The following is a 248,697-nucleotide window of genomic DNA, read 5'->3' on the forward strand; positions in this document are numbered from 1 at the left end:
TATATGTAAACTTAGCACAGGAAGGGATGAAAAAAATGTAAAGTGAAAATGTGCCTGTATTGCTAATAAATATTATTGGAGGGACTCCCAGCTTTTCACATTACCACAGTGTGATATGACAGCCTATAATGGATTACTCAACTGCCCGAAGCCATTGTATGAATAAATCCCTTTTAATATTCATGTGCGGTCTTTGAGAAAATAGATGTAAGCAGTTAATACTTTTCTATAGACAAAACAATGCAGTTTATCAAAACAAAATGTGTGCTTGAAAACAAAAATCACAAAGCTCCTGGACTCATTCCTTTTTGGCAAATCAGAAAAAAAATAGGACCCCAAAGAAAGACAATTTGGGGCACAATGGTGCACAGAAAGCAAGATGGGGAGGGACAGGATATTAGCAAGAGTAGGTAGAAAGGGGTAAAAGGCGTATGAAAAGATAATGAGTAATTTGTGAATCTGCAGTTGTAAACAGGGTGCCAAAACAGGCTGTTGTGGGAGGAATGTATTGGTTAGTAGTGGGGCTGCTGGTTGCCCTGTAAAATACTCTTTGGGACAGGAGGGTGTATATGGGTGGCAGAGGAAGATCAGGTGTTTCCCAGGAAGGAGCTGCAGTGCTCTGCCAGATGCAAGGATGCTAGGTGAGCCATATTTATAGGAAGGTAAAGGATATAGCAAAAGAGGTGAATAGGAGAGCTTGTGTGGGGCCAGCTGAGGGCTGCTCCCTCCCAGCCCTCTTCTCCATCTTCCTGCTTTTCCTTTTACAGCTGATCTATAAAACGTGCCAGGTTTTTATCTCTGGTTTGTTTGGGGTTTTCTTTCTCTCTTTACACAGTGGAACAAGTGAAGCAGCAGTGTAGAGGAAGCTTTGTGCCTTTTTGTGTTGTAGGGAGTGAGGGAAATGGAGGTTAACCCTTCCTGCCCCAGCTTTTTGTGGGCAGTTGATGCTTGGAGGGAAAAGCAGAAAGCAAAACCCTCTCAGAGGCTGGAGGGAATGGCTGCAGCCTCTCAGAGGTGAGGGGGCAAAAATGAGAGACTTGATCTTACGGAACCAGATGCAGCTGAGATGTGAACCCAACTTTTATTCAGCTGCCATGATCTGTGGCTATAAATGGCTGTAGATGCATCTGAAACTGTGAGGGAGAGAGAGGCAGAAACTCTTCAGTTCCCCTCCTGCTGTGAGATCTAGGCAGCACAGACAAGCTTAAATTGAAGCATCAAGAATAAATAAGGCCCCCCTGGGACTCATGCTGCTTTGATATCTGTGGCTGCCTGGTGGGCAAAAGAGTTGACTCACACATGCCTTCTGCTTCCCCATGTTCTGAGAGAGCCTCTGATGACACCTTTTTCCCTGGCACAACCACAGCAAAGGCAGCTCAGAGTCTGTCTTGGATTGGAGTTGGTGTGGTACAGGCTGAAGGAGACACCATGTCCTTGAACCAAATTCAGCTCAAAATGTAGCCCAAGAGACTGACACTGCTCTGAACACTGCAGGACTTGGCCAAAGTCATGAGACTGCAAAGACCCACAGGGCATTTGACTTTCTTGCCAAGTGCTACTGGCTTCCATGGAGCTGCTTGGAGGAATTCAGGATGGTGAGGTGTTCAACGAACCACAACACCCTGAGATGATCCCATGCTTGAAAATACTCTAGCAGGGCAGGCAAGGGGCACTATTTTTTTAAGATATCTGGTTTTGCAATAGTAAATCTGATCATCAAGGCAGGAAAAAAATATACAAACTTACCATATTAGCATATTGGACAAATCCTCTCAACTTCTTCAGATTTTACTCTCACGTCATGTTCATGGAACAGTGGGGTTCCCCATCTGGGAAAAGCTTCAGCTGTGTAACCATTTACATTGCCAGCAGTGTTGGAAAGACTGTAATTAGAAATATTCCAGAAACACTTGTACAGACAACATTTTTCTACATCTTTTTATTAATCTATTGTAGCAGAAAGCCTGTCGCTGTAAACACCAGGAGTGTCCCCTTTAAATGCCAGATGCTTTTTATAGGCTGTATTGGGTGATATGAAAGTGGGCCAGTTTTATAGGTCACATTCCTTTTTGAAATAGAATAGTTCCAGGAGACAATTGGATACCAGAATGGGAAAAATTCCTCCCACCCATCTCCTTCCAGCAGACCAGAGGTGTGTCTTTCTTTGAGAGGGAAAGAAAAAGTTTCACCTTCTAATTGTTGTATTGAGTAGCTCATTGACTGCACTTTTTGTTCAATACCTTTTTACCACTCAGATTGTGTAATCAAAGGCTTTTTCCTTCCTTGGTTTAGCTTTGCAGCCTCTAGCATTGATCCAAAATCAGAAACGAAAGAGGAAAACATCTCTGGGAAAAGTGAACACAATTAACACCTGAGCAGCTTCATTTTTTGGGGTGCCTTTACACATTTTAAACCTCTCTCTCTTCTTCCATTCTTTTATTTTCTCTTTTGTGTTCAGGAGGTTTCTTTAAGGAAAGCCTTTACCAGCAGCTCAGGGAGAAGATTAAAGCACCCGTCACAGAGAAACAGGTTACTTTTTGTGTCCGAGTTCTTAATCCACTTTATTAAAATGTTCCAAATCTTCCTTCAAGAGAAGAGATCAGAAGGACATTTCTGTGTCACCCCTGGCATGCCTTCCTTCCGGATACTTATGCTTCATTAGAGGCCGAAAAAAACCCCAAAGTTGAGGCAAGGAAAAGAAGAGAGAACCAGACTGTGGTAACTGCTTAATACAAGATGTGGAGCCTTCCACTTCATGGTCACTGGTACTGCTCTGGCCCCAGGCTGGAAGCAATTGGAAACTTTTCCCACCTGAAAGACAACTGTGTGAATGCATTCAGAGATCTCTGAGTATTTTTACCTTTGAGGTTTAAAGAAGAGAAGAACATTTGCAGTGAGCAAAGCCAAACATCCATCAGGCCTGCTGTCCCGTTTCTGATAGCATCAAGGAAAGGGCATAGAAAGGTTGAGGATATTGAGTCTCCTTTGCTATATACTCTACAGGCTCCCACAGACCTCAGGCCTGGTATTTCCCACTTGAAATGATGGATCTCTGTGTTTAACAGACCTTGATGGATTATCTTCCATGACATTGCCTGATCTTTTTTTCTGAATGTCTGTAATCCTTCTCTGCACTAGCATGGCCCTTTCAGAGCAAGGCTGAAGGACATCAGCACAAGCCGCTGTGTGGGTGTGTCTGATCTCTAAGAGTGTCCATTGAGTCACTTTTGGTGATGTTTAGATTGAAGAGTTTCATATTAAGACCCTTGGAAACAAAATTTGTGATTCCTTTGGGCAGCCTCGGGAGATGTCTTGGCGGAAGCAAGTCTAGATGAGGTCTAAACCCTATCTTGGATCTACCACCAACTTCTCACCCTGAGATGCTTCATCCCAACACTCCTTTACCTTCCCCTCAGGCTTCTCACATTGCATTTTCACAATCTGTCTGCCCTAATCCAGAGATGTGGTCACAACACAGTACAGGTGATCAGTGAGACACTGTCTCCGATGGTGGAAAACTAAATTAAGGATAGGATAGAAACTGCTCCAAGTAGCCATGATACAGGTGTAATGAGGTAACTGCCATGATGGCTTTTCAGTGTAACCTGTCTTGGATTTAAAAGGCCACTTGCTTTGCATAAGTATCTGCTGTTTTGTAAAGCAAGTGTATATGACGCAGGCACTCCTCATGCTTCCTCAGGGTACAATTACTTTCTTATCTGTCTTGTACTGCTGTTTCTCTTCAGCTGAAGTAAGTCATCCAGCATGAGACTGTAGGGTTAATCTTTTCAATAGGGAAAGTCTAAAAGGGCTGGAGGAGAAATACATGGCACTCTAAGAAAGTGAAGAGCAAAAAGGTGACATCTCGTTAGGCAGAGACAAAGCGTAAGGTGTTCCTGAAAGATGACCATCACATTTCCCATCAATGCTGACTCATAAAATGGCAGGTTCATTAAAGGTGAAATTCACAAAAACTACAGTTTGAGCAGTTTCATACTCCACAAGGCATGCATGTGATTGGCTTTTCCCCTGCATCTTGACTCCCCTGAGTCAAGAGCATCAAAGTAATCTGATTTTAAAATGTTCAACCGTGTTAATAAAACTGCAGTTGTAGGCTACATTTTATTTGTTATTCAAATTACAGTAGTTCTTCGAGGCCTCAGCTGCGGTGCAGCCCTGCTTAGTTAGAGACCATCTAACTGCAACTCAAGAGACGAGTACCTTTTGTTTCCCACCCCAGAGACTGCCACGTCACTGGGGGAGATTTACCAAGAGCTGCAAATGCCTAGGTGCAGGACCCTGTTGACTACCCTGCACTCCTGACTGCCTTCAACGTGCCAGACACCTGGTGAACACTGCAAGAAAGGGAGCCCAGAGCTATGATCACTTGCAGCAGACTCCAGCCACTCAGTGTCACTGCTGTGCCTTAATCACAAATCATCCTTTTTCTGCTTTTGTAGCAGGCATACTACTGCGTTTTGTATCCACTGACACTCTTGTTCCAGGTAAGGTACTGTATGGCAGTCTAGCCTGCGGCTATCTTGGTGTCCCATGTTTATCTAGTTTCTCCTGATGGCCTCCACAGCATATTTGCTCTATTTTCAAAGCCTGTTTTTGAGACGCTTTGAATTCCCTTTGTGCTTAGAGATCTGCCTTGCTCTTCGAGCTCCATGCACCCTCACCGGCAAGGTTTTTAAAGCAAGGCTGTAGCTGAAAGTTGTCATTGATACGTGATGCAGAACAAAATCCAGCTCGCTCGAATGCAGCTAGATTGGCTCAGCAGGGCTGACAATAGATGAACTGGGTCTTATCAGTGAAGGGAGCAGATACAACACAGGAGCAGCATGCAGGGAGCAGATAGGAGCTCTGCGAAAGCGGACAGCCTGGCTGGTGATAGCGGGGGGGGGTTGGGGGGGGGGGTTGGGGGGGTGGTTTGGGGGTGTGGGTGTGTGTATTTTTTTTAGTCCTGCCTGGTTTTGAGGATGTTGTTTGAAAGCTGGCACCTTTCTGACCACAGCCACTGCATTAATGGGGAAAAGAAGTAAAAGTGACAGACAACCCGATGGAGGAGTGCTGTGATGAAAGGTCTCAGCAGGGCGCGTTTGTCCGAATGAGCCACTGCCTTACTGGGTGATTTATCCCTTGCTCCAAATGCATTTGCTGGATTTAATGACAAGTTGGTGGCATTTCTGCAATTAATCCTATCAAAGGGAGGTGATTTTACACGGAGCTAGTCCTGTATTTCCTACTCTGTTTTTGTTTATGAGGGGCTGCCAGCTGTCTCCCAAGTCAGGGCACTACAGTTCATGGCAGTAACAGTGGGTTATTAACCAAGTATCTTCTCCTGACATCTGAAACCAGCACAGCTAAAAAATACAACCTCAGATTGTCCTAACAAGCAATCTCCAAACTGTAAATATGCAACAGTGAGAGAAAGTATTTCTTTGCCAGTGAAACACTTTAGTGAGTGGATGGCTCAGCAAATCTTTTATGCAGCTGCTTTCTCCTCTGCAGATGCTGAGATTTATGGTATGAAGGGAGGGGACAAATAAGTAACCACAGTAGCACGGTCCCTATGTGGTTGGGTTCCACCTCATACTCTGGTTTGGCTGGTCTGATCCTTCTGCAACTCTCGTTTCCTTGGATAAACATTTAATGGTCCCGTTCACTGGGGACCTGGAGCCTGGAACAGAAGTAGCCAAGTCATGTTTTCTGGTGCTGGGAGCTAAGACAAGAAGGAACAATCCATCCTTCCAATGGGGATACCAATGACACATACCCAAAACTTTTAAATATCAAGTGCTCTTTGAATACTGATGGCCACTTTTAGAGAGAGAGAAGCAAAGGAGAGACGATCAATGGAGATGACTTATTTTTGCAATTCTGAGAATCTTTTCCACATTCCTCTCCAAGGGCTAGGTTCTTAATTTCTTTATCCTTTTGTCCAATTAAATGACATTTCTGATGAATACTAGTCCCAAAACCAAAATGACAGTACCTGGAGGAATTCTATCCAAAAGAAACGATCTTCCTTCCTGACAGTGGTAGACTAAGAGGCAAAAGAAAAAGCCCAACATGTATTCTCCAGAAGGCCCTTCCTGGTGATCATAACCTCCAATGGTAAAGTCCCTCCAATGGCAAAACACAATCCTTGGAAATAGTATTAATAGCAAAAAACCCACTAAAACAAAGGATACAAACCAGCACATTCTCAATGGATTTAAAAGCCCTCTGAGCTGGTACTTCAGCCATTCTTCCTGTCATGATGATATTTTCAGTCCCCTCGGGCATGAGCTCCCAGGTGGAGGAGAAAGTTCACACCCTGACTTGCCCATTGACAGCAATGTACTCATCTGGGGAATCCGCTGTATTGGTGACAGTGTAGAGCAATTCTTGTTCTGACTCCACATCATATTTTGAGCCATTTAAACCAACGATAGCAATCATCTGATGTTGGAAAAAAACCCCAAAATATCTCTAAAACGTGTTGCTGTTACCACACCTTGGTGTTTCAAACTGAGCTATTCAGTCTGTTAGTTGCTGGGAAAAGGTTTATCCAACATCATCTCCAAAAGCACTTTCTGATTCAGGCTTGTTTGCAAGGGCTCTTAAGAGAGATCAGATGAACACAGAGGCTTGAAGGAAGCTCCTGAAGGAATGTGAAGGTCTTGCTGTTGAGGACACACAGATGAAAACATTAGCAGAATACATAAGGTGCTTTGCACTTTCCTTATTTATCCAAAAACCTATTTTTATTTATTAAAACCTAGTTACTAGCTGCATCTCACCAATAACCTGGAGTGCTTGCTTGGTTAATTTAAGCAAGCAGAGCTTTGACGAAGTAATTTTACCATCCTCAGGGATCTGCCAGCTTATGCCGGTCTTCACTATTTCAGATGAAATTGAGTTAATTTTCGCTGAAATTGCTTCTTAGCAGACAAACACATTCCCCATCATTGCTAGCTTATGCCTCTGCAGCTCTATTATTCTTTAATTTACACACCCCAGCAGCGAGGGATTAATGCCTGAGACATACAAAAGGCTACAGTGTGGAGAGGAGAAGGGGAGGAGAGAGGGAGAGTGGAGCTCTGCAGGGAATAGGTAATGGTGTTTCAGTTTTATAGTCAAAACATTTAAAGTTTGACATTAATATGGAGTCAACTCTTGTTGTCCTTTCGCTCTGGAAATGCATCTAAAGTCTCAAGGCAGAAAAACACTCAGGTGCTCAGCCAGGCCAGAGATGATGGCAGGCCCCTGCAGGATTGCCAGGTTGAGAGGGCAATCACCAGGATATTACAAACTGCTCCACATCAGGAACTGATTGCTGGGTGTCAAGGTGGTGTGGAGAAGAGCCACACAGAAAGGCCAGATTTCACCTTTGCATCTTCACAATGCTCTTTCTTCAAACAGGAGTTCCCCTGGGAATATGCCGCTGCCAAGGCTCTGGGGATGCCTTCATATGCTCAGAAATTAAAATCAGGTTTCTTATAAGCATCCAGACAAAAATATAGCTAGTGCCAAAACACCTGCAAATGTGTGGAAAAGGGGAATTCCACGATGTTGTGGTTTAACCCCAGTCAGCAACCAAGCCCCACACAGCCGCTTGCTCACACCCCCCTGCTGGGATGGGGGAGAGATTCTGAAGAGTAAACGTGAGAAAACTCATGGATTGAGATAAAGACAGTTAAATAAGTAAAGAAAAATACACACACACAAGCAAAGCAAAACAAGGAACTCATTCACTCCTTCCCATCAGCAGGCAGGTGTTCAGCCACCTCCAGGAAAGCAGGGCTCCATCACACGTAGTGGTGACTGAGGAAGACAAAATGCGCCATCACTCAGAACAACCCCTCTTCCTTCTTCTTCCCCCAGCTTCACATGTTGATCATGATTTCCTATGGTGTGGGATATCCCTTGGGTCAGCTGGGGTCAGCTGTCCCAGCTGTGTCCCCTCCCAGCTTCTTGCGCACACCCAGTCCACTCACTGGTGGGGTGGGGTGAGAAGCAGAAAAGGCCTTGACTCAGTGTAAGCACTGCTAGGCAATAAAAAAAGCACCTCTGCATTACCAACACTGATTTCAGCACATATCCAAAACATAGGCCCATACTAGCTATTAAGAAGATTAACTCTATCCCAACCAAAATCAGCATGCGCTATCTGGCTTTTTCAAAGAGAACAGGCAGAAATGCCAAGTTCAGCAGTCCCTGTAAAGTCTCTAGTGAGATTTTAGGGTAGCAGCATTTCAAGCTAGTCCCTGCTGATGATTGATCAGATTAGCAATTATAGTCTTTTTATGTTATCACTTCCGTTTTCCTTCCTTAATTAAACAGCTAGCCATTTTCTCTTTTATTGTATACACCTCTGAGGTTCATACAGGTTAGTGGATAAAATATGGCAATCCCATATCATGTGTTGGTATGCACGTAGCAATGCTGCAATGAGGTGTTTAAATTCCTTATCTTCCTTTGAAGGCCTGTCCTTCCTTCCCCTTCCCCGACTAATATCAGTGCCACAGTACATACCAAGATCCCACTCCACTGCCCACACATCTTACTTCCACACAAACATGTTAAGGCTTTCTCCTTGCTACCCTCTGCTCATGAGAAGCTCTCTATCAGCCAGTGTTATTATTCTGCTTTCAAATCTCATTTCCTTCTTCACTATGATGCCTACCAAATCTGGACACCACAAGGAAGTTGCTGATGTGCTGGACCACTGTGTCTTACCCTAATTTGTCTCGTTGTCTAACATCCAGCTGTTCTTTATGGCTTTTTATTGATGGTAAGCTCTTTGGGGTAAGGGCAAACTTGTGCCTTTGCCTTGAGCACCCTGTCGTCATGAGTGCATCCCATGAAGTCTACAAATCTGGCAGCAAAAAAAAGAAAGCTCTTGAGCTTAGAAGCAGGGCAACTGTATGAAGTATGTTCTTGTATTTAGAATGCATGTCTTGTGGTATACAAGAGACCAGAAAAGTATGGTCCCTTCCAGTCAAGAACTATTTGTATCTTTATATGTATCTTTGTATCTGTATCTGAGAGATAATGAAGTGGGATATTTTTTGCTATAGAGTATAACAGACCTCCCAGCACCCATGGCCCACCGTTTTGCCTTTCAGGGCTCCCCAGGGATGACTATACCTTTCCACCAATGTCCCAGGTGTTTGGCTTGGAGGCCAGTGGAAGGAATATTGGTTTTCCCCCCAGCTTGCGGACCCTTTCTACCACCAGAATGACTATACTTAAACTTGCCTAACACTAACACATTAAGTTTAAGTTTCCTTTATTTGATAACGTTCCCTCCTGAGGACTGTCATTGGTAGCTGTGGCTATTGGATAGAATGCAATGGTAGCTATTGGAGAGAATAGCAGTGGGGAAGGAGGTCCTCGGTACAATTAACGTTGAAGAAAACGAAAGGAACTCTGGTTCCCTCCAGAGATAACCTCACCTTCTTGCAGAGGTAGTGCCAACTCTGCTGCATGGCTGGGAAGTCCCAGCCTCTGGAGCAAGTCCTTGTTGCATCCAGGAGTATGTCATGTTGAGAAAGGAGATGTTATTGCTTTGCACTAAAGGGAGACTTACAAGAAACTCCCATGCAGTCAGAGCAAGACCAAATCTGAGAACAAAAGAAAACCCCTCCCTGTTTGCAGGAGAGGAAAGGGAGGAAAAAACAAGAGAAAAACATTAATAGAAAAACAGTTCCACTGAGGTAAGTGGTAAATACTGAAAAGTGCAGGATACTTTCAGCCACCTGCAGTTAGGGTCCAACTTGTATCAGCTGGTAGAAATTCCCTCTGCTGGATCTGCATGACCATCTCTTGAAAACAGCTGAAAATCAGCCTAAAAATTTATGTTAAACCAGTAATCTAGCAGAACAAGTTAGCACCAGCAATATGCCAACACAAAGATGAGTGGGACGGTTGGCTAGGCAGGTATATTTTGTCCTCCTTCTGCCATCCAGGAGCAACTTCTGCCATTTCCCCAGGAAAGTTATTTTAGAAACCAACTCCTTTCAGCTCAGCTGACTTTTAGCCTCATGCATTTTTATACACTCTGCAAGAACGAGAAGGATATTTACATTTTTTAATAAGCCTGACAGTTTGAAAGTAATTGGGGATTTATAATGGGTTTGTTTAGGTCTTTTTGTCCACTTGAATTCCAACTGCTAGTCTTAGGCCTAACAAGTGATATTATCTCTATGGTGATGAGGGAACCTCAACAGGAGGCCCTGAAGCCAAAGAGGAAAGCACTGACATGTTTTGTTTTGGGGTTTTTTTTCTCTCCTTTGAACCTGCATTTTAAAAAAAAACCAGCATAACAAAATTTAAAGCATGAGCAAAATTCCTCCAGCCATCCAGTGCTCATAACTCTGGCTTCTTCTGTGGTTCTCCCAGGGGCATATAAGCCAGTGTCTGATCTCTATCAAGGTAGTTTTTCCTTCCTCACAAAGATTTGCATTTATTTTTTCTATTATGGTTCTAAAATGATCTTAATCCTGATTTTTCTTTTGGGGGAATCAGATGTTTGGTGGTAAGGATGGAACTAATCTGCAAAACTCAAGGTCTGGGATCAGATTCCAGCAGCTGAACCGCAGGGACTCAGTTCTGCTTATTCCTGAAATAAAAAGACAGCTCTACTGGGTGGACGAGAGAAAGGAGTGAAAGCCAAGAAGGGATCTGATCCAGTTGTGATAATGGGGTCTTCAGCGAGGACTGTTATCAAAACCAGAGACTCCTGGGAGTCTCTTTGGCTTCTTTGACATTGCTGAGGGACACTACTGAGATTAGTGCTTATTTGTCCCAGGCTTCTCTAGACAAGGGCTGCTGATATATTACAGGCTATATGCTAGGAGCCTAAATTTCAAATCAGGTTCTTGCTTCTTTGTGCCTCAGTTCCGTTCCCCCCCTTATTAAGAGAAGAAACAGCAGTCCCTGTTTTCTGCAAAAGTAAGGATATAAATGAAACAGAGATCAGCAGGGCTTAGCGTTGAAGTAGGAAGAGTCCATCAATACCCAAACCCACAAAAACCAGTGATAACCAGGAAAAAAACCCCACAGGACTAGCATCAACACCCCTGATCAGCAGACATCAGCACACAAGCTCTTTTCAGCATAAGTGAGCACCAAGCAGCAGTGCTGTGGGAGACACCTGACTACATAGTCAGAGCCTCTCAGTCCACGTCTTATCCTCCCTGTGCCTCAGACCTCCATGACATGCAGGGCACACCAGTGAATTGCTTCCTATGCGCCACATTGCTATTCTTTTCTCAGAGCAGCTAAATCTGTGGAAAGAATGACCTTCATAAGCAAAGCAAAGAGGATTGGAGATGTTGCCTTTTGCCATTGCTCTTGCTTGCTCTTGACTGTGTGCTTTGGGTTGAAACCCATGCAAAGTATACAGCCAAGGGATAGCTTTCTCCACTGGGTCTCAGGCATGGGACTGTGCAGCCTTATTTCCTTCCCCTGTGGAGCTAAGAGGGACAAAAGGGACAATGCCCATTCCTAGTGCTTCCTAGCTCCCACAGCCTAGGAGGGACTTCTCTAGTCTCCTTGCAACAGAAAGCCACAGGAGCTGTTCCTTGCCCTGGCATCAAGACCTGCACCCATGGCAGTGCTGCCTGCTCCTTGTTGTGCCTTTCCAGCACAGGCATCATGAATGCAGTGATACACGGGTCTCAGCGCCCTGCGGAGGGCAGCAGGCAGGGAGGGAGCTGCAGGCAGGGAGCTACAGCTGGTGGGGCACACAGAGGGAGGGGTGGAAGAAGAGTCAAACACAGGAAGAGGAGATAAAGAGAGATGGGATAGGAATGGATGAAAGGCAGCAGGGGAGCAGGGAAAGTGGGAAGTGAATTGAAATGAGTTAGAAAATTCCAGGCAGATGAGCTTGAGCATTCAACAGCTGAGATGTGGGGCTTCATTAGTACAGACCAAAGGAAGATAGAGACATTAAGGAAGGAAATGTGTGACTCACAGGGGAAAATGGGAAAAACAACACACACCGTAGCAGCTGCTCCGTTTACTTCAATTAAAGAACAGCTCAAAGGGTATGTTAAGGGGAAAGGAGGGGGAAGCAAACAAAGGCACAAACAACAGAAAAAAAGCCAACCAGATGAAGCAACTGTTACCCTCAAGCACCTAAATGAACTGACTCAGGCACTTGAACATGGAGCCAGTGTGCCTCCAAGCAGGGGCCGAGCTGCTTGCTCTGCAGAGCTGGGCTGTGGCAGGAGCTGCTGCCCAGCTATCAAGTCAGGAAGAGGAAAGCAGTTTCCCTTAGCATAGCTTTGTGACACCTTGGGAATGGGCACACAGAGCATCCCACTATGCCTAAATCACCAGCTGCAATGTGTCTGAGCAAGAAGGGAAGACAGCAGCAGTAGGTGCATTCATCACAACCATGACTCAAAAAAGAGCTGTGTTGGCCAAAGGGAAGTGCACTGAACTTGGCTCCAGGTGGTGGGAGATGCTGCAGGAGCCTCTCCATCCTCTCAATGTCATTCTACAGTGATCCCATCTCACCTGCCCCAGGCTTTGCTGCCAGCATCAGCCAGAGCCATGCAGCCTCTCACAGCCACCTCGTTAGCCAACACGCTTGGCTGTCATCCAAACACTTCCCTTACCTCCTCCTGTGGTGTATGAGGATGCAAAGAACTAACTGAGATTGGCTTGTGCTGCTTTTCCAGAAAAAGAGGTTAACATTAATTCCAGCCAGAGACTTTAGTTATTTCAGCTACGCTGGACACACTGGTGTGAACAACGTGGCACTGGGCAAAGACGAGAATGAGCAAGCTGACTCCCATCTCTTCCTTTGTGTACTAAATGTCAACCCTAATTTCTCAGACCTCATGAGCACTGAGAAATGTTATGGTAAAAATTTAATGGATTCCGGTGAATCTTGTTTTCAGCTTTGAGGTGTTAGAAGTTGGAAGTGACCTGGAAGAGCAAAAGTGAGACACAGGAGAAGGAAGGGATGGAAGAAACTTCCACTTGTCTAGGTGTTTCCTGCTTGCAGCTTCGACCAAATATGGTGAACAAAAATGTGTTAAGGATTTATAGGGGAAGAAATTTTTCTGTTTAGAGCTCACTAACTGCTATAGATCTCTGCTTTCTTTACTGGTTCCCTCATGTAAGAGGCTTATCTCCTTGCTCCAGTTGTGACACCAGCCTGCAAGGGTTAGTTGCTTTCCTTGGTTGACTGAAGCCTCAAATCTGGAGGCTACTGGGTCAGTCCCAACTCATGGCCTTCCCAGATGATCAAGACAGACTACTTCATAATGTCAGAAAAGGACTGCCTTCATTTTTGGTTGGGGAAAATCTTTCTTCAGATTTATCCTTGTGGATGCTTCCCAATTCCTAGATACAACAAATCCATGACCCTTGGCTGACTCATTCCCTATAGGAGCATAGCAGTGGATTTCATAACAAAATCCCATGGTCTCAGGATAATTACCTGCCCGAAGTCTCAGATGGAGTACCTAGATACAAGCAAACTCCCAAACTCCTGACATTTATCACTCTAAAGAGCAGCCAGCAGAAAAGCACCCCCTATCAGATAAGAGGTGTCAGTCAAGATTTCAATGTAGTCGGCTGCAGCTTGAAAAGGACACATCACAGTATATCTGCAGAACGAAGCGTGGCGAGTGTTAAATCTCCACAGTGTGGGAATTAGCACAATGGATCCCATCTTCATACGTGACAATGGAAATTCATAATTCTCTTACACGAACTTTAATGCCAAAAAGTTGCCACAGAGAACCACTGAGGGCACAAGGGCTTTTTCTTCAAAGCTTCTGAGATAGGCAGCATTAAACGTGCTTGCTTTGAGCTGGCTGCGTGTTAAGCTTCCTCTCTGTCCCTTCATCTCTCCCCAGTCAAGCTGTGTCTCAGTCAGCACCCAGTTATTAAATTCTGGATGGATTAAAGAGCATGAGAAAGTGCTTTTTTTAGAAAAGCGATGTTTATCCATCCCTCGTCTGGGTGACTGTTAAACTTCAGATCCTCTGCTCTGCTAATGATCGTTGCATGGCATGCATTCAGAGTCTTTGCTTTGCACAGTAGAGGGGACGTTTGATCTAAAGGCTTCTCTTTGCCCAAGATTAAATCTGAATTTGGATCGTCCTTTGGGGTCTAATTGCATAGGATTCTGGTGGCAGTGCAGCAGGGCCACAGAATGTATTGGCAGGAATAAGAGGACAGGAATTCCCCAGATGACCTAACAGAGCCCAGGAGATTTCAATAACATTTTGGGCAGAGGAGAAAATTAAGTTCAAAGACAGAAAAAACAACTTCCTTTTTCAGTGTTAAAAATGAAAAAAAAAGGGAGGATAATCTCTCTAATCAAATTCCTGGACTTTGTGCAGGCCTCCAACTAATGCCAACTTAGAAGCATTGACCGGTTTCAGACTCTGACAGAGATGTGGGTGGACAGGGATCAGACTGACAGTAAATTCCTCAAAACTGCAAAGTTTCAGCACTGCATTAGGCACAATTACACCTGTCAAAGATGACGTACTCCTGGAAATTTTCTGTTGCAGAGCTAATGGCAGAGGGACTCCTGCAAAACCCTCCACATAATTTCTGGATGCCTGAGGCCTTCAGAAACTATCTTGGCAGGCAGATGATGTCTTGCTATACAACAGGAGGCTCTGGTTTAACTACAGGTGGTGTTGGACCGAACAATTAGAAACACTTTTGCTTTTCTTAATCTGGAAAAGTCTGCTTTTTGTGGCAGTGGCACCTCCTAAAGATACAAGAAATATCGTGTCATTTTATGACCACCTGCCAGTTAGCTCCTCTGGTCTGTCACCTCCAGTAAATGGCAAACACTTCAATACAACAAGGAAACACATATGATACAGGGCCACCTGGTAAGACAAACACCTGGTTCCCCCCTTCCTAACCCTTCAAATGACTTCTACAAAAAAAAAAAAGTATCCCTGTATGTGACCCAAGCACAGCGCTGATGGTAACCAAGAAACACATGCAATAGCTGCAATATTGCTCCCTGTTTCATTTTCTTGTCAGCCCAGCAGTGCAAAGATAACGTCAAGTTCCCCCCAGAACAGCAGATTTCCTCCCCACAAAAGAAAGCTCAACAAGATTAAGGCTAAGTAGGAAGAAAAGGCCAGTGTCAGAGCAGGACAGAAACTGCAGGGCTTGCTACAGCTTCACCTCAGCTCTTATTCTAGCAGATCCCAGTGCCTGCCCTGCGCAGGTGGATCTGGAAAACCATCATAGAGATCCCAGACAAAGATAGACCATGCCATGTGCATATTAGCACGAGCCAGAGCTAACACACAGAGGAATGTCAGCATTGCATCAGAGCCTGCTAACCATGCTGCAGATGAGGCATTTTCTGGCCCAGTGGCACTTCTTTCATTGCCACACCCCGACACATTTCCAGCTCCAACTTCACATGCCATGGGGAGCAGGAATGTTGGCACTCAGTGCCAAAGGATGAAACATTGAAGTCCTCATCCAGCTGAGATTAAATGAAGGGAGAAGTGATGAAGGACACTAAACACAGTGAGCCTTACATAAATTTTCATTGTCTTCACTGGGAGCTGGGTCTGAATAAGAAGTTGTTCAGGATTTGGCAGACCGTATGTAAAATGTTGCAGAATGACTGCTATGTGCATACAGCTAGTTTTCATGCATAATATATATAGGAGCATACCATATGTTTAAAGCATCAGGCCAATCTTGGATCATATTATAAAGGTTTCCTACAGTGTTGCATTTGTTCTAAACAGATGCATTTCTCCTTGTCCCCCTCCTCCCCCCAGCTTCCCAGCCTGCCAACACTCACTTATAAGGAAGCCAGGTGTCCATCTTTAAAAAAAGAAATAAATCAGTATCCAAAGGAATCTGTCCAGGAAGAAAGTAAGTGCCCATCTCTGCTATTTTTGTTTCAAACAGGAAATATGTTGCCAAACAAACTAACAAATGGACAAACAAGAATCAAAACAAGAAAAAGGGAGACAGGAAAACTCATAGGAATTAGGTTCTGAATCCTACAAAGCCAAATGCTAATTGCACCCATCTTCAAATGTACAGAACAGACGAATTCAAGAACAGAAAGTGCACCAGTGATAGCAGATATGCTCTGGATGAAACATGTCCTGCATTGGTTATAAGAAGGTCTGGATGCTCTCATCTTTAAAGTGTATGGTTTGATTTTATATTAATTCATCAGCAGCATCACAGATCTCAGGGGCTCGTCTCCTCTCATTATAGGTGCTTTGCATATATGGTTGGAAAAGAACCACCATCTGATTTGTCTCATTGCTGCTCTCTGCTGTTGCTGTGTTACCCTGCTAGGGAGCTTTTGGCAGACCCCTCCACATATCAAAAGCTCTGCCGGGCCCTGGCTCAGCCCCAGCAGGTGCTGGGTGCCCTGCGCCAGCGCAAGCAGCTCTGCTGGCTGGGAGGAGAGCCCAGCATCTCCCAGCATGATGGTGTTGGCAGAAGCTGGACAGGGATATGGAGGAAACCCCAGGCTAACCTGCCTTGTGCGCAACACCCTTAAGTGAGCAAGAGTAGCTCTGTCCTCCTGCAACACTTCCAGAGACATTGCCTCCATCAGTCCCTGGGGGAAGAGCAGAACCTCATGGCAGGTGAAAGCCTACAGGCTCAGCAGCAGAGCAGCTGGGAAACACTTGCAGCTGGATCCCTATCCTTTACATGGAGTTCCCTCCACTCGTGTGAGCTCTTAAGGCTGTGTTTTATATCCTAATTAAACTGAAAGAAAAGGAATTGGATAACAGTCTAAAAGATTTGCAAGCTACATCTATTTCAGAAAATGACTCATGTTCCCACTAGTGTAGCTCATCAGGTCCAGCATATGCTCTAATGTGTGGGACTAATAGATTTGTAACAGTGATATCTAATATGAGTCTGTTCCGGTTACATGCTTATCATGGGTCCTCACAGACTTTCCATCAAAGCTGCTGAATGAAAGCACTTTTTATTAAAGAAAGAAGGAAAAAAAACCCTCTTTGCCCATAAATTGCTCAGCACATTAGCCCCCAAAACAATTCACTGAGGCAAGGTCATATTTCCCTTCCATTAATTTAGATCCTTGGAAAGTTCAATGAAATGAGAAGACAAGACAAAACACAAGAGGTTATGTCTTCGGCTGCCATGAATCAGCATTGCTTTCCATCAGCTGAGAATCTAACCATATATCTAGAGAGCACTATAGGAAATATATAAGAATTTCTTTACAGTCTTGGGGTCTGGTAATGATGATCCACACCTTGCTTTATTACTTGAGAAGGAAGGGAGTGACTACAAGGACAGATGACACTTGGCAGGAGAGAGCGGGTTTTATAGCCCCATGGGAAAAGCTCTTTTGATTTCAGTGAGCTCAAGTTTGTCCCATGGTATTGAGGGTCACCACAGTTAAGTGGAGGAAAATATTGTGTTGCTTTGTTTTATTTCCAGGCAGTATTTCTGTGGGGCAGGTCTGATGCCAGTCTCAGGCGGGAATAGGATGTGACAAATCAAGCCACAGAGGGACAGGCTTAAGTGAAATATAGTCATGATGCTGCTGCTCTGCCTCTCAGTTATCTCCCAGCCGCTGCTCTGAACAGCAAGGAAACCTGCCAGCTCTGAACCCTGTACCGTGCACTGTCCCTTTGATACCGCAGCTCTCTCCTTCATGTTTACACCCTTCAGATATTTTTAGGCTTTTTTTTTCACACACAGACGTACGCGTTGTCATCTTGTAGCCTGGTTTAGCAGTTTGAGGCTTCCCACATAAATCAGTTTTTCCAACTGTCTGATCATTTAGTGATCAGAAGGCAGAAGGGGTGGTCTGGTCGCTCTTCTTTTAGCTTCCTTCCAGGTCTCATTATCTGGTCACGTTGTGGTGGCTGGGACCAAGCATGTGGTTCATTTTGAGGACAAATCAGAACCACATAGAGAAGGGCCTTTTCCTTTCCATGGCATAATTTGCCTCCACGGAGGCAGATGACTTTATTTGCAGTAATATACTATTTCAGACTGATCTCCAATTTGTCATCTGCTGGCACCTCAAGGAACCTATCTGTACCTTACTTGGAACTGGTGGAAAATAGGTTGTCAAAACTGTTAATTTCTGATATAGTAAGAGCGGAAGGGTGTTCCCTGGAAACACCTTATGGGTTAGGATTAATTCTTTATGGTGGAGGGACTTGAATTTTTAAAATTATTTTTTACCAATCTTCTCTCCAGGGAGATAAGGTTTTATTATTCTTTACCATAAGATCTTCCAAATCTCTTCTTCTTGTGGATTGTCTCAACTATTTTGGATAGCGTTCCTGTACATACAAATATTTGGCAGGTTTAACAGCAAGAAAATATCAAATTACAGTAACGGATTTGTGGGCATGCTCTGGTCCGACTAGACAGACACCTAAGCACTATAAAGTGTTCTGTCAAATACTTACACCCATAAAATTTCATTCTCCATAGCGGTCACATTATCCAGACCAAATCCTTGGTCCTTCCTTAAAAATAATTCTCAGAACATGCTTGTTTTCCCCCTCAGGCACCATTAAAGCAAGCCACCCCAGATCATGACATAGAAATGCATTCAGCCTATTGTTCTGGGAAGAAAAAGCTGTTTCTGGCCAAATCCAATTATGTACCATGTTTGTAACTTCATTCCAGAAAATCTTTGGAGCCAAATAGGTCCATGTTAGCCATTATGGGTTGTTTCTTAGCAAAAAATCTCATATTGCCATAGCCACTCCTCCCCGTCCCAGCCTTGCAATGAACTCCAACAACTGGCAGATCCAAGGTGGTTGTGGACAGGAGGGTGAGAAGTTGGGTGGTTGGGAGCAGCATGACAGTTACCCAAGGCTTGACAAGATCTCTCCCCTTCTCCCACCGCTGACCCCCAGTGCTCCCAACAAAAAAGGCATCTCCCAGGGCAGCGGCTTCGCAACTGGGACCCGACTGTGGGTTAGCATTTCACTCTTCATCAGGTATTACGCCCGTTACTGTACACGACAGCATTTGCCACTGTGAAATGCAGTCCTCCCTCTTTACGGGCTCTGTGGGTTACGGAGGGTGGTGGGTAACCATAGAAACGATGTTGTAAAACAGCATGGGAGTTGACGTGTAATAAAGCGCTACCACCGTGCAACACCTGAACAGAACCCTTCAGGAGGAGTCATTATGGATGCACTTGTAACGGGTTTGAGCAGGGATGTCCTGTGCAGAAAGTCAAGTGTGGGCTGGAGGATAGATTTAGCATGGGAAAGAAGGTACCAACCATTAATGCAAACTGAAGTCCAGAAACCAGTGTATATTTACACTGGTTTTCATTCAGCTTCTGAAAGGAGCAGGAGATGCTGAGCTCTGCTCCCTGCACCCACACAGCTTTGGGGCTGTGTTCACCAAAATCTTCTACCAGCATGTGTAAGACCCCGCAAGCCTGGTCAGGATTTTCTAGAGGAAATCCTGGCTTTTCTTGGCTTGTTCCAAAGACCACTTCCTGAATGGAGGACACTCTTCTAATTACACAGAAACAAGTAATTATGAGATCTCCTAGAAATAATGGTATTCAGTAACCTACAGTAATCTGCAGAAGCAGGTTCACAGATCAACATCGTAAAAATATCAGCTTCTATTCTTTCAAACAGATGTTGAACAGCAACTGTGCTCCAAGAGACATGCCATACCAAGGAGATTTCAACCTTAACACTGAGCTTCCTGGCTGTTTCTTTCAAGACATTCCCATGAATTGCAGTAGACTGTGGGGACTGTAGAAGATACAACTATAAAATCCATGGCTTCAGGAAGAGAGGAAGAGCAGATGCTCTTCCTCCAGCTCCATTATTCATCTGCTCTGGGGACAGTCACCATCTGGACCTGAGATTTCAGGCCAGTATTATTCCTTCTCTTGCCATATCTACATCTTCAGCAGTAGAAAAGAGTGACGCAAGTGCAGCACAGTCCTATGCTGAGACTGGGTTCTGTCTGAATTCTCCTACATGCGGGACATGATAATAAACCATACACAGAACACACTGATTGGTCCTGGCCAGGCAGTATATTAGTCCCCGGGGCCAACAAACCAGTACTTAAATAAAGTTTCCTTACTTAACATGCTATGCTGCAATTAAAAAAAAAAAAAGTTCTTCTGCATCCCAGGCAGGTCATTTAGCCTCCTGTGCAAGGAGAATGTCAAAAAGAGACACATGTAGGCATTAGGAAATGTTCACACCCGATGTTCTCCAAGTGAGTTACATTCCCTAATAATTAATGGAAAATAGAGTCCTCTGGGAAAATTGTCACTGGGTAATTAATAAAAAATGAAAATGAGAGAGCAAGAAGAAAGAACAGAGATGTTGCAGAATGCCTGCAAATTTAAAGAGGCGGACTTACAGTTGTGATTTCCTTCCCAGTCTCAGAGGGAACAAAACGCATGCTCCATGTTCATCAACGGCTCACCCAGGACTCTCCGCTTCTTCCATTCACATTTCTGAAACAAGAGGCATTGTGATGGAAATGTTCACTCCTTGCCATATTTCTCAATGGCCCTGCATGCACAGACTTGCTCACACAGATAGGGGAACAGCTGTCAAGGACAAATCTCCAGAGCCCTGTGGGGATCCATTACCAGGTGATCACCTGAAAATAAAGGTCTCTGTTTTCCACCTGTGGATTCAATCTGCTTATCAGTGTGATGGGGTGGTGTGTTAAAACCCAGGAAAGATATCCTTTCTCTATCAAAGCAGTGATGAAATGTCCTTTTGCCTCAGCATCTCTGAAATGCATCCCCGAAGAGTGAATGCTTTTCCTCATGCTCAAGCACATTTATCTCACTGCTCCTAAAGAGAAGAGTTTAAAAAAAACCAAACTTCCAAGGTCAAAATTTATGTCCTCTTGGGAAATGGGGATGAGAAACCATTGCTGGAAATGTCCAGCTGCCAGCGCTTTCGCTGCCTGCACTTTGCCAACACGAGTGCCTGAGCTATCACAGTTGCTGGGGAATCCTGAGCGGGAACAGGATGAAGACGGATGCTCTTATGATTAAGCAAGAAGACAGGGATTCAAGGGATCTGGCATCACTTATAGACCTCCTGTGCTGACTTTGGTCAAGTCAATTAACCTCTCTGAGCCTCTGCTTGCCATCTGTAAAATGGAGATAAGAGACTTCCCTACAGCACACGACTGTTTGAAGGAGACTTGTGTGTTTGACAGATGCTCTCATCCGATGCCAACAGGAGTCATGAGATTTCATTGACAGGAGAGTGATAGAGTGGAGAAGACCCACTGCCCTTTGGGGTTATGTAGCTTTGTGAAAACTCAATAGGTATCTGTTCTGCTTCCCTCACCACCTCTTTTGCACCTGTCTGTCTTCCAAGGCACAAATGCTCTCTCGACCAAGCACTGGCTCTGATACAGCTGTGGGAACCCACAAGTCTCATAGGATGCTTCCCATCCCTCCACAAGGGCTCAAGTGGATCAGCGAGGATTTTTGCCAATTAAGAAAAGTAATGGGAGTCTCAGAAAAAAAGCCATAGAGAGGCCAGCCCTGCCTTACCCCCGTGAGTGTGGAAGTGCCCAAGATGAATGGTTCTGCTGCCTTGGGTCCCACTTCCCTTGTATCCACAGGGCACCCAGATAAACCCCCACTCCTGGAGGGGCATCTTGCCCACTGCAGCAGTGTGAAAGGCATCACAGCTGGCCTGGCTTGTCCATCTCTCACACCATGCCACAGGGGCTTGCTAATCCCTCCAAACTCTTTACATCTCCACAAACAAGGGAACATAATTTGCCATTATGTTTTTTTGATTTCTGGATTTTTTTTAAGACATCAGAAAAGAAAAGCATTCCTGTATTTTCGCAGGGAACGCTATATTTCCCCTACCAGCTTCACAAGACAAGTTAAAGCATCTAATCCCGACCCTGGCAGAGCCTGCCTGACCCTTCTCTGCAAGGCTCGGGGGAAGGATTTCTTTCCCTCTCCTGTTGGGTTTTTTTTTTTCTTGTATTAAAATCCCATCGTGTTATTAAAAGGAGTTGTTCAATTGCTTTAATTGGCTCAGAAGATAAATTCTTCCCTCAGCCTGGGGGTCATGGCCATCAGCAGCTATTTATTAGCTGCATTGATTGAGAAGAACAGCCTTTAAATGGAAATAAATTGAATTCTATGGCAAAGAGGATTCCATACAGGCTATTAATGCAAGACAGGGAGCTTAGCAGTGTTATTTTTTTTTATTTATTTGTTCCCCTCCTCAGCTCCTAGCTGTCCTCAAGTTCCCAGCTACTTCCCATGTCTCCCACCAGCCATCCCTTCCTCACCATGGGGATTTCCTTACCTACAGGGTTGAGAGCAGGCACAAAGGAGGCAGTGAGGATGGAGACTTGGATGAGCTTAGGGGGGCTCCAAATCAAGTCCCCAGGAGCCAGTGGAGGAAGGAGTGATGGGGAGCAAGGTGAGATGTCCACATGCATCCACAATAGAAATGAGATGGGGAGCAGAGCTCTCCCACTCTCTTTGGGGCATTGTTATTATATTTTTGCCTTCTCCACTTTTCAGAGATTGTCTTTGCCACTCCCCTGTCGGCTCCAGAATACATTTCATGGTGCTCGCCTTCATTCCAAAGTTTAATTGCTTGAGATTGTTACTTGTAGGCTGTTAATTTATTAAAACCAGATCTCCTGTATTACTCTGGAGCCCAGAAGAATCATTACCTTCTATTAAAGGCAGTGGCGCGTGCCTGCTTGTCTTTTTTCCGTGGTCACCTCTGTAATTGCAGGCCTCTGCTAAGACGGAAAACTACCCCCTACCAGCCAAGCATCCTCCACAGAGTGGGTGGGCTGAGGAATGCATACAGGAGACAAACTCACTCAGGTTGTAAACAGATATAATTTCTGTGATGTCCATGGAGGAGTGTGTGTGATTGCATTGGAGACACACGAAGCTGCTAAGCTGTTCAGGTCATGGTACCCCAGGTGGGAGAAAAAGTGAAGTCAGGGGCTGCTGGCAACAGTCACAAATACGACGATGGATCTTCACAGCATCCAATGGAGCCAGCACTGCCCTTACCCAGCTAAACACAGAAGGATTTTCCTTGGTTGTATGGGCCATCTTTGGAGTCAAACACCTCCCTCAAAGCTAGACACTTGCACCATATACTGGGACCATGAGCACAGATGATATTCATATACCAGGAGATATATCTATATAGATATACCCATAGACCAGGACAGGAGGTATATGGGAACAGGTGGATGTTACAGGTCAGAAACTTCCCACTTCTTCTCAACCACCATCTCTCCAACAGGTCCCTCCATCTCCAAAAGGCTGCTCAGCTACTTTCATCATGCCCTGACTCTTCCCTGCCTTTGAAGGGTTTCCTTGGCAGTCCCATGCGCACATCTGATCCCACAGAACTGGTCAACAGCATCTGAAATGCAGAAGTAGTATCCCTTAAGACAGTGCCTGAGCCTGGTTTTCAGACTTAAAAATGAAGGAAATCAACCAACAACTGGGAGATGGAAAATCACCATATATTTGAGATACTGCTGAGCAGCAGTGTGGGGGATGTCTGCCACACTCAGACTGTTTTTCTGAGATCCTGCCATGATAAGAGGCAAATGCCCCACAATATGTTACAGATATTGGACTCAACAACCCACACAGCCCCATTGTGTCATGGCACAGCCCATATTTTAGACACACAGTATGCAGCCTCCCTTGAATTTGGGTGCCTCTGTTTTGTATCCTTACCTAGATTTGGCACTGAGCTTCACAGATGTAAAAGTGTGAGCCCAAACATGAGATTAAACCACCACAAAATGCTGGGACGAGGCACTGAATCCAGCCTTGTGGGATGCCTTGTGGGGTTTCCAGCCTGCTGTCAGGAGGGCTCAAGGAGTTCAAGTCCTCCTGCAGTCCAAAGACCACCGATGCTCCATTAGGCACCCAGGCAGCCCACAACACTGTTCACAAAAAGGGAGTGTCTGGGGCACAGCTGACAGCACCTGCAGGCAGGTGCAGGCACAGGTACCAGCTCTTGTTACCCACCAGACAGCAATTATAACAGCAGCATTACAAGAGTAAAACAGCAACATGTTGTTTACCTCCTAAATACGACATTTTAGCACTCTGCTTCCAGGTGCTAGATAATAACAGGATACAAGACAAGCAGTAGCTTTCTGAATCCCAAACAGTGTGGGTGCATCTGTGATTTTAAAGAAGTTGGGAGTGGCTGCTCCACACTCCCAGTCCTAGAAGTGGTGTGGCTGGAGGTGGTGGGATGAGCTGTAAGTTGGATTTGAGGCTAACTCAGGGATACAGAGCTGGGGCAAGCTAGACTAGCTGCTCTGGTGCCTGTGGACTGGCTTTGACCTACATCCTTTGAAGCTCTGGTTCCTTGATCCTGAAACAGTCTGTGTTATTCTAGGATTGCTTTGCTATTACCTAAGTACTTGATTTATTTTAAGTACAAATGTTCTGAGATCTAGTCTGAGATCTGCAAGCAGGAGCACACAGCAAAAGATGGCGCTTACAAAGATCCCAAAACCCCATTTCATTTAGATTAGATTAAACAAGTCAGCTATTGTGTTTTAACATAGAAATTTATTATTATAAGTATGCATATTGAGTTTAACAACTTAGATTTATATCTATTTCATCACTGTTAATCTTTGATAAATATGTTTTTAATAATCTCTAGGTATTTACTGAACATAAAACTGTCTTGTGAAATTGAGAGTAAGATTGCTAAAGATACTTATTGTACACTACTTCAACACAAATTCATTATTAAAAACCTTTCACTGAGGTTTACTTTTAACCACAACATATCAGATGTGCATACTGCATAGATAATCTATAACAAATATATTTGTAATAAACTATTGATATTTAACCTGCAGTAACCATCTTAATAAATATGATACACTGAAATGGCTATTGGGCAAGATGCTCTTTTCAGCTCTGTCAAACATTTGGAGGATATCGGGTGAGAAGGAAGAAAGCTGTGACCTGGTAGAAGGCAGTTTATCTATCAGTCCTCCACAGCCTTCACCTACCCTGGCCACTGGACTCATTGCTATTTCAATCCCAAAATCTCCAGCCCCAAATTCTTACCTGGCTTTGCCATTTGATCTCAGTCCTGAGTCAAATTAACATTTGGCCCCAGCCATCTATATGACTCTGGCAGGCCATGTGATACAAAGGCTGTTAGCTCCTGGTGCCCTCAGTTGATGCTCTGTTTGCCCAACAGTTTTGCAAAGTGGATAAACATCCTCAAGGGATCAGGAACAGACCAGAGCCCACACCCCTGGGGTGGAAAAAACACAAGCTTTCTGAGAATATGGATCAACAGAGAAGCTCAAATGAGGAGATTTCAGCTTTGAACTCAGCAGAGGCCACCAAATGCCTTTGACACATGAACTAGACAGTCTGACTCGAAGCCATCAGAGGCAAAAGACTTGACCTGCAGTGCTGCTTAGACCCCCTGGGATACTCTCAAAGATGTGTTTGTCATTCTTTGCGTCGCTTAATGACTGAGGTTAGTTGCAACAAGCCTGCTCTAGTGGATTTGCACAAAATTTCACTGCCAGCGCTAATCAAATGGGAGAGGAGCAGAGTAATTCCTCCCATGTCTTCTCCTCTGGGTCCTGCCCCATTTGTTATATGGCCACTTGTACAGGCCCTGTAATCTTTTCTGTAGGCCACTGCATGATTCCCATATATCAGAGAGGGCCAAAGATCTTAATGTGCAACTTTTAATTGAGCTGTTATCATCTGCCACAAACATGAAATTAATGGTCCTGCATCATAATCATAAATTCGTACATAACCCCATGCACCAGCAAATAACTCTTTGCAGTGATACTACAATGGTAAGCTGATTTGCAAGAAGCGCATGCTACCCAGGAATCCTAATTAACCAAATTAACACCATCACTTCAAATCGTGTCCCAGCAGTAGGACATTTCCGATTGGCCTCAGGCTGGAGCAAAGCAGCCAAATGAAAACCTGACAGCATCTCCATGGGTCCAGCAGGCTAACCCTTTACTGATGGAAATATCTGCTGCCCATCCATACACACAAGAAAGGGAGCAAAAAGTCTTGCAAGCATTTGTAGGTACCAACACAGGACAGACTACAGCACAGTGATGTTGTGCAACAGAAGAGCAGTTCTTGGTTTCTCATGCATTTCCCAAATTTAACTGGCAGCAGCAGGAGCCCCTTCCTGCCATGCTGGCTTGCTCCAGGGAGTTGAGACACTGCCAGTCCCCCTGGGGAGTGCCAAATAGTGGTTTGGATAAGCCAAGCAGTGTGTCTAGGGTCATTGAATAGAGCTGGAAAGAGATGCTGGTGTGGAGCAGTCTCCACAAACCCCAAACCCATCTCCCTGAAACAGCTTGTTTGCGCTGGTTTCTACTTGTGACTTAGCCAAGCTGTTTAGCGCTCAACACCTTTTCTTTTTCCATTGTCAGGGTAGTCAGTTTTTTCTATCTCTGCCATGGGAAAAACAGGTTGCTATTTTGGAAGCATGTGGGATTCAAGACCACAATGGTCTCGGTACTCCCTGCATGAAGGACAAGAGCTGCAACCTGTGTGCCAGAGGGACCAGCTCACATCTCTTTCCATGCTCAGCCTGGACAATAGGGTGGCTCAGCCCCACCAGGGTTCACACACTGGGGCACTGAATGGCCTCAGCTTCCCAGGCATAGGGCTCAGAGCTCCCAGCCCTGCTCTGAACCAATGCTCTAAAAGCTAGGATGAAGGATTTGGGCCAAGAGAAAAAGAAAGTTCCTACCAGAAGTGGGGTTCGAACCCACGCGGGCATGCGCCCATTGGATCTTAAGTCCAACGCCTTCACCACTCGGCCATCCTGGTGGGCTATAAGCTCTCCCCGGCCCACCAGCTACTGCTCTGGAGGGCACACACCTCACCAAGCCCTTGAGGTCAGAGACACCTTCCCCTCCTCACTGCTTTCTTTTATTTCCCCAGCAAACTGGAAGAACATCTCATTGGGAGTCACCAGGTCTCATGGGACATGGAGGATGGCACACCACCTGTGTGCCACACTAGGTCCTTGTGCAAGGACCATAGTCACTGGAGATAATGCCGCCAGGGACCCTGGTGCAGAAGGGGTATCTCTATAGGCTCTCAGCCTGACCCCGCTGGGTTCCCAGGGGTAAGGAAGCAGCTCTGACAGCCCAACAGCACTCAGCTAGACACGTCACATGCTTAAAGCACCGTCTTTGTGACATCCTTAAGAAAATGGAATTTTTGGAACTGACCACTAAAGACATAGGAATGAACTATGCAAGCCTGGCAAAACAGAAGTTGAAAGCCAGAGATGGAAACAGAGAGATAGAGAAGCACTTGTTTTACGACTATATCCTTGAGGACAGCTGAGAGACTGATCAAAGCAAACATCCTGCCTCAGAAGCTGCTGAGAAGGGGCTGATAAAGTCTACAGTCAAGGAGAATAACTGGTTGGGATGTAGATAAGAGCTAAAACAAAGTGCCCAGTATGGGAACTATCCTTATTATAATACTAAAAATCAGGCCAGGAACTACCCCCCCTCTAGTAAGTCCCTTAATCTATGAGCATGCGTAGTAAATTAAAAGTGAGCTGTACTGTTACATCCAAGGGAGAAATAAATCAACTAATTATTAGCTGAGGCGTGTGAATACTAGCTGTGATTGACATATTTAACTGTATAAATGCCTTGTAGTTTCTCGGTGTGGTGTGCCAGCTTTGTGGGTTACCACCTAGCACCAGTCTGCACAAAAATCACTTAAATAAAATACCTCTGCTCTGTGTGTAGTTCGGTGTTTTGCACACTGGGTGAACAAACCCACTTTTCAGGATAACGCTTGCACCTCGGGTCACACTCCTCACCTCCTCCAGTCCACATTTGGGACTCTACTAGGGCATTTATCTAGGAAATACAGTGGGGCAGGAGACTTTCTTTTTCTTTTGGCTTGAGGCAGAGCTTTTTTTCTGCCATCTGGGAAAAAGAGAAAAAAATCAAACATACACAAAAACCCCTGTTGAATCACATGGGATTCAAACCCACAGCTCACAAGTACCTATGCACAGGAGGTCTTTAGCCCTTAAGCCACAGGAGCCTGATCATTTCTGTCTCTGATTTCAGCCACCCTCTCTCTTCCCAGGCCAGCACCTTCACATAGGGATGCTATAACCCAGAGAAACCTGGCGAGGCCTTTTCACCAGAGGGCCCTGTCTGCTGTAGGACATACTTGCCTTGGCAGTCCTGGCCCTGTTCTGCTTGAAGATGAGAGCAATTCCCTCCTCACTTCCCCAGGGACTGTTCACAACTGTGCCCTGGGGTAGCTGAGCTGCTTGGGTGGCTTGCGGTTGGCTGCTGCAGAGGTGAGAGGCAGTGGCCAGGAAAAGGATTGTTTCCAGGTCTTAAGAGAGGGTGTCTCAGAGCTCCTCAGTCAGGAGGGGTCACCCTGGCCTCTAGAGATAATTCAGAAGTGCAGAGGATGCTGTAGGTCCAGCAAAGAACTGGGAGACCCTATTCACATGCAAAAATCCTGCCAGGAGGAAAATTCACCCCCTTGGGTGCCAAGAGGGGACAGCAACTTTCCCTGTTTCCCTTTGTCCTTCTGTAACAGTCATGACTATCTGCTGTGCTGGTTCCTGTGTGCAGAATCACCGCTCAGCCTCACTTGATGCCTCCAGCTGCAGCTCCCGCATTAATATCAAATGAAGCCATGCTCACCAAGGGTGTCACACTCACCAGTTCCAGAGGAATCTGCTCCTAATGAGTGACTTCAGAGCATTAATGAGCTTGCAAAGCTCTCCTCTTCATTTACAGAGCTGGACCTCGCACACTTGGCATTAAGACAGGGGTCACCCATCAGGCAAAGAGAATGCGTGTGCATGTCAGTGAATATAATATATTTGTCATCCTCTAAGAAGCAAAGATTAATCATGCCCTCTCCGAAAGGAAGCTTTTACGCCACGTCTGCTCTTCACAGCATGGAGAGAAGGGACCTGCCCACAAGGACGTCCATGACCCACACTGCTCAGACTCCCATAGCACCCAGTGAGCCCAGCTTTGAAGTTAGCATCTCACCTTAACCCTTTGGGTCCAGGCTGGGAAATGCTACTCGAATTGGCAGCCTGAAGGGTGAATAAAGTGGTAGGATTGTGCTCCAGTGGAGGTTTAAGGCATGCATGGGGGGGATTGGTATGGATGCATGAGAAAGCAGGTTTGACTGACACTTCCTACTCCCAGCACAGGCAGAAAAAGGAGACGCTGCCCCAGAACAGCAAGGGCTGCAAAATACATCTACTGCTCTCTCCAAGGACCACTGTCTCCAAGTCACAACCCCCTCCAAGCCTCCCTGAGTTCACCATAAATCTCTGTGTTGAAACAGCCTACAGTGACTGCCTGGCTACCAGCCCAGCTACACCCATTTTAGGCGCTGAGCCTATCCATCCTGCTGAGCTAGCAGTAGGCCATGCACACAGACTGTACTGAGGGACCAGCATCCAGCCTGAGCACAAGCCTGCTGCTGGGCACTGCTTGCCCTTCCTCCCAAAGCCCCTTCAGCCTTTCCAGACCCCTCTTGCTGCTGACACCTTAACTGGCATTTGTGCTGCCACAGGGAGGCTTGGGACAAGGCACGGGGCAAGGAGATATCGACTTGTTATTGCACTGCTGTTGCTGAACCTTCAGGACAATCTCCATGTGCAGTCTACAGTGGCACTGGCATGGGGGCAGCTCAGCTCCCCTTGCCTGGTTCAAACTTACCATGACACATATCCAAGGTAGTCACTAGCACAACTTGGCTGTATTTAAAAATGCAACTCCAAGCAGATGTTTTCCAGGGTCTTCCAAGGCTGTGCATCATCCATAAGGTTGCTCAGCTTCACCTGCAAACCTACACAGAGATCTGGCTGGCACTTTGCTGGGTCTGGAGTCAGCCTTGCCTCCTGGGGCGAGGGTTGTAACATCATCTGAATTACCTTTAGTGTCTTGGATGTCTCCTATGCAATCCCAAGCCAGGAAGTTTGCTTGCCTCGCTTGAAGTATCCCCATGAAATGACAGTTTGAAGGTGACATGGCTACAGGCTTTCAGAACACATGTTCTGTAAGAGAAAGACATTATTAAATGTCCTGAAGTCAGAAAAGTGTCATCCTTTGCTTCAGAAACACATTGGCAATGTTAACTGGAAAGCAGTTTCTTCTCTCACCTTTACTCCCTCCAAAAGATATCTCCTGGCACTTGGTGTCTATTCAGTAGACCTGTGTTTAATTTAAACGGCCACTGGAGGCAACCACCATCCCACATGTTAATACTGCAGCTGGAGAGTGGCCGATTGGTAATTAAGAAAAAGAAAAAATCCAAAACCTTAAAGCTATGAGCAAGGCAGAGTTTAAATGGCACTTTAAGGGATTTCAGGCCAAAATTTCTCCACTTTACTGATGCAGGGGCAAAAATAATCTCCACATCATCGCCTTAGAAATTAGTTGGAAAAGAGAAAGAGTAGGACAGGGTTCTCCTCTGTGCTCCTTTTATGCCTTTCACCTGCTGCGAGAGCAGTTCAACATGTAGATTACAACCATCATGAGCACTAAGTGACCGGAATGTTTGCCATAGATCAGCCCTACCAGGGTCATTTTAGGTTAAATGAGAGATGACACTTTGGCTCCACCTTGTGCAGCAGGCTTTGGGGGAAAAATTCATGCTGCTTATAGCAATAGGGCTGCTGTATTGTGTTCATGTAGCAGTTAATGAGGAAGCTCTTTGGACTTTGTCAGCTTTTAAATACACTATTGATGTCCCACATGTAACTATAAACGACTACATTTTAAGAGTAGTCGGAGTTCATTGACAAAAAGAAGAGTCGAACAGGGCAGCATTACTATTTAACTGGTCCTCAGTAAGTTTAAGAATAGACAGGCAAGCAAACACAGATCACTCTTCCTTCCTGTCTTTCCTCCCTCTTGAGAGGCAGTTCAGGAAATCAAGCCACTCCCCTTTTGTATTCAGAGGGTTTTCTTTACAGAATGGCTGGAAAATACATGCTGTATTCCTATGGGTGAAAGCTTATACTCTGCAGAATTTCACATGATGCCCCACTGCTTGTTGGCTCAAGTCAGCCCCTGTGGAACTACAAACCTTACAGTCCTCTATAGCTCAAGAGGAAAGGTTTTCCATGAAGCTTGCAAATACTGGTATTTGGCCAGAAAGCCAAAGACCACTTACTGTGGGCACACAGACTGGACTAAAAAGCAGCGGAGTTATCTAATTACAGGAGGTTATTTATCCCAGAGGGAAAATATATTTTTCTTTGTTGAGTAAGCTCTTTCAAAAAAAAAAACCAACAAACAGCCTATCAAACTGAAAGCAATGCAGCTATCACAGCTAAAGTAGTGATGCACAGAAAATAATGGATTTATCTACTTTCTCCTGCTCAGGAATGATCTCCCAGCTGTTCACAATTTTCCACAAGCTATTGCTAGTCTAAACTATTCTGCCAGTTATTTTCCACAAATAATTCTTGGACAACAGACAGTTTCTCAAAAAATCAATCTTGAGGGTTCAGAGTATCTAGGCTTCACACCATTGTTTCTGCTTTTGTTCTGAATGGGCTCATAATAAGATATTTGGAGTGAATCGTGATGGTTCAGCATTTCAATGTCATCACCTAACCGCATTCAGTTATTCCCATACATGTTCTGGACAGGAATGTGTAGCTCATCAAGGCTTTACCTTTGTTTAGTCTGGACTAGATTTTGTGAAAGATACCATCATGGACCCATCTCTCCCTGTTGCTGTTCCATGCCTCTTCCAAACACCACCACTTACAACAGAGAGAGAGTCACAGCTGTGCAGAAAAGAAAGCTCAAGAACACACTGATGCTCAGATGCTGAGTGCCCAAATCATGGAGTCATAAAGGGACCTGATGTAAATGAGAAATTCAGTGCATGTTCATCTATTCTTACCTAATGCAGTCAGTCAGAGTTTTTCTACAGACATCGCAAAGAGGAACTTGGCTGATCCTGACTTGAGGCACATGACCTCTGAAGATGCCTTCCAGCCCCACTCTCCATGACTGAATTTCAGCATATATTGGTCACCAGATATGTGTAAACCAGGCTCTATTAAGGACACTCCAAAATCACAATAGAAAAACATATGTATTGCATATTTTCGGCTGCCTTTTCACATGACAGAGGAGTTAGCCACGATAAACAAAGACTCAACAGAGAACTCCATCCTTTACAGGGTCATAACAGGAAACACTGCAGCACACTACTCTCAGAATCAACCCAGGGGGAAATGAAGTGATTGAGTTATCACATGGACAAATATCAACAGAAGAGGCTTGCATGTGTCAAAGAAGTCTTCTGCAATTATTTACATAGCTTGGACAAGTGTTGGAATGAATGGGGAAAACCCTTTGTGCTCCACCTGCAGGACCAGCAGTGCCCACTACTGCTCTTTATCTCAACAGGGAAGTGTGCAGGCAGCATATCACTCCCAGATGTCAGGGTGCATCTGCATGAATTCCTAAAATGACATGTGTTCTTTAGCCCAGAGCTTGGCTCCAGGCTAAGAGCTAAATTTGATGTTCTCTGCGGCTAAAACTTCTTCAAAAACCATTCTGGGTTAATTAGGGAAGGGAAATTCTGGCTGCAGACTGTAAAAGAAGATTGGCTTGGGAAATCGTATGAAAGTTGTGTTTTTTGCCAGAGCAAAGAAAAAGAACAGGCTCATTTCTAAAAGCACTGCACCTAAGAACTTCAGAAAAGCACAGAACTTCACTGAAATACAATAAAAGGCACTGCCTAAAAGCAGAACATCTCCTTTGGCTCAGCATATCTTCTCCCAGAGGTACCACATCATTCCTTCTGCTCACAAAACAGCTTCTGTCTCCTTTTAATAGTTTTATTTTTAGGCTTTTCATATGTAATTCTCTTTTTCCTTATGTAAGGTGCTTGGAAGGGCTGCAGTGTCAAACAATAATTACATCAGAGAAAATTTTGAATCCACAGTGTTAAAACGAGTCTTTGCTCTTGACAAGAGAATGAATGTAGGAAGTGAGGGGATACAGTTTTATCAAGGAGAGCACCCAGCTGACAGTGTAACAGCATCTCTCGTGGGCTGGGGGCACCCGCCTTCAGATATCAGCAATCTCAGCTTGAGGCACGTTGGTACATGCCTGCATTAGCATCATCTGAGGCCTAGATGCACATTCATGCTGGGCTATCAGCACATACATGCCTCTCCCTATAAGCAACTTTGAGGTAGGCTTAAAATGCAGTTTTGCCATCCTCTTAATACCTCTGGTTTAACTAAAGTTAAATCTGCTGGAAGAACAATACGGCAGCTCGCATGTCATCCACCAAGTTCCTGGAATGTATAGAGGACTGTTTCCTCATACATATGCTAGATGTGCCAGCCAGGAATGAGGCACTGCTGGACTTGCTATTCACAAACCGAGAAAACCTGCTTTGTAATATCTCGGTTAGTGATAGCCTTGGCTGCAGTGACCACAATATTGTGGAGTTCGGGATCCTGCTGAGTGTGCTGAAGGTCAGCTCTAAGACAAGGGTTCTGGATTTTAGAACAGCAAACTTCAGTTCACTCAGAGCTCAGCTGGGATGGATTCGATGGGAAGCTCCCATGGAAGACAAAGGAGCTAGTGAGAGCTGGGAATTCAAGAACTCTTTATTGGAAGCACAAAGCCAATTTATCCACTACAAAGGAAAGGGAAGTAAGCAGGACAAGAGGCCCCCATGGTTCAGCCATGACCTCCTGGGTCTACTCAAATCCAAAAGGGAAGCATACCAGGGATGGAGAAGTGGAGGATTATCCATTGAGAGCTACAAGGGCATTGCCAAAGTGTGCAGAGATGCAGTCAGAAAAGCAAAAGCCCAATTCAAATTGAAACCAGCTGTAGACGTGAAAAATAACAAGAAAGGTTTCTTCAGACATGTCAACCATAAGCAGAAAAAGAAGGAAAACATAGGCCCACTGTTAAACGGAAAAGGAGAGTCAATCACCGATGATGCTGAAAAGGCAGAGGTCCTCAACACCTTCTTCACCTCTGTCTTTACCAACACTGTTGGGTCCCAGGCTTTGGGAACCAAATTCCCAGTTGATCCAAACATAGACCCACCATGAGTGAAGGAAGAGTACATGAATTATTACAGGAGCTTGACCCCTACAAATCAACGGGCCCTGACGCCACCCACCCGAAGGTGTTGAGAGAGCTGGCTGACATCATTGCAAGGCCACTCTCCATAATCTTAGAGAAGTCGTGGAGAACAGGGGATGTCCCAGAGGACTGGAGGAAGGCAAGTGCTACCCCTATCTACAAGAAAGTCTCAAGGGAGGATCCAGGTAACTATAGGCCCATCAGCCTTACTTCAGTCCCTGGGAAAGTTATGGAACGAATCCTCCTGGGGGCCATCACAAGTCAAATGAAGCACGCGATTGGGAAAAGCCAACATGGCTTCACTAAAGGCAGATCGTGCTTGACAAACCTGGTGGCCTTCTATGACAGGAGGATCCAGGGAACTACAGGCCTGTCAGCTTGACCTTGGTGACGGGAAAGGTCATGGAACAGATCATCTTGAATGCCATTATGCAGCACATGTGGGACAACCAGGGGATTGGGCTCAGCCAGCATGGGTTTTTGAAAGGGAGGTCCTGCCTCACTAACCTGGTCTCCTTCTATGATAAGGTGACCCACTTAGTGGATGAGGGGAAGGCTGTGGACGTTGTCTACTTGGACTTTAGCAAGGCCTTTGACACTGTCTCTCACAGCATTCTCCTAGAGAAGCCGGCTGCTCACGGCTTGGACAAGTGCACTCTGTGCTGGGTTAAAAACTGGCTGGGCAGCCGAGCCCAGAGAGTGGTGGTGAATGGAGTCAAATCCGGTTGGTGGCCAGTCACGAGTGGTGTTCCCCAGGGCTCAGGGTTGGGTTCAATATCTTTATTGATGATCTGGATGAGGGGATTGAGTGCACCCTCAGTAAGTTTGCAGATGACATCAAGCTGGGTGGAAGTGTCGATCTGCTGGAGGGCAGGAAGGCCCTACAGAGGGACCTGGACAGCCTGCATCATTGGGCTGGAGCCAACGGTATGAGATTCAACAAGGCCAAGTGCCGGGTCCTGCACTTCGGTCACAACAACCCCATGCAACGCTACAGGCTTGGGGAGGAGTGGTGGGAGAGCTGCCTGGAGGAAAAGGACCTGGGGGTGTTGGTTGACAGCCGCCTGAACATGAGCGGGCAGTGTGCTCAGGTGGCCAAGAAGGCCAATGGCATCCTGGCTTGTATCAGGAATAGTGTGGCCAGCAGGAGCAGGGAGGTGATCATGCCCCTGTACTCGGCACTGGTGAGGCCGCATCTCGAGGACTGTGTTCAGTGTTGGGCCCCTCGCTACAAGAAGGACATTGAGGTGCTGGAGTGTGTCCAAAGAAGGGCAATGCAGTTGGTGAAGGGTCTAGAGAACAAGTCTTATGAGGAGAGGCTGAGGGAGCTGGGGTTGTTTAGCCTGGAGAAGAGGAGGCTGAGGGGAGACCTTATTGCTCTCTACAACTACGTGAAAGGAGGTTGTAGCGAGGCGCGGGTCAGTCTCTTCTCCCTAGTAACAAGAGATAGGATGAGAGGAAATGGCCTCAAGCTGCGCCAGGGGAAGTTTAGGTTGGATATTAGGAAAAACTTCTTCACTGAAATGGTTGTCAAAGAGTGGAACAGGCTGCCCAGGTAGGTGGTTGAGACTCCATCCCTGGAGGTATTTAAAAGAAGGGTAGACGTGGTGCTTGAGGATATGGTTTAGTGGTGGACTTGGCAGTGATAGGTTAGCGGTTGGACTCAATGATCTTAAGGGTCTTTTCCAACCTTAACAATTCTCTGATTCTATGACAGAGTGACTTGCTTGGTTGACATGGGGCGGGCAGTGGACATTGTCTACCTGGACTTCTCCAAAGCCTTTGATATGGTCCCCCACAGTCTCCTCCTGGAGAAATTAATGCATTATGGCCTAGACAAGTGGTCTGTGCAGTGGGCAGGGAACTGGCTGGCAGGCCACACCCAAAGGGTGGTGATAAATAGCTCCTTTTCCAAGTGGTGACCTGTCACTAGTGGTGTCCCCCAGGGATCAATATTGGGCCAAATGTTATTCAATATCTTTATAAGTGATCTGGATAACAGCATCAAGTATAGCCTGATGAAGGTTGCTGATGACACCAAGTTGAGTGGGGAAGTAGACACTCCAGAAGGGAGAGCTGCTCTGCAGGAAGATCTGGATAGGCTGGAAGAGTGGGCAAGAACCTTATGAAGTTCAACAAGGACAAGTGTAAGGTCATGCACCTGGGAAAACATAATCCAGGAGTGCAGTACAGACTGGGATCCACCTGGCTGAAGAGCAGCTCTGTGGAAAGGGACCTGAGGGTCCTGGTGGACAGGAAGCTCAACATGAGTGAACAGTGTGCTGCTGGGGCCAAGAAGGCCAACAGGATGCTGGGTTGAATCAAAAAGGACATCACCAGCAGAGATTAAGAAGTCATTACCCCACTCTACTCAGTGCTTGTCAGGCCACACCTGGAGTACTGTGTACAGTTCTCATCCATGCTATACACAAAAGATGTGGACAGGCTGGAAGGGGTCCAGAGAAGGGCCACCAAGATGATCAAAGGACTGGGAAGCCTGCCATATGAGGATAGGCTGGGAGAACTGGGTTTGTTCAGCCTTGAGAAAAGGAGGCTCAGAGGGGACCTCATCACCATGTACCAGTACTTAAGGGGTAGCTACAAAGAAGATGGAGACTACCTATTTACAAGGAGTCACATGGAGAGGACAAGGGGGAATGGACACAAGTTGCTCTTGGGGAGATTCTGATTGGACACAAGAGGAAGATTTTTCACAGTGAGGACAGTCAACCATTGGAATAATCTCCCCAGGGAAGTGGTTGACTTGGACTCATTGGACACTTTCAAGAGTCATCTGGACAGGGTGCTGGGCTGTCTTGTCTAGACTGTGCTCTTCCTAGGAAGGTTGGACTAGATGATCCCTGAGGTCCCTTCCAACCTGTGATTCTGTGATTCTGTGTAAAGTGCATGTGCCTATAGCTGTAGCTTAACCTCAGCTAAGGATCAAGCACTTCCTGGTGCCAGGATGCACAACCATGACCACCATTAGTCCACTTGCAACGGAAGCGAGAGAAGAAAAAGACCTATCTGCTTCCCCCAATCTGTGTTTCTGAACATATGGGTACCTACCCACAGCAGGCTTCCATTACCTTTATAAATTACCTGCCACCATCTGTGCTGCAGTAACTGGACACATATCTGCTGTGTTAAATTAAATTGTCTTATAGTTGCCACTCAGTCTGACACAACACTGAGTCTTGGACTATGCCTAGGTATTGCCACTGCCAGGGCGTTAAAGGAAGCCACTGGTGATAGTCTCCAAATACCTGGGTTGCATTTTCCAACAAGTAATCAGAGAAGTGTGAATTTGATCCTCTGCCCACGGAGTCCATATGGAAATCAGTGATGGCTGAGGCCATTATGGGTGACCAAAAACCTATGGAAAGAGCAGGGGGAAAAAAAATACCTCTAAAAGAGAGCACCAACTGCCTTACAGTGGACTCCCAAGTAGATATGTAGAAATACTGACAGGTATCAGTGGGACTATCTGTCATGCAATGTCTAAAATCAGGTTGTGGTGAAGAGTAGGTGTATAGAATGAGTTCACACATAGTGCATACAAGAAGTTTTCTAGGGATAACAAGTTTATAGAATACATTTTTTTTTCCCCCATATGGGTTCCCAGCTGGACTTCTCTGCTGTCTTGGAAGAGACCAACTTGCTAAAAGCATGAATAATGTCAAAATCCAGGATCCTCCTAATTAAATGTGACCTTTGAAGCGAACTGCTGATGGCTGAGAGCTCAACAGCTTCTGTGGACTTACCACTGCTTGACAGGAGAGTACCTGCACTGTGTGTATTTGTGTTTTCATTTGTTGCCTGTTATCTCATGTTCGCAGTAGCAAGATGAAGGAAAAGAGGCTCATAGAAGAGCGGGATGGGGAGGAGGGCAAACCTGTAAAGTCTCTGTTAGTCTTTCTACAGCTTCATCTCCAATGTCGGTCCTCTGTCTGGCATTTGAGACCCTTCACTTTGCTTTTCCTGCTCCACTTCGTGCCCATCAACTTGGTTCCTGTCCTTCCAGTCCTTTGGTTCTCCTGCTGAGCAGAGGCCTTTGAGGAGCCAGGCCATCTCAAGGTGGAGCTGGCCACCGGAGGAATTTACAACACAGGCAAGCTATCCCAAGACATATGGTTTTGGCTTCCTGGGAAACTGGAAAAAAACTTCCAAAGTTGAAAGGATAGATTTAAAAAAAACAACAGTTCTTTGTATTTCTACTATTTCTCTGCAACTAAGATTTCTTTTTTATGGTCAGTTTTCAGAAAAGCCACAGTGAAATAGATACCAAACCCCTCTGAAGTCCTGTGGGCATCAACCACTTATCTCCCACAACTTCCTTCAAAACTCCTGACAACAGACGGACAAACGCTAGCTTATTTCATTCATTCATCTGCTGTCAGGTGGCTGGGTTTTTTGCTGTGTATTTGGGTTTTTTAAAGTAAGCTATAGTCTTTCTTCTGGGATTTATAGCCTGATTTTGCAATAATTAGGCAAAGTAAACCATGTGGAGATTTTTTACAATCTGCTTTAAATGTAGAGTTTTGGAAAGTAGACAATGAAATTATTATTTTGCTGTACAGCTGTGCTAAAGCACAGGGGAAAGAGTGAAAAGACACTAGTATTTGTTTATTTGGCTTTCAATTGCTATGACAAAGCAAATAACATCTTTGGTCTTAGTCCACAATTGAGTTAATTGGTAACACTGCAAATTGTATATCCTAAAAAACTCCTAATTACCAGCTAAACACAGGATAAACTAGGTAGCATTTGTTCCTTTGTGCTCCAAGAGGACCTGTGAATTCATAATAGCTAAACTTAAGATTCAAAAGCATATGATTTAGCGTGTATATACACAAGAAGTGATGTGTGTATGTGTGTGCATGTTCGTTCTTGTTCTGTGTTCGTACAGCACCTAGCACAATGGGATTGAGCTCCCTAATGCATTCTTTAGACAACTGGGATGCAGCCTAAAACTACAGATAGTATTTTCCAGGACACTTCTGCTGCCTTCAGCAGTCTCTGGGTCAGGGCCCACTGAGACACATTTGCTGTTGCCTCCCCTGTTTAATTTCAGAGAGCTCCCAAGGAGATTCCCTCTCTTTGCTCTTTCATTTACCACCAAAGCCCCTCACACTGTGGGAAGGTACTCAGAGAACTGTGGGAAGATACGGCTCATATCCAAATATGAGCAGCGAAGAGGCTAGGAAAGAAAACACAGATGTGTTGAAGAACCTGATGCGAAGACCTGATTGGTAAAAAATGAATTTCTGGGAGAATGCTAGAAATTATACACCCAGACCAGCAATTCAGGCATCCAAAACGCACACTGTAAAATGTGGGCACTGGAGGCATTGTGATGAGGTGATGGTTTACACCGTAATGAGGAAGCACAGTCAGAGTCCTTTAGCATATGTCTGCAGTACAGGTCCAGAATCAGAAGTCAGCATCTCTTGCCTGCCTGATAGCCCTCTGAAATGAGTTCATGTATCTCAGTCCATCTTTTGTTTAGTAAATGCCTGCAACACAAGGCCATGGCAGGACAGCCGGTGTTGCTAGCAATGAACATCTTTGCCACAAAAGGGGAAGATTGGTAGCTCATGAAAGCAGTAGCTGTGTTTCACTCCCGAGTAACATCTGGGACACTAAGGCTGACTGATAAAAGCAGGAGGCAGTAAGACTAACACTTAAAAATTCAGAAAGGACTGATGAGTGCAGAAGTGGAAGACAAGAGATTGGCAGAGCATTTTCCCGAAATGCGATGTTAGTCCTCGTGTAGAGATGGATGAGGGAGAAGTTTTGCAGCAGCTGTCCACACTGCATTCTTTCTCCTTTATTTCTTTAAAGCAATAACACAGACAGAGAGGTCTGGTCACCTCCTCTTCTCTGTCTCCTGAGGGACAGCCACACGAATACTTTGGCAACTCCAGTCCAGCTGCCACGAGTTGGATGTGAGATGCAGGGAGCTGGTGACATGCTGCCCAGTCTCTTGGTAATGGCATAACCCCAGACCAGGGATGGGAACACATTAGTCCTGTATCTAGACTGATAGAGAGAGACAGGACATTCCCAACTAGAGGAAAAGCTTTGTTAGAGGCAAATGTCTTCCCTCCAGCTCTCTCCCGGTGAAACACAACTAGAGCCATAAGGCCAGCAAGTGTTTAATAAAAGCCCTTCTTTGGGTGCTCTTTGCTCTGCAGTTTGCCTGGCTGTACTATGCAGATTGCTGTCTCTTATAAACTAAATATACAAGCAGCAAAAGTTGAGCAAAATGGAAACACATACACAGCTTGTCTGCAAATAGAGGCAAATGCCTCTGTCACATGGTTGCACCCAGCTCTCTAGCTGTTACCTGCTTAAATGGCTTTAATTTTGCATTAAGGTCAATACAGTTGTAGCTTCTCCTTCCAGGTGGAAAGCCTGGCTAATGAAACACTCAGGTTTGTACTGAGTCCACTTCAATGCGCCAGCCAAGCATTTTGAGGAGCTGAGGTGGGTGCCCCAGTCTTTCTTCCACAAGAGATAGTCCCCAGCCTTGACCGCAAGAGTAGGGCTGAGCAAGCACAGCAGCCAGCGCTAGCGAGCAGAGGCTCCTCTGCAACTGCCCACTGAAATGACGGGGTATCTCCAGTTTTCAGTCAGGGTATTCTCTTGCCTAATCCCATGCTGCAAGGAGCGCAGAGAGCCCCTGCTTCTACACCAGCCCTGCCCGGGTGTGTGCTCCCCTCCTGGCTTCCCTGGGCTGGCTCTACTTCTAGCAAACAGTATTTATTCAGCTTATGCATCCCTTCATTCTACCATTTATGCAGCCTTTCTGTTTTCCTCTGGGAATATAGATGGGATGAGTAAAATGTCTTTATATATAGTCTGAGGGATTTGACTTTGAGTCTCATTTATTACTCTTCAATTTCTCTTAGCTTCTCCTTTCCAAAGATCAGAGTTCCTGACCAAGTTTTGATGCAGCCCATGAGGGTGACAAACATAGCTAGACTATGATCACGCGTGCGTAGGAAGCTATTTGTTCTGAACCACATCCTCCATGTTACTCGAGGCAAAAATCGAAAAGAACCCTTGTCTTGCATGCCTTCGAAATAACTGTTCCAAGGATAATTTAGAGTATTGAGACATTGATTTACTAAACATCATTGGCCTGCTTATATGTGGGCAGGCAAAGTCACCCATTATTGGTGATTTATTAGCTGTAGATGCCTCTTTGATCTTCTCCAACATTGTGCACTCAATATCTCCCTCCCATGAGGCAGCTGGGAGGACAGCCCTATCAAGACGTTTGCATTATTGTGACTCACGATTTGTGTCCATGGGATTGTCTCCACTTACACACTGTATCTCACTGGATTCAGGGGAATCTTCCAGAACCCTACAATATATGCAAAACCAGAAGATCCTCTTGGATTGAAAAATTATGATACTAGTACTTCTAAATTGCTTTTAGCGGCTTTCTGTGCAGCCTCCAGCTCAGAAGTGCTTAGTTTGCTGACAAAAGTCATAGACTTATACACATTGGAGATAGAAAAGCCCTGCTAGGTTCAGCTAGTCCATTTCTCCTACCAGGGAAGGAATATTCCCAGCAATCTGTTTTCCCTGCTACTTTGTCTTGTCTATTTTTAAACATCCCATGTAACAAAAATACATTTAGATTGTCAGGATTTCAGAGCCAAGTTAGCTGTGGAAGTACCAGCTGTAGCCTAACCTGCTTTGTCTGGTGGCAGCAGCTAAATTGCTCTCTGCTGCCTTTGAAGCCAATGGTAAAAGTCTTATTGGCTTCTGTGGGAGCAATCTCAGGCCGTTGGTATGGATGATTAGAGCAAATAGCTATGGAGCACTGATAAGCCATTCTTACACTATCACTTTCCAGGCCATAACTGCATTTTAATAGGCAAGAAATTGTCTCAGCAGCAGTCAGGGTGCAATAATAGGAAAGCCATGTGGAGCACACAACAGACCGGGTCTGCACAGAAGTGACTCCTGCCACGACCATACAAAATTATATCCACAAGCCCAAACAGGTTTGGTGGAGTACATAATCCAAGGGGAACAGTCAGAGGCAGTTCCTTTTGTACCTCCTTGAACTGTAAAATCTACCAGAGGTCAATTCAGCCTGTAGATAGCTCCAATGTGTTTTCCCTTTTCAACAGACTTTAACATCATGAATGAAAGGGGCTGCGCACATTAGCGTACTCCTTTACCTGCCTTTCACACCTTGGACAGAAAATAGCACAGGTATGGCATTGCCCTTAGCCAATAAAAGCCAAAAAAGACTGGCTGTTGAATCACGGAAGTTAAGAAGTTACCATATAAAACTTGACTCACCTTCTCCAGGAAAAAGCCATCGACAGCTACCCCGTGAGATGGAGCACTCAGCAGTGGCAGTGACACAGCCCTGACAAAGCTCGGCCCTTTGCTTTCTCTTTTTATTTCAGTAACAATGGCAGGTATTGGGAGCCAGGGTTGGTTTTAATTTAACAGTTGTTGTGCTCTGCTGGGACAGCTTCCTCTGCCTCCACATTTCCTGCCTGGAAATTCTCCCAAAAGGATGAATTAACCAATATATGACCTGTATAGGAAATTCACTTTATTGAAGCTATTTTTCTAGGGTGGAGCTGAACTGCTGTTTAACAGCGCATAGCTGCACTACATGAGAGACAGTAAAAACACACAAAATAAACTGTATTCAGGTACAACTGGGCTGTAAGGAGACAGAAGGTAATTATCTTAAACTGTAATTTTTGCTTGTATGCAGAGGGTAGCGTCCTTGTGTTACAAAGCGTGCCAGCATGAGGTACCACAGCATGACAGTCAGCACAGAGGAAGGGGACCTCAGTTTTACCTTCCCCATAGTACCTTCTTCTGTCATAAACAGGGAGTGATTAACACCATCCCTGCAGGCCCCAGCATCCTGGCAAGGAAAACCCACATGATAAAGCTACATAGGCATAGACTTCTATACAAAAACTGCTTAGTTTGACACGATGGAAGTAACAAGTGACACAGCCCTGGTATCACTATGGGGACAGCTGTGCCTGAGATCAAGCACAGTTCAATCCTCTTTTTTATATAAGGCTTCAGCAATCAACAGGAGCCGTAAGTGTCACAGAAACAGTCCTACATTAACTTCACGGCAAGCACCATCTGTGGGCATCTCAGGGCAGATTACAGCTCTTTGGGTGTACATAGGCCCCAGGCCATGAAGGAGCATCTCTGGGTGACAGCACAAGACTGCACAGCTCAGACAACATCAATGTGAGAGATGGAAGCGTCCAGCATCTCTGTCCAGACGCTGCAGTAAAGCCCCTGCTTTCCATTCACATCTTTTCCTCACCCCACAGCAGTGCAATTAAGTTACAGCAAATTTACATCAGGGCTGGAGAGATGAGAATCTGAACAGAAGCTTTAAAAGCCACTTTTTTCTGTTTTTTAAAGCTTGACGTAAAACACCAGCCAGATTTACCATGAGTTTCCTGTGTGCACATGAGTTATACGCACGGTAAGTGTCCCATCATCAGGAATTCTGCCAATGTGCTCCTTTTAATGGCACTGATCATAGGGAATTCATTTGGTCTTCATATAGCTGTCACCTGTATTACCAGCGCGATTTCATTCTAATTTAGCATTACTTAATGGTAAAGATAAAGTTAAGTGTTAGCCATGTGGGTCTTTTCTTGGCTTCTTTCTCTCTCTGACACAGTGAGAGCATGACTGCAGGGTGTTTTATGACCAATAATTCAAAAGAGCAGGGAAAAGAAGGAGCAGCAAATATCAACTGCTTGTCAATCATCCACAGTCTTTCAGCTCAAATGGTTATACCTGGACCTCTGATCTTTTCTTCTGCCGTCTCTGATCCCCCTGTTTGTTTGGAGTTCTTTAGGTACTGCATCGATCAAAAATATATTTTTTTAAAGTTCAGGTTTAGGAAACCTGCAGTGGTTACCCACAATGATAGGAAAATGTGGTATAGAAAGCCATAACTAATGGCTGCAGTACAAGAGTCAGATTACAGCCAGCCTGTTGGGGTGGCAATGATGGGGTACCCCACAAGCTGACTAAACACGTGAAAATGTTGTGGGGAAATTGAGTCTTTTTATAGCATCAGTTATACAGCAATAAATAATTTGTCTTTGCAAGCCCCCGTGCCCCCCCCCCCTTTTCTCCAGCTCAGAAAGGTAATCATTCTGCATATATCACTAGCTTGTTTAAACTGGAGATGAAAAGCTACAAAAGTACAACTTAATTGAACCCTGTATTGTGTTATTACAAATGCAGCCGACCTCACTTGCAGTCCATTATCAGAGGGTTCTGCTGAATGCTTTAATTAAAGACAATAAGGCTAATAAAAAGGCATCATTTTCCTGTCTCCAGCACTGCTGGAGAGTTGGGGCTGATGAGATTATTTCCTGCTAATGCTCTTCTGTTGTTGTTGTTTTTAAATCTTTTTCTCCCCATGGTTTGCAAATACTGTCTGAGCCTGAGTTATACAAGATTCATTAAGAATAAATAAAAATCAATTTTGTTTCTAAAATGTTCACTAATATTTGATGAGCAGAGCCCCTCTTCCAGATGATCCCTGGTGCCTCACCCCAACTTCCGCTGCCTTTTACTCTCAGATCCAGTCCCAGTGAAAGAAAATGCTTCCCTGCACAGGAACAGGTATTTATACAAACTGACTTAAGAATGCACTCTGCCCATGGCACTCCTGCATGTAACACCATCTCCAGCCTCCCCTTTTGCAGGGAGGACAATGTGATGACAGTGCTATTTGCCAAAGGGTAGGATCTAGCCCAGAGTGAGCAATGCAGCACCTCACCATAATTAACATGCTGCTTACTAATGGCCCATATGTGCCATCTCTATTTACTTTCATACTGATAGTATTAACGATACCAAACCAGCAGTTTTTCCAAAGCCAATTAAGGCAGCTTCACTGGACAGCTTTGTCCCTCCAGCTTTTGTCCAAAGAGGCAGAAAAAGAGGGGAACAATACAGGAAGGCATCAATGAGGATTGCCACAGGGAAGGAAAGGTGCATAGCTGAGGGGGGTAGCCAAAGTGCTGGGAGGGGAGGGCTTGACACAAGGGAGGTGGGAAAGGTTTGCAGTAGGATAGCTCTGCTCAGCTGCCCGTAGGGGAATGTGCTGAGGAATAAGGAAGGCAGGGGGGGTCTTTACCTCTGATTGCACAGTGGTGACACACCATTCCCTGTATGCATCCCTCTGCCTTCAAGGACATCGGCATGGGCTTGACCTCATCCACCCCATGCGTACTTTGGTGTTTGGCGAATGGCATAAACATTGTGGGTGCAAAGAGTGGAATGGGAAATCACCTGGTGCTCATTGCATGGATGTGTTTACAGAACGGGCACATCCACCCACCAGCAAACAGGCTGAGCCATCAACTCCTCTACATTGGCCACAAAACAGTTAAAACTTCACTAACAATCCAAGCCATATTTGAACAAGAGACCTAATGGCAATTGGCATTGTAGCCCTGCTGTGAATAAGCCAAACCATCCAGTCCTACTGTGATTAAAAACTCCTTCTTGGACAAGGGAACAAGCAACCAGATGCTAAGTAACTGAACTTTGCCCCTGCAAGGAGAAGAGCAAAGCACTAACCACTGAGCCAGCCCAGTTTGCCAAGACTTTTATAGGGAAGGAACTTTTACAATTAAATACAGCAAAAGGTTTCTTCCACTGTGAGCCTCTGAGCACAGGTTGAAAGAAGCAGAGTCGAACGTGGAAGCCAAGTTAAGGAAAAAAAAAAAAAAAAGAAGAAAAAGTCTTGATCTGAAGGTTGCAGGCTCAAAGCAGCTAGAAACCCCATCAAGTGATTGAATGGGAACAGCGAGAGACGGGCAAAGACCACAACTCCTCCCTGGGTAAAGGATGAAACTGTAATGTGGAGCTGACTGACCTACTTACATATTTCTTCTTCACTTTCCCTCTCTCTTGCACTGCTGCAGTTGCCAGGCTGGGATGCTGCAAAGGAAATTGTAAATGAAGTTTCTGCTATCTAAAATGAGCAAAGGAGGTCTGCAGATGTGGGCATCTCAAGCAGCACTGTCTCAGGCCCCTTTGGAGAAAAGGCATTTGCCTGTGCCACATCGCCCTATCCAAGGTGGCTCTCCCCATCACCTCCTTCCCATCTGTGTTTCTGGCAGATGCATGTCATTTTTGGCACAGTAGAGAAATGGCCAGGAGCCTGGTGACATTTGCAGCTCCATCCTCCCAAGCACGCAGCAGAGGCCGGCACTAACTACACAGACTCTCTCCATCTTTCTGGTCTGCAGTTGAAGCAAAGGAGTCTCCCTGAACTGGAAGGGTCCTGCAGCCCCCACTGCTGGAGACATGTTGCACAAACCAGACCTGCCCCTGTACTGTTACAAAGCCAGCAAGTGTGGGGGTGACACAGTGCCATCAGGTACAGACATGCTGTATACAAAGTGCTGCTGATACCTTTAATTCTAACAGAGTTGGGCATGGGGAGGACAGGGGACAGTGCCATTCCCTTGCTGAGTGCATTGCTGCAGCCTGTAGCCCTCTGACAGTTTTGCCATCATTCCCAGATACACATGTGCTCTATTGGAGACAGGCAGCAATAACAACTTTCTGGCCACTGTGAGGCCCTACTCCTCTCTGCATTTGGGTACAGCATCCTTGCAAAGCCAGCCCCCAAACCGCACCTGGATTGCCCAACATATGGCAGAGCCTCTCTGGGTATAGCACACGGGACACATGCCAGGCTGAGTTGGTACAAATCCCACTGTGCTCTCACAGCTGGCACTGAAGGTCAGCAGACTGCCCAGGATTCCAGGCAGGACTGTGGGGTTTGGTCCCGTTTGTACCCCAAGGATGGCCAAGGATACCATGCACACTGACTCAGTGAGTCTCTGGAGGTTTGGAGAAGCACCCAATATCTGGATCCCTTCTCCAGCCCAGATCTCCAAAGCATCCACTTACAAGACTGACAACCTTAAGCTATAACCCAGCAAGTTGAGATGGGGTGCAGGGGAAGTTTTGCTCTTGAGCAAATAGATAAAGGAGCAGCTGCCAGGACAGACAAGAGAAACTACCAAGGGAAGCATTTCCAAAAGATGAGCAAAACCTTTGGGGAAGACCATATTTTGGAAGATTCAATGCTAAATATAGGAGTTTTAATGACTTGTGGGGAGTCTCCAGTCTATAACTTCCCATTAGAAATTAAGAGAAAAGAACACTGAAATCTTCTCAACTTTCCACCACACAAAACTACTAATATCTTTTTTGGCTCAGGAGTATTTTTGAGATGCAATTTTCCCATCCTCAATGAAAAACTATTTTGACAAGGGGAGAACTTGGGGTGATTGCGAGGATATTCACTCTGTCAGTCACAGCTACCCACTCCAGCTGAAACAAGGGATCTCCAGAAAAGGATTGGTGCAGATGCTGAGGCAAATGCTAAGCAAACATGAAGCCAGGCAGAGTTCATTTTGTAAACAGTTGTTGTGACCCCACTTGTCAGCATCATTCACTCACTCAAAGTCCTGCTTCTCCCTCATCAGCATTTTCAGAATAGGCTAAAAGAAGGGGCTTGCCTGTATGTTTTGGGTTTATCTCTCTGGACTACCTGTGGTGATCCTGGGTCCTGTGGACAACATGGTAGAGTGTTTTTCCCAATACACCAAGTAAACATTGCTGTCATGGATGTATTTTTCCACACCTCAGCAGTTCAGAGGAGTCTACACTACAAGAGGATTTACCCAGAGCAAAGCTCCAGTCCAAACTTCTCTCCCTTCCCTTGCATTTCTCAGCTGTGATTCACAACCCAAAATACGTGTAGAGGTACAGTGTTGTGCCTGACTTACAGAAATGCCAGTACTCAGGCTTTGCAGAAGAGACAAGACTAAAAGATGACTCCCTGAGAAATTATGAACTTCAGCTTTGCACAAGCAAGGTACAGGAGCTCTATTTTTACTTGTCCAGAAGAGCTTCAGCACATCCATCTGTGTCCCCCATCTCTTTCTAGATCATTTTGTCTGCAAAAGAAGAAGAATTATGCATCAGTGACAACCCGAGCACTAAGATTCAAGCCTAGCAGCCCTTTTTATAGAGGCACATTCCTACCCAGGCAGCCAGTCGAGGTTGCTGCAACTTGCAGAGGCAGTGCCCTAAAGGAGTGAGAGAGGCTGCCAGAGGACCCTGCATCCCACTGCCCGGTTCAGCTTGCAAGCGATGGCGGGGGACTGGCAGCCGTACAGCTGGGGCCAGCACAATGGGCTGTCACTCTCATCAAGCGGGCGGGTAATTAGGGAGCGCTTCTTCAAACACAGCTGCCTGTGCTATTCGAAAGCTGCCACGCGCTTACTCTGAACAGACAATGCTGTGGCCCACCAGCACAGAAGCAAAACCACCCTTTTCCCTCTGCTGCTGCCCCAAATGAAAGCTCTGAGCCAGCAATCATTTCAGAGAGGTCGGTGGTCGGTCACCACTTTCCAGCCTTCCCAACCCACAATTTGCTCTACAAGCATCGTGAACAGAGGGAAAAGGGTGGATCATTATAGATGTGTCCTCAGGAAGAGCTAAACCCGTTACACGTATTAATAACCTCTACAATCATCACTGCATGAAACTGGGTGTTTATGAGAACTGGCTCCTTTGTAAGAGCTGCACAAACACAATGTGGGGTGAATACCAGATTAAATAGGTGAACTAAAAGATTTGGAGAAGGAAAACAGTATGATTCATAAACTGAGATTTGAGGTAAATCTCAGTTTTGAGGGGAAGCAAAATAAAATAATGTGGGGCAACTACAAACTCAACCCTGGAAGGAATTTTGTTTAAACTGGGTTGTTATTATTTAACACTTTATTTTCTTTTAAAAGATTAGGTCTTCTTTCTCATTTTAGGTGAAAAAGACTACACCAAAATGGAAGTTTAACATCTAAAGTTTTTGTCTCAGAAAGTCTCACCTGGTAAAAAAAAGACATACCCCATCGTGAAACCTGCAAACCAACCCTTCCAGCCTCTTTGATGCCACCTCTCTCCATCTCTCACCAGTGACATGCACTGACTCCAATTCATAAGCAGTTTCTGACCTCCCACAGTTCCACTATTTGGGAAATTTACTGTGCACTACATGTATTTTACGCATGTCTGCAGGAACCAGACTTTTCTGTTCTCCCCACTCCCTTCTCCTCTGCCCCTTCTGCTCCCCAATCCCCCACCTCTGCCTTTCTGCTCAGAAGTCTTTCTCATTGTTTCACACACACACACAAATACACTTCTTTTTTATCTGTAACATCTGTACAGTCTGACCAGCGTCCTCAGTATTTTTTCATATGTACAAACTCAATAAATAATGCAAATAAGCCACCACTTAATTATTTTCTCAGCTTGTCATGCAAGGAGCAATTTGGACTGAGGACCCAAGGTGGTGAGGGGCAGCACACTCCCTCCCCAAGGCAGGCATATGACAGTACTACTGCTCCCCCTGCCTCCCACCGACCCACCCTCCAGCTTTCCAGCAAAGACTCACTTCACAAAACTTAATTACTCTACTAACATGTCCCATATGCTCTGTGACAGGCAGGGAAGGCTTTAATTACATCTGCTCTAGACGTGCTGGGGAGCACTCATTTCCCCATCTCCCAGGGACCCAACACAGCACCCGTGGTTTGCGGGTGCTGCCAGAACCATAATGGTGCCTCAGCATCAGGCATGGAGCACCAAAATATCCTCTTATTCCATAGCTAACGGTGAGGCTGCAGAAAAGGGAGGACTTTACTCTCTAGAGGAGAGCAAATCATCAGTCTTATAAAGTACTGACCATCACTGTTAATTAATTGATTAACAATCATTAATAATTAGAAATCCCTCAACACCATTGCTCATTTTTTATGGCGCTTGAGAGACATCATCCCTCATTTGGGAAGCGGAGGACAAAACTGTCGCCAGCTGGCCTTCCCTTTTCCTCCATCCTCCCAGCACATCAGCACCCAGTCGGTTGGCTTTTCCCGTTCTTCTCCCACCCCATTTTACTTTTCATTTTCACAGCTGCCTCTGCAATTGTTAATTTCACAGCCATCCTGTGTTACTGAGGTGGCAGGTAGTCAAAACCATTTTGGGGCACAATACATCAGGAGGTAGACAAGGAGCAGGCAGGAATTTGTTTGACATGACATTGTTATGCAAAGATGCTCATGGTACCCGAGGTGTTTCACACAACTGGATTGCATTTTCTGGAGCCAGAAATCCTTTTTTAGGGGAAGAAGGGCTGGAGGCAGGGGAAATCCTTTGATTCAGGATCATTTTTAAGTGTGAGAGAAGAATATCTATTGTAGTCCCTATACTTTTAATGTGGTTTGTGGCTTATGTGATCCAATCTGTAATCTATTTCACATCTTATACTGCCTTGAATTTGATCAAGCCACATCTGAATTGTGATAGTCTGCTCTGCTGACTGCCTTGTGGTGAACAATCTCCTACCAGCTATGGTTAATGTTTTGAACAAGGGCTAGTCATTATTGTTTGCAAACTCTTGAGGCAGAGCGGCAATTTCCAAGGAAATTGTGGGTAGGAGATACTCAACAGAGGATGCCTTTGAAGAGCGTTTTGTTTGGTAAACTCCCTGTGCTTCCTCCATCAAAGATCCAGCTGTAGGGCCATGGTCAGGAGCAGGAACAGCATAGCTTTCCCAGGGATTGAGGATTGTGCCAGGGTCTTCCACAGACCATAGATTTCTAAGCCTCATTGCACCCATCTGCCTCATCCATTAGCTTTCCTGCTGCATTAGAGCATCCAAAAGCCAGCCTGTACCTACCTGACAGTCCAGCCATGGGCCATGCCCCAGTCGCAGTTTGGCAGCAGAGGATTGGTGCAGGCAAGGCTGTGCTGAGTAGTAGGAAAAGAGCATCCCATACTGGCGCAGGAGGCATTTCCTCATAGCTGTGCTCTTTGTTCTCTTGCATGAACTCCTCTTCTTGAAGAAGAGATGCATTCCCCATGTTTCCAGTGCTTTTGTTTCTACGGAGACACTGCAGGCTGCATGGGAGCTTGCTTTTCCCCCTACACTAAGTAGAGTCTTGCCCCATGAGCAGACTCTAGAATTATGAGTGCAAGGCTCATGGCTTGCAGCACGGTCTTCCTTCCTCCCCGTCCCCCTCTGCTCTGGAACTGCTACATAGAGCATGAAATGAGCACATGCTCGAGCTCCACATCACTGATTTCTCCTGTGAAAAGGAGATAATCCACAAAGCACGAGGCAGAAGGGGGGCACAATACACCCTCTTTCAACAGATGGTCATCCCACCATTCCTCCACCATGAGGTCCCAGTGAGGTTCCATACATGCAGTACTCCTCCAGCAGGGCACGAGTCTAGACGACTCCCTCCCTTTCCCAAGAGTACCGATGTTGCAGTAATGTATCCAGCTTCCAGGCCAAGGAATGGATGTGCAGCTGGTCCAGCTCTACTCTGTAGGGTTTGTACAGAAGCCAATTCCCTTTTCAGGACCATCATTCCTTCCTTTTAGCCTAAAGCCTAAAATTACCACTGAAGCTGAGGGAGGGGAGGGAGAGAAAAAGAAAAGGGAATAAAGAAAACAGAGTAAAGTCGGCACTTGGGACATTTCATCTATAAAAGGTCAGGCTGCACTTTTAAATGGCTCATCCCCCTACTTAGGTGCCTCGTAACAGGACATCCTGCCCTTCTCTGTTTTATGCATTTCAGTAGTGGTTCTGCCCTTTGGGTGAATCTAATTGATTTAGTCCAGTCCCCTAGTTCAATTTCTAGGGCTGCTAGGCCGGGACTCCCTAATCTGTGAACAGGATTTCATTGTGGCTGGGCACTTCTGATCCTTCAATTTACGGTTTGGCATTAAATTGGGCTCCAGTGATGCAGGACTGCTTATATTATGTCTGAAAGATTAGGCAAGTGTAGCTCGAGCAATGGAAAGATAGAGGTATTCTTGGAGAAGCGAGTCTCCCTCCCTGAGCAAAAATAATCCTGTGACATCCTGCCTGTATGATCCAAAAGGCTGTGGTTTTGAGGGTAGGACAAAATCTTGTTCAGGAGGAAAAAGAAATAAATTCTCATGGAAAGTTGGTGTGCAATTAAAAGAAGCATTTCTTCTAAAGTGCCTATTCCTCACTTGCACACAATTGAATTAACTGATCAGCTGAAGTTGTTTCAGTCCCCAAGTCTGTTTTTCCATTTTGGAGGGCAGGAACTTCTGCAAAAATATCCCACAGGGGTTTTTTTCCATTCCTGCGGGAGAGGCAGACAATACCAAAACATCTAACTGTAGAAGCAATGCTTGGAAATACAAATCTCAAATCCAATAGCATGTCATGGTCTTAAACCAGGGCTTATCACTGCCAGGTGTAAAGAGATGCTGCAACTATCACTTAGACATAATGGCCTTATCCTGGTTGGTGCTGCAAGCTGACTGGACAGGTCTGAGCTATGACAAAGCCATTTCTCTCCTTCCTTTCTGACAGCAGAATCGTTCTATCTAGCATACATTTTAAGGGCAACAAGGACTGCACAAGCAGTGAGCTCAGCCTTTGGCAGAAGAAGACCTGCCAGTCTTTCTGAAGTGCTTTTTATCCTGTGACCTCAAAGCACTTCACAAGACACAGCAGCCAAATATGCCTAATAAACTTTGCAAACCAAAATATCTGAGATAATGTGAGGGCTTCACAGCAGCCTGCCAGAGGAATATCTTCTGCTGCATGCAACATAGGTGTGAGTCGTATGCCCTGAGGTACAGCAAGAAAACACATGAAGATGTTCAAGAGTGCAGAGCTAGTCTGGACTGTCTGCATAGGATCGTGCAGTCTGATCCCTGCTGCCTTTTGGGTATGGCTTCTAGGCTGAGCTAGCCTCTAGAAGGTGTCCAGGAACATCCTGGAGACAATCCAGGACAAAGCCTAGAAGCAACTTAATGAAGGAGCAGCACGGACAATGGGGGCCCCCTTCTTTGGGGTCTTCCCTGGCCCCTTCCTGCAGCAGCCCAGCAGAGCCACCCCGTGCTGCAGCAGCCTCCCTCGCCCCAGGAGCCTGACTCAGACTGGCGCAATGCCCAGGAAACATCCCCTTCTCATGGGTAATTTCCTAGGCCCTGTATTGTTTCAGGGAAACACATATTTGGCAGCTAATATTTTCCAGCACACAAGGATGGATGGAAATAGCATTTTTTTTACAAAGAGTCTTTCTCTACTATGTAATGAAGTAAATATCCAGGGTGTTTCCTCTACTCTTAATAGGAAAGGCTGCTGCATACAAAGACAGTAGGAGGGCGTGGCAAGAGACCTCAAGGACCCAGTATACCTGGACAACAGAGGTAATACAGATGCAGGGTCACTGCACACTCCTCTGGTACCGTGCAGAGGGTGAAAAGAGCCTGAAAGTCAGGCTCAGCTCAAGCAGAGGTACACAACCCTGAGGAATCACACATCCTCACCCCTACACCTCACTGCTCTGCCTATAAAATCAAGGGATGGCTCTGGGGAGCAGTGCTCTGTGCTGGACAAAGCCCCTGGCACCACAGGACTTGAGCAGCCACGGAGCTGATGGTCCTCTTGGCAGCAGAATGGGGAGGACAGGTCGTGCCTTGTGCCCCCTTCTCATGCCCTACTGACTGGACACCACCATGTTGGCTTCTTGAGTGTAATCTATAAGCAGAGAGACAGGCACTACAGTTAAATTATCCCACCGACCTCCTGGTGATCTAATGGACTCTTCAGTAAGGCCTTATTAAATTCCAAGCCAAACTATGTCCAGTTACAGTAATTACTGAATGTTTAAGAAACAGCAATTGGCTATTTAGAGCACACTAACAAACGTCTCACGGAGAATTTCATGCTTTTTAATTACTATGCAATACCTGTCCCTTTGGTGACACCCTCCATCCTGGATTTATGTGTTAATTTGCATCTTTTCTTCTGTGTTCCAGCATTATAGAAAAGTAGATAAATTACAGAAAAAAAAAAAAACAACATGTAAGGAGAGCAGTTCTCCTGTTGAGGGTTAGGGCCTGCGGGTAGAAAAAACCCTAATAAAAGCAGGTGCTGTGCCAGCTTTCCCCATCCCTATGTGGAAAGCCCAAATGCTGCAGTCCATCACTGCAGCTTTCTGTGTCATGCCAGACCCAAGCCCAGCCCCATCCCTCTGCATGCTCAGCCATGACCCCTACAAGCCCCATCACTCCCGCCCTAGGGCTCCAACGCTCCAAAAAAGTAAAAGGCTAAGTCAAGCAAATCATGCTTTTGCTGACCGATGTGCATCCTCAGGAACTAGGGCAATACCTGCCTGGAGCTCATTTCCCTGCACACAGTGAGAGCCACGGCCGAATCTGAATTGGGGGCCTCTGTGCTAGCCGAGAGCCGTAACCCCAGCTGTGCTCTCCAGCTCGCTGCATGCCTTATTAGTGCTAAACAGCATCCTTATTTAACACACTTCAATTTAGAGTGGAATGGATATTTCTTACTTCAGAAAGTCTCACCTGCCTCTCAAATGGCTCTTGGCATGCTGCCCATTCTCACTCGCGTTTTGCCTTTAACAAGGCAAGCCTCGTTCCTCTTGAGTGGAAAAGGGCTGGCAGGGCTTGATTGAAAGTTTGGAGTCCTTCCCCCTCCCCATCCACTTAGATGCCACAAGAGCCCCCAGATCTGTATAGCCTTCTTATTGCCAGAAAGCAAAGCTTTTGCCAACACATCTCCCAGCTTCCTCATCACAGAAACTGAAGATAAAACATCTAACAGAGGCACCACAAAGACTGGTACAAAAAAAGAAAGGGGGGGAAGATGAGTGTTGTTTGCAGAGCTTGCCTGGCCTCCTGCTACCCCTGCCCTCACCTTTTCTTCCTCCACTGCTGTATCCTCAGAACATCCAAGCCCAAGGTAGAAATATCTAAGTCGTCAATTCTTTTTTCCTTCCCATCCCCAACTGCACTCTTTCCCCAAGTAGCTTGAAATGCAGCGATCCAAGAGAAAAGAGCATCACTCACCGCTCCCACTTTCCTAACAAGACCTCATTATGGTGCAGGGAAAACTTGACCCTGTCAAAAATGTCAAGCCAAGGCACTGCATTTATTCCTCACACAGTCCCCTTCGCCTATAACTTAGCGGGTGCTGCAGGGAGGTTATTCTTTCTTTCTTTGATTGTCACGGGGAGTAAGCTTTTCTTTTTTTAACAAAGCTATTTTAAAACAGATGCTTAACTCTCTGTGCTATTTTAAATGATGCATAGAAAAAAGCCCACAGCAGAGCCGCAGTTTAGCACAAAGACTGGGTGAGCTGAAGCTCGTGTGCTCCTACCTGTGCACAGAAGGATCTTGGCAAAATGGATCTACAGGTGACTGTTTTGAAGAAAATGGCTCCATTTGGGCCAGAAGATGGCCATTCAGCTGGGAACAAATGCAAACCTGCAAGAGGCTTCCTCAGTTTGTTTCTGCAGGTCAGTAAATACCCATGCTCATCTCTGAACACTGTGAACTATATCATTGTGAGGTGAGGAGCAGGATGGAGGAAGGCTCCTGGCTGCTGGGCACTGTGGGCTATGTGTTTCTGCCCATCCTGTGGGCTGGTGGCAAGGCTGTAAGTTGGGCAAAAGACCCTCCACAGCCACAGGAGGGAAGAAATAGAAACAGCCGAGTAGGCACTCTGAACACAATGCGCAACACCCAGGAAATATATTTCCACCTCCATCTCCAATAGAAGTGAGGTAGGAGCCACGGGATATCAAAAACTCCAGGGACTCAGCCTGGATTTGCACTGTGATCTGGAGGCATAAGGGTTTACTCTATGCATATTTATTATTTTAGTACACAGCAGATTATAAACCCAATCTCTGAAGTTACAAAACCATATAGGTAGTGTTTATCTGTGGTATTTGATTATTACAAAGTTGTTCATGCTCAGCAAATATGTTTTCTGATAATCAGTTGGCATTTACTTTATAGACATCTGTGTTATTAAACACACAGAGAAAGGGGATTTAGGGATTGTGATAGCAAATGGCCCTTGTTCAGTCTATAAAGCGTCACATGCATTTTTTTGGCTGCTCCATCGAGACATGCTACTGTGGGTCAAACCTCCACCCAGCGCAGAAAGATGTCGCATCTCCCAAAACTCCCTCCCCTCAAGCAGATGAGGCCACGCTGCCTGCTAGGTAAAGGCATCCCATTTCTCCAGCTGCATCAATGCTGCTGTCTGGCACTGAATTATTTAGCTTCCCCTCACTGTGAATGGAAATGATCTGCAGTTTAAATGGGATGAAGAGAAGTTTGCATCAAAGGCACCTTAACTCAGTCAAACACACATTGGAGACTTCCTTGCCTGTGACTGTCAGGGGTAATAACCATAGCTCTGATCAAACAAAAGGCCCTTCAGACCCTCTTAGGTCGGGTAATCGGGAGGTTCACATCTCCTCTTCCAGCTGTCAGGGAAGAAAATATTTAAAGAGGTTGAGTGAGAGGGAGATGAGGATATTGGGCTGTGGAACGTGAAAGAATTTCCTGTAGATTGGAGGTTGATATGGTGCTGGCAGCCCTGGGTTTTCTCAACACCCAAACACTTTGTCGTGCAGACTGGCAACACCCTTCATTTTCCTCCTGACCTGGCAGAAGAAGAGGGTCAGTGTAAGCGGCACTCATGTTGGCTAATTCATATGGAAGTGTAGGGCTATTACAGCTGTCACTGGCCCATCAAATGCTGGCTTTCTCATTTCCTAAACATCTTCTGTCCAAAGCCCACCATCTCTGACTGCCCCTCTCCTACGCACCCAAACCCACCAGCAGCTCTGCACTATACCCCTTGCCAAGTCCTCCCACCCGCCCCTGCAGCCAGGGCTTCTTTCCCCACCTCTTCTGTGCTGCCAACACCAGGACTACTGCAGACATCAGACCTATTCGGATGGCAGTGTCCCTCTCCATCGTCACACAATGATGGGGAGCACTGGTCAAATGTTCTCACTGGTACCACAGGAACAGTGGCATGGAGCTGAAGCTGGAGGCAAATCAGGGATCTCCTAACAAGGGTCGTTGCAGAGACCTTGATGTGAAAGTCTTCTGTGGTAGCAGAAATGCTGTGGTACTCAGTGAAGACCTCAAATCTGTCAGCATTTGAAGAATGAGGGATTCTGCTGTGTGCTCTGCCCCTGCTTCAGTGCCCCCCAACCCTGTCCTCCCCACAGGAATTCTCCCTTTCCATGCTACCCTGTGAGCTGCCCCGCCAGTTTGGGATGCCTCCCTTGGGAGATGCCATTGGAGGGAAGCAGAAGGATACTCTGGCATCATGCAGCCGAGCTCTGCCAGGGCCAGCACCACACCACAGCCCAGACTTCCCTTCCTCTGCTGCCCCCACCTCTCCCCACCCCCAAAGTTGCTAGCATTAAAAGGATTACTGAACAAAATTACGAGAGAGAAGGGATTACAAGGCATTATCAGACTTGATCCCCTCCTAATTAATTACTGGTCAGACATATGAAAGGATGGCTCCAGCATACCCCACAACAGTGAAGAAGAAATGACAAGTGCAACTGGAAGGCACCTAGGAAAGGCTTTGGTAAATGCCAATACTTATTTAATGATGCAACTTTCTTCCCAGAATGGGCTCCTTTAGAGAGCAGTACCTGAGCATGGCTGCTGCTATCATCTGTATAGTTTGTGTTCTTCACACTCACCTTTTTTCCGTTCCTAATGCTTGCACCTTCTTGAGTGATTTGCAGCAAAGCCAGCTCTACCCCAAACCTTGTGGCTGGCTCCACAGATCACCTTCCTCTCTCAGCAGACTGGAAAAGCTGATGCTTACACCTGGCTGACTGAGGGATGCCTGGTTTTCTTGCACTAGGCTGGGGTGACTAATCAAAAGATATTTTTCTTAAAATTCTTATGGATTGAGGCAATCATCACAACAATCAGAGCAATCCTGCAATGAGGGAAAAGAGGAGGCATGTCATTTCAGGTCTGCTCTCTAGAGGAAGAGATAACAGAAGATCTATTTTTCTGTTTCCTGGCCTGAAAGGAAAGGCAGTTCTTATCCCTCCCAAACCACTGTTTACTGGGAACTGGCCAACTTCTATTTTATTTTTTTAATTCTCAGAGTTACACCGTGGCAAATTAGAACTAATGACTAGTCTCTGCATATTGTGTTTTGCACTCTTTCCAGTACCCAGCCCCTGCAGTGAGAAAGAGCCACCCTATAGTGGCAGATCAGTTTTACCAGTCAAAGCCATTTTACCCGAGAATACTGCTCCAGCTAAGTCCCACTGCTTTGCTGGGCCTGTTCCCATCTCCTTCCCTCACAGACCAGCTCTTTGGCAGGCTCATGGAGCCACCTGAGTGGAGTTGACTCCAAAGTGTTCGTAACCTGACTAGGCTCAAGTACTTCCTTACTGAATTCCACACCTTGAATAAGGATTCCCAGAATTCTGGGCTGTCCAGCCTTCCTGAGACAGCCTCCATGCCCTGGGATCCCACAAGGACAGCTTAATTCTTGGTGAAGCTCTTTGATGGAGCACCAGACCAAGCCAGATGTCTCTAGGCTACCTGCAAACAAAGTGGCTGCTTCCAGACCTTGGACCCAGATACACCATCAGCTTCTGTCTCTGCAACCAGCCCGGCTCTGCTTCCTCACTCAGCTGAGCATTGCGAGCCTGTTGGGTGATTTAGCTTTGGCTTGGGAAATGCAGACTTTCTGTCTGCAACCAACACACAGCTCAGCAGCCCTGGGCTGGTCACTGCTCTGCCTTTAAGCTCAAAGAGGATGAGTGGTCACAGCAGGCTTCAAACTTGAAAGTACTTGCAGGGTGTGGCTGAACATCATCTCTTTTTGCATCACACCTTTCCTATGCAGCTTCCCTCACTACAGGATTGTTCCCCAACAGAGTCACAACCAGAACACTGTATCAAGTTTCATTTCATGATCCCCAAAGCCTTTAGGCAGAGAACACAGACAAGGCATTTACACCAGCTCCAACATTCCCCCAGGTCTGTCCACAATGCCTTTTTTTATTCTTTTTTTTTAACCCCAACAAAGCTGTAACACCTTCAAATCAATAAGACAAAGAAAGGCAAGGCAAGCTGCCACTAAACACCACCTGCTTAAAAAAGATCAGCTAAAATTTTTTTGCTGCTACTAAACAAATTTCTGCCTGCTTAGTCCCCTGGTTGCTGCGCTGTAAATGACCAAGACAGAGCATGATGCAGAAACAGAGGGACCAGCCGGCATCACCTTCCTCATTGCATGGAGCACTTCGGCTCTGCTGCAGCTGCAATTTGTGCCATATGTTCATGTAAGTGGTGAAGCAGGGACAGCCATAGCCTTTTCCTTGCCTCAGGAGCTGAGAAACCCCAGTGGGAGAGCCCAGAGACCATCTTTCTGCACCCAGCTGGGAGTTTGTCAAAAGGCATCCCTCCAGCCACTGAGGCAGGCAGCTTCAGCACGTGAGCTCCGCTTTTGCCTGAGAGACAGAGCCCCTTCTCTGCTCTGTGCAGAAGAGGTTAAGGGAAAGCAAGAGCTAGCAAAATTTCTGAGAAATACCAGCATGCTGGTTTTGACAAATGCGCAAATTGGAGCCGATTTGGAATGCAGATATATGTAAACATGCATGAAATTATCCCATCCCTCCTGCATAATGTCGCCTCACAGCCACAAAGGCTTTGAGCGCTCTGTTAAGGCCAAGGCAGTTAGACCCATTCAGATCAGGGAAAAGACATTGGAAAGACACCAGGCAAAAGAGTGGGAAAATGAAGGAAGAAGACACCTCATCATTACGTTAAACATGGTCCCACCTGGCAGCAGGACACCCTGGCTCTGGGATTGGAGCTGCTGCTTCCTAGGGGCCCACAGGCTGAGCTGAGCATCCTGCTGCATCCCGAGTTTGTAAGGGACGGATGTCACACACAGGCGGGAGACACTAATGGGTTTCTCTGGATGGATAATAATGGGTAAGGGGAAAAAGAGAGGATGGAAGCAGCAGAACAGGATGTAACTCTGTGCACTGGAGAGACCTCACTGGAAGCATCTCTGACTTTCACATGCACACACAGAGGTGCCTTTTGGGTCCAGTTGCCCTACACAGGATCCAGAGGTGGGTTTATAAGACAGACAACAGGAGTTTCAGCCCTTCTCCCACCCCATCAGCATGGGGTATTTGCCGCTTCTGTTCACATCGCAGGTGTACGTTGCTGCATGCACACACTAAGGGCCACTGTTCTTGGGAAAAGCACTCCAGAACCCAGCTCCAGGCTCCTGGCTTCCCTTCCTCCCTCGGAGACCTCCAGCTTCATCAGTGCCCCCCAGAGCCTGTCTTGCACATCTTTGGATCCCAAGATGACAGACATCAGTGAGAGTTTCAAGAGCTGCTTCCCTGCTTTGCCTGCAAGCACCTTTAATCCTCAACCTCTAAGCACTTAATACAGGGACGGGATGGTAAATGCCAGGTTACAGATATTGAGCCATTTGCCCAGGATCACCCCATGAGTCCTGGAAATAGAAGCCAGGCATCCTGACTCCTGCATCCTTGTCCTAACTACTCCATTGGTGCCCTCTAGGGTTGTTGCCATGGAGATTATTTGAATGCCACCGGTTCCTCACCAGGACATCACTGTAATGGTCCAGCAAAAGCAGTACATAAGCCACCAAGAAAAAACACCCTTCCCTGCTCCTGCTTCCATGGTGAGCTGCAGCAGGGCTGGGGCAGAGGAGAACAGCTTTCAAGGCTTTCTCCACATAAGGAGCCCTTTTTTAATATCAAGCTCACATATTTTCTATTTACCTACTGCCAGCTGCACCTGCCTTCATCCAAGCCATAAGCCCCAGCAGGGGCTAATCCCCCCATCCTCACATAGCACCTGCAAAGCCTCAACTCCACTTTTCTTAACAGTCTGTATGAACAAATCTCTTTCATTAATCCCCCGCTTTCCCCTGGCCCTCTGCAAGCCTCTCGGCATCAGCCGTCTCCCCCTGCTCTGACACTTCAAGCTGGATTTAAAGATGAGAGAAGCCCCTTGAACACAGGACTTCCTGATTAAAATAGATAGGGTGAGGGACACATCGAAAATGAAGAGCAGAGCAGACGTCCTGTAGGCTTAGTGGGTCTCGTTTTATAGACACGTGCTCTTCCAAGGAACTTGAAAAATCTCAGCTCTTGGTAAGAAAGGAATAAAAATGAAATGGGTAAGACCCAAACTGCCAAAGATATCCTGCTGCCCTACCCCTCGATGGGAGCATTGAGAATCACAAACCATCCTGCTGAGGATCCAAAAACCCTCCTCCAAGAGCAACTAAACCTGGAGGTTTCAGAGAAAGGTAAACAAGCACCCGCACACATAAATAAAGCATGGTAATAAACATCTTAATAATTAGCAGTGATACAGATGCAGCTGAGCAAACAGCCCTGGATCCAAAAAAGGAAATAAGCCCTCCACTTTCTGCCCTAGCTCCAGCGATAATCGCTTGTGCGCGCGCCTTCACTGCAGACAATCCCAAAGCTCGTAGTAAACAGAGGCAGGGATGAAGTACGGAGCAGGATCTGGGAGAGGCAGTGGAGTGGTGCTGGTCTGCTGTATGGGCACCCCAGAGCCACGCTTGGGTCTGGCATAATCACAGCCCACTGGTGCCAGAACGTGGGTGCATGTTCACACAGAGCATCCCCAGCATATCCTATTGCTGTCCAGGAACTCCACTTTCAGATTATTAAAGGAAAAGTAAAAAGAGATTGAGGAAAATTGAGCATTTCCACCACTCTGCTGTGCAACCCCAACCCCCAACATCCGTGTTTGTACGTCTGCTCTGAAGCTGCTGTAGGGCTCCATGGGACAGCACTGAGAAGCACTTGGCATCTGTGCTGGTCTGTGGCCCGTCTAAGACAAGGCTAACACTCACTCAGGAGCAGATCTACAAGACTTTACTCTCAGTTATTTTTCTCTCAGTTATACAAGAGGGAAATCATATTACAACTGGAATCAATAAGGAAAAGCAGAGCTGGAAGAAGGAGGAGAGTTGTACAGAAAAGAATTGCACAGAAACACATGCACATGCACAAACCCCTCTCTTCTGAACACCAACTGCAAAAAAAACCCCAACCCTTTGAACTTTCCCTTTGAATCCTGAGCTCTTCTAGCTTTTTTTTTTTTTTTTTTCCCCCCTCCAGACTCAAAGATGCATTTCTAACCTCAGAAAGAAAATCCTCCTTTTGTAACAGTCATTAATTGGCTTCGGGGAATCTGGGCCACAAGATATACCCCTAATCCTATACACACTTCCAGTCCCATGTTCAGAGCCAGGTTGTCCAGCACTTCTCTCCACAAGAGGCTTGTTAGGGGAATTAGCTGCTTCCTTCAGCTGCTGCAGCTGGATGCCTTGATATATTTTTTAAATATGGAGAAAAAAGGCAATTGTCAGATTAGGTTTGTTGGGGAGACACTGATGTGAATTTTTATCTTTCTAAATGGTGCATTTCTCCATTATCAAGATGCACAAAGCAATGTCAATCACCTTGTCCTAGTACAAAAAACTAAGAGCTTGGCAAAAGTTTGGCAGCAATACGCACACCGATGTAGGTGGCAGGGTGTTACAAGACTGAATGCCAGTTTGATAGGAGCTGGTTAGACTGTGAGGGTGTTAGAGTGTGTTTGTCATGGTTTAAAGCATTAATCCTTGGAAGTGGTATATAAATGCTGATATGAAAGGATCTAAAGAACGTGTGTGTGTGTGTGTGCGCGCGCGCGCACGTATGCGCGTGTGTTCAAAGGTCTGGGGTCCCAAACACAACTCATGGTCATGAATTCCCAGCTGCCCTTGGAAAACTTTCAGCTCAAACCTCTTCCAACATGAGGGAATTTATTAAGCAGTCACTGGTTGCAATATGCTATTTCCCCAGGTGGTCCTACCTCCAGAGACTACTTGCACATGCAGGGCATCTCAAAGGAGTGGGTGGGCGGAGGGGGGAACCTGAGAGGGAGAGTTATTCTCCTGCCTCAGCAGTAGATACTTGAGCTGAGAGACTGATCTTCATTTACAGCGTGGGGAAAGCGATTCCTGCAGAAGGTAATTCAGGCAAAGGTCAAACTTCAGTGCCCTAAACCTGTGCCTGGAGATCCTGTGCTTGTACCCTAACCGGCACATGCCAACAGAAACCAAAATGAAATTGGAATTAAACTGAATTACTGCCTTGAACAAAACTAAGCCTATTCATTAATCCGAACACATCTTAGCATCCTTTCTATAAGGAAAAAAAAAAAAAAACCAAACCCAAAACCATACACCATTTATTAAATTATTCTGACTTTTTCTTATTACTGTCTCTACTGGTTCAGACTAAGGCATTAAAAAGCCACGAGGCACATTGATCTTGTGCTACTTCTCATTTAATATTGAAGCACTATGAAGCTCATGGGAAAGGTCATTCTGATCACATGTCTATCGGAGCAGATTTGGATTGTACAACACCCAGATGCTGGAGTCTTGCACCTGCCACACATGGCTATTCCTTTTGGGTCAAATCCTGCCAGGCTATATCATGCATTCTGTTGGTCTTTACTGAAAGACACAAAATGTCCTTTAAAAGGAGGCAAAGCCAGCACAGGATGGAGTTGAGAGGATCTCCAGCTGGACTGTATTCTGGAAACCAACATAAACTGTAGAGGTGAACTCCAAATGAAAGATCACACAACAGAGACCCCGAGGTAAGCAGATGGCTTTTAGAACTGGGTGTCTCACACCAGCTACAAGCAAGTAATTACCAGCAAGTCACAGCTGTGCTGGACCACATGACCAGGTGAAAATGTGACTATGTTAGGGTGTGATCGCACTGCCAGCATCCTCTGACACTTCTCCTCTACCCTAGCTGGCCCTAATGCTACCAAATGTTGGGATTATTTGCTTTAGAGAGATCGGAGCCATTTCTCCTTAGGAGGCCTTTAAAAACAGGGGTGGGGAGGAAGTTAACAAGATGCTCCGATGAGGCGGATGAGTGTAGCTATCATTGGAAGAGGTGAGGCGTGCATCCAAACAAATGCAGAGCTTGCCAAAAAGGCTGTTGAGAGCTAGCAAGGCACAAGCTGAGGCTGGGAGGGAGGTTTCTTCAGGCAGAGCTTGGGAGGGCAGCCTGGGGCCACAATCTGGCGGTGATATTGCCACTAGACTTTGCCATGAGGATTGGAAAAACTTGTTTCCTCATTGCCTGATGTCCAAGTCAGCCTGCTCTTGAATGCATAAAGATATGCCGTTCTGAAATCTTGGAATTTGTCACCATCATGAATTACTGGCTATAAGCCCTGGTTGGGAGGGAGCAGTTAGCGCCAAGTTTCTGGTGGTGGGCTGGGCTGTAAAAGCCAAACTGATTTCAGCAGTCAGCCTGCTCCATGTGCTTGGCTTTCTTTTTCTAGTTGCTTTGCCTAATATGTCTAAAGAGCATAGATATACTGCCAGAGTCTTGGGAAGGACTGCATGTTTGGTTTTTCCAGAAATGAGAAGAAGCAAAGAGAAGGATGATGCTGAGATGCGTCCTCCAGCCCCTGCAAGTCACTCTCAAGTAAGTTTACAGCTCTCTTCGCATCCATCAGTGTGAAATTCTTGGGCTACAAGCTGATTCCTGCCACCGCTGAAGCTTGGGAGCTCCTGGCCATTTGCTCCTTGCTGGCCTTGGCAGCAGGAAGAGGTGCTGAGCCTCCAGGTGCTAAACCACCTGCAAATCTCCCAAACACTTTTGCCTGGTCTTCCAGAAATGAATAATTAAGAACATCATTCAAGCAAGGTGGATCAGACCCCGCACCTCCCTCAGCCACCTTCCCCTCTGAGTTAGCTTTCCAGCAACACTACAGAGGTCTGCTGGAAAGGACCACCTGATGCTTTCAGACAAAGGAGAGAAAAACCATCTCAGCAATGAGGGCAAAACCACTCTTCCTTCCCCTGCCACATCTCTTCCCTCTCCTTGCCCCATAGTTCTGTCTCCGGTTTTTTGGCACACCAGTGATTTCTGTCATATTTGGGCAATGGCAGGCAGCTCTTTTGCAGGCAGTGTGCTGGGGATGTCAAAGCCCCCGCTTTTCCCCCTTTTTTTCTCACTGGTGCTCAGAGCCAGCCTCTCAGATCGACTGGCGGATGATATGCCTGGCTGGGCTGAGGCACTCGGATCGACGCTTCCCCAGGGTGCTGCTCCTGATGGAGTTTGCAGCAGGAACTAAACGCTGCATACAGATAACTATTCCTTCCCTCCCGCTTCCTTCTTCCTTCCTTTCTTTCAGCAGTTCAAAGAGAAAAGGGTGAAGAAAATGGCATTTGGATTAAATAAACTAAAAACCAGCATGCAGGGCTTTTAGCTATAAGTAAGCCAAGTGTCCTGTAACATTAAATAAATGCAAGATTAACCTTCCAGCCTTCCACACTAAATTATTTATTTTGAGAGGCAAAGAGGTCAGGTTTGAAACAAAGGGTAAATATTTGACGAACACGCTGTATGCACTGGCTGCACGGCTGTTTGCTGACTGTGCCGGTGCTGCCCGTGCTTCCCTCCCACTGCACAGCCATGGGCTGGCCATGCTGCTCCCCCAGCCCGTCAGCACCCCAGGATTCAGCTGTGAGAGCAGCAGAGGGCACGAGGATAACCCTCATGCCATCAGCCGTGGCATCCTTCCTGAAGTTGGGCAAGAAACCCAGTGACTTGACAGGGGCTGATAAGTTGTTGTGATTTCACCGAGCACCCCATGCTCCGCAATTAGCAGTTGCATCTGCCTTCTATGCTGGAATATTATTAACCACACAATTTACATATAACCATTTCTGTAGCCACTGTAGGCAGGGAATTACCTGATAACAAAATACCCCGCTGTTCATGCTAAGTGGCAGACTCCAAAATACTAGTCTGTTTAATCAAACCACTGACAACACCAAATAGATGAAAATATTTTGCCATTCCTTAGCTGGTCTCCCCCATTATGGTCCTCAAAGATTCTTCTGTCAAAGATATGTCAATTATTTTCCTTTCAGTAAAAAAAGAATTCCCACAGCTGGGAAAGCATACAGCATCTGTTTACCAGTGAATAGCAATTTTACAGTGCATTTTAAGGTAAGAAATGCAAAAAACAGCTATGGCCAGGACCGATGTAATTAATCAGGATGTACAACACCTTAAATTACCATCTCTGTACTTTCCAGAATTGCCAGGCTTCAGAAGGAGAAGCAGGCAGGATCTCCATGTTAACCCACCTGAAAAAAACTCCCTAACACACTTTTTCCCTACAAAGAACAATAACTTTGCTTGCAGCACCCATTTCATTGCTTACATTCCTGTCCCAGCCTGGGACAGATGCCAGCCAGTGTAGGTGCAATGGACCTCACAAGATCACGGCATGCTGTGGCACTGCCCAGCAGCTGCAGGAGGTTTGGTGTTAAATGCAAAAAATGGAAAAATATTAAAGCTGTGGTGTACCAAATTAAAACATTTCAGCTATTTGTCAATACAAAAAATTCACAGCATTGTATTCAAAGCTTGAGCAGAAGAAAGCAAGGCTAGGGTGCCCTCTGCCCCGGGCTGGTACTCAGTGGGATAAACAAAATTTCTCAGGCAGCTGCGGAGCCTGTCCCATGTATATACAATGCACTAAACACCTCACACAGTGTAAGGTCAGGAAGGGATTGTCTCTGAGTGAAGGGAATCACTGAAGTGGGCTTTTACACCCCTTCACAGTAAGGTGTGTGCTTTGGACTGTCAGATCATCTGCTTATTTCCATGTAGCAAATCCCTGCTATTTCAGAGATCAAAGGCAGTGACACTGCTCTTGGTCTCTTGGTGTCTCCAAGGAGTGCTTTAGCTGATGGGTTTTAGTCCTTGGCCCAGGGTGCAGGTGTGCTGCAGAGCCCCCCACAGCAAACGCCCCATGCAGGCCCTCCTGCTCCTCTCGCCCTTTCACCAAATCCTCCCCCACCACACACAGCCTCAAAAGTCGTTTTTCAAAACATCCCAGTCATTCCACGCACCCCTGTGAGCCACCAACATGCAGCCAGGAGTACTGCAGATCATGTCCAGGACAGAGCATCGGGGAAGATGGAAATGAGATGCCCAAAGAGAAGAGCCACACACCCCTCCTGCCAGGGTGCTGCACGCTGCCTCTGCTAATCATCTGTTGAACACTTTGCCTCTGCTGCCAGAGATCATGTATTTTAGTGTATGATAAGTGAGGTGAGTAAGCTGTGAAACCCAAGTGACAGTGAGATACGTTGCTTTCTACCAGTTACGAGCACAGCTATAGGTAAAGAAGCCATAGCAACAGAAAACTTGACCTGCTCCACTCCAGAGACATAGCTGGAGCCTATTCTAGCTTTAATGTAGTCTCTAAACGCCTACTGCTGTTAATGGTTCCTGCATAATAAGGGGGATTACAGATCTATTACAGATCTGTCACCTCTTAAGGAATATGCCATTAATCATGATCGTTTATTTGCAAATTGGTTATAATTTTGAAAATTTTTTGCAAATTACTTTAAATGGAAGAGGGTGGGGGGCAAGGGACTTTCAAAGCAGATTTCCATGCTATTTCCTTCCTCAGCGAATGCCCCATTTTGAGCCAAATCACTGCTTGTGCATGTCTGCATATGTATATGGGTATTTATGTATGGGAATAAACTGGATGAGCACAACCAGACACATGTGAGTGACAGCAGTTAGCAGACAGCACAAAGGAGGGTGCAACTGTCTGCACACAGGTATACCGGACAGTCCATTTGGGCAAGCAAAGGTGCCTTTTTGCAGGCTGCTTTTCACCTGGGCAGCTTTTACAGATGAAGAACAACCGAGTATTTGCATGCATGCCTCCCACTGGTAATACCGCTTGCCTCCGGACGCACTTTGGTGTACATCCTCGTGTGCATTTCGCCAAGCTGGTTTGCACAAGGTTTGGAGGTTGGGCCCAAGATTCATGCCCTCCTGACCTCGGCCATGTAAAACCTTGGTGTTACACTGCTCACCAGAGCCAGTAGCTAATTATCTCTGACCAGCTAACAGCCCAACACCCCCCTAGCCACTCAGAGAGCCCTGCAGGGCAGAGCACAAGACGAGAACAGACACAGAGTCTTTGCTCAACCCACAGTTGGGTCAGCACAGACAAATCCCTTATACCCACACCCACCTTCTCTTATCCCCGGCTCCCCCTAGGCTCTGACTTTCTTTCTGGCTTTCCCTTAAACTTACACCGAAATCCCCTTACCTACCAGAGACTCCCCTCCACTCTCCTCATCCCCAGCCCTTTGCATCCATCCCTGATCCCCATCCCTGCAGATTAAGTAGACTTTGCCTGGATTACAGCTGCCAATCAAGTTCAAGTGCATTTTTAATAGTTTAATTTGTGGCACAAGGTTTCAAATAAAATCATCAAGTGCAGTCGATTAAACTCATTAAGTCCTTACGGACTCGTCTGTGTACTGTGCCGTTATCAGATTCGGAGACATGAGAATTAATTAGGCCGCTGTTATCCTTTGTCTGGATTAGTGTGCCAGGCCCAGTGGCCGGGTGTTTTCCTGTGAAAACACGAGGTCCATAATCTCCTTACGAGCACAACCAAGGAGACAGAGGCCTAAGAGATTTCTTCAACATTCCTCCAAGATCAAACAACAAGAAATGCATTGTTCTTTGATTTTTTTCCCCCTCCCCTGGTTTTCTTTCTTCCTCTTTTTTTTTTTTTTTTTTTTTTTTTTACTAAGCACACAGTGCAGCTCATCACTAAAGGCAGTTTGGTGGGAAGAGGGCAGATAAGTAGAAACAGATTGCTGGTACAAGGGCTAGAAACACTCCTCACATTAACCTCCCCTACCAGGGTACACCAGGGATGCTCTGCAAGGCTCCTTCTGCTGCAAAGGGACTTTTCTTCCCTTCAACCTTCCCCTGCATGCCGAACAACCCTTAGACACATCCACTGGGGATATTTCCCTACTGCTGCATCTCTTGGGTCCCTCCCCCTGTTTGGGTAGAGAGACTAAGGATACCCAAATAGCATAATGGTACCCTCTCCACCCCTACAGATCCAGGCTAATGTGAAATCACGGCTGACACACAACAAGACTCACCAGGATGCCCTAGATGCCTTCATTTCTGCAGTGAGTTTGATGCATAAGTATGTGTGTTATGTGTGAGTATGTGTGTTACCCACCTCTGGGAACCGCAACCCTTCCACCAAGAAACCATTGCAGCTGGTGAGCTGCTTGGAGAGAGTGACGTGGTGGTGGGAAGGACAGTGCAATACCTTGGCTGCCAGGACTGCATAGTCCTAAACATGAGGACGTACAGAGATGAGTACACGTGTGGGTACTTCAATCTATACTGGAGGATATGGTGGGCCAACAAGGATATATGTAGACACCCTGAACCTGACTGAACTCCCACTTGCAGTATTCTGGCCCTACTACAGAGCAGGATCCCACTACACAAACACCAACACTAAACAAGCTTCCTACACAACTTGCCACCTACTCTGCTCTACAGAGCAGAAATATATGATATACATTCACCATCACAACAGCGCTTTTAACAAGCAACAGCTCACACTCATAATACCAATATATGAAACCAATACCTATACCAAGCAATATGCAATACGATACTAATATATATAGCCAAAAAACTGGACTTCTGAAGCTCAGGGGAGACTTATGAATTCCCTTATAACTCCAGCAAGGTCCACCCACAGAACTACATCTATAGATCCCAGAAGATAATTTTTTTTTTAGTACCATAGGCAGGCACCTCTGGCTTCCTAATGCCATGAGTAACTTCACTGAGATCATGGATCTGAAAATCTCTCCCCTCATATTAGGGCTGCCCCTCATTCATCAAAGTCAGCTACTAAAAAGAAGGGCAGGAGTTGGGAGATCTGCAGCAAGTGGTGATATGCAGGTGCCCATGTGTGACGGCCGAGGTTGCTGCGTCCATCAGACCTCGGATAGTGAAGTTGGTTGGTCCTTGACAAAGCTGTTATTTCACAGAGCAACGCAGCTGCGGAAGGGCCTTAAAAAGGCATATTGCCAAAGAGAGCTTTATCCAAGAGGCTTTTCCAGTGGACACAAATCCTTTCTGATGGGCCAGCTGCTGGCAAACATGCTGCAACAAATTTATGAGAACATAACAATGCTGTAAAAAGATGAACTTAAGGGACAAAGAAAAGTAATCCATATTAAGGCTGGCAAGGGCTTTGCACTTGCTAACAGTCCTGCTGAATTGCATTTGAGGGGAGCTGAACTACAGCAATTTCTAAACTAAATCACTTGGGCCTGCCAGTACTTTCACAAGTTTATTACAGAAATTTACTCACAAGGGTCAGTGACCCTGCAGTCAATGACTCCCCCAGGTGACTTCCTGAGCCACGTTAAGCTGCGAGCATTTGCTCCCATTCCCTCTGATCTTCTCTTCCTCTCCTCCTCCTCTTCCACTTCCCATTTCATTCACCTCTCCACTGAATCCCTTCTTCTTTCTTTCTATTGTCAAATCACGGGCATAAGGTACAATGTGACAAGATGGAGTTGGAGGACAATAAGGGATGTAGATGTGAAAGAGCGACAGAGAGGCAAAAGAGCAGAGAAGGAAAGCCGAGAATCCTGAATGCAGTGGAGGGGAAAGGGAGGTGTGAAGAGCTGCAGGGATTTCAGTGAGGCAGCTATGCTTTGAGGAAAGATGAGGATTTTCATACCTGCTTCCCTGTACAGAGAACATGAAGTCAAGGATGAGGGTGAGAGCAAATCTGCAGCCTCCAGGATGCAGAGGGCCTCCAGATTCATTTTAGCTACCAAGGTGAGAAGAAAACAATGGGAGCTGCAGATTGTAAGTGGAGGAAAAGGCAGCAGGATTTGACACAAAGGAGGAAGGCTAAGGGGCAGAGCAGCAGTAAGGACAAGAGGGGCAAAGCAGAAGGTCTGGTGGCATTGCATAAGTAAAAATGCAAGCTTTCTTGTTAATGCAGAGGAGTACAGCCCCTCCAAAGGTGGGCGTGCAAGTATGTCAGGTGAGTTCTGCTCTCCTTTCCTAAAAGGTGTAGACAATTTCCTGAGCCGAGAACATCTGCACGTAAACAAGAAGTATTGTACAGAAACCATGTCTCGCCATAGCCAAACTGATGCAGTGTCAGAGTCCATCTCTGCTATCAGGCAAGTTCTCCAGGCCTGGCACAAATCTAACCCTCATTGTTTCCCCAAAGGAAAAGGAAGCAAAACAAATTCTTCAGGAAATACTTAACCCATGTACCCTGGAATATCAACTGCTGAAAATTTAAAAGCATCCCAGTCCACAGCAGGCTTTCTGCCACTGCCCCAGCCATGCCAACCCCCTTCTGCTTGTGCCCAGACATCTCTCTGAAGCAGCCTTCAGCATTTCTTGTGGACAACTCAGTTTTCCACAAATTTTTAATCACAAACAAAAGCATGCAGAGCGGGCAGGCATCCTTCCTCCTTTCCCAGCTCCAAAAGGTTCTCCTTTCAGTGTCTCCTTCTCACTCATTTTTTTCTTTCTTCTCCCCCCCCCACACATAAGGAATTGATAAATGTCTCTTTAAGGCCCTGTGTCTGCCGCCTTGCAGCACACCCTTGTAAATCAGATAAATATCTCAAGGATCCTTATCCTGGGAAAATTAAGATAATTGCGCTAAATTGAAGAGCCTCTTTTTTTCTCCTTACCGCCCCCCACCCCCACCCCCGCCTTTCTTATACTCTTTTCAGCTGGAGTCTCTTGTAGTAACAGGTGTGCTGACTGCCAAGACCCGCACAGGAATTGCCCCCTCTCTCTGAAGGGATGGTGCTCGATAGCTGGTTCCAGGCTAGCTCCTGAAGTGAGTTTTAACCAAGATACAATGCCAGTCAGGAACATTTTCATAGTTCAGTCCAGGTCTCTCTTGGAAAAGTTCACCCTTGCTGGTACATGGCTAACACCCACCTGCTCAGGAGGTGTTTGCTCTGGTGTGAATGGTGGGTTGTGTCTGTAAGGGATAATGCAGGGCTGGCTCCAACATCCCCATTCCACCATGGACCAGTGCTGTAGAAAGCCAGACAAATGGAAAATAGGAACAAAAAAAATACAGTGGAAAGATGGAGAGGAATAGGATTCAGGTGAAAGAAGATGGAGCATCAAGAAACAGCAGGAAAACTAACATGGTAGTTAAGTCAAGTCAAGAAGGCCCTGAGTGATCTAATCTAAGCTGGCCTGCTCCTAGCAGGTCCTGAGGTCTCTTCCAACCCATACCTTTCTGTGGTCCCTTGGCAGGATAGAGGAACACTAGTGCTACATGAGAGGAGGCATGGACCCATGGACCCCAAAACCAGTCCCTGTTTCTCAGTGTCACCACCATGTGCTTCTCCCCCCACCTACAGAATTGAGAACACCTCCCACCAGCTAAGAACAGCACCAGCTACATCGAGTTATTAACCCTCCCTTCCACTGTAATGGCAAAAGCCATCAGAAGAGCAAGGGACAGGGCAGCAGGTGAGGAGACTGAGGGGCAATCTGTGACCCTGCTGTTTTTCTCCCAGGCTAAGGAAACTCTACAAACCAGAAGCCTACAGTGTTTTGCTTTTGGTGCTCTACAGCCGAACACACAAGCAAATTGGGACTGTCAGAGGAACTGAAGGTGAGTGATGGTGCAATCCAAAGGGGATGATTACTTCTCTATGAGATTTCCAAGCAGCACCTGGGGTCTCTGGGGGAGCCAGGAAAGACGATTTTTAGCGTAAGGCAGGGAGCATAAACACAGAAGGTGCGCAGAGAGCAAGAATGACTCTGCACTCAGAAAACTAGGGAGGTAGCAAGCAGCAGATGGTGACACAATGGTGCTGAGTATGGCCCTCATAATGACAGGCCTCCTCCAAGTGCAGATTAGATCTTCAAGCCCAGCCAGCTCGTCTAAAGCAGGTATTGGCTGGGAGGAAGCAATGCAGCCTGCCTCCAAGCCCCATGAGGTAATCGCTAAGCTTGGGCTAGCGGTCTCGAGGCTGCAGGTGGGTTAAGAGAGAGGAGGACAACAGCTGTTTCTACTTCACCCAGGTCTCCCGTGCCAGGCCATGCTTCCCTTGTCCCCAGAAGAGCCACAGCTCTTTGCAGACTCATCAGAGCCCATTTTTCTGAAAATGCTTTCACACACACTAATAATAACCCAAGAGTCCAGGCAGGGCTGAGACAAGATGAATATGGTGGCTGAGCAAAGCAGTTCACATATGTGACTCCAGCTAGAGCTTCACCAGCATGTCTCTACCCATTCCAGGTTTGGGAAGGAAAGAAACAAACTTTGGGAAGGTGGGAAACAGCTTCTATGAAGGTCCACTGGTGAAGGGGGGATGGGAGGAAGTCTCATGAGTCAACTCCCTCTTTTCAGTTGCAGGTCCAATTTTCTCACCTTCCCCTGCCAAATCACTAGAAACAGCTACCATGGGGTACTATGTCCTGTGCCCAGGACATATGCAGTAGAAGGTGACTCCTCTGCTTGCTCTGTCATCCATATGGACCCAATCTGAGCTTTAAAAGTAGCACCACCAATGAAGAAAAGGGCGGTTGGTTCTCCATGGCTCCCCTCAAACTTTGCCCTAGCTCTGCAAAGAGGCTGAGGACAGCTTTCATTGCTTATGGAACGGGATGACCCCTGCCCGGCCTGCGAGCTGTGGAGTTGCTCCTGGCATCAGCAGGCTCCATGCAATATCTCCACTCCTCTCAGGAAGAATAGGCTTGACGGTGTTTTGACTCCCTTCTCCGAGACTCCCACACGGCACTTTACAATCTAACTTTGCTCTCAAATACATATCCTGGGCTGCATCCCAGAGATGTGTGTCAGGCACGAAGCGCTGTCAGTCAGCCCCAGTCACAACACATCAGGGCTTAGGAGAAGTCTGACTGATCTGGGCAAGGGGGGAGGGAACGCGGGAACAAGAAGAAAAGGCTGAAGAGAAAAAAAAAAGAAAAGAGAGGAGAAAGACAAATCAAGCGGGAAAATGGCAGGGACTATACACTATAGTGTATACAGCTATACCACTATATACAGTGTATACCACTATACAGCAAGGTGGTTTTTCATCTGTAATACCGCAGTGGTGTCAGGCATCGAAAAGGACAAAGATGTTCAGATACAGTGTCACAGGGAGGAAAGCAGAGGAAGCTCCTGGGAGGGCTCCTGCTCTCAAACCTGGCATCTCTCATCCACGGAGCTTTGGGCAGCAGGGACTGAAACTCGCTGCCACACCAGCAGCATGGCACTTAATGTAAAGTGGGCTGTAGGGACAAAGCTACCAGACAAAGCGTGCACCTGGCTAAATGCCACTTCAGAGTTGGCCCCAATATCAGCAACCTGAGCCAAGAACGACCAAATGGCCATGGCACCAGGACTGTCTCTCCTGTGCCACAGAGAGGTTCACAGGGCACAGGGAAGGGTCACTGCAGTAATGACTTGGGTCAGTTCTCCTGCCACCACCCAGATGTTTTTCTGCATAGGAAGAAACCTGCAATCCTAACTGCCAAGAAAGGCAAAGCTGGGCAAAATAGGAACGACTGAGGAAGCAACCAAATCTGTGCTCATTTAAAGACAAAGGTGAATAAATTTAGGCAAGGGTTCAGAGGAGAGGTCTGCCTATGAAAGGGATATGCAGTGGAGAGGGAGGAGGTCCCTCCCTATTCTGGCAGATTAAGAACATGGAGATATTGCATAAAAGTTTGAGATTAGTCAAGTATGCTCATATCATGAATTTCGTCTCTTCCACTATGTATGAAATGAGTAAATATTCATTGGGCTGAAGAGAAAGAGAGGAGGGGGTAAGGAAAGGTGACTCCATAGCATAATTTATATAAGCATTCACTGGAGCTTGAACAGGAACCCACATCTCCTCCACTCCCAGGTGAGTGCCTGAGTAGCTAGGCTGGAGGTCCTGCTTCTTCTTACTTCCTCACTGCAACCCAGGGTTTAAATAATATTTAATTATTCTACACAAAGTGGAATAGTTCAAATGGCAGGAGTGAGTGGACTCTTCAAAACCTCAAAACCAGAATTCCCTGATAATCAGGAGGGTCTTTCCAGGTGGGTTCAAATCTCTTTCAGAGGGAGAAAAGATCAGAGGGGAGAGGGCTTTAGCCACTACACTATATTTTAAGAGTGGCCAATGTTTCTCAGTCTGTGCAGACCCTGATCTCTGAGCCATACCCAGATGATGCTTCACAGATTGGGCTTTGCTAGCTAGAGAGACAGGCCCAGAATAATCTGGTGTTGCTTAGGCATAACATAAGCACTGACCTCTTCAGCACATGGAAAATGGAGGTTTATCTGGCAAGGAGCGGTAGCAGATCCTCAGGGAGGATAGGGAACACAGAAATATGGCACCTGTATTGAGAGACAGCTGAACAGGGGCTGTGAGGATCCAGACTAGACCCCTAAAATTGCTTTATATTTGGGGTACAGCATAACTGTCAAACGGACTTATTTCTCCATAAATCTATGAGAGGGGAGGAGACTTGGCCTCACCTACATCATGAAGAAGATACAAGGGAAGGAACAGCATGAGAAACCTGCTACCCAGCCACACCATTCCCATGTAAACCTCCTGACTCGTATCAGTCTCTTGTCTAGGAAACACCGTTGTCTCTCTAGCTCAAGACAGGGAATGCAAGGGCACAATCCATGAACAATTTCAAATTCTTCATTGCTGAGGGACAGATCCCCTTGCATGAGGACCGTCTGCAGCTCCAGCTTATGGGCTGTGTTTAGCCAGCTCACATAGGGTTGGATTAGATTTTTAGTGGTGTATACTCTGGTTCAAGAGCCATTTGCTAATCTCCGAGGCGGAATCTTATTAAAGAAAGATAAGAGGCCATTAGGGGTAGGGATGGGAAGCTCTAGAAATTACACATGGCCTAGAAAATTGCCTGGAAGAAATGGGAGTCTGTGTGCAAGCTGGCTTGTGGAGAAAGGTGAGTCCACCCCTCCCGCTTCCTTTTATTCACCAGCTTCACAACCACTGGAGGTTTTCCTCTGATGCAACCTGACCTCAGCTCCTCAGCTGAGTGCTGCAGCTGGTGCCTTCATGTATCTGTCACAGGGCAGATGGAAGAGGTAACAATAAAATTAGGAACATGGAGGGAAATCCAGATGGGGAAGCAAAGAGAGTAGTGTGAGACCTTACCTTCACTGGGGAAGAGAGCTCATGAGTCAGACCACTAGACCCCACAGGTGGGGTGAGGAGCCAGCAGTCCTGCAAGTCACTTTTCTGATCCAACAAAGGAAGAAGAAATGGCTATAGAAAGGAAGATACAGTGAGTTTTGCCTTTCACTGGTTTGTCTGTCCATAAATGACTTTTAGAAAGTGCTGCAAAACGTCTCTGCAAACTCGAGAGGAGACCAAGGAGAGGGAAAAAACCCAGGTACCCCACCGCTCCCTCCAGCCTGCCCTCAACTCGTAAAGATATCAGTCCAACAGCACATGCTTGCAAACCCCAGCCCAGCTCTGGCTGGGTTAATGTGACAATCCATTTCTGACAGTGTGTCAATACAAAGCAATTTAGGAGTGCATGAAAAATCGACCTGAGGTAACAGGCAATTTCTCCGCTCTGCTGGTTAGACGGAAGTAGGGACCAATGAGGCCAGCATCTCTGAGCACGCTCACCTCGGCAGGCCTGGGCTGCTGGCACACGCTGTCACGTTAGCAGCTCTCACCAGAAAGGAGGCAGGAGCAAGTCACCTGCTATGGGGCAGTCTCAGAATGGGGACAAAGGAGAGTTGAGAGTAGCATCCCATTCTTTCTTCCCATAAAGATTTTGTTAATTGGGAGGCATTTGAATATGTAAAGTAACAAACTGGTTGAAACAGAGTAGACAGACTTAAACATACACATGATTGTAGGGCAGCACCCTGGCCTTGGGTCTGTAAGACCTGCCCTATGGGCAAGAAGCCACTGGCTGAACCACTCCAGGCTGGAGAGGAGCAAGCAGGTGGTTCAGACAACCCAAAAAACCTGATGCCAAAAAATCATCTCTTCTTTTAAGCCAAACCCAGAGCACACCTGGATGGGACCTGAAGCACTATCCAACACCGTGCTGCTGCCCTTCTACAATGGACACAAGAGGCACATTTCACACTGGTGCATCTCCCCAGGCAGGGACTAAGAGAGGCCACAGGAATTAACAGGGGCGGGCAGAGGGTGCACTGGGAACAGAAGATGAAGGCACTGTCATTGCCAATGGCTGGTCTGCCCTCCTTCCCTCTCTGTCACCAGCACAGATTGCAGGGAGGGCAATCGCCTGCCTCTTGCCCACATGGTAGCCACCAGCAGCCATCTCAGAGCACTGTCTCTGCCATGCTGTGAAAGCACATTGGCTCAAACACCGAGGCTGGCATAGAAAAACGGAAGGTGAGCCCCATCCAAGCAAATCTGTTTGCAAATGTGGAAAGCAGCAGCAATGTGCTGGCAGTGCTCATCCAGCACGATGGGCTAACGGACACTCCCACCGCGCTAAAAGCATCACAGTCTGTCATTATTAAAAGCAGAAAACACAACAGACGGAGCCTATGCTGCTGAGTCCAGGCTTTTGCTCCCTCATGACCTCAGGATGTTTCAGTCTGAAGAGTTGATACAGATCCTTCGATCATCTAGAGGACAGAAGTGCCACCTCCACTGAGACAGTCGGGAGAGATTATACTTGCTGCCTATTTTTTACATCAAACAGCTTCGAACTGGGCTAAACTTCCCACCCATGCCATGCACCATACACACAGCAGCTCTGCAGGGTGCCAAGCATGGAAATGTAGAAGTCAAAAAAAGGAAGAATGGGTAAAGAGAGGAAATATAATATTGCTGTGACTCTGCCAGAATAACTTGCTGGGCTAAACCTACCCTTGGACATATTTTTATCCAGGACACCATAGGATACAGCTAGGGAGTCAGGGTTTGGGGTTGGGTCCTTTTTGTGTGGTTGCATTAAGAGAGTAAGATTCCCATTTTATTTTATTTAATAAGCTAGTTAATGTGTGTTAACAAAATTAAAAGTCATTATTAAAGGCAGATGTACTGGTGTATGAAGAGCTAAGCATCAGCTTTGCCTTTAGATGATCTGCAGCTTCAGCGTATGCTTCTAATAACCAGCTGTCACTTACCAGCGATGTGGTAACTCTCTTATTAAATCCTAAATGGGCATATGGACATTACATTTAAAGCAGTACTTTACACCACCCCCCACCCCCCCATCTTTTCCCACACGCAACTGAGCCAACTCACGAATTTCCTGCAACATTTTTTCCCTTCGTTAATGGGATGTGCGTTGAGATCAGAAGGGCCAAATGATGACCTGTCTTTATGTTTTTACATCCCTCTGGAAAAATCCATGACTCTCTGTGTGTCAAAAGAGTCATAATACATCCCAGATGCCTCAGCACTAATTGCGCTTTTTCTACTAGAAGCTGCTAAGCTCCCCTGAGAAGCCCGTCAGCCACAAGCCTTGTTTGTCCAGCACTGCCACGTTCCTGAACAGCTTTGCAGTAACAGGCTGGTGAGCTCAGCTCTTGGACAAGCCACCACCACCAACGCAGCACGAACACCTCCTTAGTTACAAAGTGCATATTCAGAGAATGCTGGAAACCAGGGCACTGTGGGGCTTATGAGAATCTGTTTCTGTGATGGGAGTGGGGGAGAAGGGTTAAAAGAGAAAATCAATCTTGTTTGCAAGGTTCCAGTAAGACTATAGTAAATATGCCACCAAATGCAAACATGCTTAAAATCAGGAAAGCATTTCCACCATCCATTGTTCTTCACATCTTTTGTTTTTTAGCTGAGGCAAATGCAAATAACAAAGCAGGAGGCAGTACCTGTACCTTCCAGCATTGTAGTCTCCAGCCAGGAGCAGAGGGGACAGAGAGGACTTACCTCCCCTGCCAGGTCACCCCAACAGACTGAAGTTGCATTGGCTGGGCAGGAATAGCAAGAAGGGCCAGTTCTATTCTGTCCTACATGGGGTCCAACATTAAGACTCAGCTCATGCAGACCAGTTCCTGCTGGCCCCATCCTTCCTTGACATGGATCTATATGACCTTAATAGCATTTGAATAGTTAGTGTGGTTGGCTGGGCAGCAGGGAGGGGAGAAGTGCAGGCAGAGGACTGGAGAGCCCTGGCACTGCAAAGTGTTAACATTGCATTAGTGTGGGTCATTCCCTGAAGACCTGGGGGCAATGATGCTAACAGGTCTGTTCCCTGTTCCCAGCTCCTTGTGGTAATTTAGAACATGAAATATGGAAATATGGAGAATAGGAAACAGGACCCCATGCTCCTCAACCAGGTGCTCGCAGTGCAGAGACCATCGTCACCCTACCCCAGCATGGTGGGATTTCCATCATTTTCCTGAGACCCTCTGTGTGAGGTGCCTCAAGTGTCCAGGATGCTCTTGTAACTCCAGGTCAGCGCTCTTTCAAGGCACATGCTGTGCCAGACTCCCTCTCCCAATAAGAGGTTGGCTGGAGCAGCAGGCAGAGCAGGGAGTTACCACTTCTTACAGGTGCCGCCTTTGAAGGTACCACTTCCCAACCATACCTCTACAGGATGCCATCTGGGAGCTGCCCTGTGCTGCCGCTGCCCCTGCCCAGGTATCAGTCACTTGCGTCAGGCATAAGGTATGCCAGCAGGCCACCCACCACGCTGGAAAGCCTTGCCTTGATTTTTCATCCCTGAGAAGGAGCTGGCACCCTCCTTTGACTCCATTTTTTCCATCATTAGCAGAGGGAGTTGGGACTTGTTACACACCAGGTAAGAGCATCTGCAGATATTTTGTTATAAGGTCTGAAAGAGACAGAAACAGACCCTTCCTTGCACCCCAGAGAGATGAACAGCTGGACTGTCTGCCCCAGGCTATGATCACTGCTGCCCTGGAAAGCAGAGGAGAGCATCAGGGGACTTGCTGTCCTCCTGTGCTCTCCCCTTAGGCGCTGCTATCAGCCATAAACACAGGATATTTGTGGTCTAAACTTTCCCATCCGTATGTCTGAAGGTCCTGTACATTGCGCTATCAATCATCCACAGAAATATTAAGCTGCTGGAGAGCTGATGCTGTCATGTGCTGTGTTCATTCGCTTGAGGATCAAATGTCTCAGCGAAAGCAGGAGCAGAGTCCAAACACGGAGCCTCCCCCATCCCTGATCTCATTATGGCCCTGCCGCATGCACAAACCTCTTTTCCCTCCAGGTCTCTCTTCCCACAGCACTGACCACAGTTCATAAATTAATAAGTGCATGTATTTTTAAAATCAGGTTTGTGGTGAGGGAGACACTGAAATGAAGTGGAGGGAAGGAGGGGGAGAAAACAAAACCAACACATACAAAGAGTTCAAGCACTACAAAATGTGTAACAACTTGTAAGTCCTTCAAAGCCACAAACCCCTTGGTCCCTATCCGCTGGCCGGATTTGCTAATAGGTTTACTGCCAATGCCAGTGTGAAAGGCGGTGGTGCACAAGGACCCAGAATCCTCTGTTCTGCCTCCAATTATGTACCAAGTTAAAACTCAGGGAAAAAAAAAAACCAACTTAATCCACAGTCATTCTTTAATCTTGTGCAGCTTATTAAAACCAATAGGACAAGATAATCCACCCAGGCTGGCAAGTTGGAGGCTGCTCATTCCCTCTCCAGAAAAAAAAAGAGCTCATGTTTTCTGCTGAGGGTCCCAAGAGGCTCAGAGACCAGAAGACACTGACAATATGCTACAGAAAGAAAAAAAAAAAAAGGAAGGTAATTATGGAAAAAGTTCAGAGGAAAACATGTTTCTACACAGCTGCTGAGGGTGAGCAGGAGCTGCACACGCAGCAGGAGCTGCTGGCTCCCCACTCCTGGCCATCAGATGACCACACTGGAGAGGCAGATCTGGGGCCAGGGCAGTCACTGGGACAGGCAGCTCCAGTGATTCAGCCTCAAAAGCCTGATCTACAAAAAAGCTGAAGAAGAGAAAAAGATTCTGTGCTGCAAGTTACACAGCTGAAGAGATCTAGGCTGGATGGGTCACACAGAGGGAAAGTGCTGGGCAAGGTGGACCATTAGACTCTCTTAGGCAAAGGATGGAGGTGGCTCAGAGGAACTGACATACCCAGTGGGACAGCACAAAGGTACATAGCATGACCCCAGGTGCTGGAGAAACCAGGAGGGGCAACAAACCTGATGGAACAAAGGTGCCAATGGTTCTGCTTCCCTCAGGAAAGGTGGGAAAGAGGACGTGGCAAGACAGCAATGCCTTCACTAATGCAATGGATGAAGACATATGACAGGATGGAGGAAGATCATTTGGGGCCACCATCACTTGGACAAAAGAAATAAATGTAACTCTATTAGGAGACTGCTGAAAGTCCTCCCTGGAGCAGCAGGAATGGGCTTGGATGGACACTGAGATTTCTGTTAACATTATTAACAAAGAGAGAGAAACTACAAAGAATACTCATTTGGGGAGAATAAATTCCCAAACAAAAACCAAAAAAACAAAAGCTGCAACACTAAAAGCCCACATGTCCTAGCTGAAATGGTTTAAGACTTGAACACCAACATCACCAAGACATTACAGTGTTTTAGACTCAATATTGGTGAGTGATAAGAACACTGGAAGAGCTGGAACTGGAGAATAACATTGGACAGAGTGATTTATTTAAAACTTGTGCCTTATTTTTACTTATTTTAAAGAGAACAGACAGATAAACAACAGCAGAGTGCTGCCTAAAGGTTCCTGGTATCAAAAGGGCAAGCCCAGCCTTAGATAAAAAAGGGAGGTTCAAATGTCTTTGAACCAAAGGCAAAAATCCCTGGAGACTGCCCCCCAAACATGGAAAAAATATTGAAGGAGCCACTCTTGAGCAGCTCCTAACTTGCTGGAATGAGTAGAGTGATGGGGCTAACAGGAATAAGAAGAGAGCATAGAAAGGGAAATGGTTAAACAGCAAAACCAACAGTTTTTTAGGGCTGGGAAATAGAAGGGATGGAGTGAGAAATTCCAGAAGTCAAACTGAGTTAGGCCTGGGGAAGGATATTAAAACAAATAGTGAAAGGTCCTCTGGCCATACAAACATGAAGATAATAAAGACAGAACAAGCAGTGCTATGATGCAGGACAGGGGAAGAGAGTTCACAGAAAATCTAGGCGAGGTCCCAAGACTGAACAAATTCTTCTGAGCAGCTCTAGACAGGGACAATAATTGTAAACATATGAACTTAGCTGAGTGACCAATATGGAAAATCTACTTACCACAGCTTAGATGGAACTGAAGATCCAAGATCTTCCTGTGATTAAGTCACAGGGCCAGGTAGCTCCCAGCCCAAATTCTGGGAGGAACTACCCCATGAAATGCCAGGACTGGGAGCAAGAGCTTTGATAAATGCACCAGTAAGGAAGTGGAGAACGTAAAATGCAACACCTGTAAGTAAGAAGGATGAAGAAGCATTTTGAGCAGCTGCCAACCCAGTGTGCAAGGGAAGAAACAAAGACTAGAGAGGGCTGTGAAACATGGGGGATGACAGACTGTCCTTTCTGGAATTGTTTTCATTTTGGTCTCACTTTCTGTGATAATAACTGATCTTCTAGATAAAGGAAAATATGCATTTTAGAGTATCATTTAATGCAGTGCCATGATGGGAAGCGATTTGTTATGGTAAAGACGATGAGGCTTAGCCCAGGCAATGTAGAGGCAGATTGGGGTTTGGTGGAGGGGTGGCTGTGGACAGGGAGGGAAGAGGACAGTTCAGCTGCAGGGGAGGCTGGCAGTGGAATACCCTGCAGAGTGGTCTTGGAAAAGATCCTGCTTGTAGGAGGCAATTACAGACTGATTAGTGAGTGAGAGACAGCCACAAAGTAGGCAAATTTGATCCTAAGGTATATACAGGGGAAGGTTTCTGGCAGAGGAGGGCATCACCCAATTCTGAGATAAGATAGTCTCCTACTCTCAAGAGCTGCAATAGATGCAAAGAAAGGATGCCAGGATAACCAGTAGATGGGAGATGGCCTAAGAAGAGAGGGCACATGAATTTTTGGTTTATTTGGCTGAAGGATATGTGATTTCTCTCTCCATCCCAACAGTAGTTAATAAACGAGGGAAAAAGCAATGGAAGTGCAAGGATGACATGGGTACTAAAAATACATAAACTAGCTAGAAACATATCTAAGCTCAAAATTATGCCTCACCAGAGCAAGGAGGCAGCTAGGGCAAACAATGAAAAAAAAGGAGGAAAGATTTTTAAGATGGCCCTTGCTAAGAGTATGAAAGGGATTTTATTAGGTGGTTCCCAGCTGGGAATTTGGCCAAGGTACTGAGGTTAACACACCCACTACTCTGAAAAGTACCAAGGGATTTTCATCAGCCAGAAATTGCCAAGACCTGGGTTTTAAATCTCCACTGCTAAAATGCAACTATTTAGTCAGAGCAGTTCCACTCGAGGAATTATGTGAAATGCTGCTCTGAGACTCTCAAAAATTCTCCTGGGGAGGAGGCAAAAAAATACATATATTCTGTCTGCAGCTGATTCTCTTTCCACACTTCTCTCCCTCCCGTCCCTCTTTACCACTAACAGGATTTGCATCAGAGCAGCCCAGTGCTTGGAGCTATGCAGCTCCCAACCCCTCTCCCTGAGCTTGTCACACCGTGGAGACATCACCTTCAGATATTCAAGCATGAAGAGTGGGGTCCTAGGCAGCCAGGGGGGACTTTGGCCACACAGCACACACCTCTGTGCCCCTCCCAGCAAGCAGGGAAAGAGTTCAGGCATCGTGGAGTATTGCACAGTTTAGACATGTCCAAGAAATACCAGCTAGAAGCAAAAGTTTTCAGAGCTACTCAAGACTTTCTTGATAACATAAGCTTACCTGGAATGAAAGAAGACTGAGCCATCTCCATCCTAAGCCAAATCAGAAGGTATCAGCGCACTCTGTAGTTCCCGAGCTCATCTTAATATGCACCATGTCCTTATGTACATGCTATGGGGAACAGCCACTCTTTGGAAAATCCAAGTATCCCCGTGCCCGGGTGTATATTTATGAGCTCAATATACTGTGTTTTCTTGCAACAACCAACAGACCTTACAAAAAGTGGCTGCTCATCCAGGGCTCTCCATTTTGGGGGAGGTTTGTTTTTTTTTTTTATATCCTTGTCCTTTCTTTTACTCTATATTATTTGTGCCATCATCCACATCATAGCATGCAAATGCCGAAGCACCACGAAAGAGCAAACCTGAGCGGACTTAATCCTCCTCCAGCTGCTCAGCTCCTTGCTGCTCAGCTCTTGCTGCGCAGTTTGGCAGCAGGGCTGAACCAAGAGGGAAGCCCAGGTGCTGGGAGTGGGGCAGGAGGCAGAAGGGTGCTCTGTAGTGGGCAGCATAGCTCTTCTGCCCAAAGGAATTTATGTGCCACCAGGCAGAGAGGTGGACATGAGCAGCTGATACACAGAGTTTTAACAAGAAAACCTCCCACTCTCCTGTTTGCTGTGGCACATTTCAACACTGAGCCTATAACTCGGCATGAGACCAAGCAGGTCAGTCCCCAATATTGTGACTCCTAAGGCCGCCAGCAAGGTGAGGCACAGCTGGCTCTTATCCTCCCTGCTTCGTGTCCAAATGAGACATCTTTCCACCTTCCTCTGCTTTGGCAGGGTCTCACCCTGCCAGGTGAAGTGCTGCTACATCCAAACCCATAGCCAGCCCTTCCTTTGTACTTGCACAAACCAGGCTGCCATTCCTGTGCTGCACACCACACACACTGCCTGCCATTCCTCGCCGTCCCCAGCCTCCTGCAGACCCAGCAGGAGAGGGGACAGGAGGTGGCCAGGATGCCCAGTCCCAGCCCTCACTGGGCACCCGGCAGTCCCCATGGGCTCTCACCCTCCTTGCTGGCCACTGCGCACACAGCCCTTCCCCTTCCCCTACCCTCTACTGCTTGTTGCATGAAGGGTGCATTTGACCTCAATCTGTCTACTCGGATTAGAGTCCGGAGCTGTTCCCCTCTGCCGAGCACAGAGCCCCATCAGGGCTGCAAGGCCACATCTGCCATGGCGGGTTATTCAAGAGGGGTTTCATCGAGGGCTGCCGTTGTTGCAGGGCAGTGGGGGACACAGAGGTGAGAAGGGGCAGTACTGGCTCCACCGCGCTGGAGCTACCTCTCCTGGCTGCAAGCCAGGAGAGGCACTGTCCCGTGACACTCAGCTTGCCTGAGAAGTGGGGGCCAAACAGAAAGGATTAAGAGGTGAAGAGTGGGGACTCATTATAACTGAGTGGAGGTGTCTCCATGGAATGAGCCCCAGCTGCAGGAACATGGGACCTTTGGCTTTGCGGAAGTGTTTCTTCATAGTACTCCAGAGACACCTACAAATAAAAGAAATTAAGGATATAAAATGCAGCACAGCCCAGTCTTTGGCCCAAAGCAAGTGACACAGCATGGCTCAAAACAGCTACAGCTACACCCTGTTCCCAAAATCAGAGTGACCTCACTCAAACAGCTCTCTGCAATCTGTTGCTGGCCCATTACATCCCCAAAAAGTGCCTAAACAGAAGACGAGCTCCTGTAGGAAGCCTCTTTAACCTTCACTTCACCCTGTCCCATGCCACTAGCACCTTTGGCTCAGGCTGAAGCCCAGCATCACAGCAGAGATGAATCTAAAGGAAGCACCAGAGGGCGGGAGGAGGGTGCCCTTCATCCCCAGGTGGGCAAAAAGGGTAGAGACTGGCCAGTCTGGGAAGAAGCAGAAGGATGACAGCTACCATGATGCTTCTCACATGCATGCAGCCCAGCAGACTGGTCAGGAAGCAGGCCCTGGAGGCCTCCATTGTATTGGTTGAGGATGACAGGCCAAGTCTGACCGTTCTGTGTGCTGTCACCGTCTATTGCGTTGCATTCCCTGAAGGACAACAGGGCAAATGCAACACCTATAGCCCTGACAAGTGGCCTACCAGAAAGCCTGGCACAGCCAAGAACTGTCCCCAGCTGCACATGCCACTCCAAGACAAGCCTCTTTCCTCTCTTTCCTTTAGAAACACCAGCAGAGGTATTTCATCCTGGTCAGAGGACAGGTCTGCTGGCAGCACCCAAGCCACTATGGACATTTCAATGACTGCATCAAAACCTGAGTTTCAGGAGGGACCATCAGGTCCAGCATCACAGTGGTCAACATCCTGGGGACACGAAGCTTCACTGCAGGATGAAGGTTGCAGCTGATCATACTGCCCAGTGTGTCCTCCACCAAAACAGCTTGTTAATGCAGTGTCCAGTGCTGGGGCTGAACAGCAGTATTAAACCCCTGACCAAGACCATAATTTATGGCTATGAGGTTCATGGTGTGGGTAGGATTCCACGTACCCTGCAGACTGGAGTCAGCTTAGAAACGTAGATTTAGCTTCTGAAATACACCAAAATCTCAGGTGCTTAAGTCAGAGATTTCCAGTCCAGGCCTCCCTGATGGGAAGGAGAGGTATCTGTGCTGGGGGAAGAAGCTCTGCCAAGTCCCAGTTGGTCTATTCATGTCCAGAACCTCCAAAACTTTGCCCTATCCAGCGACAAGGACATGTTACAAATGTGTAAGCTGTGGCTAAGATGCACTTCTCGCACAGGAGGTGCATTTCAGTACTCCTCCATCACTTTCTCTCACTCTGTGCCTCACCCCAGTTGTAGTCACTGCCCTTCAAACACATTGCTAATAGTCCCTAGATGGAAACCCAAGAGGAAACCCTGGCCAAGCTGGAGACATGACAAATCTGACTGGATTAGGAGAATCCATAATCTACCCACTCCCAGCTCACCTCCAAGGGGAGAAGCCACCACCTGTTCTGCAGTTACAGCTCTGCAGGCAGAAAACCCAGCGCAACCACAGATGGACACATGCCACGATGAGACTGCACAGCTCCATTGGTGCCCAACCTGTCTGCTCAGTCCCCGCAGCCTCTGACGTTCACCTAGCAGCTGGGGTGTGTGGTGAGATGACAGAGGCCCAGCTGAAGCTCCATGCTGGAGGGCAGCCTTGCCATGACATCCTGGGGCATCAGCAGTGAGGAGGGTGGCATGTCCCTCCAGCTGCCCTGACAGCTAGCCTGGCTGTACTCTCATTCCTCTTCTCCTCTGACTCTGCCCAGCCAACAACCCCGTGACCCAAAAGCCTCCTCTTATTTTAGTCCAGTGACACAGAAAAACAGCCGTCAGGATGGGGGGATGGGGTCAGATGCCAGTGTGGAGAAATCCTCCGAGTCAGATACAGAAACAAACTGAAATCACTGCTTCTCATGGATGTCACAATAAGTAGCACAAACTGTAGCTGCAGGAAAAGAATCCAATAGACACCAATTAAATGCATGACTTGACTGCCTCTGCCAAGGCAGCCAGTGGTGGCTTGCTGGTGGCAGCAGAGTATCACCAGTCATTGCTGACACTGCTGAGCCTCTGCCTCTCCCAAGGGATGCCAAGGACGGTCAGTCTCACTGCCTCACATGCCTGCGTACCAGCTAGCTTATCGCTAAGTACACCATGAAGTCACTTATGTCCTGCCTTAAATACAGGCAATCACCACTGTGTCATGAGCCCACATCTCCCTGGAGTATTAACAGTGGGTGGACCCAATGGAAAAATTCTCATTTAAGCTATCCAAAACTTGGGCTAACGTTGGTGGGGTACATCTGATGTTGCTAAGCAGGGCGCTATAGCCAGGGCCGGCACTGCAAAGGTCCTGCCCCATCCCTTGACATGATAGAGAACAGGATCACCCCGTGCCAGAGACATCCAGAGCAGCTGCTGGGTGACAATGTGGGACAGCCAAGACAAAACCCACAGCCCTTCCCCAAGCCAGAGTTTTCCCTTGCTTATCCACAATGATGCTCACATCTGCTTTAGACATCCCAAAAATTACTCTGAAGAGTTGCACTCGTGTGATAGCCGCAGCAGCACTATGCTGTGCCAGGCAGCCCAGTCACAGCATCCCCAGCAGCAAGCACTTCCAAAAACGTCCCTCTGGGTGCTGATAGTCAGGCACTGTGTATTGTACCATGGCTGTTCCAGGCATCTGCATCATGCTACAGCAGGTGCTCTTCCTGGGGGCCTCTGGGCCCTGGCATTCCCCATAGCACTGATGTCTGCTCCCCTATGGCCTCCTGGCTTGCCGTTTACACTGCAGCCAGCACCCCTGGACAAGAGCATTTAGTGCATCACAATCACATCTGCAAGAAACACACTTCCCTCCTCTTATTTAAGCTGCAGCCACTAGAGGGTAATCCAGTCCTCCGAGTTAGATCAGCTCCTTGCTTTGATAGTGGGCAGCAGGTAAGTGCCTGAAATCCAGCAACTAATTACCAGGTACCTTTCAACAGCCCCTGCTTAAATCAGCATCCATGCCCCCCACGGCTAGTCAGAGAGCCCTTCTGGCTACCACTGAGCTGCAGAACCCAGAGAAGGCACCCGGATTCAATGCCACGCACTGGGGTGCAGTTGTGACTGTTTCTTGCAGTTGGATGATGCCACTCCTCCAAGCTGATTAAGAACAGTACAAAATAATAGCACTAATAATGAAATAACATTTTTAAACCCCACCATAACCCTGAAATCTTCATTAACTATGAATTTTGCATGGCAACCGTTACTAAGAGAGGCTCCTCTGAAACTGATGTTCAAAGAACTTTACATCAAATCTTCAAACAGCTGAGAAGGTTCAAGCTACAAAGTCGAAACATCTGTTGCTTTCCATACATTTTTCAATGGGGAGATCAGAGAGGAGAGAAAAGTGTACAAAATAATCTTGGGTCTGCTTTATTATTTAAATACAATGACAGCCTATGATACACACTCAGTGCAGAGAGAGAGAGAGAAATAAAAAATGAAGGCAGAGTGTTATACAGTTCTACCTACTGGAGCCAAAAATATAATATGCTTCCATTTGCTTTAAATTTAGCCCTTCTGGGAAATGCTGTATTAACAGCCCTGGGGGATGAAGCTAAAACAGGAAAAGAAGGGCAACTTCTCCAGCAGAAACAATGAGCTGACAGTGTCATCCCTCCCCCAACTGCCGTAGAAAGCCTGACTATGGTGGGAAAGTTAGGAGGCACAGCTATGGGGTGCACCTCCCAGCTACATCTAACACCACCTCCCTTCATCACAGCCAGCAGGGAACACGCAGAAAGGGTTGTCCTCTGCGCCTGTGGGAAGAACTGAGCAGACAGGGCTGCCTCCTCAAAAAACACTTTCTGCACTCAGCTTTTTGCCCTAAGGGCAGACTGAAATCTGGAGACCAGTGCCTCTTCACACCCAACCAGTTCCATCTAGTGAGGTCTTAACTAGACCTGGTTGTGACATTTTTCAAAATTTTCATTTGAAAAAAACTAGCATCTTTTTACCCAAAACCAAATTTTTCAAGCAATAAAACAATAACTGACATTCCCAACATTATCCAAGGCTTTGCAAAATGTTTGGTGTCACGTAGGATCAGTATTGCTTTTAGTGTAATGTTGACATTTTTTTGTTGAACAGTAAGAGGAAATTTCTAACAACATTTGGATTAAAGACCTCAATTCAACACACAGCACAGCAACCTCTAGCCAAGGTACTCTGAGATGTGACCCAGAGGTTTGCAAGGTTCCTGAACTTGTGGTGTTTCAGCCGCTTTCCCTGGAGCCTTGGGCATTGCTGCATTGTAAGACCAATACCTGATGAGAGGTTTGTCAGCAGACAAGCCCTTCTTTAAACAGGAAAACTGACTTAAGCTTTCAAACCATGTGCTTTGGGGCACTGCTGCCTCTCGGAGAGCTGTTGCCACTGCTGGGTTGGAAGAAACGTGGTCTGCCTCAGGTAGATTCATCTAATGCCAGGAACCACGGCCAACTAGCAAACTTCAGATGAAGAGTTGGACATCAAGGACATCTGTAACATGAGACTGGGAATGGTTTCTTGGGTCATTGTACCACGTCCCTGCTGTCACAGGCACCGTGATATATTATCCGTTATAAGGATCAAAGCTTTGGTTCAAATCCCCAAAAAGGAGGGTGGAGTATGTGTAAGAAAGACTGACTGGCTCCCAAAAGCCTCATGAATCTGAGATTCATGACTGAGCCCCCCCACTCCGGCCTCGAACCCATCCTCAAGCATCAAAACTTTCCTCAAGGCACAGTTTCATCCTGCTACTGTGGTGAAGGTGAGACTTCCCCAACCATGCCTCACCCCTTCCAGGAGTAAGGTGTCAAAAGCCTTCAAAGAGGCTTTTCTGCCCGGAGAGCCTGCTTTCAGCCCCAGTTCATTTGGAGGCAGCTGAGAAATTCAACTGCTGCTGGCTCAGCGAAGGCAGGGATGAATTATCAAATGCTGCTCCTGAAGGCATGTAAAATGTCCTAGTCGCAGTCACACTGAACTCCTGGCCATCCTCTTGCTTTCAGTGCAATTTGTAATTTCAATTTGTGCCCCAACAGTTCAAAGGCCCTTGGGGCTTTGTTGGGTCAGAAAGATCAGAACAAAAGGAGGAACAAGGGATTAATGTTTTCAGAGTAGTCTGTCCCAGTAGCTTTCCCAGCTCCGATTTTACCCAGATGCACCTGGGTCCCCAGGCAGCTCCTGCCCTGTAAATCCCATCAGGTTTCACTGACTCCTGCCTATGCGACCGGCCGGCAGCAGTCAGAAGCGAAGGCTGAAGCCAGTGCAGAAATTCCCTCCTCCCCAGGCAGTGCATTTCAATTACCACAGCACGGGCTTCCAAGTGGATTTATCAAACTGGGCCTATAAAGCAAATTGAATAATCTTGTGCTTCAGACCTATAAAATATAAGTATTATACTTGAAAGTACTTTGACAAAGTAATAAAGATGGAGAGCGAGGGAAAGGAGTGAGGAGAGCAACCAGCTCCTTGTTAATGCATTGTAACTGAACTGAATCAACGCCCAACTCTGAGGACTCGTGGGAGCTGCCAGGGCGCATCCAGCTGTAAGACTGCACAGTCTGGATGGAAAGCTGATAAACCTTAAGGTATAAGGCTGTTTGGTCACTCATTTTGCCCAAGACCACTCCCCTCACTGCTAAACCTCCAGATCACCCCAAAAATAAGACCTAGGCAGAGAACTGGAGATAACTGAGGTTCCTGAGACCTTGAAGATGACCTGATAGGAGTTAGACACCCTTCCAAAAACAGCATCTGTGAGCAATCTGGTCTTCACAACTCTGCTGGGAAGGACCAGTAGAAAGGGGATTAAACTGCAACAAGGAAGTTTTAGGCTGGTCAGTGGGAAAAACATAGTGAGTGTGAGCATGGGGAAGCCTTGTTGCATGTTTTTGGTGGAGACTGCAAACTAGCAGTTGTTTCACAGAAGCAGTTAAGGGAATATCTCACCACAGTTTGGGTCAGGGAGAACACTGATGCATTGGGCAGGTCCAACATGAGGTCTTTCATGATACTAAATAATTTGAAAATCAGGGTACCAGGCTTTGTGAGCCACACCAACAACCCTGGCTCTTTGGGAGCTCGTCTGCTCCAACCAGTTCTTCAGGCATTCTAAAGCTCTCTTATTTTAACCCTGTCCCTGTCTGTCACACTAACCCTCACCTCGGGCACACTCTTTCCATAAATCCTGATATTAAAAATTATCCTCCTCAGGATTAAAAATGTTCCTCCCCAGAATGGCATGTTGTCCTTCCCCCTACCTCCACAAGGCCTTACAGTCAGAGAGACCTCCCAAATCCTGGACACTGAGATTAGCTGGAAACATCTGCTGGGAACATCACCATAACACTGAGATTAGCTGGAAACATCTGCTCTCTGTGGCATAAAAAGACATTCTCACCCTGCCAGTACCAGCTTTCATCATTTGGTATCCAATGGTAGGGACAGCACTCCAGGCTTTACTTCCCTGAACCCCAGTTCACTCCAGCCCTCTATCAGCTCCTTGTGAACCACACTAGCATTGAAGACAAACCACCTGTGAAGGAGGCAATTCCAAGAGCAACTATCAGCTGTGCTAGACCAGACAGGATATGTAACCCCAAATGAGCAGCAAACTATAGAAAGGGTTTAACTCATTGGCTCTGCCTCCATCCTACCTCTACAACCCTTATGTGACCCAGGAGCATTAATCCAAGAAATGGAGTCATGAGACCTCCTTCTCTATCTCTTCCCAAACGCAAACACATGGGAGCCCACATGGCCACATCATGGATTTCTAGCTGGTAATCTGGAGTAGCATGTCATGTACACATATCTGAACCAATAGCACATTTTGAGAAGCCCATGGCATGCACAGCCCTTTGGCTCTAGCAAGCCCTACTCCTTGGCAGAACACCAGCTGAGGACCACATTTCCACTCAGGTGGGACATGTGCCGCGCCTTCCACGTCACAGCACCTGGTGTTTCCCCTACAAAATCGGCACACATAGCTGCAAGGCATGATGGAGCGGGGTGGTAAAATCATCCATCTTGCCCTTTAGAAAACTAAAAATAATTATTCATCCTACGACTTTAGCCCTGTGATTTCCCATTGCAATGAAACCCCCTCTGGCCATCCACTTGAGCTCAAGTGGACATCAGACCCCTCTCCCTTGCTTGTTATTTACTCTCCGCTCACTGCCTTTCTTCTGCCCCAGTGACCCCACTGTTCACACATCCCTGCTCCGTCTTTAACCCTGTTTTGGTTTAGGGTTTGATTAACTCTTGATGCTGAAGGTTTTTGTCATCAAAAGGCTTTGTTGCCATGGTAACTGCTGGGGGGGATTATTCAAACCAATGTGTCCAGCTAGCACAGGGTCAGCAGGATGGAAGAACCTCCAGGGAAGCTCAAGTCCCACTCCCCAGCAGTGCCCGTGACTTCCCTACTGCCAATTACCGCAGATGAGCGTCGAAATCCCACTGCCCTCTTTAACTCCCTGTCTGCATTAGCACTAGCTCATGCACCTTTTTTTACTTTTTTTTTTTTTGCGCCATGTGTCACTAATTTTACTCATTTTCTGAGTTTGTCTAGAATAGTAAAAGATTTGATTAGAGCGTTCCCAGTTTTAATTGTAATTAGGACAGTCATTGTACGAGCTATAAAAGGAAATTGGGCTACCGCTGAGTGGAAGAGCCCCTGAGAGAATAGGAGCTGTGAAGGGAAAATTTCGTTCATAAAAAAGGAAAAAAAAAGTCAGTTTGGGGAAGAAATAAAACTCCAGCTCAGGGTACTGTGACAGCCAAAGTGGCCCAGGCATCTGGGACCATAACAAAAACACATTTCCTAGGGATTCCAGCATGGGTCTTGAGTGGTTTCTTCCCTGCTGCAACCTTCTACATGACCTTGGGTGAAGCAACTCTGCTCTTGTGCCCCAGTTTCCCTTGCTGGGAATGATCTGGGTGGTCTGTGAGCTAATGACTCATTTTACAATGTGCATCATGATCCCTTGTGATACAGGAGAGGAGAGCATTGAAATAACCTGCCTGGTCCCCATCACTTACCAGGAGCTACCTTGCTGGTGGCACCACAGCTGCTGAGGGACACTGCCTGTAGCCAGGGGACAGCAAGATGCCCCTGGCCTCCATCCAGGTCCCAAGGATGGACACTGGACATTTCTGCTTTTTTCTAGCAGAGGGAGGGGAAAGCCAGTTCAAGCCAATCACAGTGGTATTAATGCTGGAAGACCACCTAGAAATAGCATGTGCAAAGTCACACCAACCACCACCTTAAAAGCCCCTGGAGGAGTGGGGCTCCTCCATCTGTAGCAGCATCCCAGGGTTTGCCAGCCTGGGGTGGTTTTGTTGGCCACCCATACCAGGCACATGGTGGTGAGCCACCAAGTTATCGGGGGCCAGAGGGATGGGCAAGATGCCTACAGCAATGTTTCTCTACTGACTTCACCCCATGGAAAAATTGCTCTTGACAGTCATGGCTGAGATATGTGGTCATGGTTTCCAGCCTAGTCACCACACCCCACTGCCAGCCCCTCCAAAGGAGGAGCATCCAAACAGGGGCAGCTGCCACGCCCAGAATCATGTCACCCTTCCACTGCCCCATGGCTCTGCAGAGGGGGTGGTGCATGTCTCCAGACCTGTCAATCTGACGCTATAAAATTCAAGACAAATCAATTTTCCCCCTTCCCCCTCCTCTAATTCCATCGGGAAGGTGGTCATTTTCCTGAAGCAATAATTTGCCTCAGTTAAAAAAAAACCCACAACAGTGAAGCTCTGACTACTCATGGCACATTAATGTGTATCAGCCGTCGCCTGCCACCTCCTAATGATCCCACCTCCGCTCCAAGTCCAAAACTGTGGGCTTTTTACCACTACGTTTAAAGTGAAGAACAAACATAAACCAGTTCCCTCCCAGCGTGACTGTGATTTTCATTAGTCCAAGCGGGGAGAGGAAGGGGGTGTTGCTCTGCTCGGCCCTTACTGCCTTCACAATTTATGGATTTTTTTTTTCTCTTCCCAGCAGCTCAGAAGAAACTTAATCATCACCTCCAAGTGGGAAGAAACCCCCCGTTGTATCCTTCAACTTGCGGGGCCACGTGATGCTACTCTGGCCTTTCCCATGCGATGTCTGAACGCAGTGCATGGCCTAGTGCTTGCAGCCCATGTTAATACTCTAGCTGGATATATTATATTATATTATATTATATTATATTATATTATATTATATTATATTATATTATATTATATTATATTATATTATATTATATTATATTATATTATATTATATTATATTATATTATATTATGTTATATTATGTTATATTATATTAAGTTATGTTATATTATATTAAGTTATGTTATATATGTGTTATGCATCTGTTAAGTGTGTGTGTGTGCATATATATGCTGAGCTGCTTCTGGTCAAGGAACATTGTGAACACAGGAGGATGGAGCCTGAAAGCCTCTCTCCTGCAGGAAGTGGCTGCTCAAGGGCCTCCCCCCACAAAGATGTGGCAGGTGTCTCCTGCAGGATTACAGAGCTCAAGGGGCAGCAATGTCCCTGGGACAGCCCAGTTAGCCCTGCTGCTCTTTTCATTTGTGAGTCCCTGGGCTGCAGGTCGGCAGCATTGCAGGAAGGTCCAGGGCTACCCAGGGCAATGCTATAGGAAGGGAAGGAGCAGTCCTGTGCTCTCTGCGCGTAAGAGGTTGGATCTGGCAGTTAATGAATTACAGACTCATTATCAGCTGGAAGAGCCGTCATGCTCCCAGCCCAGCCACTCTGTCCCAGTGCAGAAGCTTAGGGCTGGTGGGTGAGAGGTGTTCCTGCCAACCTTTTGGCTAAGCCTGAAGAAGACAATGAGTCTAATGGCATCTTTAACAGCTCAGCCCACAGGGGCTCAGCCTCTCAGCCTCCGAGCACATCAGTAGTGACACCAGAAGAAAACAAACACGGACGGACATCAGCGGCAGGTAAAGGAGGTGTTAAACCCCCAAGTCAAACCCTCTTGTCTTTCTGGAGTGAAGCTTACCAAAGGCAGGAGACGATCTACTGGCAATTGACACTCACACCATGGGCACATGGCTGTCCACAAGCGTGTGCCCTGGGACACGAGCATGACACATCCCCTTGCTGCAGACCATGGGTCCCTGCGCCCTGCACCCACCTTACCACAAGGCGACTCATGGCACTGAGCACACAGTGCTTTCTGCAAGAGCAGCAACAGCATGTGCATGTCCTGGTTCTCTCTGCACGTGTAAGAGAAAAAAGGAAGGATTAAACAGGGAGAGCCAAAGGCAGGAGAGCATCTCCACGGGGCTGGAGGGGACAAGGAGGTGCACAGGGAAGGTGCAAGACTGTGACAATGCTGCAGGGCTAGAGGTCTTGTGCAAAAAGTTCTGGATAAGACTTCAGCCCCCACATGGGTGCCCCATGATATGCCTCGCACTTGGAGTCCAAGGTTGGGTGAAATGATGGCGGGGGGCCTCCAAGGCCCCTAGGGTCAGCCACTGCTGCCATGGGGAGTGGGCTGCCTTCACAGCTGAGCCCCAGCCGGCTCTGGACATGCTACAGCTGCTGCAGATTTGCTGGATTACCACCGTCTCAGGCAGCAGTGGTATATGTTATTGCTGGAAGGTTCACATTTTATCATTTAATCAAATAAAGTGCATTTGTGGATTACACAATCATTTGCAGGCCTTGATAATCTTTTTCTGCTTAGCTCTGCACTAGAACTGAGGAGGCAAACAAAGACATTTGTAGCTGTCGTTGGAGGCCCTGGCTTCATGCCAGCAGCTCTTACTCCTTGGGAAAACTGGTACAATTTGTATTGAAGAACATCCTGGTGATTGTGAAATACTAGATACTTATTTATTTGGCCAACCAGGAGGTTTTTAAGCTTTTGTTCTCTGGTAAAACAATAAAGCAAATATTAAGAAGGAGGAAAAAACATAAAAATCCTTCCTGCAACGAGCTCAGATTAAAGCAATAATGTGCAGCAAGAGGGTTTATGGGGACAACAGCATGTCTGAGATGGGTGCCAAGGTCACCCCTTCCTCTTTATGCACCCCACCACAGCACACAGATGTCCTTCAGCAAGAAATTTCAACCCAAAGCAGTATAGGATCCATAGCTGTTGTCCCCAGGGAAGGCAGGGAACCCCAACAGTGCTGAGCCCCCAGGGAGGGGAGTCATTGAGGGGACAAGAGGGGTTGGCTCTGCTTTTTGCACTGGCAGGGGGCTGTTGTGGGCTGGAGCATGGGGGTCCCTTCCAACACATCCAACAAGGACATACCACCACAGAAACCCAACCTATCTTCTCAGGGAGACACCCTCACCCCCGTGCCTTGAAAAGACCCCAAAAGCAATGAAAGCCCCACTACGTTTTGGACCAAAAACTTTCAGGAGTGTTATTTAAATAAGTTTCCATACCCAGCAGGGCGCTCACCTGCCTGATGCTCAGCTGCCACCAGCTCCCATGTGGCTGCCAGGACAGAGTTTGCAGCCACAAAATTTGGGGAGATGAGGGTCTTTTTTCCATTGCCCTCAGTTAAGTCCTTCTAGAAACCTGAACAAAATGTAGTTCTAATGTGATTTTCTTAAACATTTGAAAAGTTGGTGATAGAAAACTTTGGGTTTTTTAAGGTGAAAAAAAAAATATCAAACCAATCTTTGTTTTAATGGCACTATGGCTAAGAGAGTGAAAGTTTAATATTTGCTGCTCATAGTCCCCTCACTGGAGAGTAGGAAAACTGTGGGAGAAAAGAGAAACAAACATCCAGTTTATACATATGCTAAATGCAGAGACAAGATGCAGTTACAATCCACAGTACACAACTAGCCCTATTAGCCCCAAACCCTCAGGAAATTGGCCCAGGAAATGACAACACTAAGAAAAGATTAAAAAAAAAAGCACTTCAGTTTGTATGATTTTGGTCTGCATGATGGGCAGAGCCCTGGCCCTCACCCCACACCCCAGGGATGCACCCCCCAAACTCACCTCCTTCTGCCTGGGAACATCCCTCAGTGTCACTGGGGAAGGTCACCACTTCGAGGAAGCTGCTGTGATGGCCAGCTGCTGGCCTGGGCTTCCTCCCCAGTGCTTTGCTTTAGGATCCTGCAAACCCTACAATGACTTTGGAGGTACCTAGAATTACCATGTGACACAATGGCTTTGCAAAGCTTAAAGACCAGGAGCTGGAAAAGAAGATGCCCTACAGCTTGCAGAGCCTGCAGAGTCATGCCTGCACCATCACCCCACCGCCATGTACCTCTTCCCCCACATCCTAAGCACTTGTGCTGTCACCCCATTATGTCCCCGCAGGAGGAAGGCCCAAGGTGGCCAAGAGGCAGAACTGAAGCTGTCCCAGTCCTGGTTGGCACCTTTGACCCCAGCGAGCAGCACTGCAGCTGGGCAGGTATTTACCTCTTCTCACCTAACCTCTGCTCGCAACATAACAGATTCAGCTCATCTGTATCTGATCAACAGCACCAAGCACTTTGAAAGGTGATGAGTGAAATCCAACAGTTTAAAAAAAATCCATATAAGCCGCCCAGTAAAGAAGTGGCTGGTGGAGAAGCCCTCTCCTACCCAGCATACATCCTCCATCCAAACCCCACTGCAAGCACCCAGAGCAGCCCCTAGGGCTGCTCTGGGGCTGTGACCAGCCCCAGCTCAGAGTCCCCCACATATGCACCTGGTGGCCCCAGTGATGCTGGCCCATCCTGATGCCATTTTGCATTGTGCCACCCCAGCGCTACCACAGATTTGGCTGCTGCTCCCAGAAATGGCCCTTCCCCAAAGCCAACTGCCCCCCACCCCCCACATCACCCCCAAAAACACAGGCGAGACACTGGCTTTAGCAAAAATGTTTAATCTCTCCTTGATGCGTGTGTTTATTTACAAGTACTAAATCTGAAGAACATTAAAATAGGAAATAGCAGGATATTTACACAATCAAAGGGCGTTCGACCAGCCATGCTGGCCTGTTGCTTCAAGTCTGAAACAATCACAGAAAAGTAATCAGGACTCCGGATTTTTATTTTTTTTCCCCATTTAATTTTTTAAAACTATTAAAATTCTCTGCCTTTCACCGGGTCCGCTTTAGGTTTCCCCCTGCTCTCTTAAAGGACAGCTCATTGTGCGCTTTGGTCTGGACCAGGTGAGCCTTGGGGGGGTCCTGCTACCTGTCCCCCTGCTCCCTATCCTGAGGCTGGGGCAAGCCCCGGGGGTGGCAAGGGGCTCTGTCCAGAGTGGGACACCGGCGCCAGGCACAGGGGACACTTCCAGGCTGGACTGCACTTTTTTTAAAACCCCAAACTGAAGAGAAAAGGCAATGTGAGCTGAGGGGGGCCAGGCTCGCCCCAGCCTGCAGTGTCCAGCCGCCTCCAATGGCGGGGGGCAAAGTAGGAGCTCTCTGAAATGCAGGCTCAGGGTAGGGGATGCTTCTCCATCTTGCCCCATTTTGGGGCACAGGCAATAACCACCAGTAAGAGGAGTCCTGTGAATGCTTCCCAGCCTCTCCCTGCCTTTCCTCGCTCCTAGGCAGGGTTAGACGGGGCTGCCAGCCTGGCTCTGCCCCCCACCAGGCTAGGGCAAGGGAGGAAGGATGGTCTGCCTGGCACGATTAAGGACGCTGGGCATCACACAAAAGGCAAAGGTAGCACCAAGAAGCGCCAGAGGCTGCGGGCAGCATTGCAATTCCCACCCTGCCGACTGCCACCCTCCCTGTTAGAGGCAGCAAGGGGACACTGGAGGGGTGAGGAGGCGCTGGGGGGATCCTTTGGTGGAACAAACCGCAGACACCCCAAAGCTCCCCAGGAGGAAGCCAACAGGAACCCATCCCCAGGACCACACCATGGGCTCTCAGCATCACCATGGGGTGGGAAGAGCCAGGCCAAAGCACAAGGGGCACGCTGCAAGTGGAGCCCAAAGAGCACAGCCACACCATGGCACTGCCAGCCTGCCTGACATGACCCCCCCCAGGAACCTCTCTGCTGCCCAAATCCAACCCAGGCCCACCATGGCCAAGAAACTCACCTGTCCCTCCAGCCCAGCTGAGGGCACACCCTTAGCATCGCTGTCAGGAAAGCAACAGGCTAATAAAATCTCTGCTCTTAACAGTGCTTCCAGCCCTCGTTTGCCAACAAGGAAATTTTCAGGGGGATGCTCTTAGAAACAACGCTCCGTCCTCTCCAACCAGCAACGGGGAAGGTCCCACCATCCCCTCTTAATCACCACAAAAACTAGGTGCTTGGCTCCCTCAATGGCCACCAAAGCCCCCCAAGATGCTCTTACCACTGCAAAAGGCAAGACCCACGCCACTTTCAGGGAGACTTCGAAAGAACCGCTCCCCTTCCACGGCATCACAATGAGTACCAACGCACAGCCACCATCCTCCAGGCGATCTCCAGGGCCTCCGCCAATGGCGCCCAGCTGGCAGCAGCACGAGGAAGCAGCTTTGGGCCAACCTTGCACCAAAAGGAGCTGTGGGCACCCCTCCGCCCCATCGCAGCAGCAGCGAGTTCTGCAAAGGAGCCCCTGGGGGGATTTTGTCCCATGGGAGTGCCCAGGGAGATGCTGGCAGCCAGCAGCGGCCCCAGCGCGGGGCAGGCAGGCACCCAGCTGTCCTTTAAGGCTCTCCAAGTACCACATTTGAGATGTGAACCTCTGAAGTCTTTCTTTTGCTTTGTTTTTGTTTTTCTTTTGGACGAGAAAGTGACAAATTAATTTCAAATAAAAAAAATAGGTAACAGGTCTAAACAAACCTCTAATATTCAACACTTGCAGTTTTTTTTGTTTTATGGTTTTTTTCTTCTGTTTCTTAAAAAGATCAACTCAGACTAAAATCTAGCACAGTCATGCAACAGCCCACAGCTCTCAGAAATCCAGCGACAGCTCAGGGTTCATAGGTTTGGGAAACAATTATTACTTCTTTTTCAAACATAGTTTTGCTGTTGTGGTTGAGTTTTTTGTTTGTTTGGTTTTTTTTTCTTTTTTTAATCAGCATCTTCTCCTTTCCCTCCTTATTAAAACAAAACAAAACCAAACAAAATTACAACATAATGAGAGATGTGCAGGCTTCAAACGATTGTTCTGCATGGTGAGAAAGGCTTGGAAAATTCTTCCAGATCATTTGGTATCTCTTTTTTTGTAGTTGTTGTTTGTTTTGTTTTAACTGGCTGTGTAAATTAATTTCATATTTATATTGGTTCGATTCTCCTTCAGTTAACTATACAGCACCCCACTGGGGCACGAGAATTAGATTGTAACCACATATATATATATACACGCTTTTATTTTTTTTTTTTTAATTAAAAACTTCATTATTTCTCCCTCTCCCCTCCTTAACTTGCAATTTAAGGGAACGGACAGAAATCAGCTGGGCTTCTTTCCACTTGGATTTCAACAGCCACCCGCTCCTGGCAGAGTTTGACCCCGTCTGCCATGGCCCAGGCAGTGATGGGAGCTCTCGGTACACAAAAGCAAAGGGTTTTGCTCAATTTTTTGGAAGTTTTTTGTCACCTACTGCCATTCAGGGCAGCATTTGGCACCTTTTCATCTCTGCAAAGCACAAACCCGCGAGGATCTGACATTTCAAAGTGGGCAGCCAAGGGAGAGACCTCCGGTTTCCAGCGAATGCCCCAGCAGGGCGGAGATGGCAGAGGGGAGACAGGGTGACAGCAAGGAGAGAAAGGGGAAGAAAGAAAGAAAAGACAGAGGAAGAAAGGTCAATCTTGGGTGGAAAGTCCTGCACACATTTGGGCTTCCCAGGTTGGGGAGTGGGTGACAGCCCCACAGCAGCCGAGCATCCCAGTCCCCCCATGAGCTGGTCACCCAGCGGTGATTGCCGGGGGGGATCCTGGTCAAGAGATGCCGAAGATCTGCCTCCCCTTTCCCTGGGGATCTGGTCCCTTCCCCTGCATCAGCACAAAAAGATGATGGGGGAAAAAAAAATAATAAAGGGCTTCATTAAGGCTGCTCCAGCACCAGGGGATCTGCCAAAAAAAAACCCATGTTGGCTCTCCACGAACCCGCCCGACAGACCCCAAGCCCCCGCAGCTGTCCTCCACCCCATATCGTCCTGGGACAGGCAGGGGTGGGCAGTGCAGCCCGGACCTCCCTGCAGCCACTGGACCTTCGGAAAACGAGGATGAGCTCAACAAAACACCGACCATCCCTCAGCGATCCCCCAGGAAAAGAAAAGCCAACCTTGGGATCTCCTTTCGCCTCTGATCGTGACCTCCAGAACACTCCAGCAGCATTTAAATAAGAGCATCTACTCAGCTAATAAAACTCCCACCTTTTTTTTTATTCCTCCCCCACCCCCACCCCCCCCGCACTAAACAACATTCAAATAAAACATGGCACAGGACGTATTTTAAGAAATATCAAAGCTCAGGGATTCCTCCCTTTCCTGCCCACCCCGCTACTGCTCCCACCCCCAAATCTCCCCAGCATCAGTCCTTTAGCTTATTTTTTAAAACCGTTTTTGTTAGCTTGTTGCAAAAATTTAGAATCTTTTTTTATCCCCTCCCATTTTTTGTTATAATTTTTTTCTTTAAATTAAAAATTTTGTTTCTCTTGTGTAAATTGTGCAAATATAGCAGTTAACACTAGTGGCAGAAGGCCAGAGAAAGAGAGAAGGGGGAAGAGACAGAAAAAGAGAGAGAAGGAGGAGGAGAGGGGGTGGACAGCTGGGGGAAGGAGGGGAGAGCAAGTCAAGTACAGTAAAAATAGGAGCCCACCCACCCTCCCTCCACCAAAGTAACAACAACATCCGAACGCCGTCCTAGAAAGCCCCGCGGTCCCAACCCTCCTTTTCCTTGCGGGTTCAGGGGCTCTGCCCAGGCAAGGGATGCCCAGCGGGTCCATGGGGCAGGCGACCCCCTTCTCCTCTGCCTGGCATCGCCTCTCTGCAAGGTCCCTGCTGCATCCCAGTTGGATCAGGGGTTTTTGTGTGTGTCAGGGGTTTTATTGATGTTGCTGCTGTCATCAGGATTGTTTGTTTTTTCTGCTAAAGCACAAGTTTTCCTTGTTCATTCATGAGAAGCGTGCGGAGGCGTGGTGGCTCCCGCGGGTCCGGCTGGCCCCAACCCCAAAGTCGTCTTCTGCCCGCGGCTGCCGCTGGCCGGCCCTCCCTCCTGCCACCTCCGCTGCCCGGGATGCTGGCACTGCACCACCGCCTTCTCAGCTGCTTAAGGCCATTGTGTCGATTGCCTGCTCCAGCTTACTCCTCAGCCGCTGCCTCCGGGCCTGCTCATCCTTCTCCAACGCGGCTAAAATCTGGGGAAGAGAGGGGAGAAGAGAGGGTGAGGAGGTACCCTCCTACCTGAAGTGGCTCCTTGTTGCCCACGGATGTGCTGTCTCATTGACAGCATCAGGGCATGGGGATGTAGCCCCATGGGAAGGGGCGCATGTTCGTTCCCATCTCTAACGGGGTCTGGAAAGGGCCAAAGGAGGCATGAGGTGGAAGATGCTGCCCTGAGTGCTGCTACCCCCCAGGCAGAGCCTCCCAGGACCCCCAAAGGGCTGCAGTAACGCCGGGGACCAGCTTGATACTAACGAGAGGCAAACTTGCACGTGGGGAAATGAAGAAAACAAACCTCCATTGTCAAATGAAGGTTGAACCCCAAAACCAAAACAACGACACCTTCCCACCACACCCACGACTCCAACAAACCTATAACATCCTAGGGAGGCAGGGGATGCATTTCAGAGACCACGAACAAGCCGTGAACTGGTTCCATGAGCACAAGATGACAAAATCTACAAGGCTTCAGCTGCAGCCAGTGGTAAAACCCTGCTCATCTCTCCCCCAGGGTGGACAACTGGGTCCACTGGGGCGATGGAGGGCGACACCACATGGATGCACCAGCAAAGCCTGCCTCACTGGGAGCCCTCAGTCCTGTGCAAGGGGTGTACCCACAGACATCCAAGGACAGCATTCCTCCCTTGAAACCCCCTTTCTCTAAACAAGATCCTGGCCATGATGACAGATCGCAGGGTGAAGGGAGGGTCCCCTGCCCTGGGCTGGGTGCGGCCATGCCCCCAGGGCCGGGGAGGACTGGCAGCAGTAGGAGGGTACAGGTCAAATCTCAGAGTGGGGAGAAGGGAGTAACGAAGTGTAAAATGAAGGGGCAGTTGCCCTCCCAGCATCCAGGAGTCTCACCTCACTAACATCATGCCAGCAGAGCAGAAAAGCTGATTTAAAAAAACAAACCTGACAAAAATCTCATCTCCTCGGGTGAGCTAGTTGAGAGAGCAAATTTTTTGCAATTAAATATCAAGGCATCCGTCAAAGGGGACTTGATTAACCATTTCATTGGCTGCATAATTGGAAACAAACTGTTGTATAATTAATAGACTGACTAGGAGGCAGGCAAAGTCCATCAGGAGCCCTACAGGTAACTTCTTAATGGGGAATCAGCTCCCTTTGATTAAGAGCTGCTGCAGCGCCGGCGGGTTGCAGAGCGGCGCGTGCTGTGCAGCATCCACCACGCTGCCATGCAGCAGCCTCCAGCCACCAACAGGCTCTGGCTCTCCACCAGGCTTTTTCGGGACAGGATCAGGCTGGTCCCTGCCTGCCAGGGCAGCAGGAGATGCCAGATGGGGAATCTCTTCCCAAAGGAAGGGGGAACGCTGCATCTTGCCACCGACATCAGCTCCTGAGGAGGAGAAAATTCACCAGCGAGAGCCAAGCACATCTGATTTACCTCGCCGGGCAGCAACGACCCTGGGCTGCAGCTGGACTCACAAGACCTTATAGATTCTGCCACAAAACCTGCCGCCAGGGACACTCCCCTGCCATCCGTCTCCGCAGCCACTGTCAGCCGTCATGCTACACGCGAAATAAGGTAACTATAACAACACTCATGCAGAAATCAAAACCTCACATGCCTGAAAGGTGGCTGAGCTGGAACCACATTAGATCGGTCCGAGAAGTGGAAGAGGAGTCTGTTCCCCCTGCCCACCTCCTCCACCTCTCCCAAGAAGTCAGCATATGCTGGGATGCTGAGGTGTCAAAAGATTCACAACCTGCCCCTGCATTTACTTGTTCCTCTTTTATCTCAGCCTCACGGAAACAATGAAGTCAAAGGAAACCTGTGCTGAGCATAGACAGAGACCCAGGTTTGTCACCTGCTGTAAGGAGCCACGACCACTGATTACCAAGATGCAAGTACCCAAATGAAAATTAATTATGATTTTCATTCACAGCCAATGACAGCATATTATTGCACTGAACAACAGGAAAAATTATTCTCTCCCATTTTGCATCAAAGAGGGTGCAATCGGGCTGCATATAATTGTGCTTAATGAATGAAAACAAACAAAGGGAACAGCTGCGATTTATTAATCCCATTACAAATAATAAAAGAAGTTCCTGAGAGCTGTGAACACACTTGTGATGCTAGGAGAGCAGGCGACAGCAAGACACTCAACAGACATCAGGCTGCCATTAGTGGGCAAGAAGAGGACCTGTGCCCCTAAAGAGCACCCCATTAATGCCACACAGTCCCCTCCCTTCTCACCCAGTGCTTGGAGGATTTATTTAAGGCTTGGGGGATTTTTATGCTGGAGGAAGTGAGCACTTGATGATGGCTGCCCCACAGCAGATCTAGATCCTCCAGACTGCTCCTCTTCCACTCTCATGGTAGCCACAGAGCTGTTGTACAACTGTAAAACACTTCACGGCCAACTCATCAGATACAGAGGCCTCCTGGATGTGCCATCCCAACTCATTTGGGGAGTGGCACAGAGGTCCCACCAGCACGGTCATCAGTACATGGCCACGAGCTGCATGGTGACCACCACACAGCACCTTCCCAAGCACCAGTGTTTCCTCCCAACCTTGTAGGCATGCCAGGCCCTCCTCTTCCTCACTCCTGCAAAGCACCTAGCTTTGCAAAGGTCCACAAGGATTTTGGCCACCATGGTCCCAGCACTGACATTAGACCCAGGGGCCAGGTCTGCTATGACCTGCCTATGGACTCCCTAAATTCACACCTCAAAGAAGCACTGGGAGATGCCTCCCGAGCTTGCTGCATGGTCTGACGGGGACCCCGTTTCCTCCCGCTGTGGGGCGAGAGGCTGGTTCTCCTGGATCTTTCCAAGCGAGGAGATGTTCCGGCACTCTGTCACCTAAATAAGCCACCATTCAAACACAACTGTCAATCCCCTTTATTGGGACAATAAAACCTATACTATCATGTTGTATGTATAGATCCACATTTTACTGTAGTTACATATTTTATTGCTTTAATAAAAAGATGTGGGGTGTGGATTTGAGCAGTCCTTTAAGTAGTTAATTTGTATAAATTACAATAGAGGGGCTTTTAACCATTCTTACTTATGTTCACAAAGCACTGAAGAGGCCACCACATCCTCTAGCATCCCCAGGGAGTGGAGCCAGACGCTGCCCGTATAATCACACGGTGTTGGTACTGCTGCAGCGCCAGGTCAGTGGCGGTGGATAGGGGAGGCACACTGAGATAACGCCATGAACTCTGCAGCCCCGTGGAGCTCACATGCCAAATGTGTAGAAAAATAGGTGTTTCCCACATTACTCACGGCAGAAAATACGGGGAATGAAGTGCTGCCTACACCAGCACCTGGCTCCACCCCTCCCAAACCTTTCCTTCCCTGCCAGCCCAAGCACAGACACAGACTACATTGCTCTTTCCCACATTTTATGGGGTGTTTGTCTATAGGAAAAAGCAGGGGACTGCAGAAATGCAGGCAAAAGGACACAGCTCTCAGCCCAGGCTTGACTCCCCATCACCACGTCTTACCTCATCCTTGTACTTGGTGATGTAGGAGTAAATCTCATGCAGCGCACTCATACTGTTGAACTGGCTGAGGTGTAACCGCGACTGCTCCGCTAGGTATGCGCTCATGTCCTGGTCACTGATTGCTGGCATTTTAGCTATATCTGCATAATATCTGCACGGGAGAAACAGAACAGTGGGTCAGAAACAGGGACAGACAGAAGGGGACCAGTGTCTGCCACGACACTCGCTGAGAACGGCCTCTGGAGAGGCAAGGTGAGGAGCAGCTTGCTTCCAAGCAGCAACATACCACGATCACCCATTATAATGCCGCTGCTCATCAAGAGGTCTCTGAGCACTCTGCGGAGCGGTGAGCATCATTAGGAACACGCTCCCAATGCAGCAACGCCCAGCGCAGCTCACCATGCTAGGAAGCCAGGATCTGCTGCTCTGAGGGATTTCCCACCCTCTCCTAAACAACACATTTTCCTCCTTCCCATCCCATCGGCACATTTTGCACTAAACCGCATCCACCAGAATCCTCCATGCCTGCAGCAACACGTAAGTCTTTGTTACCATTCTCCTAAGGTCACCATGCCACTAAAGCCAACGATGCCCCTTTGCATTCAATTAGATAATTGGTGCGTGAATGCAAGACAAGTTCAGATCCAGCCCTTGCAGCAATACACACCCACATGGTTACATCTTCCTCAGCAATAGCCATTCAACACATCCTATGACTGCCGCTGGCCATGCTCAGAAGTTACCGCTCACCAAAAACCTCGGGGACCTTTTGTTTGCAGTGAAAACAGAGGTTCTGCAGACACATCTGTGAACTCAAAGAATCCTGGGCAGCAGAGGAGGTAGCTGATGTCTTAGGGCATGCCTGGGTCAAATGACTTGATTCTTTCCTGCCTTCCTTGTGCTTCTCTGGTGGTTGCTACCAGCAACCATACATGCTACCTTACATTTCCTAGAACAACTTGAGATTTGCGGTCCCATCCCACAGCTGCCTCATTGATATGCTCAGCAAATATAGAGAAACCCCCACACGGCTTACATTGTCCAGAATCATAGCAGAAAAACAGAATACCCTGCTTCATAAAAATGCAAAAGGATCAAAGCCTCAGTGTCACATTGCAGCAGGGGGGTTACACCAAGCAGATGCACCAGCAGACTGGCTACTGAGGTCCTTTTCGAAACCAGGGCTGTGTCCACAGGCCTCTATTAAAAGCAAATGAGTCCCGGCCACTCCCACCACCTGGAAATGCAGAGTGCCAGTCTCTTCCAGGTTTGCTTTACTCCTCGTGACTCCTCAAACTACTCAGTGAGGTTTCTGGTACAGTGATTAGCATCATTAGCATCATCAGCCAAACGCGGAGGTGGAACGCGGCTGAAGCACTTGGATAGGAGCAGATGGCAGCAAGACCACTTGAGATGAATATGAGGATCCACTCCATCCCACAGCGCTGAACTCGGCTAGTGATAAAATACTTGGGCAGTTTTTACAAGGAGGCTCATTCACACACAGACAGTTATGAGAGAGATTTCCTGGATGCTGCCAAGAGAGCAGTGGTCTGGGCTGAGGACCTCTGACTGTATCAAGCATCAAGAGATCTGCTACATTGCTAGAGAGATTACCTCTAGAGTGACATCTCCTAAAGCTGACACTATTTCTACCTGCACTGAGGAATATTAGGAACAATATGCCCAACATTCTCAGTTCCAGCCAGCTTTGATTAGCAAAGAAAACCCATAGAGATCCTCCTGGCCACCCTTTAACCCCATAGATGAAGGCCCCTGTGGGGAGGGACTCACGGGAAATGAACGTACAAGGGAGACCTGCTGAAGAAGAAAGCTTTTGCCGCTGCCACAACAAGATGTCCAGGTAATATCAGCAGTTTTATGATCCGGGTTTTACCATGACACAAAGGATGGCAGGAAACCATCATTTTTCAATACAAGTGTGCACAGCTCGTGGACCAAGATCCTAGTCACACCTACCATTTCCAGAGGACACCTACCACAGCCATGATTACAGCAGCAGTCCTCTTGGGTTTCCCCAGACTCTCCACCTCCCAAGCCCTTTACCGTGCTATTCTTGCCTCAGACTGGCAGGATGCCCTTTTTTCAGCTGGTGCCTGAACCAAGGCAGCCGACAGACCTGCTGTTGGAACTAGCAGTCCCACTCAGCTGCCCACGCATCGCTCCCATCCTGCCTCTGCAAAGCTTTGTGACGGTAACGGTGCCAAAAGCCAGAAACGATTACACTGTAAATCCCCACAGTAGAGGAGCGGTAGGAGACACAGTCACGCCCTGCACAGGGCAGCTCTGCCCCCTGCTTGGCTGCTTCTGGGACCACAGCAGCAGTACGTGATAGCAGAATATCTGTCACCGGTCAGATCTGCCACTCCTCCCCAGGGACATAGCATGTCTAGACCAATGTTTCACTCTGGACTGGTTTTATACCTTTTTCCTCCAGGCACACTTAGAACTGAATATTTTTGTCATAGAGATGGCAAGCTCAGAGAAATTCACCTTACAAAGTTTGTGACTTTCCTACAGGACCCCACACCAAAGCCCCCTACAGCCCTCTGCAAAGAACTTTCTCCTATTACAATGCAGCTTATCTCTCCTCTCAGTTACCATATTTCAGGGGCATCTTCCAATCCAAGCCCTATCTTCCTCGAGGAAAGGAGCTTGTCTTTGTACCTGCCCACAAAGCACCAGGCATGCCAATGGTGCCTCAAAAATAACTGTGTACAAGTGAGTATCCAAAGGATGATTTGGGCTACAAAGTCCCATGCTTGCAAACTAGAGAATATGATGCTTATTGTTGCCTGGACATCATCTGTTTGGTTCATTCTATATCCAGTCTAGATGCTGAAAAAGGGAAGTGTCCACAGTTTAATAAAAAAAAAAAAAAAAAAAAAAAAGAGCATGATCTATAGCACAGCATATCAACACAAGGGGAAAGCTGCATCAGCAACCAGAAATCTGACATTTTTTAAGCTTGAGTCCCACTTTTCCATACGGTAACAGTAGCTCTATTTGGAGGGCTTTGGAGGACACCTCCCAGGTTTCTCTTCTCTCCCAAAAGGATAAAGGTAAACATAACATTATGCCTGAGTGCACCAATTTGCAATCAGTAGCATTCAAACCCTGAACCTTTAACACTGCATTAATTCAGCAGGACAGAAGGATGTCTCTCATCAGCTAACAGTGAAGGCGGAGGGTGTCAGGAAGAGTCAGGGGACCTGCTCCTCTCTCTGCTCCATGGCACAGCAACAGCAGCCTGAGCACTGCCTCAGAGCATGTGCTCTCATCAGGATCCCAGGCAAGATGTACAGATGGATGAAAGACGGGAAATGGTAATTTTCAACTATTTCAGCAAAACCTGCATGTATTGTCATGGTATAAAAAAGGCACTTCTCTAGTCCAAGGCTGACTTCTCACTGCTCTTCAAGAGTAATCAAGGGAGGTGTTAGCAATTCCCTAGCACAGATCAAGTTTTTACAACAGAAAACATCAGACAACCTAAAAGTGGAGATTGCTTTTAGCTCCCCTTAAGCAAGTCATAAATGGCTCTGTCAAACAGTCTTTGCAAACTCATTCCAGGAGACAATCACAAGAAAGCATCATCTCCCAAACAAGAGGATCACTTTCCACAAGCGTTAATAGGATCCCTCTTCAGACAGCTGCCAAGAGGAGTCCTCTCAATGATCCAAGTCCCCACACCCACATCCACTGTTAAGTCCTCCAGGTGACGCAAGGAGCTATTGCCAAGTTTACTCACCTTTCTACCCAGCTCTTGTAGTTGGGGATGTCCTTGGCGTACAGTAGTTTGTTGGAGGGAGAGTCTTTTCCTAGCTTGTGCTCAGAAGTTGAGCAGGAGTCCATGAATGTCTGAGCCACCACGGATAGGCAGGCATCAGTAATACTGTTCTTGTGAATGTCGAACACAAACTGGGGGTTCTTAATCACATTCACCCAAAAACGTAGAGGTAGACTGAGGGAAGAAGGAAACAGGAGTCAGCACCTGAACCAAGCTCTACATGGCACTAGCACACACGCACCTCCAGTTGCAGAGGAGGAGCAACCCATGACCCAGAATTGGGCAGGATGCTTTTCCCAGCTTCCCAGGAATGCAAACAAGCTAGGGTAAACGGCTGTTCCCCTCTGCGCAATTCAATACCACCTCATCCGCCCACCCCCACACGGCTACGGCTCTCCATGAAGAAATTCCTCAGCACTGCCAACATCTCCAAAGGTAAACCAGGGCAGTGCAGATATGCGGTTTCTCCAAGGACCCACTCTTAGTGAAGAGCCCTTGCTGAGTCCGTGGGTCAAACCAGGCCTGGTCCCCTTCTCTCGCCTCAATAAGCCCATCCACAGCGCCATGTGGCATTTCACACATCTCTCGTGTTGGAGGAAGGGGGTTAACTGGACTCCTCAAGGGACTCATTAGCACATTTAACACCAGAGGAGTATTTAGGCAGCCTCAGACGCTGGAAATAAAGCTCTCAGCTGTAGAGGCAGCGGGTCTCCTGGCCAGCCACCGACTGGATGTTTGCTGCATACTGACTCAGGTGCCACTCTCCGTGGCTCCATTTCCCAATCCTGCTGCCCCTCTCCTCTCCCTGGAGCATCTCAGTGTCTCCCCCCATCAGAAAACCTCTCTGCTCTCTCATCCCTCAACACCAACACCTAGCAAATGCTTTTATCTTAGACAAAACACACTTCATTCCCCAGGACTTTCCTAATGAGGGTACCGGGTGCATGTACGTATTTCATCTGTGAAGGGAATGGCCTTGAGAAATTAGCTCCACACATCGAATTAGCGCCCAGAGATAAGCACAGGCATTAGTATGCAGGAGCCTGCATGCCCAGCCCCTGAGGAGCGGGGCTTTTTTTTCCTCCCTTGCCTTTCACTCCTTCTTTTAATATAGAAAGCCAAGTTATAAATCAGTTCCAAGCACTTCCACGCTCTCACATCTCCATTTAAAAATGTTTCTTTTCCTGCCCTGCTAATTGCCAACAGTTACTGAACTATACAAAAGCAATTTGGCTGCCATTTAACAAATGCCAGACACGGGAACGTACATACCCGTCTCCAGTAACTGCAAGATCAGAGAGATGAAATCAGTGAGGCAGCAGAAAGGAAGAATGCCATGGGGTGGGTGGGCTGCAGAGCAGGAGCCAATGCCTGCTCAAGCCCTGGCCCCAGCACTTACGGAGGTCTCATCAGCCTCTCCAGCCCGCTTTTCAGGGAGCAATTAGCAGAGCCGGTGGGCTGGCTCTGCAGGCAAGCTTATGGAGGATGCATACAGGGCTTTATGCTGACTTTGTTAGGGCACACTTGGCTGAATGATGGGAGGGAGCATGGAAACACCTTTAGGGCAGTCAAGACGAGAACCAGGGCTGGCATCTCCGAAGGAGCCCGGAGGATGACAAAGCCCGAGTGGCCTTTGCTCAAGGTGAGATGGGAACAGAGCTGCTGTGGTCCTCAGCCAACTCCAGCCATCAGGGGGAGCGTGGTGCCTGGGATTTGGGGATGGAAGGGCTGAGGGAGCATTGCATTCCTGGGATTTTTTTCTGCTGCAGGAAGGCATGCAAAGGATTTACCCACACCCGAAATACAAAGATATGGGCCTCTCTTGTCCTGGATAATTTCCAGGGACATATTTCTTCTCACTGTCAGAGGGTTTAGAAGTATTGTTAGCTGTGATATCATTAGCTCCACTCCCCTCCCCGTTCACTGCCCCCCTCCATTACCAGTTACTCTTCCAGGTGTGCCTGACATCGTAATCATTGATCTGATGCTTATCAGCTTGTTCATCCAGGAAATCAAACATGTATTTGATGGCGAGGGGCAGTGCACTCCCACGATGTGCTGTGCTGAAGATGGTCTCAAACAGGTCATCCACGAATTTCTGCAGGGTGCCCTGAAGAGGAGAAAGGGGGAAGGGTGGCTCAGAAACGCCTGGTGCTAGCAGAGAGATGAGCCTTTAACTAAAGGTTGGCCTTTAAACCAACTTCATTTCTATCACCTGGAAGAGAAGCACAGTATAGTCTGTGTAACCCTACTTGTTCTCAGTGGTTTATACTAGGAAACAGACACTGCAGTGACAAGATATCTCCTTCACTGCATGATCTGGCACGCTAAAAGTATACAAATAAAAACACCATATAGAGCAAAACCCAAGTGAATGTATGTCATATCATGGTCTTTTTTGGGTCCCATTAAGGTACCCAAGACCTGATGACAGACATCGCTGAACAAGCCCTCATCCCACGAGGCAGAGAGCCAAGTCACAGGGGAGATGGCTGAGCCCAGTCTCTGCAATCCTGAGCCAGTATCTACAGCACAGCCCTCCACTCCTCTCTAGGGACATCTCAGATGCACAGCACCTGCTCAGCACTACAGAAGGTTTTGTATGTGCTGAGGGAAGGGGAACTTGCTGCAATGTCAAATGCCCTGGGTTACCCTTCCCACATCACTGATTTTGCAGCTTTATCCCAAACACCAAAGGGGGTGAAGTGCCTGCCCCATGACATCTCTGCTTTGCAGTCCAGCAGCTGCTCACGGATACAGGGAACAGTAAAAACGCCAAAGGGTGCAAAAAGCAAATAGGAAAATCCACTCAAGGGATATTCACTGAGGGTTTTGACACATAAAAACATCACCTCCAGCTCAGGGAATAGATCAAGAGAGTAGGTCCTCCTGTGCTGAAGCTGAAGGCTAATAAAAAAGCAGTGTTTACCACTTTTGGACAACCAAAAGCCATACCCTTCCCTACCCAGATTTAAAAAGCTAGGCAGCAGTTCTGGGCCATACCTTGGTGGCTAACAGGCGGGTCAGGTAGATTTCGGAGACCATCTTGCTGCCCCGGTCACCCTCCCGCTGGTCCATGTGGTCATGGTTTTTCACCAGATGCCAGAGCTTGGTGCCACTCTCCAGGTCGGGGGTGATCATGGGGGTCCGTGAGCGCAGGCTGTCGGGGCTGCTGGCTGTCCGCAGCATGCTCTCTGCAAGCACCAAGCAGAGGGGGATGCTTGTACCCTGCCCACCTCCACCTCGCCACCAGACCCTCCATTCCCCTTCCCTCCACTGTGGCTTCAGGGCACCTCATGGCTGCGAAACAGGAGCTTTGGGATCCAGCCTCTGCAATCACCGAGCTCTGCTGGGACCATCCTCAGAGCCTGCCGGGCTATGTTCAAACCTGGCTGATGTACAGGAGCCAGGACCATCATAGAAGGGTTTCTGCAGAGGTCTGCCCTGCTCCCAGCACGCAGGTACCAGGATCATAGATCCCTCCTGTGTCAGTCCGAGCTGACCACACTATTCCCTTCCAAACCAAGGCTGAAGTACACCTGCCAGCATGTTTGCTGGAATCCTTAGCTCTGCTCATTTAAGTGCAAAGTGCCTCTGTGCCTGTTTTAATTAGATTTCAGGGGAATAAAAGGGAGGGGATCCCTTCGCAGCAGCCATCTGACACGTCTTTCTCCCCTGAGTCTGACACGTTGCAAAGAGAGTTGGCTCTGAGGGCATCAGCCCCCTCTCCAACACCAGAATAAATAGCATGGTGCAGGAGAGCCGGGGGTTTGGAGGACCTTGTTCACATGAGCCACACAGCCACAGTTACAATCACCTGCCCTGTGGCTTGGTCTGCAAGCCCAGCCCAGTGCTGCCTCCCCTGCCAGCACAGCAGAGGATGCCCCTGTGCACTCACCATATCTGCTGAGAGACTTGGTGAAGGTGGATGAGTTGGAGATGTTGTATGCCGAGTTCTGCTTGGGTACCAGGGCTACCGAGGAGCCATCCGTCACCTGGGGGCAGAGATGGCATGAGCAGGCTGCGATACTGGAGAGACACAGGAGGAACAGCCACACAAGAGGGAGAAGCCAGCCCAGGAGGGATGAAGCTACACTGCACCGCACCCTAGGGAGATCTATCTCCAGCAAAGGAGACCTACGTATCTACCTCTGCGACAGCTCACAGAAGGGGTCAGAACAGGAACACACCAGAAACCTTGGCATGAAAAAATGGCAAAGTAAGGTCAAGCAGGGAACAGCCTCTGTGAGTCCTAGAAATGCCCTGTTTATTGCTTGCTTGAACAGAAGGACCATAAACACGGGGCCCAGGCAGGAAAGTGACTGCAGACTTCCTGGCCATGCCCCTGCAGGAGCATCATGGTCTGGAGAGCTGAGCCCAGGTCCTGACCAAGCTGAGGAGGGAGAAGAGATGTTCAAGCTCAAAGCAGCTGGTGACTGCTCAGTGCTTTCCACCATGGAAAGCCTTACCTGATAGTGGGCCAGGGTGTTTAGCCTCTTCCAGTCATTGTCAATCTTTGTGGTAACATCTTCGTCCTGCAGTATGATTCGGGCCATCCTGCCCTGCCGCCACTCTGTCCCCATGAGGGAGAAGAGCTCATGGTTAGGGGGTGTTACAAGAACAAAGCCAAGGCAAGGGTGAGAGTGCAGTCTGGGCATCAACAAAAGAGCCCTCCCCCTACCTTACGAATCCCAGGACTGATGACTATCAATATGGTGTTGGGCAAAAGCTGTTTCTAAGTACTCAAGGAAAGACAGCATTGGTTCAACCCTGGCAATCATTTCCTTTACTCCTCTTCATTTTCTCGCCCCTCCTTTAGGAACAGGTCTTTTAACACTGTTCTTAACTATTGCTGGCCTCATTGGACCTCAGCCACCTCAAGCCTGCAATACAGACCACAGCCAGAGCCAAGGAGGCTCCTGTCCCCATCCTCTCCACTGGCAGGACCCACACTCTCATGCCAGGGGTCCCCACACAAAGTTAGTGAGTGCCACCAGCACAGCAAAATTAGACTGGACAAACACAAATGCTCTGGTCCTGCGAAGTCCCCTCTCCTGTAGGCGATGCAGATTTTCCTGCCTTGAACAGTTTTTTTAGCACTTCTGCTTTTAGTCACACCCCTGCTCCCCACAGGGAAGTGCTTGGCCTCTCTCTTACCCAGGTCCATGTCTCCGGCTTTGGGTCGCTGGGAATAGGGCACCCCCTTGTAGACAGCATCCAGCAGCTTCTCTTTCACCTGAGTGATGGTGTCGCAGTTCAGCACCTTGACGGGGATCTCTGGGGCATTCTCATTCTCAGGGTTCACACAGTTAAGAGTCTGCACAGCACAGGGGGCAAAAAGACTCAAGTGAGAGGTTGTGATGTACTGGCTGCAAAGGCAGGTCCAAGGACCTGGGGCTACAGCTGTCTACAGGCCACACCTTCTCACCTCCCAGGCCCCTGCAGAGTTGCAGCTACATGGCACATTCCTGCCCTGCCTTTCTCCCCACCACCCTCAAATCTCCAACCATTCCCAGAAAGGCAGCACAGTATCAGTGAAGGAATCCTGGGCCAGCAAACCATGCCCATCTCACCAAAACCTGTCTAGGCTGAGTGATGCCCAGCCACTTCCCTCTTGGCCCCACCCCAGTGGAGATCAAGGTGGTGAAGAACTAGGTGCAGTCTCAGCCAGGGGAAAAGCCTGGCTCATCATTCAACTGGACAGAGGAGATGGCTCATATGGAGGAAGAGAAGTATCTCCTGCAGTAATCTCAAGGCTGTAACTTTGATCTCCACTCAACATGTGTGGCTGGCTCTTCCAGGTAGCATGTGCTCAACAGCATCTCTGGCCCCATACCTGTCAGGGCCATGGGGTTTGCTGGAAGAGGCATGGAAGAGGATTCAGTTCATGTTTGGCTTTCTCAATTCCACGGCATGAACAAACCTTACCATGCAAAGTCTAGTTTCTGATCCTACCTGAGATGGGCACCACACAGGGCAAAAGGCACCCCAGGGATGCTGGAGAGAAGAACAAGGGACAAACCACTCTCTGCAAAGTACTTTGGGTGCCTCCAAGATCTTGTTAAATAGCTGGACCTAGCAGTCCTGGCAAATATGAGTACCAGTGAGCCTTCCACTTGCACTAACCAGCATTTTGTAGTCAATCTGCTGCCGGATAAGCTTGTCTTCACTGAGGGAGTAGCGAGCCTCTCCTGTGATGGCATCAATGGGTCCCTTCTCCATCTGTTGCTTGATGGCACAGTAGAGCATGAAGAGCGGTTCCCCAGCACACTCCTGCAGGACAGGGGATGGAGGAGAGGGAGAGAGAGGGGTGAGAAGGTGCCAGGCACCAGCTTTGCCTTTCAAGAACCACCACCATGTCAGGAGCCTGCTGTGGCCCTGCAGCGCTGAGCCCCATACGTGGCTTTATAGAGTCTCCAGCCCTTGCTCAAGACTGCAAGGAAGGAGGCACATGGTAAAATTCATCCTGTGGAGGAACTTTCTCTCCTTCCAAGCTCACTGGAGGTTGTTCCCTTGTCTATCAACCCCTAGGCTTGGATTCCCAGAGTTTCCAGACACTCCCCCGGTGAATTCTGCTCATTCTACAGGTCAAAAATAAGCTAAAAAGGTTAAATTCACGACTGGTGAGAGCAGGTTGGGTCTGGGGACTTTGTGTATGGGATATAACCTTTTGAGCTGGCCCAGCCAAGAGAAGCACAGGAGGATTGGAAAGGGCACACCACAGTGAGACAGCCTGGGGATTCTTGCTCAGGTATCACAATGCAGTTCTGGCATCTGCCAGGAGCGCAGTCTCATATGAGAGAAGGTCAAAGGAGGTTTCTCCATGTGACGGATGGGCACAGACAGATAGATACACTGGGAAGGAAAACACAAGAAAGCAACTCACTAACAACACTACCCTGAGTCTCCAGCTGATGGAGGGGACCAGGCAATGAGGTTTTCTGCAGCTAAACCATTTGCCACCTATGTGTCCCCACTGTCAAACCCCTATAGTCAGAGCCAGCTTTAGCCACCAGCCAGAGCCACATGAGTATCTATCTCATAGGTGGGAGGAAGGGAGAGGGAAACTGAACCAGACACTTCCCACGAAAATGCTGGATGCTGGAACTGCAGCGGCCCAGGAATAGCAAAGGACTCGCCAAGGTTGGAGGCATCAACCAGCCTGGAGCCATGAGCTGGCGTAAGGGGGCTGGAAGTGGTCAGTCCTTTATCACCCAGGGCCCAAACCTCTCCCCTGAGCTGCATCTCAATGAGCCCTTCCAGATGTAGGCATTAGCCCTAAGGGAGAAAAAGGGGTACAATGGGAGCAGAGAGGATGGGGAGAAGTCCCAGCAGATATTACCCCATCAGTCCTCACCCCTCCCTGCTGTCTGCCTCACAAATAAATTGTACTTTGGTGCAAAGTGCGGCTGCTCTCCCTGTCGCCATATGCTGTTAGCATCTCCTTAGCATCTGCGGTAATTAAAGAGACAGCTGCTAACGAGCAGGAACAGGCATACATCATCCCCAGACCTTCCGACAACATGCATGTCTTTGAAATTATGTTTCATTTGCAAACTTGGCTTCATTAAGTCAGCTTGGAAAAGTGAAAGACCCAAGGTGGGTGCTATGCTGTGCATTACCAGCTGCCCAGCACCTTGCTGTGCCAGGCTGGCTGCAGAGCAGTGAGCCCCTGGGGGCTCCCACGGATCCCCAAGCCCACCCTTCCGGTGGGCTCAAGTTGTTTCTTTCAGCTGCTTGTAAAAAATCCTCATAAAACTTCCAAGTCTGTGGAAGTGGTGTGGATGGAGGATAGCTTGGAGCATGACTCCTGCTCACTTCTGGCACGGCTGCTCCCATCTCAGCTCACAGATTTCCCATCTCCAGCGAGGCACGGTTGCTGCCTTCTCATCTGCAGCACTGTGCCCAGCTCTGGGGATCCCCACCAAGAAAGGTCAGTTTGGTTCCTACGCTGGCAGCCCAGTTGCACTCCAGGCATCACAGCATAACCTCCTCCACTCCTCAGATGCCGGCCAGGCTGATGGGGGATAAATCTCTTTTTGGATGTGTGGATTAGAGCTGGCCCTATGGCCTCCTTGGGGCGGATGAAGGCATCAGAGGTCCTGGGTGGTGATGGGTAGGTCACTCCACCAGCACCATGCAGGCATTTGGGGGCTCCTGTGTGCCCCAGGATCCTGGTCTCCTGCCCTGCCAGGCACCCTAAGGTCAACCAAAACAGCCCCTCTGCCCTGTCCCCCTGACTCTGTGCATCCTCCATGTTGCAGTTTGGCTTCCCCACCTGTTCCAAATGGGGGTTCTACCCTTAAAATCCAAAACCTCACTCCCAGCCCCACTGGCTCATGAGGACTGGGACCGAGATGCTGCCATGGGCCACAGCTCACTGAGCCACAGCAGGTGAGGATGGTTTAGGGCTCATCCCTGACAGAGACCAACAAAATGAAGAGATCACAGAAACCAGCACTGGGCAGTTGCCCTGAGATGATCTCTGTCAGGTGAGAAGGGGACCTCTGAGACGGGGCCAGGCAGCGCCAGGTGTTGATGGAGGGCAGCCTGCCGCTCAGACACAGCCATGCCCGTTCTGCCAGCCCCGATGCAGTTTGCTCACTGCTGGAGGCCTGGATGAGGGGGGCTTTGGGGGAGCTCTCTGTGCAAGCCGAGCCAGAGGAAGGTAGCTGCAAACACCCCCATGCATGCACGCGTCAGTATGTTGAGAGCAGGCTGAGGCGAGCCAGATAACGCTCAAACTGTCTTATTGACTAGATCTAGCTCATCAGGCACCTAATATCGTGCATTTTTCAGCACTTGTCTCGATTTATCCCTCTCCCTTTCCCCAGGGTGTCTCATTAAGAGTCTGATAAATGCTACTACAGGGTCCACATGAAAGCATCAGCCCTCACTGGCTCCCCACGCTGGTGGCCCTGGGCATGGGGCGGCTGTCCTGTCCCCGTCCCTCTCCCCAGCACGTCACAGCCATGCAATGCCGAGCACCCAACCCTGCTCCGAGCAGGTTTGCTGAGAGCAGATCTGGCAGCTGGGCACACGTCCGCCTGCCTCATTTACATGCATGATTACCGCAGTTTGGTGCAGTTTCCCTACTGGCAAACTGCCTGCTATGACACCTCTCCATCTACTCCATGGGTTTCTCCTGCTTTTGATGCCACCTGTGATCCTCACTGCCAAGCGACAGGCGAAAACGACCCTGTGGGTCTCCACTGATGGGACTGACCCAGGAGAGGCCGTGAGCACATTCTCAAGCCTCTTCCAGTCTAACTCAAGTGACCCAAGTGATGGAGTTTCAACCACCTCCCTGGGGAGATGATCCCTAGCATAACAAATCCCTCAACCAGCAGGTTTATCCAGGCCCTCTGCATATGTTCTTCCTGTAATATTGCATCTAGATCAGACTTCTTTCTCCTGCTGCTACCACCCACAGACTGGAGGCATTTTCCCCTGCCAAAGCTATGGTGTAGCCAAGGACTTTATGAAAAGACATTGCCCTAGTCCCATCCCCATGCCTTTCTCTCCTGCTACTCCTTATCCTCAGACCTGCCTGCACTGATGATGCACGTGGAAGCCTCTCTGAAGGGAGACAGGGCTATACAATGACAGATGCAGGACAGTAGTGGCACATGAGCTGATCCAAAGCAGCTTCTGAACAAGGTGAACATGCCCCCATCACCTGCCCACATGGCCCAGCTCAGCCAGGGACAGGCCTATGGTGCCAAGACATGCACATGAACACGACATCCCCAAATGCTGCCGCGGGCATGCAAAGGCTGTGCCCTGTGCTTTGCTTGCCAAATCACAACTATGTCCACTTCAGGGAGCCCTGAGGAAGTTTATCCACAGCAAGAGCTACTCCTGCCTGGCCCACCAACCCCACAGAGCCGTCTGCTGGTGTCCCTACCTGATCCCACCAGGCACAGATGCTGCAGGGGTGGAAGGCGGCCTTGCTGAGCAAAGCTCCGGCACGAAGAGGCAGCGGGAGGTTTGACATCTGTGACCAGCACAGCTTTTCGACTCTCCCATCCCCTGGAAAGCAATCTCCGCCACACGCTACAGCTAGATTTTTATAGATACAGCCTATCCCTCAATGGAGGCAAAAAGCCAAGTGCATGTAAGTAATATTATAAATCACTTCTCGTTGACGATCACTTGAGTTCTGCACAGACTCCTGCTCGCTCTCATCTCTTGGCTGGAAATGGTTCAAACCCTCTTTATCTTAATGAGGGATGAAATCCCACAAAAACGGCTGCATGCCACCCAGCCTTGCTGTGCTGACGCCAGGCAGGATCCCAAGAAACAGCCCTGCTGACAGACAAACCTGTGGTGGGACCAGAGATGCCATTCACCCCACAGGTGTCATCCTGAAGCAGCAGCAGGACCAAGCCAGTGGTCCATGGGCTGGAGCTGCGGCTGTGTAACCTGCTCCAGCAGGTGGAAGCACTGGTGCTGATGGGATAAATGTTCTTGATATGGGTTGGGTGAACCAGTGGTAAAAGCAGCCCTTACGCTTTGGCATCCTCTTCTGCTACCCTTGATGAAATTGGGAAAAAGGCAAATTCAAGCTAATGGGCTTGCCAATGCAGGCAGGGGCACGAGGATGTCCAACGTCATCTGCACCCTCGTACACACGCTGTGGGGAGCTGCATCTCCAGCTGCCCATAGGCCCCATGGGGCATCCATCCCCACTGGGGCACCTTTTGGAGGGGAAGCAGCAGCTGGAGGGGAGATGCCTGGGGGAAACGATTCCCCTACCAAGGACCCTTAGTGTCAAAGAGATGGAGGAAAAGCAGCGGCGTTATGTGAAGAGTGCAGCACATCAAACTACAGCTCAAACAGGCAGAAATATCCTCCAAGCACAGTGATGTCTACAGAAGGACCAGCTTCCCGGGTTTTTCCTCCCAAGTTACACAAGCAAAGGCAAGGAGGAAGGAATGGGGACCATTCTGAAGGGATTCAAGGTTCAGCTGAGTTGCTTCAGATTTATCTTTTCTCCAGGCACCGTTTTTATGAAGATCTCAAACCCAATATGCATTAAACAATCCTGGTCTGGATTTCATTTCTCAGTCTCAGCTTTTTCCCCAAAAGGAGACCCAGAATCACTAATCACATCTCAGAAACACAAGAGAGGAGTGGAGGCCTGGGAAGCAGTCTCTGCTCTGGGAGGGAGCGGCAGCGCTCAGGAGTACATCAGCCCAGGCTTTGGGTACCATGTTGCCCATCCTAGTGAGGCAGGAACCACCTCTCCACCCCCACGGGGTTGCCATCCCTTCCCAAACTCACCTTCAGAAACTTGTACAGCAGAAACGTGAACCAATTCGTCAGCATCTTCTCTGCCACCGACTCTGTTCTGTAGGGATGGCAGAGAGAAAAGCTGTCAGGAGAGGATATTAAAGGTCTCTGACCTCACTCATTGCCACCTCAGCCTTGGACTGTGGCTAAATTATTTTTGGCTTTACAAGGTCATATCTGGAAAGGCAGAAGCAAAGGGGTACAAGCAGATAGCAAAAGCTCTAGTGAAAAGCCTGCCCATCTGCAAGGCTGAGCCATAGCAGCCCCCCAAAAGAGAGAAGCAAATTGGTCTCTGGAATATTTGGAGAACCAGAGGGAGCCAAGCATGACCTTGTTCCATGGGGAGTCTAACCCAAGGATGACCAGATTTCTGCTTCTCCCTGGTACCTTCTACTTAAATGAGTTTTGTTTCTTCCATCATGTCCCATTGGAACCAGACAGCTCCCTCCACAGGAGGATTGTATGAGGCACTTAAGCCAGGTAAGACATCACCAAACCTACCTCAAGCTCCCCAGCATAACCTGAAGGGAAGAGCTGAGGTTGCAAGGCAAAGTCAGTACCTGACCCACATTCCCATTTCATTCAAGCTTATTCCATTCAAGCCTCAAAGCCAAGAGGCCACAGTAGAACAAGAGGATAATCACCACCAATACTGGAGGGATAAAGAGAGTTTTCCCCAGCAGCCTGCCACAGCTCTGTTCAGAACTGCTGGTGGAGAGAACACCTGGTTCTTGGCACTCAGTGGTGGTGACAGTGAAGCTTTAGGAGGCCACGCTCTGACCCTTGCTTCTCTCCCTGCCTTGGGCCTGGATCTCAGGCAGGGTACAGAGCCCTGCAACACAGACAGGACACCAGTCCACTGGCACATGGTCTTGGGTAAAGCCACCATTGGATTTAGGTCTGGAGACTTTGATCTCAATATGGTCTTGGTCAAACTTATCCCCAGTACTAATTCAGCTGGAAACAAGGGTATTAAAGGAGGAAGAAGTACAAGCAGTGGTTGGAAGCTCAAGCTGTTTTCCATGTACCTTTGGAGCACTGTGCAAAGACACTATACCAGGCTTGGTATTTAACCCTTCCCTGCCTGCATGATAGAAATCCCAGGTCTCTGTGTGTCTCCTTGGAGTTGGGTGGTGATGGTAGGCGTCTGCAGTGAATGACGCTGCAACCACCTGTTTAAAAAGGAGCTTAAAAATGGAGCCATGCCTCTCAGCTTTCGGAGATGCAGTTGAAGGAAGCAGCTAAAACTGCCTTGAAAAAACCTGTAAATTGCCCCTAGCTTCCTAAAGCATGGTTCAAATCCAGATGGCAACATGCTCCAAAGCACCATGGCAGGGAAGGTCCAAGGGAGTCACCTGTGTCTGTTTGAGACCATCACCGCACAGCATGTGCACAAGAGGGAGAGCAGGATCCTGCAGGATGGGTGTGAGACATGGTGGGTCCAAATAGGATGCAGGGACCTCGGGGTGGTGGAACTGCAGCCAGGACATGCTGCACCAGCAGAGGAGAAGGACAGCCTGGCATGGAGGGAGGTGAGGGTGACACAGGACCCAGGTGAACTGTGCAGTCCTGCAAGGGCTGGTTAACACACCTGTCTCTGCACCACAGCCTGGCCTCACTGCCGTAAGATTAAAATTCCCCTTAACACATCCATTATTTTTAAAGTGGCTTTCACTCCCTTTAAAGTAAAAATGCCAGCCAGCCCCCTGACCCTCTCCGGTTAGGCTTCTTCAGCTCATCCACCCATTAATCATCAGATCAGCCACTTGCAAACACAAATGCTCCTGAGAGCACAGGCAATACTAATAATCTGAGGGACGTGGCTGCATTCCTGTTGCACCAAGGGAATGGACACAAACGGGTTGACTCAAGAGACAAAACACAGAAGAAACCCAAACGTCAGAGCCACCATGAAGAGTCCCACTGCTCAATGGCAATGCCGTGCCCGGCAGATGGGGCAGGAGCAGTTCCCAATGGCCAGATGGCTGGGATAGGAAATCCACTTTCCCAGAGTTTATTCAAGCTGACTCGGGGTCATATGGTCCCATCCAAGGCTTTCTCTTGTGCTAATAGGGCTTAGCCCTTTTTGTCCTTCCTGGAATAGCACAGCTCTCCTTAAATCATTAGGGGACAGTAATACCTGAGCCTACAGAGGAGGGAAGCCTTCCTGCGCCCTGCCAGGAAAGATTAATCCATCAAGGGGAAGGAAAAAAGAGAGAAGGGACATGGGGAGAAAGCCAAGGGAAAGGGTGGACCGAAGCTATTGAGCAGACATCCTCCCCAGCCCCAGACCAGGTCCTTCGCTGACAAGCCTGTAACACTCATCTGAAGTGCCACCACCTGGGCTCTGGCAGATGTTTGTCTTTATCCACGATAGAGCTGGATGCCACAGCAACTGGGGGATTATCCGATAACAAAATAAATAACAGCTCTCCCCAGTTAGATCAGTGTTAATCCAGTTGTCCTGGGTGGTAAGCACACTCCTCGCACCCAACAGCACGGCTAATTTAAAGGACAGAGGAAGCACAGCCTTCAACATTGCTCGCTCCATGCTGCAGCTCCAGGAAGAACAAAGTCTCTTTAAATATCACTCAAGGAGGCCCAAGCAAGGTACTGGCCAGGGGACCTCGTCCCTGCCATAAGCCTCCCACAGCTCCACCTGCAATGGACCACCAAGCTCCATGGTTGGGAAACGATAGCCCTTGGGCTGCTGGCTCTTGCTGTGTCAGTGCAGGCTGGGCTCTGCCTCCGTGCCACTCCCACAGCTGAGCCACTGCTGCTGCTGGCCTCCCTGCACTGCCTTTTATTTATATTTTATTGATTTACTTCATTCTGGAGTTTTGCTCCGATGACATGGCTTTGTCATGCTCTGAGACACCCAGGAGCTGGAAATGTAGTTTAAATATTTCAGTGAAGCCTGGTGTCATGGAGGGACAGTAAGAAGGGAAGAGCCTACAGATGTGCTTGGATAAAACAGATATGGGGAACAGGGGTCGGCACCTCCAAGACCCACCCTTCTCCCAGCCAGCCACGGGTCTGCACAGCACCCCCTCTCTGGCACATTGCTAATGAGGTGCTTTGAGAAATTAAGGGCTCCCTTGCAATGTGATAAATGAGGCGGAGAAAGTAAGAAAACAATGTGCCTAAAGAGACTGGCAAAAGGAAGGTAGCAGTGATGTAACTGGGATCAGTTCACGTCTGTGCCCACTCCAGACGTCTCCCCAGGGGCAGGTGCAAAAAACCCAATAGGCCTTGTCCAGTCTGGCCGTGCCATGAACATTGGTTGATGTTTGAAAGATGTTCTGGTTTTCTCAAGCCTTTCTGGTGACATGCCAAGCCTGTGGCTCTCAGCCATCCCTGCATCTCTGCTGGAGGCTGGTGGCATCAGTCTGGTGAAGGCAGAGGTGGGGAGGCAGGGGATGGCATGCAATGGGAGAAGATGGCACAGAGGGCCTCAAGCTGGGCTGGTGGACCTTATTAATTGTTTTTGTTCAGCACTTGGTGTATCTTTCAATATTCATCAGCCCATGATGAAGAAGGGCTCAGAGCTATTGTTAAATATTGATGGGCCAGGCAGACTCACAGCAGGGCTTGGCAGGCTGCCTCATGCTCACACTCCTCCCGGCCCTGGCAAGACTGCCAGCTTGTGAAGATCCGCTTGGCTTTCCCAGGAAAACCCCCACGTGTCCGGTGAGGTGGGCAAGCCCCAAGGAGGCAGTGAGGAAAGGACGACTCTAGCCTGCTGTGAACCCACAGAGGCACCCATGCAGGAGTGTCAGCAGCAAGGCAGCCACCAGGCAAGGTGAGAGCCGCCCCAAGTGCTGGGAGGTTTTGGGGACCACCTGGTCACCTGGAGAAAGGAAGGCAGATGGGAGCATTGCTGCAGCAACATGTGACAGTGCCTGACAACAACATGCATCCTCCTTGCATCAGCCTACGCAGCTGGCAGCCACCAAGCATCTTGCTCCCCAGACAACATGAACCTGCACAGGCCAAACCAGAATGAGAACATCCCATGGATGGCTCCTGAGCTGGCTGGGTCCAGGTGGTCCCACATCCCTGTCATACTTGCACACAGACAGGCAAGGAAATGCTTGACCACAGACCCAGTGCCAACATCGCCACAGCAAACACCAAAGCCATCACTGATGGCATCCCTAAAGGACACCAGCTCGTGTCCACATACTCAGAAGAGCCTGGTCACTGTCCCACAGCTCCAGCCGCTCGGATGGTCACTCACCTTCGCAAGAGCAGCTTGGGGTGGTTCTTACTCTCCAGGTTCTTCTCAATGAGGTCGGAAAGGAGCTGCTTCAGCACGCCCGTGGCATACTCCATCTCACCCTGCAGCGCCGTCATGATCAGGGAGGCCACATTGCCACGGTCCCGCATGGAGAAGCTCCGCTGAGCCTCCAGAGTGCGAATGAAGGTCAGCAAGAAGTGCTTCTTGTTCAGGAGCTGCCCGAAGAGGGTCAAGGACTTCTCCACGTTTGCCTGAACCTGCAGAGATAGAGCAAAGCTGGGAGATGGGCACGAGGGCTAGGGTGATGAGAAGAAGGTGGCTGGGCTGTACTAGACACTGGATTCACCTTCATCCCCCAAGAGGAAAGGATGAAAAAGGGTGAAAAAGCAGCTGGATTTGCTCTCTCCATAAAACCAAGCTGCTTCTTTAGTGATCAGCCTCAGCTCCCTACAGAAGTATTATCTAGTTCGTAATATCTCAGTGTCAGGTTAACACAGTCTCAGGTCACTGATGTATATATATATACACACACATGCTTCCATACAAAGACTCTCTCCCACGCATGTGCAGGCACATACACGCACTTCCCTCCCCATAAACAAACACTCTTTCTCTCCCAAACACACACACAGATTACAATTTTCAATTTCAGCTAATAAGCAGCGCAATTCCACCCAAGTCACTGCAACACGCAGGTCAAGTATTGCACAGAAAACAAATCCACAACCCTGAGCTCCACCAGCAGCAAACCCTCCTGGTTTTGGGGGGCTGGATTTCAGACAGGGAAGCAAATAGCAGAAAACTGGCTCTGCCCCACTCCAGACGCAGCCTGAAATATTCCTTTTCCTCTTGATATGTTTGAAGGTATACTTCTGGCCATACTTGGCCACATAGGACCCAGCAGGGATTGGGTTGGGATGCTTTCGTCCCTGCGCTGCCATTGTCAGCCCAGCTCTGCTCAGCCCTGGCCACATTTCTTTTAAGAAATGAACGTTTTTACAACACAACATTTTCCCATTAGAAAAGATGGTTTCCTCTGAATAAAAGCCTTGCTGTGGTAAAAATGTCAATTTTAATTATTTCCCCACCACCACCCCCTGTCTTCCTGATTGGGAGAATAAGTGAAAAATTTCATTTTGTGTCGATATTTGGAGACAAAACAACACTTTTCATTTCAAAACACCAACTCAAAATGAAGAACAGGGTTTTGACACATCAAATCATTTCACTTCAATCAAAACTTTGGATCAGCACTCTTCAGTGAAATTCCTCGCAGTTGTTAACTTCACCCTCCAAAATACTCCCTCCCACTGGACAAAAACCCCGTTTCCTGCCCAGTCCTTGTCAATTCTGTGATACGAGCCCCCAGGTGCCACTGTCACCCTCATCACCCAGGCAAGCAGGGATGCCTGCCCTGACCATCCCAGAAGGGCGGTGGCACACCCTCTCTGCCTCCATCCCCGCCTCCAGACTAGCGGGACCTCATTGCAATGATGCTGGTAACTCAGGGGACACAGAGATACCAGTTGATTCCTCAGCATGGGAAGACCCAAGGACTGGCTGGAGACCTACCAGACCCACCAGTAAAACTAGGGCAGAGGAAGACATGCTGCATCTCCACCCCTGCCAAGACCAGACAAAGGACACCATGGGATGAGAGGCTTTCTCCCTTCAGCAGAGCATCAGGATCTCAATAAGATGGGAAAGAGGTCCTGCCCAACAGTGACCATCCCATCAGAGCCTTGGCAGGAAGCACAGGAGGACAAGCAGCACAGCAGTGCCTGAGCCCCCACATGCCTGTCGCCTCCCTGGGCCCCCGCGTTTAACTTGCTGCTCATTGGCAGAAATAAATGAACAATCCTGAATTAAATATTTAATCAGGCTTAAATGCGCACAAAGCAACAAACCTTCCCCCCAAAATCTAAAGAGAAAGGGAGCTGGTACCAACAGCCTGCTGGTCGCTGTGGATTAGCGTGTGCGTGAGCAAGTGCCGTTTCCTTCCCGTCACTTGCAATTGCTAATGTTACACTCTGAGTAAAGAGACAAATAAAAGCAAACCTGATTAAATTATATGAAGCTTACACAACTGCAGTTGCTTTATTTAATGTCTTTTGGGGGCTCTTTTTATTTTTTTTTCTCCCTAGCAACTTTAACCCCTTGTTCCCCAGGGCAGCCTGAGCTCACGTGCTCTCTTGAGTGGGATGTTTTGAATTAGGAGCTAGAAGCAGATGAACTCCCACCCAGCCTGCCACAGCCAATGCAAAATTCCTCGTGATACCCTTTTCACCCCTCTCTTTAGGGAAAACTCTTAAGAGCAAGAGCAGAGGTGAGAGAAGAGCCAGGCGTTTGTACAGACAGGAAGGGCTATGCCCCAGGGAGGGCTACACTCACGCCTGCTGCGGCTCTAAGCATCCGGAAACCTGAGCTGCAAGGGGAAATCCATGGAAACGGGGTCCCCACCGCCCTCCAGAGCTGGGATTAGGGACCAGGGAAAGAAAGCAGGCAGAGGGCCAGGGCCCCATGCTGTAGCCATGCTGGCATACAACACCAGCACGTGTACTTGCAGTTGGTAAGAGCTTGTTGTGTTGTAATTAGTGACCGTGCATCTTGCACCAGGGCCGATTACTTCTCCTAAATACAATGTGAAGCCCACATTGACATTAATTACTGTGCTGGGTCAGCAGCGAGGGGAAGCTCAGGTCACCCCCCTCCTTTCTCTAATCAAGAGCGGCCTCGGCAGCCCAGCAAACAAGAAGCCAATTGCTGTGCAATTGCATGCACTAAATTAAACAGAGGTGGGGTGGCTGGGAGAGGAGAGGGAGCTGGTCTGGGGAGCAGGGGAAGGATGCCAAGGCTGGGTTCTGTGTGGGGAAACGGAGCCAAGCAAGCAGGCAATGTCGGACAAGCCTGCTAGAAATGAGCGTCCGGTCAGGCATCAAACAAACCCAATTGAATAAAGCAAGTGCTGTAGAAAATGACAGCAGCAATGATATTAATACAAATATTGATATTAACGTCAGAGAGTGCAGTAACCATTCAGCAGCCGGTCCGCATGCACAATGGCTGCCATGCCGCGAGGTGCTCCAGGCTGGGCCAGCATCCAACCAAAGCATCTCTCCAGCCCTGTGCTTGGGGCATGGGGACTTGTGCAGGGGCATATCCCCAGCATGAAACACTGCAGAGACAGACAGACAGAACCACACCTCCATCTCCTTCAGCACAGGATGGTCTTCTATCCCTGGGAAGAGAACCCGCATGGCGTAGGTGCGGTAATCCAGAAAGGGGATGCCAGCCCCATCCAGGTCGTTGGTCAGCTCATTAATGTCAGTCTGCAGCTCAGCAAAGGCTGGGGTGGGAAAAGCAGAATTAAGCAACACATCCCGGAGTCCCAGCATGCAGCACTGGCATCCAGCCTCCGCTGCACCCCCCAGCACCTCATGGGTGGGACCCCCCAGGCATGAATCAGCTCCATACCCCGCCGGCTGGCAAGCTATGGTCTCTGTCCCCATCTCCCAGATGGAGAAACTGAGCTGCAGAGAGTGAGGATGACTACCCCAGAATAAATCAAGTGGCAGATTTGGGAACAGGATCGCCAGGTCCTGGGAGGCTCAAATCCCCCCTGCTCAGCACTCACAGCCTCCCAGGGATGCTGGGGGCAGCAGGGAACAGCAAGACTTGAACAAAGCCATAGCTTCTGGGGGAAAGCGCTAGTCTAAACCACAAGAATGTCCTAATTTCTTTTTGACCTAAATACTACTCAAGAGAAGAGCTTGAACACACCCACCCTGGCACCTCCCGATCCGAGCAGAGGCAGCTGCGACTCCCAGGGGAATGTGATGCAGGGGGGTGGGTCCTGAACCTTTAATTGCACCTACAGGGAAAAGCTGACGGGAGAGGAGTCCTGGATATGCACCAGGGAAAGGGGTTGGAGGGGGGAGAAAATCCCTCAAAAAAATCAAATTAACAGCACTTTAAAGTCAGCTGAAAGCCAGGCATAGGACTGCAGGCTCGTCAGCCTGATGAGAAAAAACAAACCGTCAGCTTGAAAGGCGTGCTATCTTATCTGTAACTAGTGGGACTAGAAAAGAGAAAAGGCAGGGAAGAGATTGTGGCTTTTAATTAAAAGCAGATCCTTTTATCTGCCAGCTGTGGAAGACAAGACACCATCCCCTCCACCAGCTCCCTCCCCTCTCCCTGTCACCAGTGCCATCCGCAGGCATGTGTAGGGATGGGGATTTAGGGGAGCAAAGGGTTTTTCTTTCTTTCCCCTTTTTATTATCTTGTTTTCAGAGCCTGCTTCATCCACAGCACCCGGGTTGGTTGTGGCTGTGGCTGGCAGGGTCAGGGCCTCGGGAGCCAGCTCAGGGGGATAATGGGCAATTAGGTTTTATCAGCAGGATCATACAAGGAATTCTGCCCAATTTCACAGCATCCATCTGTCACAAAGCAAGAGGCCTACTGCCCACTCACAGGCAGCCCTCACTACCCTCCTCACTCTCTTTTCTCCCTTTTGGAGAAAAGGAGGTGAATTCCTTAACAGGAAAAATCCCCAAATCCCACCCAAAATGAGTTCACTTCCTCTGATAAAGCAGCTTTGCCTGTTCCCGTTCCTGCCCTGGAAAGCAGCATGGAAAGGGTGGGAGCGTGTCGAGCCTCAGGATGCTACGAGACCCTCCAAGACCCCCACGTTAGCAGCACAAGGATCCCTCACCCTCTTTGCACTCCAAGGCCACCCGGGACTCCAGGTTGTCCATCTGCAGCTGGAGGCGTTTCAGGGTCCGGTCAGCATCCCGGGACTTGCGTTTGTAAGCGATGAGGACGATGATGATGATGAGGAGGAGCAAACCACCCCCGCCACCAATCCCAATGATGGCAGGCAGGGTAAGCAGGCTGTCCGAGTAGATCTGCAGTGTCCCCGGGGAAAACTCAAACCCTCCAGCCTTAATCTGTGCCACAGGGTGAAAAAAAAGGACCTGGCGTCAGGGGGCACGCGCTCAGGGCAGACCTCCCCACCTCCCTCCCGTGCTGGGAACAGGGGGGTGACTGAGGGAGAAAGGATGCAGAAAAATGCAGGGATGGCAGGAGCTGGTCTGGAGCAGCATGGCACACTTTAATGGGATGCAGGACACACGCTGCCAGCATGTGTGGAGCAGGCAGAGAGTTTGATGTCTCATTCAGACAACATTACAGTAACAGATGGGATGTGAAGCGAGTTTCCCCATGGATGGGGAGCCTGGGGGGGACCATGCCAGGTCCCTTTCAACCTGGTGGGGTCCTGGAGCATGAGCACTGCTGCGCTACAGCCCCACAAACAAAGGAGCCTTCCTTATGTTGTGAGCCAGCACAGGGGGGAAGGGGTGGGAAGCCGCCCCCCGCCTTGGCACCGGCTGTGCTTTGGCACCCAGTGGGGAAGGGAGGTTGTTGGCAGGGCCAGCCAGGGCCACCCAGGGTGCAGGAACGCCTGGTTGAGTGTGCTGGGGAGGAAACAAAGTATTTGGTCCTACCGAACATGTAATTAGGGAGAGTGATGCCCAGGAAGCAGGAAGATGGCTCCTGAGGATGCTCCTGCATGCGTACCAACTATCCAGTCCTCACCCAAGGACAAGCACGCAGCAGGGCTGATGCCAGGATAAAGACTGAACCTCTGTGACATATGGGACACGAGAAGCAAAGGCACCAGTGGCAGCACTTACTGTGACTTTGTGCTGGCCAGTGAGGTTGGGGGACTCGCAGAGGAGCTGGGTCTCAGAGACAGTCAGGGTGCAGGGAGTGTCTCCAATCAGCACCGTGTAGTTCAGACGGGAGTTACCAGCAGCTGGTGGGAGCAGGTTCCTACCCTTTGAGGGAACAAGGAAGGAGACTGTCAGTTCTTGTGCAATGGGCAGTCCTTCAAAAAACAACATAAAGCAAATTTGTGCTCTCACAGTGCAGGACTTTGCCCCAGGAGAGACAAAAAGCCACCTCCACAGAGGGACACACAGGGTCCCTAACCCTCTGGTGCCTATCTGTCTGGGTGCACGCTGCCTTACCTTGAGGATGAGGGGAGAGCTGGGCTTCAGCTCCAGCATTCCCGTGGGGCTGAGTGGCTCAAAGACAGGGTCTGGGTAGTAGACAAAGTTGGTGGTGTTGATAATCAGCAGGGCCTGGACATTATCCATGACAAAGCCGATCTCATCTGGGCGGTCTCCAAGCTCCGGAGGGCTCCGCACGGGGTTGTCGATGGAGGGCGCGTAGCACACCATGGTGGTGTCGTTGTAGACAGTGCAGTTCTGCAGGAGGCACAGACTGAGGTCAGACCCAGCTCCCAATAGGGAGTTCAGGATTGACCCCACAAGAATCTCCTGCAAGCAGCAGCTCTGGACACAGGGTTTAGACTCGGGATCTCCTGTCCTGTGCCTTTACATCAACAGGCACCACATTCCACCCCGGGGCAGAGACTCCTGTCTGCAACATACGTGTGAGGGGTGGCAGGTGGGAGCTCACTGGGGAAGGGCTCTTTCTGTCACTATCCTGCAGACATCCCACAAAGCTCCTGTCAGCTTTGCACACTCAAGATCTCAACCCTCTGCTTGTAGCACCTGGCCAGAGGCCCTGCAGGGAGATCGGTGCCTTCCTTTGGGTGGCAGCCCTTGGACCTCAGCCCTTCCACACCATCACACCTGATGGGCAAGGGATGCACTTTCTGCCCTGCACTGCAGAGGGACAGCATCCCTCCTCCTTGTGCTCTGCCCCCAGCCCCAGCCAGCACCACTTACATTCTCCCTTTCAGAACTGCAGTACTTGGCCCGGATCCTGGGCTCTTTGATGGTGGCCAGGTTGGTGCCAGTCACGGTCAGCAGCGTCCCACCACTAGAGACATGGAGACAATGGGTTAGGAGAGGCAGCTTGACACTGGGTCCTCACTTCTGGGAGGGAAGTGCTCATCCTCACCAGCCAGATGCCCATCTGCGTGCACCACAGTGGCCCTGGGACCTGTCACCACAGCCAGCAGGATCTGGCATGCACCACCACCAAATCATCTCAACTGACCCAAGGGCCAACTAGAGATATAAAACCTGCTAATTAGCAGTAACATCCCACCCCATGTCCATGTTTGGGGCCTAAAGGCAGCTCCCAAGCTAAAGGAGACCAAGCTTTCACAATAGGAAAGCATCCGGAGGAGGTCCTCTGCCACCTGCTTCTCCACCATGTAGGAGCCCTGCCAGGTTTTCTCCACGGCTTGGTGTTAAACACCCCGTGGTCCCGGAGAGCTCAGCCGTGCCCCTGGGGAGCTCGCTCCTCATCAACACCCTGGAGAAGGTTTCCCTTGGTGCTAGCTCTTAATGGATTCCTTCGCTTCCTCTCCAGCCAATTCAAACCTTTTAGAAAAATATGTAAACATTGCAAAAAATCCCGATGGGAAATATTTTAATTTTATTTGCCGCCGCCAAATGTCAAGCTGAAATTAAGCAGATCCAAAGCGCTCTCTGCTCTTGCCCCCTGCCAGGCTGAGCACTGCAGGCCAGAAGTTAGCAGGACCCCAGTGCCAAGCCGTTTCTCACACTCCTCTTGCCATATCTCTGGAGTACGGTCCAGCAGCTATCGCAGCAGCACTGGAATGTACCCATCAGGAGGGGGGATCAGTGTGGGAAACTGCCCCCCCTGCATCCCACAAGCTCCCTGTGGGCACCCCTCGATTCACCTGTTGATGCTCCACTCAGGATCAATCTTCTGGATGGTGGGGTCCTCTGTGTAGTTGTACTTCACCTCCGGGTTGCTCAGCTCTGCCCGGTTGATGTTGATGAGGATGGGGGAGCCGCCAGGGGTGTGCCCAGGGGGGGTCCTGCACCGGATCTCGCGGGCACTTCTCCTGGAGCAGAAACACACAACCTGTCAGAGCCCAGGCAGGAAGGAGGCGAGGGTGCTGGGGGCAGCCAATGCTGCCCATGAGGCCCCTGCCCCAGCCCCTCTCCCCTTCTGAAACTGCCTGGGGGTGGGGAGAGAGAAAGGAGAAAAAAAAGAAAAGGGAAAAAAAAAAAACCAACAAAAACCCCCAAGAAATGAAACAAAAGGCAGCCAGGAAAGGCTGAGCAGCTCCTGAGCGTTCCCATCGCGCGGCTGCTGCAAACAGCAGCGATTAGGGCTGATAACCAGTAATTACCGCAGGAAAATATTTAAAGAGCCGCTCCATTATCATCCCTAATCTAAAAATTACCCACTTCATGCCTCAGGGCTTTGTGCTTTTAGAGAAAAATCCCCGTTCTTTGGGCTTTTCCTGCAGCCTCTGACACACAGAAGTTTTGGGGGAGACGCCTCTGGCCGCCCACACCCCATTTTGGGGTTTGGCTCCTGGGGTCCCTCCTGGCTCCCCAGCACAGGCTCCCAGCCACTGCTCTATCTAGGGGCCCTGCTGCCTCTGGAGGTGCCTGTTGTCCATCCTCTGCAACCCTCCATGCCCCTCACCATGAAAAAGTGCAGGGCCGTCCCCCGATGGTCACAGAGACATTGCTGCCGGCATTGAGGTGGCTGCCTTCGATGGCGATCCAGGTGCCGCCGGACAGAGGGCCCCGGGCTGGGACCACGCGGGAGAAAGTGGGTGTCTGTCAAAGGAAAAGAGCATCCCTGGTTCGGATGGGCTGGGGACAGAAACCCCTGCCCCCAAGCAGCCCCAAGCGGGTGATGGGGCTGTAGAGGAGACGGACCATGGGACAGCAGCAGGGCACAGTGCTGAGGGCTGGCAGCACCAGCAGGACCGCAGGGAGGCAGAGCAGTGGCAGGCTTGGAGAAATTCAAGCTGCATGACCCAATACCTGCCCAGGGCATCACCGCCTGCCCCCCAGGGAAACAATGGCCAATTTTCCAACTCACCTGGAAAACCACCCCAACCCACCTGGGACCAGCCCTGTCCCCCAGCACGGGGCTTACCACAAAGGTGAAGCTCTTGGGGGACGTGGCCCGGTAGCTGGGCGAGCAGTCACGGATGCACACTTCTACCCGTGCCTCATGGACCTTGTTCAGGCTGGCATTTCCAATTTCACACACGATCCTAAGGGATGTGGGGAAGGAGACCTCAGTGCCCCGGCACCAAAACACTACCTGAACTATGGTGGGGATGGACTGGCTTCAGAAAGGGGCAGATCTGGCACCAAGCAAAAGTCGCAGGTGCCAGCAGCATTCTTGAGAAACTGAGTCAGTGGCTGTTGGCACTACCAGCTTCCCCAAAGCCTTTGGGCTCTTCCCAGAGTGACCACAGCCGGCACATTCTTCTCTGCCAGTCCAGCCCAGTCAACCCCATATCTTCTTGCAGCCATGGGCAGCATTTGAGTGGCAGCACCCTGACCCCCATGTACTGAGGTGACCTGAAGCACACCCACCCCTCACCAGGCACTTACTGTTCAGCACTGATGTACTCGCTCTCGATGGGGATGCACGGCACTTTGCCGACTCGAACACCCCAGCGAACATCTTCAAACTTCAGGCCCAGGTTCTCTCCAGTGATGGTCAGACGGGTCCCTCCTTGCCTGGGGCCAGTCTCGGGTGACAGCTAGGAGAGAGCATGGCCCATCAGCTGAGGGAGCAGATCCACCGCGACACCTCGCTCAGGGAGGCTGCAGCCCAGGAAGCTGTGGGATGTGTGTTACTCCCCCACGAGCAGTGAGGACAGATGGGTTATGATAAATGCCAGCATGTCTGCAAGGAGCATACAGAGCAGGAAAGACCACCTAAATGACAGTCTCATCCACAAATCCTCCCAGTAACAAGCCAGAAGATGCCAGATGTGTCCAAGCAGAGGGTTGGGGTTTGGACGCCCTGCTGCAGACAGAGCCGTCTCACAGGTAACAAGGACACAGACAGGAAGGAGCTAGGGCAGCCTCAGTCACAGCTCCAGCTGAGCTGGCAAGGAAGCACATGGATCTGCATGGCTTTAGGCCAGGTCTCACATACCCAGGGATAAGGTTACCATGTCCAAGGTGTCCTCAAAGAAGAAAGCATCTCCACCAGGTCCCTGTGCATGGCAGGCAGAGGGAAGAAGGCTTTCTCTCTGCCAGGAAACCCTGTACCCAGGCCAGCTGGGAAGGGAGGGCACCTCACCCCGGTGCCGCGCCTCATTTACCAAGATGATGCCCAATATAATGGGCAGGTGTGGCCTGACAGACGGCAGCGGGATGAGGAATGAATGGAGGCATGGGCTCACCACTGCCTCCAGCCAGGCAGTTTTACACCAGTGCTCACCAGCCCTGGGGCCCAGCGCCCACCTGCAGTGCTAACTGGGATGAATGGCAGGGCTACATGCCCTGGCTGGGACCAGAGACAGGGCTGGGTCACCCGTGACACCAAGACAGAGCAGGGGAAAAGGCAGCTGCAGGCATCAGGCAAGGGAGAGAGTAACAGGGGCTGGATCGGTCCAGGAGGAAGGTGTGTCCTGATTCAGGGGAAGGGACCATTTGTTGCAGGTGATGCCCCTCTCCGCTTGTGCTCCTGCAGCAATGACAGAGATCCCCTCTAGCACCAGGAGGCATCTGCCAGTGCTAAGCCCACCGCCTGGACAGGCTCACACTGCAGCCATGCTCACACTGCGACTAAGCACGTGCAAACTCTTTGCATTCCTGGCAAATCTAGGCGGCTGCAACCCTGGGGCCTGAGCCAGCTGGAGCCTCCTCCTCCTTCTCCTCCTCACACAAGGCTACTCCTGGATGCCACCCCCGCAGCAAGAAAAGGCAGATGAGCAGAGGGTGGGAAATATGCAGCAGTGGACACTGTCCACATCCCCAGCCCTGATGTACCACACAGAGCTGGGGACCATTTCTGCAGGGCCCCACCGCAGCCATCTCCTCTTGGGTTAACCACCATCCTCCAGATTCACACTGGGCTGGTCACCTTCAACACACTCGAACGGGGGCAGCCACTCCCTCTTGCATGCAGGCAGTCTGGGGGACATGTTCCAAGGCAGCAGCAGAGCTGAGACCAGTGCCTGGGGCCCCAGCTCCCACCAAGGCAGCCACAGCTCATGATTTACATGGCCAAAAAAACCCTCCAGGGCTGCGGCGAACTACTGTTAGCCTAAACCCAGCTCAGCCCCTGCCCAAGTCTGGGATCAGGGGTCATTACAGCAGCTGCAGCCAGCATCAGGTTGGGTCTTCCCCCTAAATCGAGCTCCACCGGGGCAGCTGGCAAGAAGCGGCTGTTTGTTTGGTGTTTCTAAATGAGTGTTAAAAGCTGCTCCAGCGCATTAGATTCCTCCTCCTCCGCAGCAAAGCTGACAAGGGCCACGCGTTCAGGGAGAAACAAGCCCAGGAATGAAATGACATCGTTGGCCGCCCAGCACAGGAAGGTCAGGGCTAAACAAGGCACGTGGGAGGAGGGAGCTGGCCAGGAGAATGGGGACTGCCCTGAGCTTCCCCTTTCCCCCCTCCACCTCTGAACCCCCGGCCCTGGCAAACATGGATGCTCTTCCGCTAATTGGTTTCACAGGGTCCTTCTATATCAACAAGCAAATGGCTCCAGTGGGCGCAAGCAGTGGGCTCACTCCCAGCTCCGGTGGCTACAGCATGGCCAGGAGGTGCTGAGGCTGAGGGGCTCCCCCTTCCCAGGGGAAGGGATATTGCTCTGAGGGTCACAGCCAGCACGGGGCAGGACCCCACAGAGGTTTGGAGGGGGCTTGTCCCTACCACTGAGTGACAGGTGATTCTTCTCCCATGGTCACCTCCCAGCTGAGCCCCACCACACATGAAGATGCCTGCACCTAGCTGGCTGGGTTGGAAGGAGGCTCCAGGTCCCCACAAATCCACTGTAGGAGACTCCTCTTTTCCTCAACCATCCCATGCTGACCTCTCTGCACCAAGCTGCTCTCTGGACCATTTCCAAGCCTGCCAGCTGCCCAGGGTGTGGGACAGGGGTTGTGGGAAGCAGCAGGCAGGCTGTCGGAGGAGGATCACACCAACAGCTACACACATCTACACCGACCGCCAGCTCCCAGAGCACTAACTCAGAGCAGCACCAAGGTCAAGCCCACCTGACAGACCTGTTCCTGCTGCACCTGCAATTACTGCAAAATTTCATAATGATTCAGGGCAGGAGAGCTGCCACCGAGGGTGGACGCCATCAGCTGCTGGGAAGCTGCTGTGAGCAGTGTGCAGGTGGATGCCTTCAGCCCTGGCCATGTGAACTCAAGACGACAGGGCACAGCCTTCAGCAAGGCCACTCCGGGCAGGACCTACCCACCACGGTCTCCACTCCCGCCATCCCCCGGGGCCCAGCTTTGGGAAGTTCAGCCTGAACATGGTGGGAAGCTGTTGGGGACAGGAAGCCCTGCAGCACCACACACAATGGTGGACCTCCTTTATAGGGAGGCATGCTCTGGGCTCGACCCTGCTCCCCCAGGGAATGGATCCCTTATCCCAGCACTCTGCCAGCCCCAGGCAACTCTCTGGAGGCAGTACTTCTTGCAGGCAGGGCTCTGCAGGCAGGGACGTGCCTGGGGGAGAGTGTATCCCCTCTCTCTGCACAGCTGCCACCCTGCACACCACTTCGAGAGGCAGGCAGTGCTGGGGAAGGCACAACTCTCATTTCCATCCTCCATCAGATAAGACCATGAAACCCAAACAGATCAGATCCTGCACTAAGGCTTCAGTAATTAACACCTGCGAGGCTTGCCCAGCCATGGGTAAACAGAAGGTATCCAGCAGAAATACCCACCAGTCCCTCCTCATGCACTTGGAGCCCAGCCCAACAGGCATGTGAACATGAATACGCACAATCTTATTAAATGAAGGTCATAAAAGCTGTCAGGGAAGGGGGGTGATGAACTACCGGCACGCATGGTGACAAGAGGAGGAGCAATGTGGAGCTGCAGCTTTCCTGGGATCCTCTGGCCACACGTGGGAGGAGCACTGGGAATCTCAGAGACAGGCCAAAAAGCCCAGTGCATGGGGGTAGTGGACAGAGAATTTTAGCCTTGGAAATTACAGTGGTGACAAGAGATGCTCAGTCCTAAACACCAAGTAGATTTGGCTGCTGTAAGGTGCCACCGGAAAGCCCCATCCCTATCCCCATCTTCCATCTCCCATCCTGATCCTCCAGCACGGGGCACCACCACCCATCCGTCCCCACGTACCTTGGTGATCTTGGGGTCAGTGCAGCGGCTGTTCCCGCTGCTAGCGTGCATCCAGCTGCTCTCGTAGGCTAGGCAGTTCTGCCGCAGTGAGCAGCGCCTCTCCAACACGCACCAGCCGCACTCAAAGCGCGGGTCAGCCTTGAGGCACAGACCACAGCTCTCCCGCAGGGCTGAGCACTTGTATAGGTGGGCTGCAATGGCAGGAGGAGCACGGGGTCAGCATGGCCCACCCCAGCTCGCAGGCACAGGGTTTTGGGGAGAAGAGCACCCACTCTCACCCGCCCCCAACGCATGCATGGCACCAGCTCCCAGGGGAATAAACCCCCATGAGCAGGAAGCACCAGCACCCTGGACTCAATGATGAGGAAGAGCTTTGGCCTCTCTCCCAAAGCTTCTTGGAAAAAAGCCTCTTGTCTAGAAACCCGTCTGATCAATGCAGCCAGAGCATCACTCCCTCTTGCAAGGTACTGGTACAAACTGCTGTTGGGGTGGGCCGGAGGCTTCAGTGGGCACTGGGCTGCTTTCCCACCCTGTCCCATCCTCACTCACCCTGGATGTTCTGGGGGTTGTCGATGACAAAGTTCCCATTCCAGACCACAGACAAGTTGACCGGCAGGTCGCTGATGTCATTCCCTTCATAGAAATACTGCAGGGGAGGACAGAAGTAGGTAGAGCCGGTTAATTGGTGGGGCGAAACGACCCAGTGAGGGGCACAGAGAGGCATATGACCCCATTACATGGATGTCTCCCAACAACCCAGATGAGAGGGATGGGGGCCTGTTCGGACCCACTGTCTACGAACAGACAGGTCTAACAGCCACTGGTCAAAGCATCAGACGGACCACATGCAAACCAGTAGGCTGGACTGGCAAAAAAAAAAAGATAAATCAGCAACATAGAAGGTTTCTAAATAACCCAAAACCCATTAGCCCAAAGGTTTGAAGCTGCTGCTGCTAGGAGAGGAGAAAACAGATGGTATCTCTGCAGCACAAATGTACCTCTCCCTGCCAGGCACCCGAGCCCTCCCCCACATCTTCCCCACTCCACAAATGCTCATTCGGATGTTTGGGATCATGCTCATCACTACTGAAGCTCAAGGAGGACAAGCTGGGCACATGGCAGAAGTGGATTCTGCAGAGAAACCCCAACACCCGGTGTAACGCAGCCGTGGGTGGGACAGAGCCAGGCACCAGTCTGGTACTGTGCCAGCCCTCAGAAAGGTCTTGGGAGAGCATCCCTCCCTACCTCCCCTGCCTCCCCATGCCACCTCTGCACCACACCCCCAGCCACCCCACTCCCAGCCCCATGCTGTGCTTAGCCATCAGCTGTACCCAGCTCCAGGACCAGCATCATCAACCCGGTCCCCCAAGCTCCCATGCAGGGAGGTGACACCAGGTGATCCTACCCCCCAGCTCCAAGGCACCCCAAACTCAGGCCCCAGCACCCACTACTGTCCAGATGTACCTTCGTCCATTCCTCCTTCCGGCCCAGCCAGCCACTCCTCCCCATGCAAACCCTCTCCCCTGCCTCAAAACCCAAGCTCCAGCCCTGGCAGCCCCATCAATATTCCCCGCACAGCCCCTGCACACAGGCGGAGAGGTTTAATCGATACAGAGGCAGGAAGGCAGTCGGAACCGTCCCTGACAGCTAATGACCTCCTTCAGCAAGAGATTCCCCGCTCCTCGCCCGAGAAAATGACAGGCGTGTCAGGAGAGATTAAATGAATGATTCATGGGTTGCTGGAGTTTGTTAGGGAGTGGTGGACGCGCCTGGAGCAGCTCACCCAGACACAGGCCAGCCGCAGCCTTGCTACCACCTCCAGCCAGCCTGAGCATCAACTTTTGCAGCCCTGGTGCCATACCTGGAGGAGTTGGCCCCAGCATCTCCTCCAGCACTGCCCCAGCTGCTGCCCTACAGAGCACATTAGTCCCTGCCAGCACCCGGGATCACTCCGGTGCGTCCACTATGATTGACCCCCTTCAGAGGAGGTAGGGACAAGGCCCACAAGAGAAGCCAGTGTGCCCAGGTGGATGCAGGAAGCAAAGACATGTTGGGTCCTTCTCACCTCACCATCAAAGCTGGTCCCCTCCCACACTGAGTCTCTCCCAACCAGGCAGCATCATCAGCCACAGTCCAGCATCAGACACAGCACCAACATGAGGCACACGCCCAATGTGAGACATGGCCACAGCAACACACCCCTCCCTTGACCCTACAAGGTGCAAATGAGAGACCAAGCCTGGTCTTCTGTTACACCTCCAAAGCTTTTTGCTAGCGGTCCTAAGTCCAGGGGCCACCTCACCCAAACACAGGCTGGAGGACCCCAAAATGCAGCCCTCCCCAGGAAGGAAGGCTGATGCTGATAAACTGCATGCAGCAGTTGTAAGGCATGAGACACCCAACTGCAAACTTAACCCTTTCTTGAGTGCCCAACAGTTGCACAACCACCTCTCCTCTACAGGAAGAGCCCCATCACCCCCCACCATGCAGCCTCTCAGACACACACAGCACCCCTCACAGTGTTTGCTCAGAGGACCTTCAGCCACATCTCCACCATGCACCATCTACAACCAGGGCCTCTCAGCAACACCCTTATCACCAGGTCTCAGATGATACAGCCAGAACCAGGCTGGGAGTCCAAATCTGTTCACCTTCCCCTATCCTACACCCACCCGAGGACATCCCTGACAGGACCATGATGAGGAGCAGGCCAGACCCACAGCAGTGAGCAGAGACCATCCCCTGGCAACGAGAGGGAGCATGTGCTGGAGAGGGCGGCAGCAGCACCGGAGCAGAATTTAGCTGTGACGAGCCACGTGGCAGCGTAAGTGAAATTGGCATTTTCAATTTGTACTCTGACATGTCTCATTTGGGGCCCTGGCATCTCGGGAAGGCATCCAGCCTGCAGCTGTCCAAAACACTTATTTGCATCTCTCTGCCCCGGCTGCTTTTGGAAATTAGTTCTTCTGGGACGCGGGTTAGAGGAAGAAGAATAGGGGGAGAAGGAGGGAGGGCATTAACTCTTCATGCACCGGCCCCAAGACAGCACATGCACAAGAGTCAGTGTCCCTCTGCAAAAGGACAGGGCTCCCCCTCTAAGCCAGCATGCTGAGGATGCTGAATTTGCCACGGTATGGAGCTGGACTGGATGGTGGGTTGCTGCTTCAGCAGCTGGAAGCACAGGCCTGCATGGAGGGAAGCGGCAGGAGTTTTGCACCTGGCTGGTGTTTGCAGCGTGGGATCACCAAGGGAAGGCAGAGAACAGTTAAAAACATGTCCTCAGCATCTGTGTGTCATCAGCAGGGTCTCACCTGCCCTACAGAGATGTGCAGCAGACCCACAGCTTGGATGCCATTGCTGGTCCCTGTAGGATGCCAGGGCTGGATCAGCAGCTCGGCTGCATGTGGGCAGGAGCTGTGGCTGTGGGGGCTCAGGGCTCAGCCTCCTGGGATGCCACGATTCATCAGATCCCTCTCTAATTTCCAAAGCACCTCTTGTTTTAAAGGACATTTTCAAAAGGCCTCCCTAAAGATGCTCTTGCTGTAACATGGGCAGGAAGGCACCCTCTCCACCCACAGGCACAGGCACAGCCAGGGACATGGCAGCAGCCCAGCCATGGCAGCTGAGCAAAGCAGCAGCCACTTTCCAGCCCTGAAGACCCCGCAACTGGTGTGAATCAGGTGGGGGGTGCTTACAAGTCTGTACATCCCACAGGACCCAGACAAGAGCCCATGGGCAACCAGGCCATCCCATCACACTGGCTCATCCCTGCTTCTGGCTAACATGGTGCTAAATATCCATTAAACACTTAACTGTTATCAACTTCCTGGTTAATCAATTGCTGTGGCTGGCAGCGATTCAGGATGAGCTGCAGGAGGGGAAGCCAGGGCACATGTGAGCAGGGGGATGCACATACCCAGGCAGCCCTGCTAGGAGACTACCTTTTGCTCTACAAAGGTGCCCAGGAACCCCTGGCTGTGCCGACTGCCACAAGTACAAGTTATAGGAAAGGGACGTTTGCTCTGGGAGCAAAAAAAATGACAGGCACAGCCCCAAGAGCAAACCAACATCACCCAGAGGAAAGATGTGTGCTCATGCAACATGGCCCACAGAAGGGGATGGGAGAAAAAGATGTCATTGAATGAGTCAGCAACAGAGATGTGAACTTCTAGGCTCCTTATCTAGCCAGCCTTTCCATCCCTTTCTGGAAGAGCCCACAAGGTGAGCATGGAAGGGCCAATGGAGGATGTGCCAGCCCCACCAACCTGGATACAGCTATTCCCAGCAAGACTGCCTTCTGCAGGGACACGGTTCAGGCAAGAGGACTCCTCACCTTTCTCAAGGCTCTTCACCCAAAACCAACCTCAGGCATCTTCCCAAGTAACAGCCGACAACCTTGTGTGCTTCCCATGGCTCCAATTCTTACACCCACCCCATCTCCCCATAGGGGATGCCCACCAGCCTGGCATGGTGCAAGGGCTGTGGGCGCCATCTCCCCTGAAGGCCTCACATTCGGTTCTAGCAAGCCCAGTTGCTCACCACCCGCTGGCAGTGATGGGCACCAAGAACCACTCAGCTCCCCTGGGGGTGAGGAATTCAGTAGTCCAAGGAAATACCTCCAGAGAGCTGCACTTCCAAGGGACAGAGGCGCAGCTAGCACAGGGGCACCTGAAATCTTGGGGGTGGATTGCACTGAGATGCGCTTCAGGATGCTCCTGCAAGTGGTGTGCCAACTAGCCGAAGGCACTAGCCCTTCCCAGCCAAGATGAGGCAGGGCGGCCCCACGGCCATCACACTCCTTGCTGCAGGGCATCCATCCCACTCCAGCCACAGCCTGCACAATCCAGCAGGGGAAGGAAGGGAGGGACCCTGCTCCCCAGGGAAGTCAGTGAAGGAGCTGCTCCTCTGCCCACTGTGAGCAAACCCACATATCCAAATTTCCCTTGCAACCTCCCTCCCTCTCACATGCACCATCCCCCTGGGCTGCATTTCTGGAGGAGCGCTTGGGCTGCAGCTGTGTCCTATTTTTCTGTAGTTGATGACCTCAACTCCTTCCCCGCACTACGGGGACGGCAGTAATGTACATCGCGTCTCGCCAGGGCTCAACTGCAATTCATCATTATTTTATCTGCTGGAATTTAATTGGATCCTATCAAACTCTCCTGATACTCCCTTTTCACTTTAAACACTGCTGCAGGAAAGATAAATGTAGGCACTGCTAGGACGGAGAGCACAGCTTTGTTGGCGAACAGTGCCGGGGTTGTGGGCTCCAATCCTGTTTCCCTCTCCATGGCTGGTTAATTAGAGATACATATACTAGAGGTGCACGGCGCTCAGAACAGGGCATGTGTGTATGATTTATGTTCCTCTATAAATACACCCTAGGCCTAGTAAAATACCGTCATCCACACAACAGCACAACTTGACGGTAACGCTTGGCCTCTAATTCTGGATCTCCTTGTGGTCTTTTCACATAAATCTCCTCCTTTCCTCCCCCATCACACGCAAACTTCTTTGCCTGGATTCCTCCTGCCTGAAATTCAGCAGGTCATAAGTGAGAACCTGAGACCCTGGGAATATGTCAGAGCAACGCCCAGGCTCCGCTGCAATTAAAAAATACCCAGAAAATGTAAATCTACCATGTCATGCCTGCCATCCCAGTTTGCACATCTGGGGCTGGGCGGCCTGGCCTCAGCATCCGCACTGGGTACCACTCGCATGCCCACCCCACCAGCCCAGCTCGCGCTGCACCCACATCACTTTTTCATGGGAATAAGCTGCTCCTGGGTGAACATCCCGACCCAAGCCTGGCCAAAGGGGAGCAACCACCAGAGCCACAGCCAAAATGGGTGGGCAGCTCATGCCGGGGAATCAGCGAGGAAGAAGCCAAAAGGGAGTTGGGGTCGTGACACAGCTGCTCCACACCACGCAGGGCTTTGGTTAAAAGGAAAGGGAAATAATTGAGGCATGAGGCTTAATTTAAAGTGCTGAGACGACAAACTCAAATGCTCATGGAAAGGAGATCAGGGGTTCTTCCTATTTTTACATTTAAAGGGAAAGGGCAGCTCTAGTGCTATTTCAGCCTTAAGAGAAACATTCTGGAGAGAAACAGCCAAAGCCTTGGCAGTGAGAAACACCTGTAGTCATTTTGCCAAGGCCAGGACTAAATCAGATGAAGTCCAATGTTACAAGCAGTAATGCAGATTCAGGACTGTGGTAGGACTGTGGTACTTCCAACAGCGAAAATGTTTGGGGGTTTTTGGGGTTTTTTTTGTTGGTTTTTTTTCCAGCAGTTGGAAGGATGAGCCCTGTTTAGGGGCGGCAGATGAGAAAGAATGGACAAAGGCAGGGATGCTTGGAAAGAGACATTAAGAGACAGGTGACAATTTCTCCATCCTTCACTGCAACAAGCAAGCCTGGAAATGTCTGCCTCCAGAAGATGTAAAGTAACCAGTTAACAAAAACCTAATTTACCGGCAAAGAACTTATTTTCTCAGTTAGTCTTATCTTTCATTTTTGCTTCTTTACAATGCATGCGGGAAACCTTTAGGGTTGCTTTCCCTTTGAAGAGCAGAAAGAGACCAAAGTGAGGAGGCAAAAAAGGGGTTTTTCTGCTTGCTTTTGCCCTGGGATATGTGGCAAACTTCAGGCCTGGTCTCCCTTGAGTTTGCTGAAGATCTATTTTGTGTCTCAAATGATGTTTATAGGCGATTCTCAAACCTTAATGAATGGACTGCTGAATATTTAGCCAAGATGTCTTTTCTTCAAAGTACTAACAAGTCATTGGAGTTTGACAAGCACTAAAAATAAACAAAAGGCAAAGAGCTTTAAGCAGGCTTGACTTATTATCCCTTCCATTCACCCATGATTCAGGAAAGCATCCCTAATTCCGTGGAATAATTAACCTCTTGTTTAGATACCATTGAACTCCTAGAAACAAAGTGCGCTTAAATGCCTTCCCAAGGCGAGGATATCCATTCCTCACTTGCTGGCTAGGAGGATGTCATCCCTTCCTTAATTTTTCACTCACCAGTGTCCTCCACACCAGGCAAAACCTAAAATCCTAACTCAAAGGATGAATTGCAATGGAAGAACCCATCGGGTCGTGGGTGGGTGACTGTGCAGGAGCCTGAAGTGCTATGAACCAGCCAGATGGACTGCAAAAAAAGATGGGGAGGGGACATCACAGGAGTGTGAATCTGAATCCCCTTCACCATAAAGCAGCCTGGCTAAATGCCCTCTAATGTTAAAGCAGGTGAGCAGACCTTGAAAGCAAGACAGCTTCTTTCAAGACAAAATGCTATTCTTCCTTCTGTGAAGACACCCTGCTCATGAAAGCAAAGTCTCCTGCCTGAGACCATAGCCCCACGAAACTGCTGCCACCCACTCCCGTGCCCATTGCAGCCCACAACCTCACACGTGCTCTCTGGCCGATTTGCTTTGCTTTCCAGGCATCCCTGGCAATTTTCAGGTCAAACACTCAGCTCTGTGTGGGGACTGTACGGCAGGCAGGCACACCTCAAGCTGCCCCATCCCTTTGGGGAAGAGCTGCAGAGGCCATGCAGCTCATGACACTGGTGGTGGCAGCCACAGCACCCATTGGGAAACACAGGCGGTGTTTTCTGCTTCTGCCTCTCCCTCCTGCCCTGCAAGCTGAAACTTACTGGGGAGAAGTAAGTCCAAATGATTCAGACCCCCTCTCCAAGCCTCACCTCCGTTAGGTAAAGGCTCTGCTCTGGTGCAGGCACCTCTCCCCTGACAACCCTGCAGGAGCCATCAGGCTACCGCTGCTGGCACTGTGCAGCTTCTCTGTAGGGAGTATCCCGCAGCTCATACCATCCCAAACTGCTTTAGAATGAACTAAGCCAAACTGCACTCTAAAGAATTGGGCAAGAGGGAGCTGCTGGATCTGCCAGTTGCAGGCAGAGACGAACTAACGGGAGCCTGGACTGGCCGAGCGGCTCCAGCCAGACAAGGACATGGCCCACAAGACTTCCTATGCCCCAAGCAGATGTGGTTTTGGCTCCCAGGTGCTCACACAGCTCTGTGCCCAACCCGTGTCCCCACAGGCTGGGCTCTCTCTTTAGGACAAAGAGACTCTATTTCTTCCACGCTTTGCAACAGGGCAATGGCTCCTCCAGCCCATTTCCAGCCACACATGCCCTGATAGTGATGCCAGGCACAGGCACATTGCAGCACAGACCTTGGACAACCAAGCAGGTACCTGGTGTAACCGGCCTCCTGCCGGGACAAGGGTGGCTCGGCTGACCCCCAAGAAACCTCCCACATGGCTGTGATGGAGACAGAGCAGACAAGCTTGGCTACCAGCAGCAATGAGACCTCAGTGAAGGGACCCACACCAGGGAGATGTCTCTTTGCACACACATCCACCATGTTCTGCTTGAAGCACTAGCACCGAGCTGCGCAGGCAATGGGCAAGACCGGGTCCAGGGGCAGATCCATGTGGTGAAGCCCTGGTGAGGGTCACAATCAACACCAGGGACAAGCAGCCAAGCCAGCTCCGCTGGGCAGCACTCCACCTGGCTTCTTTCCTTCCCTGAACGCAGCAGCAAGATGACAAACCTTTGCTTAAGCTGCCTCGCTAATGGCTTCTTGCAGCAGAGCCCTGCGGCAGGCACCGCTCCGGCCCTGCGGCTCCCTGGAGCCTGCACTTTGTGCCGCTGCCTGCATTCGCCTCCAGGCCAAGCACAGATCCTCCACCAACATTTCCAGCCAGCAGCTCAGGACGGAGAGCATTTCTGCTCCTCACAAACTGCATGTTGCCAAGAGCGAGCCCCGGCAACATGGCATTCCCCCAGCATTGCCACCCAGGGCAGGAGCCAATGACTCGGGATGCTCCTTCTGCCCAAAGGCTCCACAGCCCAGGGAGCGCAGGAGGAGGGAGGGAGCCAGGGCTCATCTTCAATGGCCTCTAAATGTCACTCATGCCACCAAAGGACAAGGGAGCAGGGATGGGCACTGCTGTTAGGCTGCAAATGAGCTTTCACAGTGTGAGTGATGGAAAACAAATTTTAAAAGGATTAAATAGGAGGGAGAAGGGAAGAGCTGGCTCCATGTGGATGAGGGCAGGTCAGTGCAGAGCCCAGCAAGGCAGCTGAGCTGCCGAGCAATGCTGACTCCCTTCGGGTGCTCTTAACACTCTGGGTGGGTTTGCTTGTGGGCTTGGTGCTCCCAGCACAGGATTGCTGCGCAGCAACGGGCACACACACACTCACCGAGGGGCCAAAAACACCCTCTCGCTTAGGGATGAGGCAACTGGAGAGGGCAGAAGAGGCAGAGCTGCCTGCAGGAGACAGCTTAAGTGACAGAGCTGCAGGGAGCAAGGACAGAGAGGAAGGGAGCAGTGCACCAGCAGGGCTGGGATGGAGAGCAGGCAGGCAGGGGGATGAGGTAGCTGCCGGTCGGAACCGGGGGCGAACAGGGGCTGCAGGGGAGGAGGGGAAGCTCTCGTAGGGCTGACAGGCACAGCTGCACGCGGGGGAGTGTGCACAGCGGGACATGGAGAAGGTGTTAGCTCGATCCTGCCTGTAAAGCAGGATGGCTTGGTGTCAGGGGGAAGCAAGAGCAGGCAGAGGGGAGGGGGAGGCAAGGCTCCGGCACGTCTGGGCCAGCTGGCTCCAGTCCAGACAACTTTCTTCAGCTTTCCAAAGCCAATTTCCTTGGAAGTGCTCCTAAAGCCTGGTGGCTCCCCTGGGGCAGCTCTGACGTTGATCCTATCCAGAATGACCCCAGGCAGCAGCCTCCCCATGCACCTGGTGGAAGCAGGGGGGAGCCCACCCCACACCCCACAAGCACCAGAAACCCGTTACCTGCCCACAGGAGAGCAAACCCAGCCATGCAGTGAGCCAGGAAGGTCCTGGGGCAGGACAGGAATGAGCAGCCCGCAAACGAAGCACGCGCCAAGGCAAGCCGCACACTCACCGAGGTGTTCTGGCACTGGATGCTGGTGCTGTTGAAGCGCAGGGCAGTGACACGGGTGGTGCTGCCGGGGATGTGGAAGATGCACTCGTAGTTGCGCTGGCCAGACTGCGGCTGGGGCAGGTTCTTGGCCGTCAGGGTAATGGGTTTCACCACGCCCACGGGGATGTAGATCTGGGTGGAGGGCAGGATCTGGGGGCAATCCTGTAAGGGGAACAAGGGGCAGGTGATGAGAGGGGAACACCACAGCCTCCCCTGGCACCCCCTCTTGGCTGGCAGGCTGGGCAACGTGCTGTGAAAATATCACCCTGAGCACATGCTTAAGTAAATCCTTATGTGCAGCCAAGCCCAAACCAGCATCTCATGGCTGCTCTGACCAATGCCCTGAAGACAGAAAAGGAGAGCACAGAGGAATCTGGTAGCAGGGCACTGCATTGTTTTCCACAGCTCGGGTTGATCCAGGTGGGAGGTGGGGAGAGGATTCAGCTACGGGACCTGCAACCTGGCACTGCGACAGCAGCCCATGTTTGGGTGAAATGACTGATAATGAGATGGGTTTTAATGCTACCATTGCAGTCAGTAGGTTTCAGAGCTAACACCCACTGGGCTGTGCACTGTCAGGCTACCCTCTCAGCCCTCCTGTTTCCCTTACAGCCTCCATTCCCCTTCCTTCACGAACGGACTGAAAAGCCTTTTCCCCATCTGACACTGCAACATGCTTCTGCAGTGTTGCAGAGAACCTGCGCTGCAGCGAATTTTGCTGCTGCTGCCTCTGTCTCCGGTCAGCTTGAAGCAGCATCACCTCAGACAGCCTGTCTGCAAGCTGCCCAGAAGAGAGTGCCTCCAGCCAGGGGATGCTGGTGAGTCCAAGCAGGGGAGGAAGGCAAGGGCAAGGGGCTCGGCACCACCTTTTCAGCTCCCAGCACTCCCTGGGAGGGAGCTGTCAGGAGGGGAAAGCACTCGACTTTTAACAGCCCCAGGCTCCCAGCTGCTCAGGGGAGCCAGTGAGCCTTGTGTGCAAAGCACAGGGGAGCAGGAGGGAGCAAAAATAAATGAGCACAAGCACCAAAACAGCTCTGCAGCCACTTCGGCAATAACAGCGTGATGCAATCCCATGCCAGACTTGCCGAGCCTGGTGGAGGTCTCGCACCTATGGCAGTGACTCCTGGAAGCATCAGCTTGAAATAACACCAAAGGGGGATAACGTGCACTAATATGAGCTGCTCCAAAAACAGGAACAGCAGCAGCAGCACCGGTGGTGGATGCAGCCATCCTCCTGCTCTCACAAGGCTGCTGACAACCACGGCACGGCTGCAGGGGCAGCTCTCGCCCCAAGGCCATGGGCAGCCACGCATGGGCAATGCTGCCCAGCTGCCTCCCACTGCCCCACAGTGAGCCAGGATGGACCCTGCACAACACCGGGCTTTATCTCAGCTTGTAGGATTAATCTAACTTTCAAATGATGCAGACAGGAACAAGAAATTGTTTAATTTAGCAAGTATCAAAAAAGCCAGCTTGTTTTACTCTTTAGGTTTCCTGTTCTTTGCAAGCCTCTATTCCCCAAAAGTGCAATTTTTAAGGAAAGAAACTATCCACAAAACATGCTAAACAAAATGAAAGCAGTGAGGAACAGTGGTGCAAGCCCCAACCCAGAGATGGTGACGGGGCTGGGACAGTCTGGGGACCCTTGCTGCTGCTCTGCTACCTCCCTGCTCCATATCAGGCTGCCAGCCTGGCTGGGGTGGTGGGTAAGTCCAGGCTACCCCAACTGGGCTCACTACAGATGCTCACAAGACCCATGCCGAGAAGCGCAGCGGGCACGTGCGTCCCTCTCCTTGCACAGGCAGGCAGGCAGGCTCGTTTTGCTGACTCGTGGTTTGAGACAAGTCCCCCCGTGACATCACATGCTCCGCATCTGCCGGCAGAAGTGTCTCATCCAGCAAAAATGTCAGCCCGCGCCCAAACAGGAAGCACCTGGTGCTGGTGGGCGCCCAGGGTGCCCAGAGGTGTGGGGGCACTGGGACAACTCATTTCCCCTACAGGCAATTCCAACCACTGACAAAACTCACTCTGGCACTGCCCAGCACTTATATCCCTCGGGAATGCTCTGCACAGCCCACAGAGTTCCCCATCCTGCCAAAAACAGCCCCCCCGGCAGAGCCCCGGCTCCCAGGAGCAGGGAGCTATGAAGGGATGGGACGAGCAGAAAAGCAAGACTCTGACACACGCATTGCCAAACATTGCACAACTCAGATTTTCTCCATTAAAACCGTTTTTCTAGCTGAATGAGAACATGAAAAGGGTGTCCAAGTTTGGATGGAGAGGTAAAAGCTTTAGAGTCACCCTGAAAATGCTGCTATTTGGGTTTCTCTGGCAGCTCCCAGCTCCAGCTGCAAGGCTGTGCCATCAGCAGAGATGGGGATGAAGACAGTCTGGGGCTGGCTTTTGAGGGTCCCTCACAAAGTCCTTAGCCATTCCCATTGGTGGGAGAATGAAGAACAAACACAAGGTGAACCTGCTCAGACTGAATGAACATGCTTGGTCCCCACTGGCCAGGACCCTTTCATCCTCAGTGGAAGTGCTGCATCAGCAGGCAGCAGGGACTATCACAGGAGAGCAGCTTTTTGGGATGGGAGAATCCAGCATCCATCACCAAACACCCTGCAGCCACTGCTGGGCACCCTGAGCGGGGACAGGCAAACAGCAGCCGGGGATGCTTCATCACCCCTTCTCCACCCTTGAACTCCAGAGCAATCCACAGAGGACAATCTCCAGAGCCCAGGGTTCAAAGCCATCGCAGCCAGTGGGCAGGAACATCCTTCCTGATGCTGCCGTTCCCAGGCACATTTACATGAGTGGTGGCTCCTACCCATGCCCCATTCCTGCCCCACCACCCCCCAGAAATCCATGCAAGCACCGCTGGCACACCCAAGACAGCACTGTGGGTCGCTTTTTGTGTTTTCCTACGTAACAGCTGCTTTCCCACACAGGAAGCCATGGTGAACCACCCATGGGAACCATCAGGATGGAGTTAAGCGCTGCCGTTAACCCCCATCCCCGCCTCTCCTGACCAGTGCCCATCACGCTCCAACCAATGCGGACAGACCAAATCCTGCTTAAAATAACCCTCCCAGTTAGACACCCTCCCACAGAGGGGATGGGGCTGGACATCCACCATTAGCTTGTCCAGCAGTGCCACGGGCTGGCACCGCACCCCCCTCACCCGCCACACTGCCCTGCTGGGGACTGGGACCGGATGGGGACAAGATGTCTCATTGCAGCCGGGACGCACAGGCCACAGCAGCAGCTGATCTGAGGGTGTCTCACCATCCCCACCGGGAACTGCTGAGGCCACACCAACATGCAAACAGACTGAGCCAGGCGCTCCAAACCTCAAGCCAGGCACCGCTCCAGGTCCCAGTTGGCCAAAAAGGTCTGCCAGGGAACAGCCTGCCCATGCTCAGGAGTGTCATGAGTTCCCAAGCAGCTGGTCCACAGGAGAGCTACACACATCCCAAAGACAACACACCTGAGGGGTACAGCCAGATGCTTTCAGATTCATCTGGCAGGGAAGGGGGAAAAGCCCAGCAGCCTCCCCCATGCCCTTGGCAAGGGAAGTGGGCAGACAAGAACTGCTAGGCTCCAGTGGTCTGGACACCACGTGTTGTGTTTGCAGAATCAACACCAGGGCTGGTGGGAAGCATGACCTCAACAGCAGGCTTCTGAGATGCCTGGGACACACCAATCCCTCGCCAGATTTCTTCCAGGCACAAGATGGGAGAAGAAAGCCTTTTCTCATCTTTTCATGTTACTGAATCTCCCCTCATGGGCTGGCCTTGTTCTGGCCCATGCATCACACGCTCAAGTACCCATGAGCACGGTGCAACACCCTTGCACACAGATGATACCTCCAGGGAGGTGAGGAATGGTGCCAGAGCACAAAGTTTGGCTGTTTGGTGGAAGGGACAGCGGAAAGCCACCACTGCACCATCTGAGAGGCATGGAGCGCTGGCAGCGGGGCCGCGGCACCGCCCAGGCCGCTGCACGCTCACCGGCAGCACAGGGGCAGGAGGGGCTGTCTGACGAGCAGAGTCTTGTTCCTGGCGCTCACCTGTTGCTGTGCAGAAATGGCAAGTACCAACCCCGCCTGCCCATGTGTGGGAGCGATGGTTGGGCTTTTCCAGCTCTGCCAATGCTCTTGGCTGAGAGGCAGCTTTGCTCATCTCTACGCCCGAAATAAGGATCACAATGAGAGCCCAACACAGCCCTGTGCAGGGACACCACCATCTTCCACAGGTCCACCTGCTCCCGAAATCCATGAAGACTCCAAAGTGCAGCCGAGTACAAGACCCAAGCAGCTCTCTTTGCAGGCTGCAAAGCCAAAATGTTCCCCCATAGACACAACAGCTCCCCTGGGAGAGGCAGCAGGACCAGGGGCTCCGGTTTTCCAAAAGAAAACTCTATAGAGCAGCTTGGTGGGCACTCAGTGTCCAACCAAGGTCAACCCATCCCAAGGGAGCTGGGAAACCATGCAGGGCTCAGCCCCAGTATACAGGAAGATGTTCCTCCATTCATTCTGTCCCCAGCACAAGAGCAATGGTGCTGCTGGTGGCTGGGCAATGGTTGAGTAATGGTCCAGCTCTCCTGTCCTCTTCTAGAGAGCTTTAGCTCCTCAAATGATGAGAGAAGCAGAGGGGAGAAAGGGGAAAACAATAATTGGGGTGTCTTGGATGCAGATGGATCTGTCTGACTCCACACATGCTCCCAGCACAGCACAGAAGCAGGGGGACACAGGGAGGACAACAGCCCTGATCTAGAAGGGTGCCCAGGAGCCCACAGGCCCTCACCAAAGATGAGGGCAGACCTCAGGAGACACAAATTACAGAGGATGGAGATTCGCTGCTCCTCCCAAATGGGGAGATGCAGGGGCAGACTTCCTCAGTGCCAGCCAGGACAGCAAAAACCTAGAGGGACATCTTGGCTGCTTGCCTTCACATGTGGTCTGTGAAGTGGAGACAAGCCTTTCTTGTTCACCTCTGCTCTTTGGGACCAGTCCTGTCCTGGGAGGCTGATGGGACCAGAGTTCTGCTGGAGCTCAGAAACCAAATTTTATCCAAAATGATCTGGGCTACCGCTTTCTCCAGGACAATGTTCTTTTGAGCCATTCCCATGAGGACAGCACTTGGCTTTGCTCCCAGCAACAACCATCAGCCAACAGGACCTTTAATGCTGGGCCCCTGCCCAAGCAGCTGGAAACCCAGGTAAGTTCAACCAGAGCCCACTTCCAGTACAGGGACAGGGGAGAAACTGTCATCCCCAAAACTCTCCCTTCCAGACCCAAATCATCATTTACTGCTGAGCCAGCAGTTGCTGGCCAGACCTCCAGACCCAACCCAAGCAGCCACCGATGCCACCACAGGCTAGGGACGCCGGGACCTCTGGCAAGCACCCTGCCAGCAACAGGTTTCCCCGGTGGGTGGCACAGATGCTGCGCAGGATGAAACCCCACAAAAGAACATGTTTCTTAGCAAAGCATTTGAGACGAAGAAGGCACAAGGTACAGTAAAATGGTTTGCTTTACGGATTTCAACCTTCCCCTCTCTGAAAACAAGTTGTTCTGCAATGACAGTTCAAGCTTGCTCCCTTCAAAAACATCAAAGGAAAATGCTTTAGTGTCTCTGCCTTTGTTTTTACGTTCATTCAGCCTAAGTGTTCTCGGCTGTGCCCCATTTCCCAAGCAGCCTCTCCACAGCGGCACTCCTCACCAACGCAGCCTCTCCCCACTGGCATGCAGTCCCAGCAGCGCTTCCCACTCCTCCCTCACTGTTCCCCGGGTAGCCCCAGCACCCCAGGCAAGGTGGTAGGCAATGTTCCCAAAGCAGTTTGTCCTTCTCCACCCTTCCCCATAGGGCAGGGGGTCATGACAGGACTGGGACAGCAGAGGGGAGCCGGCTCACGTCGCCTTACCTCGGAGAGCTTGACGCGTCCCTCCAGGAAGGAGCAGTCAGCAGCGTTGTGGGTGCAGATGTGACGGTACTTGCACCAGTGGCAGGGGAAGGAGCCGTTCACGCAGGACAGGCAGCTGCAGAGAGAGAAGTTGGCAGCATTAGGGCCATTGCAAGGCAAGGTCCACCAGGGCACTTCTCAGGATGCTTCCGTGGGACAGCATCCATAGGTGATCCTGTATCTCTGACCCCTCAAGCACAGGGCAAGGGCTGTGCGCCAGCAGGCTGGGAAGGGGAGATGACTGCACACCCTGGACCCTCAGGTTTTACCCACAGCAGGGCAAGGGGAAATGGCCTTTCCAGCACTGCAAGGCTTGTGCCCCAGCCAGGCCAGCCACAGTCCCTCCTCCGCTTGGCAAGCTGACCCTGCCTGCCCCACTCCTGGGGTAGGGCCGAGCTCCAGACTTTGGAAGCTTTATTTGGGTTTGCTGAAAGGCGATTTTAGCAAGAGGCAGCAGAACAAGGGCTCTGCACCGCAGGGAAACAGGGGAGAAAGGGCCAGATTAATGCATGCTCATTGAGAGGAAAATTATAACTGGCAAAAGGTTGGGTCAGATTAACATTTCGGGACTGTAGCGCCTTTCAGCTGCTCACAATAGGTTGTGTGTGACCCCCTCCCTCGGCCCCCCTCATCCTCAGCCCTCTGCGGCCGCGCGTGCGTGTGTGTGCTTCCACCCCCTCCCTCCAGCCCACAACGTTTCCATCGCTCTCCCCAGCCTCCTCTCCAGGCTCTTTGTGTGGTGGGATTGTGCATGCCCCCCTCTCCCTGCCTCTCCTGGTGGATGCACTGGGGCATCCAGGGATGCCGGGGGCACCCGGGGATGCCAGGAGCCAGTGCTCTGCTCTGCACCCCTCTTCCTGAAGAAATGAGCCCCAGGGACCTGGTGCCTTTTCCACACACAGGAGCGGAGATACAGAGTCCCCTCCTTGTGCAGCCATCCACATGAGCAGCATGCCAACAGCCTGTCCCCTTGCTAACTGTCCTCAAAAGCACGCCTTCCCAGCACCATAAGGTATTCCTGTTTGCAAGCACAGGGGACCCGGCAAGCACCCCAGCCAGAGGGCAGCTTTCAGCACCCTCACCCTCTGGGTATGGAAAGGGCTGAGCCCTCCCTGCCATGCTGTCCCAGAGCAGCAGCAAGGTCCCACGTTAATGTAGCTAGTCTTCAGAGGGCAGGTCTGCACCAGGCATGTCCTGTGCAGCCCAAGCTGCCCTCCCAAGGAGGAGACAGGAGAGATACTGAAGCATAAGCTCAAAAGCAAGAAAAAGAATCAGCCTTGTTTTAAGAAAAAAAAAAAAGAGGGGCAAGGGTGAAAAGCAGCAGCACCATTTTTCTCCCTAGAAGGCTCATACCTGCCTCTCACTGATCTGAGCACGAACAGGATCAGGCCCAAAGCAATTATATTTAAACAAAGGCAGGATCTTCTGAACACAGCTTTGGCAGAAGGCAGGCAGCCCTGCCCAGCCTGATCCCGCTCCTACATCACATGCTACCTCTCTGCCTCTACCTGCCAAGAAACGACAGGGAAAACACAGCATCACCGTGCGAGGTAGCAGAAAGAAAACCTTCCTGGAGAGATGGATCTTTGGGTGGCAGGGCCCAGCATGCTGAATCCCTTGCCCCCAGCAGATTGCCACTTTGGAGGCGTGGGGACAGCACAGGAGGGAGCCACAGCAGCAGGCAGCACAAGGTGTGGGTAGCACAAGGTACAAATGCACACCTAGGGCTTCACAGGGCCACCACTCCCTGCCTGCCCCAGGGTTTCTCACACCATTACATACATATACAGCAAGAGCTTCCCAAATCCATGCGCACACTACTCTAAGGAAATATTTAATTAAGCTGCTTGCAAAGGGGGCTGGAAGTCATTTCCATGTTTCGCTCACATTTTCACTTCCAAATGAACAGCCCTTTTAGCTTTACCGACAAATATGCTAATTGAGATGTTCCTTATGCAAATATATGCAATTTTATTTCAGCTGCAGAGATTCAACTTAAAAGCAGAGCCATAGCCTCCTATCTCTGGTTGCTTTGATGGAGGGAGGTGCAGAGGGTGGGGGGAGCGGGGGACATAAAGCAAAAGGACCGCTCCTGCCCTCCCAATAAGGGCTCAAGCAGCGACCAACTGGTGGGCAGGCAAATCCAAGATGCAGAGGCAGCAGGGCAGGGAAAGCAGGGGTTAATCCTCATGGAAGTTGAGCAGCCACAGGGAGGTTATTTAAGAGAGGAGTGTGGTCCAAGCAATTGCAAGCCATATGCTGGGGCATAACCACCAGCCCTACCATGAAATTGGCCCTCCACAAAGGAGAGATTTTCCAGCCACAAGGTCTTTCAGGGTCTACAGAAAGACTCTCCAGTCCCCTCTCCACCACCTCAAAGCAGTCAGGTGAAGCACCTGGCACAGCCCTGCCCCAGGCATCCTGGCCCCTGGAGCTGCAGCTCCGCTCTGCAGTTCTTTAGGGTCAAAGCCAAATCTTGGCTCTTTTGGGATGTTCCTCACCCAAGGGTCTCCTTTATCATTTAACTACTGCAGGTCCCAGCTGATCTCCTGGTCTCTGCTTGGCAAAGGACCTAAAGCACCTCAGGTTATCCTCCACATATGCCCCGAGGTGCCTGGTTATCCCACTCCTACTTCAGCCCTCTCAGCTGCTTCTAACTTAACCGAGGTATTTTTAAAGCCCCATCCCCAGAGACTGTTTTCACACCCTTCCTTCTGCTGAGGTTCTCCATCTCCATCTGCCATAAGGACATCAAACACCACCATAAGAGCACTCACCACCACACATCTCCCTCCACAGCATCTCTGTTGCATTTAGAGCCCATCTGGGTCAGCACCTCCCAGCTGGCCAAAGACTCTGCGAAGTGGCGAGCAAGCCAGCGCCCGGGTGCCAGTAACATGGTGAAAACCCGTTTCCAGCCTGACTAGGTCCTGCGGGCCTCAGCATGTCCATTTGACCACCCCAGCTCCCTGCAAGGCTGCCCAACCCAGGGCAGGAGCCAAGGAAGGGCTTCCCAGCTGCAGGTCAGGCTGGGCAGCGCGGCCGGGGCCATATCCCCAGTGTGTCCGTGTGATGCTGCTGTCTGTTCCCAGCACTAGAGCAGGTTGCTCGGCAGCATGATGCCATCTGTGCCGTCTCTCTCCTTCCCACGGTCAGGCACTCTTCCCTCATCACTTCTTGCCTAAGAGGCTTTCATCACTCCTGATAATTAGAGGGAGGTTCTCCTTCATGTGTTGAATTCCCCCCCTCCCCGAAGCGTGCCAGGAGTGCGAGAAGCCCAGCCAGGCAGAAATTGGAGGCTGGGGGTGCAGCACAGACACTGACCCACAGCTTGCTCTCCTTCTGCCTCCACCCCAGACCTGACAGGAGCCAGGTGGAGAAGCCCAGTCTGGGCAGGGGGAAGGGTGTCAGACCCACCGGCAGCACCCCTTCCCTTCCAACATCCTCATGCAAGAGGAGTGGCATCAACCTCAGACCCGCATTTCAGGATCACTTCGTGCAAAAAGTGCCCCATCCCAAAACAAGTCCAGGCTCACTGCCTGTCTGCAACCTCTTCCAGAAAGAGCAGGGAGCCCTGCAGGGAGTGGGGCAGCTGTGTCCATGTCTGAATAACCCAGAGGCAAAACTGGAGCCTCCCCACAGCCTCAACACTTGCCTCTGACTCACTACATAGCGGGTCAAGACCTCCCAATGCTGCTCCCCTCCACTTTCCAGAGCAATCCCAAACTTGCTGAGGCTGAGCTAGGGAAACACCTGACATGGCTGCAGAAAAACAGCAGTGCGGAGAGGGCAGCAGGGCAGTGAAGGAGCGTCTCAGAGCTGGGCGCATCTCTGGGGTGGGTGCGGGGCCACAAGCATTCTGCAGGGGTGGCTTCAGGGACCAGTTCCTTGCTGGGCACATGGGCAGCTCTGAAGGCACCTCCGGCTGCAGCTGTCTCAACACCTGATCAGAAGGAATGCTGCAGCTGATGAGAAGCCTTGGAAAGCCAGCAGCACCAGACCTGGGCACCCCACTCAAGTCTCCTTCCCATGCTCCCAGCCCCAGGCATGCCATGCACAGAGGACGCGTCTGTTCCCTTCTCTGATCTCCAGCCCAAAGGATTCAAGAGCTCTTCAGTGCACCAAGTGGGGAAGGCAGAAAACAAAATCAGCATCCACAGGGGTGAGATAAGCCTGAGCAGCAAACACGAAAGGGACGGGGGGGTATGAGTGTTGCACACGCGCATGCACTCACGCACACACACACGCTGAAGCTATTTCCATGGAGCAGCACATTCCTGGAGGAAGAATACGGAGCAAAGGGCAGGGAAGAGGGACATGGGCAAGTTCAACAGCACCAAGAGCAGAGTAGGGGAAGTCCATTGAGAAGGGAAATGATAAACATGGTGCTGATGGAAACAGCACACGTGCACGCACAGCACAGCCCACTTGCAAGTGCTCCAACTGCTCCTCAGACCTCCTCTTGGCAAGGAGGATGCATCCTTAGCAAACACTCAGCTCTGGCATAGCCTGCATCTGGAGCAGCAGCTGTCATGGATGAGGGACTGAACTACAGTGCTTTGGTCTTTATATCCATCTCTCTGCCCCAGGGAGGGGGGGAAAATCCTGAAGAGCAATAGGAACAGTTAGTGACTCCCAAGCCCCTACACAGACCTTCAGGCAGCGCTGCCCTTCACAACTGTTGCCCACACCGGAAGCCAGAAGAGTCATAGGGTGAGAGATCAGCTCTCGTCTCCCTCCATCCTGCCCATCTCAATCCATTTCTGCCCTTCCTTTCATGCCAGGCTGATGCTTTTCTGTCTCTGCTGGGTTTTGCCAAGGGTCTTACTCTCAGGGTAGGGACTGGGCACGCACACCTGCTGCATGGTGGTCCAGGGCATCCACCATCACACTGGCTGGAGGATGCAGAATCAGGCCGATTTTCAAGATGGCCAGAAACATGTAATTCACTTGAAACACCTTCAGCCTCCCCCCCTCACTGAAACACAACACCAGGTGCACCAGCTCTCCTCCTTCACGATAAACATGACATAAACCAGGTTATCCCGAGTGGTGGGACCATCCTACAGGATTTTCCACCTGCCCAGCCCAGGAGTACGCAGGGATCTGTTACTGTCTCGCAGCCCAGCCATGCTCAGATACATTCACTCTACCACTTGCAGCCATCTGTCCATCTCTTTGAAAAGAAAGCAGCTGTAAACATCTGTAAACAAGCAGCACTGGGCCAGTGGGGAAGCAACTATGCTGTGTGCAGGCAGCCCAGAGGTGCAGGCAGCCCAGGCCATTGCCCACGAGAAGGGCTGCAGCAAGGATCCCAGAGACACAAGGGTTGGCATCAGCCCACAGGTGCCACCAGGTGCCTTGACCATCAGAGCAGCCCAGCCCTGCTCCCAGCCGCTGGGGCCATGCACTAAAGTCCCATTTACTTAATGAAGGCTTATAGGGAAAGCCTGACCTGTGGGACAGATGAACAGCAGTGTCACATCTCTCTGGCCAAGAGGAGCTAGAGCCACTTGGCACGTCTGCCCCTTGCTCCAGCTTCAGAGAAATTCAACACCCTGCAGCTGATGGGATCCGGGTGTCACAACCATCACCACAGCAAGGCACAGACACAATGCTGGTACCAACATGACCACCTCCCGGATCAGACACAGCGCAGGCATGCACCAGCACAGGTTTCCAGGCTGCTCGGATCCCATCGCGGCATCAGACCTGCTGACCTGTGATTTTCCCCCCTCTCCAAAGAGCCAAACCACAACAGGAGTTAAGGATTACTTTCCAGAGGAGAAACTCAGAGAGCAAACATGGATATAGTGGGAAGAAATACATCTTGGTATTCCCTGGAATTGCTTGCTGGCTTTCCGTGAGGAAACCCCACTCACCCACCTCGCCAGCGAGCGTGGGCTCTGCTGCCGGAGGCAGGCAGGGAGCCTGATGTTATGTCTTTATCTTGAAAGGGGACTCATTTCCCCATGAATACTTTGAAGAGGGAGTTTAATGCTGACAAAGATGACCTCAACAACTGCCAGCACACGAGCTGGACAGGGCTGATTCATTAGACGATCAAAGGCACTGAGCAGTCTTTAAATGCCTGCGCTTGATCGATGCCCCATAGGAAACCCCCAAGGGAACCCACCTTGGTCCCTGCCATGAGGTTTTCCATCCCATCCTCCACCACAGGAACCACAGCCTGCCCCAGGAGCTGAGCCTGGGTGTTCCCTCTCCATGGCTGTTCCCTCTCCATGGGCTGGCAGCAACCCTCAGCCATCCACACCCCTCTTTGTAAGGGATCCATTTTTCTGCATCGACCTCCAGGTTTCCACTCCCCCATTCAATGCACCTGTCACAGCTCAGCTAGAAATATGCCCTGCCTGATGCACAAACCTTCAGGAGCAAGATGCCCAAAAGAAGCCACAGCCTGGAAACACCTGCCTAAGCCCCACAGGAGCCCCGAGGCTGTCGGGGTACAGTACTCCAAGCTGGGACCCCCAGAAGCTTGCCAGGTGACCCTGCTGGAGCAAGGAATGGAATCCAAGAGAGGCTGCAAGTCCCAGACCAGGGGTCCCAAGGACCTTGCACAGAGGAATACCCCAGGAGCCAGCAATGCTGGTCTGCGATGGAGACAGTCCTGTTGCATCAGGTGACACTATGAAGCCCTGCAATAACAGGCAGAACAGCAACAAGGCTCTACCTGGAAGGTATCCCCTCAGCCTTGACTGTCACAAACCAAATATACAGGCAGCACAACCTCCTCTGTATCCCTCCTTCCCTGTAGGAGAAGGGGTTAGACGTATCTTCCCTTTTGCAACCCCTCCCTGGGCCAGGGTGGTTCCAGCAGTCTTTGAAAACATACAGGAAGAAGAGTTTTACAGGGTGGTGAGAAAGAAGAGAGCCAGGGTGCTCACACAGCAGCAGGACCAGCCCCACAGCCTCCAAAAGGGCTTTAGCGGCGTGATTTGCTGATGCCTTTCCAGGCATCTGCTGAAAATAAGAAGGGTCAGACTCTCCCCTGTGTACACAGTGGAGTTGTGTCCCTGGAGCTACTCCAGCTTACATGAGCTGCGTTATAATCCAGCCATCTGAAAAATCTCACCTAAACTTTTCATCCTCAGCTGAGAAATGATTCAACACGCAGGCCTCTGGCTCCCAACCTAAGCAAAGCCACCCAAATATAAAAGAAAACATAATGCATGGTGATCAGAGACCTCCACAGGAAAAACATTAGCCTCGTGGAAAAGCATATTGTTCCTAATACAGAATTTATCAGGCTGACGTATAGATTTTCCTCCACAAAATATGAAACCTGGATCTGAAAGGCTATTAACTCTGAAGAGATCCATTAAAGTTGCCTGTCTGCAAATGGTATTTAAAAGTATTGCATCATCCTAGGTATTGTCATGCTTTTTGGCTATGACTCGACTGCAGGTCACATAGTTAAAACTGCCTCCAAACCCTAAAATTCTTGACGTAAAAAAAATAATAATAATGTTCACTAGCCTAGAACATGGACTTTTCTATCAGCTCCAACCAGAGACCATAAATATTAATGCATCCATAATTAGCCTTTTTAAATAATGCATCCAAAATTAAACATCAACGCAGTAATAAATCAGTCAGGGCTCTTTGTTGTAGGTTTGCTGGGGGGGGTGTTGGGTTTTTTTTTCCCCTCCTGTGTCAGGCACATAAAATAAAATGCCAATTCCCTCACCACCTCTTCCCGCTGGACCAAAATGCTGGAGCCCCAATTGGAACAAATCCGATGCCATTTGTACTTAAAAGTCTTCTTTCTTTCATTTAGAAAAATAAGTCACATCTGCCTTTTGATTTGCAAAATAATGACATGCAGCCAGCCTGAGCCAAAGCTGAGCTAATATTATTGAAACCACACGACGTGAAGGGAGACAAAGCTCATCTCAGGAGTCAAGGTGAGGGAGAAAGTCAAGTTTGCAAACTCTCTCCTCCCTCACCAGCACAGTACTCGCAGGAGCCAAGGCACACTCCCTGTGCAAAGAGCGGGCAGGGCAGAAATCCCTGTGATGCACAGGGTTTGCAGGGGCTCTCCTCTGACACATTCCTCTCAGAACTCACTGCAGGTACCCAGTCAGGGCACCCACATCTCACCTGCTTTTTCCCTTATCAAAGAGGAAAACCCAATTCTCATTTGCCGAACAGGCTTTGGAGGAGCCATCTGCAGCAGAGCCCCCTCCCCAAGCCAGCTTACTTTGCAAACAGCCATCCAAAAGAGATCACTCTGCATTTGCTTATCTATAATTACTGATCAGCCAGAGCACTGCCATCCATGGGAAGTTTCTGCCAGGGTAATGAAATCACTTGCATTCTTGAGCTCCAAGTTCTTTGCCCAAACACACCCCAGCATCTTCTCCAGCATTCCCACAGCAAAGCCATCTCCCCACCACTCAAGCTTACTGTCTGCAGCTCCTCATGAAGAGCTTGCTGTTAGAGGCTTTAGACAACCTGCTTAGACAGCACATCAATAATCCGTACCTTCTCTATTTTATCGCATGCATATCTCAAACTGCCTAAAAACCCCTACGTGGAGTAGATTTCAAGGCACTCTGACAAGAAAGCAAATTCACAATTACTTCCAGTTAGGAAATGCTTTGGTAAACACCTCAGGACATGCAGCATGTTCCATCCCATGTTGCTGTAACTTTCCAGCTTGCTCTCCAGCAAGCCTGAGAAGCAGGTACCATTGCAGGAAATCACAAGCTTCTCCTTTTGTATCTCCAAGTCACTCCTGTTAACTGTTTCCAGGAATAACAAGATGCTTGGCATTTTCGATCGCATGGATTGCTACAGTCTGCAATGCAGTAAACTTGTATTTTCTTACAAAGCTTTGCCAAACCCAAAGCTCTGTTTTTAAGTGAAGTCCTGCCCTGATGCTACCCGTTCCCAGATACCCAAACCAACTGTGGGTGCTCTGGTCGCTGGCCCAGTTTACAAGAGCAAAAGGAGGAGGTTTCCCACTGCAAATACCACTATACACGACTGCCCTTTCCTCTTGTAAAATCAGCACCCACAAAGCTGAGATCTCTCTCTCCCAGTCTCACATTGCCCCACCAATCTGTTCCCAAAGCACTCTGGTGAAGGCCAGGCCACTTACGACTGATGGACACTGCAGTTGTAGAAAACAAAATCCACGGAGGCAAACTTCTTCCCTGTCTCCTTAGATTTCAGGTAGAGCTTCACCACTCGTTTGTCGCCTGGGAGAGACCCAGGTAGAAAAAGGCATTAGAAAGCATACAGTACACAGCCCAGCATTCACCCCAAGGCTTGTGATGGGCTGGAGAGAGCTGGGCATCACCATTCAGCCCAGTTAACTAATAAAATCCCCCGAATCTGGCAATCAAAAGAGTGTTCACCCACCCCCACTCAGCCACTAAACAGGCCAGCAAACCCCAGTACAGCTCTGAGCTCCTACAGCTAACTGCAACCTGCTGGCAAAACCAGCACACAGGTGCCTTGGGGTGTAACTGGTGGTCCCAAAGGGGAGCTTAACAGTTCTGGGCTCAGCAGAATGTCCTAGAGCCCATGGGCAGCTACAGCACATCTGCCCAGGAATGGTCCATAAGTGGGAACAAGGCCAGGGTGCCCAGGACTGGTGCTCAGACCAACACAGAGTCACCAAGTAGATATGCCCCTGGCTTGGAGGAAAGCAAGGACCAGTCCTCCACGAGCAGCCTTGTCCTTCTCCCCCTACACCCTGAGAACCCAACTCAGGTCCTGCCTGGGAGCTGGGGACCACTGTCACAGTAGGACTGTCCTCCTCCACATCTGGCTGTGGGGCAACAAGGGGAAAAAGGTTTGTCTCAGGCTTTCTTCCCCACCCCAGGGCACAAGCTCACCACGGCCTCTGGTGATAGGGATGACGTCCTTGGCAGAGGGAGAGCTGCAGTAGATCTTCCCATCTTCAATGCGGCTTTCAGACTCAGTGAAGTCTTCAAAGGAGCAGTTGACTCCCGCTGAGAGGTCTGGGACGTTCCATGCCTGAAGGACCAGCTGTGGAGGATAGGCAAGAGCATCAATATAGGAAACTAGCAAAAAAGACTCCTCCATGTCTGCTGTGTTTAAGTCCAGCCAACAGAAAAGACATGGGGTGCAATCCCTTCTCCACCACCCACATGTGGTGGGGAGACCTGCTCTGGGTTTTTGCAAGTGAGCCCCATCCACAGTCCTCCCCGCTCAAGCAAGGAGAGAGGATGTAAATGGGTTAAAAGACAGAATGACTCACAGCCTCCTGTCCTCTGCCCTCTCCTTACCACAAGCCATTACACCTCACCTCTACAGAGACCAAGCACAGCGTCAGGCTAGAGTGTTTCACAGAAAGGCATCCACTCTGGCAGAGCCGACGAGGGGAGGAATCCACCTCTTCCCTCGCAAAGTCATTCCTGGGGTCAGCAGTTCTCACTTTACAAAACGCTTGCCTTATTTCTAATTTGAATTTTTCGCAGCTTCCAGCCATTAATTCTTGTTATGCCTTTCCTTGATAGATTAAAAAGCCCTTTAGTCCCTGATATTTGCTCCTTGTAAAGGCACTTATACTCTGTAATCAAGTCACCTCTTAATCTTCTTTTTGATAAGCTAAGCAGATTGAGCTCTGGAAGTCTCTCACTGCAAGGCATTTTCTCCAGCCTTCAACTCGTTTACATGATGTTTACGGGAGGTTTTTAGCCTCCCCCTTTCAAAGCTGGGCTCCATCCCAAGCACAGCATCCCTGTGTCAACCATACCAGACCTCCGCGCACCATCCTGCCATCAGTCAGGGCAATAACCACCCGAGAGGTGAAAATGCTGCTCAGCTCCCAGCTTTGCCTGAGGAGCATCAAGAGCCCCACAGCAAGGGCTCAGTGCCAGCACCGTTTCCCAGGATGCTGGGTGAATGCTTGCCTTTTCCCTCCATATCTAACTTTAGACTCGGCAATATCAAAGCCAACTATCTCTGCTAAACCAGCCCCACTCAGACCCAACTGCTCTGAAGGAAATCTCACCCCATACCAGCCCCCAGTCCCAGCATCCTCCACAGGTCCCATCTGCAGCCATCTTGCATTTATCTCCACATTACCAATGAATGGGAGCCCCTGCAGAAGCACTGTCCAAATCCTCTCCATCCAGTGACAATTCCCCTCTGATGAGGACTTCTTGAGAGTTGTCACAGAGCCAGTTCTTAATCCACTTAACACATGCTTTATCAATATTGTATAATGCTAATTTTTAATCAGAACGTTGTGTTGTATCAAGTCAAATGCCTTGTAGAAGTCTAAAGACATCACTTCCCCACAGTTCCTCTTCTAATTCAGATCATAAATTCACCAAAGAACAAAATTTGTTTGTTTGACATACAACTGTGTTGACTGGCATTAATTATATTCCTATCCTGAATTCTTTATCAGTTGCATCCTGCACCAGTTTTTTTCTTTTGGTTTTTCTAAACCTGATGTCAAACTAAGCAGTCTGACCATTTGGTCCTTTCTGCATCCGGGCAAAAAACCAAGCACCTTTTCTGTTTCCTGGGCCTTTCTCAACATTCACTTATTTATTACAAAGTCATATTATTACAAATATCCGCAGGCCACGGAACTCCTCAGCCAACTCTTTTAGGACTCCTGAGTGCCACATATCCAGACCTGGCAGTTTTCAAAACTTTCCTGCTAGTATATGCTGTTTCATATTCTCTTCACAGTGCTAATGGCCTGGAAAATACTTCGGGGAAGTCCATCATCCTTTCTGTCTGCACAGAGAGAGCAGCAAGTTGTGCATCAAAGTCTCATCCCAAAGTATCTACTACAGGCCAGGGTCAGAGACAGGCTATTGAGCTAAATAGATCGCTGGCCTACGAATGGCATCTCTGATGTTGGTGTTTGTATTATGGAGAAATATTTATTGCTCAATTATGTCTTTTCTGAATAATCATCAACTGGTTTATTATCTCCATCAATAGGCCAGCCCTCATCAATGCCCTGCACTTTGTAATGTTTTATTTGTCTCAGACCTCTCTTCCCCTTTCTCCCTATTTGTCGTACACTCATCACTTATTTTGAATTGCTGCCTCCCCAGCCATTGCTCCCAGAGGGTCAGGAGGTGCCTCAGGAGGGTCCACAGGCAGCAGAGATGGCTTACCGGGACCTCCGACATGGTGACCGAGATGTTCTTTGGCTGGACGGTAAGCTGAACACACTGCCGCAGGTCGGAGGCGAAGCGCTGGGGCTCGTCCGCCCGCTCGCACCGGTCCTTGCGTGAGCATCTGGAGGGGGATGAAACCACCACGGTGAGGAGAGGAATCCCCTGGGGTCCTGCACAGCTCTGGCCGGATGCCGCAGCATGCAGACCCTTTGGCACAGAGGTGATGCCCAGCTAAGGACCCTGGGTGCCCGAGGCCCAAAGAGGAGCTCTGCTTTCCCCTGGTGACAGCACTAGGGACTTCTGGGGGGTTTTTTTATTCAGTTTTTCTTACTGGCATGAAGAGGACGAACCCGTGAGTCAACGGCCAGGATTAGAGGGGTCCTGCTGGCACCTTTGCTGCACATGGGTGCTCATGAGCAAAGCCTGGTCGCTGCAGGAAAGGATGACAGACCCCTTGGACTGCTCCACCCCCCCGCATTTCAGGGCCAAAGTCTGGGAGAGATGTCCCCAAGGAGACCAGCAGTGGGGACGGACGTGGCTTGCCAACAGTGGTTCCCTGGTGCGGCCCCAGGGATGATCCTGCAGTACTTACATGTTGTGGAGGACACACCAGCCACAGTGGGGGTCCCGGGAGCCCAGGCACAGCTCACAGCTCTCATACTGCTCGCAGCTCTCCACCGGCACCCGGGTCACCTGCAGAAAACAGGCAGGGATTGAAGGACATCAGGCTGCATGTTTCCCTGCTGTACCCAGACCTAGACCCTGCAGAAATGGACCCAGCACAGGCACACCCTGGTCTGTTAGCGAGAAGGCAGCAGCAGGGAGCAGGCTGAGCCGCCTGCCATGGCCCACTGCTTTCCCAGGCCTGGGCAGCACATTTGCAGGCAACACCTCCACCCCAGGGAAGCCTTTACCCCAACCAAGCTCCTTGCACTGTTGCATCTTTGCAAGGTTGTGGCAGCAGACTGTACCAGCTCAGCCCCACACCGGCTCCCAGTGCCAGCCAGGCACCCCACAGCTGCCGCAGCCCTGCTCTGAAAGGGTTACCGGTCCTTTATTAATTGCTCCTCCAGATTTGATTAAAATCCCCTCGTTCACCAAGCCCTTCGAGCTCTGTTACAACTGTTCACTTAATTACTTTCCACGAGCACTCTGATAACACCAAGCTGTAGTAGGGAAGAGAGCGGGTTTTATTAAGGAGAGGGGAGGAGAAGGGGGGGACGGGGAGGGGATGCTCACCCACCGTGAGGAGCCCACAGCACCAGGCAGCTGCCCATGCCTGCTGCGCCTGTGCCTTAGTTTCCCCACTGCTCCCTCAGAGCAGGACTCACTCCTTAATTTAAATTTGCAGACTTCTCTACTGAAGGCTAAACCCGGGGTGCCTTCTCCTCTCCCAGCCCAGCAGGGGATAGGCTCAGCATGATGCCTACAGGGGCTGGGATAAGACCAGACAACCATTACCCTCCGGTTTGCATACCAGTGAGGATACCTGTAGCATTCCCATTTATTTGTCCCTGACATCATTTCGGGTGGGTGGTGGAGAGGGGGTTGGCAGTGGGTCCCACCTAGGCAGACCCTGCACAGGAACGTGCTAGCTCCCAGCAACCATGGTGGCCCATGGCGGAGATCCCGAGTCCAGCTTGGCATAACCCCCCTCCCACATCCAGACCTCCAACATCTCCTCCGCAGAAGGTAGGCTTCGCTGAGCCAGGCCAAGGACAGAAACACAGCCAGGTACAGAAACAAAGCCCAAGACAGCTGCACAGAAGAGCCCAAACACAATTTCTGCCCCTCCTGGAAAGCCGTGGGTTTCCTGCAGCAGAGTAGAAACCAGAGACAGGCACTGGAAGGAGGAGGGAAAAGGCTCTGCTTTCCCCATGAGGCTGTCTAGACAAACCCACGGCCCTACTCCAGCATCCTTCCCCCTCCCAAGCCCCTGGGCTGGCGGCCAGGAGACCTGTTACACGCCAAGCTCAGCCATGGTCCCACCCGCACACACCTCTCCTAGGCAGAGCAGTGAAGATGCTGTGAGACACAAGCACACCACATCCCAGCATGGCCACCCTGCATCACCCCACCTGGCGCGATGCGATGTGCATCCCTGCTGATGCCAGATCCAAAAAGTACCACCACTGTGGCACAAACCTACTTCACCCACTCCAGTGCAGCCCGCGGATGGACGAACTTGCGCTAGCAAGCTCTCTGGCAGGTCAGGGATCACACAAACACTTGCAAAGCCAACCAAAACTTCTTATTGTAAGCCCTAACTGTGCTGCCAGGATGGCAGTGGTGGATCTGATCATGACTGTACCTCCAGTTGGCTCAGCAGGAGCAGAGGCAGGGACTAAGGTGTGTGTGCCAGAGCCTGGGGGCACACCACCCTCTCTGCCCCAAGGTGCAAAAGCAGTCATCCCAGAGGGGAAAAAGCCGTTCAGAGCAAGGAGCTTGTGCTAACCTGCAAAAACCCTGCTCAGGAGGGGGCAGCCAGAGCGGGGAGGAGGTTTATGGCCAGGCCCCCACAGCAAGGAATGGTCAGGCAGCCCTTGGTCCCTGGAGACCGCTGGGATTTCAAGCAGCTGCTGCTAACAATTAAAGCCTGGGGCACAGCCCCAGTGAGGATAGGAGCAGCAAGGTCACAGAGCCAGTGCCTCGATGCAGTGTTTTCACAGAGAGGAGCAGGGAGGACCTGCCTCTGTGCCCTGGGACAGAAGTCCCCAGGCAACTCCAACCCCAGGAAGCAAAGGCCAGACCCCACCAGGGAGCTGCCCAATAGGCTTCCCAGCACATGGGACTGCAGGCTGGGGCTGCAATATGGGCTGCCAAGACAGGCGAGCGGAGGGGCTGCCGTCCCCCGCCCCCTTACCTGTTTCTCAGTCATGGCGTAGATGTGCTGGCGGTCAGGGCTCAGCACCAGGTCTCGGAGGATAGAGCTGCCCTCATGGGCCACGACGTTCTCGTACTGCAGCGCTTGGTGCTTCCTCTCGGCAGGCAAGTCCACCAGGATCTGCAGGGAGAGCAAGGCTGGGGTGAGCACAGTCCCACGCACACCTCAGCCCCCACGCAGGGATTGGGATGGGGAACATGCCCCATTAGCGATGCCACCCCTCCGTCCCACACCAGCATGGCCACGCCATGGCCACCATTGCACAGCGAAGCAGCAGCCATTTTGCAAACATCCCAACCCTTTCCAGAAGGCCAAGCTGCAATGTTTTCTTCCCTTTTTTGCATTCGTCCCATGTACATGCTGATGGCATTCACCTCTCTCCAAGGAGGGAAGCCACATCCATGGTTCTCACGCGACACCCCCCTATGTGCTACCTTGCTTCCCCCACTGCTGCTCAGCCCCAAAGCCCCTCCGACTTGCAGCATCAGCTTGCAGCAAAGCAGCAAACCCCATCTTGCTGCAGCGGTACTGAAAGCGGCTCACACGCTGCACCGCACCAAGCCCCGGCCGGGCAGGACGCTGCGGCACACGCAGGCAGGGCTCCCATCTCCCCATCCATCAGAGGAAACGCTTGGGCTCGTGACCGGGAAGTCAAGAGGGTCTCAAGGAAGCTGAGGGTCAAGAGAGGTTCAGAAAGCGCCTTTTGTTCCCTGAGCAGGAACGTGGCGAAGGCTTTAATCCCCTTACGGTTCGCAATTATGTTAAAGCTCTTCCTAAGTACACTGGTTTCTGGCTGCACTGGCAATAACCACATCATGAGGCACCACAGGGCTGGAGGCACCCGCTGAGCAGGAGCTAAACTCGACTGTGCTACTTGCCATAACCTGATTGCCACCTCCGCAAGAGAGAGATGCTTCCTGCTAATGCCATTGCTTGCAATACCCCTAGATTTGGACTGTCCCCCAGCACAGGGCAGCCTCAGGGGAGACAGTGCTGGAGAAATGGCTTGGTGGGTCTGGTCTGCTCCCATGGGATGGAACGGGGGCAACGCCAGCAGCACATTCTGCAAAAAACCCAGTGGCAGGCAGAGGTGAAGCGTGCCCAGTGAGACAGAGCAAACGCTGCCTGGGATCAGCACACGCAGGGAGCCAGTCCAGCACCCCCATCTGCAGGACTCAGGATCACCCCACTGCACAGCGCCAAATCCACTGCTTTGAAGCACCCCCCAAAACACATCCCATAGCTCTGCCATGATCACCACACCCACTCCCACGGCCTGGCACAGCCATGCCCAAACCCTTGCGCCCCCCACAGCAGCTGCCCTAGCATCCCAGCCACATCATCCCCCTCCTGCAATAAATTGCTGCTGGCATTTGCATAGTTCCCAATCAGGAGGATACGGACCAGGAAAGCAGGATCCCGGTGTGCAGCTGATTAGCATGGAAATGTATGCGGCTCACAAACAAACTGGGGCCCGTTTAATTAGAGCGGCGCCTTTGATTCACTGCCAGCCTCCTGCATGCACCAGCCCCGGATTATTTTTAGGCAGTTTTACAAAACAAATGTATTTAATTAAGAAAGAGACCCCTGAGCAACCAGAGAGCGACAAGTCCTGCACAGCAGTGAGCAAAGGGACCGCCCCCTTCCCAGGGGACTTGGCGACCAGGCTTGCAGGGCCAGGCTAACTCTTGGGAGTGCACGGCACAGCCAAAAACCTCCTGTACATACTGCCACAGGACTGAAGAGCCTTCACCATAACCCAAACCGGTCTGGTACTTACCCACCTTCTCCGCATCCTTTGTCAGACCCCTACAGAGGCTCTGCTCCCCAACACCCCCACTCTGGGTACCACTGTGTGCCGGGGAACCCAGAGATGCTGAAAGCCTGTCCTAAAACCTCTGCCTGTCCTTTTGGGAGGGGGTCTTTCTGCCCAGCTCCAGGACCGCATTTGCTCCTACTTCAAACATCAGAGGAGGTCAAGCCCCAGACACCAGTGGTACAGCGCCACATGGCAATTTCCTGCCCTGAGGTACCCCTTGCCCAGCACCACCCTCAGGACCCAACCCTGCCTCCCTGCATCCCCTCGCAGGTCGCTCCCCTCCTGGCTCTCAGCTTCTCCCCCAAAAGTCCCATCCAAGCCAGCTCTCCGAAGAAGGGTAACAGGGAGCATCCCCCATCCCCAGCAAGGCACTGTCTCCCCTCCTTGCTACAGCAACGTGACAAACGCACCTTTCCAACCCTTTTATGGGCCGCAGTTGCGGCACAGAAGAATCAATATAGTTTTACCCTGGTTCTAAAATAGATCTATGGCTGGATGTCGCGCTGGCAGTAATTTTTAACTAGCGGGGTAATTTCCCCATTACATTATTGCACTGCGCAGTGCTGGGAAAGAGAAAGAGATGTATTAAAAAAAACAACAGACGTGAAGCACTTCCAGTTAATTTGAGGCTCCAGGAAGAACCTAAAAATACACGCAGTAGTCAAACAGGGCTGGAACCCAACCTGCCACACACCAGGGTGCTCTGGTCGGGGGACACGGGGACACCCCAGGCATGCACACACGGGAATGCTTCTCTCCAGCAGGCACCACTTGTCGCGTTAAGGATGCTCTATAGGTAGGTTCAGGATTCAGGAAAATGAAATTTAGAAGATCTGGGAATCAAATTGTTGTCTGGTTGGCCAAAAGGCAGGGCACAAGGGAATTTGAGTTAGCCCATGAAGGCAAATTCATCCCGCCACTCCTCCCCAGCATCAGCAGATCACCAGCAGACAGACCCCAACATCATCCCCAACTGCCCACAGCGCCCGCTGCCATGTGCTCAGAGTTGGGAACCCAGCATCAGGGCCTTTCCACCAGTATTAGCCAAACAGGAAGCTGCTTATCCCAGCTGGCGGGAAGGCAACAGGCTGCTTGGACCATAATGTGGTACATGGGATGCACAAGGTGCCTCCCCATCTGATCTCTTACAGACACTGGGAAGGACTGCTTTCCCCCCTCTCCCTGCGCCAACAGGGTAGCTGGGAGAGGGCAATGGGGAGAGGATATGGTTTAATCAGAGCAGCCGCCGCCACCCCCCACCCCCCCCGGAAACATGATCCTTCCTGCCCACCCTGCCTGCCTTCCCACCCGGGGGAAAAGACATTTAGCAAAAATAAATAAATAAATAAACCTATTAACCTTTCTCCTCATCCTGACGCTGATATAATTACCCAACACTAATAATTACTTGCACTAATTTCTTGCTCAGGATTCCTGCCCTCGCTCTTGCCTGCCTCGGGCTGGCTTCAAGCAGCAGCTCAGCAGCGCTGCCTCCTGCAAGGGGCTGGCAGGAGCCCCGGGGGGTGGCTGGACCCTGGGGCCACGCCAAGGCGGAGGAGCAGGAGTGAGGGTCGGTGTGTTGGGCTGCTGCCTCATTAAGTAAACAGAGGAGACCAGAGGCAAGAAATTACAAGCTCCCTGCTGGGGTGAATCACCTCAAAGCAAGCCCAGAGGCTTTCTTCAGTGAGAAACCCACACGCATGCCTTCCCTACCCAAGCAAGGAGGCCCCCCATGAGGCGAGCACCTAGCACAATTTCATTCTGAAGCAGGAAGGTTTTAACACCTGGTCCCCCAGAAGCTGAGAGGGCTGCTGGAGGCAGCCCAAGGCCAGGAGATGCAAAGGCATCTCATCTTACCAAGAGGCCCCTCACCTCCCAGGCCAGCTATGGAGAACCCTGGTAAAGGAACGATAAGGGAAAGGACAGCATGCAATGCTTGAACCCCTGGGCACCCCGGTGTAATGAGTGACCACGCATAGCACGCCCTGGCTGGGCAGAGACAAAGTCCTCCCCAGGAGGCCCAGAGGGGATCCTGGGGATGGTCTTGGCTGGAGAAGGAAGTTGCCATCACTTTCAGGTTTTGGAGGAGGAGGACACATTGCCTTGCTAAGAACCATGCAGTGGTGCAGAGTCACGGCTGTACAACAGCACCAGCCTGTCGTGCTGCTGCCTCAAGACCCATGCTCCCTCCAAAGTTTGGCTCTCCTTTACAAATATGATGCTGGAGCATCCAGAAGCTTCTGCAGGGCCCAGGCCCCACCACCGCCAGTGCCAGCAAAGAGCCGCTGCCCTGAGGCTGGGACCTGACACCCATGCGAAAGGCATGGAGAAGCAAAAGCACCAGGACAGCAGAGACAACACAGAGGAGAGACCGCTCTTTCCATTGCAGCACACTTGCTCCCCCTGGGCCAGACACCCTCCAGGCTGGTCCAGGTGAGGAGGCACCTCCCCACTGCCATAACTGCTGCCTGACTGCTGCTCACCAAACCACCAAGGGGAAAACCTCTCAACATCCTTATGGCCACCAGAAACGGGCACAGGCAGAGAGAAGCATTTCCCCAGGGCCACCTTTTGGCAAGACAGGTGATGAGAGGAACAAAAGGCAGCAGCTGTGACCTGGTGGCCACCCAACTCTGGCAGCAGGTCTGGAGGAGGACGGTAGCAAAGGACAGGGCTTTATAGCTCAGCCTGGACCCAGGGACACCAGGCGGAGAGGGAGGAAGCACAGCCAGAGAGGGAAGGCAGCTTCAGACATGCCAAGGCTGCTTTTGCATTTAAAATGCACCGGCAGGGGTCTGGCCAGGGCCTGGGGGTTTCTGGGGTTGGCCACTGGCTCCCCATGGGACCAAAAACAATTTCTTGGGGGCACTTGTGGAGGGACACCAAGAGACCTGCTCTCACCACAGGGGAAACCCCCCCAAGCCCACCGCTGGGAAGATGGGGCTCTTCACTGCCCCGCAGCCGGTCCCCCTGCAGGGCTTTCCTGCCCCAGCCCTCTATCTCGCCCGCTCCATGCTCTCAAGCCCCCATCCTGTGTCCCAAGCGGTCCCCCGCAGACCCCTCCTCCGGGCAGGAGAAGTGCTCAGCCACGCTTTGTACTCTTATCTGTACAGGGCTGTGATTAATTCACAGCGGCTGGCAGCAGCTACAAGAGGAGGGCGCTTTTGCCCACCTGCCACACTTCAAAGGCAGGAACTTATCTGCCTGAAACACACTCCGCAGCCTTTTCACGGGGACCCTTTCCAGTTCCACGGGGCTCGCACAGCGCTGACAGGCAACACCAAAGAAGGGCTTATTTACAGGAGTGCATTTCAAAGCCTTCCCCCCTTCTCTCCAAACACTCACTGGAGGAAGCAGAGAGTCCCCTAGCCCCAGGGATGTCCATCAGGGATAGAGATTGAGCAGGGCGGATGAGATGGGGCTGCAAGGAGAGGATGCTGGATCGAGGTCCATGTTCCACCTTCACCCACATCTTCTTCCCCTCCTACTCTACCCTCTATCCTCTTGCTGATGTGCAGCTCTGCAGCATGTCCCTCAGCTGGGAGAAGGAAAAAGCTTTGACATGTGCAGAGCCCAGCCCCAGGACCAAAACCTTCCCCTCCCTATGCCACTGGTGCTCACGGCTCAGGCGCCACCAAAGGCCCCTGCTCCAGCACCCAAACCAGTGGGTGCGCATCCCCCTGCCGTGGGAGCAGGGCTGTGCTAACGCCCCCAGCATTCGATTTTGGCACTGTCCACCAAAAGAGCACAGGACAGAGCAAATAAAACCAGGAGAGGAGCGGGTCCTGGCAGAGCTGACCCCAAACCATGGGGCCACCTCCCAGAGGCAGTCGAGGACCCACGTAGCCCAGCTACCCTGGGGTGGAGGTGACAGCTGCCAGGTGGTGTCACGCAACACCGTGCCAATAAGCCTACAGCCAGAAAGGGAGTATCCTGTATTCAGTGGGGAGGAGCTGGTGGGGAAGAAGGACCCCTTGGGGTGCCAGCCTGCACGGCCCCTCCTGGCACGTGGCCTGGGCCCACCCTAAGTCAGCAGGCAGCGTGGGGATGGGGACATCAGCTGCCCCTCCACATGCCTCCCCCCTGCAAGCCATCTGCAGCTGCCACCCACATGCCCCTCTCCAGTTTCCAAAGGAGGGAGAGGGGTTTGAAATGAAGTTCCTGAATCAGCTGCTCCAGCAGCGATGCACTCCCCTCCCCCACCCCACACTGGGAAGGTGCAGGGGCTGCCCAGAGAAATGCAGGTCTGGGAGCAGCTGCAGGGCTGTGGCATCAGCTGTTTCTGGGGGGCACAGCTGATGAGGATGGGGGGCTGGGAGCTGCAGGAGAGGGGAGCACCAGTGTGCAAGAGCAGGAAGGAGGTGGGGGGAAAAGGCAGTGCCTCCTGCTCCCTCTCAGTGTATTGCAGGTTACCAAACTTTGCCATCCAGGGGAAGGAGGACATGCCTCCGGTTTTGCTCAGGTGTCAAGAAAATCACCACTAGGAGAGTCCCCGCCACGCTTTACCAGGGCTTGCCAAGCGGCACACCCAACCAGAAGGGTACAGGCAGCCAGCAGCGAGGGCACAGGCAGCGTTTTGGGGATGCATCTCGCAGGGGCTCGCACCCCGGGCTGGGGACAGGATGGCCCTGCAGAAACATCCCAGCTATGCGGGGCGGGCTGGCAGCCGGCACACCCCGGCTACCTCCACTCCCCCCCCAGCCAGCCACCCTCCCCGCCACCCCGCCAGCTGCCCGCGCAGGAATGCACCAGCCGGGTGCGGATCAGACACATGCCTCCTCCCAGACTGGCAGGCAGCTGCTTGCTGCCGGCTGCTCAAATCCAGCATGCGGGGGCCCCACAGAGGTGAGTACTGTCCTCCCAGCCTCCTCCGCAGGGAAGAGGTTTCACCAGCCCCTCTCATGGGGCTGGGATGCTCCTGCCTCATCACTAACCCACCGAGGGAAAGGGGTGAGATGAGCTGCCTACTTCCATTCACAGAAACCCATTCACTTGATAAAGATGAGTACAAGCAAGGCTTTTGTCCCAGGCCCAACATCGCCCTGAGCCAGAGAATATTGGAACTTTAATTATATCAGTATAATAAAGCAAAAAACAAGGAGATACTTAATCTAAATCAATGCTCGTAACAGCAACAAATGCCAGCAACTTGCTGACACTAACAGATATGACACCGGTTAATCTAACCAGTTTCAAAGCACACATTATTACCACTGCATCATCCCCAGGCAGTATCGCAAGCTTGGCCACATGGGCTGAGAACAGACACACTCGCTGCACCTCTCCGGGGAGGTGGAGTGGGAATTGCATGAGGGCCCTGGAGTTTGCCATAGGAGAGAGGGGAAGGGGGGAGGCAGGGGAGTGACTCTGCCCAGCAGGACCCGAAAACACAGCACCACCTTCCCCAAAACTCAACTGCTGCTGCCTTTCACTCAAACTCATTTTCACCTTTTCCTCTTGTTCAGCCACCCACACGAGCAGTGCTCCCCCATGCCAAGCAGGCTCAGCAGAGCCAGCCAGACCAGCACCAGTCCACTCAGCACGGCATGGCACGGCGCAGCACAGCACCGAACAGCCCCTCACCCACCATCTGCAAACCTCCCCCTGACCAGGTCTGCCCGCATTGCTCCATCAGCAGGACAGGGAAGTACAGCCCCACACACCGTTCAAGCAGTTTTGACAGAACGAAAACACTGTCAGAAAAATCTTTTCAATCCTTCTGTACTGAAACCAAACTGCTGGAGCGAGTGCTAGGGCACCGCGTGGCAGCAGTGCCTTTGCTGGAGTCAAACCCGGGTGCAGGAGGGACTGATAGAGTCAATGAAGTGGGGGAGGAAATATAAGCACCCCCGCACTGGGAGCCACCAGCGTGGGACAGGTTAAGGCACTTGCCCTGCTCTGCTCCCAGCAAAGCCCCAGGTCCTGTCACCAGCCCCCCACCAGCCCCTGGCCCCATGGCTGCCCCGGCGGTCTCAAGCCATTGATTTCCCAGCTTTGCCCTTCAAAACTCTCCTGGCTCAGCGCCCGGTTCGTATCGTCTAGTCACTCAGGAGCAAAATATCTCTATTATTATTGCAATTATTTCCCAATCAGCATCACTCAGGGCTGAGGCGGTCAGAGGAGGAGGCCCCGACAACCCAATCGATGGGCAGCCTCTGCCCTGGGGGCTGACGGGGACAGGGTGGGAGGTGCTGGCAGCTGCCAAGCGGCATGGGGAAGAGCAGGTGGAGAATGGGGGAACCCAGGGACCCCTCCGCACAATGCTGTGGCCTGCCAGGGTGGCAGTTCTCAGTCTCTGCCATCCCTCAGCCAAGCAACAGAGATGCAAAATAACCTGTGCAGGGAGTGTGCATGCAGCCACCAAACCCACACACTCTGGATAGGATGCAAGGGCTTTACCTCCAAGGCACTTCACGGCTAAAGAGAACCAAGGGGAGCTCCAGGGCATCTCCAGGGGTTAGGACAGCAGCCAGCAGGCCATCAGTTTCCTGGGGAGGGAGCGATGGAGCATCCCAAAACTATCCCTCCGGCAGCATGGCGCCTGCACCCAGCTGTGCCCTCTCCAACACAAATGCACAGCAAAACCCCGGCACCTCACTGCAGACCTGTCCCTCTCAAGGGAGGGGACCGCAGGCAGGTAAGTGAGTCTCACTGTCTCTCAAGCCACAGGAAGAAAGGAGGGAGCTGCAGAGGTAGGAGAACCCAGTAACAGATGGGGAAGGAATTTTAGCCCTGCAAAATGGAAGGTAATGGTAGAAAAGCACAAAGCAAAATGGAATGGGGACCTTTTCACTGCATCCCACTGTTCCCCTCGTGTAAGAAAAAGCCCTGGGTGACAGCAATGAAGGGCAGACAACATCACAGAAATACAGGATTACTTTTTCCCCCATTTATCCCAGCGGGCCCCGGGTGCACTGAAGCCACGGCAATGTGTCACCCTCCTGGCTCCCACGGGACTTGGACTACACGTGGCCAGCCTGGGGTGAGTTAATACCTAAACATCCCAGAGAAGTCCCTGGGAAGAAAGCTCTTTCCTGAAGGATTCAATACTCAGGTTTTTTCCAAACGAAAGCCATCCCTTCACTGCCATAGCACTGGCTCCTCAAAGGAGACCACATCCTTCTGTCCCATGGGGAGCCTGGACCCTTAGCTACCAGTCTCCTATGGTGCACAGCCCACTTCCCTGGCTAGCAAGCAGAACAGACTCAGAGCTGCCATCCCCAGCCTCCTCACAGCTTAGAAGTTGCTCTCCTGCAAATCCAAAGCACCGCTTATTTTCCTCCTAACAAAGCTGCTTAGCTCAACAAGCACAAGTCCCCCTTTCTGAGCCTCACTGCACTTCTCATCATGCAACCAGACCACGATAAACCTAACAGGAATGCCGAAGTCTTGTCCCACCGCCCTCACCCTCCTGGCCACTGGCCTATAGCCAGGAGCTCAACTCCTCACTGCCCGCCAGCAGCAATAGGGATGCTCCCCTTCCCAGATCTCTGTCAGGGGATCCCAAAAGGCAGAGAGGAGGCAGTGGGGACAAAGGACAGGCTCCCAGGGCTGCAGCACAGCTGGAGATCAGCTGGATCCTTCCTCCCCCCTCAACTCCAGGAAAATAGCTGTTTCCTTCCTCGTCCCTAAAACAACACAGCAGCAAGAGAGGAGCTGCCTGCGGACAAGGCAGGGGCCATCAGTCTTGCTAACAGAGGAGCCAGCAGCACGAAAAGCCCAGGCAGGGGAGGCTGCGGAAGGACAGACCCTGAGGGGAAGGTCTGCTTCAGGGTACCCTGCAGTCGGGTCCCCTCCCACCCCAGTGCCACACCAGCAGCCCCGCGTGCAGATTCAGCACCAGCCAAGCCCCCGTTTCAGCAGGGCAGCCTGTGCAGGGCACCATGGCTTGCATGTGGATTTATCTATCCATCATACTTCCCTCAGGAGCCCTACATCTCACAGTATAACCCCACGAACTCCAAAGCCTTCTGCAGCCACATCTCAGCAGCTCAGGCCACATAAATGCAACAGCCATTACTTCCACAGCACACAAGCCAAATGCCGTTTGCTGCAGCAACACATTGCAGCAAGGGGGATATAACAGGAATGAAATCCACTGCCCATTCACCTCCACCCAAGAAGGACAACGCTGACTGCACTGGGGGGATTTGGCTTCACCCATTTCACGCCAGCTTTGATCCCTTCCTACCAATCAGGCCTCTTGTCACCACAGCTCTAGGCTGTCCTGGTGTTTTATCTCCATGGACAAATCACACCAGGCTGCCCAGGAAAAGCTGATAAGCAATAAATGATCAGGGTCGAAATATCACAGGGCACAGTGACAACATTAAATATTAACAACCAGCACAGGCAGCAGGGCTGGACACAAAGAATCTCTTACAAATTCAATGACAAAATTCATACATTGCATGATGTGCTCCATGGGAATGTAACCCATGGCATCTGGAGGAGGTGGAAAGTTACAGCCACACTTTTTCTTTTCTTTTTGGATCAACTTCCCTGCTATGGACACGCTGCAATCAAAAATCCAGGCTCTGCCTTTCCTCCTGAAATAGTCCCTGCTCCAATCATAAGCACCTTCAAGATTAGAGGAGAAATCTTCCACCGCTCCTCGCTCAGTGATCCCAGCAATAACAGCCAGCTAAACCTGGCTCCGGGCTTAGCGCAATGGACCTGCAAATATTTTGCTTCAAATACACTCAAACCCTCTTGCTTGCTCCACCTTGAGCTCTAGACATGTTTGGTAAAACTCCCTGCTCTCACCTCTGTTTGAATTTTAAGGCTTTATTCCTAACACCCTAAACCTCTGACCCTTCTATAGCATCTCCAACCCTGAGATCCGCATCCCTGGATACACAACACCCTTCTCCATGTCCCTGTAAAGCCACAGGAAACCTATGGGGCTGCAGCTCCCCACCATGCAGAACTTGGAGTGATGAAAACCACTTCTCTGCAGTGGGCTCTCCATTCAAAACCAGGATGAAAATTAGGCTCTTCAGTCTGCGGATAGGAGCAATTTCAAAGGAGAGATTGAGAAGGTTTAAATATAGAGATTGCTTTCCCCAAGGATGCTGCTCGAGATATTTAAGAGCTCAGGTTTTACACAGCATGGATTTCCTTTGGCACTGATGCAGAACTCCCTGTGCCACTTCTCCAGGCAACAATCCCTTCTTCAGGCTGTTGGGGCCACAGGGTCCCGTCAGCTAACGCAGAGCATGACAGCAATTGCAGATCTTACACAGGAGGTAAACTGGGATGCGGGGGGGCTGGAGCCCACCCAGAGCTTTCCAAGTGTGACAGCACCCAGCAACAAACTGTTGTAACCCCAGCTCTTGCAGGTCCAGGTGATGGGAAACAGAGTCCAGCTAATTCTAAATAAAGGACCCCATGGCACACAGGGCTGCTTCCTGAAAGCCCAGCTCTTGCTAAGACCGGACCAGAGCACATGCCACAATCAAAACCAAGTTCTCAGAAGACCTTTGAGGAACACCTGCCACCCTCCTCACCATCCCCACTTCTGCCAGGGACCTCAAGCGGAGCTGCCACCCACTGCGACTTGCAAACACCGCGGCCAAGGAGCTGCTCCCAGTCAGTGATGCAGGATGGCACCCAACAGCCTGGTGAGAGGTAAGCAGCAAGCACGGTCAGACCTCACCAGCCTGATGCTGGAGGGAGTGAAGATGGGGACAGGCAGACAGCCCCGGACGAACAGCTTTATCCCAAGATGCAACCCTGTCAGGCACCCATCGCACGCCCAAATATCTGTAGAGGGAGGCCAAGGGGTGGGAAATTATGTTAATTAAAGTTTTAATTACTGTAACCAAACGAGTAGTATAATTACTTTATTCTCACAGAGACTTCAAACTGATTAAGGACCACGTGCACAATCTTCGGGTTGATGGGGTTTTTAATTAAACGTGCCATCAAAGATGGAGAGAGGGGTGGGCAGGACAATGGCTCAGCCCTTTCTGCTCCTGCCTGGACCCCCTGGGAAACTTCATGCAAGGAGGGAGCCTGGGCTGGCAGAGACACGAAGGTCAAGAGCAGCAACTAGTACAAAAGGCCAAAGATAGCTGCTTTGGGAAGACTGAAGTCAGGGGAATGTGCACAGGTGTCCTGAAGGAGAAGCTCCTCTCCTATACATTGGCCCTCAGTTTCACGTTCCCCCAAAACGTCTACCTTTACAAACACTTCCAAAATAACCCCTGAAAATATTAATGAACTGATGCTGCCAACTGGAGGGAATGATTAAAAAACAATTTTGCAAAGGTATCCTTTTCAAATAATAATAATACTATAAGACAAAGCAGTAGAAATTAAATTCCCAGTCCCCTACCTCAAATAAATAGTATCAGAATTTGAAATGAGACATAATTACCCCGGCAAGGTTAAAGCCGCTAATGCACGTGGAATACAGAATCACCATCCATCATAATCATATCTCATATCGCAGCCATTATTTATAATTAGGAGGCACGGTTTAAAAAACACATAAAGACGCCCATACAATGCAGTAATTCTTCTGTTATTGCTCCTGGAGGGCCAATCCTGCTCTGACTTGTGGAGTCCAGGATCAGGCAAAAGCAATTCCCCCAAAACTCCCAAAAGGCATTCCCAAAAAGCTCCTTGCTGGGAATAGAAACCCACCTCAGCCCACCTGCGAGCCCTGCCTAAACACCAGGGTGCTGGCTCTAGGACACAGCTGGGCTGCGCTGGATCTTTCCCAGCCATTTCAAACCCAAGCAGGCTCACAAGGCATCCACATAGTCCTTCTCCCCTAACTACACTGAATTTATATTTTTTTTCCCCAAATGCCAGAGCAGGAAGAGCAGAGCTGAGCAGACACCAGAGCTACAACCCAGCTCAGCGAGGCAATGGCCAGCCTGCTGGGCTTTGTCCAGGCTTTCTTGCATGCCAGGTGGTTTGTTACCTATTTTTAAAACCACAGAAAGAGTTACAGCAAAAGCTGGGGAAACCGAAAGCTAATCCCAGAGCTGCTGGAAGCTGCCCTCCTTTGAAGAGCGGGCTTTGCAGACTGCCCCCATGTCCCAGTAAATATTAACAAGCACCCAGCAAAGCAGGAGGAAATTACCCTAAATATATTCTCGGGAAGCCCACAGATGATGGTGCCTACATGGCAAAGCCTGGTTCTTGAGGCACCTACCTCCAAATCCCGTCTCCTCCCAGCAATGACAGCAGTGAGCCTGCAGCCCTGCGGGGACATGCAGCTGCTCCAATGCACACGCAAGCGCTGAAGCCAGAGCGAAGCCCTTGCACAGAAAAGCATAAGACACCAGGACATGGTGGAGTACACAACTGGTTCAGAGCCCCAGAAGTCTGGGAGAGGCAGTTTTGCACCACTCAATGGCAAATTAGAAAGCAACAAGGGTTGGAGAGGGTGTCCTGGGGACATAGAGCTGTGATGGCAAAGGTTACAGCAAAAGCCCAGGGATGAGATGGTTGAAAGGACAGACACACGCATGTGTAAATCTAAGCTACGGTGTTTCTGGAGATGGAAAAGCAAGCTGGGATAAGGACAGGGGAGAGCTGAGGTACCATCAGAGATGCACAAGCCCCCAGCAGAGGCAGTCCTAAAAAGGAGCTCAGCCCCACCACTGGCTGCAAGCAGCCCAAGGGAAACAGCCAAAGCCAGCTCGCCCCACCAGTCTCATGACTCTTACTCACAAAAGCAGAGCTATACTTTCTCAGAAGTTTCATTAAGCTGTAAAACAAGGAAAAAAAAAAAAGGGGCTGGGGCGGGGGGGCGTGTGTGTAATCGAGAAAAAGCCAGCTTGCAGATGCACGTGCAAACATATGCTCTCCAGAACCCAGGAAATATGTTTCTAATGAAGGTTGCCACAAACACACCGAAACACCAGCCAGAGTTTCCAGGCAGGGTCCCCTTATCAGAGGTGCCGTGCTCCTGCAGCATGAGAGGACGATGGGCACAGGGAGTAGCTGGCGGGGGGGCACATCCAGGGAGGGGCTCTGCGTAGAGCACCACCACGTTTTTGCTATCACGGAAGGCAGGGTTTTTGGTCTTTTTGGGGTTCAGCCACTGCACCCAGCCAGCTGTCTGCTCTTTGGGACAGGCTGTCTTCTTGCATGGTGGGCACCAGCCTACGTGCGCCATCATGAATGATTGCTTTGACCTCCAGGGCTGCGGGGCATCTCTTGGTCTTGCCCTGAGCATTTTCCAGCTCCACCTCTATTTCAGACAGCTAGCACGCTGCCCAACATGCCAAGGATCAGGCCAGTCTTGCAGGATCAGATAAGTTTGGGGAAGACTACCTCGGTATGCCAGAGAAGGGATGCTCCCGGGGGAGCAAAGCCAAAGGGGACTGGGTCATTCCCCCGCAGCCAGTGCCTCCCCAGGCCCTGAAATGGCCATCAGCACCTCGCTGGGCTCTGGCTGCTGTCCTTCAGCCATCTCAGCCCCGATGGCACACGCCAGAAGGACTTTTAACAGCAGTGGCAGTGAGTTTACTGCAATCAAAAGGAGCAGAGAGGAGGTGCTTTGCAGGATTGGGCAGAGGATCACTATTTGCCCTTCCAAGTGCTGAAAACTAATCCCCCCTTCCCCCTTTTTTATCCCATTGAAAACTTGACAGAACCTCCTAGCGCTTTGCAGTTGAAATTGGCAGGTCTTAAATTAATTGACTGCAATTTTACACAACAACATGTTTAGCTGCGAGCTGGCCCGCGGCCCGCTTGGCTTGCCACCGCTCCCCAGACACTTTTCAAGCAACCTCCAAAACTTCATAACACATCTAAGGCAAGGCGAGCAGGCTGCCAACGTGACCCGCTCCCTGCCAAAAACCAGCCCTGCCTCCCCGCGCCCCAGCCCCGACCCTGCTCCAGCTCCTCCGGTGTTTTCCCCGGCTCTTGTTAATGGCTTGTTAAATTATTCTTATCGTCTCTGAGGATTTTTGCTCCTCCAAACGGCGAGGAGCATGGGGCGGGCTGGGTTACGGGCCCACTGCTTTGCCATGGAAACGGCAGCAATGGGACTGATGTGCGCAACAGGGGCGAGAAAAGTCAGGGTTTTGGTTGTTGATTTTTTTTTAATTTCGATCCATCCTGACGCATTCCTGCTCTCCTTCCACTTAATATCCCAAAGAACAAAGCCCAAAGCAAAAGACGACAATGCAGCATCAGGTCTGCAATGTCCTCATCCGGGGCTGGGTACTTGGGCCAATGCAAAAACACACAACGCCAGCACCCAGGAACGAGACGGTGCCTGCAACCCACATCCTACCTACCAAAAAGCAACCGTGCTCCTAAGGAAGGAAAGGGTCTGAGCTGACACTGCTGCTCGCATGGAGCCTGCCTGCAACCCAGCTGCCAAAACACGGGGCTGGCCCCGCCTGGTCCCAGCTCAAGGTCTCCGAGCCTCCCCGCGAGCTCCCGCGAGATGCTGCCGCTGCCTTGGCCAAGCACGAGCCCCAGCGATGAGTCAGCCCCGGCTCCCAGCCCTAATCTAATCCCATCCCGGTGCCGGGCGGCTTTCCAGGGCATGTCCGCAACATGAAAGGCGTGCTCTCGCCGCACTGCCGGCTCGAGAGCCGGAGGAGGAGAGGGGAGGATTGCTCCGGCTCTGCCTAGGACTTGGGTCAAGCAGCTGATGCTCTGCAAAAGCCAAAATGGGGGTGGGTTGTTTGTGTGATTTCATTGCTTGAACAAACAGAAACATCCTGTATGTGATTAAGAGCCTTTATGAAAAACACACCAGCGCTCAGCACCACAGCTGGGGCCAAAGGTATGGCTGCGGCTGGAAGGCAGCACGCAGCAGGGCTCCGCCGCACTGGGGTGAGCGGAGCTCTGAGGCAGATTCACGCAGCCACAACAACCCAGGGATGTTTCAGGCCATGCACAGAGACAGACATCCCCCCGCAGGAAATCACCTCCCCCATAAAAAGTCTTATTTTTTTCATGCCAACCTGCCCAAGCCCTCACTTGCTCTAGGGAGCAAGAAGCACAGCAGTGTTACCAACAGCCCACAGAGCCGCAGACGATGGCTGCGCTGGGAGAGGCAGCCAAGGCGCTAACATCACTCTGAAGCATTAATTCTTTCTTTTATCACCTTCTGCCCCAGGATATCAAACTACTCTGCACATGCCTATAGCTTGCTCCTCCTTTTGGCTGCAGGCATTACCGTCTGCAGATGGCACGGAGGGGAAACAAGCAGCACAGCCAGGAAAAGCAAAGTGACCACAGGTGTCCCCCCCCACCCCGAAAAATGGAGGACTCTAGATTCTGCCGAAAACCAGGACTTGCCTGGACTTGTGCGGCCGTCACCTCTGCAGCCCCTGCCCTCCACGCCAGCAGAGCTGCCTCTGGGGAACCGTGCCAAGAAAACACATGCTTTTGTTTAACGAGCACAGGCTGAGGGGGGAAAAAAAGCACTTAAACTTTACACACACTCCCTGAAAAAAAAAAAAAAAAACAAAAAAAAAAAAACAACCAAGAAAATTGAAGTTTTGAAGTTGTTTCTCTCTGGCAAGGTTCAAAATAGGGAAAGGTTTTTGGGTTTGCTGGGAGGCTTTAAAAAAATTTTATTTCATCCAAACCATCCATGAAACATTCTTGACATTTATTACCATAAACTTTTCCTCCCATTAATTGCTTCTATACAACTATCATTGATTAAAAACATCACCAGAATCTCACAAGCCGTTTAAAAAAAACCAAAATCTCTCTCTCTCTTTCTCCCTGCTCACGAGCACAGAGAGAATTAGTGAGGTTGGGGGGGGTCAGAAACAACAGTTTTGACTCAACAGCCTTGGCCGGCGAGGGCTGCCATCCGCAGCAGGGACACGGAGGGCAAGACTCGGAGTTCACTCGATGCTTGCAAAAATATCCCCACTCTGCAGGTACGTAGTACCACGTCTGGCGCCAACTCAGAAATGCAACACTGGGCCAAGTCTCAGCTGAAAAATAATGTTCTCAGGGATTTGGGCTGGGTTTATAGCCAAGGCTTTTGCAGCACAGCAATGAGGATGCTTGTGCAAGCATAGCAGCACATGGGAAGGGAGGAAATGAAGCCAAGCAGAGGTGAGGGGAGATGTTCCCATCCCAGGAGGAAGGCACCGAAAGCCACCTGGGCAGATATGGTGTTGGGGAGGACTGGAGTTGTTTGGGTGCTCGTTAATTGCTTCCACTTCCAAAACGAAGCCCAGGTCTTGTTCCAGCAGCCCAGGTGAGCAGGTGTTGGGCAGAAAAGCATCCCCAACCGCGGTCAGAAAGGACGAAGCTGCAGAGGGGAAGGCAACCTGTGACGCTGGACTCCGTGAAGGAGCAGAGGAAGCCCCTCCATGGCTCCCCGCCTTCCTTAAGCTGGTTGGATGCTATTATTGCACTCCACGTCTGGGGTCAGTGGCAGAAGGAGGGACAAGGCGCAGCAGGACACACTCAGGGCACCTCAAGCAGCACACCGCATGGGGACTGCGGACAGTAGGTGCCATTCCAGCTGTGCCAGCTCCCACACAGCTTCTGGCTAGAAATGCTGATGCTGCCATACAAACAAGTTACTGCAGTTTAAGGAGTCCTCCTACAGATGAGGAACGGTACCACATCGGCACACAGCGTGCCCTTAGTCACCGAGGTGAACCACACTTTGAAGCTCAAGCAAGCACATTTCAAAACCCTATTCCCTCCTCCTCCATCCCCATGCCAAAGGTAGCAACTTTTGCATGCTTAAAACGAGAAGCCACTGGAGAAAGAAGCCAAAGCTCCCACAACTGAGAGCCCTGCCATCCTGCTTCCCTGCAGCATTGAAGCCAACTCATCCCGCTGGGAGGAGAGCCCAGGCATCCCATTCCCAGGTTATTTGCTCCAGCCACAGGCTCACACTTTCCCATCAGCCGATTCAAGGCAGGAAGGAGAGGCAGGAAGGAAACCCCCAGCTGAGTCAGGGAGTGTTTATCTCACCTGCTAGAAGAGAAACACATCTTTAATTTTAAACGTTGAGCGTAAAAACAGATCCCTCGAGGCTCATAAATATACCAGAAAGAGAGGGAGAGTAACACGGAGAAACCCTGGGGAAATAAACAGAGAATTCAATTTGGGAAATTCCCATCCCCCGCACGGGGTGGGAATCAGCTGGCACAGGACATGCAGGCGAGGTGCAGTTTTTGGGTTTCTGGGTCTTTTAAAAAGACTTTGCTCATTTCCCACATAAACCAACATATGCATCACTGCCCCCAGGAAACTAAGCATGGCAGCAGTGACCCCAACGGCATCTAGCATGTCCATCCAGGGGGGCAGAGGCTGCTCCCCTCCCTCTGCCACAAAAGCTGCTGGTACGGAGCATATTGCAAGAGCCCACTGCCTGCACCCCCCAGCTGTTCCCGCTGCCCCAGAGGTCCTGCATCCTGACCTCCTCATCAGAGCTGCAGAGCTTTTCTGCGTGGTTGCATACACACCAGCCTCACTAAGACTCCTGTTTTCCATATCCCATTACAGACACAGTCACCCTGGCCAAGATGCAGGCCTATTTTTGGAAGTTTTTGAATTAAAATAAATGCATACATATATATATATATATTTACACACACATCAGAACTGCACCATATTTTGCCTCAGTGAATTTTTTCAGTTGCATTTTGCTCAACAGCTGCCAGTTAATTTTTGACTGCCGCCAATGGACAGCAAAAAGCCCGGGGATCCAGGGAACAGCCAGCCTCTCAGACCAGCACACCTGCTGCCTTCAGAGCTTCCAGGACTTCAAGCTGCTCTACAGACCTCAAGCTTGCCCGCAAGCACCTCTGCTGAGCCCAAAATCCACCCTCAGAAGGATTTTGCTGCATCTTTCAGTGAAAATTTAGCTTTAAATCCTGGTTGGGAAGAGCATCACCACAGACATGAGTTTGGTGGAGCTCAGGTTTTGGTAGTGATTGCTGATGCGAGGATTGGGAGGATGCAAGAGGGCCAGGGAGGACTTCCGCAGGTGAGAAAAGCCATGCAGAAGGCACATGGATGACATCTCCTTCAGTGTGAGGAAATGGGAGTCCCATTTCCTACCCTGAAGGGGGTGGCATCCATATGTCTTCAGCCACCTCCTCCCCAGGCTTCACCAGAGAACAGCCACAGCATAATCATCCACACATACCTTTAACATCGTCCCTTCATCCACCACTGCCCAAGCTCCCACCCACGCAGCTCCAGAGTTCCATGGCATCCTGCAAGGACAGCAAGCTGGCCCCAGGAAGGCAAGGAAGCCCCTTACCTCTGCAGCCACCTGGCCCAGCGAGCAGCATTGCCAGTGTTAAGCCTCCAGCTACAGCAGCACCAGGTTTGTTCTGCGGATGCCGGCACATAATTAAGATCTACAGGGCTCTGTCAATCACTGAAGTCTAAGAAATGGCAGGAAAACCTCTCCTGGGACATCGCAGAAGCCTGCACATTACTGGTGCCAGGGTGTCTGAGGAATGCTGGCAGGGTGGCACAAATCCAATCCACCCCTGAGCAAGAAGCTGGGCTCTCCGCCCTCCAAACTGCCTCTTCTCTGCTGCTTTGTGAACCGTAACCCCCCAGAAGTCAAGCCTGTGCTCTCCCAGCGCAGCATCTCTCCTAACTCTTGCTACAAAAGCAACAATCTCAGTTAAGAACCCCGTGGATATTGCAACACATGCTGGCCCTGGAGGCAACTGGTGTTGGGAAGAACCAGCGCTGCATGCATGGGAGATGGGGTGCTATACATTTGAGGCTTTGATCTGGCAGCCCAAAGCAGGGGCTGGGGGAGGAGAGCATGTTTGCACAGCTCTCCTCACCCTGGAGGAGAAGCCCTCCAGGATGCAGATCCAGCACAAGGAAATGGCTTCTCTCCCCCCGTCTGCACTTTGCCTGCTACCTGCCCTTGCCGAGCAGCATCCCCATGACCAGCAGTGACAAGAGGTCTCCAGGAGCAGCTGGAGATCAGCAGCAGAATGGCCAGAAGCCCTTTGCCTGGACCCATCCATTGCCAAACCCTTCTCCAGTGCCCAGTCCTAGCAGGCAACTCCCTGGCCCTACCCCCAGCAAAAGCCCTCCCTCCCAATAGGGGGACTTCTGGTAAAGGGGCTGAGGGGGTGAAGGGACCTTGCTGGGGCTCCAGGCAAAGGGAAAAAAGACCATGGGAAGGCAGAGCCTGCAGAGAGCAAGCCCCCTCCTGCCCCAGAACACTCTCATTAACCCTTCCCCTCCTGGCCAAACCACAGAGCTTGGACCCACCGGCTCTCGTCCCACACCACAGCAGCACTGGGGAGCAGGATGGGAAAGCAGTACCCCAAGAGTACACACAGCCTGGGGAGCAGCAGGACAACCCTCCCCTCCTTTTCTCTGGAGCATCAACCTTTCCCGGGCTCATTCCCAAAGAGGGACTGCCCAGCGGGATGGAGCGGCATCCCGGCTACCCCGGAGCCGTGCACAGCCACACTAGCACACAAATTGCTTCATTAAATTTCATCACATTAAGCCAGTTTCATGAATTTAACATTGTCCCCGGACTATTGTTTGCCTGAAAATTAAATTACAGCAACATTTGTTGTTTCAACAAGTCTGTCAGTCAGGGATGGGGCCAGAGGAGGGGATGCAGGCGCAGGTGGGGGATGCCATTTCGGCAGCAGTACTCCTCTTTCTGGGCAGGTGGCTCTGGTGACGGTGAGAAATGCAGACTCACCTTCCTTCACAGGGGAGGGAGAAGGGAAGAATTAAGCTAAAAGTCTGTTTTAACCCACGCCAGCCATGCCAGATACGGAGAGGTGAGCCAAGCTGCCTGGGAAGGGAAAGCATTGCCGTTTCGGAGCAGATAAAGGCTCCGACTGGTCGCAGCAGCCACTGGCCAGCACAGCAGAACATCATGCCATACCCTTCCAGGCAACACAGACCCTGGCTATGTCCACATGAGGAGCGCAGCACGTCAGTCTGGGGCTTTTTGATCTTTCCAGATTACAAAGCTTTGCCATGTACAGGAACACTCTGAAAAATTTCTCATTTATTCTTCCTTCTCCCTTGAGCAGCTCCTCTCTGCAGTATCAGAAACAAAGGCGACAACCTTTTGCTTTGTGAAGAAAACTGTCAAGTGAAGCAGACTATAAATAGCACCCAAAACTGACCCGCATCCCCAGCCGAGGGGAATGAAATGAAGACAAGTGAATGAACAGCTTCAAGGTCAGAGAGAATTTTTTTTTTTCCCTTTGTTCAAGGTCTGGTAGTTTTTATCCACGCAGGAGAGCAATACAAAATACATCATTAAAGTTGTGGCTAATAAAAATCACGCGGGCTTTTTCAGCCTGGCGTCATTTCCTTTGCCCGTACAGGGATTACAGCTGGAGGGAGATGTGTCCCCCAGCACCAGCTCTACCAGCACAACCCCACCCTGCATCTCCCCACTAAGTGCCCTGGCCATGCCAGACCTGTCCCAGCACAGAGCACCCAACCAATGCTGCCCTCAAGAGCACAAAGCATGGCAAAATTAAAGCACTATCCTGCGTTTCTCCGCAAGACTGTAGGGATGCTCCCCACCACCACAGCCCGTCTTCAGTCTGCAGGGAGCGGCTTGTCACAAGGCGCTGGCTCTCTTCCTTCTCTCCAGCTGCTAAATGGCATTAAAAGAACTAAGCATCCATTAAATAAAACTTTCCCACTATTGCTTCCCATGTAGACAATTGCTCTCGCTGCCACAGGGAGGCTTCATGCCGGCAGCTGGTCCATGGGCGCACAAAGAGTAGGGAGGTGCCAGGATCGGCTCTGGTACAGCACGGGCCACCCAGGCAAAGTGCCTAGGGACACTGAAATCCAGCACCAAACCCCTGAACGATGGCACTCCCCCTGCCCATCACATCCCCCGCTGCATCACCCTGCAGCTCCACTCTCCCTCTCCAGTCTCTACCCAATTGCAATGCTAAGGAAAGGGAGAGGGGGGATTATAGAGAAATTTCCGAGGTTGGAAGCAGTTGGGGGGGGTGCAGGGAGGTTTATTCAGTGCAAAGCCCTTCACCACAGTTCCTCTGAGGTGAGATATGGGAACCTCAAGTAAAGGAAGAACATGGGGGCTGGCGTGCAGCAGCTGGAGCTGTTTCGAGCACTGGTGAGGGGAGGAGAGATAAAAGAGAAATGCAAATGGAGGGAAAAAGTAAGAAGGGGAAATGTTTCCATTCTTCATACAAAGGGAATGAATAGTCAACACAGTACCCACCCATGGACTCAGGCCTTTGACCGCCCTACTGCCTCTGCCTTAGATGCTCTGTCCTGCTAACCGCCCCAGCTCTGCCCTCCAGCCTGCTCCAATTCACCCTCAGCCACACAACTGCGTCCATTTGAGGGATTTAAGTGAGAACCCATGGAACTCATCTCATCATGAAGTGCCATCATGTAAAATGCTAAGCATTATTCTTATTGTGGTGGCCTAAGCCAAGATTAGCACACACACCTCCAAGTCTGGGAGACCCCCTTCCTTAGCCAGGCGGCACATCTAAACCCCAGCTCCAGCTCCCAGGTATTTGCTCATCGCGAGGCACAGCAGGATTACCAACACAGCCCTGACCCCAGGTTTGTTTGCCCTGTATTGTGCAGGCTAAGTATGGCCCAGGCAAGATGCAGACTGAACACACTGGTCCCACCCCGGATGCTTCTTGGGCACTTAAGAGGATGGGATTTAACTCCTGTCCCACACCCCGGCACCCAACAAGGTCGGCCCCTGGGAGAAACAGGGGTGCAGTCCCAGGGGTCTGCACCACCCAGCACCCACCCCAGCTCCTCCATCTCCATATTTCACCCCACAATGCTGATCCCATGAGACACTTTCCTGCCGCCTTCCCTGTCAGTACCAGCCGGCCATTATCATCTGTTCTCCCACTCCGTTTCAGAAAAGCCCATAATTAACCAGGGCAGGGGACAGCGGAGGCCAAACAGCAGCTCTTCTGAGCATCCTAGGGCTGAGCGCCATTCCCGCCTGGACCTGCAGCAGAGACAAATGACTCCCACAGGTATCAAAGCCTCCAAGATGAATGACGGGCTCCAGTGGCGACCAAGGGGCGGCTGGAGTCCATGTCCTGCATCCCCAAGCACCATACCACACCTCTAACTCTCTCTTGATTTATGACGGATTTTCCTCCCAGTCTGGATGGGAGGACCAGGGGGTGGGGGGTGTGGTCAGCCCACAGGGACTGGGGAAAGCTTCCCCACTGTCACATCTCTACCTGAGGCAGTGCTGGGACAACACTGAAGCCAGCTTGGCCCCTGCTGGGCATGCATCTCCCTCCTCCAGTAGGCCAGGGGCTCAGGGCAAATTCCTCAGGCACCATTAATCTGGGCTAACGGGTCTGCACAAAGGCAGGACACCAGCAATGACTCTTCCCACCCAGGCATACCCACAGCCCCTGCCTCTTGAAACCACTGCCTTCCTGATGAGCCGCAGGCGCTCCCTTGTCCTCCCCTTTCTCCGCTGCCTTTGGTGGGAGGGTGGAGCTATTCTCCCACCTGAAAAGCCAAAATTAGTCAGTGTTCAAGCCTGTGAATAAGCACAATGGCTCCAACAGGAGGGACCCAACAGAGCTGGGGCCTCCCAGCTCATTTCCATCTCAATGGGGTGGCTTTTCACCCTGCCCGCAGAGGTCCCCAGCAAGAGGTGAGGTCCAAAGCAAGAGTCGTGCTCCCGTTCTTCCCAGCAGAATAGGGGTCACGGGTAGGGGCCACAGTCCCCCCATTCGGGGGCAGAGAGATGCAGAAGGAAATCCTCCACGGCTTCATGCTTCACCAACCAAACCAACCCCACTGGCCGGGAGGGAAAATCCAGTGCTCGCTGCCCATGCTGCATGCCCCCAGCGATGGGCAAGTCCACACACTCCCTTTCCTAATGCAGGCCCCCAGCAACTCTCACCCACAGGTTTAAGGGGGCTCAGTGTCCCCACCAACAACCTCAAAGCATCGCTCTTCCACCTTTCTCTCCCAGTGCTGCTGAGCCATGGCCACTGCTGCCTGACACAGCCCCACAACAACAGGGGCAGGACCAGCAACAGCATGCAGGCACAAACCCACAGGCTCTTGTTTTTTCCTTACCCAGCCCTATTTCCATCCTATTTCCAGGGTGGCAGCTCCTGCCGGGGCATGGGTTGGTCTGCAGGGACCAGCTGCAAAGGTGATGCTGCTGGTTTTGGCTGGTATAGACCTGCCAGCTCTGAAGCACACCCCATGGGGCAACATGAGCCAGCTCAGGGGGCTGCCGAGAGCTGACTTGCCCTCAGACCCCTTCTTCAGGGCAATTACAGAAGCCAGGTTCACACCCAGCAGCCCTTTTGAAGACACAGGGTCTTAGGGATCCACCTCCATCCCTGAGCCTCCTCCAGCTCTGCAACACACCGCTCCCCAAAAGTCACCTTGCCCCCACGCCGGCAAAGCCCAGCAGCAACGCTACCTTACCCATCGGCGGCTCCGCGGCAGCCGGTTGGGCTGATAGATTGGGGTTAGGCAGCACGTTGCCTGCGGGCGCCCGGTGCCGGAGCCAGGGAGAGGCGAGACTTGCACAGTCAGCGCTTTCGGCAGTGAAGGTTGGAGCAGGGCTGGCTGCTGCTGCCTCCTGGCTGGCCGGGTGCCAGGCTCCCAGCCCTCGCTCACCTGCTGGCTTTGTGTGGAGAGCAGAGCAGACAGGGGAAAAAAAGAGGGTTATGGGTTATGAGTCAAAAAACCCAGGGGCACAGGGGTTGGAGGGAGTGGGGTTTGGAGGGAGTGGGGTTTGGGGGGAGGGAGCCCCCCAACAACTCCTTTCCCTCCCTGAGGCTGTGTGAGCACACTGGAGCATCCCTCAAAGAACCAGGGGCATGGAAACGCTCAGCCCCATCCATCCCACATGAGGCAGGAGCCCGAACCCCAGCAGTGTCCCCCTCCAGGAGTCACTCGAGGATGGTGCTGGCAGCTGTCTGCAGCCCCAGCCCCGCCGCCCCGGCTGGTCCCCGAGGCCAACGGTTCACGATGAATTTCTAATTGTTTCCTCCAACAATGAGACATCCTGTTCGGAGCCGGGCGGTTCAACAAAGCCTGACGCCGACAAGCAGGGCCCCTTCCTGCTGAGCAGGAGTGGGGCAATGCTGAGTGCTCACACCCAGAGCAGGGGGGACGGGGGAGGCTGAAACCCCCCCTCCCCGCCACCCCATCCACTTAACACGCCAGCTCTCCAGCCTCCACCTTGATTAAAACAGCTTAACGACTCCGGCAAGAGCTCTCGAGGGGGCGGGGAGCCGCCGAGAGGTATTTGATGGATTAACTTTGGCAACCGTCGGCTACCTTGTCATGCCAATAAAATTATTGCCATTGATCGGTGAGAGGCGTGGACGCATGCTCCATGGAGCGGATCTCCCTGACGGGGCTGGGCGCAAGTGCCCACAGGGACTGTGTGCATCGCAGGGAGGGGGCGAGGGGTCCCCAGGGGATGGGATGGGGATGGAGTGGGAGAGGGCAGAGGGAAGAGGCAGAAGGAACAAAAGGCCCTTGTGCCGGGCGGCCAGCTGGGGAGAGGCAGCAACATGGGCAGGAGAGGACTTGGGGGCTGCAATGGGGTCGATGCTTAGGGAGTCCTCAAGGGTCACCAGCTGACAGCCGGGGCCAGGGCAGACTTCACGCTCCAAATCTGCTCCCCCAAACAGCCTGCTGAGGCACAGGCAGTAAGTAGGGTAGCCAGCAGCAGGGTCACGAGGGGGACTGAGCCCTCCTGCACACTTCGGGAGCCGGATTTCACGCGCTGAGACACAAAGGGGCCCTTTTGAGCTGGAGCAGCTTACCCTGAGCGCTAAACGGAGGGCAACACAAAAGGACCCACGGGGATGGGGACCGGCAGAGCAGGCAGGGAGCCTGACGGCTTCTCCTTCCGGCTCACATGGACTGCGACTGGGTCGTGCCTTGTACCCCACGGGGGCTTTATTTATGGGAAAAGAGCCAGCAGGCGACAGGGAAATTCCCGAAAAGCCCTCAGTCAGCAGCTCACCCTCCCCACAGCACCTGTTTTCAGGTCATACTGCCCAGACACACATCAAGGTTTGTGAATGCACCAAAGCATCCTTCTCCAAAGCTTTAAGACAACCCTACACAAAGAGAGTGCTTCCAAAGGCTGCCAAATTCAGTGCCCCAAAGCAACCCTATCTCCCTGCCCTCAGCAGGACAGGGGGCTGCAGGGGAGCCCCTCGACCCTCCACGGGACATGAGCACCATGTCCTGTTGTGTCGGGATGGGGATGACCCACTTAGTGCGAAGAATTTATCTATTATTTTTAAGAGTGGAAAAGCCAAAGAAGCCAGACATGGGGCCAGTTCAGCTGTGCTTTCTGTGGGAGAGAATAAACAAGCTGCAGCAAGTGCAAGCCTTGGGGGGGAGCAGATTCCCGATGGAGACATGTCCTGATGCACTCGTGCCTGAGGCTGGCCGGTTTCAGGACAGGGCAGGGAGCTGCAGGGATTACAGTGGCGACTGGGAAGCCAGATAATCCTCCAAAAAAAAATGAGAGCACGGCTGGCTGCAAGGGATGTCCAGTCCGATGCTATCCTGGCTGGGATGCCCCGTCTCCACCGTCCCATGACCACGCCGTCCTTAGGGATCTACAGTGCCTGGATCCCAGGTGGTGCTGGATATCTCCTGCAGGGCTGTGGCAGGAAGGACAGCTCGCAGCCTCCTGGCTCTGCAGCAGCCTGGGGACAGCAGTGGGCAGGGAACCACCAGCTGCTTCAAGGGAGGAACTCAGGTCACCCCCCCAAAAATAACCAGGAGACACCCAAAACTGGGTCAACCCACAAGGGCCACACTAGAGCTCAGCAGAGCCCTATGGAGGTTCCATGTTTGCATAACAAGGAGCAGATGGCAAGCTAATGAGGGCAGCCCAGTCTCTGCACTGCACCTCCCAGGATGCCCCACTGCCCCATCTCTGAGCTGCCAGCCCAGCAAGGTGCAGTTACTGGGAGGGGGTTGCACCATCAGCACGCCCCCTCCAGCACTGTCCTCCTTCCTTCTCTCCGTACAACACTTCAAGCACACCCAAAATCAAGTCCTTGGTACACACAGGTTAAGAGGCAACTGTGGGTACAAAGGAAAATGAGCCTTTCCAGCACGTGGCTGAGCACTCCCATTGCAATTACACGTACAGCCTTCTGTCCACCTGAAAAATGGGAAGGACAACCCTGGAGAAACAATGGCCCCCCCCGCAGTAAGAAGATTGTCAAGCACAGACAGGTGGTTTCCAGGAAAGAGCCACCCGTTAGGAAGCAAGCCTTGTGCAAATACCCCCTGGACATCCCCGCTGCGGTGTGTTCATGGCTCATGTCCCTGTGTCACTTCCCTATCCGCAGCACCCTCAGACCACAGTGTGCATGGCCGGGTCCCTGACGCACCAGCTTGGGAGCATGGAGGAAATGGCTCACTGCCAGCCCCAGCAGCGTGAGAAGCCATCCCTGTATTGCTCACCCAGGCAGCAGCAGGAATTACCCAAGAACCCCAATCCCATGATTGCTGGCACCGAGGAGAGCGAGCACGCGGGGCTAAGGGCTTTCCAAGCCTGGCCTCTCCACATAACTCGGGACCAGCCAAAGATAACCACCTGCCTGGTAACCCCACAGGGACAAGCTGAGAGCGGGCTACCGTGTGCTTTGCCACTATGACCTGCTCAGCATCCCAGGAGTGCTTCATCTCCATTCCCCCCAAGTGCCTCCCCATCCCAGCCCACAGCCCCTGTCCACAGGCAGTTTTGCACATATGACATTGCTTGCAACATCCTTTCACCCCCCCGAAATGAGGGTCTCCCTGCAGCTGTGGCAGCAGCAGGTGCTGCCCAGCACCCTGTGCTCATGGCAGCAACTGTTGGCTGCAGGGCCAGGGAGAGGCTGCAGGGCAGCGAGAGGCTCGCGTGGCTTTTTTTTTGGGGGGGGACGACAAAGGGAGGCTCTGTCTGCACACAACAGACTGGACAAATGCTGGGCATGGGAGCTGCCATCCAAGGAAAATCCAGACGCAGCAGTGACTCTGCCCTGACCTTACACTGGCCCAGATGGCGAGATCGGTGCCCCCTTAGGAGAGCAGCATCCATTACAGGGCTCCTGGGGATGGGGAGGGGAGCACCCAGCTGTCAGCACATCCCTCCCTCCCCAAAGGAGATGCCAGGGGTGCTGGCAAGGGCAGGGGGGACTGGCAGGAAGGCAGAGAAGCTACCAGGCTGCACCAAGCCTAATGCAGGTGCTTGCCAAGGGGACAGGGGGAAACACTGATGGCTTAAAAGGAGAGGGGTTGCGGCCGCTGCTGAGTGATCCATCCATCCTGCACCCTCTGCCTGAGAGCGCTACCCTGGCCACACTCTGCTGTACCTTGGCCGGGTATTCCATTCCCTGGTTGGGGATTTATTGGCACCACTTGGGGACAGGCCAGCAGCCCCCCTCTTGTGCTCCCCAGGCAGCAGGGAGCCTTCCCCTCCCTCTGGCCCTGCTGGCAGCCAGACAGCAGGATCAGGTAGTTGCTGAGGCAGCGCTTCGCTGGGCCAGGCAGGCAGCGGCTGCCGCAGAAAGGCTGGGCTGCCCACCCCAAGGTCACAGCAGGGTATGAGGGGGGGACCTGGCGGCGCAGGACTCAGAGCCTGCAAAGTGCTCCCGTGCTGCCACTGGAGAGCTCTACAACCCCAGGGGTTTTGGGGGCTCCAGGCAGGATAAGCCTACAAAACCTGCCCAGCATCCCAGCAACGGGACAGGACCAAGACCCACCTCTTCATTCCCCATGGAGCTCCTGCTCTGTGTCGTCATGCCCTGCAGGGCCAGAAAACCAGACCCGCTCTTTGGGGGACCGAGTTTAGAAATCAGCAAAAAGAAAGCTGGGGAAAGCCCTGCAGGAAAGGAGGATCCTTAAACCACAGCTGTGCTCAAAGCCCTGATCTCAGCCATGACTTTGTAGCATGCAGCCTGCACCCTGGCCAGGCACCCACCCTAGATCACCGCTTAAGGGTGACTCTGAAGGTGCAAAGACCAGACAAAAACTGAAAATCAGAGGGAGAAGAAAAAACAAGTCTGCTATGTAAAAAGCAACTGCCAGCCCCTCTAGATAAATAAGGAACTAGAGGTGTAACACTGTCCCCATGGCTTTCTGAACCCTCCTCCCACGTGCTCCTTCCTTCCCATCCCCACTTAAAACATCCCATCTGGAGCCCAGCAGCAGGAGAAGCCACCAGCAACGTGACACCAGTCCCTCTGGATCCCTCATCGACCCGGAAGGGAGGATGAGCTGCCTCCGTCTGCTCCCCACAGCCTCGCTCAGCCCTGGCGCCACCATGCCCCCCCGAGGACTGCAGAAAGGCAAGCAGAGGATGCGGGGCTGGAGAGGACCACCAGCATCCTGCCCCCCACACCAACACATGCTGCCCCCTGCTCCTAAACAGGCTGCTAATAGGCAGGGCCACAGGCAGGTCAAGGGGCCAGGGGGAACATGAGCAGGGCAAGCAGGACATACGGGGACAATCATCTGCAACAGCACCCTTCCCCTGCCAGAGAAGCCACCCTGATCAGGAGGAGCAGCAAAAATTCAGGGTGCTGTGCCCAGGATGGGGTGCTAGAGCACCTCGCAAGCAGCAGAGCAACAGGCCGGACCCCCTGGGCAAGTCTTGGTCCTCCTGCCCCTGGCAGAGACCATACCAGGACCTTTGCGCTGCCTTCCTTTGGCTGAGGATGCAGTTAATGCAAGCTGTGTTTATACAGGGCATGTACAGCTGTAATTATAGGCACGATGTTATGATAACAGGAAATCCGTGCCCCGTGGAGATGCAGGCAGAGAAAGGCACGCATGGAGCTATTTGCTAATTGCCACCAACAAGCAGCCTTTTGTGTCGTGACGGGGTACAGGAAGAAAAGTCTCCCCCGCACTCGGCTGGAGCCATCAGCACCCACCTCTGCCCACCCTGCCCAGGTCAACAGCAAAGCCATACAGACCCGGACAGAGCGAGCCCACCCTGTGGCAGATACAGGGCAAACGCACCTGCCTTGAGGCACAAGGGGATGGGCTCTGATCCACCAGCAGCCAGGACTCAGCTTCCCTAAGTTACAACCCTTCCAAAAGACAGAGGTTTTGTAAATTTGATTTACAAGAGAGGAGCAAGGGGAAATTGCCCCTCACTGGCCCTTTGCACTTTACCCCCAATATATCAAGTCATGCTATGATGGAGGCACTGCCCTACCTGTACCCCCAGAGGGCCAGCAAGGCAAGCAGTCATCCCTCCCCATCAGTATCACTGGGGGCTTTCCTACCTTTTTGATCTTCCCGCTCCGTGTGCCCGCAAAGACGACGGTTTGTCCTCTGTAGTCATAGGCAGCCACTGAGGTCATCCCATCCTCCTTATCCACAAAGAGCGGGGTCCCCTCGATGGTGACGGTCCCGCCCAGCGGCTGGTTAAAATCCTGGCCGCAGAAATTGTCGTCGATCTGCAATGGCTGTCAGAAGAAAAGGGAGGAGAGGTGAGCTTTTTGCCAATGACTCGACATGCTGGACCTCCCTGATGGCCATCAGCCACCTCCCACCTCCACCCCATCCAGTACGGCAGCCCTATCCCTTGCCTTTCATGTTCCAGCCATCCCACCTCACCAGCCAAGGGAAGAGATGAGCTGATGCTTCCCTAAAATTCCCTACGCACTGACGTAAGGCACTTGGGACACATCCAATGCATGCAGCCCCTCTCTGCATCTGAACAAGCTTTGCAGACCAAGACCAAGGCTCTCGGTCCTCTGCATCTTATAGAGCAGCACTTACAAACGCAGCAGGAGCCAGCACAGCATCCCTGCTCCCCCTCCATCCCTGCCGCTGCCATCTCAGACACGTGGGATGCCGGCATGAGCTCCCCAGCACACACACACCCCTCTCCTCCTCACCCTGGCACTAGCTTCAAAAAGAAAACAGCTTGGCAGTAAGGCAGGAGGGGCTGAATCCTGCGCCCCAGCCTTCCCCCAGAGACAAAACACTTCCCAGCCAAGGCCGTGCCAAGACAAACGGGTCAGAGCTCCTGAAAGAGCCTCATTTCACATAGCAGAACCTCAGAAAACACACTACCCACCTGCCAGCCCTGTTCCTCCTCCCACAGGAATGTCTTTGGGAAATCCCCACATTTTTTTCATGCTGCCTTGCCCCAGACAAGGCGCCTGGTTCAGCCAGCTGCCTCCTCAGTTCGGCGCTTTTCCATGGGTCTGGGAGAAGCTTTTACAAGCTCTGCCTGGGGAGAGGCAGAGGCAAGGCTGCACCAGCTCCTCTCTGCTCTCAGGGCTGCGACAGCAGGGACCTCCAGCAAGGACCGATGGGCAAGGCAAAGCCAGGGGGATGCCCCCTGTGAAATCCGGGATGCAGGCGTAGGAGCAGGACCAGGACCAGCTCCACAGCACTCACCCACCTCCATCGAGCATCCTCGCCACGTTGCCCTGACCTGCTGAGCACAGCAACAGACCCTGGCCATGGGTATCTGGGGCACATGGGCCTCACAGAGGTCTCATGATAGGCAATGGCCTCATATGGTCGCACAGCACCAGCAAAATCCACGCCCAGCAGCCCCCAGCCCATCCCAGGCAGCAGAGGCTCCAGCCAAATCCCCAAGGGTGGCAGCAAGCCTGGGTGCAGGAGGTCAGGGCAGCAAGGCAGGCGCAGCTGACAGGGAGACAGCCTGCTCCAGCCATGGGATTCTTCCGCTTCACAAGGTTCCTTATGTAACTTTGAATTTAAAGGGGAGAGGATTTTTGGCAAGCAGAGGCCTCCAAATGTATGCCAGTCCCCAAGGGGTTTTAAATCCATACATCACGTGCATGGAGGATATGGGAAAACGCCGAGCTCCCGAGCTCCACGTACACAAGCTCAGTACATAGCTCCGCAATTCCCACTCGCCGCTGCCTGGGAAGCAAGGCTCAGCCCAGACGTCTCAGCTCTCAGCAGAAACCTGCAGTCACCCACAGGGAGGAGGGAAAACATGGCATTTTTCCGTGGCCCAGCACAATGCACTCGCAGCCACAATGGCTTCGGCCTCCTGTAGCCACAGCAAGGCTGCTCACCCTCCTCACCATGCCGACATGCTGGCCCCAAGGCCAGCAGTCCCGCTCCCAGCTGCAGTGGGGACTCAGCACCGTGCCAACCTTCCAGCGGGGAAGACTGGGAACAACGCCAGCTGGTCACGTTCAGCCTCGCTGGGCGGTCTGGGGATGCTGGACTGCTTCCTCAGTTACTCTAACTTCTGTTTTCGCTGGGTGCCTGAGTTAGCATAAAGCCAAAGATCAACTCCCTTCCCCGCCTGACCTTTGGTTGTCCTTCCCTAAACTGGGTGAACTCCTACAGCCAGGCATGAGAGACAGGGGCATCCCCAAAACAGGAATGTGGGGCATCATGTGCCTCTGCAGCCACAGGAAAAGGCGGAAAGGGGAATTAAGACCTTTCCACCCATCCTCTGAATCCTAGCCTTGCAAGCACCCTCTCCTAGCCATCAGCCAGCACATGCACTAAGCATCCTTCTCTGCGTCACCAGGCTAGACATGCAGATCTGAGAAAATTATCTTCCCAACCACTGAGCAAGACAGGAGTGATGCTCCAGCCGATACCCACCTGCCATCCAGATACCTGGGATCCTTCAGGTGCTTTGCTGGGAAAAAACACTCTCTGGCCCTGACAGTCCCTCCGCTCCAGTAAAACCTCCCAGCACCTTCCACCCAGCCGCCAGCAGTAGAAGAAGAATTAAGGTCAATGCCATGAAGGTATGTAAGCCCCAGCAGCCCCTGGGTGCAGATTCTGTTCTCTCTTGCACTCACAGTTTCCCCAACCCTTTGGCTGCTGAATATGCAAGAGGGGAGATGTTTATGGTGTTTACTCCTCTCTGCTTTGTCTCAACAAACTCTCTGGGAAACGACAAATACAGCTGCTCTCCAGGACCGCAAGGAGCGCCCGCCGCCACTGCGATGCCGACACCACCTCGATAAATAATTATGCTGACAATTAGCTCATTAACAGCAAACTGCCTCGTTAGGGAAGCGCAGGCAGGCAGCACGGCGAGGTCGGGCCAAGGGCGGCAGTACGGGGGTTACGGCACCAGCCAACAGCCCGGGTGGATGCGGGGAGAGGCGAGGCAGAGGGCTGGAAGGATGGAATGACAGAGGGACAGCTGTCCCCCAGCCAGTGCTGGCAGGGACCTACACGCACCACAGCACTTGAGGGCCAGTGACCTTGCAGCGTTTCAGCTTGCAGATGCTGGGATCTGCAGGAGGTGTTGAGCTCTGCCTGCTCTCCCAATTTGCACAGGGTGCTCGCAGGGATGGTGGCCTCAGCCCATTACAAGGCAGCAGTTGTTTGTTTCAGGGGGTTGGGGTTTTTTTTTTTATTATTACTATTTTTCTTTTGTTTTTATTTCATTGCTTTCCTTTGGCACCCCTCTTGGCTGTCCCTGGGCCCCAGACACCCTAGGACCCCACCTCCACAGCACTGCAGCCTTCTCCCCTCTCCTAGCACTAACCCATCTCCCCCAGATAGGATCAGGAAACTTGGATTTCCCAGGGGATGTGGCCTGCTGGAGCGGGGGAAAGCGGGCCCACCGCACCAAGCGAGCAGAAGCAGGCCATCTCCTTGATATGCCTTGTCTCATTGCCTTCCTTCAAGCCCACTTACGAAAGCAATGAGGGAGCAGACAGCAGAGGCAAGGCTTGCACCACTCAGTGTTATTAATTAGCCAGTAATTCGCCAGTTAACACCATTACAGGCACACCCCATCCCCCTGTGCCCCTCCAGGGGTTTCAATGGAGGATGCAGGGGACACAAAATGCCAGGGAGGAGGTTGCAGGAGGTAGGTACCAAGTGCTAGGCTGAGATGCCTCTCTTTTTTGCACATTAAATGCTGCCCAGGAATAAACCCAGCACAGTACAGTTTGTTAACATCTGCATTTCTCTGGCTGCCCCCAGGAATAATTTGGCTTATCCCGGCCCAGTTTGGGCCAGTTTATCACCAGCCTTCGCCCTGTGCCAGCAGGCTGGGCAGTGAGCCCCACCAAGGACTCAAATCTCATTTTCTCCTCTGGGCAATGCTGCTGCCTCCAGGCACGGGGTCTGCCCACACTGCCACCCTGGGGCTCAAGGACTCTAGGAACCCCAAACCACTTCCTGCTGCAATATCTCTACTCCAGTTCCAACTTGCTGCCCTCTCCCAGCCCTGCTACATCAGACCCTCATCCCCCCATGAATGGGGGAGATACACTGAGCATGTCTGGCCACGGGCACACAGACCTCAGTCCATGCATTGCACAGTGACAGCAGAGAGCCAGCTACACAACATCAAACCCATCTTCAGTGAAACACTGTGAGCAGCAAAACCTCTGGACAGGCTCAGGAGTGGTTTAGGCACTGAGGCTGGTTGCAGGAGAATGGACTGGATAGTCCCGCAAGATGCCTTTGCTGTGCATGGGAGGCAATGTGAGGGTCTGAGCACACCAGCACGAGGGGTATCACTCCCATTCTCACTGCCGGATCGCTGGATCCCAGAAGGGTAGAGAAAGAAAGAGGAGATAGAAATTTGCTCCACTTGCCAGCACCAGGGAGGAACCACTAATATTTCCTCAGCAGGCTGCCAAGCCTGGCGGCCTCTCCTCCTAACTCCAGCACCAGCTCCAGAGAATGGGAGCTGCCCTGCAGCACTGGCATATAAGCATCCCTCAGCCCTGTGCCGCTCAAGGTCTGGGACTGGGGCAGCGGCAAAGCCTCCTCCAGCAGGGACCAGCCTCAGTCCTTGCCACCACAAAGGAGCATAGCAAGAATCCCTGGGACACTTTCAGTATGGAAGGGGTGTAAATCCCAAGCAACTACTGACTTGAGCAATTATATTCTGGCTCCTTAAAAATAAAACAATATGCCTTTTGTTTTCTGTCCAGCCCTCCCCACCAAGAGATCCGTCACTGCCACAACCAACCCCAGAGGTGGCTGCATTTTATTAGGGGCACAGAGATTCCTGCCAGAAAGAGGTTACATGCTCCACAGGGTCTGGTTTGACTTGTGCTCAGCACAGCAAGGGTCTGAGGGCTTGACTCATGATCCAGCCATGCCTTTCCAGGCTCCACTTGGCAGCTGGAGCAGGACGAGGACAAAAAGCACCACCTGGCTCCCCAGAGGACAGTGGCACACCGCAACCCAATGCACTCAAAAGCAGGAGCCACCCCATCGAGGCACACATCCTTCCACCCTGCAAGAGCCATGTCTGCAGGACTCAGAGCACCTCAAGATCCACCTACTCATGCAGCCTGGCCACCAGATAGCAATCTCGGGACCCTCCTAGCATGAAGCCCCTCCCAAAGGGGTCAGAGCCCCCTCCCCAAACCCAAGGGGCATGGTGCCACTGCGGAGCATCAGGGGAGGCAAGCCAGGAGCATGGGAGTAGACAGCAAGCATCCCCTCTGCCGGAGCCAGCAGCTGCGCGACCCAACAGGCAGCAGTGTAATGATTTCATCATTTTCCAGCAAAATTGAATTAGTTCAAAGCCAAAATCTGATTTGTGAGCCCAGCGCTCTTGACAGCAAACCCTTTACTTTGTCAGGCAGCTGTTAGCTGTCTCCTCCAGAGCTGCGGGGAGGACAGCGGAATGGAAGGCCGGGCTGCTCCACAGGGGTGCCCTGCGCACCTGCCTGCACTGCCAGGCACCCAAAACCCTGCTCACCCATGACCAAGCTGATGGGTGCTGAGCACCAGGCAAGCAGGGCTGGGGGGAGGTGGGGAACCCCTCTCTGCCAGGTATCTGACCCTGCCTGGGGACCAGCCAGCGAAGCTTAGCGATGCCCGGTGTAAGACCTCCCCATCACCCAGAACCGCAGCCTCCCTGCAACCACCTGGCTGCCTGGAAAAGACTCCAGCAATAGTAATAGTTCAGCTGGAAAACAAACCCAGAGAGCCAAGTGGGGAGGTCCTCTGTTCCCCACCACTCACAGGCCCCACACAGAGCAGCTGAGCCACAAGCTGGGGCCAGATGCGCCCACACGAGCACCAGGCAGGACCCATCTCTGGGGACAAAGGGGAACGCTCCCACAGTTGGGCATCACTGCTCTGGGATGCAAGCACTCATGCCCTGCACCTCTGGATGACAGTTTGCACTGACCACACTCAAAACCCGCCTCATTGGCGGTGCCTTTTACCCTCTGTCCTCCTCTCCAACACCACATGGAGAGGATGCGGTCTCTCCATGCTGAGTATGACCAACTTCTACCAGGACTGCCAACCTCCCCGTCTCCCTCCATCAAGTCTGCACTCCTCATCCCCCATATCTTACTGCCCTCAACACCTTCTGCTTGGCTACCACCAAGACCCAGGTGAGACAACATTCACAAATTCACACAAGCCACCTGCAAGGGACTCCCCATCAGAGCTCCAGCAGATGCCCTGATTACTGAGCATCCTTCCCTCCCAGCCCTGCTCACTGACACTCCCCAAATCCACAGGGTAGGAGAACCAGAAGCCAGCACCTGCATCAGCACAGGGCCCTTTTGGTGGGCTCTCCATGGGCACCGATGCAATCCAAACCCAGACAGCTGCCCCGCACCGAAGCCATGATCTCCACGAGGAATGCTACTGAGCAAGCTAAGTGTCCAGTCTTAACAGCACCAATCCTCCTACTGGAAACGCAGCTCAGGTCAGGTCACCAGGAAAGGTCTGGCCAGAGAGCACCACCAGGAGCCACAAACAGCCTGGCTTGGGTAGAAATAAGCAGGAACTTACCGAGTTGATGCAGCCCAGCTCCTTATTCAAGAGCCAGGGCAGCGAGAGTTTCCCTTCCCCTCTGTAGCACGACTGGATACGCTCCTTGATCTTATCCTTGATCTTCTTCAACGTGAAGAGGCAGAGCACAGACTCCTTGGGAGGCTTAACCCTGTTTTTCTGGCCCTGGGAGAAGATGGTGAAGAGGATATCCTCCCGCTCTGAGATGCCCAGGTACTTGGCCAAAGCCTTGCCAGGCTTGGTCAGGTAGGCATCCTGGATCAGGCGGTACTCGATGCCATCCTGCACGCAGCCGATGGGGAACTCCACGTAGGAGTAGAACTTGGGGTCGTCTACACAGAGGCGGACGATCTTGGAGGTGAAAAACTGCTCCCCGGTGGAGTCTGGCGAGGTGAGCTGGGTGTCCAGCTGCAGGGTCAGGTAGTAAACAAACTGCTCACTGCTGAAGCTGTAAATGTAGTAGATGTCAAAGGTGGGGAACTTGGAGAGTGTATCCGAGGGGATCTTGAGCTGGGAGGAGACAAACTCATCCTGGTAGACAAAGCCAAACATCTCCGCATTCTCCTCGTTGGACATCAGCTTGCGGCTGGAGAGGGTGGGGAAGTACTCCGACTTCCCGTCAATGGGCGTCCCAATGAAGAGCTTGTTCTGCCCGTTCAGCACCTCGATGATGACCCCAGACATGGTGCCCGACTCATTGACACTGGAGAGGTAGTGCTCCTTGCGGTGGTGGGGCTCACCCAACTTGAAGAGGTCGTCCAGCCGCAGGAACTGGCAAATACCCTGGGAGGCACTGCCACAGGCGATCAGCCGGTTCCCCGAGTAGTCCACCAGCAGCAGTTTGTTCACGTTGTTAGTGGTGACCAGCCCATGCGGGCAGGACTGAACGCTGGGTGGAGGGTAACACTTCTCATTGTCCTCCACAGGCCCTGTCACGTGGGTCCGCAGGAGCGTGAGGTTATTAGAGAGCTTGTAGATCCGATTGACAGCCCCCACATAGACCTCCCCAGTTTTGTTATGGACCACCAAGTGTGTCAAGCTCCAGTCTGTAACCGGGAAAGTCCTAAAGGGAGACTTGGGGCTGCCTTCCGCCAGCGGTAGCCAGGAGCTCCCCAAGAGCAGCAAGGTCCAAACATTGATGAACAAGTGGTGCTTGAGCCAAAGAAGCCACATTGCAGCAGCCTCACATCCAGCCAAGGCCATGCCCAAACCCAGCCACAAAAATAAATAGAAACAAACCCAAACTAAAGGGACGAGGGAGGGAGGAGGAGCTAACGGGACACAGTCTCCTCTGCTTCTGCTGCGCTCGGCATTCAGGACATCGTGGGCACAGACAGTTTGGTCAGCCCTAGAGAGGGAAAGACAAGAAAAGCAGGGTTAGGAGGCCTTCCTGCAAAGTGTCAAACCTGTTCCATCCCACCCAGCAGAGACTCTGCTGCTTCACACTTTTCTAGCAGGCAGCCTAACAAAACATCCCCCACCACTCCCTGCCCCAGAGGAAGACACGTGCCTGGTGCAGGGACCAAAGGAGCCTGTGAGATGCTAAGGACAACTGCACCTAGTTGCACACCACTGCACACAGCATGTCCCAACCAAGGAGCTGCCATGCGCTTTACCTCACCATCCCAGCCTCAACCAGCAGCCCCCCTCCGAGAGGCATCACCCTGGCCTCACCCCCACCCAAACCACCTCGGGAACTACCACAGCCACCTGAGCACACCTGTGGCTGCTGGCTGGACCAGACTGGCACATCCCCACAGGCAGTGGCCCGGTGATGCACTCCAGCACACCTACCGCATACAAACGCCTCGGCAGGGTGTAGCTGGCCCTGACCTGCTTTCAAGACCACCAGCAGTCCCAAATCATTAGACAGGGATGGCTGCTAACAAGCCTCGAGAGGAGCCCCCTGGCCTGCTGCCCCTGCCTCGCGCCACCACAGCACTGGGAACGGATGCAAAAACCCAGTTTGCAGCAAGCACAGCCCAAGCCCCTAGACAGAGGAAGACCTCAAAAGCACATTTTAAATGAGCTGGGAGAGCCGAGAACCATGGCAGGCTGCCTGCCGTCCCTGCCACCTGCCTGCCTGACAAACCTCAGGAGGGACATGGGCAAAAGCTGGGGAGAGAGCAAGCGGGCACAGCAAGGAGAAGCACGTCCTTCTGGCATTTATATGCATTAAGAAATGCAGGGCCAGGCATCAAGCAGTTCGTCTGAGAGGCTCCAGAGGGATGAGAAGGCACACACAGGGAGAGCGGAGAGCTCTGCACACTGCTGTGCCATGGCTGGGGCTCATCAACACAGAGCAAAGCAGCAGGGAGCCAGCCAAAAACCCCACACCAGCGTGACCTTTGCATCCCCAGCAGTGGGGAATAGATGGCTACAGGTAGCGGATGCAGACAGCTCTGCTCCCCACATCTGCTCAGCAGTCCCTCGGTTACACCCCCTCTCTGTCTTCTCCATCCTCCCCCGAGAGGCACAAGCACCCCTGGGCCTACGTGGGGCTGTGCAAACCACCCCTACCAGCACACGGCCCACCCCACCAACACCATCATGTCCCATCCACCCAGGGAGGGACCATCACTCCCAAGGTACCCATCCGGGACATGAGCTCAGCCCTCAGTTCCCCACCCCAGCCACTGCAGATAAGCCGCTCCGAAAGCGAGAGGAGAAGGAGAGCCTCCCTCTCCTTATCGCCCATCTCTGACTCAGCCCAGGATAACCTGTGGGAGGATCCCCACCAGGGAGCGGCACGGGTAGGAAATATGGCCTGCGGTGACTGCATGGCTCTGCCGGCATCCCAGGCTGGGCAGGGTGTCCTCAGAAGGCAGCCAGCTGTGCACGCCATAACAGCAGGGCTGTGTGGAGCCAAATGGTGACCCCAGAGCTCAGCAGCCTGCTCTCAGCAGGGCTGTGGGACCCACCAGCCCAGCCCCACGCAAACGTTGCAGGGCTGCCTCATCACCAGGCCAGTGGCTGGGCCGTACATGTACCCTGACGTCCCATATAGCATCCTTCAACTCTGCTGCCCCTTTCCCAAGCCACGGAGCCAGCCAGGAAGAGGTCTGAGGGAAGGGAGAGACTTTTTTCCCTCCTTCTCCCACTCCCAACAAAGACAAAACCCCCCTCTCCCCTCCCGGGGGCAAGCCCAGCCCCAGCCAGCCCTGCCAGCTTCGCTGGGCCCCCAGCACTTTGGGCAAAGCTTCCACACCACTTCCAAACCCGCTCTGCAGATCTGCCATGTCCACCAGCTCTCCCCTGCGCACACACTCACCACCCTGCTCCCTTCTGCCCCCAACACACCCACCTCCAAGGCAATAGCCGCAAGGGAGGTTTGGGCAACAAGCATATGAGAAACACTGAGACCAAAGCCAGGTGCCATAAAGCTTTGCGGGTGTGAGACAACGAAAGCATGAAGCCACCATCCCTGGAAATCATCCCCATGGTCCTAATGCCCCCTTTCTACCACCTTTTCCAACACCAGGAGCTTCCTAGCAAAGAGCACACACACCACTGCTGGGGCAAGCAGACTTCCCAGGAGACAGGCACGCCCCCCAGCACCTTCATTTTTACAAGCTTGTTGGTAAAAGCACAACGATGAGCACCCCAGATCAGAACTTATTAGCCCCAAACCACATTGAGGTGTGGGACTGAGCCGCACCGTCGGCACAAACCCACCGGTTAACCCAGAAAACTGCCAGCCTGGCAGCAGCAGGCAGCACGGTTTCCTGCCGGGTTGCCAGAGGAAGATTTCCCATCCTAAGAAACCAGCACAGCTCTCACCAAGCTGCTGCGAACCGCAGGGCTGAGCCCCTCCAGGAACAGTACAGCCGTCTCCCTCACAAGATGATCACCATTGACACAAAACTCACGCGCCAGCAACACGCCGCAGAAAGAAGAAGCAGGGAAGGTGGTAGAGGTGAAAGCGGGAGCTCGGTGCAGTGTGGGGATGCCAGCTGGAGCATCGCCCTGCTGGGACGGGTGAGGGGGACAGGGAAGCCACTTCTGAGCACATTTCTATGATTCATCACTTCTATTTCAGGGAGCAGGAGCGCTGGAGGTCGGACTGCTGTCACAAAGCAGGGCTAGAAAGCCCAATAGGAGATTCCCAAATTAATGTCGGGAACTGCTACTCAGGAACTGGAATGAGAACAAAGCGAGGCAGAGCTGGGGCCAGCAGAGAGGCAACACTCCGCAGAGCTCCTCTGAGATTTCTGCTCCTAAATATACATTAGCAGCAACATCTCATCCCAGTGCCCTGACACCAGCGGGGCTTTTATCCAGTCCTGCTTAAAACCATTGCAGCAATTATTAAAAAAAACAGCAGGAAAGGTTAGCTTGTCGGCTTTCTTCAGGATTAAATAATCTGGGTATCTGAGACTTGGATCAACTCCCCCGTGGAGGGGCCAGCAGACAGCCCTACACCAGAGCACAGGCGCCTACACGGCCCCAGCTCCCTGCCCGCAGGAGCAGCTGAGGAGCAGCGGTGTGGGGGCCAAAGGGCATTTCCCTCCCATCACACTGCCTCCAACCCCCACGGAGAGGTCATGGTACAGCTAATGGCAGAGCAGCTCCTCCTCCAACACACACTTTAAAGCACACAGCACCCAAACCCCCTGAGCCCAAGTAGCATCTCACCCTGGGGAGGACCCAGCCCAGGAGCACCAAGCGAGTGCTGCCAAGAAGTGAGACCCACAGCGTGCACACCACCACCATGGTCCCAAACCATGGAAACCCCTGAGCAGACACCCTGGAGCTGAGCCCAGCCCTGAAACGGGCTGCAATAAAATAACACATCCCAGCCTGGAAGCACACATGCCACCCAGGAGAGCAGAACCAAAAATACACCCCGTTACACTGCCCAAGCAGCAAGTGATGCCGCGCACAGCATCCTGGAGAGCACCCCCATGCAGGGCTGGCTCACCGCACAGCAGGGCCATGCTGCAGCGAGACAACACCACAGGCTTGTGTTTGTTTTCCATGCACACACACACGCACACATATACACACACACATATATAGGAGGAAACCTGCTGTCGGAAACAAAGCCGGTGAAGCAATTGCGCAAGCGCAAAATCTGCCCCAGTGCCTTTCATCCCACGCCAGAAAGGACATTTGCTTACAGTTTCACCTCAAAAGTGGCCACGCTGAGACGGTCACAGCTGCTGCATGACCTGGATGAGGCTGCTCGCCTTGCCACAGCCAATGCTAATGCACCCCAGCCTCAAAAGAGCCTTTCATCAAAAAGCCATGGGCTTGCCGCACAGACACCTGTGTCCCACTTGCTCACTGCTAAAGAGGTGGTAAGGGGCAGCAGCATTCATCCCCTGAAGCTGCGGGCTTCCCAATCCCGCAGCACAGTCAGAAACCTGGGTTTGGGATGGGAGATCGATAACTTTCGATCGATAACCATCACTTTTGATAGCACAAAGCAGGAGTTCTGGGATGGAAAAACTAACCTGAAAAGGCAAAGACTGGACAGAGCATAAGGATCAGCTCTCCACTCATTCAGGAGGCAAGTCCAGAGCACTGACAGATGCCGAGTCAGCACAGGCAGCTAGGCTACGAAGCAGCAGCCCTCACGGAAACAGCAGAAGCTGAGGTTTAAAATGTGCAGACAAGCGCAGAGGTGCACATCTAGCACCCACAGACCCGCTTGCCATCCTCACTCCTGCATCACTGCTGGCACTCCACCGCACCACGCACGCCCCAGGAGGAGCCCTGCAGGGGTCTTAGGTGGGTCTGCATCCCCAGGGCTAGGGAAAGCATCGTTTATCTTGAAGAGAAGCTGCTCTCAAGCAGCAGGACAAGGCTGCAAACTGCCCCAAGAGCATTACAGCCCTTTAGTGAAGCAAGGGGATTGAAAAGCCCCATATAACCAACCCCCGAGAGGGGAAATGGCATTTAATGGGTCTGTATCTGCAATCTCTCCAATTCACTTGCTGCCCTCAGCGATACAAAACTGTCCAAGAAGGAACCAACTCCATTTTCAAACACACGAGCTGCTAGTCTGCCAGTAATTAGCAAAGAGGAGAGAGGGGAGATTATCCGGGGGAGAGAAAAGCCCACAGGCCACAGGAGAGTCAGCCTCACCATACAGCTGGTGTATTTTTAGGTTCGTCTGCCTGGGAAAAGCCTTGCAACAATGAGGAAAGGCTGGTGGTAGTACTGAGTTAGAGCTGCACTACATATGCCATCGTCTGCAACAGGGCTAAACTTTAACTCCTTCCTTCACTGCACACAATCATTAGAAACCATTTGGCTGGGTCTCTCCCTAGCAAGCAAGTTAAATCATTACAAATCTCAGCCCTGGCTCGAACCACACCCTGATGAAATCAATGGCAAGCTCTGAAGCTGCCCTGCTCCGATCTCCATTACTATCAGCCGCATCAGGAATATCTTCAGCATCTTCAGTTTCCTTCCAGGCTCCTGCCATCCCCCCAGGCAGGGGCCAAGGACCCCATCCTGCCCTGTCATTGCAGCGCATGTGGGCACTGCAGCTTCCACTCCTGCCCTGCAAGGATCTTCTGGGCAAGGAACTCAACCTCTTCTGCCCTGAGAAACACGGCAAGGAGAAGCAGCCATCTACTGCCCAAAGGCTTCAAGAAGAAGCTTGACCCTCATCAAAAAGGGGCATAGAAGTACAAGTAGCAAGGAAATTAAATAGCATTTCTCAAGCACACAATTCCCCTTCCCCAGTCCTCTGGGGGAAGTCACGTCACGCCACGGAGAACAGCTCTGGAGCCACCACCTGCTCTCACCATTAAGTGACTGCGTGCTGCCCTGCAGAGAGCCATTCCCAAACAGGCTCATGAGTATTTCTGAGATGGAAACAGAAGCTTCCCCCAACCACAACAACCCAAGGCAGAGAGGGACGCAAGGACACTCTCAGCAGGAACTGCCAGGACTGCCTGTCCCGGCTATGGAAACCAGGCATGGACCGAGACCTTACACACGTTCTCCAACTCCATTCAGCTATGCTAGAAGTACAAGCCAACAGCTGTCATTTGCATTATTCTCACAACTCATCTGGGTATCAAAGTCCCTACAGGGACCATATAAGGACTGCCAAGAGGCTTTCTATATGCAGCCCATGAGCTGGATGTGTACTTCCCAGGAGGAGAGCGCACCCCATCCTTCCCTTGAGCTCCTGCATTCAAGGGAGCAATATAAAGACCTGGACCAACCAACGCCTGGGATGGAGACCAATGCACAGCCCACTGCTGACCATCCACACAGGACACAGCCTGCTGCCTCCGCATCCTGCTTCAGGAATTCTGTCCATCAACACACATGGAGCAAAACGCCTCTCCCCAAACCCCTCCGTGCCTCTCATGCTGCAGACTGCGACCCACTGCACCAGGACCCCAGCTGTGGGACACTGTGGCTTCCTACTGTCAACACCGAGGCCAGCTCAAGGCTTCACACCCTAGACTGATGTGAACTTTGCCACCTCGATCAGGACCACTTAACAACATTTCGTCCCCAGCTTCAGAGCAAAGAAGTCCAGACCAACTCCCCTGAAGGCTACCTTCCACCTTGGCTTAGGCCCATGCACTCCAGACCCTGGTTCTCACACCCCATCAGTCCACTGTCCCATGCAAATGTCCCAAAAACCAGCCCTACTGGCAGAGGTCACCTTGGTCCAGCTGGACCCGGAGAGAGCCAGAAGGTCACCCACAAGCCAGGACTCCCAACAGCCAGCAGAGAAGTCCAACAAGAGGTCCTCTGGCCACTGCCATCCTTCTCTTGTCTGATCTCGCTCCTGTAGTGTAACACACCCACTCCTCACTCCTCAACCTGCTGATCCATGTCCTCCACTGGGACAGGGCAGCCACAAACACAATCCGATGACCCAACCCTCCCCAGATGAATGCACCTCTTACAGCCCAGCTCTCCAGGGAGGGCTTTCCCCTCTCCAACACATAACTACCTCTGCACAGCCAGCAGGAGAGCTGCACTTTCCCCAGATCTCAGCAAATCCAGGGAGCTCCCGCTTTGCAACGACACACTGGCACAGGAGGATTCCTGGGTGCTGGACCCCCTCTGCTCCTGGCAAAGGGAGGTCACTCTGGAGGTGGCTTAATCCTGGCTGAGCTGAAATTCCTGTGCTTCCGCCTGGCCCCATGCTGACACCAGTGCTCACGCCATCACGTGGAGAGCTGAGCACGACCACCACCAGACTTCAGTCCAATTAAAACAGACCACAAAACGTCTACAAACGAAGTTTCGCCAGCTAAACCCCAAGCCATGACTGCCTTTCCTCCCGCCCAGACCTCCCGTCCTCCCTTCTTTCCCATCCCTGCCATGCTGCTCAGAGCACCGTTGCTGGAATCAGCTCAAGTCCCGGCTCTGCTTCCCCTGCAGAGGTCCCAGCTTAGCATGCCCCATGTTTTATTTGCCCAAGATGGAGCAGAGCCAGGAGCAGCGAGTCAGCCCGAGAGCTAGCGAGCGGAGCCTTGCTCAGCAGCAGAGGGAAGGGGAAGAGCCCAATAGCCTCCCCACAGGAATACCACCACAGGGGAAACTGCTCCAAGAGACCAAGAGGGGCTTCATTTGCAGCAGGATGGGTGCAGGGCAACCAATAAAATACACGGTATGTGGTGCCTCCCTGGCAGGGGCTGCGCCTGCACCCTGCCCTCCTGCTGGCAGTGCCGACCTGACCAGCAGCACCAGCATGGCCCCCCTCCCCGCCCCATTCCGGCACGTCTGTACCCTGGCTGCCCATGGCAAGGGGGTCTTACCCAGCCAACCCAGAGGTCTTACCCAAATGATCCAGGCAGAGCAAATTCCAAAGCATGGGCGCAGCACTGCCCAAGAGGTGCTGGCTGGGAGAGAGAGCAGAGCAGTGCTGCTTCTCTCCCTGCAGATCCTGGTTGCAGCTCCAAGCCACACTGGACACAGGCATGCTGCTATGGCCTGATGCAGTGCACGAGGGGCTGAGACCCCGACGGGCATTAGTGCAATGGATGTACTTATTTGCCATAAAACTGCGAGGACACAGCTGCCTGCCTGTGCTGGGAGGGCTGTCCAAGCGCCTCTGCCAAAAAGTCACTTTCTGCTAATGAAAGTGGCTGGGTGGCAGCTCCAGTGAGCACCGTCACCCCAGAGGGCCAGGGAGCCGTGCAAGGCACACCTGGCGAACCAAGTGACATCCGGCTCGGAGCCTCAGTGCAAGCCAACGCGCGCCCCTGCCACCCTCCCTCCCGCCTCTCACCCCTGCAGGCACGAGGCTGGGCAGAGCAGGACCTCTCCCATGTGTGCCGGCAGGCCCGCAGGCACCGCCACTGTGCCAGTAATAAGGAATAATAGTGGGTGTCTGTGGAAGCCCAGGCTGCCGGCGGCGTCACTGGCTCAGCGGTGCTCTCCTTCGAAAGCAGCGCTGCCTTCCAGCCTTCCTCCTCCCCCATTTCTTCATGATGACATCAGCCTGAAAAACAGGTTCTTGACTTCAGAAGGACTCATCGGGGCGATTCTGGTCCCGCTGGAGAGTGGAGAGCCCCCTGTGACTCCAGGAAGGATGCAGCCATCCCGGAGCAGGATCCTGAGACAAGCAGCGGCAGGCAGGCAGCAGGCAGGGACCCTGCCAGCATGCCAGCACTTCCAGGAATAAAAACCACCAAGGAGGAGATGGGGGTGGAGGGAGTGCGACACTGCAGCACTGGGGAACAGATTTCAAATGTTTTACAGAGGCCTTGGCAGCTGTGAGCTTGAGCTTGGGTTCATGCCCTGGCTGTGCCATTGCTTAGGTATGGGGCAGCCCAATCCACCCAGTGCAAAAGCCAAAACCCAGGGCCAGCTCCTGGACCCCTGTGGCTCCCAGAGACCGAAAGCAAGTCCTCAGGCTGGCCAAAATGACAAGACAGGACGGAACACCACCCAGCAAAGCCTTCCGAGGGCCACTGGGCTGGACTTGGACCAGCAGGGAACATGATTCTGCGAAACATCCTGCCCACCAGCCAAGCTCAAAGATTATGTTTAAGCTCCTCCTAAAATATTTTTGGGTTTTCCTCTTCCCCTGTTGAAACTAACAGTCTGCACAGGAAGAGCAAAGCAGCCCATACACAGAGCACACACAAAGCAAACAACTTATTTCCATTATAATTACCTGCGATGTTATCAGCAGCTCTGATGGGGTCTGCATTTGCAGAAGGAAATGTGGTTTTCACATTGTGTCATTCGAAACCTGAGACCATCCTTCCTCCCACCCTGCCCGACACATCAGCCACCAGCAGTATCCACTCGTGCAGACATGACATTAATGAAGGGGGAACAGCCCCTGGACACGGGGCTACACACAGAGGAAATTTCTTCCCCCAACACAAGCACCAACGGGAATCTGCCTCTCCTCTCGCCAGGGATTTACTTCTGCAGGAGCCTGAATATTCTGACACACAAGCAGTTGCTTAACTAAGCACGTAAAGCAAAGGGACTCGCAGGGCTCCTACAATGACGCCAAGATTTGCCTGGATGGGGGTAGTGCCGATTGATCTAACTGCTGCTGCAGAGAGGATCAGGCCCCAGACACAACTGGTACTACCCCTGGAGGTGCTCGGAGCGTCCTGGGAAGGTGAGCATCCCAGCTGGCTTCCTGGTAATGGTGGGAAACCAGCCCTGCTCCTAACCCCTCATGCGCCGGACCGCAGCTCTGCTCCACCAAACTCCCAAGAAAACGCAAATCACTCAACATTTATCAGTTCAAAACACCCGTGCAATTAGCACGATTTTTTTTCTCCCTCCAGTATGATTATATACATTTTAATGCAATTACCACCCCTGTATTTTGTACATTAAACAGTAGGCAACCGAGGGAAGAGAGAGGCTTTATTTTTCTTGGCTTTGCCTTTCTGAAAATAATAGTATGTTGCAAAACAGCTCCGGCAGAATGGCTTATCTTCATCAGAGAAAGAGGGAGAGCAGATGGAAAACAAGAAGGGGGAAGGAGGGATCTCCCAAAGAGAAAAGCAGGGATTGCAGTGCCCCTCCACGCTGCCCTCACCCTCCAGTCTCTACACATACCTACACCAGGAAACTGTCCTCTATACCAGAGACAGGACTCAGAATCAGCCTCAGCCTCTGTCCTCCACCACCAATGGAAAGGAAAACCAAGTCAAGCAAATAGTTGTCGGTTACTCAACCCCCAAAGCCCGGGTCATTAGCCGGATTAAAGTTCCCGAGCTCTGGCCAGCAGCACAGATAGCACAGTGCAGCTAAACTGCCCAAATTGGATTACTACCACTCCTGTGTGTCCGTGCCAAGTTGGGCAGCAGACTGCAGGATGCTTGGGACGGGGAGGCGGGCAACAAGCCCCAGGGCTGATCGCAGGCTGCTGGAGAGGAGGAGGAGAAGGAGAAACGGGGAGGAGATGCTCACCACACAGCAGTCGCCCAGAGCCCTGCAGCCCACCCCGAGCATCCTTGTCATGCTCTCACCCCAGGCACTTTCTCCAGCAAAAGCCCTCATAAGCTCAGCTCAAGAAGCAAAGAGGATATTGTGCTGTGGCTCGCACCGGGCCCTGGATCGACCCCAGTGAAAACAAATCTCTGCAGTTCAGGCAGCTCACAAGGGTCTTGGCCCCCCAGCACAGACCAGCACACAGCAGCCCACAGGGCAGGGGTGGACTCAGCCCTGTCACACCAAGGCACCCTGCACCATGGGGACAGGAGGGTCACCCCAAATAGTCCACCTTGTGCCATGCAAGGAGACTTCAAAGGAGAAAGGAGAAAAAGTGGTTGTGTAGCACGAGCCCAACAGTCTGGACATGGAGTTTTTCTCCAGACTCAAACATCTCGGCATACCAGCAACAAGGAGGAGGTTTGCCAAGCCCTGGCTAAAGGGCAAATAAACTTTTAAATGTTTTTAATTCAGGGTTTTAAGTGGCGGCTTCCACCTGGAACAAGGGCTGGAGGCAGCCGCGGATGCAGGATGCCCAGAGACGCACTGCAAACAAGGACACCGCCCTGTGCCTGGCCACGCTCTCACAAGCTGGTGGGAAGATGTGCATTTTGGCTACACGACACACTGAGCGCAGGGGTGACAAGCTGCGTCTGCCCGTGCCTGGCACAGAAACTATCAAGGTTTATTTATTAGCCAGCACTTTTCTCCTCCATCATGCACAAGACTTGGTTTCTAAGCACTGGCCACACTGGGGTATCTACATGGCTTCCATGCTGCATCCACAGCCAGGACGAAGAGGGGCATGGCTGAGGCTGCGGGTCAGAGACTTTGTCAGCACACACGTGTTCTCACCACGTACCACCTATCCCCACAGCACTGCCCAGAGCATGTCATGGGCTACAGCCAGAGAAGGTGGTGATTGTCTCCAGCCTGAAGCCAAACCAGCACGCCAGCACTGGGTGGTGGCAAACATTTGCTCCTCCCTATTCTGCATGGAGCCACAGTGCTCAGCACCTTGCTGGGAAAAAGGGCCCCAGCCCAAACTGGGTAAGAGATCACAGGCCATGCTGAACCAAACCCCCCCATCACTCATAATTCCAAGCCCTTGTCCCCAGGACCTTCCTCCATATGCACACCACACTGCTGAGCAGCTCAACAGCCAAACACCGGCCAGGAGCCCTCTGCCCACGGGTTTCCTCCATATGCCACAAACGTGTCTAATGATACAATACAGAAGAGGCATCAACAGCCCACAGAGAGCAGGAGCCCAAGGTCTCCACGCAGGTGAGACCACTCCCCAGGGAGTAATCCACCAGCCCAGACCGACACAACATCTGAGCTTGCAAGCAGCAAGGATGGCACACGGGCAGCAGGGTGACCCGCCGCCCACCTTCCCATTACCACACAGAAGGATGGCAGTACCCGCGCTGCTCTGCCTCTTCCAAGGTCCACCTTCCTTCTCTTGTGCTGGGGGTGCCGAAAAACATGACTGACCCCTCACTGCAGACACAAATGACTGTAGCACCGAAACACCCTACACGGAGAGGCAATCACAATAAAGCCCTGTGGGATGCAGCAGAAGCCCGATGCTGTGGACAGGCTCCCCTCAGTTTGCAGGGAGCCGGCAGCACCAGCACCGGCCTCTCCTGCTCAGAAATTCCCAGCTCGGGGCCAAGTCCAGCTCTCACCGGTGGTTAGTGCTACAGCCAGGAGCAAGGCAGGCAGCAACAAAGGCCCTGACCTGCGCTCAGCCCAGAGAATAAACACATACAAGTTTCCTTCATTAAGTCTGGTCCCAAGGCCAGATCCTTCCCTTTGTTCAACCGATGTCAATCGCAGAAAACCCACCAAAATAAATTGCCTGGCATGACATTTACACCCGGGGAGCAGGGCAGGGGCCGGCCCCGGCTGCTGCCGGGATGGAGGAGGGGAGGCAGCGCTGCCAGCATGCAGCAGCGTTGCTTTTATTACCCTCTTCCATTTCGGCTGTGCAAAGCTCTGGCGAAACAACGCTCGCCCCGAGCCGCCAGCGTGGCCCTTGGCCCCATCTCTGCCGGAGTTCGTAGTTTGTTTATCTCTAGCAGGGCCCTCTGCCTCGCACAGGGAAAGGGCTTTATCTCACGGAGAGGCACAAGGGCTCTTCTCCACGGCTCCATGCACAGCCCGGGCATGCACGAAGGCGGATGCCTCCGCTTCGCTCCAAATCTGATGCATCTATTAAAAAAAAAAAAAAGCCAAGAGGGGAAAACTCTCGCCGGTGCCGCTATCGCCATGCTAACAAAAACAATGCCACCGCCAAACTTTAATCTCCAGGATACCAGCTGCAGAAAGCCCAGCCGCCCAACGGCGCGGGAGCCAGCCAGCCCCCGGCACTGCCTCCCTGCAGTCCCCCGGGAAGCAGTGCATCCAGGCTCACTGCTCTCGGAGGAGCGGCACGGGCAGCCGAAGCCGCAGGCAGATGGGGAGCACCGAATCGCACGCACGATCGGGTATTTTGAATCCAAACTTCCTTACCAGCCTTCCTTACGGCCCTGTGCCGTTGCGCCGCTGCCAGCGCCGGCATCCACCGGCACCCGCAGACCGCGCCACAGCAAGCAGGCAGAAGCAAAAACCTTCCCCCCTCGCAGCCGCTTAAGAAATTATCCGTGCATCCTCCCAGAGGCTTCTGCCCCGCTGCTTTTCCTTGGCTTCTCCACCTTTCCATCCCAATCGGTCACCAGTGTCTTGAGAGAAAGACATCGAGTCACTCATTTTACCCACTAAGTATATACAAAAGACCCTGAGATTGTTCAGGAAGCAATTAGCCGCTGTTCAGAGGAAAATGGTGTTTTCAAATGGATAACCTTTGATGTAGTCAATAGCCTCAGCTCCTCTTTTTTTTCTTTTTTTTTTTTTTCTTGCAGCCGCACACAAAAGAAATAATAATAAAAAAAAGAGGAATCAAGCAAAAGGCTGGTAATTCCCCCCGACACAGCCTTTGCTCAGCAAAAAGGGATTTTCTCGCAAGCCGGAGGAAAAGCAGCTTCGGAAAGGCGGCTCATCTGCCCAACTTTTCTCCCCTCGGTGTCCCAGAGCACAGGAGAAGAATCATGAATATTCATCCCCCCCCTTAGTAGATTCTGCTTTTGTTTTGTCCTCCCCAAAGCAGGAGAAAAGGGGGAGCTAACAAGTGAGGTTAATGCCTGTCTCTTCTCTGCCATCCATCTCCTCTTTAACCAGTGACCTTCATGTTAAGCCCTATTTACACACCAGCCCCCTTCCCCTGGCTCCCCCCACCCCGGCGCTCGGCCAGGGGCACAAGGAAGAATTTCCCCGCAAGACGACAAGGGAGAAGAAGGGATTTCGGGATTTATTTCAACATGCCACAGAGATTTTGTAAATCCCTCCCCGCTCGCACGCCGGAGCTGCTGTGCGTGTTTGGAGGGCAGGAACGGGGAAGGCAGCGGGGTAAGGGACGCCAAACGCGCAGCCGGCCAGCTTTATTCGCCACCTTCCACGTTAATACCGGAGGTGGCAGGCGCGCACCGGCACGCAGCCCCGCACACAGGTACCGCAGCCTCCCACGCCTCGGTCGGGGGGGTGCCCAGGCGCTGTGCTGCAAAACTACAACATGATCGTGATAGTAACGATTATAACGAGGGCGCCGGCAGCCATCCCACCGGGCACACCGCCTCGCCGGGCAAACCCGACGCGGTCCGCCAGCACCCCCGCGGCATCGCCCCGCCGGCTGCCGGGGAAAGGGAGCGCGGGGGAACAGCGGCTCTGCAGGTTTTGGGGCGAGCCCAGCCCGGGTGCCGCGCACCGCGCCCCGGCGGGATGCGGGGATGCAAGAGCGGGAATGCGCGGACGCGAAGCAGCGGGGATGGCAGCGAGGACGTGAGCACGGATGTGGGGCAGCACGATGCGGGGATGGCAGCGAGGACGGAGCGAGGCTGCGGGGACGCAGGGATGACAGTGAGGATGCGGGGCAGCACGATGTGGGAATGGCAGCGAGGATACAGGGCAGGGGGGGATGCGGGGATCCGAGGCAGGGGGGATGCGGGAAAGGCTGCGCCCCGCTCACGCCTCCAGCGGTGCCGGACTCGGGTGGGCAGCGGGGCGGTGGGCTCCCCGCGGTGCGGCACCAGGGAAGCACAGCCCGCCGAGCTGCGGGGCGGGCGGGCTGCAGGAGGGAGTCAGGCAGGGAGGCGGCCGGCCCCGCCGCCGCGCCGGGCAGGGAGGCACCCCCGGCACCGGCACCGCCCGCCCCGGCCCAAGCAGCTCCGAGCAGGGAGGCGGCCCCCACCCGCTCCAGCCCGGTCCCCGGCACCCCACTGCGAAACCCACGCGGAGACGTGGGGTGCATAAAGAAAAACGCTGAGTCCCGGCAGGGCTCTGTTCCCCAGCGGGAGGCGGTTCCCGCGGCCGCGCTCCCGGAGCCGCGGGGCGCAATGCGGGCTGGCCCCGGGCGGCAGCAGCGCGGCGCCGGCCCGGCCCGGCCCGGCCCTCCGCGCCCCCCGACGGGCCGCCGCTGCCCTGCCCGGGCCAGCCCCGCTCCGCCGCCGCTGCCGCATATTTTTGGGGACAATAAAACCAAATCCGTGTATTTTTAACAAATCAACAAACCGGGCGCATAAAGGCACGCGCCGCGCCCGCGGAGGAAAGTTGCAACCGGGTTACTCACGGCTCCGGTCCCCGCTCGCCTCCGCCGTGCCAGCCATAATTGCATTCCACACCGAGCCGCCCGCCGGGCCGCCGCCGCCGCCGCCGCCGCCTCCTCCGCACCCGCCTCCCCCCCCCGCGCCGCCGCCGCCGCCGCCGCCGCCCGGGGCTCCGCGCCCGCCTCGCTCGCGCCGCCGCCGCCGCCGCCGCTGCCCCGCATGAATGGGACGGCGGCGCGGGGACCCGACGGAACGCCGCCCGCCGCGCGCCCCCGCCGCCGCGCGCGCACGCACGCGCACGCCCGCACCGCCGCCGGCGCGAGGGAGGGGAACGGGGCGGGGGGGGGGGGGGAGACGGCGGCGCGCGCCGCCTCCAGGGGGCGCCCGAGGGCGGGGGAGGGGTGGGCGGAGCCACCCGCCCTCCGCCTGGCCTTAAACGGGCGATGCCGCGCGGGGAGGGCGTCTAAAAGTGGCCGCGGCGCGGCCCGAGAGCCCCACGCAGCGCCCCGGGGCTGCGGAGCCGCGCGGGGGGTCTTCCTCAGCCCCCCCCCCCACCCTCGGCAGCTCTTCCTTACGCAAGGACGGCCATTCAGCATCTTTCCACCAGCACCACATCCACTCCACCTAAAAGTAAAATTACAAAGGGGGGAAAAAAATTATAAAATCCATAAAAAAAATTAACTGGAGGGCTGAGGTGATCATTCCCCCTTTTTTTTAAGCACACCCCACGCCAGCCACGTTTGTCACCTTCGTTGCCCCACCCTTACACTCTCTCCCTTGCTTTTGCCCCTTGCCATGCCAGCCACAGCTTCCCTTCCCGAAGGCAGCGGTGCTCCCCGCCTGCCCCCAGCACAGCACGTCCCCAGGCACGGGGGTCCTGTCTGTGTAGGCCCTGCAGAAACGCTCCATCATCCCCGAGTTGGGAAGGGACCCTTGTAAAGAGCAACAGAAGTAAATATAGGGTGTATAATCAGGCCACCACTGATCGGATGAGCAAGCTCTGGGATGGAAATGGCAGGGAGCAGCTCTAACCGGACCTGCCCACCAGGAAACGCAGCTGCAGGTGGTTATGGTTTACCAGGACCCACTGTGTGCTGCAGCACGGGGGCCACCTCTCCAGGGGCAATCAATGCAAGGTGGCTTGTTCACCCAGGTTTTCAAGGGTGCAACCAGCCAGATCTTCATCCCCACCAACTCTCAGCACTGGGACACACTCTGCCGTTAGACAGGGACACACCGTCAGAGTTTGGGAGTTCCCCCTATCCGTAATGGAAGGTGTGTGCTCACCTTGTGTGGGCATGTGTGCACAGATCTCCACTGGCATCCCAGCAAGTGTGCGTGCCGCATGGACCAGGCTGCAAGCACACGCAGCACCTTGCCCTGGCTGGTGGCGGAACTGACTCCCAAAGCCATGGACGTCTGGGAAGCCTCCTTTGGCAAGAGCAGGGCAGAGGCCACTGCAGGTCCTTTGGGAGAGGACACTGAAGGAGAGCAGGGGGCTCCTGGTGAACCTCAAGCACCAGAGAGTAGAAGGAAATGGGCTCTCAGAGGCTCCAACAAGGGTAGGAAGGAGGGTGGAGCAGAAAATAGGTGATTTGGCTGAGTACAACAGCAGAAGTACTCTTCCCTTCCTCAGCACCTTCAGCACCTCGATGCTCACACCTTGCTCAAAGCCCACCTGAGAACAAAGAGGAAGTCCCTGCAACTCAGACAACAGGTCCTTTCCAGCACAGACAGGGCTTTCTCCCCACTTATCCTCCCACCCTGCCCTTGCCAGCATCCATCTCCAGGAGGCCAGGAGGAGCCAGGAACAGGCGCATTCCCACCAGGGATGAGGCGTCACTGCCTGCCATTCTCCCACCTCTTGTTTGTGTAGAGGCACACATGGGGCTCACACTTAAAAGCTTTTGCAATGGAGGAGAAGAAATCCGCAAGCTCTGCCGGCAGGAAAGCGGCTGAGGTTTGGATTGCTTCCCCCAGATTGAAAGAAACACTTCTCTCTTCCCCCCTCCCCCCCCCCCGCCTTTTTTTTCCTTCCTCTAAGAGACTAAATTTAGTGAATTCCTTTCACATTAAAAACTTGTCAGGTATTCACATCCAAAGAGGCTGCTGCTTGGATCTCTCAGGGGAGTTACCGAGACAGTGAAACCTCTTAAATGTATAAAGAAGAAGGGAGAGATATTCAGGCAATCTCCCACCACTGCTTTTAAATCTGCTCACTCCCAGGACCGGTACACAGGCACCTTGGTCCCACAGCTACCATCCCCTGCTGCAGAGACAAGAGGAGAGGGATGAGTTCTTCCTCCCCAGGGGAGGATGGAGCAATACAGCAGCTGGGCCACTGTTGCTGTTCCCGTGTTCCCCGCTCAGCGCCAGTGGGAAGGAAACTGGAGCGATTTATTTTTGCTGAAAGATGGATTGTCAACATCCATCCAGCATTGAGGGAAACCAAGGTGGTGGAGCTGAGAAAACAGCGGGCGTCCCTGCTGCGGGCACACCACTAGCCTCCTCCTGAGCCACCAAGGAGGGTCCAGTCCTGAGAGAGGGGAATAAAAAAATAAAAAGACAGCAAGAAGACCCAGGCATCCCCCATGCTGTGAGCCCAGCGCAGGGTCAGGGTGGGACCTGGCAGGGCAGCACCCTGGGTTTCTACCAGGTGGAAAGCAGCCTCAGGCTCACAGTGACCGCAGAGCTCACACAGCTGGTCCGGTGGCTCGTCCAGCACTGTGCCCGGCGGGCACTGGGACACGCTTGTCACTCACGTGGCTTCCCCCCAGGTCTGGGCACCTCACCCCTGCAGAGAGACCCTCGTTATCTCAGGAAGCTTTGCCTTTTATCCTGCCTCCCATGGGGCTTTAATTGCTGTGTTCATTCCCCAACCTCCTTGTGCATCCTCATCCCCCTTCACTGACAAACCCTGCGGGCTGACAGCTTCGTCATGCCCGGAGGACAGCCGGCTTGAGTGGCACCTCAAAGGCACTCAAAAGCTCTGAGCTCAGCAGGGTGCTGGGAGGAAGGGCTGGAGGCAGGAGATGGCTCTGGTGGCAGCTGGACCCAAACCCCAGAGGTGAGGGATTCGTCTGGCTCCTTCTCGTTATGCTAAAAGCTGACTCAGCACTTCTTACCCACAACTTTGACCAAAATTACTTTGAGAGGCAATCTGGTCTTGGTGTGTCTGGTGCACTTTCCCTATGTTACCGAAGAGACCAACGGGCATTTTGTTCACTAAAAGCAGCCTGACAACTGCTTTGTAAAAAAGAGACTAACTGGGAGAGGATTAAGTTGCAATACAGAGCCTGAAGAAATGGAGAGGCTCTTCTGCTCATCTCACTGGGTTAACCCAGTCTGAGTGGTGAGGGGCTAAAAAACAATGAGCTAAGTTAATGATCTTTCAACTGTGTGCAATTTTTGCCTACTAAAAACTTCTGCCAAAAGGCAGACTCCTGCACAGTGCGCCCGGGTCCTCAAGCACGCGGCACCTCCCTTGGTTATCACCCATGGACCATCACGAGACAGACCCCACCAGAACCTGAAACCACAGTTTAAACCCCCTGTGCTGAAAAGCAACATGTAGGGATGAGAGAAATCCAGTGGCCTCAGCTCAGAGGCCTTTTGGGCTGTGAAATCTGGCTGGCCCAGATTTTCCTTGCAACACAAACGTGGGCTTTGTGGACCTTCAGACCCAAACTCTGCAGCTTAACTCTGCCCAGCACCCTCCTGAAAGGTCAAGGGCTCCAGGAGGAGATCAGCTCTACCCAGATGTCAGCAATGGGGTTTTTTTCCTCCTCTCATCCTCGCAGGTGTCTCTTATTCAAGACCCAGGAACAGAAAGGCTGGGCAAACCAGCTGGGGAGGTAGCACTGGGTCCAACCAGAGGGTTTGTCAAAGTTTTCCAGGAGGTGTCAGCAGCTCTTTAAGCTTATTGACAGCCAGGATAACAAACTGTGTCTGCAGAGCTCTGGGGATCCAAGGTGAAATTAAAACAGGTAATGAATAGAGCCATTTTTCAGGGAATCACAGCTGCAGAGGCAAGCAGGGCCAGCAGGCAAAAGGCACTGAAGAGGCACATGGAGAAAGGACCTGGGGTGGCCACCAGGGCTGTAACCAGGGTGTCGTGTGTTCATCCTGCCAGAGAAGGAAAACACTGCCACCTGACAGCGTGGCTTTTATCCTGGACCTGCTGCTACGGGCGCCCTCCGGATCACCAGGGTCCGCAAAGCATCACTGGCCAGCGGCCCCTTCCTCTGCACCGCTGTGCCTATGATCCTTAAAACGGGGAATTTTCTATTAGATGCTTCAGTGGGCAGGCAGTGCCGCTCTTAATTACACCAAGAAGCCCCTCCCCACAGCCAGGGCTGGGAAGGAAGAGGTCTGCAAGCAAAGCGGGTCATCTCAAAGAGGATCAGAAGAAAGAGGGGCCTGGGAGCATCCTTGTCCCCAGCCTGTCACACTGGCAATGATGCACCTTTCGATTTGGAAATAGGTTTGGTGGGATGGTTGCTGGGAGCTGTGTTTGCGGGAGATGCTCTGGGGAACCCTGCCAGGTCTGTAATGGGAGGTTTGGGCATCAGTGCCAGCACATGGGACCCAGGGAGAAACACACAGCCACAACAGGAGAGGACAGACACCCAGTGGGACAGCTCACTCTGTTCTTCTCAAAGCTGATTCCCAGTTCCCAAAAGACTTGCCTGCCCTGATGACTGTGTATCCACTGGCCGACAAGCCATGTACGCACCGGTCCTTCCCCAATGGGCAGGGAGTTCCTGCAGAGATTCCCCCAACCATACCTGCACCGGCTAAGCTCCTTCATCCCTCAGCCCCATGACTCACAACAGTGCTTAATTAGCAGGAAGCTTGATGCAGACACCTGTCAACTCCTCCGAGACAAGCAGCATTTCACATTAGCTGCCCTGGGGCTCTTCAGCAGGAACAGCTCTCTCTCCGTATTGATATTCCTTCATCTCAGCCTATTTTCCAAGCTGTCAAGCTGCCATCTCAACCCTCCCAGGCCCAACAGTGCTGGGGAAAGGGGCCTTGTGTCCGTCAGCTCCTGGTCTCCAATCCCACCTTTGCAGCCGCTCAGGAGTGCTGGAATGACTTTGTTCTTCCCCCTGGCAGCCTGAGGGCTCCCTGCCAAGGAAATCAGGCAGCCCTTGATGAGCCAAACCCTAGTGTCCCCACACAGCATGCACCAAACGCAGACTTCAAGTTGGGGCAACTTTGAAGGTAGGAAAGAAAGTCACTGCCCAACTCCCCAGCTCTGCAGAGAGTCTCCGAGATACAGACCTCCACCACCGTGGTCATGGCATGGGGACATCCACCCCATGCCAAGAGCCATGGTGCTAGCCAATAGAGGCTACATGGCTGCTTTGATTTGTTGCAGCTGACAGAAGGATGCGGTGCCATCACCAGCGTGTTTAGTGTTTAGTGCCAGGGGCATTTTGTGACACAGCAGTGCACCATAGCCGCTGCGCTGGGTCCTGCAGCAGGTTACTTGGGGTGGGCTGAGGTTTGCAGCCAGTCTTGCAGAGACAGGAAAATGCAGACAGACTGGCCCAACGGTTCTGAGGAATAAAGAGATCCCCTCTTAATTGCAAAAGGTGTTAACCCTGAAACCTAATGGTTGAGGGCTGAATAGCAACCTGAGGTCAGTGCTCACTGCCTGTCACCAGCTGGAACCAGGCAGAGCATCCCTCCTGGGGAAATGCTCCATCCTTTGGAGTGCCCCTCCATCCCCACTCTGCCATAGCTCACCATACTCCTGCTTACTCTCACCTGCCCCATACCCTCCCTTGCCAGGGCCAGCTGAGGACCCCTTTCATGAAGCAGATTCACTCCTCCCTCACCATCAGGATGACATGTGTCATTGTCCATTTCCCAAAGGCTTTCTGGTCTTCCACCAGTGCCAGGAGGAGAGATGCTGTGCTCAGTGTGAACAGGGACAAGGTTGGGGTTGCAGTGGTCTAAAAGCATCCCCCCTCCATTTCATGCATGGGGAAAAGACAGAAAATGACACAATTAAGACACGATGATGCATCAGCCAGACTAAATCCCAGGCCATAGTCACCCCTACTTCTAGTACCAGGGTCCATCCCAGGCTGGCTGTTTCTCTCATGACTCAAGTCAGTGGAAAGATCAACACCAAATCCTTTGGTGGCTCAGAAATCCATCTCTGTCACATGGAACAAGTGGGTGGCCACGAGACACCAAGGAATCCCTTCCCTTTCTCCAGTGCCCATGTAAAATTAAAATGGACAAGGAAGAAGCTGCTGTAAATAATGCATCTGTGGTGCACTACACTGCTTCGGGAACACATATTCATTTTCTAGTCTTATTTAAAGAAACCCAGCCCTGCCTGCATCATTAAAAATGCATCCTGGTTTCAGCTTCATCCCATATCCACTCACCCCTGTGCAGCAGGTGGCTTGGTGGCTGTTTTCATGTCTTCCCACTCTCAGCTGGTCCCGGGCAGCCCCGTGCTGGTACGAGCGAGGCCTCTGGGTCACATGAAAAATTCATGCACTTGGCATCAGGCGTTTTCCATCCCTACGCTCCCCACTCCTCCCTTGCACCTGGGCCTGAGGACCCACTCTCTGCTGCTGCCTCCCAGACCCCAGCAGCATCCTTCAAGCTAATAAAGGATGCTAACGAGAACTGCTAAGTCCCATTCTGGCCACAGCATCAGTCCCACTACTTTCCCATCCTGCTGCCTTCTTCCCAATTCCTTCTACCCAGCCTTAATTCTCACCTACATGTTCCCCTTGCTCGCAACCTGCATCTGCTCCCCACCCACAGCCCGCTGTGTTGTGGGGTTCACTGGCTCACCACTGGCTGGGTGTTAACAGCCGATGGGAGCTGAGCCTGCAGGGAGGCAGTTTCCCTACAGCATCTTCCTGCCTTGCCAGAGACAGCAGAGAGGGGTTGGGGCCCTTAGGACCCACGGCTGCAGCATTGTTTGCTTTTCATTTTCATTCCAGGGATGCGGTGCCCAAGGCTCAGCTCATGGTAGATACCAGAGGGGATGTTCTGGAAATGGTGGCTGAGGATAAGGAGGAGAGGCTGGACCCAAGGCTGGGACTGAGGGGAGGAGGGGCGAGTTGCCTGATGCCTGGCTGAAATTCGCCACATGTTCAGCAATTGGGTGGCCGCTAGCCCGAACAACTCTTTAATGGGGCAGCACTTCAGATAACACAGCTGAAGCAATGGTGGCTCATTAATGATGAAGATCCACCACCTGCGGGCTGAGCCAAGGCAGGGTGGTAGGAGCAGGGCTGCATGCCGGGTGGTGAGGAGGGCAGCCATGAGGAGCTCTGCACTGAGGGCATCTCCCGAAGGGATGGTGTGGCATATGCAATGCCTGGGATGAACCTGTGTGGCACCTTGCTGCAGAAGCAGGGCAGCCCAGAACCACTCTAGAAAATCCCAGATCGCCTGCCCTTGGTACTGCTAACATGGGCTGGAACAAAGGTGGGCACTTCCAGAGGTCCACCAGCCCGCCCTGGCACAGCAGAGGCTCTGCAGGGAGGCGAGGGAAACCCAGGGTGTTTCCAGCCCCGATCAGTGCTCTCACCCCTTAGCCAGGCCACAACCAATGTATCTGCACCCATCCCTGCAAGGACAGACAGGTACCCCAGGGTGCTCCCACCCCGACCAGAGGCAGAGCCATCAAACCATGCTCAGCTGTTGGAGGGAACACATGGCTGACTGCAAGTGCACATGAGACCACAGCAAAGCCTGGGTCAGAGACATTATTCAGAGCTTATAACATATACCCCTGGCTGCTGCTCACGGCCTTCTCCTTTCTGGGAATCACTGAGCCACTGGCCAGCCAGAGGCAAACTGTGGGGTGGGATAAGCTGGCAGCACCGCTCGGACACACAGACACCCACCCGCAACCCTGTGCACCAGCCTGCACCCGCCCAGATCTTCCACATCCCCCTGCAGAGGAGCTCCTCTGGAGACACTGCAAGAAAACCTGGGAGATAACACATGCCTGCGACATTAGCAATTAAGGAACATTAATTATAATAATAATAATTATCACAAAATAGCATTTTTATGGCACAATATTATGCTGAAGGATTTACAACATACTGAATCATGAAGTTCGTAATTAAAGTTATTTTAGTTTCTAATTTTGCTTTAATGCTATACCTATAAAAGATATGATAAATATACCTTAAATTAAAAAAAAAGAAAACAACACAGAAACCATTACTTAAGACTATTTCCCTATACAGGAATGTTATATTGCAGTATAGAGATCCCTTGAGGAGCATCACAAACCTCAGGGAGGAAGAAGTGTCTGGCCCTGTGAAATACCACGCTCCCACAAGCCTTGCCCTGGGGCAGCAGGGCATTTGCAGCCTGCAATGCATCCAGGGCCTCTTCGCTTTAGCTTCCCAGCCATAAGCCTTCCTGAGATCGTTTTGTAAGTTACTATGTTGCTTTGCTGGTGGGACAAGCAACTAGAGGAACTAGAGAGCCTGGTATCCTCACACCAATGCCGGAGGAGTCCTGGCATCACTGCTACGTGTGTAACATGCTGTCTGGATGCAGCAGGGACATGCCACTGCAGCTCTGACTTCAGTCCATGCACCTGTAATGGTGGGTAGGGAAGAGAGCACAAATAAAAAGACTCAAATCCAAGTGTCTGTGGCCTTGAGCTACTTGGAGACTTCCTCCCCGCCCCCCCTCCCTTTTTTTTTTTGCAACAGAAAATGTTGATTTACTAAAGTTTGGTGTTTAAAAAAAAAAAAACCAGAACAAAACAAAAAAAACCCCAACAACTCACCAAAACCAAAGCCCACTATTATTTTGGGAAAAGTTCATCACTGCAGTAGCAAAAGAAAAAAAAAAAGACAGGGAAATTCTTTAGACATGGTCAAAGACCTATGTCTTAGAAGAGAAGGGCCTGGTATTTCCATTGTAAAAGGATGTTTCAGTTCCTTTTTGTGTATAAGATCCGTAACATTAACAAAATCAGAAAAGAAAGGATGGCGCTTACCAAAGCAGTGTGCTGGGACCGCCCTGTATCTTGTTGCATAGGAAATTTGAGTGACAAGTGTATCACCCGGCTGTGGAGCAAGACACATTTCCAAATCTCAGGTTCTCCCCCAAAACAAGTCCAGCCTCCGCGTTGCGGGCCTGCACCACAACCCAGCCCAGCAGGCAGCCGGGCTGATGCCAGCCCAGCCATCCCCATCTTGATGGCTCACTGTGTCAGGAGAGGTGGGGCCACCTTCGGCGAGGCTGCGCCCCACTCTCACTGCCAACACCAAATGGCACGAGAGGAGGGGAGGGAAGAGGAGAAGCTGATGGGCATCAGAAGTCGTTTGCCTCCAGACCCAATGCCGTCCCCCATGGCCCAGGCAGCCCTGGCTGTCCCCCAGCAGAAAGCCACCACAATGCGCGAGCACCTGAAAGTCTGTCACATCCATCCCTTGAGTGTTGGCATGGCCCCAGCTGGCAGCTGCTGTCCCATGGTGGCAATAAGTCATTTGATTTGAAAGACAGAGGATGTGCTGTATCCCCATGCCCGCAGCACGGCCCCTGCTCACTGCCTTTAAGGAGCTCCTTCCGCGTGACCCCATGGAGCTGTGCCTAACACCGGGGCAACTCATCACACCAATGGAGCAGCCACAGGGCAAGCAAGGCTGGCAGTCCTTCCACTGCACTTCACTCTGCCCCTGCCCAAACCAGGCAGCGCGGCTGACTGCCTCCGTGCTCAGCCTGCAGCCCCGCTCCCCCAGGAGACCCCCCAGGACTTAACTTCTTCCTAATTAAGTGCCTCTGTGCATCACGTTGCCCACCGGGGCCTCCCGAGCACAGATTACCCACCTTGTTGTGGACACAGGGAATGTTACGAGCGGATCCAGGAGATGATAGGTTTTGGCTCCCTGACAGCCCACAACTGATGGCTGGTTTGGGAGGCAGCCGGGGCAGCGCCGATTCCCAGAAAAAGCAGTGGGTGATGCTGGCGCCCGTGCTCCTAGACGGAGAGACACCCAGCCTCGGCTGGGAGGGATATGGGACTCCCCCAAAAGCAGAGCAGGGGTATATGGTTAATGGAGCGGGGGGTGTCTTTAACTAGAAGAGGCACCCTCATTACTAGCAAAGCCTTTAATTGATTCTGGGAGAGTGATTTCTAAATTATATCCTGATGTGTACACCGCAGTCAATAAATGCATTAAAGCAGGAGGAGCCTGCAAGCCCTTTGGCTGGGCTGCTCCACACCCATACCCCGCTCTGTGCCCCTGCACGCAGTGGGGCTGGGTGCTGCAGCAGCTCAGGATGTGACCCCATGGAGCATCCCTCCCCGGGCAGGTTCCCCTGCGCCCCAGGAGGGATGCCAGCACCCCAAAATGCTGATTTCTTTGGGATCACACCACAGCCTGGTGGCAGAAACAGAAACAGGTCTCTCTCTACTGCACCAAGCTGGAGCTTCCACTGCAGCCTTGAGCGCCTCCTCTTACCCTGCTCCCCACCTCCTGGCTGCTGCTTACAAATTTATTTGATCTGGGAAACCAAGAGCAAGGCAGAGCAGTCCTTTCCATAAGGACATGCCAGAAATCCTGAAAAGCTCGGCTGCCCGACTATTTTAGGATGACAGATTTAGGAAGGGGTTTACCACCCTTAGGAAGGGGTTTGGTGATTTGAAGAAGCTGCCTGGAAGTTCCCAGTCTCTGTGCATGCTCCCCTGGCACATCCTCGCTGCCTGAAGGGAGAGCTGGGAGCTGGAAAAACAAAAGCGAATACAAACACTTCAGCCTATTTATGAAAAAAAAAAAAGTTTACAAAATGATGAGTGAAAGACAGCTAATGATGCATCGTATGGTTAGTGCCAGGGAAAATGCTCTAAATTAAAGTCCTCAAATATGAAAAGAATCAACATTTAATAAGACAGTTAATGTATGTTATTTAAATGTCACTTCATTATTAAAAGTGTATATTTTTTGAGGTTTAATAACCATGTAATTGAGGCATCTTTTCTATAGTTAAACCTTGGCAAATATGTTTTTCATAATTAGCTAGTATTTATTTAACATGCAATAACCATCCCATTAAATTTAATTACTTCAATTAATAGGTACAGAGGGGCCTTTTTTAATGTCAATATGTATTTTTAAAGACGTCTCCCAACACGGTGCTGTGAGGAAGCTCGGCTACCTGGGGGTGACTGGAGAGGGCAGGAGCCCAAGCTGAGCCACAGGGCTTTGCTGGCACCCCACTGCAGGCATGGGGATCCCCGGGGAGCCCACATCTGGGGAGGTGTACAAGGAGGAGGGTGCCAGGGGGCACCCCATGGGGGACCCCAGCCCATCCATGCTGGACACCTCCTCACCCCTCCAGCCCCACTGCTGGGTTCAAGGAGCGAGGCCGAAGGGCAAACTTTTCCAGGGCAGCGAAGCAGAAGAGGCTCAGCCTGATACAGCTGCAGCTGAGCCTTGTAGTCCAAATTAGCAAACAGCCCAGGGTAAATTAACTCCTTTAACAAACCATCCAGTACAGAGTTATTAACTAGCTTGTAATAAAGCCCAGCCCAATGCTGTGCACGCTGCAATTGCTGGGCTCCGGACTATAAAACTCCACACCGTTAGGGAGGAAACCTCTATCATGCAGGTATGCACCACTTCCATTGCCCCAGCACCTCCCTGACCCTGGGGCAGGGGCTTTGTTGCCACCTCCAAAGAGCCCTGCACACCCAGGGGATCTCCCCACTCCCCAGCCTTGGCAGGACCCCCCAAATGCCTCTCCCCCATTCTTCATGAACCTGCTCTCCCCATGCCTCTCACCCATATGCCAGGGAACTTGGATTTGCCTGAAAGGAGAAGTGCCCAAGGAGGAGCCAAGCGGGGAAGAGCACACATTTCTCCATGTAGCAAATGGGGAAGCATGCTCAGTAACGAGGAACAAACCCCTTGGAAAGCAATTACTGCTCACAAGGAGCAGCGCACTAGAAACACATCGCCTTTCTGCTCCAGCAAAGGTGCCGGGGTGTGGAGCCGTGGCAGCCCAGCCAAGGCCAGCAGCCAGCATGGCCCCTGGCCTGCCCCACATGCAGCCGGAGCGGGGCCCAGTGCGCCCCAGTGCCCCATGGCCACCAACCCATCCCTGAGGCCGTCTCACCCAGGGACGTGATGCTGGCTGCAGGTACCAAATCCAGTCACGTCCTCCTGCCTTACAAACTGGTGAGATGACGTTGGAAGTGCTCACTGCATCCAGGGAACCCTGGGGAGGTGGTTGCTCCATTTTCCCAGTTGTCTTGAGCTAGGACACGGCTCAGGAGACACCAAGTCTTTGAAGGCAAAGGATTATATGTTGGGCTTATATCTCTGGCCAGGCTGGCCTAGGTTCAGGGTGACTTGGTTCACCCTAGGGCAGAGGTCCAGCTCTAGCAGAGCCCACGTCCCCAGAAATACCCACCACATGGCCCTGGATGGCCCTGGGGTTTTCTTTCCACCCCTGACTTCTCCATACCCTTTCCAGCCCTTTCTGTTGCAGCACAGCAGGGGCTGTGCCTTGGTGTCCCTGGCACTTCCTTCCCCAGCTAAAACCACCTGAGACCATTTACAGGGGATGGCTGAAATGCACCAAGGATCTAGCAGATTGGGGAAGCATATGTCTCCATGTGTTTCCCCAGGCACGGAGTGAGGTTCCAGCAGTGCCACTGGCCTCCGCCAGGCAAGACACCGACAGCCTGCGCTTGCCCACCCCACGCCCAGTGAGGTAGCAGGACTTAGCAGTGATCAGTGAATGGCATTTAATTGTGGCATTGGTAATTAAAGGACTCCCATCACTTGATCCAACAAGGCTGCCATGAGCTGGCTGCAGCCATCTTCTCCCCTTGCCCAGGGCCCCTGGTGACTGTGGGGGTGGTGAGAGGGGCATAGTGATTGCTGGTGCTGGGGCCGGGGTCTGGGTGGGAGGACTCCCACCCTTGCTGCCCTCCTACCTGTGGCTCAACTTGGGTAGCATGGCCAGGATGTGGAGCAGAGCCAATGGGGTTATTTAGCACCTCAGACTAGGCACAGGTGCCTGGCAGCAAAGCTGCCAGCATGCGAACAGCTGCCCACACCGACATGACCATAAATTACCCACAGAGCCACTAGGGACCCACACTGGAGGGAAGGCAGTAGTGGCGTGCGGCCCCATGCAGGAGCCCAGCGCAGGCGATTAATCCTTGTTAGCAGCCTGACGGGGAGACTGGCTTGCTGGGCGTGCGGCACAGGGTGGCTGCTCCAGCAGCAGAGCTCGCTCCTCCAGCACCGCTGCCTACTCCCGCACTCCTCCATTTGTACCCCTCCTTCCCCAATGCCCTCCTTTCTGTGCAGCTCCCCCTTCTCTCATCCTCCCCCTGCCCTCTCTCACCCTTGTTTCTCCCTACCTCGCTCCATCCTTTCTTCCTACCTCTCCCTCCAGCGTCCTACTCCAAAGATGCTCCTGCAGCGCTGCTCCTATCCCCAAAGCAAGGGTGAGGCTGGTCCCTGCCTGCCACGCTCGGCTCCCAGAGGCTGCCTCACAGCCCTTGCAAGGAGGCAGCCGCTGGGACTCGGGTGTCCTGTGCCACAGCCTCAGCCACCAACCTCCTGGATTTCCAGGGAAGATGATGAAACCAAGATGTGCCAAACCACAAGGCCACCCCCAGAGCCCAGACCCACCCTGCTGCACCCCAGCCCCTGGGGACACAAGGCTGTTGGGCAAGGGCAGAGCACATTCTGACCAGGGCAGCCCAGCAATGCTGCACAGGGATATGTCATCCACAGCATGACATCCCTGAAGCAAGCAAATGCCGCTTCTCACACAACAGATGGCAAATCCTACAGCAGGGAGGGGAAGCTGGGTGCCCATCAGCACCCCCAGCTATCACCTTAACTCTGCACCTCCCTTTTCAGGGCTCAGAGCCAGCACCGGGCTCCCAGGCTCTCCCCTCCACCACTCTCCTCTCCCCAGCTCCAGACATACCCAAGGACACCCCCGGAGCCAAGGACCAACCTCTGCCTCCTGCCCCCAGCCCTCTGCACCCTAGTCCATCAGCCACCACTCCAGGAGAAAGCATCAAGCTGAAGCAAAAAAGGACCTTGACTTTAAAGAAAATAATAATTCTAGAATAAATAAATAAATAACAAGCCCAAGCGCAAGTCTGTTTTTAAATTCAAATGTGCAATATGGCCCAGAGCCTCGGAGCCAGAAGGAAACTACAGATTTGGGCAAGGAAGCAGGGAATATTTCACTTCAGCTCAGTCCAAGCTATCATGATTTACACAGCAGCGAGGGAGGTGGGGAAAGCGCTTCTCCCCGGGGGCTCTGCAGCTCCTGCAGTTGTCCCACTGCCCACTGCCCCCAGGCTGCTATCCCTGGACCTAAAAAGTTTTTCCAGACTCTCCCATCCCGCACCAGCTCCCCATCGTGTCCCACTAGCTCTGCTTCAGGACCAAGGCTGTGCCAGGGCAGGGGATTCTCCCTGGGCCTCCTCTTTAATCCTCCAGCACCCATAGGCACAGCGTGCTGCCGCCCTGCCGGGGCCCAGCACCCTGCAGCCTGAGCGGGGCCCAGAGCCACACAGCGCAGCACCCAAGCAGGAGCGTAACCCCCAGACCCTGCTCAGGGGCTGTTTGGGGTCACAGAAACGCCGGTGGCTGCGGTGGCCGCCATGGAGCTTGGGCTGGTGTTCGCACGGGGCAGCAACATCACAACCGTGGCCCTGTCCTGCCGGGGAGGCTCCCGCTGCCGCCGGGGGTTGCAGGGCCCACCTTGTCCCAGGGCAAGGGCCATTCTCCTGAGCCCCGGGGCGCGGCCCAGCCCGCAGCGGTGGGCAGCCCCGGCCCCTCGGGCCGCTTGATTAACGCCCCTGCCCCGGGAGCCCAGAGCCCTACCCGGGATTCACATCCCCTGCGCGTCACAAGTGACTAGAGTTTGGACAGGCCTCAGCCCAATTCCCACAGCGGGCTGTTACCTGCCCCGTACCGGGGAGGCAGCGCCTGGGACGCGCACAGTGATGCGCCCCGGCTTGCAGCCAGCGCAGCGCCCAGCCCCGGCCCCCCGGGCTTCCCCCGGCCCCGGAGCCGAGCCGGAGGCCGGAGAGCGGCACCGGCAGAAGCGCGGACCGACAGTGCCATCTTGTGCTGCCTGCCAGAAGGGAGGCCCGGACCCGCCGGCCCCCGGAGGGGCTTCGGCCCCACGGAGCGGTGGGTGCCCCTTGGTCGCACGGCTGGAGGCCGCGGTGGGTGCAGCAGGGTGAGCGCAGCGCGCCCCTGGGCGGCACAGGGCGATGGGGGTCCGGCGCGGGGGCCCTCGTGCCGAGGAAGGTGATGGCGAGGTGACAGCGAGCCTGGAGCAAGGGGAAAATCCGAATAAATCCCCAGTCCTGTATTTCCACCACTACCAGGTGTGTTACCCCCGCCACCACACAGCCCCGCACCGACACAGGGACGCGAAGCTGCGGTGGAAACCGGCATAAGGTGACGGCTGTACCCATGGCCACATCCTAAATGCAGGAGCTGCAGGACCCTGTGGTGCCCAAAAACCAGACACCCCAAAGCACACGCACTGCCCAGACACACATGGGCCTCGACTTTGCACAGGGACATCTCGAGACAAACCCCTTGGCCCTGCTCAGGGAAGTTCAGGGCTGCTGCTCTCAGGCCCCCTGGCACAGTGGCTGCTGGTGGGGCTGGGGAGAGGAGCCCTCCCTAAAAACAGCAGGTACCCTCCAAGCACAGTCCAGCTTCCCTTAAAAACATCGGGGCAACAGAGCACAGCATCACCTCAGTGCAAAACGAGCAAAGGCGGGGTGCAGGGCCAGCTCCCGGGGGTGTGAAGGCACATGGGAGGTGTCGGGGACAGCTTGTCACCATGTCACCCCATCCCCACGCACAGCTGCTGGGGCACCGTGACCCCGACGCAGCGACCCAGGGACAGAGGGGCTGCAAAGGCCGCAGGCAATGCCGACACATCCTCCCCCATGCCCCCGTGGCACATGTGCATCCTCTGCCATGAGCGTGGAGAGCGAGGGAGGAGGGAATTGATGGTGGGGTGGGGGGAAAATCTGCTTCACAAATTACCGTTAGTACCAAATGTCCCTTCTTATCAAGACTGGACGGGTATTCAGTTTTTCTCTTCAAACGCCTGCCTTCTGAAATGGTAATAGAATTTCAAATCTAGGGGAAAAGGGAGGGGAAAACTGAATATGCAAGGATTAACAATGAGAGAGAGAGACAAAGGAAGAAATTATACCAAAAAAAATATAGTTGAAGCCTTTGCAAGAATTAATTAAATACAAATATAAAGAGAAAATTAACAGTCTCATGCTTAGGAGGGGGGAGAAAAAGGATATTTTCTGAGTTTAATTAACCTTTTTTTGCCAAGAACAATGAAGAGGAAGGGGGAAGGGAAGAAGGGGAGAGCAAAGACTCCTATTTGTTTTTGCCTTGCAGGAGATAATTACAGGAGCCAGCCGGGTCAGGGGCTGCCCACACGGGTTTGGGGTCTGTGGGTCTGGCTCATGCACGTGCTGGGATTGTGTGCACATAACAACTCATTTGTTGGTCCTAACTGATAGGTAGACTGGGAGGGGCAAAGGCTGAGCTGGGAAGAGCTCTGGTCCCCTGGATGCCAGGGGGCTCAAGGTGGGTGAGGAGGGGACATCCCCTCCGGGCAGCACCATGGGGAGGGAGACACCGCCGGGCATCGGTGGGAGGCAGATGGTGGCCAGGGTGGCTGGCAGGGCTGCGAGACGACCTCCATCCCCACGCTCCCAAATGTCTTGTTTGCAGGTTTGGTATCTGCGGTGCTTGGAGGTTCAGTCACAGAGCGACAGCTGGGGGGTAGGATGCGGTTTTGGAGCAGCTGGATGCCAAATTAACTGTCTTTGTCACTGCTGTCCCCTTCTGGGGGAAGCAGGGGAGCCAGGCAGCGACAGCAGGATGAAAAGTGACAGGACAAGGAAAGGAAAGGCGATGCCAATGCTAACAGGAGCGCCTGCCTGCCGAGTCCTTGCTGCTCTTGTGCTCTGTGTCCCGGCACCTCCCTGCTTTACTGTTGCCCATGCGGGAGCCGTTTGACCACAGCATAGACTGCAAAAGAGGGGAAGGGGACAAAGCCAAACCTGGAGAGCAGGAGCTCTGGCCAACATCACGGCCAGCTGCAAGGAGCAGCATTGTGCTCCCTTTGGGGTACAGGCACTGCCGGGCAGTCAGGCTTATGCCTGCAAGCTCCACAATAACATTTATGGCAACTCACACACCACCAGTGACTGGGAGACATGGAAATGGGCCAGTCAATGCCCCATGGGCCACTCAAACAAGGGGCGATGAACAGTAGCGTTCTCCTCCCCTGGGTCTCAGCACTTAGGCTGCTTGTGGGGAGCAGCTCCCCAGAGGAAAGCACAGAGCTTCAGGGTCGAGGTGCTTCCCGCAACACGGCTACAGTGCTGCCTGCACAGGGCAGCTGCAAACAGGCAGCGTGATGGTTTTCCCTGTGCCTTTCACTACATCCTTTTGACACTTTGGTGCCACGAGGTTAGGAGCAGGATCTGTCTTCCTCCAACCCCCAGCCAGGTGAAGCAGAGATTTCCCGAGAACTCATCACACACAACTTCCTTGGGCCAGCACTCATGGAGATGCCCTCTGCCCCTGCACCACAAGCTTTCCCAGATACTCGCACAGCCCGCTCTTCTCCCTCCAGCACCCATCACATCCGTGCTCGGGTGGGCAATGGAGAAGCCAGTGTCCGCGCTTCTGGATGAGGCCGTAGGCAGCAGAGCTGGCTTTCCAGGCGGGGTTGGCTGAGCTGAAGCTTGGTTTCCACTAAGTGACAAAGGGAGAAATTAATCACTCCCAGACAGGAGGGTCCTGAAAGGCACAAGCCGAAAACCTGGACCTCTGCATGGGTCTGGCCCTGCCAGCATGGCATCGCCCAGGAGGACACATGCACAGGCTACAGATTACCCAGGAATTGGGATGGGGTGATTAATAAGTTAAAACCAACACCAGCAAGCATTTATTTAACAAACGCGGCTCCTTATCTGTCCGGGAATAGACTGCAAAATTAGTCAAGAGTCTTCAGTGTAAATTATTCTCAGTATAAGGATTGTTTAAATTGCAAGCTGGAAATATTACTGTGAAGTGTACAAGGTATGTGGTAAATTATGTAGCCAATTTATGTAATTTATAAATTGAGTTACATAAATTAGCTACACAAGGTACAGCATGAATGTCAAATTGTATACTCAATTGTCACAATAATAGCTCAGCATCAGATTAGCCTGAGGATTAATCCAGGCAGTACAAAGTCTGGATGTTACAAATAAATAAATATAAATATCAAACTGTATACTAACAGCTCAAACTAGAAAGTTATTGGCATTAATAAAGTGCAGTCACTCCATTACTTGTCAGGGGGGGAAAAATGAGGCAGAGACAGCAGGATCAGTTTGCTTTTCAGTTGCACAGACGTCCCCACAGTCAGTGCCCTGCAGAGTGCTTTAGGAAGGGCAGAAACTACCTGAGCCTTCTCCAGAAGTTCATGTCTCACTCCTGTGGTAAGGAATATCTCCATCAACAGTAATGGGCTACAAAAGCTCTGATGACTTTACAATGAGGAAGTTTAGACTAAGGGCACCGTTACGCTACTTAACGCACTGCACACAGGGCTCTGAGTATGGAAAAGTCAGTGAATTTATCGCACAGCTCACTCACCTGCCATTATTCACTAATCCAAATTTTCAGTACTTGGAGGACCCTTAGGAAACCAGAACTAAGGCTGTTAGTTTCCCCCAAGTTAACAGGCAAAGGTAACGTTTCAACCATGCCTTTTCCAAAAGCACTTCCCCTCTGCTCCCATAAGCTACTCAAGCCCCAGTTTCAGCATGGGCCTTTTTGGACATACAGACACCATGAGATGAAAGGTACTTCTCTTGCAGCCTTCAGGTAGAGCTTTAACTTGAAAAGCTGGAAAGGGTTTTTGGGAGGATATGAGGGGATTTAGAGAAACAAGAGGAAATATTGCAGACTGGTTTACAGATTAGTGAACCTAAAATCTAAGTCTGGATGGAAATAACTACTCTGGACCAGAAGAAGCAAGGAGAGCCAGGTGCTCTCCCTGGGGCACCTCACAGGGTGGCCCTGTGGGCAGTAGCAGGGCTGAACCACATTTCATACTTTTTGCTCCACTGTCCACGTTCTCAATGAATGCTAAGGGCTTCTGAGTTTCAGAACTTTCTGCCTCGTACTCCTTGTTAAAAATGTAATTTTCTTTCAAGTTGAGAACGGCAAAATTCTGCTCTCCTCAGAACAGCTGTGGTTATATTGTCATCTACTTGCCCAGGAGTGCTGCAAGGTCCGTAGCAGTGTTAGAGCATCAGCTTCCAGTCCCAGGGGTGACGAGAAAGAGATCTGGAGCATAATTCTCTTGAGTACAACTTATTAAAACCTCCCTGTTAATGGGTGTGCTTAGTTCTCCCAGAGAGCTGTCCAAGCTTGGACCTCCCAAGCAATCCCATGAGGGAAGCACTGGAGGACAGTGACCAAGTTCACAGTCAGAAAGATTATATAGATCGCCTTAAAATTATGGTGTGCACATGGGTCTCATTTTTCTGTGCAATTCCTTGCACTGTTGAATGGAGATTTTCACCCAGCAGAACCACCACACTTTGAAACATCTGGCTCATCAGGCATAAAGGACTTCATTTCTACTGATGCCACACTTGTATACTGCCACCTTGACATCAGATTCCTATAACCTATATAGATCTAACCCCATTCATTGGCTGAAAATAGCCTCAAAGAAAATTACTCGAGTTTGTATCAGCAACAAGGAATGCAGGACCACCTGCAGCCTCCGAAGAAGACATCTGTTTTGTTCTTTGAGGAGCTGAAGAACCAGACCCTGCTGTCTGAGGGTGCTTCAGGAAGATTATCAGCTTAGACTCTGAAGCGTGATTTCTCTTCTCTGTTTGGTAACAGACTAAATTGTGACCCTTTCCTTCAGAGAGCACAGTTCATTTTTTCTGGCAATGGGGAGGTCAGGCCAACCAGCGGCTGGGTGGAACCGACAGCTGGCACTGAGGTTTCACGGCTGGGTTTCATTACAATGTTAGGGAAAGCAGCCATGAAGTATATTAAATATATTACTGTGGATATTCCATTTTCTAAACCACCCTCCAGCCTGGGAATGTGTAGTTCAGGGTTCCAGAAAGCACTATATAAAATAATTAGAATGTAGTCTTGAAATAAATGGATGAGCATTTTCTCTTTTTGTAACCTCTTTAACTTAAAGATCCCACAGCACTACACAAGCACCAGATTTAAGTTTGGAACAAGCCTAGCACACAGATAAGTCTACTGGTCTCAGCTTATACTCTGGACAACCCTGTCTGCCTTCCCACCACAGAGCCCTGAGATGTGGTTGCAGAGCCGTGCTTGGGAGCAGGCGCAAACCTCATGGCAAAAGGAGGCTTCGGACACCTGCAACGCACGTGGATGTCAGGCTCTGTCTATGTGGCCAGCACAGCGCTGATCCATTTAATCCAATAAATTGCAATCCAAGGAAGTTATCATTAGTTGGCAACAGCACACTGGAAGCTAAGGAGTAGAGGGGAAAAGTCCCAACACAAAGAAGGCTTGCAAAAGAAAATAAGAAAATAAGGATTAAAGGGACTATGAAGGCTGTTTCATTGAAGCAGCCCATAAAGAGCAATTTCTCTGCCTTTTGTAAGCTTTTATTTTGGCTGATATGATTTAAGCTAAATCCTGAACTGGCTTTTTCCCGCCGTCTCGTTAAGAGCCACAAAGCTTCACCGCAGTCACCAGCAGCTGAAAGGCTACTGAAGGAAAAGTAAAGAATTAATTTTTAAAAAGCCACGCTCACACACAGCTTTATTAAACGGCAAAAACTCAGATGTCTCCCTTGGTTCAGCCGCTCAGAGGGGGAATGCACGGCAGCACTGGCAGAGTTCCTGTTTACTTGTTTTATGATGGCTGTAACGAGGAACCCATTAAATTAATAGCTGTGCTTTATTCTTAATGTTATGTTTGGCTAATCCTGACTTACAGTGGCACTCCCCATTCATAGAAAATAAAAATCAAACTCGCTATAACGATGGACTCCATCACCAAGAGAATGGATACAGAGGGATGTTCAAGAGGTCGTAGGAGGGAAGAAATAACACCCTTGTCATTCCTTCTGTGGAAGTGTCACTCATGTCCCTCAGCTGGTGCCCATTAGAGGAATTAGCTCAGGCAGTTCAAGGACTAAATAACACAAAACTGATCTAAAGCCATAAGAAAAAACATTGCCAGATAGACCCATTCCAACTCCACTAGCACCTCAGCACCAGGTACCAAAACACAGAGACACCCTCCTGTCCTGCCCCTGCGAGCAAGGAACCTGTCGGGTGGCCCAGCGGTCAGAGGCTGAAAGCCAGTGCGCCTCCTGCACGCCCCATCGCCAGAGCCACTGGATATTCTCCTTACCTCTAAGGCTTAAGTTACCTATTCACACACTTCAGACCATATACACCCAGGTTAATGATGCAACTGGGTCAAAAGGAACCTCCCTAGGTCTGAGGTAGATCTTGGGAACAGCAGCCCTTCAACTTGCCTGTTCAGCAACCAGTGATCCTGGAGAGCTCTAGCAGCTCTGCCCCATACTCAGGAAGGAGCTGCGCACCCAGAGACTCAAGCAGAGCCGCTCAGGCAGAGACACACGTGCAGAGGGCACAGCTGGAGCGTGCACACACGGGCACAGAGCCCTTTCACAGCCCTATTGCCCACCAACGCAGGTGACTCCTGACCAAGGACAAGCACACTTAGCAATAGCGGCAGAAGGGTCTCATGGGATCATGGACAAGCAGTTCAAATGTACTCACCGGGTCCACCTCCCACCACCATACAGCAGCCGGGCACTGCATCCCCGTGAGGCAGACAGGCTGAGACACTCCTAGCACACAGCTCTCAGAAGACAGCAACTGCCTCAGAGCACATACAACTCAAGTAAAACAAGCCCTCTTTATTACAGAAAAAGTTGGTAAGGATCAAATGCAGAGTACCCAGGATGACTCTGAGTTTCCAGCATGATGCTCAGAAAGCTACTAACCACAGCAAGGCTGAATGAGCCCTCCTGTAGCTGCTCCTTGCCCTCGGCCACTTCCCACTTTGCAGCCTGGGTGACCCAATAATCTTTCCTGGTCTTAAACAGTGAAGATATTTTTTTTAATTTTGTAGGGGAGGAAGTAGGAAATGTATAGGACTGAACTGCATGCACCAGTTTGCCATCCATAAAAGTTAGCAGTAGATGGGAACAAAGACAACTTACTCCACAGCTATCAACCCAATATTAACTCATTATTCAAGGAGGATTTTGAAATTAAAGCTTTAAGGGATGAGCAGATCCTAACTCTTCAAAAGAGCCAGGTGAGCCGAAGGGCTTTGTCTGGGTTAATTAGCAAACCTGTCCCAAAGTTATCAGAAATTATATTTATTTCTAAACAATCTTTCTGAAAACAAAGGAGGATGCGAAGTAGGAATCAAATGAGACTCCAGGTTCCTGCTGCTCCCACAGAAAACAATAAAGGGCAGCAGGAACAAGACACAAGTACTAGCAACATCTCATAGCACATTGCACAAACAAGATGGCTGGATCAAGCACAAGCTACTCCACTGAGTGCAAACAGGAAGAGTGCCTAATTTAGGCCATTCACAAGGGGAATCCAGCTTCAAGAGCAGTTTGTTACATACCCCAGAGGGAACAGCTGATTTTGTCTTCAACATGGAAACAGAAGTTTGTTTGCTGCTCTCCCTAGGAAGATGACAAAGGGAAGTTCTCTGCCATGTGCTGACCTCTGTAAAAAATCTGAAAAGAGCACACGTGTCATTAAATCCAAGACAAACTTTTGACACGGAGCCCTCCCGAGACCGGTGGCTGCTCCATTTCCTCCCTCTGGCTTTGCCCCAGGCTGCGTAACTACCACTCTGCCAGCATGATTACATACCAGAGTGGGAGGTGGAGGGGCGTCATTGCTTGCCCTGAACAACCTCAGCACGAAGATGACTACTGGTCCAGGCTAATCACTTCAGTCTGCATCACACTTCACTCTCCCAAGGCATCAGCCCAGGAGAACTGGGGAAGTGTCAAGAAACCAAGACACGTATGAGGAGCAGAGTGATACGGCAGAGAGATAAGGAGGGCAGTTCAGGAATATCATATCCATCTCCTCCAAGGATTTAAAATAAAAAAAAAAAGAGAGGAAGGGAGCAGGAGTAGGGCTACAACCCCACAGGACTCTGAACAGCCCTTCAAACTCCTGTGGGCTTCCAAAAAAGGGCTGATAATTCAACAGTGCTGGGTGCAGCGACTCCCTGATGGGGAGGGTTTTGCCCCTTGGGGTGGCAAAAAGAGCTGTTGCAGTTGTAGGTTGTATGTTATCCAGGTGCATCTAGTTACAGCAACTCTTAGAGGGCATGGGAAGGAACAAGTGGAGAGTCCTTGTACCTATACTGCTTCTAGCCCCAAAAGACCAAGTCACCAGGCAAAGAGAATGCATACAAGACTGGCAATGAAGTGTTTTAGGGAATCAGACATAAACAATTTATCGACAAGCTTCAGACAATCACTTTTAACCAGTTTGGAAATAAAAAATAGCAACAACTTGAAAGACAAATTGAAAAATTCTGCTTGGAAAAGGAGAACACAGCATGAGATCACAGGATTCAGCAGACTATAAAATAGGAAATGAGACTTACTCTTCTCCCCCTACAGCTACACAAAACCCTCCTACACAGATTACAGACACGCTTGGCAATTGCCTTCCTCCTCCAGCCTCTCCCATTATGGACAAGGCAGAGTCAGTAGAAGCCTGAATGCAGAGAGGATATTAGATAAAGCATCTTGCAAAGCCAAGTGTGAAATATTAGCAACAGGAGGCGATGGGTTGTGTTTTTATGCACGATCACAAATTTGGTGCTTAGAGAGCCTGAGATGTTCTTGCACACTGGAATATCAAAGTGCTTGTTGAATGTTTCATTTAAAAAAAAACTATTGAAGCCTACTGGAAAATTTCTCTCAGTTCTGTTATTTGCTGTATTTTCTCTAACTTCGTCATTTTTGTTCTTTTTCTTTCCTGCAACACTAAGAAATCATGCATGAACAAAAAGGTTGTTCCTTCCATTCATCTGGCCAGTTTTAAAACAATTCATATTGGTAAAATGGGCGCTCTGCAAGCCTGTATTTTCACATGAAATTACCACAATTGTGCACATTGCGTCCGAATTGCCAGATGCATTTGTACACATAATTACCCAATTTGCACACAGAACTGCAATAACCAGGCAGGCAAAATGGACATGCAGCTGTTCAGCTGAATGGAGCACTGCGCTTGAACTGCATCTGGCATTGGGCAGGTTTGGGTTTAGTAGGTGAAAAAGGTCACAGATATTCCTGGACACAAGAGAGCTCCTTTTTATCCAGCACACGCAGCACAGATAGCAGCGTGGCTGGCTGCCCCTGCCCTGCCTCAGACTCGCCTTTGGAGGAAACTGCCTCCAATCCAGCTTCTACAATAGATTCAGACCTTGTTTATCCTGCTGTCCAAGTTGCCCATTAATGCCAACTGTGACAGTAGCTGTGTGATAAGGACATCTATTCAACACTGGACACCAGGCTCCAGGAGTAATGATCGCTGCCACTTTGGAGCGTAACTGACACCTGCTGTCACAATCTTGCATGAAAAAAATTCATGCTCCGAATATCCAACAAGCAGCCAAGGAGAAACATAAGGAGAGGGAGCCTAAGAGAAGATGCAGGGCTTTTTTCCTTCTTTGCAAGGGCCTTGGTAATATAGGAGCAGCTAAGATGGAGGGGGGGAGGGGGGCAGGGAAGAGAAAACACTTGAGAAGCTGTGTTACCCGCACATTTTTTACTCAGATGGCAGCTGAGGTGCTGCAAACTGACCTTCATCTTTGGCAATTTCCTATTGACATCTCTGCTCACCATTTTTTCCCCAGGCTCAGATACTTGAGCTAATGATTAGGGCAACAGCAGCAACAAACTGCTCCTGGGCACTAGGAAACACCAAAGGAAAGGGACTGCCTGAAAGGCAGACGGGACCGCAATCACCACACACAGTATCACCAGAAAGTTTGCAGACATTCATCACAGAGTAAGCAAAAATCGAACCCAACATGGCAGGACAGAGGAGTTCCCTCTTCAAGGCTACACAATGAACTAACACCTGTCCTCAGAGACTACCAGAGACTGAGAGCTAGGCAAGCCACTACCGAAGTGCAATGACACACAAGAAGTATATTTTCAGCTAATAATCAAGCAGTCCATCTGGAGGTAATGGATGGCCTTAGAGTGCCACTTCGTCCTTGTTGGGCTGCAAAACAGCCACAATGCACCTGGCCACCATTAGCTGGAGATGTTACATTTATGATTTTATGGCTGATTTTCCCCCCTACCCTCTATCAATTGAGTTCACTGTCTGAACGATCACATCTGTTTATGTTCCACAGACACCTGCATATCTTGAGATGACAGCAACTCCCTGAATGCTGTAATCAGTTATTTCTCAACAGAGGAATTGCCAATTTGGTAATAAAGCTCATTATAGAAGAACATGGAAATGTATTACAGTTGCCTAACAGAGAAAATTTTCCAGTGCTGCCAAATAGTCAGCCCTGGCATCACAGTCCCCCCACAGTTTAGGGCAGCTGAAATAATGACATGCAAATTACTCATGCCAAGGCAACGTTGGATAGGGGCAAGAAGAAAATTAGGAAGTGACAAAATAGGTACTTTTCAGACCAACAATAATTTAAAATCTAGTCAGGGATAGACCTTTGTACTCCAAATTTCCATACGCAGAGTCAGAAGTTTTGCAGCTCTGTAGAACCTGGCTATCCCAAGCAGATCCAAAAGCCAGCATGGCAGCAACAGCAAAAGCCCTCCCAGTACTGCTACAAACAGATCTGAGGGCACCATGTGTCCTACTTTGGTTTGGAAAACTTGCCCTTCCTCCCCTGGGGACAGCAAGTTTGACCTATACAGTGATAAAAAGCTGGAATTTTTGCAAGATCTGAGACTAACTACGATGAGCCTGGGTGAGCAGACATCGCTTCTGAGGAGGAAGAGGGTTGTGGCATCAGCTCTCCACAAGAAGGAAAGGCATTTTGTTGCTCTAAGTTGCTGCCTAAAGCAGAGAGATGAAGCAGAATGTAGCACAGAAAACAATTCTCAGTCCCCCTCATCCATTTTCATTTTCATAAATACTACATTAAACTCTGACATGACCTCCAAAAATCCATGTTCACATTCTTCAGAAACTGTCAGATACAGTCAGAGAGGACAAGAGCAGCAAACACTACCAGAGGAGAAGCTTTAGCTAGAGAAAGGGAATCAAGTTACCAAGCTGGACCTGCTCCCCTGACAGGTCTTTTGCAAATCGGCCACACTTAC

At 51.2% G+C, this 248,697-nt stretch overlaps 1 protein-coding gene and 1 non-coding gene across 3 annotated transcripts; both read right to left on the bottom strand.

The window, feature by feature from the left end:
- Positions 1-26,771: 26,771 nt before the first annotated feature.
- Positions 26,772-26,854, bottom strand: TRNAL-UAA (transfer RNA leucine (anticodon UAA)). Its single transcript has one exon. It is a non-coding gene; the product is annotated as a tRNA-Leu (tRNA).
- Positions 26,855-100,773: 73,919 nt separating this feature from the next.
- PLXNA1 (plexin A1) lies at positions 100,774-222,518 on the bottom strand. Of its 2 annotated transcripts, none has more exons than XM_064453745.1 (32): positions 222,267-222,518; positions 206,210-207,557; positions 199,750-199,932; positions 169,672-169,812; positions 167,401-167,501; positions 166,806-166,929; positions 164,535-164,688; positions 163,793-163,892; positions 154,630-154,744; positions 148,666-148,866; positions 139,273-139,369; positions 138,724-138,914; positions 135,002-135,153; positions 134,535-134,655; positions 134,073-134,209; positions 133,312-133,479; positions 132,386-132,479; positions 131,660-131,899; positions 131,324-131,467; positions 130,342-130,576; positions 128,834-128,976; positions 125,631-125,887; positions 121,382-121,448; positions 116,222-116,368; positions 115,253-115,412; positions 114,565-114,668; positions 113,994-114,090; positions 113,099-113,289; positions 112,036-112,205; positions 110,057-110,269; positions 106,285-106,435; positions 100,774-102,778 (listed from the first exon to the last, which is right to left on the bottom strand). In XM_064453745.1, the coding sequence occupies exons 2-32, from the start codon at positions 207,410-207,412 to the stop codon at positions 102,683-102,685; spliced, it is 5,697 nt and encodes a 1,898-aa protein (XP_064309815.1). In that variant the 5' UTR covers positions 207,413-207,557; positions 222,267-222,518; the 3' UTR covers positions 100,774-102,682. The 2 variants fall into 2 exon arrangements, with proteins under 2 accessions (XP_064309815.1, XP_064309816.1); XM_064453746.1 differs by lacking the exon at positions 222,267-222,518 and adding an exon at positions 220,118-220,735.
- Between the last annotated feature and the right edge of the window lie 26,179 nt (positions 222,519-248,697).

The sequence above is a fragment of the Phalacrocorax carbo genome, chromosome 6, assembly GCF_963921805.1.
Source record: "Phalacrocorax carbo chromosome 6, bPhaCar2.1, whole genome shotgun sequence".
NCBI lineage: Eukaryota > Metazoa > Chordata > Aves > Suliformes > Phalacrocoracidae > Phalacrocorax > Phalacrocorax carbo.

Excerpts from the sequence above, each read along its gene's own strand:
- PLXNA1 (XM_064453745.1), bottom strand. The coding sequence starts at position 207,412 with ATGGCCTTGGCTGGATGTGAGGCTGCTGCAATGTGGCTTCTTTGGCTC. Across the intron at positions 139,370-148,665 it reads TCCAGTGCCAGAACACCTCG|TATTTCTATGAAGGGAATGA; the intron begins GTGAGTGTGCGG and ends CCTCCCCTGCAG. Across the intron at positions 130,577-131,323 it reads CTGGCCAGCACAAAGTCACA|ATTAAGGCTGGAGGGTTTGA; the intron begins GTAAGTGCTGCC and ends CCTGTGGCACAG.